The following is a 286,472-nucleotide window of genomic DNA, read 5'->3' as shown; positions in this document are numbered from 1 at the left end:
TTGACGTGAGGACGGACACGCATAAGGAAACCAGTGGGCATGTGAACACACTGCAGCTTGTTTCACATCAGAGACACTGAAAAGCTCAACAGGTTGGACCCAGCAGGTGTGAAACCTCAGCGTGAAACAAGTTTTCCCTCATGAACAGGTAAGTTTTCCCTCATGAACAGGTAAGTTTTCCCTCATGAACAGGTAAGTTTTCCCTCATGAACAGGTAAGTTTTCCCTCATGAACAGGTGTGAATCACAGTTCAGCCTGTTTCCCTGTGAAGCAGCTGCTCTGGATGCGGCTATATTACCCCGATCAGCTGCAGCCTATCGATAACCCAACGTTCCCGCTGCATCCACCTCTCCAGGATCAATACTCATCCGCTCTCACGTCACCTGAAGCGGGGAGAGTCGCTCCGACTGCCCCCATCAGCTGTGGAAACTCCGTCCTCCATCAGCCGTCCGTCGGTCGCAGACACTCAAACTAATTTTTTGAGGTTTTTTTTCAGATAAAAAACGTGACGAGGAAATGGAGTCAGAAAGTGAATTGGAGTCAGAAAGTGGGAAGTGGTTGAGCCACTCGACCCACTTCCCTCAATGAACTCCAGCTTCCCCTCAGTGCATCACTCTGCTCAGCCGTCCCACAACAATGAGACGCTTTCACTACAGAACATAAGAAAACCAGCTCAGAAAATGTCCAATAAAAGTAAAGAAACAACAAATATTCAGCAAGCAGCGATGAATCCCAGAGAAACAGAATTATTACGGCCAAAGAGTTCAACACAACGAAACAAAATGAGCAGAAAATACTTCCTAAAGCTGCTGCAGGAGGACAGAGCTCCACCTTTATTTATCGGCTCCACCTCTGATCAGCATCACTCAGTGCAATCTGTTGGTTTCCTTTTTGTTTTGTTTTTGAATTGGCTCTATATGAACAAATTGGATTATTTTATGAATAATTATGATTACAATGAATTGAATTCCAATTGGCTTGAATTGGACTTTATTATCTAAGTGCCTTGAGATGACATTTGTTGTATTTGGCGCTATATAAATAAAAATGAATTGAATTGAATTGGGGTCACATGGCACTGAAAGGATCGGATTATTGGCTAAATTACAATCAGACTGAGTTATAAGGGTAATTCTCCTTGGATATATGGCGGTGAATGAATGGGATCAGAGGCACAAAGCGTGTCATACCCCGGTATGATAGGTGGCGCTGTACCCATTCCAGCTGTTGCTAATAGAGCCACTTCCTGTTGACCTCTTCACCACCACCAACAACAACAAACTCAGGCATTGGAGAAAGATGGAGAACGCAGAGCCAGATGAAGCTACGTCCCTCTACATTTGGTCTGTGATGAGCTGCTTGTTGCACAAACTCGATGCCCAACGGAGCATTCTCCATCGCGTTGTTTGTTTCTTTCTGACGGCGACAACAACAGGAATATCGTCTCCTTTGACTTCCGGGTCACGACCCCGGGAAAACATCTGGAGCATGCGCAGAATGCAAAGTCTGATTCACCACGTGCTTCAGCGTCTACAAGCAGGTTTAGAGTGACTTTCAACCCAGTTATCTCGGGTCTGAATCCCATCCGATCCCGTTCTTAGTCAGCTTAAGGTGTCTACATGCATTTAATAACTCAGTCTGATTGTAATTTAGCCAATAATCCGATCCGATCCAATTCTTAGTCAGATTAAGGTGTCTACATGCACTTAATAACTCAGTCTGATTGTTATTTAACTAGGGCTGGGCAACCATTAAAATGTTTAATCTAATTAATCACAAGATTTCCCTGATTAATCACGATTAATCGCATTTCTAAGCAAAATCCAAAAAATAATCCAAAAGTAGTGTATAGCCTTTAGTCTGTTGGATCTGTTGGATCTGTTGGATCTTCTAGCTGAGACAGATGGATCCACCACCTGAGACGGTTGGATCCACCAGCTGAGAGACAGTTGGATCCACCAGCTGAGACGGTTGGATCCACCAGCTGAGAGACAGTTGGATCCACCAGCTGAGAGACAGTTGAATCCACCAGCTGAGAGACAGGTGGATCCACCAGCTGAGACGGTTGGATCCACCAGCTGAGACAGTTGGATCCACCAGCTGAGAGACAGTTGGATCCACCAGCTGAGACGGTTGGATCCACCAGCTGAGACAGATGGATCCACCAGCTGAGAGACAGTTGGATCCACCAGCTGAGAGACAGTTGGATCCACCAGCTGAGACAGATGGATCCACCAGCTGAGAGACAGTTGGATCCACCAGCTGAGAGACAGTTGGATCCACCAGCTGAGAGACAGTTGGATCCACCAGCTGAGACAGATGGATCCACCAGCTGAGACAGATGGATCCACCCGCTGAGAGACAGATGGATCCACCAGCTGAGAGACAGATGGATCCACCAGCTGAGACAGATGGACCACCAGCTGAGAGACAGTTGGATCCACCAGCTGAGAGACAGTTGGATCCACCAGCTGAGAGACAGTTGGATCCACCAGCTGAGACAGATGGATCCACCAGCTGAGACAGATGGATCCACCCGCTGAGAGACAGATGGATCCACCAGCTGAGACGGTTGGATCCACCAGCTGAGACGGTTGGATCCACCAGCTGAGAGACAGTTGGATCCACCAGCTGAGAGACAGTTGGATCCACCAGCTGAGAGACAGTTGGATCCACCAGCTGAGAGACAGTTGGATCCACCAGCTGAGAGACAGTTGGATCCACCAGCTGAGACAGATGGATCCACCAGCTGAGACAGATGGATCCACCCGCTGAGAGACAGATGGATCCACCAGCTGAGAGACAGATGGATCCACCAGCTGAGACAGATGGACCACCAGCTGAGAGACAGTTGGATCCACCAGCTGAGACGGTTGGATCCACCAGCTGAGACAGATGGATCCACCAGCTGAGACAGATGGATCCACCAGCTGAGACAGATGGATCCACCCGCTGAGAGACAGATGGATCCACCAGCTGAGAGACAGTTGGATCCACCAGCTGAGACGGTTGGATCCACCAGCTGAGACGGTTGGATCCACCAGCTGAGAGACAGTTGGATCCACCAGCTGAGAGACAGTTGGATCCACCAGCTGAGAGACAGTTGGATCCACCAGCTGAGAGACAGTTGGATCCACCAGCTGAGAGACAGTTGGATCCACCAGCTGAGAGACAGTTGGATCCACCAGCTGAGACAGATGGATCCACCAGCTGGGACAGATGGATCCACCAGCTGAGACAGATGGATCCACCAGCTGAGAGACGGTTGGATCCACCAGCTGAGACGGTTGGATCCACCAGCTGAGACGGTTGGATCCACCAGCTGAGACGGTTGGATCCACCAGCTGAGACGGTTGGATCCACCAGCTGAGAGACAGTTGGATCCACCAGCTGGGAGACGGTTGGATCCACCAGCTGAGACGGTTGGATCCACCAGCTGAGAGACAGTTGGATCCACCAGCTGAGAGACAGTTGGATCCACCAGCTGAGAGACGGTTGGATCCACCAGCTGAGACGGTTGGATCCACCAGCTGAGACGGTTGGATCCACCAGCTGAGACGGTTGGATCCACCAGCTGAGAGACAGTTGGATCCACCAGCTGGGACAGATGGATCCACCAGCTGAGACAGTTGGATCCACCAGCTGAGACGGTTGGATCCACCAGCTGAGAGACAGTTGGATCCACCAGCTGAGACAGTTGGATCCACCAGCTGAGACGGTTGGATCCACCAGCTGAGAGACAGTTGGATCCACCAGCTGGGACAGATGGATCCACCAGCTGAGACGGTTGGATCCACCAGCTGAGAGACAGTTGGATCCACCAGCTGGGACAGATGGATCCACCAGCTGAGACAGATGGATTCACCAGCTGAGAGACAGTTGGATCCACCAGCTGGGACAGATGGATCCACCAGCTGAGACAGTTGGATCCACCAGCTGAGACGGTTGGATCCACCAGCTGAGAGACAGTTGGATCCACCAGCTGAGAGACAGTTGGATCCACCAGCTGAGAGACAGTTGGATCCACCAGCTGAGAGACAGTTGGATCCACCAGCTGAGACAGATGGATCCACCAGCTGAGACAGATGGATCCACCCGCTGAGAGACAGATGGATCCACCAGCTGAGAGACAGTTGGATCCACCAGCTGAGACGGTTGGATCCACCAGCTGAGAGACAGTTGGATCCACCAGCTGGGACAGATGGATCCACCAGCTGAGACAGATGGATTCACCAGCTGAGAGACAGTTGGATCCACCAGCTGAGAGACAGTTGGATCCACCAGCTGAGACGGTTGGATCCACCAGCTGAGAGACAGTTGGATCCACCAGCTGAGACAGATGGATCCACCAGCTGAGAGACAGTTGGATCCACCAGCTGAGACGGTTGGATCCACCAGCTGAGAGACAGTTGGATCCACCAGCTGGGACAGATGGATCCACCAGCTGAGACGGTTGGATCCACCAGCTGAGACGGTTGGATCCACCAGCTGAGACAGTTGGATCCACCAGCTGAGACAGTTGGATCCACCAGCTGAGACGGTTGGATCCACCAGCTGAGACGGTTGGATCCACCAGCTGAGAGACAGTTGGATCCACCAGCTGGGACAGATGGATCCACCAGCTGAGACGGTTGGATCCACCAGCTGAGACGGTTGGATCCACCAGCTGAGACAGTTGGATCCACCAGCTGAGAGACAGTTGGATCCACCAGCTGAGGCCTCACACAGGGAATCAGTGAGCAGCTGAGAGAAATCACACCAAAGACTGAGGCCCAGATCCAAAGTGAACAAACACAGAGAAGAAGAAGTGGGAGCCATGCTGTTATTTTCCAGGGTGTGTCAGAGCGGCTGAAACCACAACAACCAAACCACAACAACTAAACCACGACTCACACCGACTCACTGACGCTCAGGAATCTGTCGCTCATTTGTCCAGATTTAAAGAAAACGTCTGTTGTTCTGTTTTCCTGCTGCTGTCAACACATTCATGAAGCAGAATGTGTTCAGCCAAAATACGGGGGAGCAGTTCTATGACTGGACGTCCCATACCAACCAATCATCCAACCAATCATCCATCCAACCAATCGTCCAACCAATCATCCATCCAACCAATCGTCCAACCAATAGTCCATCCAACCAATCGTCCAACCAATCATCTGTCCAACCAATCATCCGTCCAACCAATCGTCCATCTAACCACTCGTCCAACCAATCGTCCATCTAACCAATCGTCCAACCAATCGTCCATCCAACCAGTGACCCATCCATCTGAGGTATTTTCAGGCTCTACAACAACAACTCAAGTTGTTTAAGGAGCGTTGGTTCACAGATGAAAACACATTTATGATGGCGCTGCCCAATATAAAAGATTACTACTTTGCGGCTCAGATAAGAACCCTTGGGTATCTCTGCGACTCGCAGTTCAGGGCCAGGTGGAAGGAAATAGAAGAGGGAGGCTCTGTAGGTCCACCCCTGCAGGCGGTAATGCCAGACAGAAAACTTATAGACAGCCTTGCAAATAAGAATAACCCCTGGATAAATGTAACACTAAAAAGCTGGCACAAGGTAGTTAGGGAATACAAATTAAAGGGTGCGGAAAACATATTGCGTTGGTGTGCTTATGACATGTACTTTATTCCAAATAGGACAGACAATAGATTTAAAATGTGGACAAAAAAGGGCCTCACAGCTTACTGTTGCTTTATACACAATGGGTTTGTGAGGAGTTTTGACGATCTCAAAAAGGAATATGATTTAGAGAGGCGGGATTTTTTTTAGATACCTCCAAGTAAGGAGTCGATTAAATACAATTTTGACAGAGGAACAGAGTAGTGATATCCTGAAGATTTTGGTTTCAGTTTATAAATCTGGGAGTGGAAAGAAATTAATATCTAGATCATACAAAAGGTCTTCAAGACTCCCCGAATTCCAACAGCCTGCATATTAAATGCAAATGGGAAAGGGAAGGGGATTTGGTCATATCTGGGGATGAATGGGAAAACATTTGTAAATTACAATGGAAATCCACAACTTCACACACCTGGTGAGAGTTTGGATGGAAAAACATTGTGAGATTTTTTATAACACCTGCTCAGAAGAGACACCAAAGGTAATGGATCAAGTTGTTGGAGGGTGTGTGGTGCAGATGAGGCCAGTCATTATCATTTTTATTTTGGGATTGTCCAAAACTCTCACCTTTCTGGCATGACATCCTTGATTGTCTGGAATATATGTTTCAAATGACTATACAATATGTCAGCTCAATGTATTTTTGTACCACAGTATTACATTTGCAATCAACAGCAGACAAATATCTAATGAAGATATTAATAATAAATCAAATTTGTAACGCACTTTTCATTAGCAAAAATCTCAAAGTGCTACAAAGTACAACTAAAATCAGGGATAAAATCAACATCATAAAAATCATGTGGCGGCAGAATAGGCTTGCTTAAAAAGAAAAGTCTCTAAGCCTCAATCAATAATATTGGAGCAAAGAAAGCTTTAACGAGGAAACGGCTACAACCCAACACACCGACACTGGAAGACTGGCAAGGGACTGTTCACCAAATTTACATCATGGAGAGACTGACATTCGCTCTGAAGTTACAGTCGGAGAAATTTAAGAGTCTGTGGTCAAAATGGATCAGATATATAAGATCACGGAGACCTGAACTGCGTTAAGTATCTCTACTACATGGCTTGAAGTACCAGTTTACGAATCTTGATGGAAAAATGAGTGAATGTGAGTCTCTTTGTTCAATTGTTACTATTTTATAAACTGTAAAATGAAAGGGAGAGTAGGAGCTTGGAGGGTATGTTGGCGCAGTTATCCAGATACAGGTTTTTGTATAGATCTGTATGTGTGTAACAGTGTTGAAATGACTTTCTATGTTTCTCCCTGATAAAAACTAAAGAAAAAAGAAAACATATTCATACGGTGGTCATCGCTGCCTGTAAATCATGCGCCAGATCAGGCTTAATGTACAACAAAAAAATGAGAATCTGAGTGTGATATAGAAAAACATGAATCTCACATAACTGACGAATTGAAATAGGAGCAACATTTCCTCAACATCCAGCTCGTATTGTACATAAGTGTGAAGCATTCCTCAGAAAGTGTAAAGAGAGCTCAGCTGTCACATGTTCCACTCAGGCCTCGCTGTGAAACAACTGCTTGATCAATAATGGATGCTCAGCTGGAAAGCTAAAACAGCAAACTTCCTCCAGACTCCAGAGGAGTTCCTTTCGCCTGCAGCAGAATCGCCTGAACTCCCTGAAACCGGCAGCGAGGCTCATAATGGAGTCTGTTTGAAGCCGAGCGAAGCCTCAAAGCAGGGGCGGGTTTCTGCTGAGTCACTTCAGGCACATTAACCAAAGACGAGACCAGAGCTCCCCCATCACGAGGACCAGGAGTTTGGCTGCAGGGTCACATGACGTCCACGTGTGAACTTTATCGACTCAAAACCCAAACAGTCTACACGATGTCTTTCAATCTGATCTCGATTTTGACTTCAATCGCTTGAAAAATCACTTCTTCACAGTTTTCCAGAATCAGAAAGAAATCAGGAAAAATCTCAGGCTGTGTTCGAAACCGCCTACTACTCCTACTAACTTTAACTTTTTTTAAGTTCCCGGATGCATCCTAGATTCTCCTAAATGTTGGGTATGCATCATGAGGTTACTACTCATACTCAAACTACCCAAGATGCAACGTAACGTGACGTCGCCGATCGTCATTTCCTGTCAAAACGGCAGTTTCAAGCTAGCTACAACGAGGGTAGGTTCACTTCCTGTTTTCAAAACAAAAGCACCAATTGTATGGTAATGGCTTTCCCTATGATAAAAGGCAACGGGTATTTTATTTTGTAAAAATAACCGGAAGTGCGTTGCTCACTGCGGCTAGCTTTAGTAGCGCCGAATTCGTGGGAACAAAATGGTAAACAGCCGGTATTTATTCAGGTTTTCAACACGTTGGGGATCTAACGACTACTTTCTCACCTGAAAATGTTTCAAATGTTGCTAAAGTTTACAGAGTTTAGAGCTTAAGAGAAATCAGCTTCAGGCCGGCTGATTTCGGCTCGGGCAGGAGCGCAATGCATTGTGGGTAAACGCTCTGCATGCTGTCTGATCGATCAGTATGCAGTATGTAGTATGCAGTATGCAGTATGTAGTATGTAGTAAGCAGTATGTAGTATGTAGTATGTAGTATGCAGTATGCAGTATGCAGTATGTAGTATGCAGTATGTAGTATGTAGTATGCAGTATGTAGTATGCAGTATGTAGTATGTAGTATGTAGCATGCAGTATGTAGTATGTAGTATGCAGTATGTAGTATGTAGTATGCAGTATGTAGTATGCAGTATGTAGTATGCAGTATGTAGTATGCAGTATGTAGTATGCAGCATGCAGTATGTAGTATGCAGTATGTAGTATGTAGCATGCAGTATGTAGTATGCAGTATGCAGTATGTAGTATGTAGTATGCAGTATGTAGTATGCAGCATGTAGTATGTAGTATGCAGTATGTAGTATGCAGCATGTAGTATGTAGTATGCAGTATGTAGTATGCAGTATGCAGTATGTAGTATGCAGTATGTAGTATATAGTATGCAGTATGTAGTATGCAGTATGTAGTATGTAGTATGCAGTATGTAGTATGTAGTATGCAGTATGTAGTATGTAGTATGCAGTATGCAGTATGTAGTATGTAGTATGCAGTATGTAGTATGCAGTATGCAGTATGTAGTATGCAGTATGCAGTATGTAGTATGTAGTATGTAGTATGTAGTATGTAGTATGCAGTATGTAGTATGTAGTATGTAGTATGTAGTATGCAGTATGTAGTATGTAGTATGTAGTATGTAGTATGCGGTATGTAGTATGCAGTATGCAGTATGTAGTATGCAGTATGTAGTATATAGTATGCAGTATGTAGTATGCAGTATGTAGTATGTAGTATGCAGTATGTAGTATGTAGTATGTAGTATGCAGTATGTAGTATGTAGTATGCAGTATGCAGTATGTAGTATGTAGTATGCAGTATGTAGTATGTAGTATGTAGTATGCAGTATGTAGTATGTAGTATGTAGTATGTAGTATGCGGTATGCAGTATGCAGTATGCAGTATGCAGTATGTAGTATGCAGTATGCAGTATGTAGTATGCAGTATGCAGTATGTAGTATGTAGTATGCAGTATGTAGTATGTAGTATGTAGTATGCAGTATGTAGTATGTAGTATGTAGTATGTAGTATGCGGTTTCGAACACAGCTTCAGAGTTTTGGCGTGCTCCCGTGATGTCATCGTTTGGTTTAAGGTGGTCAGAAAACTCCCCCCAGGCTGTTTAAGGTGGTCTTTCTCACAACAAACTCGAACACGTTTAATGTCATCGTAAGTCTTTAGTTTTGTTTCAGGCTCATTTTATTCTGCGATTTCATCCAACACGTGCGCTGTCCTCACTTCCAAACAGGAAGCTGTGACAGAGTAACCATGGCGACGAGGCAGAAAAACGTACGGTTCAGTTGGACCGAACAGAAGGAGGAGCAGCTAACTGCATCATGGAAACCCCACGAATGTCTCTACCATGTTTCATCTGAACTTAAAAATGCAGCTGTGGCTAAAAGCTTTAGTCAAGCACCAGGTGCATGATGGGAAAATAATGTCAGAAAGATCTAGTTGAAGGAGTGCGTTAGAGGCCTCGGAGACTTTAGTGAATCATGGTGAAACTTTCTATCAGAACAGACTCAGTAGCAGCTAAACTGTTATTATTCACACTTTCTTTCCCATCCACAGGGGTGCCCCCAAGGCCCGATGCCGGGGTCCCCCCTCTTTGTAAAATACACCCCTGTCTCATATCATTTCTATGCAGATGATCCCAACTGTACCTGCATAATAACCAGGTGACCCCGCAGTCTTAGCATGAATCTTTGAAAGCTTTGTACAGAATTTCACATGGTTAGAGGAACGTTACCTTCAACTAAAACATAAAAATCTGCTCTTAGCTTTGCTTTAGCTTTGCTTTAGCTTTGCTTTAACTTTGCTTTAGCTTTGCCTTAGCTTTGCTTTAACTTTGCCTTAGCTTTGCTTTAGCTTTGCTTTAGCTTTGCCTTAGCTTTGCTTTAGCTTTGCCTTAGCTTTGCCTTAGCTTTGCTTTAGCTTTGCCTTAGCTTTGCTTTAGCTTTGCCTTAGCTTTGCTTTAGCTTTGCCTTAGCTTTGCTTTAACTTTGCTTTAACTTTGTTTTAGCTTTGCTTTAACTTTGCTTTAACTTTGCTTTAGCTTTGCTTTAACTTTGCTTTAGCTTTGCTTTAACTTTGCTTTAGCTTTGCTTTCTTTGTACAGTTAAACTGAACCGTAGAAAAGGCGGTCGTGTCCACGGTGTCTGTGTACTGACACACCTGCTGACACACCTGCTGACACACCTGCAGACACACCTGCAGACACACCTGCAGACACACCTGCTGACACACCTGCTGACACACCTGCAGACACACCTGCTGACACACCTGCTGACACACCTGCTGACACACCTGCAGACACACCTGCTGACACACCTGCAGACACACCAGCAGACACACCAGCAGACACACCTGCAGACACACCTGCAGACACACCTGCTGACACACCTGCAGACACACCTGCAGACACACCTGCAGACACACCTGCAGACACACCTGCTGACACACCTGCTGACACACCTGCAGACACACCTGCAGACACACCTGCTGAAACACCTGCAGACACACCTGCTGACACACCTGCAGACACACCTGCTGACACACCTGCTGACACACCTGCAGACACACCTGCAGACACACCTGCAGACACACCTGCTGACACACCTGCAGACACACCTGCTGAAACACCTGCAGACACACCTGCAGACACACCTGCTGACACACCTGCTGACACACCTGCAGACACACCTGCAGACACACCTGCTGACACACCTGCAGACACACCTGCAGACACACCTGCTGACACACCTGCAGACACACCTGCTGACACACCTGCAGACACACCTGCTGACACACCTGCTGACACACCTGCAGACACACCTGCAGACACACCTGCAGACACACCTGCTGACACACCTGCAGACACACCTGCTGAAACACCTGCAGACACACCTGCAGACACACCTGCTGACACACCTGCTGACACACCTGCAGACACACCTGCAGACACACCTGCTGACACACCTGCAGACACACCTGCAGACACACCTGCTGACACACCTGCAGACACACCTGCTGACACACCTGCAGACACACCTGCAGACACACCTGCAGACACACCTGCAGACACACCAGCTGACACACCTGCAGACACACCAGCAGACACACCTGCTGACACACCTGCAGACACACCTGCAGACACACCTGCTGACACACCTGCTGACACACCTGCAGACACACCTGCTGACACACCTGCTGACACACCTGCTGACACACCTGCTGACACACCTGCAGATACACCTGCTGACACACCTGCAGACACACCTGCAGACACACCTGCTGACACACCTGCAGACACACCTGCTGACATACCTGCAGACACACCTGCAGACACATCAGCTGACACACCTGCAGACACACCTGCTGACACACTTGCAGACACACCTGCAGATACACCTGCTGACACACCTGCAGACACACCTGCAGACACACCTGCAGACACACCTGCAGACACACCTGCTGACACACCTGCTGACACACCTGCAGACACACCTGCTGACACACCTGCAGACACACCTGCTGACACACCTGCTGACACACCTGCTGACACACCTGCTGACACACCTGCAGACACACCTGCTGACACACCTGCTGACACACCTGCAGACACACCTGCTGACACACCTGCTGACACACCTGCTGACACACCTGCTGACACACCTGCAGACACACCTGCTGACACACCTGCAGACACATCAGCTGACACACCTGCAGACACACCTGCTGACACACTTGCAGACACACCTGCAGACACACCTGCTGACACACCTGCAGACACACCTGCAGACACACCTGCAGACACACCTGCAGACACACCTGCAGACACACCTGCAGACACACCTGCAGACACACCTGCTGACACACCTGCAGACACACCTGCTGACACACCTGCAGACACACCTGCAGACACACCTGCAGACACACCTGCTGACACACCTGCTGACACACCTGCTGACACACCTGCAGACACACCTGCTGACACACCTGCAGACACACCTGCAGATACACCTGCTGACACACCTGCTGACACACCTGCAGACACACCTGCAGCAGCAGAAACTCTGAATAGCTTCACCTGGAAGCAGTTTTAGCTTTAGTTTCCCCCCCCCCTGGGGTTCAGAGTTCACCACCTTAACCTCTCTGAGCGAGCTGCCGCCGCCCTGAACGCTCACCTGTACACGGCCGGGTAGGGCGGGGCGTACAGGTACCTGTCCTCCAGGGCCCCGCCCCCCCAGCACAGCAGGTAACTCGCCATGCTGACGTGGCACCACCCACCGTCACAGCTCGCCTGGGACCGAAAAGCAGCCGCCAATCAAACCGCATCGACGCCTCCGAGCCGAGGGGAGGCGCCGATGACGTCATAACGGCGTGACATCACGTCCTGTGAGCGTTTGAGTCTCAGAGTTTACGATCCGGCGGCTCCTCTCTCCGGTCGGGTCGACTTCTCCTCCTCGCAGCACCTTCCTCCTCCTCCTCTTCCTCTTTTCCGCTCCGTCCTGACACTAAAAACCTCGCCGCCGCCGCCCCAACACTTTCCCAGCAACTTTCCCTGCTCTGCGTCGGAGCTTCTCCTCCCTCCTCCGTCCATCGGCCGGCTGTTTTCCTCCACTGAGGCGGCGGAGGTATGTGCTTCCTCCCCCGGCTGAGCCCTCCTCCTCGTCCTCCTCCTCCCACCCCCTCTTCCTCTCTTTGTCTCATCTTACCTTCCTCTCACTCCAACAACCTTCCTGGAAGTTTCTGTCTGCCTCTTTTTCCAGCAGCTCGACAAACTCCACATCTTATTTTTACCCTTTTCTGCACCAACGTGTATTTTTAGAAACAGCAACATCAACTAAATCCGGACGATTAAAACTCATCTGAAATCTGAATGGAAAACATTAACAGGGACGAGAAACATCTAAAGGACTAATCTGTCTTTATAATCTAACGATCAGACATTAAAAAGCTAAATAAAAAGCCACCTTTTAAAAAAGGAAAAGCCAAGAAAAAGCCACCTTAAAAAGGAAAAGCAACCTTAAAAAAGGAAAAGCAACCTTAAAAAAGGAAAAGCAACCTTAAAAAAGAAAAAGCCAAGAAAAAGCCACCTTTAAAAAGGAAAAGCAACCTTAAAAAAGAAAAAGCCAAGAAAAAGCCACCTTTAAAAAGGAAAAGCAACCTTAAAAAAGGAAAAGCCACCTTAAAAAAGGAAAAGCCAAGAAAAAGCCACCTTTAAAAAGGAAAAGCCACCTTAAAAAAGGAAAAGCAACCTTAAAAAAGAAAAAGCCACCTTAAAAAAGGAAAAGCCATCTTTTAAAAAAGGAAAAACCACCTTTTAAAAAAGGAAAAACATTAACAGGGACTCTAAAGGAAATGTATCCGTCTTTATAATACAACGATCAGACATTAAAAAGCTAAATAAATGTACATATTTATCCACAGGCTCAGGCTCCATTTCTCTGGTTATTATTCAGACTCTCAGACTCTCTGCACAAGAATTCAAAGCAGCAGCACAAGCTGAGAGAAAGCAGGTCAGAGGTCAGAGGTCAGAGCAGCCAGACAACAGATGGAGATGCTCCACATGAATGACGGAGGCGGCGGAGGAGGAAGAGGAGGAGGAGGAGGAGGAGGCGGAGCCTTAAGAAGGAGCGTCTCTGGTTCTCTGACAGGAGTGGGAGGTCTTTCTCTCCGTCCCGTCTCTGAGACGCTGCCTGGATGAACTCATCTGGAATTTCCCTCTATAGGCTGATTAACTACATGTGTGCACGTGCACGTGCACGCCCGCCAACGTGGACTTGTTGCACTACCCTTGTGAGGACCAAATGTGCATTTCAGACGCAGTGAGGACATTTTAAAACTCGTCTTAGAACCTATTTTTATTCGCTGGCTTTAAACCCAGCAGGAGACTCCGTTTCTGTTATTGTTTTTACATTGTTTTTATGTTTTATGCCTAATTGTTTATTATTGTTTTTACATTTTTTTAATTGTTTTTATTGTTTGTTATTGTTTTTACATTGTTTTTATGTTTTATGCCTAATTGTTTATTATTGTTTTTATTGTTTTATGCCTAATTGTTTATTATTGTTTTTACTTTTTTTTTTATTGTTTTTACATTGTTTTTATTGTTTATTATTGTTTTTACATTGTTTTTATGTTTAATACTTTGTGCTGTTATTAATGTGCAGAACTTTGTTTCAGCCTCGGCTGTTTTAAAGGGCTTTATAAATAAATTTGAGTTGAGTTCGTGGACTAGATTTCAGGGAGTGAATGTGTTTTACGGGCTGTGTGTGCTGGGAGGGGTAGAAGAAGAAGAAGAAGAAGAAGAAGAAGAAGAAGAAGAAGAAGAAGAAGAAGAAGAAGAAGAAGAAGAAGAAGAAGAAGAAGAAGAAGAAGAAGAAGAAGAAGAAGAAGAAGAAGAAGAAGAAGAAGAAGAAGAAGAAGAAGAAGAAGAAGAAGAAGAAGAAGAAGAAGAAGAAGAAGAAGAAGAAGAAGAAGAAGAAGAAGAAGAAGAAGAAGAAGAAGAAGAAGAAGAAGAAGAAGAAGAAGAAGAAGTAGAAGTCTGGGTGTGATCCTGTTTTTCATTTCCAGCCTGAATTCTTTCACTGCGGCTGGATTTATTTCCTCCAGACAATAAAGTTTGAATGTCCACACCCAGTGAGAGGGGGGGGGGGGCAGATCCTTCAGTTTAAGAAGCTGAATGTGTGAGTTATGTTCCCACATTGTTCCATTTTAGCTCATTTTATATTCAGGTTTAAAGGAAAAGATTTTAAGAGACTTTTATTTTTGTTTATTTACATGAGCTAAATCTATATAATCACCATATTTTATCTCAGTCTTTGCTTTACCGAACCTGTCGGCTGCATTCTGTGAGAGTTGGTCATGTGACCCGCAGATTCTCTTCCTGTCAGAGCCAGATGCTCAGTTTAACTCCAGGAAGCTCCGCCCCCGTCACAGTTAGCGGCTCCAGATGTGAGCGGCAGCTGGACCGAGTGTGGACGGGATCAGAGGTGGGTCAGAGCCGGTTGAAATTATTTCCGAACCATCGTAATAATCAGCTTCCAAAGGAAAAGCCTCCTTTAAAAAGGAAAAGCCTCCTTTAAAAAGGAAAAGCCTCCTTTAAAAAGGAAAAGCCTCCCTTAAAAAGGAAAAAACACCTTAACAAAAAAGGAAAAACCACCTTTAAACCACCTTAAAAAAGGAAAAAACACCTTTAAACCACCATTACAAAGGAAAAACCACCTTTAAAAAAGGAAAAAAACACCTTTAAAAAAGGAAAAAACACCTTTAAACCACCATTACAAAGGAAAAACCACCTTTAAAAAAGGAAAAGCCTCCTTTAAAAAGGAAAAACCACCTTAACAAAAAAGGAAAAACCACCTTTAAACCACCTTAAAAAAGGAAAAAACACCTTTAAACCACCATTACAAAGGAAAAAACACCTTTAAAAAAGGAAAAGTCACCTTTAAAAAAGGAAAAAACACCTTTAAACCACCATTACAAAGGAAAAACCACCTTTAAAAAAGGAAAAACCACCTTTAAACCACCTTAAAAAAGGAAAAAACACCTTTAAACCACCATTACAAAGGAAAAACCACCTTTAAAAAAGGAAAAAACACCTTTAAAAAAGGAAAAAAACACCTTTAAACCACCATTACAAAGGAAAAAACACCTTTAAAAAAGGAAGTCACCTTTAAAAAAGGAAAAGCCTCCTTTAAAAAGGAAAAGCCTCCTTTAAAAAGGAAAAACCACCTTAACAAAAAAGGAAAAACCACCTTTAAACCACCTTAAAAAAGGAAAAAACACCTTTAAACCACCATTACAAAGGAAAAAACATCTTTAAAAAAGGAAAAAACACCTTTAAACCACCATTACAAAGGAAAAAACACCTTTAAAAAAGGAAAAGTCACCTTTAAAAAAGGAAAAAACACCTTAAAAAAGCAAAAGCCACCTTAAAAAAGCCTGAAAGGAGTTCCAGCTGATGTGTTTAATATACTTTCAGCTGAAGTTTTATTCGTCTTTACTGGAAACAGCTGCTGCAAAGTACAGAACAAAGCTCTGTAACACCCACAGAGACCAGAACAAAGTGTGTGCTGCCACCTTCTGGCCGACCTGAGTTACTGCAGCATCCCTTTCAGCAGCCTGTAACTGACACACATTCAGCAGCCTGTAACTGACACACATTCAGCAGCATCATGTGCACGCTCCCACACCAGCTGATACGCAGCTCACCATCAAACGTTAGAAAGCTGAACCTAGTTTAACAGTTTGTGAGGTCATCACAGTTCCAGCTGTTCAACAACATTATGGACCTCAGACCGTTGGACGAACTAAAGATCTTCAGTTTGCTGTGTTGGTCACAGAACTTTCCTGTGTTATACATGATTAATGTGTTTATTTGTAAGTGATTTCAGAAAGAAAAGCAATAAAAAATGTGTTGGTTTTAGGGTTAGGGTCATTTCTGGCAGTAGGGTAGGGTTATTTCTGACAGTAGGGCTGGGTTAGGGTCATTTCTGACAGTAGGGTTAGGGTCATTTCTGACAGTAGGGTAGGGTAGGGTTAGAGTCATTTCTGACAGTAGGGTAGGGTTAGGGTTAGGGTCATTTCTGACAGTAGGGTAGGGTTAGGGTTAGAGTCATTTCTGACAGTAGGGTAGGGTAGGGTTAGAGTCATTTCTGACAGTAGGGTAGGGTTAGGGTTAGGGTCATTTCTGACAGTAGGGTAGGGTTAGGGTTAGAGTCATTTCTGACAGTAGGGTAGGGTTAGAGTCATTTCTGACAGTAGGGTAGGGTAGGGTTAGAGTCATTTCTGACAGTAGGGTAGGGTAGGGTTAGAGTCATTTCTGACAGTAGGGTAGGGTTAGGATTAGGGTCATTTCTGACAGTAGGGTAGGGTTAGGGTAATTTCTGACAGTAGGGTTAGGGTTAGGGTCATTTCTGACAGGGTAGGGTTATATCTGACAGTAGAGTAGGGTTAGGGTTATATCTGACAGTAGGGTAGGGTTATATCTGACAGTAGGGTAGGGTTAGGGTTATATCCAGTGTTAATTTCGTCAGCTTTTTTTTTTTATTTATTCTTAGTCTTAGTCACAATGTCGAAAATCAATTTTAGTCTTAGTCATATTTAGTCATTGCCTTCCCAATTTAGTCTTAGTCTTAGTCACAATGACGAAAATCAATTTTAGTCTTGGTCAAATTTGAGTCATTTTAGTCAACACTGTACATAATAGAACTTCTCTACACACGGCGGCATGATCAATCATTATCATGCAGGTTGTTTTGTTGTCCTTGTTGTAAACGAAATGGCTCCAACAAACCGTATACCGGCAGGTGAGCTAAATGCTACAACTAGCATGCACATGGCGAGTTACACATCAAAGCAACAGAAGCTACGGCTGCAGCAACCTGAATACATTACATGAACAATATATACAGCCATACTCACGTTTCATTCACGCACACACCACTTGCCGGGACATTAATCAACAGCTCGATCTTCCCTCTGTCGACTCAGAGCACACACCTGTTCTAACCGAGCACCGACAGTTACGCTACATGACCAGCAGGGGGCCGCTCCGCTCTGAACTGACCAACACAACTTTGGAGCCTTTTCTACATCAAGAAACACTTATATTAACAATTACAAATTACAAATTAATTATAAACAATTAAATTTGTTAATGTCCATTCGTCCATGGCTTGTAAATTTTGTCTTGTCTTAGTCTCGTTAACGAAAATAATTTTTTATTCTCGTCATATTTTTATTTTCTGGAAGCATTTTTGTGCGTCATCGTCTCGTCATCGTCACGGGTAAAAGGGGCGTTAACGAAATATTTTCGTCATCGTCCTAGTTGACAAAATTAACACTGGTTATATCTGACAGTAGGGTAGGGTTATATCTGACAGTAGGGTAGGGTTAGGGTAATTTCTGACAGGGTAGGGTTAGGGTTATTTCTGACAGTAGGGTAGGGTTAGGGTTATATCTGACAGTAGGGTAGGGTTAGGGTTATATCCAGTGTTAATTTCGTCAGCTTTTTTTTTTATTTATTCTTAGTCTTAGTCACAATGTCGAAAATCAATTTTAGTCTTAGTCATATTTAGTCATTGCCTTCCCAATTTAGTCTTAGTCTTAGTCACAATGACGAAAATCAATTTTAGTCTTGGTCAAATTTGAGTCATTTTAGTCAACACTGTACATAATAGAACTTCTCTACACACGGCGGCATGATCAATCATTATCATGCAGGTTGTTTTGTTGTCCTTGTTGTAAACGAAATGGCTCCAACAAACCGTACACCGGCAGGTGAGCTAAATGCTACAACTAGCATGCACATGGCGAGTTACACATCAAAGCAACAGAAGCTACGGCTGCAGCAACCTGAATACATTACATGAACAATATATACAGCCATACTCACGTTTCATTCACGCACACACCACTTGCCGGGACATTAATCAACAGCTCGATCTTCCCTCTGTCGACTCAGAGCACACACCTGTTCTAACCGAGCACCGACAGTTACGCTAAATGACCAGCAGGGGGCCGCTCCGCTCTGAACTGACCAACACAACTTTGGAGCCTTTTCTACATCAAGAAACACTTATATTAACAATTACAAATTACAAATTAATTATAAACAATTAAATTTGTTAATGTCCATTCGTCCATGGCTTGTAAATTTTGTCTTGTCTTAGTCTCGTTAACGAAAATAATTTTTTATTCTCGTCATATTTTTATTTTCTGGAAGCATTTTTGTGCGTCATCGTCTCGTCATCGTCACGGGTAAAAGGGGCGTTAACGAAATATTTTCGTCATCGTCCTAGTTGACAAAATTAACACTGGTTATATCTGACAGTAGGGTAGGGTTATATCTGACAGTAGGGTAGGGTAGGGTTAGGGTCATTTCTGACAGTAGGGTAGGGTTATATCTGACAGTAGGGTAGGGTTATATCTGACAGTAGGGTAGGGTTAGGGTCATTTCTGACAGTAGGGTAGGGTTATATCTGACAGTAGGGTAGGGTTAGGGTAATTTCTGACAGGGTAGGGTTAGGGTTATTTCTGACAGTAGGGTAGGGTAGGGTTAGGGTTATTTCTGACAGTAGGGTAGGGTTAGGGTTATATCTGACAGTAGGGTAGGGTCATTTCTGACAGTAGGGTAGGGTAGGGTTAGTCATTTCTGACAGTAGGGTAGGGTTAGAGTCATTTCTGACAGTAGGGTAGGGTTAGGGTCATTTCTGACAGTAGGGTAGGGTTATATCTGACAGTAGGGTAGGGTTAGGGTAATTTCTGACAGGGTAGGGTTAGGGTTATTTCTGACAGTAGGGTAGGGTTAGGGTTATATCTGACAGTAGGGTAGGGTTAGGGTCATTTCTGACAGTAGGGTAGGGTTAGAGTCATTTCTGACAGTAGGGTAGGGTAGGGTTAGTCATTTCTGACAGTAGGGTAGGGTTAGAGTCATTTCTGACAGTAGGGTAGGGTTAGAGTCATTTCTGACAGTAGGGTAGGGTAGGGTTAGTCATTTCTGACAGTAGGGTAGGGTTAGAGTCATTTCTGACAGTAGGGTAGGGTTAGGGTCATTTCTGACAGTAGGGTAGGGTTATATCTGACAGTTATGTAGGGTTAGGGTTATATCTGACAGTAGGGTAGGATTATATCTGACAGTAGGGTAGGGTTATATCTGACAGTAGGGTAGGGTTAGGGTCATTTCTGACTGTAGGGTAGGGTTATATCTGACAGTAGGGTAGCTTAGGGTAGGGTTAGGGTTATATCTGACAGTAGGGTAGCTTAGGGTAGGGTTAGGGTTATATCTGACAGTAGGGTAGCTTAGGGTAGGGTTAGGGTTATATCTGACAGTAGGGTAGGGTTAGGGTCATTTCTGACAGTAGGGTAGGGTTATATCTGACAGTAGGGTAGGGTTATTTCTGACAGTAGGGAGAGGTTAGAGTCATTTCTGACAGTAGGGTAGGGTAAGAGTTATTTCTGACAGTAGGGTAGGGTTAGGGTTTGGGTCATTTCTGACAGTAGGGTAGGGTTAGGGTTAGGGTCATTTCTGACAGTAGGGTAGGGTTAGGGTTAGGGTCATTTCTGACAGTAATGGGTAAATAACGGAGGTATTTCCCTTTCAATAATCTGTGTTCTTTAAGGATTCAGGAGCTAAAGAGACAGAAATACCTCTCTAAAGCTGAGCTGAAGAAGAAATTTTTAGATTATGATCTAAGAGTAAAGAATAGAAGGATGTAACATCAGGTCAAAGTCCCAGAAGCAGCCTCAGCAGCTCATCAGGAGTCTGTCAGAATGAGTTAAAGCTGAGGAGGAGCCGCTCAGAGGCAGGATGCAGGCTGTGGGTAAATAGTTTGGATCTGAACCTTCGGGTCGGACTCACCTCGGGCTACTGTGCAGCGACGGGACCGAGCTCGCCTTTCTGAAGCCGTCTTTGCCGACGGAGCTACGCCACGACTCCTTCTCCGACTTGGACCGGACCGGAGGACCGGAGTCGTCCCTGAAGCCGGCTCGGAGGCCGGCGCCCGAGGCGTTGAGGCTGATCTCAGAGCGGGACGTCTCTGAGGGGGCGGACGGGTCGGGACGGGCCAGAGGGGCGAAGCTCAGCTCGGAGATCTGCTTGGCGCTCTCGCAGATCTGACTCTGGACACAAAAACAGGTCATTGGCGCCTGCTGCACCCCCCCCAGGACAGGGGTAACTAGGGATGGGAATTGATAATATTTTTACGATTCCAATTCCATTTTCGATTCGGTTCTTTGTCGGTTCCATTATCGATTCTCACTTGGAGAAAAAGGACAACAAACCGGTCGATTAGCATCAACTTTGTTTAGTTTAGAAGCAACACGAGTCATGACCACACAAACCCAACAACGGTGAGGTCCACATTGGTCTATCCTGGCCTGGGTAATTTAACTCTTCCTGCTCTGGTGAAAGGAGAAGCTGGAGGTAGAGGTGAACTGGGGGTAGTACCACCAGCCTCTGGCTCTGAGCCAGTCAGGCTCTGTCTCTCATGATTTCATCTAAATGTAATGCCTGAGAAGGCATTCATTTAACCTTAACCATTACTGACAGCAGGTTTTACAATGAGGCAAATGGTGCTAACATGATAGGCAGTGTTTGTTAGTTAGTTACCTGCAGTGTTAGCCGAGGACATGCTAACGTTGCTAACGTTGCTGGGTTCAGATTCACCAACGTTAGTCCGGAGCGGATCGAAAACGCAACATTCATTCATAGTTATTGCATGTTGGTAGTATTTCCTCCCTTTGGTGAAATATTCACTTTGCAAGTTGCCCTGTTGTCGTCTTTTTTAGGGATGTGTAACCAAACTTTCGAGCGTTTGTACCGCTTGGGCGCCATGTTTACTGTTGGCTGCTGGCTGCACTGGACTCGCCACGCAACGTTGCGTGGTGACGTCATTTGCGCCCACTGAAATCGATAAGGGAATCGTTTGCAAAATCGCCAAACGATTCCAAGGAATTGAAATACTGGGAACCGGTTCTCAACAAGAACCGGTTCTCGATTCCCATCCCTAGGGGTAAGGGTTAGGGGTCATCGTCGGGGTCCTACCTGGATCTCCGGGGTGAGCGTCGGCAGGTCAAAGGTGAACACGGACGTGGATCCGGAGGTCAGCAGGTCGACGCTGTCCAAGCTGCTGAACGAGGTGCCTTTGGCCCTGTGGGACTCCATGATGCTTTCAAAGTGCCGGCTGAAGGAGTCCAGGTTGCTGTCGGAGGGCCGGCGGGGGCTGCCGATGGAGACGGGAGACTTGAGGCAACCATGGTTGTCGGATGATACATCCAACGTCCTGTTGGGGAATAAAAGAGTGAACTTTAAGGGCTGTACGTTACTCAACAGCAGCAGGAGATTCATCGACTAAAATTATGCTTTTGGGTTCAACAGGAAGCCGTCAAACAAGCATCTGTTAACCATCCAGATGTGAAACGTTCCCTCATTCTGAGAGGCTGGGGTAGCTTCTTCTTCCACCGGATTTACCAGGAAACAAAGATGGACTGTGATCAGCTCAGCTGGACTTCTTCTTCTTGGTTCCTGAAGACGTTTCCCGTCTCAGCTGAAAGCTTCTTCAGTTCTGAACCAGGTGGGATCATCAGCTGATAAGTAGCGGCACCAAGCCACTGGTAGGTGGACCACACCTGGGTCAAGATCCAAAACTCAAGAATTGGAAGCTTCCACGGAGCGCATCAACTTGGTGAACAGCAAGTTCACGGGGGGGGGGGGGGGGCAAAGGTTTACCTCCACAAACCCACCAGAACCTGCTTTTTGACTCACATCATCCACTAAAACACAAACTACATCATCGGGGTGAGAGTGGACCAACTGAGGCTGAGGGAAAACTCAAGGAGCATCAACACTTCAAACCTGTGGATGTCCAAACTGGGTCCAAAATGGGACCAAACTGGGTCCAAACTGGGTCCAAACTGGGCCAAAAGCTAGGTCCAAGCTGGGCCCAAACTAGGTCCAAACTTGGCCCAAAGCTGGACCAACTGATCCTAGGTCCAAATTGGGCCCAAACTGGGCACAAATTGGGACCAAACTGGGTCCAAACTGGGTCCAAACTGGGCCCAAACTAGGTCCAAAGCTGGGCCCCAACTGGGACCAAACTGGGTCCAAACTGGGCCCAAACTAGGTCCAAAGCTGGGCCCCAACTGGGCCCAAACTAGGTCCAAACTGGGTCCAAAGCTGGTTCCAAACTTGGACCAAACTGGGTCCAAACTAGGCCCAAACTGGGTCCAAAGTAGGCCCAAAGCTGGGCCCAAAGCTGGTTCCAAACTTGGCCCAAACTGGGTCCAAACTAGGCCCAAAGCTGGGTCCAAGCTAGGTCCAAACTAGGCCCAAACTGGGTCCAAACTAGGCCCCATGCTGGTTCCAAACTTGGCCCAAACTAGGTCCAAACCGGGCACAAAGCTGGACCAACTAATCCTAGGTCCAAATTGGGCCCAAACTAGGTCCAAAGCTGGGCCCCAACTGGGACCAAACTGGGACCAAACTGGGCCCCATCTGGGACCAAACTGGGCCCAAATTGGGACCGAACTGGGTCCAAACTTGGCCCCAACTGGGACCAAACTGGGTCCAAACTGGGCCCAAATTGGGACCAAACTGTGTCCAAACTGGGCCCAAATTGGGACCAAACTGGGTCCAAATTGGGCCCAAACTAGGTCCAAAGCTGGGCCCCAACTGGGCTAGAACTAGGTCCAAACTGGGTCCATATCTGGTTCCAAACTTGGTCCAAACTTGGTCCAAACTGGGTCCAAACTAGGCCAAAAGCTGGGACCAAACTGGGTACAAACTGGGTCCAAACTAGGCCAAAAGCTGGGACCAAACTTGGTCCAAACTGGGTCCAAACTGGGCCCAAAGCTGGGTCCAAGCTGGGCCCAAAGCTGGGTCCAAGCTGGGTCCAAACTAGGCCCAAACTGGGTCCAAACTAGGTCCAAAGCTGGGCCCAAAGCTGGGTCCAAAGCTGGGTCCAAACTTGGCCCAAACTGGGTCCAAACTAGGCCCAAAGCTGGGCCCAAACTGGGTCCAAACTAGGCCCAAAGCTGGGCCCAAAATGGGTCCAAACTAGGCCCAAACTGCTGTTCTGACAGAGGGATATAATAATATAATAATAATCTGAGTTTCTCACCCTTTCAGCAGCAGACTGAACACCTCGTCCTCCTCCTTGGTGGCCCGTTGCCTCTGCCGGTCTCCCAGCATCCTGACGCTGGCCCAGCTCACCACTCCTTCCCCCTCCTCCTCCTCCTCCTCCTCCTCCTCCTCCTCTTCCTCTCCATCCTCCTCCTTTCCTCCGCCTGTCCCGGGTTTCGGGGAGGCGTCGGTGGGGCTTAATCTGGAGTTATCCGAAACGCTGCGGTTACTCCCGAAAGCAGAGTCCGCCTCCTCAGCCGGCTCCGCCTCCGCTCGCATCACCTGCAGATGGACACGGCGTTTAACCTCCTGATCCACGTTTAACCCTCTGATCCACGAGCAGGTCCGGACCTGACGGAACCGGCGTTTAACGTCCTGACTAGGGATGGGAATCAAAAACCGGTTCTTGTTGAGAACCGGTTCCCAGTGTTTCAATTCCTTGGAATCGTTTGGCGATTCCAAGGAATTGGAATTGAATGACATCACCACGCAACGTTGTGTGGCGAGTCCAGTGCAGCCAGCAGTCAACATACATACAAACATGGTGCCCAAGCGGTACAAACGCTCGAAAGTTTGGTTACACATCCCTAAATCTCGGCCTTTTTAAAATCGAAGCTTAAGACCCACCTTTTTAGAGTGGCGTTCAAACTCTGATTAGGGCCACTATGCATCCATTCTATCCGCTCTTTTTTAATTATCTTAATTTTATACAAATTTTATACAATTAATTTTATTGCACTTGTGGAAGGGGTTTAATGCCCTGCAGCACTTTTAGCACTTTTACCATTTCTGAATCGTGTTTTATGTATTGTTGTTTTTATCCTGTTGTAAAGCACTTTGAGTACCAGTTGGCTATTATAAAGGGCTTCATAAATAAAGTTTGATTGATTGATTGATAAAAAAAGACGACAACAGGGCAACTTGCAAAGTGAATATTTCACCAAAGGGAGGAAATACTACCAACATGCAATAACTATGAATGACTGATTAAAGTCGGTGAATCTGAACCCAGCAACGTTAGCAACGTTAGCATGTCCTCGGCTAACACTGCAGGTAACTAACTAACAAACACTGCCTATCATGTTAGCTCCATTTGCCTGATTGTAAAAGCTGCTGTTAGTAACGGTTAAGGTTAAATGAATGCCTTCTCAGGCATTACATTTAGATGAAATCATGAGAGACAGAGCCTGACTGGCTCAGAGCCAGAGGCTGGTGGTACTACCCCCAGTTCACCTCTACCTCCAGCTTCTCCTTTCACCAGAGCAGGAAGAGTTAAATTACCCAGGCCAGGATAGACCAATGTGGACCTCACCGTTGTTGGGTTTGTGAGGTCATGACTCGTGTTACTTCTAAACTAAACAAAGTTGATGCTAATCGACCGGTTTGTTGTCCTTTTTCTCCAAATGAGAATCGATAAGGGAACCGACAAAGAACCGAATCGTAAAGCAGAATCCAAAATGGAATTGGAATCGTAAAAATCTTATCAATTCCCATCCCTACTCCTGATCCACGAGCAGGTCCGGACCTGACGGACCCGGCTCACCTCGTCCAGGTCGGTCTCGCGGTAGCAGCGCTGCGGCACGGCGTCCAGGTCCGTCTCGGAGTATTTGACGGCCCGCCGGATGATGCCCGTCTTGGGGGCGGGGCCTCTGAGCTGCGGAGACACCAGCTCCACCTCGATCCGCCGGACCTCCTGATGCGACTGACCCCCGCTGTCCCGCCCCCTCCTCTGATTGGCTGGCTTCAGGCAGAGGGAGGAGGGCGGCGCCGTGGACGGAGCTGCTGAAGGAACACAGCGTGTGATGTAACAGGTGTAATCAGGTGCCTGACCGGGTTCAATCCTGATCACATGTCTGCAAAACACACAAAACTGGAGCTTCATCAGCTTCATTTAATCTGTTAACCAACATCCATCTTTACATTTCAGACCAAAAACAGGTGGAAGAGGGCAATTTAGGGCGAATAATGAAGTAAAAATAATAAAACGATGGGTAGATTAAGGGTTACACTGGAAAAAATGCCCCTCCAAAAATAAGTAAGAAAAACAACAAATAAAAGACGTTTTTACTTGAAATAAGCAAAAAAATCTGCCAATGGAACTTGTGAAAATCGGCTTGTCAAGATTTCTTGAAATAAAATGTGATATTTAGGACTTTTGAGATAAAAGTGATCTTGAAATTAGCTTAAAAACCTCTTCAAATGAAAAAAAAAAGCTTGTTTCATATGAAATGTGACTCAAAACAATTTGTTTTCAAGACTTTTTCATTTAACAAGATATTCCAGATGTATTGTCTTCAAACAAGTCCCTATATCTGGCTGAAATAGAACTTGTTAGGCAGTTGTGTCTTATATTAAGTGTAATGAGATATTTTAACTAGAAATGAGACAAATATACTTGGTAAGACTTTGATTTTTTCCAGTGTAAAGTCTGAGCCTACGAGCATCTCATGCTTTACATCACTATGAGAACTCTTCCAGGTGGAATTATCCGGCCAGGAAAAGGCACCAAAGAACAGGATGTGAGTAGAGAAGCGTAGTAACACTCTGAGGTGGACTCATGCTAAGCTTCAGCTGCAGCTAATTGGCTTAGAAGAACCTGCTTGTTTACTTCACTGAGTTTGCCGAGTTTAATCGACCCAACAGATTCAGAGCTTCATTCAACAATAAGAACATTTTGACCTGAATCTTTATGGGAAGCCGACGAAGGGACGCTGATGGGACATTTAAGATCAGCTGAAGAAATTTAGATGCTTTTTTAAAGCATCAAAGAGCAACAACGGTCCAGAAAGGGTCAAATAAAAGCAGCGACTGCCTCTTTCAGGTAGAGATCATTCACATCTCAGGAAACCAATAAAGTTTTCCCCTAAAGGTTTCTGATTTATCTTCGTTACACCTAATAAGAATCCAGCATGTTTTAGGATAAAACCAATGTGGTCTAAAGGAAGATGTGATAATGTGCATCGCTGTTACTGATTCATGTGAGCAGCGCATTAAGATACCTGCATTAAACATTAATATCTAAAATTAATGCCTCTACAAAACCTGTCCTTTTAAAATATGTTGAATAATCGGTAAATATTTAATTCTTCACTGAACAGAAACTATAATCTCCTTTTGCTGCAAGTTTTTTTGGATTTTCTCTCTTTTTGTTAACAGAATGTGAAAATCCTGGGAAAATCATTTGTTTCTTATTCGTGTTGTGATTTCCTTCTGGGACTGGATAGTGTAGAGGTAAGACTGCCACCTTCCATGTGGGTTCAAATCTGCATGTAGGGGTCCTAAGGCAAGACCCCCTTTCCCTATCCGCTTACCAGTGGGAGTCGCTTTGGATAAAATCGTCCTCCACATGCATAAACATTAACATTTGATGTTGTTGAAAGATGCCTTCAAACACAATGTGTGCCTGCAGTACCTTTACTGCCCTCTGTGCGGCCTCCAAACAGGAACTCCCACTTTGCTCGGGCGATCTTCTGTGATCGAGAGGAAGGAGTCGACCCTAAGCTGCAGTCCGACTGCAGGAGGAAGGAAAATAATTAGATTAAATGATGTGTTTCCATTCACCAAGGAAGCAGAATCAAATAGATTTGGAAAATAAATTAGACCGAACGGCTAAAGGTTAAGATATTCAGATTATTTTGTAGTCAGATCATGAGTTTTATGACCGTAAAGGACTCCGGCATTTGACAAAGTTAATGTTTTTATGTACAATAAATGATTTATAGCCTCAACCTATACATGTACACAGTCATTATACCACTACAATAATAAAGTGTATTGATCACAGACCTCTTTAACTAGTTTTAATTAGTAATTAAGAAAAAACAAAAAACTGTAGCTGAAATGACCGAGTCCTTTACAATCAGCCTCTATAGTTACAAAGAAGTTAAAAAGATGTTTAAGTTCATCAATAAGGAGGTTCCATCGGTCATTTAAAAGTTGTAAGGAGTGAAATTCAAGACTCTGACAGAGAAAGTTTCCCCCTAAAGGGAGTTCTTTGTAGGAGATTTAAGATGTTCTGGAGGTGGAAACGTTAAATGAGAAGTTTCTATAGGCTCTACAGCCAATCTGAGGCTCTGTTTAGGAACTAGATTAAAAGGTGGTCACTGAGGAGGTTTGCTGTGGTCTTTCATAAAGTTGGAGGAGACCTTGAAAGCAGCCTGGAGTCCTTAAGCCACTGAGCAGCTCGGTAAATATCCAGTTAGATTCCGCCGTCTTTATCACATTGGTTTGGTTCTTTTTTGGTGGATAATTCCTGTCGGTGGACGTCCAGAAAAGGACCCAGGATCAATCTGTTTAGCTCCCTGAAGACATCTGGCAAGTTGAAACGTCTTGGTGTTTGAGAACCAAGGACTTCTCATGAAAATAAAGGCATTTAGAATAGTTTTCTTTAAAAAGAGAACTCCTTTGAGTTGGTTTTAGAACATTTGGGGTCTGGGCTGCCTTCAAAAACAATCTACGTCTCTTAATAGAATACATCCGTACAATTTAAAGGTCTCTGGACTCTGTAGAGTAGGGATGTCCAAAGTCGGTCCTCGAGGGCCATTCACCTGAATCAGGTGTGCTGAAGCAGGGAAACATCCAAAACCTGCAGGACGGCGGCCCTCCAGGACCGGATGTGGACATCCCTGCTGTAGAGGCTCTAAGGGGTCATTTTGGATGCTTTAGGGCAACTCTGTGCCACAAAGTATCCAGAAGTAGGACTCTATGACTTCCATTCTTCTTCGGGTCATTTTAGGGGTTTTGGAAGGAGTATCGGTTGACAGAAAGTAGGTCGCTGCAGCTCTTTGGGATGTTCTAGTTTATTTAATTGGTTGTAGGTTAACAAAAAGAAGGACGTTGCAGTCCTTTGGGAGAGTGTTTCCCAACCCTGGCCCTCAGGGTAACCCTCAAGGTGACCCTCAAGGTGACCCTCAAAGTGACCATCAAAGTGACCATCAAGGTGACCCTCAAGGTGACCATCAAGGTGACCCTCAAAGTGACCATCAAGGTGACCCTCAAAGTGACCATCAAGGTGACCCTCAAGGGGACCATCAAGGTGACAGTCAAGTTAACCCTCAAGGTGACCATCAAGGTAACCCTCAAGGAGACCCTAAAGGTAACCCTCAAGGGGACCCTCAAGGTGACCATCAAGGTAACCCTCAAGGTGACCCTCAAGGTAACCCTCAAGGGGACCCTCAAGGTGACCATCAAGGTGACCATCAAGGTAACCCTCAAGGTGACCATCGTAACCCTCAAGGGGACCCTCAAGGTGACCATCAAGGTAACCCTCAAGGTGACCCTCAGGGGGACCCTCAAAGTGACCCTCAAAGTAACCCTCAAGGGGACCATCAAGGTGACCCTCAAGGTGACCCTCAAGGTAACCATCAAGGTGACCCTCAAGGTGACCCTCAAGGTAACCATCAAGGTGACCCTCAAGGCAAGGCAAGGCAAGGCAATTTTATTTATAGAGCACAATTCATACACAGGGCAATTCAAAGTGCTTTACAGCTACATAAAATCACAAGAAGGCAATAAAACCATTAAAAAGGAATAAAAAAAAAATAAAAGAAAGAAATTAAAAAAGAAAGAAATTTAAAACCCATTAAAATAATCATTAAGTAATTAAAAAGTGAAGAGTGCAGATAAAATACTTTCAGGTGTCATATGCACAGCTAAATAGCCATCAAGGTGAACATCAAGGTAACCCTCAAGGGGACCATCAAGGTAACCCTCAAGGTAACCCTCAAGGTGACCCTCAAGGTGACCCTCAAAGTGGCCATCAAGGTAACCCTCGAGGTAACCATCAAGGTAACCCTCAAGGTAACCCTCAAGGTGACCCTCAAGGTGACCCTCAAAGTGGCCATCAAGGTAACCCTCGAGGTAACCATCAAGGTAACTCTCAAGGTAACCCTCAAGGTGACCCTCAAGGTGACCCTCAAGGTAACCCTCAAGGTGACCCTCAAGGTGACCCTCAAAGTAACCCTCAAGGTGACCATCAAGGTAACCCTCAAGGTGACCCTCGAGGTAACCCTAGAGGTAACCCTCAAGGGGACCATCAAGGTAACCCTCAAGGTAACTCTCAAGGTGACCCTCGAGGTAACCCTCAAGGGGACCATCAAGGTAACCCTCGAGGTAACTCTCAAGGTAACCCTCAAGGTAACTCTCAAGGGGACCCTCAAGGTGACTATCAAGGTGACCATCAAGGTAACTCTCAAGGGGACTCAAGGTGACCATCAAGGTAACCATCAAGGTAACTCTCAAGGGGACCCTCAAAGTGACCATCAAGGTGACCCTCAAGGTAACTCTCAAGGGGACTCAAGGTGACCATCAAGGTGACCATCAAGGTAACTCTCAAGGGGACTCAAGGTGACCATCAAGGTAACCATCAAGGTAACTCTCAAGGGGACCCTCAAAGTGACCATCAAGGTGACCCTCGAGGTAACCCTCAAAGTGACCCTAAAGGTGACCCTCAAGGTGACCATCAAGGTGACCCTCAAGGGGACCCTCAAAGTAACCCTCAAGGTGACCCTCAAAGTAACCCTCAAGGTGACCATCCAGGTAACCCTCAAGGGGACCCTCAGGGTAACCCTCAAGGGGACCATCAAGGTAACCCTCAAGGAGACCCTAAAGGTAACCCTCAAGGTGACCATCAAGGTAACCCTAGAGGTAACCCTCAAGGTAAGTCTAAAGGGGAACCTCAAGGTGACCATCAAGGTGACCCTCAAGGGGACCCTCAAAGTGACCATCAAGGTGACCCTCAGGGTAACCATCAAGGTGATCATCAAGGTAACCATCAAGGTGACCCTCAAGGGGACCATCAAGGTAACCATCAAGGTGACCCTCAAGGGGACCCTCAGGGTAACCCTCAAGGGGACCATCAAGGTGACCATCAAGGTAACCCTCAAGGTGACCCTCAAGGGGACCCTCAGGGTAACCCTCAAGGGGACCATCAAGGTGACCATCAAGGTAACCCTAAGGGGGACCCTCAAAGTGACCCTCAAGGTGACCCTCAAGGGGACCCTCAAAGTAACCCTCAAGGTGACCATCAAGGTAACTCTCAAGGGGACCCTCAAAGTAACCATCAAGGTGACCATCAAGGTAACTCTCAAGGGGACCCTCAAAGTGACCCTCAAGGGGACCCTCAAAGTAACCCTCAAGGTGACCATCAAGGTAACTCTCAAGGGGACCCTCAAAGTAACCATCAAGGTAACCCTCGAGGGGACCCTCAAAGTAACCATCAAGGTAACCCTCGAGGGGACCCTCAGAGTAACCCTCAAGGTGACCCTCAAAGTGACCATCAAGGTGACCCTCAGGGTAACCATCAAGGTGATCATCAAGGTAACCATCAAGGTGACCCTCAAGGGGACCCTCAGGGTAACCCTCAAGGGGACCATCAAGGTGATCATCAAGGTAACCCTCAAGGTGACCATCGTAACCCTCAAGGGGACCCTCAAAGTAACCCTCAAGGTAACCCCCAAGGTACCCTCAAAGTAACACTCAAGGTGACCATCAAGGTAACCCTCAAGGTGACCCTCAGGGGTACCCTCAAGGGGACCCTCAAAGTGACCCTCAAGGGGACCCTCAAAGTAACCCTCAAGGTGACCATCAAGGTAACCCTCAGGGGGACCCTCAAAGTGACCCTCAAGGGGACCCTCAAAGTAACCCTCAAGGTGACCATCAAGGTAACTCTCAAGGGGACCCTCAAGGTGACCACCAAGGTGACCATCAAGGTGACCCTCGAGGTAACCCTCAACGTGACCCTCAAGGGGACCCTCAAGGTGACCCTCAAGGTAACCCTCAAGGAGACCATCAAGGTGACCCTCAAGGGGACCCTCAGGGTAACCCTCAAGGGGACCATCAAGGTGATCATCAAGGTAACCCTCAAGGTGACCATCGTAACCCTCAAGGGGACCCTCAAAGTAACCCTCAAGGTAACCCCCAAGGTACCCTCAAAGTAACACTCAAGGTGACCATCAAGGTAACCCTCAAGGTGACCCTCAGGGGTACCCTCAAGGGGACCCTCAAAGTGACCCTCAAGGGGACCCTCAAAGTAACCCTCAAGGTGACCATCAAGGTAACCCTCAGGGGGACCCTCAAAGTGACCCTCAAGGGGACCCTCAAAGTAACCCTCAAGGTGACCATCAAGGTAACTCTCAAGGGGACCCTCAAGGTGACCACCAAGGTGACCATCAAGGTGACCCTCGAGGTAACCCTCAACGTGACCCTCAAGGGGACCCTCAAGGTGACCCTCAAGGTAACCCTCAAGGAGACCATCAAGGTAACCCTCAAGGGGACCATCAAGGTATCCCTCAAGGTGACCATCAAGGTGACATCAAGGTAACCCTCGAGGTGACCCTCAAGGTGACCATCAAGGTAACCCTCAAGGGGATCCTCAAGGTGACCATCAAGGTGACCATCAAGGTGACCATCAAGGTGACCATCAAGGTGACCCTCAAGGGGACCCTCAAGGTGACCATCAAGGTGACCATCAAGGTAACCCTCAAGGGGACCCTCAGGGTAACCCTCAAGGGGACCATCAAGGTGATCATCAAGGTAACCCTCAAGGTGACCATCGTAACCCTCAAGGGGACCCTCAAAGTAACCCTCAAGGTAACCCCCAAGGTACCCTCAAAGTAACACTCAAGGTGACCATCAAGGTAACCCTCAAGGTGACCCTCAAGGTGACCATCAAGGTAACCCTCAAGGTGACCCTCAGGGGTACCCTCAAGGGGACCCTCAAAGTGACCCTCAAGGGGACCCTCAAAGTAACCCTCAAGGTGACCATCAAGGTAACTCTCAAGGGGACCCTCAAGGTGACCACCAAGGGGACCATCAAGGTGACCCTCGAGGTAACCCTCAACGTGACCCTCAAGGGGACCCTCAAGGTGACCCTCAAGGTAACCCTCAAGGGGACCATCAAGGTAACCCTCAAGGGGACCATCAAGGTATCCCTCAAGGTGACCATCAAGGTGACATCAAGGTAACCCTCGAGGTGACCCTCAAGGTGACCATCAAGGTAACCCTCAAGGGGATCCTCAAGGTGACTATCAAGGTGACCATCAAGGTGACCATCAAGGTGACCCTCGAGGTAACCCTCAAAGTGACCCTAAAGGTGACCCCCAAGGTAAACCTAGAGGTAACCCTCAAGGTAACTCTAAAGGGGACCCTCAAGGTAACCATCAAGGTGACCATCAAGGTAACCCTCAAGGGGATCCTCAAGGTAACCCTGAAGATAACCCTAGAGGTGACCAGGGTTGCATCAGATGTGTCGGACTCTGTGGAGAATGCAGGGCAGGTGTGCCTTCAGGACCAGGGTTGGGAAACACTGCTTTAGGTTTTTCTGAATGTTTCACAAACTATATATAAATAGTCTGCGTTTCTGTAGATAAATTAGTATTTTGATGTATTTCTGATGTTTAAAATGTTTACACATACTTCAGGAGTTTTAGCCATAAGAGCAATAAGCTTCATGATGTAAAGCTTTCTTTGTCCATCTTAGAGAATGATGTATTCCTTCCATAACTGAAGGCAGAAACTAGATGAAAACACACTGAGAGCAAGAAACACAAACTAACAGAAGGGTGGGAGGAAACTTTCTGTCACAGATTCAGTATAATCAGTGTTTATGTTACAGAACATTTTAACATAATTTGCTGTTTTAGCTTTGTACACAGTTATTATAACTACGGATGTAAAGATTCAAAACAAACACAATCTCTGCTCCACCCAAAGCTTTCTCATCCAACCAGACTCTCATCACCCTCCTTTCCGGCAAACCTGCATCTCAGAGCCACCGTCTGCCGTATCGTGGCTCGACTGACTCGAGGTTTCAGGGGACAAACTGCCATTTCGCTCCAGCAGCAAACTGTCCCCCAGGCTGCCGGTCACACCACTGGAGCTCTGAGAGGAGGCGCCAGTGGCCCCATTATGATCCCGAGTCTCTCTTGGATCCTTGGACATGCCCAGAACCAGTCTTTGGTACTCCTGTACCAACTGTGTCTGGATCGCTTTGCGTCCTCCATCCATCTGACCGTATTCCTCTTTACTCTGAATATGAATTCTGGAGGAAGACGGGTTGTTGTTTTCTTCGCGGGGTTCACCTCCATCATGGGCCAGTCTGGCCTCTTTCCACTCATGCTGCCTGGATGTCCAGCTCACAGGCAGACCTTCAGCACTTTGATTGGACGGGTGTCTCCCGGTGAGCTCGGGACTGGCTTTGAGTGATCTTTCAAAGAGGTGATTATACTGCCAACGTTCCATGCATGGGGATTTCTGGTCTCCAGTGTACTGTGGTGGCTGGTAGCGATGCAAAGTAGACATGTCTTTAGTAGGGGATGAGCACTGTTTCTGTCTTTGGTAAAGTACCGGTGACTGAGAGGCAACTGTACGATGCAACTGTGCAGACAAGGCAGGAGATGCTGGTGCAGAGAGGCCTCTTTGGGACAGTAAAGGAGAAATGCTTCCTGGTTTAGTCCGAGGCAGAGGCGGTCCTGTTTTCCTGTTGTTGTTTTGGGTGTCCACCTGCAAAGGATCAATGGAGTTTCGCCAATGAGGAGTGGCGAATGGTTGGGATTCTTTTGGAAATAGTTCTCCAGTCCTGGGACTCTCAGACCTTAGAGACTCATCTTGAGAGGGAGTCGGAGAGGAAGTGTGTTTATCTGCAAATAATTTGTTAGCCTCACCAGTTACCTTACAATCAAATTCCGGATTTGAGGATGGGGACACACTTCTCCTGTCACTGATAGAGCTGTCTACCTCACTGGCTCTGCTACTACAGCGTGATGGTCTATAGAAAAGCTTATTGTTCAAGTTGTCATCAGCGATGCAGAGCATACCGTCTGTGGCATTGCGATTGATGTTGGCGACTTTAGCAATTTCACTAAGATTAACACTTTGGTGAAAGTTCCCAGTTTGGTAGTTAGTCCTGGAAGAGCTGCTCGTGGGGAACATGCTTGTTGGGATCTCATGCTGGATATCTGTGGGTCTCCCCGCAGGTAAAGGTGGGTGAAACTTGCTGGACAGCCTGGGGCTTTCCACTCCCACCCATGGCCTCTGCTGGCTTTGGGTTGGGGCGTGGTAGCCAGGCGTTGAGGTCGGAGCCACTGACGAGTGACCACTTTGGGCACACAAGTGGTCAGAGGCAGGACTTCTGGGTAATCCATTCAATGAGCTATGGCAGACTCTCTGGTCCAGATCGAGGAGTTGTTTATTGGATGGCAGGGTGAGGGAACTACGGGACAGGATAGGGGACCCCCCCAAAGACCGGCAGCGAGGAGACTGGTAGTGCCGTGGCAAGGTTGGACTGTAGGCATCTGGACTGTGACCTACAAATCTGCGCCTGAGCTCTGGTGATCCAAACTCCTGTAAGGCCCTGTAGGTGGCATCTCTAGCAACTCCTTCCACGGCAGCCTTCGGTAAGTAAGGCAAGCCCCGGTGGGACTCATTGTGAGATGGGTAGGGGTGACTGTGGAATGCATCACCCTGCGATGGCTGATCATTGTACCACACTGGATCGCTCATCCTCTTTTGGAGATAAGCCTGGAGGGGATTTTCTGGCTCATTTATGGACACAGAGTTACACCGTCTCGCCGTGCTGTGAACACTTGCTTTCTCTATGTACCCAAAGGAAACCACAGACGTCTTCCCCTCCTCATCCACCACCCCTGGGACCTCATGCAACCTACGTTTGGTGTTGGGGGTGGAGGGTACAGTCAGCCTACAGCAGGATGTAGATGTTGGGGGGATAAGCGCACTTCTCTGGTATGGATCCACGTCATGGGAACAGGTGCGTCCAGTTGAGTCATGATGAGGACCTGAATTGGATGTTTTGGGTGCAAGGACTGCAAGTAATTGACCGAGACTGTCATAGGATGTATCCTGTCTGTGCCTGGGAGATGAATTTGAGAGTGGGAAGCTGTGGTTCCCAGTGCCCGTTTGATTCTGAACGACGGGGGAAAGATCTGGACTGCGATTAGGACTGGAGCGGGCGGAGTGAGAAAGGACGTCTGGGCACTGCAGCATCAGGTGACCAGTCCCATCTTCGCTTCGACCCGACATCTTGTCGTCATCCTCCTCAGAAACAGATCTCACCTCCACATAGAGGTGGAGAAACTTAGCCGCCTGAGACATGTCTGCCTCCTAAATATGCTATTGGTGCAGAGGATCCATCGGCATCCTGGGACCAAAAAACAGAGCTCGTCTGAGGTCTTCAGCGAGGGTCAGAGGCAGGAGTGGACGACCAGCTCCATCCTTCATCCAGACCTAAAACCTGCAGCGACAAGAAAACACAGAGTTAAAACGATGCAGTTCAGCTTTTACAGCATGAGAAACATCCCAGTCAATTAGGGCTGGGCCATTTTTTCGGTTTAACCCTTTGTGCGATCTTAACATTGTGTTTACTCCCTTTGTCCTACGGGTCAAAAATGAGCCGCCCTACCAAAGCCCCAAAATAAAGCAACTTAATTGAATTTTAAATCCCAAATCTATTTTGTATGATGAAACCACCTGTTATTGATCTATTCAACTCAATTCAATACATTTTTTATCATGTATTTTTTGTTACACAATACAAAAAGACAATCACCAGTTTTCAGGATTACACTTTTTTTTTCTTTTTTAAACGACAAACCAACTGTCAGTTGGACCAACAGTTTTCTTGTTTTATCAGTTTTCTTTTACATAATAAATGTTTATTATTGCTATTATATAAATGTGAAGTAATTACTTCTGAATTAATTATATTGAAAGGGAAAAAAACAGTGAACTTTTTTCTGCTGTTTAAATGTTTTTATAATTCACGGGTCAGAAATGACCCATAAGACAATCTTTGTACCCTAGTGGTGTACAGCCCACATGGGAACATAAACAAAAATAAAGTATGACTTTTTCTAATGATGGGGTCCCTTTAGGAAAAGTCATAACATTTCAAGTTGGAAAAAGATAGTTTAAGGTATTTTTTCTACAGCTAAACATGGTCGTGGCTCACTTTTGACCCGCAAGACAACAGGAAGGTTAAACAAGACAACAGGAGGGTTAAATATTAAACCGCAAAAACATTTATAGACTCCGCAGATTTGTTTTGCTTTAAGGGACTCCGTAGAAGCCTCCTCTCTCACTTTGCCTAAATACGATCACATTCCCCGCGGCACCGACAGACGTAGCGTGCAATAAAAATGTCAACAAACAGAGATGAAGAAGAACTGCTTCCTAAAAATGGTTCTCCTTCGGTTGTATGGAAGTGAGTTCGGGTACAAGCGGTCAGACATGGAACAAACAACTGTTCTGTGGAAAGTTTGTAGAAAGAACACGGGAACACAACAAACTTATTCCAGCACTTCCTTATGACAAGAAAGGGTCCCTTTGGCAGGCCATCACAGATGTGGTGACATATTACATAGCAACAGATATGGTCCCCGTCTATACCGGAGAAAAAAAGACGGGTTCATTAAGATGCTGCAAACGATAAACCCGAAGTATCAACTGCCCCGCCGCAGGCATTTCGCCACAGTTGCCCAGTTTATATAACAAAACAAGAGCTACAGTCGCAGAGCAGCTGCAAAACATCGTTTATTATTCCACCACTTTCAGGGATGGCCTGCATGATTAAAATTTGAAAGTGGTGCTGTTTTTATTTCATTTTTTGTTTTTTTATTCTTGAACTGATTTGTTCACATAGGCCTAGACTACTTGGTAATTCTCAATTGTGCCAATAAAGAAAATATGTATTTAAATTTTGCCTTGGTCTGATTTGTTTAGAAAAAAACAGAAAAAAAACAGAAAAAAAAAAATCGAGCTTTAAATCCAAAATCGTCCATTAGTTCGAAAAGAAAATAAAAAAATAAAAAAATAAAAAAATAAAAAAATAAAAATCGAGATTTTATTTTTAGGCCAAATCGCCAAGCCCTACAGTCAATCTCAGCTAGTCTTTGTTCATGACCTTACAACACACTCTTTAATGGTTTTAATCTTTCATAAGCAGGTGGAAACAGACTGAAAGTAATTTATATCTCCCTCTAGGGTTAGGGTTTGTTCTTATTCACAAACATCTCAAACAGGTGTAGGTTGTGTGAAAGACGTGCTGTTTGAGACTGAAAGGAAAGACCCCTGAAATTAAATTAAACCACACTTCAGCCTCATCTCGAGTCTTGTTAATCCTTCGGGCAGATGTAGAACTGCTCCCAACATTAACAAGAAAACGGCCTCAGATGTCTCCAGCAGCTACCGATAAGATTTCAGATAAAACGTTATTTTTATGAGCCCAAGTGTGACTAAAGGAGGTTTTCTACCCTACTAACCAAAACCCTTCAGGCTGATGGTCCCGTTTGACCTTTTACACTTCAGCAGATCTCTGCGAATCCTCCATGTAGGTCAGACCAACTGGGCCAGAAACCAAAGACCCCTCATATCTTATTCAAGAGAGGCAAAAGACAACTCAGACACCACAGACCTCCACATTTCTAGAGTTAGAGCGAGGAAACGGAGGGGGAAGCTGCTCAGTGAATAAGGTTTCTTTAAAAAAAAACTTTGCTATTCAACACTTCTGTCGAGGTGTGACGCTCATGGGACAACTTTGGATTAAAACCACAAGAAATAATCAGTGTCAAAGTTGAACAGATTGAATAGAAGCAGTGATGCAGTTCTGTTCTGTTCGGGTATTTTTTCTATGCAACAAAGTGAAGTTGTGTTAGAGTTATGGTGATCCAAACACACATTTGGAAAGGAGAAAACGTACAATGGGCCACTGAAACGGTCTAAAATGAAAACCCAACAGAGAAAACGATCTGATTGGTTGATGCATCATCTGTTGTGTTCACTCCTTTCCACTCCTCCAGGGAGGTTGTATCTTTTGTTTAGATCGCATCGATTTTGGGTCTTGACGAAAATCGGAAGTGAGGTAGTTAAGAAAATAAAAACGGGATAAAACGGGATAAAACTGGAACTTCTTTGCCGTCATTTAAAGAAGCACACCAGCTACATGAAACCGAAGAATACTTTGACTTACATTCTGATACATTGCCCAACGTGGTAAGTTCATTTTTGAACGTTGTAAACAATCGGTAAATGTTCTTTTTCTGCATGGGTTGTTTGGCAGATTAGTATTATGCTATTAAAGGATAAGACCGGTTTTTTGACATTGGGCCCTTGATTTCACATTATAACATGATGTTCTACTCACCCCTGCTTGTTGTTGGTCATATGGAGCTGTTCCGAAGATATTCGCGAGGCGTCTGGCTGCTCTCTTGAGATATTCGGCCATGAAACGGTTTCCTATGGGCAAGCTCATACAGGCACAAACTATGCTGTTTATAATTTATTAATTACTGTACACTAGCACTGATAACGTGGAGGTGCGTCGCTTACTTAAAAAAATCCGGGTTACTAATTTTGAATTTTTTTGTCGTAAAGTGGGTGTTACTGACGTCCTCGTCGTGCTACTGCCACAGACAGCCCACAGACCTGCTGCCTCTTTATTCATTCGGCTAAAATTCAAAATTAGTAACCCGGATTTTTTTAAGTAAGCGACGCACCTCCACGTTATCAGTGCTAGTGTAGAGTAAATAATAAATTATAAACAGCATAGTTTGTGCCTGTATAAGCTTGCCCATAGGAAACCGTTTCATGGCCGAATATCTCAAGAGAGCAGCCAGACGCCTCGCGAATATCTTCGGAACAGCTCCAAATGTTCAACAACAAGCAGGGGTGAGTAGAACATCATGTTATAATGTGAAATCAAGGGCCCAATGTCAAAAAACCGGTCTTATCCTTTAAAGGGTTCTGTACGTTAGCGGCTAGTTAACGAAATGCTAGCACTTGTTTAGTGCATTAAACAGATTGAGGGTGATGTGTTCAAAGGGGAATTATATGTGGCACATAATGTTGTAAAATGTGAGTTAAAGCCAGCTCAACTTTGGCTGTGATACGATCATGTTTTACTGTGAAGCTTTAAAATGTACGGTTTAAAATTTGTGTTTAGGGGCGGTCGGTGGCGTAGTGGGTTAAAGCTGCAGTCTGCAAGATTTGTTGTTGTTATACGTAAAGTCCTAATTTTTGGCATTTTAAGAGTTTACATGATCTATCAGAACGCTTGAAGTTGGAAACGGTGACCTCCGTAGTTGCAAAATACAAGAAATGCTTATTTTTTAACCGAAAAATAAAAAGTTATTCAACTTCCTGTCCCGCCCCATCAAAACACATGAGAACTCGTGCACGTCTACGTGCACGCCAGATGCGCCTACACGACTCCTCATTCATCAACTCATCTGTCATTTGCGATCATGGAAGACACAGTAAGTAGACTAGCCCGTAATGAAGTTCAATAGTCCAGATAAATAAGCGTGGGGACGAGCCTACCTTGTATCGCGCGTGCACAATCGGTGATTGACAGGCAGCAGAGCCCAGCTCGTAACCTGATTGGTTACCTTTTACCGGTCCGGTCTGCAATTTTGTAAACAAACCTGCTGGCTTTGGAGGGACCTAGCGGGACATATAGGGGACCTAGAGAACTCATTTTTTATTGTATTGGGGTATTTAATGTACTACTTTCAGAATCCCCGGACAGTTCCAGGCATTATGCTTGAAAAAGAGTTGCAGAATGCAGCTTTAAGCAGGCGCCCCATGTACAGAGGCTACAGTCCTCGCTGCAGCTGGCCCCGGTTCGAGTCCCGCACCGAGCGGCCCTTTGCTGCATGTCTCCCCTCTCTCTGCCCCTTGCATTCCTGTCTCTCTCCAACTGTCCTATCATTAAAGGCATAAAAAGCCCCCAAAAAATAAATAAATAAATAATTTTTTTTTTTAATTTGTGTTTATTTGAATGCTATAAAATGCTAAATATTGTAAATTTATTTGTTTACAGTTTGACCGGTTTGACCGTGTAATGCACAAGGCAATAAACAACAACAACAACAACAAAGACTAGCTTATGTTATTCGTAACATCACCAGCGGTGGTTATAGGGAATACAAATCAAGACCTCACAGCAACTTTAAGTGCTGCCAGCCTCCATTTCCGGTAGAAACAGATGTTTTCCAAAGAACATCTGGATGGAACCAACGTCTGGAACCAAACTGGAACCAACCAAAGAGCATCTGGATGATAAAGCTCCTCTGATGAAGCTATGTTTAGTTGGAAAGATAATCTAAATCTAATGATAATGATAATGAGAGACTTTATTAATCCCCAATGGGGAAATTAAATGCCACCTGGTCATCCACACAGCACATAACAAACACATAGACAAACACATAATAAATCTAAATCTAAATCCAGCTCATTAAGAAGGTTCTTAGAGGCCTGCAAACAGTCTCGTCATCACCTAATAGTTTTTAGTCATCACTAAGGAGGTCCGAAGGTGTCTTAATGTTGTGTTTACAACCCCTGACCCATCAGCAGAGGATCATTCACACACTAAAGGGATGTGGGCATAAACCAGATGGTTTCAGGGGTATTCCTGGAAGGGTTTGCAGTGCTGAACATCTCTGATTGGTCAAGTGATGTCAGGATCTCCTCTCACAATAAGACTCCATCAGAAATATTTGTTCTACTGGTTTTTCACAGGATTTAGGATATTCTTTGAGCAATGAAAGACGTCATTAGGGTTCATGACTCAGTTTAAGTGGTCAACAAGGTTTTACGTCAGTTTATTAGGTTTTCATGGTCATTAATGAGGAACTACGGGTTCTTTTGGAGGTTTCTAGAACCTCTTTCAATTAAATTGTTTGAGCCAATCCAACGTCTGGAACCAACGTCTTGAACCAACCTGGAACCAACCTTAAACCAGCCTGGAACCAACCTTAAACCAGCCTGGAACCAATCTTAAACCACCCTGGAACCAACCTGGAACCAACCTCGACCCAGCCTGGAACCAGCCTGGAACCAACCTGGAACCAACCTGAAACCAGCCTGGAATAAACGTCTGGAACCAACCTGGAACCAACCTTAAACCAGCCTGGAACCAACCTGGAACCAACCTCGACCCAGCTGGAACCAGCCTGGAACCAACCTGGAACCAACCTGAAACCAGCCTGGAATAAACGTCTGGAACCAACCTGGAACCAACCTTAAACCAGCCTGGAACCAACCTGGAACCAACCTCGACCCAGCTGGAAACCAACCTGGAACAGCCTGGAACCAGCACCTGGCTCTGATTGGGTAAATGAGGTGTTCTGCCCTCTGATTGGGTAAATGAGGCGTTCTGCCCTGTGATTGGGTAAATGAGGCATTCCGCCCTCTGATTGGGTAAATGAGGCGTTCTGCCCTCTGATTGGGTAAATGAGGCGTTCTGCCCTCTGATTGGGTAAATGAGGCATTCCGCCCTCTGATTGGGTAAATGAGGCATTCCGCCCTCTGATTGGGTAAATGAGGCGTTCCGCCCTCTGATTGGGTAAATGAGGCGTTCTGCCCTCTGATTGGGTAAATGAGGCGTTCTGCCCTGTGATTGGGTAAATGAGGCGTTCTGCCCTGTGATTGGGTAAATGAGGCGTTCTGCCCTGTGATTGGGTAAATGAGGCGTTCTGCCCTGTGATTGGGTAAATGAGGCATTCTGCCCTGTGATTGGGTAAATGAGGCGTTCTGCCCTGTGATTGGGTAAATGAGGCGTTCTGCCCTGTGATTGGGTAAATGAGGCAGTAATTGCATCATTCGTGTCCTTGGCCATCGCCCGACAGGAGCAGCCGGCACCGAGTGGTTTGATTGGTCTATAAACAGATTCAGCCTGGAGGCTGTTCAGGTGAGGAAGCAACCAAACGAGCCTCTGAGGGCTTGTCACGCCTTCCAGTTAAATGGCCTCATTTCCTGCTGCTCCCAGCGGACTTTCTGAGTAGAGACATGGCCGAGTTTTCCACAGCCCACGCTCCACTTACTGTGTTCTACCTAACAGAGAATGGCTAACCCTAACCCTGACAGAGACTGGCTAACCCATTTCTGTCTGTTGGTTTAGATTACAGTGAATCTGCAGGAGGAGAAACCAGTTGTTTTGCTGTGTCTGGTTGGAGGTCAGCAGTTTGGATCAGACTGAGCTCACATGAAAACACCAGAGGCTGCAGGAAATGCAGCAGCAGCAGCAGCATATGACTGTGGAGGAGTTCTGATCCGACAGCTCAGACTAAAGGCTGTAAATCACAGGCCCAACATCAATGTTTTACCCAGTTCATTCATTAATGATAAAGAACACAAGAGGAAGTTAGAGTGTCAGAATCTGCTCATTTCAAGTGGCAGCAGAAAGCGACAGGACTGCAGGTTACAGCCCAACTCAGACCCTGATGGTAGTTTGTCAACTCGGATGTCTGAGGTGTTATTACGTAACACCAGAAAGATGATCGATGATCAATGAATGATCACTTTTATCCATCCATCTATCTTTTATTCCTGCTTAAACCAGTTTAAAATCGGGGGCTGGAGCCTATCCAGGCTACCACTGGGAGAGAGGCGGGTACACCTGGAAGGGTGGTACACCTGGGTAATGACCCAACGTTATAACCAACACTAACCAACGTTATAACCAACATTAACCAACATTATAACCAACGTTATAACCAACATTAACCAACGTTATAACCAACGTTATAACCAACATTAACTAACGTTATACCCAACATTAACCAACATTATAACCAACGTTATAACCAACGTTATAACCAACATTAACCAACATTATAACCAACATTAACCAACATTATAACCAACATTAACCAACATTATAACCAACATTAACCAACGTTATAACCAACATTATAACCAACATTAACCAACGTTATACCCAACATTAACCAACGTTATAACCAACGTTATAACCAACATTAACTAACGTTATAACCAACGTTATACCCAACATTATAACCAACGTTATACCCAACATTATAACCAACGTTATACCCAACATTAACCAACATTATAACCAACATTAACCAACGTTATAACCAACATTAACCAACATTATAACCAACGTTATACCCAACATTAACCAACATTATAACCAACATTAACCAACGTTATAACCAACGTTATACCCAACATTAACCAATGTTATAACCAACGTTATACCCAACATTATAACCAACATTAACCAACGTTATAACCAACGTTATACCCAACATTAACCAACGTTATAACCAACGTTAACCAACGTTATACCCAACATTAACCAACGTTATAACCAACGTTATAACCAACGTTAACCAACGTTATAACCAACGTTATAACCAACCTTATACCCAACATTATAACCAACGTTATAACCAACGTTATAACCAACCTTATACCCAACATTATAACCAACGTTATAACCAACGTTATAACCAACATTATAACCAACATTAACCAACGTTATACCCAACATTAACCAACGTTATAACCAACGTTATAACCAACGTTAACCAACGTTATACCCAACATTAACCAACGTTATAACGAACGTTATAACCAACGTTAAAACCAACGTTATAACCAACCTTATACCCAACATTATAACCAACGTTATAACCAACGTTATAACCAACGTTATACCCAACATTAACCAACGTTATAACCAACATTATAACCAACGTTAACCAACATTATAACCAACGTTATAACCAACATTATAACCAACGTTATAACCAACATTATAACCAACGTTAACCAACATTATAACCAACGTTATACCCAACATTAACCAACGTTATAACCAACGTTATAACCAACGTTATAAACAACGTTATACCCAACATTATAACCAACGTTATAACCAACGTTATACCCAACATTATAACCAACGTTATAACCAACATTATAACCAACGTTATAACCAACGTTATACCCAACATTAGAACCAACGTTATAACCAACATTATAACCAACGTTAACCAACATTATAACCAACATTAACCAACATTATAACCAACATTAACCAACGTTATAACCAACATTAACCAACATTATAACCAACGTTATACCCAACATTAACCAACGTTATAACCAACATTATAACCAACGTTATACCCAACATTAACCAACATTATACCCAACATTAACCAACATTATAACCAACATTAACCAACATTATAACCAACATTAACCAACGTTATAACCAACATTATAACCAACGTTATACCCAACATTAACCAACATTATAACCAACATTAACCAACATTATAACCAACATTAACCAACGTTATAACCAACATTATAACCAACGTTATACCCAACATTAACCAACATTATACCCAACATTAACCAACATTATAACCAACATTAACCAACGTTATAACCAACGTTATACCCAACATTAACCAACGTTATAACCAACGTTATAACCAACGTTAACCAACGTTATAACCAACATTAACCAACGTTATAACCAACGTTATAACCAACGTTATACCCAACATTAACCAACGTTATAACCAACGTTATAACCAACGTTAACCAACGTTATACCCAACATTAACCAACGTTATAACCAACATTATAACCAACATTAACCAACGTTATAACCAACGTTATACCCAACATTAACCAACGTTATAACCAACGTTAACCAACGTTATACCCAACATTAACCAACGTTATAACCAACATTATAACCAACCTTATAACCAACGTTATACCCAACATTAACCAACGTTATAACCAACGTTATAACCAAGTTATAACCAACGTTAACCAACGTTATACCCAACATTATAACCAACGTTATACCCAACATTATAACCAACATTAACCAACGTTATAACCAACGTTATAACCAACATTAACCAACGTTATAACCAACATTAACCAACGTTATAACCAACATTATAACCAACATTAACCAACGTTATAACCAACATTAACCAACGATATAACCAACGTTATAACCAACATTAACCAACGTTATACCCAACATTAACCAACGTTATAACCAACATTAACCAACGATATAACCAACGTTATAACCAACATTAACCAACGTTATACCCAACATTAACCAACGTTATAACCAACATTATAACCAACATTAACCAACCTTATAACCAACATTAAAACCAACATTAACCAACGTTATAACCAACATTAACCAACGTTATAACCAACGTTATAACCAACATTAACCAACGTTATACCCAACATTAACCAACGTTATAACCAACATTAACCAACGTTATACCCAACATTAACCAACGTTATAACCAACATTAACCAACGTTATAACCAACGTTATAACCAACATTAACCAACGTTATACCCAACATTAACCAACGTTATAACCAACATTAACCAACGTTATACCCAACATTAACCAACGTTATAACCAACATTAACCAACGTTATACCCAACATTAACCAACGTTATACCCAACATTAACCAACCTTATAACCAACGTTATAACCAACATTAACCAACGTTATAACCAACATTATAACCAACATTAACCAACGTTATAACCAACATTAACCAACGTTATAACCAACATTAACCAACATTAATAACCAACATTAATAACCAACGTTAAAGGGGTCTCAGCCCGCCGTGCCGTGACACCAACCAGGCGCATCAGGTCAGGTGGAGGTTGGGGACGCAGCAGTCAGGAACCAGCAGCAGTTCCAATAAGTCAAACACGTGTCAGTCGGTGCGCCTGGTCCCGAGGAGGAGGAGGAGGAGGAGGAGGTGGAGGTGGAGGAGCAGGAAGAGGGAGGTGGAGGAAGAGGAGGTGGAGCAGGAGGTGGAGGGAAGGAAGAGGGAGGTGGAGGAGGAGCAGGAGGAGGAAGAAGAGGAGCTGTACCCAACATTAACCAACGTTATAACCAACATTATAACCAACGTTATACCCAACATTAACCAACATTATACCCAACATTAACCAACATTATAACCAACATTAACCAACATTATAACCAACATTAACCAACGTTATAACCAACATTATAACCAACGTTATACCCAACATTAACCAACATTATAACCAACATTAACCAACATTATAACCAACATTAACCAACGTTATAACCAACATTATAACCAACGTTATACCCAACATTAACCAACATTATACCAACATTAACCAACATTATAACCAACATTAACCAACGTTATAACCAACGTTATACCCAACATTAACCAACGTTATAACCAACGTTATAACCAACGTTAACCAACGTTATAACCAACATTAACCAACGTTATAACCAACGTTATACCCAACATTAACCAACGTTATAACCAACGTTATAACCAACGTTAACCAACGTTATACCCAACATTAACCAACGTTATAACCAACATTATAACCAACATTAACCAACGTTATAACCAACGTTATACCCAACATTAACCAACGTTATAACCAACGTTAACCAACGTTATACCCAACATTAACCAACGTTATAACCAACGTTATAACCAACCTTATAACCAACGTTATACCCAACATTAACCAACGTTATAACCAACGTTATAAACCAAGTTATAACCAACGTTAACCAACGTTATACCCAACATTATAACCAACGTTATACCCAACATTATAACCAACATTAACCAACGTTATAACCAACGTTATAACCAACATTAACCAACGTTATAACCAACATTATAACCAACATTAACCAACGTTATAACCAACATTAACCAACGATATAACCAACGTTATAACCAACATTAACCAACGTTATACCCAACATTAACCAACGTTATAACCAACATTAACCAACGATATAACCAACGTTATAACCAACATTAACCAACGTTATACCCAACATTAACCAACGTTATAACCAACATTATAACCAACGTTAACCAACGTTATACCCAACATTAACCAACGTTATAACCAACATTAACCAACGATATAACCAACGTTATAACCAACATTAACCAACGTTATACCCAACATTAACCAACGTTATAACCAACGTTATAACCAACGTTAACCAACGTTATAACCAACATTAACCAACGTTATAACCAACGTTATACCCAACATTAACCAACGTTATAACCAACGTTATAACCAACGTTAACCAACGTTATACCCAACATTAACCAACGTTATAACCAACATTATAACCAACATTAACCAACGTTATAACCAACGTTATACCCAACATTAACCAACGTTATAACCAACGTTAACCAACGTTATACCCAACATTAACCAACGTTATAACCAACGTTATAACCAACCTTATAACCAACGTTATACCCAACATTAACCAACGTTATAACCAACGTTATAACCAAGTTATAACCAACGTTAACCAACGTTATACCCAACATTATAACCAACGTTATACCCAACATTATAACTAACATTAACCAACGTTATAACCAACGTTATAACCAACATTAACCAACGTTATAACCAACATTAACCAACGTTATAACCAACATTATAACCAACATTAACCAACGTTATAACCAACATTAACCAACGATATAACCAACGTTATAACCAACATTAACCAACGTTATACCCAACATTAACCAACGTTATAACCAACATTAACCAACGATATAACCAACGTTATAACCAACATTAACCAACGTTATACCCAACATTAACCAACGTTATAACCAACATTATAACCAACATTAACCAACCTTATAACCAACATTAAAACCAACATTAACCAACGTTATAACCAACATTAACCAACGTTATAACCAACGTTATAACCAACATTAACCAACGTTATACCCAACATTAACCAACGTTATAACCAACATTAACCAACGTTATACCCAACATTAACCAACGTTATAACCAACATTAACCAACGTTATAACCAACGTTATAACCAACATTAACCAACGTTATACCCAACATTAACCAACGTTATAACCAACATTAACCAACGTTATACCCAACATTAACCAACGTTATAACCAACATTAACCAACGTTATACCCAACATTAACCAACGTTATACCCAACATTAACCAACCTTATAACCAACGTTATAACCAACATTAACCAACGTTATAACCAACATTATAACCAACATTAACCAACGTTATAACCAACATTAACCAACGTTATAACCAACATTAACCAACATTAATAACCAACATTAATAACCAACGTTAAAGGGGTCTCAGCCCGCCGTGCCGTGACACCAACCAGGCGCATCAGGTCAGGTGGAGGTTGGGGACGCAGCAGTCAGGAACCAGCAGCAGTTCCAATAAGTCAAACACGTGTCAGTCGGTGCGCCTGGTCCCGAGGAGGAGGAGGAGGAGGAGGAGGAGGAGGTGGAGGTGGAGGAGCAGGAAGAGGGAGGTGGAGGAAGAGGAGGTGGAGCAGGAGGTGGAGGGAAGGAAGAGGGAGGTGGAGGAGGAGCAGGAGGAGGAAGAAGAGGAGCTGTACCCAACATTAACCAACGTTATAACCAACGTTATAACCAAGTTATAACCAACGTTAACCAACGTTATACCCAACATTATAACCAACGTTATACCCAACATTATAACCAACATTAACCAACGTTATAACCAACGTTATAACCAACATTAACCAACGTTATAACCAACATTAACCAACGTTATAACCAACATTATAACCAACATTAACCAACGTTATAACCAACATTAACCAACGATATAACCAACGTTATAACCAACGTTATAACCAACATTAACCAACGTTATACCCAACATTAACCAACGTTATAACCAACATTAACCAACGATATAACCAACGTTATAACCAACATTAACCAACGTTATAACCAACATTAACCAACGTTATAACCAACGTTATAACCAACATTAACCAACGTTATACCCAACATTAACCAACGTTATAACCAACATTAACCAACGTTATACCCAACATTAACCAACGTTATAACCAACATTAACCAACGTTATAACCAACGTTATAACCAACATTAACCAACGTTATACCCAACATTAACCAACGTTATAACCAACATTAACCAACGTTATACCCAACATTAACCAACGTTATAACCAACATTAACCAACGTTATACCCAACATTAACCAACGTTATACCCAACATTAACCAACCTTATAACCAACGTTATAACCAACATTAACCAACGTTATACCCAACATTAACCAACGTTATACCCAACATTAACCAACGTTATAACCAACATTATAACCAACATTAACCAACGTTATAACCAACATTAACCAACGTTATAACCAACATTATAACCAACATTAACCAACGTTATAACCAACATTAACCAACATTAATAACCAACATTAATAACCAACGTTAAAGGGGTCTCAGCCCGCCGTGCCGTGACACCAACCAGGCGCATCAGGTCAGGTGGAGGTTGGGGACGCAGCAGTCAGGAACCAGCAGCAGTTCCAATAAGTCAAACACGTGTCAGTCGGTGCGCCTGGTCCCGAGGAGGAGGAGGAGGAGGAGGAGGTGGAGGTGGAGGAGCAGGAAGAGGGAGGTGGAGGAAGAGGAGGTGGAGCAGGAGGTGGAGGGAAGGAAGAGGGAGGTGGAGGAGGAGCAGGAGGAGGAAGAAGAGGAGCTGTAGCAGGAGGAGGCAGGCTGCAGAGGAAGGATCCGACATCTTTATTTCAGTCCAAACCAGCTGATTAAAACACATTTTGTTGTGTTCACAGAGCTCAACATAAAATGTCTGGAAGGAAACATGAAGCCTCCAAAGTTTCCAGACGAAGCTGGAACACAGAGAAGGTTTTTTTCGGTTCAGCCTGGTTCTGTTTGGAATCTGAGCTGAACTCCCCCCTCAGTCACTTCCTGTCATCTGCTGATTCTATCACATAAAAAGGTTAAAAATGCAGAGGAGAGAACGACTGAGCAGCTGCTGGAACCATCAGTCTGAGCAGAGTCCCTGAGGGGCTTCTGGAAAATGTAGGAAAATCTGATGAACAACATGAGGCCGCTCAGAAGCTTCTGGAGGCACCTTTTACCTCCATGACCCGGTTCCATCAGGGCCCATCAGGGTCCATGACCCGGTTCCATCAGGCTCCATGACCCGGTTCCATCTGGGTCCATGACCCAGCTCCATCTGGGTCCATGACCCAGCTCCATCAGGGCCCATGACCCAGCTCCATCAGGGCCCATGACCCAGCTCCATCAGGGCCCATGACCCGGCTCCATCTGGGTCCATGACCCAGCTCCATCTGGGTCCATGACCCGGCTCCATCAGGGTCCATGACCCAGCTCCATCTGGGTCCATGACCCAGCTCCATCAGGGCCCATGACCCGGTTCCATCTGGGTCCATGACCCAGCTCCATCTGGGTCCATGACCCGGCTCCATCAGGGTCCATGACCCAGCTCCATCTGGGTCCATGACCCAGCTCCATCTGGGTCCATGACCCAGCTCCATCAGGGTCCATGACCCGGTTCCATCTGGGTCATGAACCCAAAACAAAACCCCGTAAAAGTAAGGAAAGAAGAAAAACTACCAACCACCGTCAGATGTGTTCCTATAGAACCCAGAACAGACCCAGGTGAGGAGAAGGAGCTGAAATGGTCCCTAGTTCCCAAGGGCCGCGGTCCCTGGTTCCCGAGGGCCGCGGTCCCTAGTTCCCGAGGGCCGCGATCCCTAGTTCCCGAGGGCCGCGATCCCTAGTTCCCATGGGCCGGGGTCCCTAGTTCCCGAGGGCCGCGATCCCTAGTTCCCGAGGGCCGAGGTCCCTGGTTCCCGAGGGCCACGGTCCCTAGTTCCCGTGGGCCGGGGTCCCTAGTTCCCGTGGGCCGGGGTCCCTAGTTCCCGAGGGCCGCGGTCCCTAGTTCCCGAGGCCCGGGGTCCCTAGTTCCCGTGGGCCGGGGTCCCTAGTTCCCGAGGGCCGAGGTCCCTAGTTCCCGTGGGCCGGGGTCCCTAGTTCCCGTGGGCCGGGGTCCCTAGTTCCCGTGGGCCGGGGTCCCTAGTTCCCGAGGGCCGGGGTCCCTAGTTCCCGTGGGCCGCGGTCCCTAGTTCCCGAGGGCCGGGGTCCCTAGTTCCCGTGGGCCGGGGTCCCTAGTTCCCGAGGGCCGGGGTCCCTAGTTCCCGTGGGCCGGGGTCCCTAGTTCCCGAGGGCCGGGGTCCCTAGTTCCCGAGGGCCGCGATCCCTAGTTCCCGAGGGCCGCGATCCCTAGTTCCCGAGGGCCGAGGTCCCTGGTTCCCAAGGGCCGCGGTCCCTAGTTCCCGAGGGCCGAGGTCCCTAGTTCCCGTGGGCCGGGGTCCCTAGTTCCCGAGGGCCGAGGTCCCTAGTTCCCGAGGGCCGGGGTCCCTAGTTCCCGAGGGCCGGGGTCCCTAGTTCCCGAGGGCGATGGTCCCGAGTTCCTGTATGTGCGAATCCGGGAGAAAACGGCCCCGTGGATTAAAAGGTTATAAGAACTGCCAAAAGGTTCCTACAGTCCGAAAACGGCCCATGAGGTTCCATCTGGGTCCATGACCCGGATCCATCTGGGTCCATGACCCGGTTCTGATCCAAGACCCTCTGCTGTCTGAAGATGTTCCACAATTAAAGCTCCGATTGGAGGAAAAGTCCAGGAGATGAACTCTGATTCTCCTGCTCATCATCAGGAGAGCAGGACTCTGTTTAGTTCGGATACGTAAACTCTGAAAACACCGTGTTCAGACCACGTTAAACAACCTTCAGAGTCTTGGTAAAAAGAAAGTACAGCCTCTCCCTCCTCTGCCTGAAATCTGAAGCAGCTTCACACGCAGAGTTTCAGCATCATGATGCCGGTTCACTCCTTACCAGCTGCGTCTCCTTCCCATCCAACGCTGGTAATGCTAATGCTAATGCTAACCCTTCATACCTTTCCATCCATACAGCTTCAGGCCAGCTGATTGGTGGGTTTTAAGCAGCAGAAACATCAAATGAAACGACTCATCGAGTGAGTCGTTTACTGAAGCTCTGCTGCGTTTAACCCCCGCCAACGTGTTCTGCTCAGCGGCCGCCCCGTTTCACACCCACAGTTATTACTGTCGCACAACGTGCACACGCACGTGCACACACACGTGCACACGCATAGAAGAAAGAAACAACGAGGAGCAAAATGAGAGAAAAAGAGGATAAATCTCTAAGGTTTGAAGGCGAAGAGAAAATACTGAAGAGTGTTCACAGAGAGCTGAAAGCTGCTGTTCTTTAGTCATGTGACCAGTCAGCAGGAAGTTAGTGAGTCATGTGACCCGTCGGCAGGAAGTTAGTGAGTCATGTGACCCGTCGGCAGGAAGTTAGTGAGTCATGTGACCCGTCGGCAGGAAGTTAGTGAGTCATGTGACCCGTCGGCAGGAAGTTAGTGAGTCATGTGACCCGTCGGCAGGAAGTTAGTGAGTCATGTGACCCGTCGGCAGGAAGTTAGTGAGTCATGTGACCCGTCGGCAGGAAGTTAGTGAGTCATGTGACCCGTCGGCAGGAAGTTAGTGAGTCATGTGACCCGTCGGCAGGAAGTTAGTGAGTCATGTGACCCGTCGGCAGGAAGTTAGTGAGTCATGTGACCCGTCAGCAGGAAGTTAGTGAGTCATGTGACCCGTCTGCAGGAAGTTAGTGAGTCATGTGACCCGTCAGCAGGAAGTTAGTGAGTCATGTGACCCGTCTGCAGGAAGTTAGTGAGTCATGTGACCCGTCAGCAGGAAGTTAGTGAGTCATGTGACCCGTCAGCAGGAAGTTAGTGAGTCATGTGACCCGTCGGTAGGAAGTTAGTGAGTCATGTGACCCGTCAGCAGGAAGTTAGTGAGTCATGTGACCCCTCAGCAGGAAGTCAGTGAGTCATGTGACCCGTCAGCAGGAAGTTAGTGAGTCATGTGACCCGTCAGTAGGAAGTTAGTGAGTCATGTGACCTGTCGGCAGGAAGTTAGTGAGTCATGTGACCCGTCAACAGGAAGTTAGTGAGTCATGTGACCCGTCAGAAGGAAGTTAGTGAGTCATGTGACCCGTCGGCAGGAAGTTACTGAGTCATGTGACCCGTCGGCAGGAAGTTAGTGAGTCATGTGACCCGTCGGCATGAAGTTAGTGAGTCATGTGACCTGTCGGCAGGAAGTTAGTGAGTCATGTGACCCGTCGGCATGAAGTTAGTGAGTCATGTGTCCTGTCGGCAGGAAGGAAGTTAGTGAGTCATGTGACCCGTCAACAGGAAGTTAGTGAGTCATGTGACCTGTCGGCAGGAAGTTAGTGAGTCATGTGACCCGTCGGCAGGAAGTTAGTGAGTCATGTGACCCGTCGGCAGGAAGTTAGTGAGTCATGTGACCCGTCGGCAGGAAGTTAGTGAGTCATGTGACCCGTCGGCAGGAAGTTAGTGAGTCATGTGACCCGTCGGCAGGAAGTTAGTGAGTCATGTGACCCGTCAGCAGGTGCACAACACAGCCAACATTAACCTTAATATCATTTACAGTTTCTGCTGTGAACAGAAAATGTTCTCTTTTTAAAAAGATATTTATATATAAATATATTTATTTATATATAATATAATAATAATATATGTATAAATATATAAATATAAATGTAGAATTTTCACCGTGTCTCACCAACAGTTCAACACTGAACCTTTTCTGAAGAATAAACCAATCAATGCTTCCCGTCTGAAGCTTAATTACTCGTTTAATCCATCACCATGACAACCGATTAAATTAAATTAATTTCGTTCAGCTTCTTCTTCTTCTTCTTCTTCTGCGTTTTAACTCCAGATTTTTACTTTTGTTTCAGAGGAAGCTCAAAGGTTTCAGAGATAAAACTGAAAAGTGAGACTGAAATAGTCCTGTCAGACGGTGTTTGTGTGTGTGTGTGCATGTGTTTATCTGTGTGTGCACGTGCGTGTGCACGGACACACATACAGATAAACACTGATAAGCACACAGTTAGCCCTACTTTTCCTGGACTCGGCTAATAGGATTCCCTGACACTCCCTCCTCCTCCTCCCAGCAGGCAGCTCAATCTGTGCACGTGCACGCACGCACACACACACACACACACACACACACACACACACACACACACACACACACACACACACACACACACACACACACAAAAAAACAGATCCAGCCTCACCTGTACTTCTCTCTGCTGCAGTAACCTGCTCTATTCTTCTTCTCCTTCTTCTTGATCCTCTTCTTCTTCTTCTTCTTCCTCCTCCTCCTCGGCGAACACTTGTTGTCTGCAGCACAGCCGGCTCATGGTGGATTTACAGACTCTCCGCTCGGCTCCTCCTCTCCATCTGATTTCGATCAATCGGCTGAAGCCCCGCCTCCCTTCCTCCCGGGCCGGTCAGGTGGTCTCTGCTCCGGCCAATCAGGAGGCCGAAGCTGCTGCGGTGATGAAACGCAGCGTCAGAGCAGCTGATCGATGAGCAAATCCCACAAACAGTGACATCACTCTGAGCTGCGTTCTGATTGGCTGCTCTTAGTCTCAGTTTCTGTTCCACAAATCATGACTCAGCGAAATCTGTCAGAACCAGAGCCAGAACCACAGCCAGAACCAGAATTACAACCAAAACCAGAACCAGAGCCAGAGCCAGAACCAGAACCAGAGCCAGAGCCAGAACCAGAGCCAGAACCAGAGCCAGAATTAGAGCCAGAACCAGAGCCAGAACCAGAACCAGAACCAGAGCCAGAACCAGAGCCAGAGCCAGAACCAGAACCAGAGCCAGAGCCAGAACCAGAGCCAGAGCCAGAACCAGAGCCAGAACCAGAGCCAGAATTAGAGCCAGAACCAGAGCCAGAACCAGAACCAGAGCCAGAACCAGAACCAGAGCCAGAGCCAGAGCCAGAGCCAGAACCAGAGCCAGAGCCAGAATCAGAACCAGAGCCAGAGCCAGAACCAGAGCCAGAGCCAGAACCAGAGCGAGAATTAGAGCCAGAACCAGAGCCAGAGCCAGAACCAGAGCCAGAACCAGAGCCAGAATTAGAGCCAGAACCAGAGCCAGAGCCAGAGCCAGAACCAGAGCCAGAACCAGAGCCAGAGCCAGAGCCAGAATCAGAACCAGAGCCAGAGCCAGAGCCAGAACCAGAGCCAGAACCAGAACCAGAACCAGAACCAGAGCCAGAGCCAGAACCAGAGCCAGAACCAGAGCCAGAACCAGAACCAGAACCAGAACCAGAGCCAGAGCCAGAACCAGAACCAGAACCAGAGCCAGAACCAGAACCAGAGCCAGAACCAGAGCCAGAGCCAGAACCAGAGCCAGAGCCAGAACCAGAGCCAGAACCAGAGCCAGAACCAGAGCCAGAGCCAGAGCCAGAACCAGAGCCAGAACCAGAGCCAGAATTAGAGCCAGAATTAGAGCCAGAACCAGAGCCAGAATTAGAGCCAGAATTAGAGCCAGAGCCAGAACCAGAACCAGAGCTTAGTTTAGTTTAGTTTAGCTTAGTTTAGCTTAGCTTAGCTTAGTATAGCTTAGCTTAGTTTAGTTTAGCTTAGCTTAGCTTAGTATAGCTTAGCTTAGTTTAGTTTAGCTTAGTTTAGTTCAGCTTAGCTTAGTTTAGTTTAGCTTAGCTTAGCTTAGCTTAGTTTAGTATAGCTTAGCTTAGTTTAGCTTAGCTTAGCTTAGTTTAGTATAGCTTAGTTTAGTTTAGCTTAGCTTAGTTTAGTTTAGTTTAGCTTAGTTTAGCTTAGCTTAGCTTAGTTTAGTATAGCTTAGCTTAGCTTAGTTTAGCTTAGCTTAGTTTAGTTTAGTTTAGTTTAGCTTAGCTTAGCTTAGCTTAGCTTAGTTTAGTTTAGTTTAGCTCTGGATTGTCAGCATCATGACGCTGGTTTGCTTTGTATCGTCATGGCAACTGATGCCGGTCAGTCTCCATAATGATTTCCATGTTTTCAAACCTTCCACATCGGTACTGTTGCTGCTCTTATCTCCGGTCTGACCGCCTGCTGTTCAGCACCGTCAGCTACAGCAGGTCCAAACTGTTCAGCACCGTCAGCTACAGCAGGTCCCAACTGTTCAGCACCGTCAGCTACAGCAGGTCCAAACTGTTCAGCACCGTCAGCTACAGCAGGTCCAAACTGTTCAGCACCGTCAGCTACAGCAGGTCCAAACTGTTCAGCACCGTCAGCTACAGCAGGTCCAAACTGTTCAGCACCGTCAGCTACATCAGGTCCCAACTGTTCAGCACCGTCAGCTACAGCAGGTCCAAACTGTTCAGCACCGTCAGCTACATCAGGTCCAAACTGTTCAGCACCGTCAGCTACAGCAGGTCCAAACTGTTCAGCACCGTCAGCTACAGCAGGTCCAAACTGTTCAGCACCGTCAGCTACATCAGGTCCAAACTGTTCAGCACCGTCAGCTACAGCAGGTCCAAACTGTTCAGCACCGTCAGCTACATCAGGTCCAAACTGTTCAGCACCGTCAGCTACATCAGGTCCCAACTGTTCAGCACCGTCAGCTACAGCAGGTCCAAACTGTTCAGCACCGTCAGCTACATCAGGTCCAAACTGTTCAGCACCGTCAGCTACATCAGGTCCAAACTGTTCAGCACCGTCAGCTACAGCAGGTCCAAACTGTTCAGCACCGTCAGCTACATCAGGTCCAAACTGTTCAGCACCGTCAGCTACAGCAGGTCCAAACTGTTCAGCACCGTCAGCTACAGCAGGTCCAAACTGTTCAGCACCGTCAGCTACAGCAGGTCCAAAGTGTTCAGCACCGTCAGCTACAGCAGGTCCAAACTGTTCAGCACCGTCAGCTACATCAGGTCCAAAGTGTTCAGCACCGTCAGCTACAGCAGGTCCAAACTGTTCAGCACCGTCAGCTACATCAGGTCCAAACTGTTCAGCACCGTCAGCTGCAGCAGGTCCAAACTGTTCAGCACCGTCAGCTACAGCAGGTCCAAACTGTTCAGCACCGTCAGTTACATCAGGTCCAAACTGTTCAGCACCGTCAGCTACAGCAGGTCCAAACTGTTCAGCACCGTCAGCTACATCAGGTCCCAACTGTTCAGCACCGTCAGCTACATCAGGTCCAAACTGTTCAGCACCGTCAGCTACAGCAGGTCCCAACTGTTCAGCACCGTCAGCTACATCAGGTCCCAACTGTTCAGCACCGTCAGCTACAGCAGGTCCAAACTGTTCAGCACCGTCAGCTACAGCAGGTCCAAACTGTTCAGCACCGTCAGCTACATCAGGTCCAAACTGTTCAGCACCGTCAGCTACAGCAGGTCCCAACTGTTCAGCACCGTCAGCTACAGCAGGTCCAAACTGTTCAGCACCGTCAGCTACATCAGGTCCAAACTGTTCAGCACCGTCAGCTACATCAGGTCCAAACTGTTCAGCACCGTCAGCTACAGCAGGTCCAAACTGTTCAGCACCGTCAGCTACATCAGGTCCAAACTGTTCAGCACCGTCAGCTACATCAGGTCCAAACTGTTCAGCACCGTCAGCTACATCAGGTCCCAACTGTTCAGCACCGTCAGCTACAGCAGGTCCAAACTGTTCAGCACCGTCAGCTACATCAGGTCCAAACTGTTCAGCACCGTCAGCTACAGCAGGTCCAAACTGTTCAGCACCGTCAGCTACAGCAGGTCCAAACTGTTCAGCACCGTCAGCTACAGCAGGTCCAAAGTGTTCAGCACCGTCAGCTACATCAGGTCCAAACTGTTCAGCACCGTCAGCTACAGCAGGTCCAAACTGTTCAGCACCGTCAGCTACAGCAGGTCCAAACTGTTCAGCACCGTCAGCTACAGCAGGTCCAAACTGTTCAGCACCGTCAGCTACATCAGGTCCAAACTGTTCAGCACCGTCAGCTACATCAGGTCCAAACTGTTCAGCACCGTCAGTTATATCAGGTCCAAACTGTTCAGCACCGTCAGCTACATCAGGTCCAAACTGTTCAGCACCGTCAGCTACAGCAGGTCCAAACTGTTCAGCACCGTCAGCTACAGCAGGTCCAAACTGTTCAGCACCGTCAGCTACATCAGGTCCAAACTGTTCAGCACCGTCAGCTACAGCAGGTCCAAACTGTTCAGCACCGTCAGTTATATCAGGTCCAAACTGTTCAGCACCGTCAGCTACATCAGGTCCAAACTGTTCAGCACCGTCAGCTACATCAGGTCCAAACTGTTCAGCACCGTCAGCTACAGCAGGTCCAAACTGTTCAGCACCGTCAGCTACAGCAGGTCCAAACTGTTCAGCACCGTCAGCTACATCAGGTCCAAACTGTTCAGCACCGTCAGCTACAGCAGGTCCAAACTGTTCAGCACCGTCAGCTACAGCAGGTCCCAACTGTTCAGCACCGTCAGCTACATCAGGTCCAAACTGTTCAGCACCGTCAGTTACAGCAGGTCCAAACTGTTCAGCACCGTCAGCTACATCAGGTCCAAACTGTTCAGCACCGTCAGCTACATCAGGTCCAAACTGTTCAGCACCGTCAGCTACAGCAGGTCCAAACTGTTCAGCACCGTCAGCTACAGCAGGTCCAAACTGTTCAGCACCGTCAGCTACATCAGGTCCAAACTGTTCAGCACCGTCAGCTACATCAGGTCCAAACTGTTCAGCACCGTCAGCTACAGCAGGTCCCAACTGTTCAGCACCGTCAGCTACAGCAGGTCCAAACTGTTCAGCACCGTCAGCTACAGCAGGTCCAACCACCAACCAAGTAATGAGCTTTAACCAGCCTGAACACAGTTAAATACATTCAGAGCTGCAGGTTTATAAACTCAAAATAAACTCATCTTATTATCAGAGGAACAGTTTATAACAGTGTAACAGCGTCTCCATCAGATGGGTTATTATCCATCATAAGTTATAAGTTCTCCATCAGATGGGTTATTATCCATCAGAAGTCATAAGTTCTCCATCAGATGGGTTATTATCCATCATAAGTTCTCCATCAGATGGGTTATTATCCATCAGAAGTCATAAGTTGTGTTACCTTGTTCATCCAGCTGGACTTCAGCGATGAGGAGGAGAAACAGCCTGAGTGGAGCTGGAAGTCAAAGGAAACAGAATGTGACGGAGCTCAGAAAGCAAACAGACTTTATGTTCATCACAGTTTATGATCAATCAAAGATGTCTTCTTACCCGGCAAAGAGAATCTTCTTCAGCTCATCCCGTCCAACCATCAGGAGAAAAGAGTCGCTCCACAAATACGACCGGATTCTGAACGTCCACGAAAACCCGGAACTTACACCAGAGTCTGGGTTTATTCTGTTTATTTAGGACTTCTTTTATTCATATAAATATAACTGATGCTTTAAAGTCTTTCTTTAAATTACAGCCGAACAGAAACACCCGGAAAATAAAGTGTTCACCAGTAAAACCACATAAAGGTTTCCTGTTCTGACCGGGTCGGACGTGACGACAGAACACAAAAAAAACAGAAACAGATTTCATCATCTGTCGACCATACGCAGAATAACCAAAAGATAAGAGAGCGTTTGGTGTCAGTCTGATGACAAAACAACAAAAAGAGCAAAAACAGGCAAAAGAAACACGAATAAACAGAAACAATTAGGAAAACAACAAAAAGATGAGAAAAAGCAAAACAACCACAAAATGATTTAAAAGAGAAAAAAAACAGACAGAAAAAAACAACAAATCACAAATTTTAAATAAAACAGATACAAAAATAAAAAAATATAATAAAAATAACAAACAAAAAATAAATAAATAAATAAATAAAAAGGTACAAAACTACCAAAAAAAGAGAAAATAACAACAAAAAGCTGAAAATGAGCTTTTTTCCTGGCCTCCTAAAATGAATGAATGAATGAATGTTTCTTTTTAAAACAGACTAATCAACACGCCCAGATGATCAGAGATATCGATGATCATAAAGTTAATGATCAGTTACTGCTGGACTGGTTTTATATTAAAATGAAAAACCCTCATTATGGAGATGATGAGAGAAGCTTGAACACTTCTACAGTTAATATCAGAAGCATTAAACTGAGGGATGAGAGTGAGACTGGAAGCATCTTCTCCCATCCATCAGCCTCACACTCTTTGGTTTATAATAAATAAACAGATAATAAACAGATCTGACGCCTCAAGGTGTCCAAAGTGTCATTTTTAGAGGTCGCTCGACCTTCCGCATCCCTGATTCTGACTCCAGTCCTGCTCCTGACTGATGGAGAATAAATATTTCTGCATTTCTGCATTTCCACTCGCAAACATAAACGTGTTCAGCTGCATTTTACTTCAGTCTCCGTGGCTCTTTGGCTGCGTGTTTCTGCCGAAAACAGCCGTTTTGTGTCGCTTCTGGGAGCTCAGATACCCGCTGCTCGCCCCGGCGCCTGATCTCCTTTCAGAATCCGGGCTTTTTTCATTCTCCCTCAGGGGAAAGTCATCAGTTAGCATCGCTCCGTCTCTTATTCAACACTCCTTTAAGCAACAAGGCTTCATTGTTGGTTCGGGATAAAAATAATCGACCATTCAGACATTTTTTTGACTAAATCGTCGACTTATCCGGGAGACTAGCGTTGCTGTAGGGCTCCGCTCCGCAGGGAGGACCATAATTAAGACAACATGAGGGGCAGTAAAGGTGGAAATGTTACCCAAAGAAGCTGCTGTTTACATGAATCCTGTCTATGCCGATTTATTGGGGATATGGTTTTACACTTGCTAAGACTTCCGGTTCGTCTCTGGCACGTGAGTAATTTGGTCAACAACAAAAAAAGAGATAAATTTCGCGATTTTTCAAAGGAGTTTCGCATACTGTCCACTTACCTCCAGGAGGGTCAAGGATGCAGCGGGTTGTGCAGCTTTTAACGACCCGTGGAACACCCCAGCAGCACCGGAGAACACTCTGACTCACTCGGCTGGTCCATTGGTCGGTGTCGGCGTCGGTGGCGGGTGTACCGACGGTCACAGAGGGCAGATGTAACCGGAGAAGTGGTAACGGCGGCGGCGGGCTGGGAAAACCGCGCTATAAGCGGGCAGCCGTGAGTGTGCAAGCCGGAGGTGAGTGACCGTGGAGCCCGCTGTCCGCCCCGCAGCTTCCGCCTGCTTTTCTTTCGCTTCTGCGGTTCTTTGCCTGATTTTTCAGGCGGGTTGCCTGACATTAGTTTACGTTCTCCACAGCGACTCCGACTTCCGCATCATTCGTGTGACGTAACGACGACGTAAGGTGACGTCAGAGGAAGACACGCACACTGAAAAAAGTAGTCTGTGAAGCTAATTTTTACGTTTGTTTTTTTTACAGCAGAATATCGGTGCTATGGAAGCCTGTTTCCGCCACAGTTATCAGGCCCCTCTCTGTGGAACCAGCTGCCAGTTTGGGAGGCAGAGCCTTCAGTTATCAGGCCCCTCTCTGTGGAACCAGCTGCCAGTTTGGGAGGCAGAGCCTTCAGTTATCAGGCCCCTCTCTGTGGAACCAGCTGCCAGTTTGGGAGGCAGAGCCTTCAGTTATCAGGCCCCTCTCTGTGGAACCAGCTGCCAGTTTGGGAGGCAGAGCCTTCAGTTATCAGGCCCCTCTCTGTGGAACCAGCTGCCAGTTTGGGAGGCAGAGCCTTCAGTTATCAGGCCCCTCTCTGTGGAATCATCTCCCAGTTTGGGAGGCAGAGCCTTCAGTTATCAGGCCCCTCTCTGTGGAACCAGCTGCCAGTTTGGGAGGCAGAGCCTTCAGTTATCAGGCCCCTCTCTGTGGAACCAGCTACCAGTTTGGGAGGCAGAGCCTTCAGTTATCAGGCCCCTCTCTGTGGAACCAGCTGCCAGTTTGGGAGGCAGAGCCTTCAGTTATCAGGCCCCTCTCTGTGGAACCAGCTACCAGTTTGGGAGGCAGAGCCTTCAGTTATCAGGCCCCTCTCTGTGGAACCAGCTGCCAGTTTGGGAGGCAGAGCCTTCAGTTATCAGGCCCCTCTCTGAGGAACCAGCTGCCAGTTTGGGAGGCAGAGCCTTCAGTTATCAGGCCCCTCTCTGTGGAACCAGCTGCCAGTTTGGGAGGCAGAGCCTTCAGTTATCAGGCCCCTCTCTGTGGAAGCAGCTGCCAGTTTGGGAGGCAGAGCCTTCAGTTATCAGGCCCCTCTCTGTGGAAGCAGCTGCCAGTTTGGGAGGCAGAGCCTTCAGTTATCAGGCCCCTCTCTGTGGAACCAGCTGCCAGTTTGAGAGGCAGAGCCTTCAGTTATCAGGCCCCTCTCTGTGGAACCGGCTGCCAGTTTGGGAGGCAGAGCCTTCAGTTATCAGGCCCCTCTCTGTGGAACCAGCTGCCAGTTTGAGAGGCAGAGCCTTCAGTTATCAGGCCCCTCTCTATGGAACCAGCTGCCAGTTTGGGAGGCAGAGTCTTCAGTTATCAGGCCCCTCTCTGTGGAACCAGCTGCCAGTTTGGGAGGCAGAGCCTTCAGTTATCAGGCCCCTCTCTGTGGAACCAGCTGCCAGTTTGAGAGGCAGAGCCTTCAGTTATCAGGCCCCTCTCTGTGGAACCAGCTGCCAGTTTGGGAGGCAGAGCCTTCAGTTATCAGGCCCCTCTCTGTGGAACCAGCTACCAGTTTGGGAGGCAGAGCCTTCAGTTATCAGGCCCCTCTCTGTGGAACCAGCTGCCAGTTTGGGAGGCAGAGCCTTCAGTTATCAGGCCCCTCTCTGTGGAACCAGCTACCAGTTTGGGAGGCAGAGCCTTCAGTTATCAGGCCCCTCTCTGTGGAACCAGCTGCCAGTTTGGGAGGCAGAGCCTTCAGTTATCAGGCCCCTCTCTGTGGAACCAGCTGCCAGTTTGGGAGGCAGAGCCTTCAGTTATCAGGCCCCTCTCTGTGGAACCAGCTGCCAGTTTGGGAGGCAGAGCCTTCAGTTATCAGGCCCCTCTCTGTGGAACCAGCTACCAGTTTGGGAGGCAGAGCCTTCAGTTATCAGGCCCCTCTCTGTGGAACCAGCTGCCAGTTTGGGAGGCAGAGCCTTCAGTTATCAGGCCCCTCTCTGTGGAACCAGCTGCCAGTTTGGGAAGCAGAGCCTTCAGTTATCAGGCCCCTCTCTGAGGAACCAGCTGCCAGTTTTGGAGGCAGAGCCTTCAGTTATCAGGCCCCTCTCTATGGAACCAGCTGCCAGTTTGGGAGGCAGAGCCTTCAGTTATCAGGCCCCTCTCTGTGGAACCAGCTGCCAGTTTGGGAAGCAGAGCCTTCAGTTATCAGGCCCCTCTCTGTGGAACCAGCTGCCAGTTTGGGAGGCAGAGCCTTCAGTTATCAGGCCCCTCTCTGTGGAACCAGCTGCCAGTTTGGGAGGCAGAGCCTTCAGTTATCAGGCCCCTCTCTGAGGAACCAGCTGCCAGTTTGGGAGGCAGAGCCTTCAGTTATCAGGCCCCTCTCTGTGGAACCACCTGCCAGTTTGGGAGGCAGAGCCTTCAGTTATCAGGCCCCTCTCTGTGGAACCAGCTGCCAGTTTGGGAGGCAGAGCCTTCAGTTATCAGGCCCCTCTCTGAGGAACCAGCTGCCAGTTTTGGAGGCAGAGCCTTCAGTTATCAGGCCCCTCTCTGTGGAACCAGCTGCCAGTTTGGGAGGCAGAGCCTTCAGTTATCAGGCCCCTCTCTGTGGAACCAGCTGCCAGTTTGGGAGGCAGAGCCTTCAGTTATCAGGCCCCTCTCTGAGGAACCAGCTGCCAGTTTGGGAGGCAGAGCCTTCAGTTATCAGGCCCCTCTCTATGGAACCAGCTGCCAGTTTGGGAGGCAGAGCCTTCAGTTATCAGGCCCCTCTCTGAGGAACCAGCTGCCAGTTTGGGAGGCAGAGCCTTCAGTTATCAGGCCCCTCTCTGTGGAACCAGCTGCCAGTTTGGGAGGCAGAGCCTTCAGTTATCAGGCCCCTCTCTGTGGAACCAGCTGCCAGTTTGGGAGGCAGAGCCTTCAGTTATCAGGCCCCTCTCTGTGGAACCAGCTGCCAGTTTGGGAGGCAGAGCCTTCAGTTATCAGGCCCCTCTCTGTGGAACCAGCTGCCAGTTTGGGAGGCAGAGCCTTCAGTTATCAGGCCCCTCTCTGAGGAACCAGCTGCCAGTTTGGGAGGCAGAGCCTTCAGTTATCAGGCCCCTCTCTGTGGAACCACCTGCCAGTTTGGGAGGCAGAGCCTTCAGTTATCAGGCCCCTCTCTGTGGAACCAGCTGCCAGTTTGGGAGGCAGAGCCTTCAGTTATCAGGCCCCTCTCTGAGGAACCAGCTGCCAGTTTTGGAGGCAGAGCCTTCAGTTATCAGGCCCCTCTCTGTGGAACCAGCTGCCAGTTTGGGAGGCAGAGCCTTCAGTTATCAGGCCCCTCTCTGAGGAACCAGCTGCCAGTTTGGGAGGCAGAGCCTTCAGTTATCAGGCCCCTCTCTATGGAACCAGCTGCCAGTTTGGGAGGCAGAGCCTTCAGTTATCAGGCCCCTCTCTGAGGAACCAGCTGCCAGTTTGGGAGGCAGAGCCTTCAGTTATCAGGCCCCTCTCTGTGGAACCAGCTGCCAGTTTGGGAGGCAGAGCCTTCAGTTATCAGGCCCCTCTCTGTGGAACCAGCTGCCAGTTTGGGAGGCAGAGCCTTCAGTTATCAGGCCCCTCTCTGTGGAACCAGCTGACTCAGAGCTTTGTTGTTCCTCAGCAGAGGAAGGTGCAGCTCAGACACTTTCCTCACCTGTTCCACCTGATCCTGTTCTGTTCACCTCAGGCTGCTCGGCCTGTTTGTCTCCTTTCACCACATCTCTGCCTCCCTGCTGTGATGTTTACAGCTGAACTGGTTTACCTGCTCGGCACATTCACCTGTAAACAGATCAAACCAGGAGTTTATAAGAGCTGCTGCTCGGAGCAGCTTCACCTGCAGAACTGTGTAACTTCCTGATGTAAAAGTTTAATAAAAGCAGAAAATAAATGTGGAAAAGTGTTCAATTTAAAAGTTGAACCTGTCAGATTAACAGTAAACCTGTATGGAAGTTTTTCTGTGCCATCAGTTTGAATACAAATTTCTAATATTGAATTTTTACAGCATCAAAATCAGACTTTGAATTTGAAAAACCAACAGAGTAAAAAAAAAAAAATCGAAAAACAAAAATCAGTGGAAAAAAATTCAACATCTAAAAATTCAATGGAAATTAAGTTGAATTTTTTGAATTTTATTTTTTTTTCCATTTAATTTTTTGAAGTTGAATTTTTTTTCCATTTAATTTTTTTTAAGTTGAATTTTTTTCCACTGAATTTTGTTTTTAGAAATTGTTTTTTTTTTTTACTCTGTTGGTTTTTCAAATTCAAAGTCTGATTTTGATGCTGTAAAAATTAAATATTAGAAATTCGTATTCAAACTCACAGAAAAACTTCCATAAACTTCCATCCTTCTTGTTTATTGGTCATTTTATATAGAAACTCAGAGTTATTAGAACTTATTGTGACTAACTGACAGGTGAGCTGTTTCACTGCTCACAACATTTGCTTTCTGCCCTTCAGTTACCATGGAAACTCACCTACCTGCTGTGATGAGTGGGACAGGTGTCCTCCGGAGGCCCCGCCCCCTTTCTTAACAGCCTTTAATTAGGACGGGAACAGGTGAGCGGACACACGGCAGGTGGAGACGCGGCGGGCGGACTGTTTTCCTCTGGATAGAGCCCATTTTTTTTTATCTGGTTTGAGCCCATTTCCCTCTGGTTGGACCCTGTCAGACCCTGTTGGACCCTGTTTTCCTCTGGTTGGACCCTGTTGGACCCTGTCGGACCCCGGCTGAAGACGCAGATGAACGACACGGACCTGTACCTGCAGCTGTCCCAGTACAGCTTCGAGCGGCGGTTCGATGAGCGCGGAGCGATCCAGTGGATGCAGGAGAACTGGTGAGCAGGTCTTTAATTGTGTGAGCAGGTTCCAGCCTGAATGAGACTCCTTTAGGAGAAACTAATCCCGCAGTTTATCTAATTTATCCCGCAGTTTACCTGTTTCCATACATAAACTGATCAGCGATCATCTGCTCTGATAGCTTATCGATCCGTGTCATCAGAAGTGTGTTTAGTTGGAGCCGAACAGCGCAGCTGATGCTGATCAATCACAGAAGTGATCAGACTGATCAGTTTTACTGATGGATCAGTTGGAACCAGCGGGGGAAGTTAGAATGTAAAGTTTTATAAACGGACCCCCTGAGAATCTGTTTCATTAGTTTTGTTTGAAAAATAAAAAAATCAGAAACCAGCAGAACATTCCGCCGTGCTCAGGTGTGGCGCAGTGACGTCACAGCTCACCTGGGATCCGGTCGGTCCGGTCCCCCCCTCCTCTGGTGGGTGTGTTAAATGTTAAAATGATGGATCAGGAACCTGTGAGGCCACACGTGGGGTCATCACTCAGGTATGCTGTGAAGGTGTGAGTCAGCTGATCAACAGAATTTAACCCTTTGTGCGGTCTTAACATTGTGTTTACTCCCGCCCTACCAAAGCCCCAAAATAAAGCAACTTAATTTCATTTTAAATCCAAAATCTATTTTTTATGATGAAGCCACCTGTTATTTATCTATTCAACTCAATTCAATACATTTTTATCATGTATTTTTTGTTACTCAATACAAAAAGACAATCAGCAGTTTTCAGGATTACACTTTTTTTTGTTTTTGTCAGTTGGACCAACAGTTTTCTTGTTTTCTCAGTTTTCTTTTACATAATAAAGGTTTATTATTGCTATTATATAAATGTGAAGTAATAACTTCTGAATTAATTATATTGAAAGGGAAAAAAAAACAGTGAACTTTTTTCTGCTGTTTAAATGTTTTTATAATTCACGGGTCAAAAATGACCCATAAGACAATCTTTGTACCCTAGTGGTGTACAGCCTACATGGAAACATAAACAACAATAAAGTCTGACTTTTTCTAATGATGGGGTCCCTTTAGGAAAAGTCAGAACATTTCAAGTTGGAAAAAGATAGTTTAAGGTATTTTTTTCTACAGCTAAACATGGTGGTGGCTCACTTTTGACCCGCAAGACAACAGGAGGGTTAAAGGGATAGTTCGCCTCTTTTGACATGAAGCGGCTAGTTGGCTGGGGTTTAAAAAATAAAGCCTTTTGCTTCTCAGAACAATATGCGTTCAACAGAGTAATACATTTGCATCACAAAATGGTTCTCCAGGAAAAAGGCAGACCTCACAATCTCTTGGCCCTATTTTCTCTCCCTTCGTATCACTGCCTGCAGCCGCGCCTGTTACGCAGTTTGCTGCTCGCTCTGCACAGCAGGCAGTGATACGAAGGGAGAGAAAATAGGGCCAAGAGATTGTGAGCTCTGACTTTTTCCTGGAGAACCATTTTGTGATGCAAATGTATTACTCTGTTGAACGCATATTGTTCTGAGAAGCAAAACGCTTTATTTTTTAAACCCCAGCCAACTAGCCGGACTACCTTCATCAACACCAAAACGAGGCTGGAACTCTGCTCACAGGACGCAGCAGGGGGTAAGAAGATGTTCAGAAATGATGTTGCTGATATGGGATGTTACACAGCTTCATGTCAGAAGAGGCGAACTGTCCCTTTAAGCAGGGCCTGGTTACAGTCCATTACCTGGACCCTCCATGGCTGTGTTCGATACTACATACTACATACTGCATACTCATCGATCAGACAGTATGCAGAGCGTTTACCCACAATGCATTTCGCTCCTGCCCGAGCCGAAATCAGCCGGCCTGAAGCTGATTTCCCTTAAGCTCTAAACTCTGTAAACTTTAGCAACATTTGAAACATTTTCAGGTGAGAAAGTAGTCGTTTAGATCCCCAACGTGTTGAAAACCTGACAAAATACCGGCTGTTTACCATTTTGTTCCCACGAATTCGGCGCTACTAAAGCTAGCCACAGTGAGCTAACGCACTTCCTGTTATTTTCACAAAATAAAATACTCGTTGCCTTTTATCACAGGGAAAGCCATTACCATACAATTGGTGCTTTTGTTTTGAAAACAGGAAGTGAACCGACCCTCGTTGTAGCTAGCTTGAAACTGCCGTTTTGACAGGAAATGACGATCGGCGACGTTACGTTGCATCTTGGGTAGTTTGAGTATGAGTAGTAACCTCATGATGCATACCCAACATTTCAGAGAATCTAGTATGCATCCGGGAACTTCTCGCATACTAACTCAGAAAGTTAAGGCTGAGTGATACTTCTTTTAACTAGCCTTGCGCTTGTGTTAATGGCTCGAGACGTTTATGCTTCATTTAGCTTTGCCGGCGGTTGCGTGTGCTGCGTGGCGATTCACCGCCAGGACAGTAGGTGGAGTAGCGGGTTTTTTCAATGACAAGCCTACTACGATGAAAGCAAATTCACCGCCAGGACCTCTTCGGCAAGTCTCTCTTCGAGTGGATTCATGCTCCTTCTTCTTCTTCGCTTTCTACCTTGGCGTTTGAAAACATAGACATAATATGTCTATAACATGTCTATGTTTGAAAACAGCGGTCTTTTATTAGGGGATGAAACCGGAAGATGAACACGCCGCCGGATGTGATGTAGATAGTGCCCTGTGCTCGCGTCCAGAGTGGCTACTCTATAGCTCTACTCGCGTCTTACGTCTTGCGTGAAGATTAGAAAATTGAGGTGACACACACAAGCACGCAAGGGCTTGCGTTGTGTCTTGCGTTACAGACTATGAACCAGGCTTTAGTAGAAGAAGTATGTGGTTTGGAACACAGTCCATGACTGAAACTCGGGTGTGAAACTCGGGTGTGAAAGTCGGGTGTGAAACTCTGAGCCGTTCTCTCTCTCCTACAGGAGGAAGTCCTTTGTGTTCAGCGCGCTGTACGCCGCCCTGGTGTTCGGAGGTCAGCACTACATGAAGCAGCGCCCCAAGATGAACCTGCGGCTGCCGCTCATCCTGTGGTCGCTCAGCCTCGCCGTCTTCAGGTAACTCGCCTTTTACACGCAGCCGAATCCCCCCCCCCACCCTTCCCAGTTCCCCCAGTCAGAGCCACAGATCAGCATCTGGTAATCGGCTGACATCAGTCGGCCCTGTAGGAGCTATTTGTAGAGTTAGTTTTTGGTTCTAGTTGTAATTTTAATTAGCTAATTATGAGTAACTTTATTTGATTAATTTCGGTGCTTTATTTAAATTTATTTATTTTTTTGCTAATATTCTTTGTTAGTTATTTGTTTAGAATATTTTGCGAATTGGGTCACACTGGGCACCTGGAGTCCCAGCATGCACCTGGGTGGGCCGATGGTTTATTACCAGGGAAAAGGAGAGAGCAGCACACTGAAAAAAGTGACTTTTTGGTGAAGTAAACTCTATTAGAGTAACTGTCCTAATCTCTACCATGTATTTTAAAGATCAGGAAGAATTTGAGCTTAAGTAAAATTAAACATTTTATTTAACGTAACACATGAATTATGGGGGAAGAGTAAGTTTTACTTAGGTTTCCTCATACAATTTAAATGTTTAATAGTTGTATGTACATAAACCTAGAAATACTACATAAACTTTACTCTGAAAGTGTATCGTTAAAATCTACTAAGTTACTTCATAACAGCAAATACTACAGATATATAACATTTAGGCTGGTTTATCTGTACGGCACGATTCAACTACAGGGCGATTCAAAGTGCTTTACGGATACATTAAAACAGTAGAAATAAAAAGCATGATTTAAATTTGAAAGAAATAAGAACAATAGATAAAATTAGTAGTTAAAATGTGATTAAGTTTGAAACTCATTTACTTCAAATTATGTTGAGTATATGAGTAAAATGTTCCTGCCTATGAAAACTTTACTTAATTTGTTTAAATAAATATCATTTAAAACTTGGATGTACTTAAGTAAATGTTACTTAATATCTTCAAAACTGTTTTATGGTAAGTAAAATTTACTTGATATTGCAGCATTAAATCTTACTTAAATCATTGGAGTGCAAATACTTACAAAGGGTTTTTTAAGTAAATCTTATGAGTTTGTTTTTTTCAGTGCAGGTTTTATTTGTTCTTTTGTTTGTTTTTATTGTTTTGAAATAAATAATCAGAAAAACACAAGAATTCATTTTTGGACATTCATCTTCTTTTTGCCTGCGTTAAACCACATCTCCCATGGTGCATCAGTGGCCTTTTGATTTGGTTTAATTAGTTTTTTATGGCGACTACAGGCCCGTTAAGAGATGGAGGCTGGTTTAAAGAGCTTCTCTGTAGTCAGACTCCAGCTGGGACTCAGACACAGTTTGGACCTCCTTTGGTTTGGTTCATTAATGTTTCTCCGGATCAGTTCTTTGGTCTCAGTAAGCCGCCCTGCAGCCGTTCGAGGCTCTACTTTCCCTCAGAATGGAACCTGTTTCTGACCAGAAGAAGCAGCCGGGCTTCATCTGGTTTCTGAGCTGTGAAAACAAAGTGAACGTCAGCTTTGTTTCCTCTGAGCTGCTCACACCCTCCATTAATCTGCTCTTTGTTTCCACCTGTCGGACCTGCAGGATCACAGGAAACGTCTCCTACCTCTCAGGTTAATGAGCTGAAACCAGATTTCATCTTTTCTTCTGTTGGAACCATAAAAATGAGACTAAATGGCTTAAAGTTCTTATCCTGATGGTTTGGATCATTTTTAATTTTTTCCCCAACATTATCTTTATTGAGTTTTCAACATGTTTCCAAAACACATACGGGAGATTTGGACCGACAAAAAAAAAGTTTCAATGCAATCTGTTGGTTTTCTTAGCTAGGAAAGTGTTTTTGAATTGGCTCTATATGAACGAATTGGATTATTTTATGAATAATTATGATTACAATGAATTGAATTCCAATTGGCTTGAATTGGACTTTATTATCTAAGTGCCTTGAGATGACATTTGTTGCAAGGCAATTTTATTTATAGAGCACAATTCGTACACACGGTAATTCAAAGTGCTTTACAGCTGCATAAAATCCCAAGAAGGCAATAAAATCATTAAAAAATAAAAAACCCACTGAAAATATCATTAATTAATTAAAAAGTGAAGAGTGCAGATAAAACACTTTCAGGTGTCACATGCACAGCTAAACAGAACTGGATTTAAACATGGTCGCAGTTTTATTCGGCGCTATATAAATAAAAAAATGAAATTGAACCGTCTCCATGGTAACCAGCCGCAACCTCAGATTCCTGACTCGACACGTCGGCGTGACGGCTGAGCTGAAAACACGCCGCCTCACGCCCAGGTGTGTGCGGTTACCACGGAGACGCCTCACGCCCAGGTGTGTGCGGTTACCACGGAGACGCCTCACGCCCAGGTGTGTGTGGTTACCACGGAGACGCCTCACGCCCAGGTGTGTGCGGTTACCACGGAGACGCCTCACGCCCAGGTGTGTGCGGTTACCACGGAGACGCCTCACGCCCAGGTGTGTGTGGTTACCACGGAGACGCCTCACGCCCAGGTGTGTGCGGTTCTGCTCGACTGAAACAGGAAGCTGCAGATTTCTGTCGGTGGAAACTTCAGATTTTTTTTTTTTTTTTTTCTCTCCCAACATTATCTTTATTGAGTTTTCAACATTTTTCCAAAACACACATATATTCAGAAATAAGAGTGCTCTCATATCCAAGGAGACATCAGGGGCAAAGTTATTATCCAACATTCAAATTGTCCTTCCTTGCAAGTCAGATATTTGAGATAATAAAGAGCAACACTTGGTACAAGTAGAAAAAGAAACAACAACAACCAGAACATTAACGTTTCTCTATCTTGTCAGGAATAAGCCCATATTATTTCACTATGTACCTATATGGTTAAAAAATAGATTCAGATGTACAATCCGTACAGAATAAAATTTAAAAAAAAAAAATAGATCACAGAAAGGACAGCCAACAACTACGCGTCTTCGTCACCCACATTACTTAAATCTCCATATATTCTATAAAAGGACCCCAAATGTTTTGAAATGGTGATATTTTCCCTTTTATAATGTAAGTTATCTTCTCCATGGGTAAAGTTGTGGATAGAAACTTCTGATTTAAATGAAATATTTTCCTGTTTCCTTGTAAAGTCTGGCCGGTTCTGGCTGGTTCTGTGAGGTTCTTTAGCCTCGGGCCTCACCGCTCTGCTTTCTGTCCTCAGCATCGTGGGTGCGCTCCGGACCGGGTCCTACATGTCCCACGTCCTGAGCTCCAGCGGCTTCAGGCGCTCCATCTGCGACCAAAGCTTCTACAACGGCCCCGTCAGCAAGTTCTGGGCCTACGCCTTCGTCCTCAGCAAAGCTCCAGAACTCGGTCAGTTCCATCACTGTATCATCACAACATCCAGATAAATGTGTTTAAGTTTAACGGGCCGACAGCTGATTGGTGGATTAAAGGTGAACCAACAGGTAGACAAAAGGTTTGGCGTGCGGCTCTGACCTCGTCACTAACGTTTGGTGGGTGTGTGTGTTTGGTGGGTGTGTGTGTTTGGTTGGTGTGTGTGTTTGGTTGGTGTGTGTGTTTGGTTGGTGTGTGTGTTTGGTTGGTGTGTGTGTTTGGTTGGTTGGTTGGTGTGTGTGTTTGGTTGGTGTGTGTGTTTGGTTGGTTGGTTGGTGTGTGTGTTTGGTTGGTTTGTTTGGTTGGTGTGGGTTTGGTTGGTGTGTGTGTTTGTTTGTTTGTTTGTTTGGTGTGTGTGTGTGTGTGTTTGGTTGGTTTGGTTGGTGTGTGTGTGTGTGTGTGTGGTTGGTTGGTTGGTTGGTGTGTGCGTGTGGTTGGTTGGTTGGTGTGTGTGTTTGTTTGTTTGGTTGGTGTGGTTGGTGTGTTGGTGTGTGCGTGTTTGGTTGTTTGGTGTGTGTGTTTGTTTGGTTGGTGTGTGTGTTTGTTTGGTTGGTGTGTGGGTTTGTTTGGTTGGTGTGTGTGTGCGTTTGGTGTGTGTGTTTGGTTGGTGTGTGTGTGCGTTTGGTGTGTGTGTTTGTTTGGTTGGTGTTGGTGTGTGTGTTTGGTTGGTGTGTTTGTTTGGCGTGCGGCTCTGACCTCATCACTAACGTGTGCTTGGCGTGTTTGCCCCCTCAGGCGACACGGCGTTCATCGTGCTGAGGAAGCAGAAGCTGCTCTTCCTGCACTGGTACCACCACATCACCGTGCTGCTGTACTCCTGGTACTCCTACAAAGACATGGTGGCGGGCGGCGGCTGGTTCATGACCATGAACTACGGCGTGCACGCCCTGATGTACAGCTACTATGCGGCGCGGGCGGCCCGGCTGCGCGTGCCCCGCCCCCTGGCCGTGCTGATCACCAGCGCTCAGATCCTGCAGATGGTGATGGGCGTGGCCGTCAGCGGGCTGGTGTACCGCTGGATGCAGCAGGGCGACTGCCCGTCCCGCCTCGCCAACATCACCTGGGCCTCGCTCATGTACCTCAGCTACCTGCTGCTGTTCGTCAACTTCTTCTACCGGACCTACCTGCGCCGCGACGCCAAGACCGCCAAGACCCAGTAGAGCCGGCAAGACCACCAATACCACCAATCAGTGGAAGGTTTGTTCCAACAGTAAAAGGAACAAAGTTCAGCAGCTTTCCTTCCTCAGGTCTGCGGCTGCTCCTCCAAACGGCCGAAGTTTTATTCTGAGAGATGAAACTGGCTGAAGGTAAACAGCTGGGTCTGGTTAAACTGGTTTAACTGGAGCCACATCCTTCAGTCTCTGTTCATTTTAACTTCTTTCAGCTGCTGAACGTTTTTAATCCTTGAGCGGATCAGTTAATAGAATAAATATACCCTCACCTGAGAAGCCTCTGATCATGTGACCCTCACCTGAGAAGCCTCTGATCATGTGACCCTCGTTCAAACGGCTGATCAGCTGGTTTCCATAAAGAATTTTCTGTTAAACTGTTTAATTTCCTCCTTTTCATGATGTTTACCTGCACGTTAACAGCGTTTCTGTCATTTCTCACTTTAATGACTCTGACATATGATGGCGCCTGATAGGCTGCTGGAGCGTCTCTGGCATATGATGGCGCCTGATTGGCTGCCGGAGCGTCTCTGGCGCCACCTGCTGGTGCGTCCTCACCTGTTTGTGTGAAGTTGGACAGGTTTGTTTCTGCTCTGTGAAAAAACTGAAACCTTTTTATTTATTGAAACAAACTGTATTTATCTGTCTTTGTTCTCCTCTGAAACTGTAATAAAGTTATTTATGGATTTGTAGTTCCTGTTTTGTTTTGTTTTTCAGCTGATTTGAGTCGGAAACGATCAGAGTTAAACGTTTTATTTCCACTTTTATCAGACGGATCTAAGCATGAGATCTTCTTACTTTGTTACGCTTTATTTTTTTCCCCAACATTATCTTTATTGAGTTTTCAACATTTTTCCAAAACACACATATTCAGAAATAAGAGCGCTCTCATCTCCCAGGAGACATCAGGGGCAAAGTTATTGTCCTTCCTTGCAAGTCAGATATTTATGAGATAATATAGAGCAACACTTAGTACAAGTAAAAAACCGAAAAGAAACAACAACCAGAACAATGAACGTTTCTCTATCTTGACAAGAATAAGCCCATATTATTTCGCTATTGTACCTATATGGTTCAAAAATACAGATTTTTGAACCATAGATCACAGAAAGGACAACCAACAACTACGCCTCTTCGTCTTCGTTACCCACATTACTGAAATCAGGGGTGTCAAACTCAATTGCACCGGGGGCCAAAAGTCAAAACACACTTTAGGTCGCGGGCCGAACAGAATAGACATTATTGAACACACTAAAACTAAATGTTTTTTTTTTTTTTTAACACAAATATGAATAAAAACAGACAGGAATGTTATTCTGGAATAAAAAAACTTAAACTTTAACTTAAAATATCTTGTTCTCCATAAAAATATATCCACTCAAAATTATACAAGTTAGAAATATGAACATGCTGCAAAAAATGCCAGAAAAAAAAAAAAATTGTGAAAGTGCTTGTGCTTTAAGTAAACATTAAATAACAAATCAAAACATTTGAATTTCTTTGGTTTTATGTAATTTTATATTAAAAAAGACTTAAATTTTAAATATCCCAAATGATTTTACTCTCCATAAAAATATCTCCTGTCAAAATTATACAAGTTAGAAATATGAACATGCTGCAAAACAAAACCTGGAAATGTAAATAAAATTTGGGCTTTTCAGCAATAATAAATAACCAATCAAAACCTTCAGTTTTCTTTGCTCTTATGCCATTTTATCAGAGCTGGATGCATTATGGGATCTGTAGTTTATTGTGTTACCAGCCATCAGTAACAATAATACAGTGGAAACCGCTTATAGTGATCACGTTGGTCCAGAGCCAATTTGAACACTATAAGCGGTTGATTTGTATTACAGTACAGGTATTTCACTTATTTTTTTATGCAGAATATCCTCTAAATGCCATTTGCATCGTTTCTCAATGAGAAAAATGAAATGAAACAGCTTCAGCATTTACTCAATTTTATTATCATGCAAGTTTAATTACATTTAATTATTAATATTAATTTAATTACTGCGCAGTCCGCCGTCGTTTTCTTTCTCGGTCGTTAGCATTCATGACTGTTTCTCGTTGCTTAATTAGACTACACGAGGTAGCCTGAGGAATGCCAAGCTTCGCCGCAGCATCTCGTTGGCTCGTTTTTGGTAATTTGTCATATGCCTCGAGGAGACTACGTTTTTCATTCAGAGAAAATTACTTCCTTTTTCCAGCCATGATTCGCGCGCTTGCTGCCCGGTGTCAACTCGTTACGTTAGCTAGCGAGGCAGAAGCATAGGCAGAAGCATAGAGCAGAAGCATAGGGCAGAAGCATAGGCAGAAGCATAGAGCAGAAGCATAGGCAGAAGCATAGGCAGAAGCATAGAGCAGAAGCATAGGCAGAAGCATAGGCAGAAGCATAGGGTAGAAGCATAGGGCAGAAGCATAGGGCAGAAGCATAGGCAGAAGCATAGAGCAGAAGCATAGGGCAGAAGCATAGGCAGAAGCATAGAGCAGAAGCATAGGCAGAAGCATAGGCAGAAGCATAGGGTAGAAGCATAGGGCAGAAGCATAGGGTAGAAGCATAGGCAGAAGCATAGGGCAGAAGCATAGGGTAGAAGCATAGGCAGAAGCCTAGGGCAGAAGCATAGGCAGACGCATAGAGCAGAAGCATAGGCAGAAGCATAGGGCAGAAGCATAGGGCAGAAACATAGGCAGAAGCATAGGGTAGAAGCATAGGCAGAAGCATAGGCAGAAGCATAGGCAGAAGCATAGAGCAGAAGCATAGGCAGAAGCATAGGCAGAAGCATAGGGCAGAAGCATAGGCAGAAGCATAGGGTAGAAGCATAGGCAGAAGCATAGGCAGAAGCATAGGCAGAAGCATAGGGCAGAAGCATAGGGTAGAAGCATAGGCAGAAGCATAGGCAGAAGCATAGGAAGAAGCATAGAGCAGAAGCATAGAGCAGAAGCATAGGGCAGAAGCATAGAGCAGAAGCATAGGGTAGAAGCATAGGCAGAAGCATAGGGTAGAAGCATAGGCAGAAGCATAGGGCAGAAGCATAGGCAGAAGCATAGGGTAGAAGCATAGGCAGAAGCATAGGCAGAAGCATAGGGCAGAAGAATAGGCAGAAGCATAGGGTAGAAGCATAGGCAGAAGCATAGGCAGAAGCATAGGCAGAAGCATAGAGCAGAAGCATAGGGCAGAAGCATAGGCAGAAGCATAGGGTAGAAGCATAGGGCAGAAGCATAGGCAGAAGCATAGGGTAGAAGCATAGGCAAAAGCATAGGCAGAAGCATAGGCAGAAGCATAGAGCAGAAGCATAGGGCAGAAGCATAGGCAGAAGCATAGGTAGAAGCATAGGCAGAAGCATAGGCAGAAGCATAGGCAGAAGCATAGGCAGAAGCATAGGGCAGAAGCATAGAGCAGAAGCATAGGGCAGAAGGATAGGCAGAAGCATAGGGCAGAAGCATAGGGCAGAAGCATAGGCAGAAGGATAGGACAGAAGCATAGGCAGAAGCATAGGGCAGAAGCATAGAGCAGAAGCATAGGGCAGAAGCATAGGGCAGAAGCATAGAGCAGAAGCATAGGGCAGAAGCATAGAGCAGAAGCATAGGGCAGAAGCATAGGGCAGAAGCATAGGCAGAAGCATAGGCAGAAGCATAGGGCAGAAGCATAGGGTAGGAGCATAGGCAGAAGCAAAGAAAGAAGCATAGGGCAGAAGCACAGGGCAGAAGCATAGAGCAGAAGCATAGGCAGAAGCATAGGGCAGAAGCATAGGGCAGAAGCATAGGCAGAAGCATAGGGCAGAAGCATAGGCAGAAGCATAGGCAGAAGCATAGGGCAGAAGCATAGGGCACAAGCATAGGGCACAAGCATAGGGCACAAGCATAGGCAGAAGCATAGGCAGAAGCATAGGCAGAAGCATAGGGCAGAAGCATAGGCAGAAGCATAGGGCAGAAGCATAGGGCAGAAGCATAGGGAGAAGCATAGGGCAGAAGCATAGGGCAGAAGCATAGGCAGAAGCATTGGCAGAAGCATAGGGCAGAAGCATAGGCAGAAGCATAGGGCAGAAGCATAGGGCAGAAGCATAGGGAGAAGCATAGGCAGAAGCTTAGGCAGAAGCATAGGGCAGAAGCATAGGGCAGAAGCATAGGCAGAAGCATAGGGCAGAAGCATAGGCAGAAGCATAGAGCAGAAGCATAGGCAGAAGCATAGGGCAGAAGCATAGGGCAGGAGCATAGGCAGAAGCATAGGCAGAAGCATAGGGCAGGAGCATAGGGCAGAAGGATAGGGCAGGAGCATAGGGCAGAAGCATAGGGCAGAAGCACAGGCAGAAGCATAGGGCAGAAGCATAGGGCAAAAGCATAGAGCAGAAGCATAGGGCAGAAGCATAGGGCAGAAGCATAGGCAGAAGCATAGGCAGTAGCATAGGGCAGAAGCATAGGGCAGAAGCATGGGCAGAAGCATAGGCAGTAGCATAGGGCAGAAGCATAGGGCAGAAGCACAGGCAGAAGCAGAGGGCAGAAGCATAGGGCAGAAGCATAGGCAGAAGCATAGGGCAGAAGCATAGGGCAGGAGCATAGGGCAGAAGCATAGGGCAGAAGCATAGGCAGAAGCATAGGCAGTAGCATAGGGCAGAAGCATAGAGCAGAAGCACAGGCAGAAGCAGAGGGCAGAAGCATAGGGCAGAAGCATAGGCAGAAGCATAGGGCAGAAGCATAGGGCAGGAGCATAGGGCAGAAGGATAGGGCAGGAGCATAGGGCAGAAGCACAGGCAGAAGCATAGAGCAGAAGCATAGGGCAAAAGCATAGAGCAGAAGCATAGGGCAGAAGCATAGGGCAGAAGCATAGGCAGAAGGATAGGCAGTAGCATAGGGCAGAACCATAGGGCAGAAGCATAAGGCAGAAGCATAGAGCAGAAGCATAGGGCAGAAGCATAGGGCAGAAGCATAGGGCAGAAGCATAGGGCAGAAGCATAAGGCAGAAGCATAGAGCAGAAGCATAGGGCACAAGCATAGGGCAGAAGCATAGAGCAGAAGCATAGGGCAGAAGCATAGGCAGAAGCATAGGCAGAAGCATAGGGCAGAAGCATAGGCAGAAGCATAGGGCACAAGCATAGGGCAGAAGCATAGAGCAGAAGCATAGGGCAGAAGCATAGAGCAGAAGCATAGGGCAGGAGCATAGGCAGAAGCATAGAGCAGAAGCATAGGCAGAAGCATAGGGCAGAAGCATAGGGCAGAAGCATAGGGCAGAAGCATAGCCAGAAGCACAGGCAGAAGCATAGGGCAGAAGCATAGGCAGAAGCATAGGGCAGAAGCATAGGGCAGAAGCATAAGGTAGAAGCATAGAGCAGAAGCATAGGGCAGAAGCATAGGGCAGAAGCATAGGGCAGAAGCATAGAGCAGAAGCATAGAGCAGAAGCATAGGGCAGAAGCATAGGGCAGAAGCATAGGGCAGAAGCATAGGGCAGAAGCATAGGGCAGGAGCATAGGCAAAAGCATAGGGCAGAAGCATAGGAAGAAGCATAGGCAGAAGCATGGGCAGAAGCATAAAGCAGAATTATAGGGCAGAAGCATAGGCAGAAGCATAGGCAGAAGCATAGGGCAGAAGCATAGGCAGAAGCATAGGGCGGAAGCATAGAGCAGAAGCATAGGGCAGAAGCATAGAGCAGAAGCATAGGGCAGAAGCATAGGCAGAAGCATAGGGCAGAAGCATAGGGCAGAAGCATAGAGCAGAAGCTTAGGGCAGAAGCATAGAGCAGAAGCATAGGGCAGGAGCATAGGCAGAATAATAGAGCAGAAGCATAGGCAGAAGCATAGGGCAGAAGCATGGGCAGAAGCATAAAGCAGAATTATAGGGCAGAAGAATAGAGCAGAAGCATAGGGCAGGAGCATAGGGCAGAAGCATAGGCAGAAGCATAGAGCAGAAGCATAGGGCAGGAGCATAGAGCAGAAGCATAGGGCAGAAGCATAGGCAGAAGCATAGGGCAGAAGCATAGGCAGAAGCATAGGGCAGAAGCATAGAGCAGAAGCATAGGGCAGAAGCATAGGCAGAAGCATAGGGCAGAAGCATAGAGCAGAAGCATAGGGCAGAAGCATAGGGCAGGAGCATAGAGCAGAAGCATAGGGCAGAAGCATAGGCAGAAGCATAGGGCAGAAGCATAGGGCAGGAGCATAGAGCAGAAGCATAGAGCAGAAGCATAGGGCAGAAGCATAGGCAGAAGCATAGGCAGAAGCATAGAGCAGAAGCATAGGGCAGGAGCATAGGGCAGAAGCATAGGCAGAAGCATAGGGCAGAAGCATAGGCAGAAGCATAGGGCAGAAGCATAGGGCAGGAGCATAGAGCAGAAGCATAGGGCAGGAGCATAGGGCAGAAGCATAGGCAGAAGCATAGGGCAGAAGCATAGAGCAGAAGCATAGGGCAGAAGCATAGAGCAGAAGCATAGGGCAGAAGCATAGGGCAGGAGCATAGGCAAAAGCATAGGGCAGAAGCATAGGCAGAAGCATAGGCAGAAGCATGGGCAGAAGCATAGGGCGGAAGCATAGAGCAGAAGCATAGGGCAGAAGCATAGAGCAGAAGCATAGGGCAGAAGCATAGGCAGAAGCATAGGGCAGAAGCATAGGGCAGAAGCATAGAGCAGAAGCTTAGGGCAGAAGCATAGAGCAGAAGCATAGGGCAGGAGCATAGGCAGAATAATAGAGCAGAAGCATAGGCAGAAGCATAGGGCAGAAGCATGGGCAGAAGCATAAAGCAGAATTATAGGGCAGAAGCATAGAGCAGAAGCATAGGGCAGAAGCATAGGCAGAAGCATAGGGCAGAAGCATAGGCAGAAGCATAGAGCAGAAGCATAGGGCAGGAGCATAGAGCAGAAGCATAGGGCAGAAGCATAGGCAGAAGCATAGGGCAGAAGCATAGGCAGAAGCATAGGGCAGAAGCATAGGCAGAAGCATAGGGCAGAAGCATAGAGCAGAAGCATAGGGCAGAAGCATAGGCAGAAGCATAGGGCAGAAGCATAGAGCAGAAGCATAGGGCAGAAGCATAGGGCAGGAGCATAGAGCAGAAGCATAGGGCAGAAGCATAGGCAGAAGCATAGGGCAGGAGCACAGAGCAGAAGCATAGGGCAGGAGCATAGGGCAGGAGCATAGGGTAGAAGCATAGGGCAGAAGCATAGGGCAGAAGCATAGGGCAGAAGCATAGGCAGAAGCATAGGCAGAAGCATAGAGCAGAAGCATAGGGTAGAAGCATAGGGCAGAAGCATAGGCAGAAGCATAGGGTAGAAGCATAGGGCAGAAGCATAGGCAGAAGCATAGGGCAGAAGCATAGGCAGAAGCATAGGCAGAAGCATAGGGTAGAAGCATAGGGCAGAAGCATAGGCAGAAGCATAGGGCAGAAGCATAGGCAGAAGCATAGGCAGAAGCATAGGGTAGAAGCATAGGGCAGAAGCATAGGCAGAAGCATAGAGCAGAAGCATAGGCAGAAGCATAGGCAGAAGCATAGGGTAGAAGCATAGGGCAGAAGCATAGGGCAGAAGCATAGGGCAGAAGCATAGGCAGAAGCATAGGCAGAAGCATAGAGCAGAAGCATAGGGTAGAAGCATAGGGCAGAAGCATAGGCAGAAGCATAGGGTAGAAGCATAGGGCAGAAGCATAGGCAGAAGCATAGGGCAGAAGCATAGGCAGAAGCATAGGCAGAAGCATAGGGTAGAAGCATAGGGCAGAAGCATAGGCAGAAGCATAGGGCAGAAGCATAGGCAGAAGCATAGGCAGAAGCATAGGGTAGAAGCATAGGGCAGAAGCATAGGCAGAAGCATAGAGCAGAAGCATAGGGCAGAAGCATAGGCAGAAGCATAGGCAGAAGCATAGAGCAGAAGCATAGGGTAGAAGCATAGGGCAGAAGCATAGGCAGAAGCATAGGGTAGAAGCATAGGGCAGAAGCATAGGCAGAAGCATAGGGCAGAAGCATAGGCAGAAGCATAGGCAGAAGCATAGGGTAGAAGCATAGGGCAGAAGCATAGGCAGAAGCATAGGGCAGAAGCATAGGCAGAAGCATAGGCAGAAGCATAGGGTAGAAGCATAGGGCAGAAGCATAGGCAGAAGCATAGAGCAGAAGCATAGGGCAGAAGCATAGGCAGAAGCATAGAGCAGAAGCATAGGCAGAAGCATAGGCAGAAGCATAGGGTAGAAGCATAGGGCAGAAGCATAGGGTAGAAGCATAGGCAGAAGCATAGGGCAGAAGCATAGGGTAGAAGCATAGGCAGAAGCCTAGGGCAGAAGCATAGGCAGACGCATAGAGCAGAAGCATAGGCAGAAGCATAGGGCAGAAGCATAGGGCAGAAACATAGGCAGAAGCATAGGGTAGAAGCATAGGCAGAAGCATAGGCAGAAGCATAGGCAGAAGCATAGAGCAGAAGCATAGGCAGAAGCATAGGCAGAAGCATAGGGCAGAAGCATAGGCAGAAGCATAGGGTAGAAGCATAGGCAGAAGCATAGGCAGAAGCATAGGCAGAAGCATAGGGCAGAAGCATAGGGTAGAAGCATAGGCAGAAGCATAGGCAGAAGCATAGGAAGAAGCATAGGGCAGAAGCATAGAGCAGAAGCATAGGGCAGAAGCATAGAGCAGAAGCATAGGGTAGAAGCATAGGCAGAAGCATAGGGTAGAAGCATAGGCAGAAGCATAGGGCAGAAGCATAGGCAGAAGCATAGGGTAGAAGCATAGGCAGAAGCATAGGCAGAAGCATAGGGCAGAAGAATAGGCAGAAGCATAGGGTAGAAGCATAGGCAGAAGCATAGGCAGAAGCATAGGCAGAAGCATAGAGCAGAAGCATAGGGCAGAAGCATAGGCAGAAGCATAGGGTAGAAGCATAGGGCAGAAGCATAGGCAGAAGCATAGGGTAGAAGCATAGGCAAAAGCATAGGCAGAAGCATAGGCAGAAGCATAGAGCAGAAGCATAGGGCAGAAGCATAGGCAGAAGCATAGGTAGAAGCATAGGCAGAAGCATAGGCAGAAGCATAGGCAGAAGCATAGGCAGAAGCATAGGGCAGAAGCATAGGCAGAAGCATAGGGCAGAAGCATAGGGCAGGAGCATAGAGCAGAAGCATAGGGCAGGAGCATAGGGCAGAAGCATAGGCAGAAGCATAGGGCAGAAGCATAGAGCAGAAGCATAGGGCAGAAGCATAGAGCAGAAGCATAGGGCAGAAGCATAGGGCAGGAGCATAGGCAAAAGCATAGGGCAGAAGCATAGGCAGAAGCATAGGCAGAAGCATGGGCAGAAGCATAGGGCGGAAGCATAGAGCAGAAGCATAGGGCAGAAGCATAGAGCAGAAGCATAGGGCAGAAGCATAGGCAGAAGCATAGGGCAGAAGCATAGGGCAGAAGCATAGAGCAGAAGCTTAGGGCAGAAGCATAGAGCAGAAGCATAGGGCAGGAGCATAGGCAGAATAATAGAGCAGAAGCATAGGCAGAAGCATAGGGCAGAAGCATGGGCAGAAGCATAAAGCAGAATTATAGGGCAGAAGCATAGAGCAGAAGCATAGGGCAGAAGCATAGGCAGAAGCATAGGGCAGAAGCATAGGCAGAAGCATAGAGCAGAAGCATAGGGCAGGAGCATAGAGCAGAAGCATAGGGCAGAAGCATAGGCAGAAGCATAGGGCAGAAGCATAGGCAGAAGCATAGGGCAGAAGCATAGGCAGAAGCATAGGGCAGAAGCATAGAGCAGAAGCATAGGGCAGAAGCATAGGCAGAAGCATAGGGCAGAAGCATAGAGCAGAAGCATAGGGCAGAAGCATAGGGCAGGAGCATAGAGCAGAAGCATAGGGCAGAAGCATAGGCAGAAGCATAGGGCAGGAGCACAGAGCAGAAGCATAGGGCAGGAGCATAGGGCAGGAGCATAGGGTAGAAGCATAGGGCAGAAGCATAGGGCAGAAGCATAGGGCAGAAGCATAGGCAGAAGCATAGGCAGAAGCATAGAGCAGAAGCATAGGGTAGAAGCATAGGGCAGAAGCATAGGCAGAAGCATAGGGTAGAAGCATAGGGCAGAAGCATAGGCAGAAGCATAGGGCAGAAGCATAGGCAGAAGCATAGGCAGAAGCATAGGGTAGAAGCATAGGGCAGAAGCATAGGCAGAAGCATAGGGCAGAAGCATAGGCAGAAGCATAGGCAGAAGCATAGGGTAGAAGCATAGGGCAGAAGCATAGGCAGAAGCATAGAGCAGAAGCATAGGCAGAAGCATAGGCAGAAGCATAGGGTAGAAGCATAGGGCAGAAGCATAGGGCAGAAGCATAGGGCAGAAGCATAGGCAGAAGCATAGGCAGAAGCATAGAGCAGAAGCATAGGGTAGAAGCATAGGGCAGAAGCATAGGCAGAAGCATAGGGTAGAAGCATAGGGCAGAAGCATAGGCAGAAGCATAGGGCAGAAGCATAGGCAGAAGCATAGGCAGAAGCATAGGGTAGAAGCATAGGGCAGAAGCATAGGCAGAAGCATAGGGCAGAAGCATAGGCAGAAGCATAGGCAGAAGCATAGGGTAGAAGCATAGGGCAGAAGCATAGGCAGAAGCATAGAGCAGAAGCATAGGGCAGAAGCATAGGCAGAAGCATAGGCAGAAGCATAGAGCAGAAGCATAGGGTAGAAGCATAGGGCAGAAGCATAGGCAGAAGCATAGGGTAGAAGCATAGGGCAGAAGCATAGGCAGAAGCATAGGGCAGAAGCATAGGCAGAAGCATAGGCAGAAGCATAGGGTAGAAGCATAGGGCAGAAGCATAGGCAGAAGCATAGGGCAGAAGCATAGGCAGAAGCATAGGCAGAAGCATAGGGTAGAAGCATAGGGCAGAAGCATAGGCAGAAGCATAGAGCAGAAGCATAGGGCAGAAGCATAGGCAGAAGCATAGAGCAGAAGCATAGGCAGAAGCATAGGCAGAAGCATAGGGTAGAAGCATAGGGCAGAAGCATAGGGTAGAAGCATAGGCAGAAGCATAGGGCAGAAGCATAGGGTAGAAGCATAGGCAGAAGCCTAGGGCAGAAGCATAGGCAGACGCATAGAGCAGAAGCATAGGCAGAAGCATAGGGCAGAAGCATAGGGCAGAAACATAGGCAGAAGCATAGGGTAGAAGCATAGGCAGAAGCATAGGCAGAAGCATAGGCAGAAGCATAGAGCAGAAGCATAGGCAGAAGCATAGGCAGAAGCATAGGGCAGAAGCATAGGCAGAAGCATAGGGTAGAAGCATAGGCAGAAGCATAGGCAGAAGCATAGGCAGAAGCATAGGGCAGAAGCATAGGGTAGAAGCATAGGCAGAAGCATAGGCAGAAGCATAGGAAGAAGCATAGGGCAGAAGCATAGAGCAGAAGCATAGGGCAGAAGCATAGAGCAGAAGCATAGGGTAGAAGCATAGGCAGAAGCATAGGGTAGAAGCATAGGCAGAAGCATAGGGCAGAAGCATAGGCAGAAGCATAGGGTAGAAGCATAGGCAGAAGCATAGGCAGAAGCATAGGGCAGAAGAATAGGCAGAAGCATAGGGTAGAAGCATAGGCAGAAGCATAGGCAGAAGCATAGGCAGAAGCATAGAGCAGAAGCATAGGGCAGAAGCATAGGCAGAAGCATAGGGTAGAAGCATAGGGCAGAAGCATAGGCAGAAGCATAGGGTAGAAGCATAGGCAAAAGCATAGGCAGAAGCATAGGCAGAAGCATAGAGCAGAAGCATAGGGCAGAAGCATAGGCAGAAGCATAGGTAGAAGCATAGGCAGAAGCATAGGCAGAAGCATAGGCAGAAGCATAGGCAGAAGCATAGGGCAGAAGCATAGAGCAGAAGCATAGGGCAGAAGGATAGGCAGAAGCATAGGGCAGAAGCATAGGGCAGAAGCATAGGCAGAAGGATAGGACAGAAGCATAGGCAGAAGCATAGGGCAGAAGCATAGAGCAGAAGCATAGGGCAGAAGCATAGGGCAGAAGCATAGAGCAGAAGCATAGGGCAGAAGCATAGAGCAGAAGCATAGGGCAGAAGCATAGGGCAGAAGCATAGGCAGAAGCATAGGCAGAAGCATAGGGCAGAAGCATAGGGTAGGAGCATAGGCAGAAGCAAAGAAAGAAGCATAGGGCAGAAGCACAGGGCAGAAGCATAGAGCAGAAGCATAGGCAGAAGCATAGGGCAGAAGCATAGGGCAGAAGCATAGGCAGAAGCATAGGGCAGAAGCATAGGCAGAAGCATAGGCAGAAGCATAGGGCAGAAGCATAGGGCACAAGCATAGGGCACAAGCATAGGGCACAAGCATAGGCAGAAGCATAGGCAGAAGCATAGGCAGAAGCATAGGGCAGAAGCATAGGCAGAAGCATAGGGCAGAAGCATAGGGCAGAAGCATAGGGAGAAGCATAGGGCAGAAGCATAGGGCAGAAGCATAGGCAGAAGCATTGGCAGAAGCATAGGGCAGAAGCATAGGCAGAAGCATAGGGCAGAAGCATAGGGCAGAAGCATAGGGAGAAGCATAGGCAGAAGCTTAGGCAGAAGCATAGGGCAGAAGCATAGGGCAGAAGCATAGGCAGAAGCATAGGGCAGAAGCATAGGCAGAAGCATAGAGCAGAAGCATAGGCAGAAGCATAGGGCAGAAGCATAGGGCAGGAGCATAGGCAGAAGCATAGGCAGAAGCATAGGGCAGGAGCATAGGGCAGAAGGATAGGGCAGGAGCATAGGGCAGAAGCATAGGGCAGAAGCACAGGCAGAAGCATAGGGCAGAAGCATAGGGCAAAAGCATAGAGCAGAAGCATAGGGCAGAAGCATAGGGCAGAAGCATAGGCAGAAGCATAGGCAGTAGCATAGGGCAGAAGCATAGGGCAGAAGCATGGGCAGAAGCATAGGCAGTAGCATAGGGCAGAAGCATAGGGCAGAAGCACAGGCAGAAGCAGAGGGCAGAAGCATAGGGCAGAAGCATAGGCAGAAGCATAGGGCAGAAGCATAGGGCAGGAGCATAGGGCAGAAGCATAGGGCAGAAGCATAGGCAGAAGCATAGGCAGTAGCATAGGGCAGAAGCATAGAGCAGAAGCACAGGCAGAAGCAGAGGGCAGAAGCATAGGGCAGAAGCATAGGCAGAAGCATAGGGCAGAAGCATAGGGCAGGAGCATAGGGCAGAAGGATAGGGCAGGAGCATAGGGCAGAAGCACAGGCAGAAGCATAGAGCAGAAGCATAGGGCAAAAGCATAGAGCAGAAGCATAGGGCAGAAGCATAGGGCAGAAGCATAGGCAGAAGGATAGGCAGTAGCATAGGGCAGAACCATAGGGCAGAAGCATAAGGCAGAAGCATAGAGCAGAAGCATAGGGCAGAAGCATAGGGCAGAAGCATAGGGCAGAAGCATAGGGCAGAAGCATAAGGCAGAAGCATAGAGCAGAAGCATAGGGCACAAGCATAGGGCAGAAGCATAGAGCAGAAGCATAGGGCAGAAGCATAGGCAGAAGCATAGGCAGAAGCATAGGGCAGAAGCATAGGCAGAAGCATAGGGCACAAGCATAGGGCAGAAGCATAGAGCAGAAGCATAGGGCAGAAGCATAGAGCAGAAGCATAGGGCAGGAGCATAGGCAGAAGCATAGAGCAGAAGCATAGGCAGAAGCATAGGGCAGAAGCATAGGGCAGAAGCATAGGGCAGAAGCATAGCCAGAAGCACAGGCAGAAGCATAGGGCAGAAGCATAGGCAGAAGCATAGGGCAGAAGCATAGGGCAGAAGCATAAGGTAGAAGCATAGAGCAGAAGCATAGGGCAGAAGCATAGGGCAGAAGCATAGGGCAGAAGCATAGAGCAGAAGCATAGAGCAGAAGCATAGGGCAGAAGCATAGGGCAGAAGCATAGGGCAGAAGCATAGGGCAGGAGCATAGGCAAAAGCATAGGGCAGAAGCATAGGAAGAAGCATAGGCAGAAGCATGGGCAGAAGCATAAAGCAGAATTATAGGGCAGAAGCATAGGCAGAAGCATAGGCAGAAGCATAGGGCAGAAGCATAGGCAGAAGCATAGGGCGGAAGCATAGAGCAGAAGCATAGGGCAGAAGCATAGAGCAGAAGCATAGGGCAGAAGCATAGGCAGAAGCATAGGGCAGAAGCATAGGGCAGAAGCATAGAGCAGAAGCTTAGGGCAGAAGCATAGAGCAGAAGCATAGGGCAGGAGCATAGGCAGAATAATAGAGCAGAAGCATAGGCAGAAGCATAGGGCAGAAGCATGGGCAGAAGCATAAAGCAGAATTATAGGGCAGAAGAATAGAGCAGAAGCATAGGGCAGGAGCATAGGGCAGAAGCATAGGCAGAAGCATAGAGCAGAAGCATAGGGCAGGAGCATAGAGCAGAAGCATAGGGCAGAAGCATAGGCAGAAGCATAGGGCAGAAGCATAGGCAGAAGCATAGGGCAGAAGCATAGAGCAGAAGCATAGGGCAGAAGCATAGGCAGAAGCATAGGGCAGAAGCATAGAGCAGAAGCATAGGGCAGAAGCATAGGGCAGGAGCATAGAGCAGAAGCATAGGGCAGAAGCATAGGCAGAAGCATAGGGCAGAAGCATAGGGCAGGAGCATAGAGCAGAAGCATAGAGCAGAAGCATAGGGCAGAAGCATAGGCAGAAGCATAGGCAGAAGCATAGAGCAGAAGCATAGGGCAGGAGCATAGGGCAGAAGCATAGGCAGAAGCATAGGGCAGAAGCATAGGCAGAAGCATAGGGCAGAAGCATAGGGCAGGAGCATAGAGCAGAAGCATAGGGCAGGAGCATAGGGCAGAAGCATAGGCAGAAGCATAGGGCAGAAGCATAGAGCAGAAGCATAGGGCAGAAGCATAGAGCAGAAGCATAGGGCAGAAGCATAGGGCAGGAGCATAGGCAAAAGCATAGGGCAGAAGCATAGGCAGAAGCATAGGCAGAAGCATGGGCAGAAGCATAGGGCGGAAGCATAGAGCAGAAGCATAGGGCAGAAGCATAGAGCAGAAGCATAGGGCAGAAGCATAGGCAGAAGCATAGGGCAGAAGCATAGGGCAGAAGCATAGAGCAGAAGCTTAGGGCAGAAGCATAGAGCAGAAGCATAGGGCAGGAGCATAGGCAGAATAATAGAGCAGAAGCATAGGCAGAAGCATAGGGCAGAAGCATGGGCAGAAGCATAAAGCAGAATTATAGGGCAGAAGCATAGAGCAGAAGCATAGGGCAGAAGCATAGGCAGAAGCATAGGGCAGAAGCATAGGCAGAAGCATAGAGCAGAAGCATAGGGCAGGAGCATAGAGCAGAAGCATAGGGCAGAAGCATAGGCAGAAGCATAGGGCAGAAGCATAGGCAGAAGCATAGGGCAGAAGCATAGGCAGAAGCATAGGGCAGAAGCATAGAGCAGAAGCATAGGGCAGAAGCATAGGCAGAAGCATAGGGCAGAAGCATAGAGCAGAAGCATAGGGCAGAAGCATAGGGCAGGAGCATAGAGCAGAAGCATAGGGCAGAAGCATAGGCAGAAGCATAGGGCAGGAGCACAGAGCAGAAGCATAGGGCAGGAGCATAGGGCAGGAGCATAGGGCAGAAGCATAGGCAGAAGCATAGGGCAGAAGCATAGGCAGAAGCATAGGGCAGAAGCATAGGGCAGAAGCATAGGGCAGAAGCATAGGGCAGAAGCATAGGGCAGGAGCATAGAGCAGAAGCATAGGGCAGGAGCATAGGGCAGAAGCATAGGCAGAAGCATAGGGCAGAAGCATAGGCAGAAGCATAGGGCAGAAGCATAGAGCAGAAGCATAGGCAGACGCATAGGCAGAAGCATAGGGCAGAAGTATAGGGCAGAAGTATAGGCAGAAGCATAGGGCAGAAGCATAGGCAGAAGCATAGGGCAGAAGCATAGGGCAGGAGCATAGGGAAGAAGCATAGAGCAGAAGCATAGGGCAGGAGCATAGGGCATAAGCATAGGCAGAAGCATAGGGCAGAAGCATAGGGCAGAAGCATAGGCAGAAGCATAGGCAGAAGCATAGAGCAGAAGCATAGAGCAGAAGCATAGGGCAGGAGCATAGGCAGAAGCATAGAGCAGAAGCATAGGCAGAAGCATAGAGCAGAAGCATAGGGCAGAAGCATAGGCAGAAGCATAGAGCAGAAGCATAGGCAGAAGCATAGGGCAGAAGCATGGGCAGAAGCATGGGCAGAAGCATAGAGCAGAAGCATAGGGCAGAAGCATAGGGCAGGAGCATAGAGCAGAAGCATAGGGCAGGAGCATAGGGCAGAAGCATAGGGCAGAAGCATAGGCAGAAGCATAGGGCAGAAGCATAGGGCAGGAGCATAGAGCAGAAGCATAGGGCAGGAGAATAGGGCAGAAGCATAGGCAGAAGCATAGGGCAGAAGCATAGAGCAGAAGCATAGGGCAGAAGCATAGAGCAGAAGCATAGGCAGAAGCATAGGCAGAAGCATAGGGCAGAAGCATAGGGCAGGAGCATAGGGCAGAAGCATAGAGCAGAAGCATAGGGCAGGAGCATAGGGCAGAAGCATAGGCAGAAGCATAGAGCAGAAGCATAGGGCAGGAGCATAGGGCAGAAGCATAGGCAGAAGCATAGAGCAGAAGCATAGGGCAGAAGCATAGGGCAGAAGCATAGGCAGAAGCATAGGGCAGAAGCATAGGCAGAAGCATAGGGCAGAAGCATAGGGCAGGAGCATAGGCCAGAAGCATAGGGCAGAAGCATAGGGCAGGAGCATAGGGCAGAAGCATAGGCAGAAGCATAGGCAGAAGCATAGAGCAGAAGCATAGAGCAGAAGCATAGGGCAGAAGCATAGGGCAGGAGCATAGGCCAGGAGCATAGGGCAGAAGCATAGAGCAGAAGCATAGGGCAGGAGCATAGGGCAGAAGTATAGGCAGAAGCATAGAGCAGAAGCATAGGGCAGAAGCATAGAGCAGAAGCATAGGGCAGAAGCATAGGCAGAAGGATAGGGCAGAAGCATAGGCAGAAGCATAGAGCAGAAGCATAGGCAGAAGCATAGGGCAGAAGCATAGGCAGAAGCATAGGGCAGAAGCATAGGCAGAAGGATAGGGCAGAAGCATAGGCAGAAGCATAGAGCAGAAGCATAGGCAGAAGCATAGGGCAGAAGCATAGAGCAGAAGCATAGGGCAGGAGCATAGGGTAGAAGCATAGAGCAGAAGCATAGGCAGAAGCATAGGCAGAAGGATAGGGCAGAAGCATAGGCAGAAGCATAGAGCAGAAGCATAGGGCAGAAGCATAGGCAGAAGCATAGAGCAGAAGCATAGGCAGAAGCATAGGGCAGAAGCATAGGCAGAAGCATAGGGCAGAAGCATAGGGTAGAAGCATAGGCAGAAGCATAGAGCAGAAGCATAGGCAGAAGCATAGGGCAGAAGCAAAGGGCAGAAGCATAGGCAGAAGCATAGGCAGAAGCATAGGGCAGGAGCATAGAGCAGAAGCATAGGCAGAAGCATAGAGCAGAAGCATAGAGCAGAAGCATAGGGCAGAAGCATAGGGCAGGAGCATAGGGCAGAAGCATAGGCAGAAGCATAGGGCAGGAGCATAGGGCAGAAGCATAGGGCAGAAGCATAGGCAGAAGCATAGACAGAAGCATAGGGCAGGAGCATAGGGCAGAAGCATAGGCAGAAGCATAGGCAGAAGCATAGACAGAAGCATAGGGCAGGAGCATAGGGCAGAAGCATAGGGCAGAAGCATAGGCAGAAGCATAGACAGAAGCATAGGGCAGGAGCATAGGGCAGAAGCATAGGCAGAAGCATAGGCAGAAGCATAGGGCAGAAGCATAGGCAGAAGCATAGGCAGAAGCATAGGGCAGAAGCATAGGGCAGAAGCATAGGCAGAAGCATAGGGCAGAAGCATAGGCAGAAGCATAGGGCAAAAGCATAGGGAAGAAGCATAGGGCAGAAGCATAGGGCAGAAGCATAGGCAGAAGCATAGGGCAGAAGCATAGGGCAGAAGCATAGGCAGAAGCATAAGGCAGAAGCATAGGCTGAAGCATAGAGCAGAAGCATAGAGAAGAAGCATAGGCAGAAGCATAGGGCAGAAGCATAGGGCAGGAGCATAGAGCAGAAGCATAGAGCAGAAGCATAGGGCAGAAGCATAGAGCAGAAGCATAGGGCAGAAGCATAGGCAGAAGCATAGGGCAGAAGCATAGAGCAGAAGCATAGGGCAGAAGCAGAAGCAGAAGCATAGGCCAGAAGCATAGGGCAGAAGCATAGGCAGAAGCATAGAGCAGAAGCATAGGGCAAAAGCATAGGCAGAAGCATAGAGCAGAAGCATAGGGCAAAAGCATAGGCAGAAGCATAGGGCAGAAGCATAGGCAGAAGCATAGGGCAGAAGCATAGGCAGAAGCATAGGCAGAAGCATAGAGCAGAAGCATAGGGCAGAAGCATAGGGCAGGAGCATAGGGCAGGAGCATAGGGCAGAAGCATAAGCAGAAGCATAGGGCAGAAGCATAAGCAGAAGCATAGGGCAGAAGCATAGGCAGAAGCATAGGCAGAAGCATAGGCAGAAGCATAGGGCAGAAGCATAGGCAGAAGCATAGACAGAAGCATAGGGCAGGAGCATAGGGCAGAAGCATAGGCAGAAGCATAGGCAGAAGCATAGGGCAGAAGCATAGGCAGAAGCATAGGCAGAAGCATAGGGCAGAAGCATAGGGCAGAAGCATAGGCAGAAGCATAGGGCAGAAGCATAGGCAGAAGCATAGGGCAAAAGCATAGGGAAGAAGCATAGGGCAGAAGCATAGGGCAGAAGCATAGGCAGAAGCATAGGGCAGAAGCATAGGGCAGAAGCATAGGCAGAAGCATAAGGCAGAAGCATAGGCTGAAGCATAGAGCAGAAGCATAGAGAAGAAGCATAGGCAGAAGCATAGGGCAGAAGCATAGGGCAGGAGCATAGAGCAGAAGCATAGAGCAGAAGCATAGGGCAGAAGCATAGAGCAGAAGCATAGGGCAGAAGCATAGGCAGAAGCATAGGGCAGAAGCATAGAGCAGAAGCATAGGGCAGAAGCAGAAGCAGAAGCATAGGCCAGAAGCATAGGGCAGAAGCATAGGCAGAAGCATAGAGCAGAAGCATAGGGCAAAAGCATAGGCAGAAGCATAGAGCAGAAGCATAGGGCAAAAGCATAGGCAGAAGCATAGGGCAGAAGCATAGGCAGAAGCATAGGGCAGAAGCATAGGCAGAAGCATAGGCAGAAGCATAGAGCAGAAGCATAGGGCAGAAGCATAGGGCAGGAGCATAGGGCAGGAGCATAGGGCAGAAGCATAAGCAGAAGCATAGGGCAGAAGCATAAGCAGAAGCATAGGGCAGAAGCATAGGCAGAAGCATAGGCAGAAGCATAGGCAGAAGCATAGGGCAGAAGCATAGGCAGAAGCATAGGCAGAAGCATAGGGCAGAAGCATAGGGAGAAGCATAGGCAGAAGCATAGGGCAGAAGCATAGGGCAGAAGCATAGGCAGAAGCATAGGGCAGAAGCATAGAGCAGAAGCATAGGGCAGAAGCATAGGCAGAAGCATAGGCAGAAGCATAGGCAGAAGCATAGGCAGAAGCATAGGCAGAAGCAGACGTCCAGAAAGGAATCAAGGGAGTAAAAAATAAAATAGCTACACGTAGTTTTAAAATGATTATTTCACATGTTTACATTCATAAAATGGCCAAAAATGAACATTATAAGCGGATTTCTTGATTACTATAAACAAATTATTTAAACAGCGTTTGTATAAACATGATTCTGTCCCAAGCCTTTTGATCTATATAAGCGTTTGATGATTACTATATCCGTGACCACTATAAGCAGTTTCCACTGTATAAAATGATCTCGGGGGCCGGATATAATTGCAAGCCGGGCCGGATGTGGCCCGCGGGCCTTGGGTTTGACACCTAGGACTTAAATCTACATTCTCCATATATTCTATAAAAGGACCCCAAATGTTTTGAAATAGTGATATTTTGCCTTTTATAATGTAAGTTATCTTCTCCATGGGTAAAGTTGTGGATATTTCCTTAACCCAGCTGATGATTTTTGGTTTACTCTTTTTGCCAGCAGTAAACATAAGTCCAGGGCAGTGATTATTTTTCTAGACATGTAGTGTCTATCAGGATATAAACCTAGAATAAATAGTTTAGGGTCAAGAACTCATTTTATACCTAGTATAGTTTCTAAAGCTTGTTGGACTTTACTGCATTCCCAGACACAGTGGAAGAACCTGACACACAGGTCTGGGATGGTATCGTTATACTTACTGAGCTTTTCTCTTTTGTTACATACGTCCTCATTAGCCAATTGTATTGGAGTACTTTAAGACGAGTATCGGTAGTTTGTGCTTCAGCACATACTTTTTCCCAGTCCTCGGAGGTCAAAGTCCTCCTGTAAATCTTCCGGAGACTTTATTTCAGATGGAACTTAAATGCGGCTGAGCCTGAACTCAACAAGGGAAACAAGATGGCCGCCTACAGCTGAGAGTAACGGCAGCTCGACGTAGAAAGGTTCCTCCTGGACTGATGCTGCTATTCCCCACAGTTTAAGGTTGTTTTACTCCCACGTTTACCTGCAGCTTCCAGGTGAACTACAGTTCATTACTTTAGACTGTGTTCTCAGATGGAACTCAACCTTTGTTCACAGAGACTTTAGCAGCACGTTTTCATCATGTTTTCATCACACCTGCTGCCAGAAATGTGAAACTATCAGAAGGTACAATGTGAGCATGAGCTGCAGTTCTCCATCACTCCACAGGGTGGCGCTGCAGCACAGAACAACCAGACTTTCTGCTCCTTCCAGCTGCTGAGATGACTGTAAATGGGAAACCGAGCAGCAGGAACTCTGGGATGGAGCTGGAGATGTTGGACCCCATTAAACTTCAGAACATAAGAAAGTAAACGCAGAAAATAACTTTTTCATCACATGAATATTTAGAGGATCATTTATCGAGCGGCGGCTTCAGCACTGAACCTCCAAAGTAAAAACTCGGACAAACGGTTGAGACAAAGTTTTAATTCATGTTTGAAACGAGCTTATAAAACAGGAGAACGCCTGAGAACAGCCGTCCTGAAGGAAGAACAGAGAAACATCTTACAGGAGCGGCGTCAGGCTGACAGCGAGAACAAGAACAGGAAGAGGCGGAGCCTTCGGTGAGAGGGCGGTGCCTCAGAGGAGGGCGGTGCCTCAGAGGAAGGCGGTGCCTCAGAGGAAGGCGGAGCCTCAGAGGAAGGCGTTACACCACTCCTTGAGGCACTGGGCGCACAGTCCCGCCTGGCGAGAGTTGGCCCCGCTGGCGTCTTTCAGCCAATCGGTGAACATCTCGGTGTCTTTCTTCAGCAGGAGGAACTGACCCAGAACCACGTAGGCCTGAAATCACAGAGAGGTGGGTTAGAAGGGCTGGACAGAGGGGGACACAGGAGCCCTGAGGCCCTGAGGGGGCCAGGTTCTGGTCCCGCAGCCCCCCCACAGAGTACTCCAGCAGCAACCTTCTGAGTCCATAAACTGATGGTGGTCAGACTCCCAGGATCCCTCAGTAACTACGAGGGTAAAACCAGGGGGCGGAGCCTCTTCTCCAACACTCTGCAGTAAACATTGGCTGTGTTCGAAACCGCCTACTACTCCTACTACTCCTACTACTCATACTAACTTCAACTTTTTTAAGTTCCCGGATGCAAACTAGATTCTCCTAAATGTTGGGTATGCATCATGAGGTTACTACTCATACTCAAACTACCCAAGATGCAACGTAACGTGACGTCGCCGATCGTCATTTCCTGTCAAAATGGCAGTTTCAAGCTAGCTACAACGAGGGTAGGTTCACTTCCTGTTTTCAAAACAAAAGCACCAATTGTATGGTAATGGCTTTCCCTATGATAAAAGGCAACGGGTATTTTATTTTGGTGAAAATAACCGGAAGTGCGTTGCTCACTGCGGCTAGCTTTAGTAGCGCCGAATTCGTGGGAACAAAATTGTAAACAGCCGGTATTTTGTCAGGTTTTCAACACGTTGGGGATCTAAACGACTACTTTCTCACCTGAAAATGTTTCAAATGTTGCTAAAGTTTACAGAGTTTAGAGCTTAAGAGAAATCAGCTTCAGGCCGGCTGATTTCTGCTCGGGCAGGAGCGAAATGCATTGTGGGTAAACGCTCTGCATACTGTCTGATCGATGAGTATGCAGTATGCAGTATGCAGTATTTATTATGTATTATGCATGTCACATGTTTCAGCAGGTTAGAGGCGTTTCCCTTTATGATAACATAAACACGAAGCGTGCACGTGACGTGCTAAAGCGTCAGACGTCAGCAGAAGCTATAAACGGGATCGTTAGGCAGGCGGGTTAACGAGTCCACGGAATCGAACTCCTGGGAGCCGGTTCTGGATTCCCAGCCCGAGTTCTGATGCTGCTCAGCTTCACATTCAGAGGTTTTTCCTACACGTTAAAGACGTTTTTACTCTTCTTTCTAACTTCTGTCAAAGGGAAACGGTTTAATCAGCCCGGGATGCAACAAATTGTCCAGTAAACTCCGGAGGATTGAGAGAAGGTTTAAAATCTGTTTATCTGCATGTAGATCTGAGACAAAATAAAATACCCGTTGCCTTTTATCATAGGGAAAGCCATTACCATACAATTGGTGCTTTTGTTTTGAAAACAGGAAGTGAACCTACCCTCGTTGTAGCTAGCTTGAAACTGCCGTTTTGACAGGAAATGACGATCGGCGACGACACGTTACGTTGCATCCTGGGTAGTTTGAGTATGAGTAGTAACCTCATGATGCATACCCAACATTTCGGAGAATCTAGTATGCATCCGGGAACTTAAAAAAGTTAAAGTTAGTATGAGTAGTAGGAGTAGTATGCGGTTTTGAACACAGCCTGTGACGCGCTGCTAAAGATGGCGGCTCTCACGGGGAGCTTTTGGCGCAGCGTCTTCTCTCAAAGGTCAAAGGTAACGCAGGGATCTGAGGTCTCGCTTTTGGGTCTTTAGTCTCGCCACACATTGCATTTCTCTATCGCTATGACAACAGCAGGAAACGAGCACGTCGCCCATGAGTCAGAGCAGAAAATTATTAATAACAACAACAATATTAATATTATTACTGTTAATGAAAGACCCCCATTCGTGCACACCTGTAGCTAAACCAAAGCCATTTGTTCGATACATAACTGGATGAGAACCGAACCGATAAGGAACCGGATTCACTAAATTCTTAACAGTTCCCGTCCTGATCATAACTGATACAGAAGACTCGCCTCATTTTAAAGGAAACAAACAAACAGAACTAAATCTGGGTTGGACTCCCCCCTCCGTCTCCTCCACCCACAGCAGCTTCAGGAGTATATATTTCTCCACCTTGTCGAAGCCTTGGTCCTCCAGCTTCCTCCCCAGAGTCTCTCCGATGCCCGACAGCGCCATCACCGGCTTGTCTCCCATCGGCTCGCCCACAAAGTCGCGGTGCTTCTGAGTCGTGGACGACATCCCTGCAGGAAACAGAGTTTAAATTCAGAGAAAATAACAGAAAAACACCTGGAAATGTGTTCAGAACTCAATGTTCCCCGCAGTGATGTCATCACATGCAGATTAGGTGGTAGGCATTCCCTTCTTAAAGGGACAGTTCGCCTCTTTTGACATGAAGCTGTATCACATCCCATATTAGCTAATATATATGTGTAGTGTATGTATATACACACATATCCAACAGAACAACTTTAACAAGTTTTATGTACATTTATATGCAGAAGTCCACTCGCATATAGTCAGAGAGGTTATTGCTGCTCAGAAACTGAAAATGAAGCTTCTCTTCAGAGTGAACCAAAGTGGCCAAAATGATTAAAACAAAACAAACTAGATTTTAAAGGTTCGGGGCTGGTGTTGGTTAAGGTGTGGTACACACTATTCTGTAGGAAATATTTAATTTATTCCTAAAAGCTGCTGCTGATCACCGAAAGACCGCGAAAAAAAACTCTGACGCACAGCGCCTTATTTTTACAGGACGAGAAACAAATATACAGAAGCTCCCAATCAAACTCAAACTCTCTAATTTCCACCATCAGGCCTTTTTATCATGGTTACTCATCTACAAGCACAACTTCTCTCCTCATCGATACTTCATACGGAATAATAAGGACATTTTATCTAAGAAGAAAACTTTATTTAATCATAACATTATTCTGGTTGATCGACTGTTTAACAGCGTTGGCACGTTGCTGAGTCATGAGGAATTTCTCTCTAAATTTAATTTCCCATTTCTTCTGGAGAATTCGCAAAAGTTTTTGGCGCTTTTTCTACAAAGATTTGCGTGTTTTTCAAACAGAGGAAGAGACTCAGTTATCATCAGTCTCCGACTCTTACTCCCATACATTCTCCTGGTGGAAAAATACGTTTTAACCCTCTTCTTGGTAACAATAATAAGTCGGTTAGATCCCCGTTTCAGAAGGAGGCGACTTCTGCTCCTGCTGTCGGGCCTTTTTGGAATCGCTTTCGGATTAATTGATCTTGGAATTTACCCGGTTGCTCCCAAATCACTTTCTTCTCACTAACGAGGTAAAGGAAGTGTCCTTTAAACTCATTCCCAGGATCCACCCTGCTAAAGACCACCTAAAGAAGTTCAACTCTAACATTAATGTGAACTGTACCTTCTGTGACCTTTGCCCTGAGGCCATTACTCATATGTTCTGGTTGTGTCCTCATTGTGAAGATTTCTGGCAACATTTTTGTAATTTTGTTGACTTAAAAATATCAGCGAGCTTCCTGTTGTACTGGGAACATGTCCTGTTTGGGTTTCAACTAAGTGGCAAAATGAACCCAAAGGTTTTCTTTATTCATTTATTAATTATCAAAGCTAAATTTCACATACACAAATACACATCTTTGAAAAGAAAACCAAATTTCTATGTTTTTTTTATTGAATTAAAGCAATACTTGCTCACAATTAAACCTTCAACTAATCATAAAGCAAAAACAACAATATGTGCTTGTTCCCAACTTGGGATTATGGACGAACTGTTGTCCTAAATCTTTGTTTTATTTGTTTGTTTTTTTATTTTTTTACACGAGACTCCTTGGCACATATGTCAGTTTGTTCAATAGTTTTCTTTTTGCAAGAGTTTTGCAAAAACTCTCTCTTATTATTATTCTTATCCTTATGCTCCCCTTGGCTGGCTTCTTTTTTTTTTTGACGTTATGTACACATTTATATGTCGTTATTCTGTTTTGTTGCAAATAAATTTATAAAAAAATAAAATAAAATAAATAAAAATTTACGCTTACTATGGCTACTACAGCCAATCACAGTGCACTCCCATTCAAGCGGACAGTCCATATTGTGTGACGTAATCAGCAGACGACGGAACCCGAGCCGATCTGGAACCTACGGTGGTCCGAAGGGCTCCATTTACGCGCGTTAGCCGTCCAGGGGTTAGCAGAATGCTAATCTCCTCTTATCTCGCACGTAGTTGTAGTTCTTTGTTAGGTCTTACCGTAGGTTACTATAACTACATTAATAAATAATACACAACGGAGGCGGGGTACTTCCGGGTGCCTTCTTTAGTACGTTAGCTTAGCCTAGCTACAGCTACAGCTACAGGCAATCAATCACAGAGCCGCAGGCCAACATAGTGGAGTACCGAGTGCTCGATCAGCTACACCAACCGGGTCAGATGCAGAGACACGTTGTTCCAACGTCGGCAGCTGAGCTGAGGAGCACCAACCGGGTCAGAACGGGCCGGTACCTGTCGGAGGTGTGGGCTTCACCGGCTGCTACCTGCTGCTCTGGACCTGGACACCTGGAACCCCCGAAGAATCCGCCGAAACTTCTGCCAGTCCGCGGAGGGGCGTTTTATTCTGAAACCATGACCAGCACCGGGAGCGGGACGCTCCGAGTGTGACGTCATGACGCATTGCGTCAACGATAGCCGGGTGGAGAGGATGCTCCACTCCTGAGAGAAAAGGAAAGATCACAATCACTTCACTGTTTAGATCATACATGCTGTGATTTTGAGCTCCTTCTGCAAAATGTCATTTTTGTTTTTTTATAAAGAGTGATGCTCCCACTGAAAAATAATATTTTTTAATTAATCTCATTTTAATTCTTGCTAAATATTACATCCACAAATGTAAATTTGCCAAAGTGAAACCCATTTTTTGTGCTTTCATGATAGAACTCCAGATGTATTTCAAGTCAATTTCCTCCAATAACAAGAAAGCTATCAAAACTATAAATCTAGTCTCCCACTTTATAAATATATAAATATTTAACTCAGTGTAATCCTCATTGTTCATGTCCCCTGGTATATTCTCTCTCTCTCTCTCTCTCTCTCTCTCTCTCTCTCTCTCTCTCTCTCTCTCTCTCTCTCTCTCTCTCTCTCTATTTATTATTTAAATTACTTATGTATGTATTTATTTTGGTATGCTTACTTATTCCTTATTTATTATTAATGATACTTGTCATGTTTTTGCACTGTTTTTGTATCTTGTAAAGCAAAATAAAGTTGTATTAGAAAAAACAATCACTTCACTGTTGGAGCGAAGAGTTCAGCGAATTAGTTTGAGTTTTTATCCAGTCCTGCTTCAGTGGAAACTGTTTTATAGACACAATAACTCCACATTATGTGGAAGAACAGGATAAAAATGGATAACAAAGGTGACTAAACTAAGTGAACCCTGGCTGCTTCCACATCATTCACTCTTTCAGTTTGTGTTCAACAACCAGCTGAGGCAGGAGTTTTATTCTGTTCTGATACGTATTTAAATAATTAACTATAATTATTTAGTTATTAGTTTTTTTATTTATTCCATTATTGTAAAAGTCCGTTGCTCACAGGCTTTTATTTTGTAAAAGTCTGTCGCTCACAGGCTTTTAATTTGTAAAAGTCTGTTGCTCACAGGCTTTTATTTTGTAAAAGTCTGCTGCTCACAGGCTTTTATTTTGTAAAAGTCCGCTGCTCACAGGCTTTTATTTTGTAAAAGTCTGCTGCTCACAGGCTTTTATTTTGTAAAAGTCTGCTGCTCACAGGCTTTTATTTTGTAAAAGTCTGTCACTCACAGGCTTTTATTTTATAAAAGTCTGCTGCTCACAGGCTTTTATTTTGTAAAAGTCTGCTGCTCACAGGCTTTTATTTTGTAAAAGTCTGCTGCTCACAGGCTTTTATTTTGTAAAAGTCTGCTGCTCAAAGGCTTTTATTTTGTAAAAGTCTGCTGCTCAAAGGCTTTTATTTTGTAAAAGTCTGTTGCTCACAGGCTTTTATTTTGTAAAAGTCTGTTGCTCACAGGCTTTTATTTTGTAAAAGTCTGCTGCTCAAAGGCTTTTATTTTGTAAAAGTCTGCTGCTCAAAGGCTTTTATTATTGTAAAAGTCTGTTGCTCACAGGCTTTTATTTTGTAAAAGTCTGTTGCTCACAGGCTTTTATTTTGTAAAAGTCTGCTGCTCAAAGGCTTTTATTTTGTAAAAGTCTGTTGCTCACAGGCTTTTATTTTGTAAAAGTCTGTTGCTCACAGGCTTTTATTTTGTAAAAGTCTGCTGCTGTCTGCTGTGGAACAGGAAAAGAAAGTAATTGGCGGATCCACCAAACATGGAGAAGGGTACGGAACTTTTACTCGGCCATTTTCATTTTAAAGTTCTTCCAGACGGCGGAGTCGACAGAACCAAAGTCATCTGTAAACACTGCCAAGTTGAATTGTCTTCTCAGCGTAGGGAAATCATGAGATTAATTAGATTAAACATTTTAATCGTTGCCCAGCCCTAGTTACTAACAAATAAAAACAATAAAAGAACAGTGAAAGCAAAATACAACAAAATCAAATAAGATAAAATAAGATAAAAGTATCATCATGCTACTGGGTATTAAAGCAATCCTAAATAAGAAGGTTTTTAGCCAAATCCGAAGAGCTGAAGGCGACTGAGAGAAGACTGGGAGACGCCGACATAAAGAGCATTAAAATAGTCTGACCTTGAACTTATTAGGACAGCTTTCTCAGGGTCTTAAAGGAGGGTGGACTTATTTTCCACAGGAGTGCAGTTATAAAAACACAAGTTAACTTTCCCGTTGAACACTTTTAGGGCTCGACATGAAAACATTCTGCTTGTATTTCACTCTGAAACACAGTAACTGACACACAAACTACAAATCAGCATCCTGCATCCTGAGCAACTTCAGGATGCTCATTTTGCACTAATAACATTTGCACAAATATCATCATAGTGCAATATAATGTAAATTATCCATATACCCCATATTTCTTATTGGTTCAGTCTGCTCAGTTAAATTTAGTTTTATCTATCTATCTATCTATCTATCTATCTATCTATCTATCTATCTATCTATCTATCTATCTATCTATATCAACATCCTCCATCCTGAGGTCATTAAGTTGATCTAAAGTGCTTTATAAATAAAATATCTTATTATTATTATTATTATTATTATTATTATTATTATTATTATCATCATCATCATTATTAAGGCTGATTGGGTGTCTCACAGTTTTTAACAAAGTAAAAGCTGCTTCATCCAGTGTAGTTTTATCTTATTTTGTTGATAAATAAACACGCTGACTCTATCCGGAAGTATTTGTGCCTCAGAAACAGCATCAGAGTGAGATTCCCAATTTGGGATTATGGACGAACTGTTTTCCTAAATCTTTGTTTTATATTTGATTTTTTTCTTTTTTTACACGAGACTCCTTGGCACATATGTCAGTTTTGTTCAATAGTTTTCTTTTTTGCAAGAGTTTTGTGACTGTTATTCTCTTATTATTATTATTATTATTATTATTATTATTATTATTATTATTATTATTCTTATTCTTATCCTTATGCTCCCCTTGGCTGGCTTTTTTTTTTTTTTTTGACGTTACGTACACATTTATATGTCGTTATTCGGCTTTGTTGCAAATAAAGTTCTTTAAAAAAAAAAAGAAACAGCATCAGAGTGAGACCTCTCGACCCAATTCTCACTCTTTGTTCACACATTCCACAGATAGCTCCGCCCCCCGCACATGTAGACCTCGCCCCACGGTTCATGCAGTGGGCGGGGCCGCCGCTGCCCCTCGTGCTGCCACCTGTCAGGTGTTCATCACCCCGCGGACCTTCTCCGTCCCCCTGGCCGCCCTTCGCACTCTCTCTGCCGGCTGTAGAGGGGAAACATGGCGCCGCCGCTGAGCGACCAGCAGAAGCGGCAGCAGATCAGCGTCCGCGGCATCGCGGGGCTCGGGGACGTGGCCGAGATCAAGCGCAGCTTCAACCGACACCTGCACTTCACGCTGGTGAAGGACCGGAACGTGGCGACCTCCCGGGACTACTACTTCGCCCTGGCCCACACCGTCCGGGACCACCTGGTGGGGCGCTGGATCAGAACCCAGCAGCACTACTACGAAAAGGACCCCAAGGTAGAAAGTCCGCCGGACTCCATTTAAAAACCTGACCGCTAAAACGTTCTGTGACTTTGCGCAAAGTCAGAATCGTTTAAACATATTTTCCATTTGCTTTTTTGGAAGTTCAGACATCAAACACGAGTTCGGCATGAATTTAACCACCAAATGTTTCTTTGTGCGACGTGACACAAAGTTTAAAAACTTTACTTCTTGCAGTTGGTGAGTCCCGCAGTGGGCTGCTGACAGCGTAGAGGAAAAGTTGTTTTTGTAATCATTTCCTGAAAATATACGCACGTGTTACCTTTACAACTTATGCCGATTTCATCAAAGGATCTTAAGTCATCTAAAGAAGACCTTTAACAAAGTGTGAGGATTTATTTTCCCCGGTAATTATCAATGCAACAATGAGTTGGACTGTTTGTGAATGGAGTCTGGTTTGACTTTCTGTATGACCTCCGTGGAATAAAAAAAAAAAGGAGAAAAGTGACCGATTTCTGTCCAGTTGTTCATGCAGAACTGCCAAAGACTTTATATTTGTGCTATAATAGAATTCCACTCGACAGTCTTGAACTAACTTTGTAATAAGGTGCTGTGAGACGGTTACACCAGACTCCATTGAATTACCTTGTAGATGTAGCTTGTGCTTGATTGGTGATCCAGATAAGGTGATGCGGAGAGGAGCTGCCAGTTCAGGATGTTTCCTGGTCTCTGTTGTTCAGTTCGGCTGCACAGAACTAAATTTAGATGTCAGTCTGTGTGGAGGTAACGTGTTTGTACAAAGCAGATGGTGTTTTCTGGCTGTTAGCAGAGTGTTGGGCACCATGGCTGCATAAAGAAATGGGTAAGAACATAGTTAGAAACACGGAATTCGTCCTCCGCCTTTAACCCATCCAGGTTGTGGATCTAGGTTGGATCTAGGTTGGATCCAGGTTGGATCCAGGTTGGATCCAGGTTGGATCTAGGTTGGATCCAGGTTGGATCCGGGTTGGATCTAGGTTGGATCCAGGTTGGATCCAGGTTGGATCCAGGTTGGATCTAGGTTGGATCTAGGTTGGATCCAGGTTGGATCCAGGTTGGATCTAGGTTGGATCCAGGTTGGATCCGGGTTGGATCTAGGTTGGATCCAGGTTGGATCCAGGTTGGATCCAGGTTGGATCTAGGTTGGATCTAGGTTGGATCCAGGTTGGATCTAGGTTGGATCCAGGTTGGATCTAGGTTGGATCCAGGTTGGATCCAGGTTGGATCTAGGTTGGATCTAGGTTGGATCCAGGTTGGATCCAGGTTGGATCCAGGTTGGATCTAGGTTGGATCCAGGTTGGATCTAGGTTGGATCCAGGTTGGATCTAGGTTGGATCCAGGTTGGATCTAGGTTGGATCTAGGTTGGATCCAGGTTGGATCTAGGTTGGATCCAGGTTGGATCCAGGTTGGATCCAGGTTGGATCCAGGTTGGATCTAGGTTGGATCCAAGTTGGATCCAGGTTGGATCTAGGTTGGATCCAGGTTGGATCTAGGTTGGATCCAGGTTGGATCTAGGTTGGATCCAGGTTGGATCTAGGTTGGATCCAAGTTGGATCCGGGTTGGATCTAGGTTGGATCCGGGTTGGATCTAGGTTGGATCCAGGTTGGATCTAGGTTGGATCCAGGTTGGATCTAGGTTGGATCCAGGTTGGATCCAAGTTGGATCTAGGTTGGATCTAGGTTGGATCCAAGTTGGATCCAGGTTGGATCCAGGTTGGATCTAGGTTGGATCCAGGTTGGATCCAGGTTGGATCCAAGTTGGATCCAGGTTGGATCCAGGTTGGATCTAGGTTGGATCCAGGTTGGATCCAAGTTGGATCCAGGTTGGATCTAGGTTGGATCTAGGTTGGATCCAGGTTGGATCCAGGTTGGATCTAGGTTGGATCTAGGTTGGATCCAGGTTGGATCCAGGTTGGATCCGGGTTGGATCCGGGTTGGATCTAGGTTGGATCCAGGTTGGATCCAAGTTGGATCTAGGTTGGATCTAGGTTGGATCCAAGTTGGATCCAGGTTGGATCCAGGTTGGATCCAAGTTGGATCTAGGTTGGATCCAAGTTGGATCTAGGTTGGATCCAAGTTGGATCTAGGTTGGATCTAGGTTGGATCTAGGTTGGATCCAGGTTGGATCCAAGTTGGATCCGGGTTGGATCTAGGTTGGATCTAGGTCGGATCCGGGTTGGATCCGGGTTGGATCCGGGTTGGATCCGGGTTGGATCCGGGTTGGATCTAGGTTGGATCCAGGTTGGATCCAGGTTGGATCTAGGTTGGATCCAGGTTGGATCCAAGTTGGATCTAGGTTGGATCCAAGTTGGATATAGGTTGGATCCAGGTTGGATCCAAGTTGGATCCAGGTTGGATCTAGGTTGGATCAGGGTTGGATCTAGGTTGGATCAGGGTTGGATCCAGGTTGGATCTAGGTTGGATCTAGGTTGGATCCAAGTTGGATCCAGGTTGGATCTAGGTTGGATCCAGGTTGGATCCAAGTTGGATCCAGGTTGGATCTAGGTTGGATCTAGGTTGGATCCAGGTTGGATCCAAGTTGGATCCAAGTTGGATCCAGGTTGGATCCAGGTTGGATCTAGGTTGGATCCCAGGTTGGATCTAGGTTGGATCCAGGTTGGATCTAGGTTGGATCCAGGTTGGATCTAGGTTGGATCTAGGTTGGATCCAGGTTGGATCCAGGTTGGATCAGGGTTGGATCTAGGTCGGATCCGGGTTGGATCCGGGTTGGATCCGGGTTGGATCTGGGTTGGATCTAGGTTGGATCCAGGTTGGATCCAGGTTGGATCTAGGTTGGATCCAGGTTGGATCCAAGTTGGATCTAGGTTGGATCCAAGTTGGATCTAGGTTGGATCTAGGTTGGATCCAGGTTGGATCCAAGTTGGATCCAGGTTGGATCTAGGTTGGATCAGGGTTGGATCTAGGTTGGATCTAGGTTGGATCAGGGTTGGATCCAGGTTGGATCTAGGTTGGATCTAGGTTGGATCCAAGTTGGATCCAGGTTGGATCTAGGTTGGATCCAGGTTGGATCCAAGTTGGATCTAGGTTGGATCCAGGTTGGATCTAGGTTGGATCTAGGTTGGATCCAGGTTGGATCCGGGTTGGATCCGGGTTGGATCCGGGTTGGATCTAGGTTGGATCCAGGTTGGATCCAAGTTGGATCTAGGTTGGATCTAGGTTGGATCCAGGTTGGATCCAGGTTGGATCCAGGTTGGATCCAAGTTGGATCTAGGTTGGATCCAAGTTGGATCTAGGTTGGATCTAGGTTGGATCCAGGTTGGATCCAAGTTGGATCCGGGTTGGATCTAGGTTGGATCTAGGTTGGATCAGGTTTGGATCTGGGTCGGATCCGGGTTGGATCCGGGTTGGATCCGGGTTGGATCCAGGTTGGATCTAGGTTGGATCCAGGTTGGATCCAGGTTGGATCTAGGTTGGATCCAGGTTGGATCCGGGTTGGATCCAGGTTGGATCTAGGTTGGATCTAGGTTGGATCCAAGTTGGATCTAGGTTGGATCTAGGTTGGATCCAGGTTGGATCCAAGTTGGATCCAGGTTGGATCTAGGTTGGATCAGGGTTGGATCTAGGTTGGATCAGGGTTGGATCCAGGTTGGATCTAGGTTGGATCTAGGTTGGATCCAGGTTGGATCCAGGTTGGATCTAGGTTGGATCTAGGTTGGATCCAGGTTGGATCCGGGTTGGATCCAAGTTGGATCCAGGTTGGATCCAGGTTGGATCCGGGTTGGATCCGGGTTGGATCTAGGTTGGATCTAGGTTGGATCCAGGTCGGATCCAAGTTGGATCTAGGTTGGATCCAGGTTGGATCAGGGTTGGATCTAGGTTGGATCCAAGTTGGATCCAGGTTGGATCAGGGTTGGATCTAGGTTGGATCCAGGTTGGATCTAGGTTGGATCCAGGTTGGATCCAGGTTGGATCAGGGTTGGATCCAAGTTGGATCCAGGTTGGATCAGGGTTGGATCTAGGTTGGATCCAGGTTGGATCTAGGTTGGATCCAGGTTGGATCTAGGTTGGATCCAGGTTGGATCCAAGTTGGATCTAGGTTGGATCCAAGTTGGATCTAGGTTGGATCTAGGTTGGATCCAGGTTGGATCCAAGTTGGATCCGGGTTGGATCTAGGTTGGATCTAGGTTGGATCAGGTTTGGATCTAGGTCGGATCCGGGTTGGATCCGGGTTGGATCCGGGTTGGATCTGGGTTGGATCTAGGTTGGATCTAGGTTGGATCCAAGTTGGATCCAGGTTGGATCTAGGTTGGATCAAGGTTGGATCTAGGTTGGATCCAAGTTGGATCCAGGTTGGATCCGGGTTGGATCCGGGTTGGATCTGGGTTGGATCTGTAGCTAATGAATGGATTTGTAGCTAATGGATGGATCTGTAGCTAATGAATGGATCTGTAGCTAATGAATGGATCTTTAGCTAATGGATGGATCTGTAGGTAATGGATGGATCTGTAGCTAATGGATGGATCTGTAGCTAATGAATGGATCTTTAGCTAATGAATGGATCTTTAGCTAATGGATGGATCTGTAGCTAATGGATGGATCTGTAGCTAATGGATGGATCTGTAGCTAATGAATGGATCTTTAGCTAATGAATGGATTTGTAGCTAATGGATGGATCTGTAGCTAATGAATGGATCTTTAGCTAATGAATGGATTTGTAGCTAATGGATGGATCTGTAGCTAATGGATGGATCTGTAGCTAATGAATGGATCTTTAGCTAATGAATGGATCTTTAGCTAATGAATGGATCTTTAGCTAATGGATGGATCTGTAGCTAATGAATGGATCTTTAGCTAATGAATGGATTTGTAGCTAATGGATGGATCTGTAGCTAATGGATGGATCTGTAGCTAATGAATGGATCTTTAGCTAATGAATGGATCTTTAGCTAATGGATGGATCTGTAGGTAATGGATGGATCTGTAGCTAATGAATGGATCTTTAGCTAATGAATGGATCTTTAGCTAATGGATGGATCTGTAGCTAATGAATGGATCTTTAGCTAATGAATGGATCTTTAGCTAATGGATGGATCTTTAGCTAATGGATGGATCTGTAGCTAATGGATGGATCTTTAGCTAATGAATGGATCTTTAGCTAATGGATGGATCTTTAGCTAATGGATGGATCTTTAGCTAATGGATGGATCTGTAGGTAATGAATGGATCTTTAGCTAATGGATGGATCTTTAGCTAATGGATGGATCTTTAGCTAATGGATGGATCTGTAGGTAATGAATGGATCTTTAGCTAATGGATGGATCTTTAGCTAATGGATGGATCTGTAGCTAATGGATGGATCTGTAGCTAATGGATGGATCTGTAGCTAATGGATGGATCTGTAGCTAATGGATGGATCTATAGCTAATGAATGGATCTGTCTGTAACTCCCCACCTGAGCTGAGCCTGCTGTCTGTCCTCAGAGGGTCTACTTCCTGTCTCTGGAGTTCTACATGGGTCGGGCTCTGCAGAACACCATGATTAACCTGGGCCTGCAGAACGCCTGCGATGAAGCCATCTACCAGGTAGAGTTCCTCCTCGGTTCTCTGGCCTGAGGTCAGCTTTGTGTTTGTGGCGCTGCTCGTTCAGCTTCCTGCTAGTTTTAAAACCAGGACGGCGTCCTGTGTGTCTGCAGCTGGGATTGGACATCGAGGAGCTGGAGGAGATCGAAGAGGACGCTGGTCTGGGAAATGGAGGACTGGGACGACTGGCAGGTAACCTTAAGGCTTTAACAGTTTTCCCTCCCACGGTCCCTCCCCTGGTACCCCCCCTTGGTCCCCCCCCCCCGGTCCCTCCCACAGTCCCTCCCATGGTCCCTCTCCTGATCCCACCCACAGTCCCTCCCATGGTCCCTTCCATGGTCCCTCCCATGGTCCCTTCCACGGTCCCTCCCATGATCCCTCTCCTGATCCCTCCCACAGTCCCTTCCATGGTCCCTCCCATGATCCCTCCCACAGTCCCTCCCATGGTCCCTTCCATGGTCCCTACCATGGTCCCTTCCATGGTCCCTCCCATGATCCCTCCCATGATCCCTCAGGAAGGTCTTTGCTAACATCTTCCTTCCTCCTGGTTGCAGCCTGTTTTCTGGACTCCATGGCGACGCTCGGTCTGGCTGCGTACGGCTACGGGATCCGCTACGAGTTCGGCATCTTCAACCAGAGGATCAGCAACGGGTGGCAGGTGCGGCCTCCTACACAAGCTGCGCTCAGGGTGTTATGTGAAGAGGCGTTGACCTGTTGCTCCGCCCTGTGCAGGTGGAGGAGGCAGATGATTGGCTACGGTTCGGGAACCCCTGGGAGAAGGCGAGGCCCGAGTACATGCTGCCGGTTCATTATTACGGCCGAGTGCTGAAAACGGAGAGCGGGATGAAGTGGACCGACACACAGGTGAGACTCTGAGTGTTCTGAGCTGAAACCGACGGAGCACCTGGTTACTTCATAACCTGGGTGTGTGTGTGTGCAGGTGGTGCTGGCGATGCCCTATGACACTCCAGTTCCTGGTTACCGTAACAACACGGTGAACACGATGAGACTGTGGTCGGCTAAAGCTCCGAATGACTTCAACCTGCAGAACTGTACGTCTGATCCGGGTTCAGTTCACCCTGTAAACACACAGCACAGGTGTTTGGGTTCTGGTGGGAAAAACCTGGTCCTGTGGAACAGCTGCCTCCATCCAGGGTTCTGGTTCGTCAGGGTTTACTTGTGCAGAACCTGGAAATATCGATTCATCCGACCCAACATTTAGAACATGATGGGGAGATGATGAAGGGTTCTGCTGCTGATTAAGATGTTGGAGTGAGGCCCAGTTCAGCCCAGTTGATCCAGAGCGGCTCAGCCCAGTTCAGCCCAGTTCAGCCCAGTTGATCCAGAGCGGCTCAGCCCAGTTCAGCCCATTTCAGCCCAGTTGATCCAGAGCGGCTCGGCCCAGTTAATCCAGAGTAGCTCGGCCTAGTCCAGCCCAGTTAATCCAAAACTGCTCGGTCCAGTTCGGCCCAGTTAATCCAGAGCTGCTCGGCCCAGTTTGGCCGAGTTAATCCAGAGTAGTTTGGCCCAGTTCAGCCCAGTTAATCCAGTCGGGCTCGGCCCAGTTCAGCCCAGTTAATCCAGTCGGGCTCGGCCCAGTTTAGCCCAGTTAATCCAGTCGGGCTCGGCCCAGTTTAGCCCAGCTCGGCCCAGTTAATCCAGAGCGGCTCGGCCCGGCCCAGTTCAGCCCAGTTAATCCAGAGCTGCTCGGCCCAGTTCGGCCCAGTTAATCCAGAGCAGCTCGGCCCAGTTTGGCCGAGTTAATCCAGAGTAGCTTGGCCCAGTTCAGCCCAGTTAATCCAGTCGGGCTCGGCCCAGTTCAGCCCAGTTAATCCAGTCGGGCTCGGCCCAGTTTAGCCCAGTTAATCCAGTCGGGCTCGGCCCAGTTTAGCCCAGCTCGGCCCAGTTAATCCAGAGCGGCTCGGCCCGGCCCAGTTCAGCCCAGTTAATCCAGAGCTGCTCGGCCCAGTTCGGCCCAGTTAATCCAGAGCAGCTCGGCCCAGTTCAGTCCAGTTAATCCAGAGCAGTTTGGCCCAGTTCAGCCCAGTTAATCCAGAGCAGTTTGGCCCAGTTCAGCCCAGTTAATCCAGAGAAGTTCGGCCCAGTTCAGCCCAGTTAATCCAGGCGTGTTCTGTCCTCTGTTGCTCCGCAGTTAATCTGGGAGATTACGTGGAAGCCTTGCTGCACAGAAACCTGGCCGAGAACATCTCCAGAGTTCTGTACCCCAACGATAACGTGAGTCCGACCCGACCCGACCTCGCACACAGCGGGATGGCGGCGGTGCTGACCGGAAGGTAACGGCTTTGTCTCCGTAGTTCTTCGAGGGGAAGGAGCTGCGTCTGAAGCAGGAGTACTTTGTGGTCGCCGCCACGCTGCAGGACACCATCCGCAGGTTCAAGTCCTCCAAGTTCGGCTGCAGAGACCCGGTCCGGACGTCCTTCGACACGTTCCCTGAGAAGGTGAAACCTTCTGAAGGAATTCTGAAGGATCTTTGGGGGGCGGGGCTGCTGCTCATTGGTCGGCCTTCTGCGGCTCTGGTCTCAGATTGTCCTTCCCGTCCTGCCAGGTGGCGATCCAGCTGAACGACACCCACCCGGCGCTGGCCATCCCCGAACTGATGCGGATCCTGGTGGACGTGGAGAAGCTGGACTGGGACAAGGTCCGTGGGACCAGGGGAGGGACCAGGGGAGGGACCGTGGGAGGGACCAGGGGAGGGACCGTGGGAGGGATCATGGGAGGGACCATGGGAGGGACCAGGGGAGGGACCAGGGGAGGGACCAGGGGAGGGACCATGGAAGGGACCAGGGGAGGGACCAGGGGAGGGACCAGGGGAGGGACCAGGGGAGGGACCATGGGAGGGACCATGGAAGGGACCAGGGGAGGGACCATGGAAGGGACCATGGGAGGGACCATGGAAGGGACCAGGGGAGGGACCAGGGGAGGGACCATGGGAGGGACCATGGAAGGGACCATGGGAGGGACCATGGAAGGGACCAGGGGAGGGACCATGGGAGGGACCATGGAAGGGACCATGGAAGGGACCATGGGAGGGACCATGGGAGGGACCATGGGAGGGACCAGGGGAGGGACCAGGGGAGGGACCAGGGGAGGGACCAGGGGAGGGACCATGGAAGGGACCAGGGGAGGGACCATGGAAGGGACCAGGGGAGGGACCATGGGAGGGACCATGGAAGGGACCATGGAAGGGACCATGGGAGGGACCATGGAAGGGACCAGGGGAGGGACCATGGGAGGGACCATGGAAGGGACCAGGGGAGGGACCAGGGAAGGGACCATGGGAGGGACCATGGGAGGGACCATGGGAGGTGACTAACCCGTGCGTCTGTGTGCTCAGGCGTGGGACATCACCTGCCGCACCTGTGCGTACACCAACCACACGGTGCTGCCCGAGGCGCTGGAGCGCTGGCCCGTCGCCATGTTCCAGCAGCTGCTGCCCCGACACCTGCTTATCATCTACGACATCAACCAGAGACACCTGGACGTAAGGCCGCCGCTCTTCTTCTGCGCTTTGATTCAATCCCGACACGGGCTGTAAGCGTCCGCCTTCTGTCCCAGAGGGTCGCGGCCATGTTTCCAGGCGACGTGGACCGTCTGCGGCGGATGTCTCTGATCGAGGAGGGAGACCCCAAGACGATCAACATGGCGCACCTGTGTGTGGTCGGATCCCACGCCGTCAACGGCGTGGCCATGATCCACTCGGACATCATCAGGAACACCGTGTGAGTTTCCAGAGGGCGCCTGCTCGATCTGCTCATCTCAGGCGTCCCTGACTCAGTTCCTCTTCTTCTGCAGGTTTAAAGACTTCTATGAGATGGATCTGGAGAAGTTCCAGAATAAAACTAACGGCATCACTCCACGCCGCTGGCTGCTGCTGTGCAACCCCGGCCTGTCTGAAATCATCGCTGAGGTATCGCTGCACACGCAGAGCGTTTACCCACAATGCATTTCGCTCCTGCCCGAGCCGAAATCAGCCGGCCTGAAGCTGATTTCCCTTAAGCTCTAAACTCTGTAAACTTTAGCAACATTTGAAACATTTTCAGGCGAGAAAGTAGTCGTTTAGATCCCCAACGTGTTGAAAACCTGACAAAATACCGGCTGTTTACAATTTTGTTCCCACGAATTCGGCGCTACTAAAGCTAGCCGCAGTGAGCTAACGCACTTCCTGTTATTTTCACAAAATAAAATACCCGTTGCCTTTTATCATAGGGAAAGCCATTACCATACAATTGGTGCTTTTGTTTTGAAAACAGGAAGTGAACCTACCCTCGTTGTAGCTAGCTTGAAACTGCCGTTTTGACAGGAAATGACGATCGGCGACGTCACGTTACGTTGCATCTTGGGTAGTTTGAGTATGAGTAGTAACCTCATGATGCATACCCAACATTTCAGAGAATCTAGTATGCATCTGGGAACTTCTGCTTACTCAAACTCGCATACTAACTCATACTAAGTTAGGAGGAGTAGTAGGAGTATGCGGTTTGGAACACAGCCAAAGACACACCTGCCTCCCTAAGACTGGTTCTGATCTGTTGGACGGGCCTTTGGGGATTCTTCTTCTTCCTTGGCCCACCTGTGCATTCTTTCTTCTTCATGACCTTGTTGCTTTTCTTCCTGCAGAAGATCGGAGAAGACTTCTTCACAGACCTCCTCCAGCTGAAGAACATCCTCCAGTTTGAGGACGATGAATCCTTCATCAGAGACGTGGCCAAAGTCAAACAGGTAGCAGCAGAAACCGACCCGCCGGTGAGGCCTCGCCCTCTGGTCCGTCCTCTCACAGGTGTCCGTCTGCCCTCAGGAGAACAAGCTGAAGTTCGCCTCCTTCCTGGAGGAACACAACCGGGTGAAGGTGAACCCGGACTCCCTTTTTGACATCCAGGTGAAGAGGATCCATGAGTACAAGAGGCAGCTGCTCAACTGTCTGCACGCCATCACGCTCTACAACCGTAAGAGTTTCTGAGTTTCTGATGTGTTTTTAGTCCAGAACACCAGCAGGTCCAAGCTGCAGGTACACCTGCAGTTTGAATCCTTCTCACACGGCATGGACCGTAAACCAGGACACGGTGCTGCAGTTTGAAGCTAAAAAACTGGAGAATTGGTTTGATTAACCAGCTTTAAGCCCCGCCCCCCTTAATAAAGAAAGTCCCACATTAACACATTAACATCTCATTTCTACCAGCACATAACAGACAGGAAACGTTTGGCCGTTAGCTCGTGCAGCTAACAGGAAACGTTTGGCCGTTAGCTCATGCAGCTAACAGGAAGTGTTTGGCCGTTAGCTCATGCAGCTAACAGGAAGTGTTTGGCCGTTAGCTCACGCAGCTAACAGGAAGCGTTCATATGGAAGATGTCCGGGTGAAATTTAGAGAAAATTAACCAAAATATTTAACAATAGATGTTTTGGTTCAAATCTTGGATTCAGACGTTCTCTTTTTATTTATGTGATGGATTAATATTCAGAATATATTGGTGACATGAAATGTTGTTTGTCTTCCAGTAAACATTTTTAAAGAGTCATTTTGGTTTTTGTGGGTTTGCTGCCCCCTGCTGGAGAATCTGATTCAGTTTCTTTTGTTTTTCAGGAATCAAACTGCAGCCCAAGCGGCGGTTTGTTCCCAGGACGGTGATCATCGGAGGGAAGGTGCTGCTCGTTTAGTCTCAGATGTGAAAACATCTGGAGGAGTCCAGTGTTCTCATGGGGTTCCACTGTGTCGCCCCCTGCAGGCAGCTCCAGGGTACCACATGGCGAAGAAGATCATCAAGCTGATCACGTCGGTGGGTCAGGTGATCAATAACGACCCGGCGGTGGGAGACAAGCTGAAAGTGATCTTCCTGGAGAACTACAGAGTGTCTTTGGCTGAGAGAGGTGAGAGCATGGAGCCCAGGCGCTTCTCTTTCCTCCGAGTCCTCCAGAACCTTCTTCTCTGGAGAATCTGGACTCGTTCAGGGTTCTCTTCCATTTCATTTTTGTGTTGTTTTTTTATTTATGCAACGAATTTGCCAACTTTTTTAGCCAAAAAAATCAAAACAATTAGACAAAACATTCAACTAATCTGTGTCTAAAACCTAGAAATAACTCTGACGTTATGTCACAACTAGGGCTGGGCACGTTAACTCGTTATTATCGCATTAACTTAACTTAATTATTTAACGCTGATGATTATTTTATCGCGCATTAACGCAGGTTTTATTATTGTAAAAGTCTGTGTGATAAAATAGTGATAAAATAAAGATAAACTAGCAGGTAACATCACCGCTACAGCTGTGAAGCTCACGGAGCTAACCGGCGCTACTTCCTGTTTTTACTTGTTTCAACATAAAAGCATGTATTTCAAAATAAATGTAAAAAAACTCCTGCATTTACAGCCAAGTTGAATTGTCTTCTTGCTCACAGGCTTTTATTTTGTTAAAATATGTTGCTCACAGGCTTTTATTTTGTAAAAGTCTGTTGCTCACAGGCTTTTATTTTGTAAAAGTCTGTTGCTCACTCTGCTGGTTCTGGTCCTGGTCCTGGTTCTGGTTCTCAGTGATCCCGGCCGCAGACCTTTCCGAGCAGATCTCCATGGCGGGAACGGAAGCTTCCGGAACAGGAAACATGAAGTTCATGGTGAACGGCGCGCTGACCATCGGCACCATGGACGGAGCCACGGTGGAGATGGCCGAGGAGGCCGGCGAGGAGAACCTCTTCATCTTCGGTTTGAGGGTGACGGACGTGGAGGAGCTGGACAGGAAGGGGTGAGGTCACTTCCTGTTCTCAGAACGGTGATGATGCTGAAGATGATGCTGATACAAAACAGTTCAAAGTGCTTCACATAAAATAAAAGCATTGCAGCAGGGAGTGGAAGAAGCATTACAAATATAATAATAATAAAAGAAAATAAAAAAAATTAAAAATTTAAATAAATACATAAAAGAATATAAAGAGAAACAGATAAAATCATTTAAATGATTAAAAGAATATAAAGAGAAACAAATAAAAATAATTAAAATACATAAAAGAATATAAAGAGGAACAAATAAAATCATTTAAATTAATTAAAAAACCAGAAACAGTCCAGATAAGTTCAAAGATATCGTGCAGATTTCATGCATAGACACACGAGAACAGAAATGTCTTTAACCTGGATTTAAAAATGTCTCCATTTGGTGAAAGTTTAATCTCCACTGGCAGTTTGTTCCACTTGTTTGCAGCAGAACAGCTAAATGCTGCTTCTCCATGTTTAGTCTGGACTCTGGACTGGACCAGCTGGCCTGAGTCCTTGGATCTCAGAGCTCTGCTAGATGAGTTTCACCTGATTTAACAACAAAGATCTGGACTACTGAGTTCACGTAACTCAACGACGGCTTACCCAAACACTACAAACAAACTACTGCAGATTCAAATATAGCACAGACAACCAAACATTGCTCTGAACATGAACTGTGAAATCTTAAAGTTAAAAAGTGTCAAGTTTAGTCCCCACTACAAGTTCAAAAGATCCCGGACAAGCCCCCAATGAATGTCATGACACGCTTGTTGGGAAGCTACAATAACTGGAGACCGAATACTGGAGTTAAATGAGGTTTTGGTTTCTTATTATAACCCAGCCAGCATCCATAAGTAATCCACCAAAATGGGCCCAACTTCTCCACATAAGAGGTCACCTCTAAGAATCTTCCTCACACCTTGTAGGCATCATTGAATGCTGATGTGCAGGCAGGTCAACACACAAAGCTACAACACTAAGTCACCACATAGTTGCTCATATAAAGTATTTAACCTGTCTGCCCTTAACATAAGACCATCAGTAGCAAACAGTTTCCGTTAGCCAACGAGTTCACGTAGTCCCCACTACAAGTTCAAAAGATCCCGGACAAGCCCCCAATTAATGTCATGACACGCTTGTTGGGAAGCAACATTAACTGGAGACCGAATACTGGAGTTAAATAAGGTTTTGGTTTCTTATTAAAACCCAGCCAGCATCAACTCTCAGCAATGATACCAGGCATGCTTTATGAACAGCTTCTCGATACAAACCAATCCAGCTTTATTTATAAAGCACATTTAAACCAGCAAAGTTGAACCAAAGTGTTGGAATGAAGCCAATTAGAATAATTAAGTCCATTCAAAGATTCAAAGAGACCTAAGCATGCGGATCAGAAAACTAGGACTGAACCACCTGAGCCACGGTCACCTATTCATGTGGCATATGTTTGAATAGATATAAGGTTACAACAGATATCTGTAGCATCTTTTCATGAAGTCATAAAGTGCAATTCAGGATTTCTGTAAAGATGTTATTAGCAACATTTCGACTGCACACGTGAAGGAGGAAATGTTGACTTTCTTCAAAGAATGCATAACAGGAAGCGTTTGGCCGTTAGCTCATGCAGCTAACAGGAAGCGTTTGGCCGTTAGCTCACGCAGCTAACAGGAAGCGTTTGGCCGTCAGCTCGTGCAGCTAACAGGAAGTATTTGGCCGTTAGCTCTTGCAGCTAACAGGAAGTGTTCATATGGAAGTTGTCCAATCCAGGAAATGTTGACTTTCTTCAAAGCAAGACTACAGTTGAGGCCCAAGTTCGATCAGACGGGGTCGCTGTGGTCATATGAAGGTGGTGCCAGAGAACTTCAGAATAACAAGCCTTAGGAATGATTTTGTTTCCCGTTTTCTGCAGCTACGATGCTACAGAGTATTACAACCGTCTGCCGGAGCTGAAACTGGCTGTGGACCAGATCCAGTCCGGCTTCTTCAGTCTTGCAGAACCAGATCTGTTCAGAGACCTGACTGAGATGCTGATGAAACACGACAGGTAACTGTTAGCTTAGCTTAGCACAGAGACTGGGAGCAGGGTGAAACTGTTAGCGTAGCTTAGCACAGAGACTGGGAGCAGGGTGAAACTGTTAGCGTAGCTTAGCACAGAGACTGGGAGCAGGGTGAAACTGTTAGCGTAGCTTAGCACAGAGACTGGGAGCAGGGTGAAACTGTTAGCGTAGCTTAGCACAGAGACTGGGAGCAGGGTGAAACTGTTAGCGTAGCTTAGCTCAGAGACTGGGAGCAGGGTGAAACTGTTAGCGTAGCTTAGCACAGAGTCTGGGAGCAGGGTGAAACTGTTAGTGTATCTTAGCACAAACATTGCAAATAGGGGAAACCTGTTAGCATAGCTTAGCACAGAGACTGGGAGCAGGGTGAAACTATTAGCGTAGTTTAGCACAGACACTGGGAGCAGGGTGAAACTATTAGCGTAGTTTAGCACAGACACTGGGAGCAGGGTGAAACTATTAGCGTAGCTTAGCACAGACACTGGGAGCAGGGTGAAACTATTAGCGTAGCTTAGCATAGAGACTGGGAGCAGGGTGAAACTATTAGCGTAGCTTAGCACAGAAACTGGGAGCAGGGGGAAGCTCTGACTTTATGACCGTTTCTCTGTCGTCCTTCATGTTGTCCTATGTTGTCTCCTACAGGTTTAAGGTGTTTGCAGATTATGAAGCCTACGTCAAATGTCAGGAGCGAGTTGGTAAACTGTACGAGGTAATCCAGAACATCCATGTTTCCTTTAACACACTCATAACGAGTCTTTTCTGTGCAGAAGCTAAAAGAAAAGGTAGCTGGTTTAACATGTTTGAAGAAGCACGAGGACGAGCTGAGAATGGATGTCGGCAGTAAACAGACTTCAGGTTCATATTGCACTCAAAAACAAACAGGAAGTGATGTCATCGAGACCTATTTTAATCTGAACTACCTACTAGCACAAGCACACCATCATATCGTCCTTAATGTGTCTTAATGTGCCCATCAGAGAAGCTTCAGCCTGTTAATGTGAACTAACGTTCTGAGTCCCATCAGAGTCCAACCGGAACAAAAACAGCTCATTTTATCAGACGTGTTGTGTCTGTAACATCAGAAACTGCTGGTTAAACTGCTGGTTAAACTGCTGGTTAAACTGGTAGTTAAACTGCTAGTTAAACTGCTAGTTAAACTGCTGGTTAAACTGCTAGTTAAACTGCTGGTTAAACTGCTAGTTAAACTGCTAGTTAAACTGCTAAAGACAATAAAACAGGAAATAAGAGGCTTTATCAGGATTTCAACTGCAGTAAAACAGTTTATGAAAGCTGAGACAGCAGGAGAGAAGCTAACAGATGTTAGCACAGCTAGATGTTAGCTAGGAAGCTAACAGATGTTAGCACAGCTGGATGTTAGCTAGGAAGCTAACAGCTGCTGATCTGTGGTCCTGTTATCAGCATCAGGAGGAATGTTTGGTTCAGATCATCCAGAAATAAAATAAAGCACATTTATTTTAGCTGAATCTGGTTCATGGTGGACATTTTCTCTTTTTTTTTGACAAATATCTTTATTGATTTTTTTCTTTTAATTAACAAACAACCACATACAAAAACAAAGCAACAAGAACAAAAGAAGGCACATTAACAGACATAATCATCAAGCACAAACAGTAAGTAGATACAAAATCTGGAAATGAACATTCACAGTGAAGAAAGTAAAAAGAATAACATGAGCAGAAGAAGAAGAAAAAAAAAAGTTATACAATCTCCGACAAACCCCCTCCCTCCAAAAACTCCATAAACGAATCCCAGATCTTAACAAATCTGTTATATTTCCCCTTGATGGCTATACAGTGAGAGTCCTTCAGCACACATCTGCTTACTTGGCCTATACATAGATTTACATGAGAGAGCGATTTTATGTTTAGCTTCACGTATACATTATATGACCATTGATTTCTCATACTTACTGAGTGTACAATTATCTGGGAAAAGTCCCAGAATACAGAGCTTAGGGCACAGTGGAAGATGTGTACCAGTGATCTCAGACAAAGTCGTAATTATCTCCTTCCAAAATACTATTAGGATAATGGAACAAGCCCCTTTATGTGTACCACATTTAACACATAGATCAGGTGTGTTAGGATCAATACGATGTTGTACTACTGGAGTAATATATGTTCTCATCAGCCATTTGTACTGAAGTAACTTAAACCGTGTATTTATCGTTTGAACTCGGCTTTGTAAGCACACACAGCTATCATTTCAGTAGTGTTCAGGGAAGGCATGTCTAAGGAGTTTTGAGTTTGTTTTATGAAATGTCTAATCTGCAAATATTTAAAAAAGTGTTTGGCATCAATGTTAAACCTTTGCTGAACATCAGTAAAACGTAAAAGAACATCTTTATCGTAAAGATCTGATGTTTTGTTGATACCCTGATTAGCTCATATCTTAAAGTGATACTCCGGAGTAGATTCAACCTGGGGTCATTTGAACCGTGATATCCAGCCAAGTAGCCCACCCGCAGTTTTTCCGATATTGGCTGAACATCAGCTGAGTTACTGAGTTATCCCGAATAGCTTCGTACAAGCGCTAATGGACCCTGGCAGTATCTCTAAAATTACCACACTAAAATCACATGCCATGACACCAAACTTCTACAGTAGTACAAATATGGTCTGTACTCACAAAGCGATGCATTTGGAAGTTTGAAAATAGTCCAGGAGTTTATTATTATCAACACAAGCCTGATAGCTTCTCTGCAGCTAAAGCTGCGTCGACGTCACTTCCTTGATCTGGGAGCTTCAAAGTAAGATGAGGGTTGATCTACTACTGTAGACAACAAAGTATATGCTATATTCTACATGTTTTTTTATGATTTTTTATGTTGTAGAGTTGTGAATTTATTTTATCAATGGAGAAATTGAGCAGCCTTGCTTTGTTGTCTACAGTAGTAGATCAACCCTCATCTTACTTTGAAGCTCCCAGATCAAGGAAGTGACGTCGACGCAGCTTTAGCAGCAGAGAAGCTATCAGGCTTGTGTTGATAATAATAAACTCCTGGACTATGTACAAACTTCCAAATGCATCGCTTTGTGAGTACAGACCATATTTGTACTACTGTAGAAGTTTGGTGTCATGGCATGTGATTTTAGTGTGGTAATTTTGGAGATACTGCCAGGGTCCGTTAGCGCTTGTACTAAGCTATTCGGGATAACTCAGTAACTCAGCTGATGTTCAGCCAATATCGAAAAAACTGCGGGTGGGCTACTTGGCTGGATGTCACGGTTCAAATGACCCCAGGGTGGATCTACTCCGGAGTATCACTTTAAAGCCAAGATCATTCGTACCTGGTGTGAAATTTCTATTTCCCCAAATGGGAGTAAATTGGGATAAAGCAGCATTTTATTTTAAGTAGTTCAAAACCTTATGCCAGACGATCACTGTATTTTTAACAAAAGGATTTAGGGTACATTTTTTTCCAAATAGAAAGATTAGCTGAGTGGAGATATAACTTAAGAGGGATTTTGGTGGTTGTCTTCTCCTCGATCCTCGCCCAGTTAGGGAATGATGTAGTCTCAAACCAGTATGAAGCCGCTCTGCAGCCCAATGGTATCCTTGGAGAAAAGGGTACCCCCCCCCCCCCCCCCCCCCCCCCCCCCCCCAGCAGGGTGAAACTGTTAGCGTAGCGTAGCTTAGCACATCCCAGAGACTGGGAGCAGGGTGAAACTGTTAGCGTAGCGTAGCTTAGCACATCCCAGAGACTGGGAGCAGGGTGAAACTGTTAGCGTAGCGTAGCTTAGCACAGCCCAGAGACTGGGAGCAGGGTGAAACTGTTAGCGTAGCGTAGCTTAGCACATCCCAGAGACTGGGAGCAGGGTGAAACTGTTAGCGTAGCGTAGCTTAGCACATCCCAGAGACTGGGAGCAGGGTGAAACTGTTAGCGTAGCGTAGCTTAGCACATCCCAGAGACTGGGAGCAGGGTGAAACTGTTAGCGTAGCGTAGCTTAGCACATCCCAGAGACTGGGAGCAGGGTGAAACTGTTAGCGTAGCGTAGCTTAGCACAGCCCAGAGACTGGGAGCAGGGTGAAACTGTTAGCGTAGCGTAGCTTAGCACATCCCAGAGACTGGGAGCAGGGTGAAACTGTTAGCGTAGCATAGCTTAGCACATCCCAGAGACTGGGAGCAGGGTGAAACTGTTAGCGTAGCATAGCTTAGCACATCCCAGAGACTGGGAGCAGGGTGAAACTGTTAGCGTAGCATAGCTTAGCACAGCCCAGAGACTGGGAGCAGGGTGAAACTGTTAGCGTAGCATAGCTTAGCACATCCCAGAGACTGGGAGCAGGGTGAAACTGTTAGCGTAGCATAGCTTAGCACAGCCCAGAGACTGGGAGCAGGGTGAAATTGTTAGCCTAGCTTAGTACAGAGACTGGGAGCAGGGTGAAACTGTTAGCGTAGCGTAGCTTAGCACATCCCAGAGACTGGGAGCAGGGTGAAACTGTTAGCGTAGCGTAGCTTAGCACATCCCAGAGACTGGGAGCAGGGTGAAACTGTTAGCGTAGCGTAGCTTAGCACATCCCAGAGACTGGGAGCAGGGTGAAACTGTTAGCGTAGCATAGCTTAGCATAGCCCAGAGACTGGGAGCAGGGTGAAACTGTTAGCGTAGCATAGCTTAGCACATCCCAGAGACTGGGAGCAGGGTGAAACTGTTAGCGTAGCATAGCTTAGCACAGCCCAGAGACTGGGAGCAGGGTGAAATTGTTAGCCTAGCTTAGCACAGAGACTGGGAGCAGGGTGAAACTGTTAGCGTAGCATAGCTTAGCACAGCCCAGAGACTGGGAGCAGGGTGAAACTGTTAGCGTAGCGTAGTTTAGCACAGCCCAGAGACTGAGAGCAGGGTGAAACTAACGCTAACAAAAGGGCAGGAACAGATTGGTCAGGAAAACGACCACGTCATCAGCAAAGAGAGCTGTTTTAGACATTTTCTCTTTTGAATAGTTTTTATCGTAAAATATTTCTGATCCGACTCAGACAGAACGCTGGTTTATCTGAATAAGTGTTTGCTGCTGCCTGAGTTCTGATGTACGTACCCGTGACCCGTTCAGAACCCCAGAGAGTGGACCAGGATGGTGATCCGGAACATCGCCGCCTCGGGGAAGTTCTCCAGCGACAGAACCGTCGCTCAGTACGCCTGCGAGATCTGGGGCGTGGAGCCGTCCGGCGTGAAGATCCCGCCGCCCAACGAGCCGCCATTCCAGAACCTGAGCAGAACCTGAGCAGAACCAGAACCTGAGCAGAACCTGAGCAGAACCTCAACAGAACCAGAACCTGAGCAGAACCAGAGCAGAACCAGAACCTGAGCAGAACCAGAACCTGAGCAGAACCAGAACCTGAGCAGAACCTGAGCAGAACCTCAACAGAACCAGAACCTGAGCAGAACCTGAGCAGAACCTGAGCAGAACCAGAACCTGAGCAGAACCTGAGCAGAACCTCAACAGAACCAGAACCTGAGCAGAACCATCATTTTCTGGCCTTATGAACAACCACTGAGATGAATAAATGTCACAAACGGGGAAACCTTGACATCAACGTTCTTTCCTGGTTTCTGTTGGAGCTCAAACCAGAACCGGCTGATTCCGAGCTGAGCATCTTCCCCAGAGGGATCGGCTCAGTTTGAAGCTCCGGGATCAGCAACATTAACCAGGAAAGGAACCTCTGAGTGGTGTAACGGCAGCTGAAGCGTGACTGCACCCAGCAGGTTAAGCACTGAATTAAACCATCAGAAAACTCCTGACTTTGATCAGGATGAAGCAGCTTTAAAAGCATCTTTGGCCCAAATAAAATCTTTACTTCGTCACCTGTTTAAAAACAATAAAAATGTTGATATTTAATTTGTTTCCTAAATAAAGAAATTCATGAAAATGATAAATTATAGATGATTCATATTTTGCTCTTTACGTTATTTTTTTATATAAAATGTCGTCGCTCAGATTGAACTGAACCACAATTTATCCAGAATTAAACCTCGAGGCCTAAAATACAAGAAGTACACACTGAACATGTGGCTCAATACATCTTAGTTATTCTAAGTTCTCTTATGGCAATTTCTTTACATTTAAATGTGATAACTTTGCATTTAAATGTGATAACTTTGCATTTATATGTGATAACTTTACATTTAAATGTGATAACTTTGCATTTAAATGTGATAACTTTACATTTAAATGTGATAACTTTGCATTTAAATGTGATAACTTTGCATTTAGCAGAGCAAACGGCTGAACTTAATTCCAGGAAATCTCTTCATCCTCTTAACTTTCCCCTGAATCGGCAGCTTTGAGCTTTGGTCCCGTTTCCTCGTTGGTCCGCTGGCAGCTAAAAGCAGAACTTTGAGGTTTTCATGTCTCAGATCCGTGTTTTCCTCTTTAAAAAATCACTTCAGAGCCTCACAGCTGAAGTTCGTGTTATCGTTGGATAAATGTTGTTTCAGGAAACCTGCAACTCTGACATGAACGTCCAAAGAGCCTCAACTGGACTTCAGAGGTGTTTTATGGGAAATCGAGTCCACTCAGTCACACCGAACACATGAACGTGGATCACTGGCAGAACAATAAGCTAATTATGGGGCACCACTGGTTAAAACAATAAGCTAATTATGGGGCACCGCTGGTAAAACAATAAGCTAATTATGGGGCACCACTGGTTAAAACAATAAGCTAATTATGGGGCACCGCTGGTAAAAACAATAAGCTAATTATGGGGCACCGCTGGTAAAAACAATAAGCTAATTATGGGGCACCGCTGGTAAACAATAAGCTAATTATGGGGCACCACTGGTTAAAACAATAAGCTAATTATGGGGCACCGCTGGTAAAAACAATAAGCTAATTATGGGGCACCACTGGTTAAAGCAATAAGCTAATTATGGGGCACCGCTGGCAGAACAATAAGCTAATTATGGGGCACCACTGGTTAAAACAATAAGCTAATTATGGGGCACCGCTGGTAAAAACAATAAGCTAATTATGGGGCACCGCTGGCAGAACAATAAGCTAATTATGGGGCACCACTGGTTAAAACAATAAGCTAATTATGGGGCACCGCTGGTAAAAACAATAAGCTAATTATGGGGCACCGCTGGTAAACAATAAGCTAATTATGGGGCACCGCTGGTAAAACAAGCTAATTATGGGGCACCGCTGGTAAAACAATAAGCTAATTATGGAGCACCGCTGGTAAAACAATAAGCTAATTATGGGGCACCGCTGGCAGAACAATAAGCTAATTATGGGGCACCGCTGGTAAAACAATAAGCTAATTATGGGGCACCGCCGGTAAAACAATAAGCTAATTATGGGGCACCACTGGTAAAACAATAAGCTAATTATGGGGCACAGCTGGTAAAAACAATAAGCTAATTATGGGGCACCGCTGGTAAAAACAATAAGCTAATTATGGGGCACCACTGGTTAAAGCAATAAGCTAATTATGGGGCACAGCTGGTAAAAACAATAAGCTAATTATGGGGCACCGCTGGCAGAACAATAAGCTAATTATGGGGCACCACTGGTTAAAGCAATAAGCTAATTATGGGGCACCACTGGTTGAAACAATAAGCTAATTATGGGGCACCGCTGGTAAAACAATAAGCTAATTATGGGGCACCGCTGGTAAAACAATAAGCTAATTATGGGGCACCACTGGTTGAAACAATAAGCTAATTATGGGGCACCGCTGGTAAAACAATAAGCTAATTATGGGGCACAGCTGGTAAAAACAATAAGCTAATTATGGGGCACCGCTGGCAGAACAATAAGCTAATTATGGGGCACCACTGGTTAAAGCAATAAGCTAATTATGGAGCACCGCTGGTTAAACAATAAGCTAATTATGGGGCACCACTGGTTAAAGCAATAAGCTAATTATGGGGCACCGCTGGTAAAAACAATAAGCTAATTATGGGGCACCGCTGGTAAAACAATAAGCTAATTATGGGGCACCGCTGGCAGAAACAACACACACACACAGCTACGTAAAACAAATATTTAATTCATAATTCAAGTCATAACAGGCTTCAAACAGATGTTTTTACAAACAAACCTCCAGCCGGGGAGTCCGGGTGACCAGGTGAAGAAGAAGAAGAAAAGAAGAAAGAAGAAGAAACCATGCGGAGGAGAAAATAATAATAAATCTGCCGCTCAGAATAAATCCTATGAGATAAAAACACTCTGTTTACGCTGCAAGTCGCCCAGATTTCCGCCGTCCTTTTCGCTCTGGAGGACAAACGGTTGCCATGGTGACCCTGTGTCCCGTGAAGCCAGTGAGAGGGGGGGGGGGGAATGTGCTGAGTCTGACGGGAACAAAGCGACGTGTCACCGGCGGCGTCCGCCTCTGAGTCACAGCGTGACGGGATGAGCTGAGCCGAGGAAGTCGCTGAAACAACAACAGAACAGGTGAGCGGGACGTTCGGCCGCCGGCGGCATCATGGCGGCGGCGGCGTGGCGGCGCTACCTGAGGATGTTTGGCAGCTCCGGGCTCCTGTAGATGAACTTGTGTTTGTAGGCGAGAGAAGACGGAAACGAGACAAACTGAACCTTCAGACCGCCGAGGCTCTTCGACTGAGACGCCGCGTTGTAGAGCTGCACGGGGACAGAGTTTAAGGTTAAAGGTTAAACTAAGGTAGAGTTTAAAGAGTTTAAAGAGTTTAAAGAAGAGTTTAAAGAAGAGTTTAAAGAGTTTAAAGAAGAGTTTAAAGAGTTTAAAGAAGTTTAAAGTGTTTAAAGAAGAGTTTAAAGAGTTTAAAGAAGAGTTTAAAGAGTTTAAAGAAGTTTAAAGTGTTTAAAGAAGAGTTTAAAGAGTTTAAAGAAGTTTAAAGTGTTTAAAGAAGAGTTTAAAGAGTTTAAAGAAGAGTTTAAAGAGTTTAAAGAAGAGTTTAAAGAAGAGTTTAAAAAAGTTGAAAGAAGAGTGTTTAAACTTAAAAGAAAATGTTTAAACTTTTTAAAAAAAGGAGTTTAGCTTGAATGTTTTTAGGCTTTCTGAAGTAAATAAATAAAGTTTGAACATAAAACTTAAACAGAAGTTTCTGAGTTACTGAAAGAATCTCAAAGCTTATCAGAACTGAAAGATCCATCAACACTTCTTCACTTCTCTCAGAGTTCTACCTTTTTTCCCAGGTGGAACGGAACCACGCTGTCGTCCTCGGCGTGGAGGATCAGAACCGGGCAGGAGATGTGGTTCACGCTGCAGAACAGAACACAGTGTGAGCTGCAGTTCCTCTGCCGTCCACCAGAGGCTGCTACACATCCAATCAGGCTGAATGAAAAGCTGCAGCTTTAACTGCTTAAAACACGTTAAACTGATAAACTTTCAGGCTGAAAATCAGCCGACAACCTTTTCAGAGACATTTTATATCCTCGCAAGCTCAGACGCAGAAACTCTGCAGGTTATTAAAGGTTATTAAAGGGTATTAAAGCGTCCCACTGCTGAGGAATCGTATCTCTAACAGGCAGCAGGGCTGCACGATAATGGCCAAAATGATTATCATGATTAATTATCACGATTAATTGTTGATTTTAACCAAAACAAATTTTATTGTCACATAGGCTTATTATAACTGCTTTCACATCCATATTGTGCTACATTCCTGGTAATGTACAAATATGTGTTTTCGAGTGGCTAAAGAGGTTCGTTGTGTTGCTTCGTGGCGCCAACACAACCGTACGGCACTCTTTGCATGTCACCTTTTCTTGAGTTGTGTCACTCGCCTTGAACCCAAAATGCTTCCACACAATGGAGGACGATCCGGTTCTCGGCCTCGCCCTCTGCCACGTTGGACATTTTTTGTTTTCTCTGTTAAGATTGTTTATAGCTCATAAGACCGACTGCTACCTGTTGTGGTGTGTTCGCCACGTTACTCTGTCCTCTGTAACTAGCATCTATATCTACAAACTAAACTGCGCGGTGCAGGGAGCAGCTCTGATTGGCTCATGGAGGCATGTGATCAGACTAGAGTTAAAGCGGAGGATCTTTGAAAACACCTTTAATACTTAGCGTTCTATGGACGGAACGACGCATTTTAAATATCGCTCGTTATCGTGATTAAAATTCGATATATTGTGCAGCCCTAACAGGAAGAGTCCAAAGTGTTCGTGGAAAAGAGCTCTAAAAGGTTCCACATGAAATCCAGAAAAACGTTCCTGTGGGTCAGAACAGGATTTCCAACTTTAAAAACTGATTATTTGATTTAAACTAAAGTTCTGTCAGAACTGAAAGTCTGGAGAAAAGCTTCTGAAAGTTATCCGAAATGTTTCTGAGCTCACAGAAAGCTAAAATCCTGAAGAAGTTTGAGGCTCGGCAGCGTTTCTCAGACCACCTTCCTAAAACCAAAGCTTTGGTCAAACGTATATTTGGTCGAGTTGAAGGTTCCCGGGTTATAAAAAGTTAAAAGGTTCTGATGTGCTGCCGCCGTTTGGACTCCAGGATCCGGGACGACCTCTGAACCTGGAAACAGGAAACAGGAAGTGAAAGTCTACGTACTTCTCGTCGCTGGCGAAGCGGATGTTGTTGGCGGTGATGGCGTCCAGGAAGAACCAGTCAAAGCCGGGCAGGTACCTGTACACCTGAAACACAGAGAACGGGTCAGCGCTGTGCTGTGAACGCGGGGTCCCAAGGGTTTGTGGGGCCCAGGTTCTGCAGGCGTTACCATGGAGAAGGGGTGACTCTTGGCCTCCTCTCTGATGTTGGTGAACGGCGACTCTAAGATCAGCGCGTCGGGAGGACTTCCTGAAGATACAGAACCACCGACTTCATTAGATAGATAGATGGATAGATAGATAAGTACTTTATTCATCCCAATTTGGGAAATTATTGTGTTGCAGCAGCAGACAGTATAAAATATATGTAAACAATTAAAGGAAAAACAAGCTAATAGAATAAAATTAGAGAAATAAACATTAGCTATATACAAATCTATAGTATGAAGAGTTAAATAATAATAATAATAATAATAAAAATCAGTAAACTAAATAAAAACAATTTGTACATTTAACAATAAAGGTAAAAATAAATTTAACTGAGCAGACTGAACCAATAAGAAATATGGGGTATATGGATCATTTACATTATGTTGTACTATGATGATATTTGTGCAAATATTATCATTAGTCAGCTCAGAGCTCTGCTGGATGATGTCATGCACCTTCAAACTACAACTCCCATGATCCCCTGCTGACCCTGAGCTCTAACTGAACTGCTTTCAGCATCTTTGGCCCCTAAAGGAGCTAAAGGGGATCAGGGCACAGCTGTTTCTGGCTGAAATGCATCATGGGACTTGTAGTAAAGGTGTGTCTGCAGCTTTATGCTGAAACATAAACATGAAGCAGCTCCTTATCTAACGGCTTCATGTTTCTGAACCATCATCCAGTCGTTCCCTGATGTTACCGGCCGATAAACCGACCAATCACAGCTCTGATCAGTGTGTGCGTCTCACCTCTGTCACACAGCCGTCTGACCAGGTTCGTGGCGACTCTGAAAAACAGAACGATCGGATTATTTCAAAGCGACACCATTTAACTGTAACTGTGGTTACCCTGGTTACCCCTGGTTACCCCGGTTACCCTGTTCCCAGAGAGTGTCCCCAGATGTAAAGCGGCAGAGATTTGTCCATCCGTCCTTTCAGCCAATCGTATACGAAGAGAGCGTCTGATGTCATCCCTCCCTCTGATGGCGAGCCGTCAGAATCGCCCCAACCTGCACACACAAGCACACAAATGGCTTTTAAGTTCCCGGATGCATACTAGATTCTCCGAAATGTTGGGTATGCATCATGAGGTTACTACTCATACTCAAACTACCCAAGATGCAACGTAACGTGACGTCGCCGATCGTCATTTCCTGTCAAAACGGCAGTTTCAAGCTAGCTACAACGAGGGTAGGTTCACTTCCTGTTTTCAAAACAAAAGCACCAATTGTATGGTAATGGCTTTCCCTATGATAAAAGGCAACGGGTATTTTATTTTGTGAAAATAACAGGAAGTGCGTTGCTCACTGCGGCTAGCTTTAGTAGCGCCGAATTCGTGGGAACAAAATGGTAAACAGCCGGTATTTTGTCAGGTTTTCAACACGTTGGGGATCTAAACGACTACTTTCTCACCTGAAAATGTTTCAAATGTTGCTAAAGTTTACAGAGTTTAGAGCTTAAGAGAAATCAGCTTCAGGCCGGCTGATTTCAGCTCGGGCAGGAGCGAAATGCATTGTGGGTAAACGCTCTGCATACTGTCTGATAGATGAGTATGCAGTATGCGGTTTCGAAGCCATTGGCTGTGTTCCAAACCACCTACTTCTCCTACTACTCCTTCTAACTTTAACTTTTTTTAAGTTCCCGGATGCGTACTAGATTCTCCGAAATGTTGGGTATGCATCATGAGGTTACTACTCATACTCAAACTACCCAAGATGCAACGTAACGTGACGTCGCCGATAGTCATTTCCTGTCAAAACGGCAGTTTCAAGCTAGCTACAACGAGGGTAGGTTCACTTCCTGTTTTCAAAACAAAAGCACCAATTGTATGGTAATGGCTTTCCCTATGATAAAAGGCAACGGGTATTTTATTTTGTGAAAATAACCGGAAGTGCGTTGCTCACTGCGGCTAGCTTTAGTAGCGCCGAATTCGTGGGAACAAAATGATAAACAGCCGGTATTTTGTCAGGAATCATTGGTCTCTGAATGCTGGTTTTTATACGCTGGATGGAGAGTTTCTCACCTCTGTAGTCGAACGTCACCACATGATATCCTAATGAACTGAGGACCTGAAGGGAGACAGAAAGAAGAGTCAGTCACCTGCAGCAGAGGGAAATATGTCTGGCGTTTCCTGACAGCCAATCAGGGAACAAATTAATAAATTAAGCTTTTTCTCAACCAGAAAAAGGTGGAGTAACAATGCAGGAGGGTTTGTGTCTATAGACCAATAAATGTTGAGTGTGTTCACCTTGTAAAGCTGCACTCTGTGGTCTCCTCCTCTGGTCCCTGCGTTTCCATGGAGATAGAGGATGACGGGGTGGGCGGAGCTGAACGTGGAGTCGTACCAGTCGCCATCTTTCCCCTGAGCTTCTCTCCACATCCGATCGGGAACTGTGTGCCTGAAACACAAACACACACAAAGGGTCGTCTTCATCTTCAGTCGAACATATTACAGCTAAACAGATACCGGCAGATACCGGCACTACAGATACCGGCAGATACCGGCAGATACCGGCACTACAGACACCGGCACTACAGACACCGGCACTACAGATACCGGCACTACAGATACCGGCACTACAGATACCGGCACTACAGACACCGGCACTACAGACACCGGCACTACAGATACCGGCACTACAGATACCGGCACTACAGATACCGGCACTACAGACACCGGCACTACAGACACCGGCACTACAGATACCGGCACTACAGACACCGGCACTACAGACACCGGCACTACAGACACCGGCACTACAGACACCGGCACTACAGACACCGGCACTACAGACACCGGCACTACAGATACCGGCACTACAGATACCGGCACTACAGACACCGGCACTACAGACACCGGCACTACAGACACCGGCACTACAGATACCGGCACTACAGACACCGGCACTACAGACACCGGCACTACAGATACCGGCACTACAGATACCGGCACTACAGATACCGGCACTACAGATACCGGCACTACAGACACCGGCACTACAGACACCGGCACTACAGATACCGGCACTACAGACACCGGCACTACAGACACCGGCACTACAGACACCGGCACTACAGACACCGGCACTACAGACACCGGCACTACAGATACCGGCACTACAGATACCGGCAGATACCGGCACTACAGATACCGGCACTACAGATACCGGCACTACAGACACCGGCACTACAGATACCGGCACTACAGATACCGGCACTACAGATACCGGCAGATACCGGCACTACAGATACCGGTACTACAGATACCGGCACTACAGACACCGGCACTACAGATACCGGCACTACAGATACCGGCACTACAGATACCGGCACTACAGACACCGGCACTACAGATACCGGCACTACAGACACCGGCACTACAGATACCGGCACTACAGATACCGGCACTACAGACACCGGCACTACAGATACCGGCACTACAGATACCGGCACTACAGACACCGGCACTACAGATACCGGCACTACAGATACCGGCAGATACCGGCACTACAGATACCGGCACTACAGATACCGGCACTACAGACACCGGCACTACAGATACCGGCACTACAGATACCGGCACTACAGATACTGGCACTACAGACACCGGCACTACAGATACCGGCACTACAGACACCGGCACTACAGATACCGGCACTACAGATACCGGCACTACAGACACCGGCACTACAGATACCGGCACTACAGACACCGGCACTACAGACACCGGCACTACAGATACCGGCACTACAGATACCGGCACTACAGACACCGGCACTACAGATACCGGCAGATACCGGCACTACAGATACCGGCACTACAGATACCGGCAGATACCGGCACTACAGATACCGGCACTACAGATACCGGCAGATACCGGCACTACAGACACCGGCACTACAGATACCGGCACTACAGATACCGGCAGATACCGGCACTACAGATACCGGCACTACAGATACCGGCAGATACCGGCACTACAGATACCGGCACTACAGACACCGGCACTACAGACACCGGCACTACAGATACCGGCACTACAGATACCGGCACTACAGATACCGGCACTACAGACACCGGCACTACAGACACCGGCACTACAGATACCGGCACTACAGATACCGGCACTACAGACACCGGCACTACAGATACCGGCACTACAGATACCGGCACTACAGATACCGGCAGATATCGGCACTACAGATACCGGCAGATACCGGCACTACAGATACCGGCACTACAGATACCGGCACTACAGATACCGGCACTACAGATATCGGCACTACAGATACAGGCACTACAGATACCGGCACTACAGATACCGGCAGATACCGGCACTACAGATACCGGCACTACAGATACAGGCACTACAGATATCGGCACTACAGATACAGGCACTACAGATACCGGCACTACAGATACCGGCACTACAGATACCGGCACTACAGATACCGGCACTACAGACACCGGCACTACAGACACCGGCACTACAGACACCGGCACTACAGATACCGGCACTACAGATACCGGCACTACAGATACAGGCACTACAGATACAGGCACTACAGATATCGGCACTACAGATACCGGCAGATACCGGCACTACAGATACCGGCACTACAGATACCGGCACTACAGATACCGGCACTACAGATACAGGCACTACAGATACCGGCACTACAGATACCGGCACTACAGATACAGGCACTACAGATACAGGCACTACAGATACCGGCACTACAGATACCGGCACTACAGATACCGGCACTACAGATACCGGCACTACAGATACCGGCACTACAGACACCGGCACTACAGACACCGGCACTACAGATACCGGCACTACAGACACCGGCACTACAGACACCGGCACTACAGACACCGGCACTACAGATACCGGCACTACAGATACCGGCACTACAGACACCGGCACTACAGATACCGGCACTACAGACACCGGCACTACAGATACAGGCACTACAGATACCGGCACTACAGATACCGGCACTACAGATACCGGCACTACAGATACCGGCACTACAGATACAGGCACTACAGATACCGGCACTACAGATACCGGCACTACAGATACCGGCACTACAGATACAGGCACTACAGATACCGGCACTACAGATACCGGCACTACAGATACCGGCACTACAGACACCGGCACTACAGACACCGGCACTACAGATACAGGCACTACAGATACAGGCACTACAGATACCGGCACTACAGACACCGGCACTACAGATACCGGCACTACAGACACCGGCACTACAGACACCGGCACTACAGATACAGGCACTACAGATACAGGCACTACAGATACAGGCACTACAGACACCGGCACTACAGATACCGGCACTACAGATACAGGCACTACAGATACCGGCACTACAGATACCGGCACTACAGATACCGGCACTACAGATACCGGCAGATACCGGCACTACAGATACAGGCACTACAGACACCGGCACTACAGATACCGGCAGATACCGGCACTACAGACACCGGCACTACAGATACCGGCACTACAGACACCGGCACTACAGATACCGGCAGATACCGGCACTACAGATACCGGCACTACAGATACCGGCAGATACAGGCACTACAGATACCGGCACTACAGATACCGGCACTACAGACACCGGCACTACAGATACCGGCACTACAGATACCGGCACTACAGATACCGGCACTACAGACACCGGCACTACAGACACCGGCACTACAGACACCGGCACTACAGACACCGGCACTACAGATACAGGCACTACAGATACCGGCAGATACCGGCACTACAGATACAGGCACTACAGATACCGGCAGATACCGGCACTACAGACACCGGCACTACAGACACCGGCACTACAGATACCGGCAGACACCGGCACTACAGACACCGGCACTACAGACACCGGCACTACAGACACCGGCACTACAGACACCGGCACTACAGATACCGGCAGATACTAGAGTTCAACTGCAGGGAGTGTGCACGTGTGTGTGTGCCTTACCAGACTCCGATCTTGAGTCCCGTCTCGGGCTCCAGGTAGAAGTTGTGTGTGTGGTTCAGTCCCTGGTCCAGCGGTCGCTTCAGGTCGATGAAGTACGGCATCCTCACTGAGGGGTCACAGACAGGTCACATGACTTAAAATATTACATTAATAATATTATAATATTAAAATAGCAACAAGCTCCCAGAGTCTCTGATCTGGTTCACACAGTGAAACCTCCAACTCAACCAGGCAGAGCCTTCGGTTATCAGGCCCCTCTCTGTGGAACCAGCTGCCAGTTTGGGAGGCAGAGCCTTCAGTTATCAGGCCCCTCTCTGTGGAACCAGCTGCCAGTTTGGGAGGCAGAGCCTTCAGTTATCAGGCCCCTTTCTGTGGAACCAGCTGCCAGTTTGGGAGGCAGAGCCTTCAGTTATCAGGCCCCTCTCTGTGGAACCAGCTGCCAGTTTGGGAGGCAGAGCCTTCAGTTATCAGGCCCCTCTCTGTGGAACCAGCTGCCAGGAGGCAGAGCCTTCAGTTATCAGGCCCCTCTCTGTGGAACCAGCTGCCAGTTTGGGAGGCAGAGCCTTCAGTTATCAGGCCCCTCTCTGTGGAACCAGCTGCCAGTTTGGGAGGCAGAGCCTTCAGTTATCAGGCCCCTATCTGTGGAACCAGCTGCCAGTTTGGGAGGCAGAGCCTTCAGTTATCAGGCCCCTCTCTGTGGAACCAGCTGTCAGTTTGGGAAGCAGAGCCTTCAGTTATCAGGCCCCTCTCTGTGGAACCAGCTGCCAGTTTGGGAGGCAGAGCCTTCAGTTATCAGGCCCCTCTCTGTGGAACCAGCTGCCAGTTTGGGAGGCAGAGCCTTCAGTTATCAGGCCCCTCTCTGTGGAACCAGCTGCCAGTTTGGGAGGCAGAGCCTTCAGTTATCAGGCCCCTCTCTGTGGAACCAGCTGCCAGGAGGCAGAGCCTTCAGTTATCAGGCCCCTCTCTGTGGAACCAGCTGCCAGTTTGGGAGGTAGAGCCTTCAGTTATCAGGCCCCTCTCTGTGGAACCAGCTGCCAGTTTGGGAAGCAGAGCCTTCAGTTATCAGGCCCCTCTCTGTGGAACCAGCTGCCAGTTTGGGAGGCAGAGCCTTCAGTTATCAGGCCCCTCTCTGTGGAACCAGCTGCTAGTTTGGGAGGCAGAGCCTTCAGTTATCAGGCCCCTCTCTGTGGGACCAGCTGCCAGTTTGGGAGGCAGAGCCTTCAGTTATCAGGCCCCTCTCTGTGGAACCAGCTGCCAGTTTGGGAGGCAGAGCCTTCAGTTATCAGGCCCCTCTCTGTGGAACCAGCTGCCAGTTTGGGAGGCAGAACCTTCAGTTTGATATTTGGTATTAAGTGGAACTAAGTAGCTCAGAAAAATCATTTTTCCACAGAATGTTCTGGTTGGACCTTCATGTAATCTGACACCAGACATAATTTTCTCAGCTGCGTGTCGGTTCAGGGCTGAAAACACTCACCGAAGTTGAGGAAGACGAGTTTGGCCTGGATGGAGGGGAAGAGTTTGATGAGGAATGGGATGGAGACGTAGACGACCAGCAGTACCAACATCACCCTCTTTAGTTTCCCCAGAAGCCCCAACCTGAGGACACATGGGACACATCATCAGAACATCTCAAACCCCACAGGGTTCCTCTGCCATATAAAAGCTTTTACACCCAGAAACCATCTCTGTGGAGTTTGTCTCAGATCAGCAGGTTAAATATTAAAGAGACACCTGAGCCCGCCCAGCGTCCCGCTGTCACATGATCCGGCAGGACCGCGGACCTGAATAATTCATAGAAGAAGAGTGAGAGTCAGCGGCACTCAGAGCTGCCACTGAAGCACGAGGACAGTCTGAGCTGCTCGTCCTAGGTTAGGGGTACCTAACCTTAGGGGTACCTAACCTTACCCTTTCAGGTTCGGGGTTAGGTTAGGGGTACCTAACCTAACCCTTTCAGGTTCGGGGTTAGGTTAGGGGTACCTAACCTTACCCTTTCAGGTTTGGGGGTTAGGTTAGGGGTACCTAACCTTACCCTTTCAGGTTTGGGGGTTAGGTTAGGGGTACCTAACCTTACCCTTTCAGGTTCGGGGTTAGGTTAGGGGTACCTAACCTTACCCTTTCAGGTTTGGGGGTTAGGTTAGGGGTACCTAACCTTACCCTTTCAGGTTTGGGGGTTAGGTTAGGGGTACCTAACCTTACCCTTTCAGGTTTGGGGGTTAGGTTAGGGGTACCTAACCTTACTCTTTTAGGTTTGGGGGTTAGGTTAGGGGTACCTAACCTTACCCTTTTAGGTTTGGGTTTAGATTAGGGGTACCTAACCTTAGGGGTACCTAACCTTACCCTTTCAGGTTCGGGGTTAGGTTAGGGGTACCTAACCTTAGGGGTACCTAACCTTACTCTTTTAGGTTTGGGGGTTAGGTTAGGGGTACCTAACCTTACTCTTTTAGGTTTGGGGGTTAGGTTAGGGGTACCTAACCTTACCCTTTCAGGTTTGGGGTTAGGTTAGGGGTACCTAACCTTACCCTTTCAGGTTTGGGGTTAGGTTAGGGGTACCTAACCTTACCCTTTCAGGTTCGGGGTTAGGTTAGGGGTACCTAGGGTTAGGGGTACCTAACCTTACCCTTTCAGGTTCGGGGTTATGTTAGGGGTACCTAGGGTTAGGGGTACCTAACCTTACTCTTTTAGGTTCGGGGTACCTAGGGTTAGGGGTACCTAGGGTTAGGTTAGGGGTACCTAACCCTTTCAGGTTCAGGATTTTTACACATTTAAAAACTGAAATGATGTGAAAGTTAAAAGTTTCAGAGATTTATGGAAAAACATCAAGTTAAAACTCTGAAAGACCTTCAGAAAGCTGGAGAACTCCGGGTCAGAACCGCTCAGGGTCAGAACACTCCGGGTCAGAACACTCAGGGTCAGAACGGCTGAGTGGTGTTGGAGGACCGGACGGGTTGGCTGACTATCAGAACCATGATGTAGCTCAGTGACTGCAGGTCCATCTTTAACTTCCTGTTCTTCTCAGAACGTACTCTGGTTCTGGTTCTGGTTCTGGTATCAGACCCTGAACCAGAGCGGCTTCACCTGCTCAAACGTTCTGATCTGTGGGTTTAACTTTAGCTTTTGTGCTTTTAGAACCGAACTGTTCTGAAAGAACTGTTGGTGTTTGTGGGTCCGAAGCCGTTTCTGACCGACCGAAGCAGAGCCGAGGTCACGGTGTCACACGTGCTGCCGGGCTTTAAGGAAATCCTCTTTGCTTAAGCTCTGCTCAGCTTTCAGGTGTCTCAGCGGGACAGTCCTAGAATGGTTCAGGTCCTACTTGGAGGAGCGGAGTTATTTTGTGACTATTGGAAGTAATCAATCTGATCGAGTGGCTATGAAATGTGGAGTTCCTCAGGGGTCAGTTCTTGGACCCCTTCTGTTCACCCTATACATGCGGCCTCTGGGTCAAATTCTGAAGAACTCTAAAGTCAACTACCAAAGCACTTTGAATTGTTTGTACATGAAATGTGCTATACAAATAAATTTGATTTGATACCACAGCTATGCAGATGACACACAGATATATCTGGCACTGTCTCCAGATGACTGCAGTCCTATAGAGTCATTGTGCGACTGCTTAGAGCAAGTCAAAAAGTGGATGAACCAAAATTTCCTTCAGTTAAATCAATAAAAAACTGAGGTCATTGTGTTTGGCAACAAAGAGAAGAGGTTTGCTGTCAGTAAACACCTGGCTGTGTTCGAAACCGCATACTGCATACTCATGGATCAGACAGTATGCAGAGCGTTTACCCACAATGCATTGCGCTCCTGCCCGAGCCGAAATCAGCCGGCCTGAAGCTGATTTCCCTTAAGCTCTAAACTCTGTAAACTTTAGCAACATTTGAAACATTTTCAGGAGAGAAAGTAGTCGTTTAGATCCCCAACGTGTTGAAAACCTGACAAAATACCGGCTGTTTACCATTTTGTTGCCACGAATTCGGCGCTACTAAAGCTAGCCGCAGTGAGCTAACGCACTTCCTGTTATTTTCACCAAAATAAAATACCCGTTGCCTTTTATCATAGGGAAAGCCATTACCATACAATTGGTGCTTTTGTTTTGAAAACAGGAAGTGAACCTAACCTCGTTGTGGCTAGCTTGAAACTGCCGTTTTGACAGGAAATGACGATCTGCGACGTCACGTTACGTTGCATCTTGGGTAGTTTGAGTATGAGTAGTAACCTCATGATGCATACCCAACATTTCGGAGAATCTAGTATGCATCTGGGAACTTCTCGCTTACTCAAACTCACATACTAACTCAGAAAGTTAGAATGAGTAGTAGGAGAAGTATGCGGTTTGGAACACATCCACTGTCTCTAGAAACTAAAGACCAAGTCCGGAATCTCGGCGTGCTGATAGACTCAGACCTGACCTTCAACTATCATATCAAATCAGTCACTAAATCAGCCTTTTATCAACTTAAGAACATATCCAGAATGAAGGGTTTTATGTCCCAAACAGATCAGGAGAAGCTGATTCATGCTACATGCTAATGCTAACGGTCTTCTGACTGGACTCACCCAAAAGAGTCTCAAACAGCTGCAGCTCATTCAGAACGCTGCAGCCCGAGTTTTAACCAGAACAAAGAGATCACATCACATCACCCCAGTTCTCTTAGATTTTAAAGTTCTGCTACTCGTCTACAAATCACAGAACGGTTTAGGTCCAGAATACATGAATGACATGCTAGCAGAGTATAAACCCAGCAGAGCTCTGAGATCTGCTGACTCAGGTCAGATAGTGGAGCCCAGAGTTCAAACTAGACACGGTGAAGCAGCTTTTAGCCGTTATGCTGCACACAACTGGAACAAACTACCAGCAGCTTTTAGCCGTTATGCTGCACACAACTGGAACAAACTACCAGCAGCTTTTAGCCGTTATGCTGCTCACAACTGGAACAAACTACCAGCAGCTTTTAGCCGTTATGCTGCTCACAACTGGAACAAACCACCAGCAGCTTTTAGCCGTTATGCTGCTCACAACTGGAACAAACTACCAGCAGCTTTTAGCTGTTATGCTGCACACAACTGGAACAAACTACCAGCAGCTTTTAGCCGTTATGCTGCACACAACTGGAACAAACTACCAGCAGCTTTTAGCTGCTATGCTGCTCACAACTGGAACAAACTACCAGCAGCTTTTAGCTGTTATGCTGCTCACAACTGGAACAAACTACCAGCAGCTTTTAGCTGTTATGCTGCACACAACTGGAACAAACTACCAGCAGCTTTTAGCCGTTATGCTGCTCACAACTGGAATAAACTACCAGCAGCTTTTAGCCGTTATGCTGCACACAACTGGAACAAACTACCAGCAGCTTTTAGCTGTTATGCTGCTCACAACTGGAACAAACTACCAGCAGCTTTTAGCTGTTATGCTGCTCACAACTGGAACAAACTACCAGCAGCTTTTAGCTGTTATGCTGCTCACAACTGGAACAAACTACCAGCAGCTTTTAGCTGTTATGCTGCTCACAACTGGAACAAACTACCAGCAGCTTTTAGCTGTTATGCTGCTCACAACTGGAACAAACTACCAGCAGCTTTTAGCTGTTATGCTGCTCACAACTGGAATAAACTACCAGCAGCTTTTAGCCGTTATGCTGCTCACAACTGGAACAAACTACCAGCAGCTTTTAGCCGTTATGCTGCTCACAACTGGAACAAACTACCAGCAGCTTTTAGCCGTTATGCTGCTCACAACTGGAATAAACTACCAGCAGCTTTTAGCCGTTATGCTGCACACAACTGGAACAAACTACCAGCAGCTTTTAGCCGTTATGCTGCTCACAACTGGAACAAACTACCAGCAGCTTTTAGCCGTTATGCTGCTCAGAACTGGAACAAACCACCAGCAGCTTTTAGCCGTTATGCTGCTCACAACTGGAACAAACCACCAGCAGCTTTTAGCCGTTATGCTGCTCACAACTGGAACAAACTACCAGCAGCTTTTAGCCGTTATGCTGCTCACAACTGGAACAAACTACCAGCAGCTTTTAGCTGTTATGTTGCACACAACTGGAACAAACTACCAGCAGCTTTTAGCCGTTATGCTGCACACAACTGGAACAAACTACCAGCAGCTTTTAGCCGTTATGCTGCTCACAACTGGAACAAACTACCAGCAGCTTTTAGCCGTTATACTGCTCACAACTGGAACAAACCACCAGCAGCTTTTAGCCGTTATACTGCTCACAACTGGAACAAACCACCAGCAGCTTTTAGCCGTTATGCTGCACACAACTGGAACAAACTACCAGCAGCTTTTAGCCGTTATGCTGCTCACAACTGGAACAAACTACCAGCAGCTTTTAGCCGTTATACTGCTCACAACTGGAACAAACTACCAACAGCTTTTAGCTGCTATGCTGCTCACAACTGGAACAAACTACCAGCAGCTTTTAGCCGTTATACTGCTCACAACTGGAACAAACTACCAGCAGCTTTTAGCCGTTATGCTGCTCACAACTGGAACAAACTACCAACAGCTTTTAGCTGCTATACTGCTCACAACTGGAACAAACTACCAACAGCTTTTAGCTGCTATGCTGCTCACAACTGGAACAAACTACCAGCAGCTTTTAGCCGTTATACTGCTCACAACTGGAACAAACTACCAGCAGCTTTTAGCCGTTATGCTGCTCACAACTGGAACAAACTACCAGCAGCTTTTAGCCGTTATGCTGCTCACAACTGGAACAAACTACCAGCAGCTTTTAGCTGTTATGCTGCTCAGAACTGGAACAAACCACCAGCAGCTTTTAGCCGTTATGCTGCTCACAACTGGAACAAACTACCAGCAGCTTTTAGCCGTTATGCTGCTCACAACTGGAACAAACTACCAGCAGCTTTTAGCTGTTATGTTGCACACAACTGGAACAAACTACCAGCAGCTTTTAGCCGTTATACTGCTCACAACTGGAACAAACTACCAGCAGCTTTTAGCCGTTATGCTGCTCACAACTGGAACAAACTACCAGCAGCTTTTAGCCGTTATACTGCTCACAACTGGAACAAACTACCAGCAGCTTTTAGCTGTTATGCTGCACACAACTGGAACAAACTACCAGCAGCTTTTAGCTGTTATGCTGCTCACAACTGGAACAAACTACCAGCAGCTTTTAGCTGTTATGCTGCTCAGAACTGGAACAAACCACCAGCAGCTTTTAGCCGTTATGCTGCTCACAACTGGAACAAACCACCAGCAGCTTTTAGCCGTTATGCTGCTCACAACTGGAACAAACCACCAGCAGCTTTTAGCCGTTATGCTGCTCACAACTGGAACAAACCACCAGCAGCTTTTAGCCGTTATACTGCTCACAACTGGAATAAACTACCAGCAGCTTTTAGCCGTTATGCTGCTCACAACTGGAACAAACTACCAGCAGCTTTTAGCTGTTATGCTGCTCACAACTGGAACAAACTACCAGCAGCTTTTAGCCGTTATGCTGCTCAGAACTGGAACAAACCACCAGCAGCTTTTAGCCGTTATGCTGCTCACAACTGGAACAAACTACCAGCAGCTTTTAGCCGTTATGCTGCTCACAACTGGAACAAACTACCAGCAGCTTTTAGCCGTTATGTTGCACACAACTGGAACAAACTACCAGCAGCTTTTAGCCGTTATGCTGCTCACAACTGGAACAAACTACCAGCAGCTTTTAGCCGTTATACTGCTCACAACTGGAACAAACCACCAGCAGCTTTTAGCCGTTATACTGCTCACAACTGGAACAAACTACCAGCAGCTTTTAGCCGTTATACTGCTCACAACTGGAACAAACTACCAACAGCTTTTAGCTGATATGCTGCTCACAACTGGAACAAACTACCAGCAGCTTTTAGCCGTTATACTGCTCACAACTGGAACAAACTACCAGCAGCTTTTAGCCGTTATGCTGCTCACAACTGGAACAAACTACCAACAGCTTTTAGCCGCTATACTGCTCACAACTGGAACAAACTACCAACAGCTTTTAGCTGCTATGCTGCTCACAACTGGAACAAACTACCAGCAGCTTTTAGCCGTTATACTGCTCACAACTGGAACAAACTACCAGCAGCTTTTAGCCGTTATGCTGCTCACAACTGGAACAAACTACCAGCAGCTTTTAGCCGTTATGCTGCTCACAACTGGAACAAACTACCAGCAGCTTTTAGCTGTTATGCTGCTCAGAACTGGAACAAACCACCAGCAGCTTTTAGCCGTTATGCTGCTCACAACTGGAACAAACTACCAGCAGCTTTTAGCCGTTATGCTGCTCACAACTGGAACAAACTACCAGCAGCTTTTAGCTGTTATGTTGCACACAACTGGAACAAACTACCAGCAGCTTTTAGCCGTTATACTGCTCACAACTGGAACAAACTACCAGCAGCTTTTAGCCGTTATGCTGCTCACAACTGGAACAAACTACCAGCAGCTTTTAGCCGTTATACTGCACACAACTGGAACAAACTACCAGCAGCTTTTAGCTGTTATGCTGCTCACAACTGGAACAAACTACCAGCAGCTTTTAGCTGTTATGCTGCTCAGAACTGGAACAAACCACCAGCAGCTTTTAGCCGTTATGCTGCTCACAACTGGAACAAACCATCAGCAGCTTTTAGCCGTTATGCTGCTCACAACTGGAACAAACTACCAGCAGCTTTTAGCTGTTATGCTGCTCACAACTGGAACAAACTACCAGCAGCTTTTAGCCGTTATACTGCTCACAACTGGAATAAACTACCAGCAGCTTTTAGCTGTTATGCTGCTCACAACTGGAACAAACTACCAGCAGCTTTTAGCCGTTATGCTGCACACAACTGGAACAAACTACCAGCAGCTTTTAGCTGTTATGCTGCTCACAACTGGAACAAACTACCAGCAGCTTTTAGCTGTTATGCTGCTCAGAACTGGAACAAACCACCAGCAGCTTTTAGCCGTTATGCTGCTCACAACTGGAACAAACTACCAGCAGCTTTTAGCCGTTATGCTGCTCACAACTGGAACAAACCACCAGCAGCTTTTAGCCGTTATGCTGCTCACAACTGGAACAAACTACCAGCAGCTTTTAGCCGTTATGCTGCTCACAACTGGAACAAACTACCAGCAGCTTTTAGCTGTTATGTTGCACACAACTGGAACAAACTACCAGCAGCTTTTAGCCGTTATGCTGCTCACAACTGGAACAAACTACCAGCAGCTTTTAGCCGTTATGCTGCTCACAACTGGAACAAACTACCAGCAGCTTTTAGCCGTTATGCTGCTCACAACTGGAACAAACTACCAGCAGCTTTTAGCCGTTATACTGCTCACAACTGGAATAAACTACCAGCAGCTTTTAGCTGTTATGCTGCTCACAACTGGAACAAACTACCAGCAGCTTTTAGCCGTTATACTGCTCACAACTGGAATAAACTACCAGCAGCTTTTAGCTGTTATGCTGCTCACAACTGGAACAAACTACCAGCAGCTTTTAGCTGTTATGTTGCACACAACTGGAACAAACTACCAGCAGCTTTTAGCCGTTATACTGCTCACAACTGGAACAAACTACCAGCAGCTTTTAGCCGTTATACTGCTCACAACTGGAACAAACTACCAGCAGCTTTTAGCTGTTATGCTGCACACAACTGGAATAAACTACCAGCAGCTTTTAGCTGTTATGCTGCTCACAACTGGAACAAACTACCAGCAGCTTTTAGCCGTTATACTGCTCACAACTGGAATAAACTACCAGCAGCTTTTAGCTGTTATGCTGCTCACAACTGGAACAAACTACCAGCAGCTTTTAGCTGTTATGTTGCACACAACTGGAACAAACTACCAGCAGCTTTTAGCCGTTATACTGCTCACAACTGGAACAAACTACCAGCAGCTTTTAGCCGTTATACTGCTCACAGCTGGAACAAACTACCAGCAGCTTTTAGCCGTTATACTGCTCACAACTGGAACAAACTACCAGCAGCTTTTAGCTGTTATGCTGCTCACAACTGGAACAAACTACCAGCAGCTTTTAGCTGTTATGCTGCTCACAGCTGGAACAAACTACCAGCAAAACTGAAATCAGCCCCAACTGTAAGCACTTTTAAATCCAGGTTAAAAACATTTCTCTTTCCGTGTGCTTATGGTTGAGTTTATATCTTTCTTTTCCCCCTCTTCTTTGATTGCTTTTAACTGTGTTTTTAATTTTTTTCTCTTAAAATTGCTTGTTTTTCTGCTGTTCTTTGTGTCTTTATGTAAAGCACGTTGAGTTGGCTGTGGTATGAAACGCGCTGTATAAATAAAGATGCCCTGTGAGGGTTCTGACCCGTTTGTGTCTTTGGCTTCAGTCAGCGTGACGTCTGACGGGAACAAAGCTGCTCTGAGCTGGGAGAGTGTCCTCAGAGAGCCGGAAACCTTCGGTGTGATGTCACGGCGGTGTGATGTCACGGCGGTGTGATGTCACGGCGGTGTGATGTCACGGCGGTGTGAAACGCCGACCTGAGCAGGTGTGTCTGAGTCTCAGAACATGTGGCGACCCGTCTCTCGGGGTCACATGACCCGAGGCCTGAGGCGCTGAGTCAGAGTCCAGACTTCTGCTTTCACGTCCCGGTTCTGCAGAAGTGAGAATCAGACGAACGCGACGGCGGCGAGGTCACTTCCTGTCAGAGGAGAGTGATGCCGAGCGTAGCCGGGGAGACGTTCGTCATGGCAACGGAGTCATTTTAGATCAGCACCTGCCAGCTCAGAACCCTGCTCTGTGGTTCTGTTGGTTCTGGTTCTGTTGGTTCAGTTTCAGGCCTCGCTCTGCGTTAAATACCCACAATGCACTGCAGTGTCTGACCTGATCACCTGTTAAACCGCTCTGAGCCTCTAAAGAGGATTAGACTGAAGCAGGAGAAGCAGGAGGAGTAAAGCCGGCAGATGATCAATAATTTATCTGATTGAACAGGTTCAGGACCGCCGTCTGACCCCAGAACACCCAGAGTCCTCAGCGGTCGGGGTCAGAGGTCAGAGGTCAGCGTGAAGAACCAGCAGAACCTCAAACTTTAATGTTCTGTTTGATCCTCAGTTTCATGTCCGACCGGAACCAGAGACCAGAACCAGAGACCGGAACCAGAGACCGGAACCAGAGACCGGAACCAGAGACCGGAACCAGACAGGCCGGAACCAGACAGGCCGGAACCAGACAGGCCGGAACCAGACAGACCGGAACCAGAGACCGGAACCAGAGACCGGAACCAGAGACCGGAACCAGACAGGCCGGAACCAGACAGACCGGAACCAGAGACCGGAACCAGAGACCGGAACCAGACTGACCGGAACCAGAGACCGGAACCAGACAGACCGGAACCAGACAGACCGGAACCAGAGACCAGAACCAGACAGACCGGAACCAGACAGACCGGAACCAGAGACCGGAACCAGACAGACCGGAACCAGACAGACCGGAACCAGAGACCGGAACCAGAGACCGGAACCAGAGACCGGAACCAGACAGACCGGAACCAGAGACCGGAACCAGACAGACCGGAACCAGAGACCGGAACCAGACAGACCGGAACCAGACAGACCGGAACCAGACAGACCGGAACCAGACAGACCGGAACCAGAGACCGGAACCAGACAGACCGGAACCAGAGACCGGAACCAGAGACCGGAACCAGACAGACCGGAACCAGACAGACCGGAACCAGACAGACCGGAACCAGAGACCGGAACCAGACAGACCGGAACCAGACAGACCGGAACCAGACAGACCGGAACCAGAGACCAGAACCAGAGACCAGAACCAGAGACCGGAACCAGACAGACCGGAACCAGACAGACCGGAACCAGAGACCAGAACCAGAGACCGGAACCAGACAGACCGGAACCAGAGACCGGAACCAGACAGACCGGAACCAGAGACCGGAACCAGACAGACCGGAACCAGAGACCGGAACCAGACAGACCGGAACCAGACAGACCGAAACCAGACAGACCGGAACCAGAGACCGGAACCAGACAGACCGGAACCAGAGACCGGAACCAGACAGACCGGAACCAGCCAGACCGGAACCAGACAGACCGGAACCAGCCAGACCGGAACCAGACAGACCGGAACCAGACAGACCGGAACCAGCCAGACCAGATCGTTGAAACAGATTTTTGAACCCTTACAGAGTTTCTGAGGCTGTTTGAACTTCCTGATAACACATTATTCTGCTTTCTGTCTCCTCCTGCAGACCCGGAACCAGCTCACCGGTCCCGGTCCCGGTTCGGGTCTTACCTCCTGAACGGCTTCCCCATGCTCCGCTGCTCCTCCGGAGCCGGGTGGCTGCCGGCTGCGGGGCCCAACGCTCCCCTGCCGGGACGCTGCCTCAGATCCGGGTTACAGTCCAGCAGAGTGCCGGTGGCGTCCAGCTCCGCAGTCAGCGAGTTGTTCCGCTTCCGCATCCCTGGAAACGGATAAACGGGGAGATGTTAGCCGGGGGAAGGGCCGGAACACGGGCCGAGAGTCTGCGGGGCTGTGGAGCGCGGAGAGCCGGTGAGGACGGGAGCAGAGTCCCCCGCTGAGCCTGCACTGAGAGCCGCAGAGAGCAGCTGATCCGGGGGCAGCCGCGGCCAATCACAGCGCGCCGAAACAACCACGTGGTCACACCATGGTGCGTCCACGACCCGCGGGGAGCGTCGGAGCAACGGCCACCAAAACAAAACCGGCTTTAAAGACATGTTGCCTTCAAGTGTGGCTCGTAAACTTTAAAACACCAGATCTTCTCCCGGGATCAGCTCCATTTCCAAACAAATAACCAATATTTGATCGATAAAATGTAAATAAACTCAGTTAATAAAGTTATAAACTCTGTATAATAACATTTAATCATTGTTCTGCACTAATTATGGTCATTTCAATTTCGCACAGCTGCATTTGTTGCACATTTTGCTGTACACAAACAGTTATGTGCGGATGCTGTTTATCGACTTCAGTTCCGCCTTCAACACCTGGTGAATAAACTCAGCGCAATAGGCATCAGCACCCCATTATGCAACTGGTTACTGGACGTCCTTACAAACAGACCACAGACAGTAAGAGTTGGCAAAAACTCCTCAAAGACCACCTTCATGAACACCGGGGTCCCCCAGGGATGTGTGCTCAGCCCGTTATTGTTCACGCTGATGACTCATGACTGCTGTGTCAGATACAATTCGAACCACTTCATAAAGTTCGCAGATGACACAACAGTGGCGGGTCTCATCAGCAACAATGACGACTCAGCCTACAGAGAGGAGGTAAACCTACTCATCAACTGGTGCGACATCAATAATTTACAACTCAATGTAAATAAAACCAAAGAAATGACTGTGGACTTCAGGAAGACACACATGCCACACAGCCCACTCATCATAAACGGCAGTGTTGTGGAATCTGTGAAAAGCACCAAGTTCCTGGGGGTGCATATCACAGATGACCTGACCTGGTCCACCAACACCACCTCCCTGGTCCAAAAGGCCCAGCGACGCCTCCACTTCCTACGCCAGATGAGGAGAGCGAACCTCCCCCCTTCTGCCCTCACCACCTTTTACAGGGGGGCTATTGAGAGCATTCTCACCAGCAGCCTCTCAGTCTGGTACGGCAGCTGCTCTGTTGCCGACCAAAAGGCCTACAAAGAGTGGTAAGGACAGCAGATCGGCCCAACCATCTATCCAGGAACTGTATCCGTTTTTTCCCACAGGCCATCAGACTACTCAACTCACTTAAAGGGGAACTGCGGTATTTTCAACATTAAGCCTCTTTTCTGAGTCGTCTGCAATGTTTTAGAACCCCCCTCACCGCTTTTTTGATGTTTACTGCTCTCTCCGGTATTTGCCTAATTTTGATTCATCTCAACCTGCTTCAGAACGGCAAGTCATGTGCATGTCCAGAAAGGTCCGTAAAAGCACCATAAACGTCCGTTTTCAAAATCATCAACTCACCGGAGTGGTTACTGGTGTGCACTGGTAATCCATATCAAATTTCGTGGCGAAAAGTTGCTTCTGTCGTGTTTTATTTGGCAGCTCGTTCATGCTCGCACTGTTTTCTTAGCGGTGGCGGAGTGATATCAACGAACATCCAGTACAAAATGCCAAATAAAACAGCAGTTTTATTTGGCATTATTTGGCAACAGCGGAGACAGCAGTAAACATCAAAAAAGCGGTGAGGGGGGTTCTAAAACATTGCAGACGACTCAGAAAAGAGGCTTAATGTTGAAAATACCGCAGTTCCCCTTTAAGGAATATCTATGAACATGAAAATACAGGTACACACCCACTGTATGCACTTTACTTACTGCACCTTTGCACATCACCTCTAATTATTCACCCGTCCATTTGTCCATCCATGTGTGTTTATTTGTCTTACCTGTGTGCATTATTGTATGTTGTGTAATTTCTGTGTGTTATAATGTTGCTGTACATTCGGAGTATTGGAGAAACGCAATTTCGATCCTCCATGTAATTACTTGCTCTGATTGCATGGTTGGATTGACAATAAAGTTCACTTTGACTTTGACAGGCAGAGAAGCCGCATTTCCGGCAGGAAGCTCGTAACCTGAATGTAGCATTGGCGACTAACTTCCCAGTAAAATGTTTAAACAAACAAACAAACTAACTAACTAACTAACTACAAAACAACTCATAAACTGGCGCGCGCAGACTTCGTGAGTCCGGCTCGTGTCCGTGTGGAGTTTCCTGCTGTCAGCTGACCAACAACTAACCGGAAGTTCCGTCGCCTTCACCGTAACCCTCCAGCAGTGAACCGGAAACATCAACATCAACACAAACACCAACACAAACAATAAACACAAATAAACACAAACGTTCACCTTTCCGCGTGAAGTGAGTAAAGCGGCGTCACATCCTTAGTGCTCGGCTGAAGCAGCGAAACGCTTCCGCATCCGGAAAGCTACGTCACAGAATCACATGACAACAACACGACTTTTGGCGCGAATGTGCCGCTTCCTTCAGGGCGGTCAGTTGGAAGTTTTCACGGAATAAAAGTTCGGTGAAGTTCAGCTCCTGTGTTCGGTTAGCTGGTGTAAGGTGGTGTCAGGCGGCTCCGGGATGTTCTGTGAGAAAGCCACCGAGCTGATCAGGGAGCTGCACCGGATGAGCGACGGACAGCTGCCCGCGTTTAACGTGAGTAACCCGGGGAGGTTCAGCAGCGGTGTCCGCCTAAAAATCCGTCATTTTAAGGTTTGTTGGCGGCTCAAAATGAAAAAGACCAGTCGTAGAAAAGTCTACTGACATTTTTTATTTAAACAACAATTCAACCTACACTTCGGCTCAGGGTGAACGCGTCAAACATTTATGGTTTGTGTAGAAATCACTGTTTGATAATCGGACAACATGTAAAAATACATTTTAACGTTCTAGTTATTTCCAGAAGAATTCTATCGTCACCAAAGTTTGTTTTTTAATTCAGCTTCAACTGTCTTTGAAATTCGGCACCTTTAATCCACCAAAGTGTGGCTGCTCCACCTAAACAGATCAACATTTTCTGTGGCTCCCGAACCAGCCGCAGATGGTTCCCGGTCAGGTGGTACCAGCAGCTGGTGGTTCCCGGTCAGGTGGAACCAGCCGCAGATGGTTCCCGGTCAGGTGGAACCAGCCGCAGATGGTTCCCGGTCAGGTGGAACCAGCCGCAGATGGTTCCCGGTCAGGTGGAACCAGCCGCAGATGGTTCCCGGTCAGGTGGTACCAGCAGCTGGTGGTTCCCGGTCAGGTGGTACCAGCAGCCGGTGGTTCCCGGTCAGGTGGTACCAGCAGCTGGTGGTTCCCGGTCAGGTGGAACCAGCAGCCGGTGGTTCCCGGTCAGGTGGTACCAGCAGCTGGTGGTTCCCGGTCAGGTGGTACCAGCAGCTGGTGGTTCCCGGTCAGGTGGAACCAGCCGCAGATGGTTCCCGGTCAGGTGGTACCAGCCGCAGATGGTTCCCGGTCAGGTGGAACCAGCCGCAGATGGTTCCCGGTCAGGTGGAGCCAGCCGCAGATGGTTCCCGGTCAGGTGGTACCAGCAGCTGGTGGTTCCCGGTCAGGTGGTACCAGCAGCCGGTGGTTCCCGGTCAGGTGGTACCAGCAGCCGGTGGTTCCCGGTCAGGTGGAACCAGCCGCAGATGGTTCCCGGTCAGGTGGAACCAGCCGCAGATGGTTCCCGGTCAGGTGGAACCAGCCGCAGGTGGTTCCCGGTCAGGTGGAACCAGCCGCCGGTGGTTCCCGGTCAGGTGGTACCAGCCGCCGATGGTTCCCGGTCAGGTGGAACCAGCCGCCGATGGTTCCCGGTCAGGTGGTACCAGCAGCCGGTGGTTCCCGGTCAGGTGGAACCAGCCGCCGATGGTTCCCGGTCAGGTGGAACCAGCCGCCGATGGTTCCCGGTCAGGTGGAACCAGCCGCCGATGGTTCCCGGTCAGGTGGAACCAGCCGCCGATGGTTCCCGGTCAGGTGGTACCAGCAGCCGGTGGTTCCCGGTCAGGTGGAACCAGCCGCCGATGGTTCCCGGTCGGGTGGAACCAGCCGGTTCCTGGTCAGGTGGTGTTGAACTGACTCCAGAACCTCTCCCCCTGTTTCAGGAGGACGGGCTGCGGCAGGTTCTGCAGGAGATGGAGGCGCTGTACGAACAGAACCAGGCTGACGTGTGAGTCCCTGATCAAAAAGTTTGAAATGTTTTCTTCTGATCATAATGATCAGTTTCAGTCCTGATTTAAATCTGAGCGTCATCAATACCTTAAACTGATCGATCAGCTGATCAGGAGTGAACCAGCTGACTGCTTCTGTTTCAGGAACGAGGCGAAGGGCGGCGGCCGAGCTGAGCTCATCCCCTCCATCAAGCTACGTCACTGCTGCCTGCTGAGGAACCAGCGCTGCGTCACCGCCTACCTGTAACTACACCTGTTACTGCACCTGTAACTACACCTGTTACTGCACCTGTAACTACACCTGTTACTGCACCTGTAACTACACCTGTTACTGCACCTGTAACTACACCTGTAACTACACCTGTAACTACACCTGTAACTACACCTGTTACTGCACCTGTAACTACACCTGTTACTACACCTGTTACTACACCTGTTACTACACCTGTTACTGCACCTGTAACTACACCTGTAACTGCACCTGTAACTACACCTGTTACTGCACCTGTTACTGCACCTGTTACTACACCTGTTACTGCACCTGTTACTACACCTGTAACTACACCTGTAACTACACCTGTTACTGCACCTGTAACTACACCTGTAACTACACCTGTAACTACACCTGTAACTACACCTGTTACTGCACCTGTAACTACACCTGTAACTACACCTGTTACTGCACCTGTAACTACACCTGTTACTGCACCTGTAACTACACCTGTTACTACACCTGTAACTACACCTGTAACTACACCTGTAACTACACCTGTTACTGCACCTGTAACTGCACCTGTAACTACACCTGTTACTACACCTGTTACTACACCTGTAACTACACCTGTAACTACACCTGTTACTGCACCTGTTACTGCACCTGTTACTACACCTGTAACTACACCTGTTACTGCACCTGTAACTGCACCTGTAACTACACCTGTAACTGCACCTGTTACTGCACCTGTTACTACACCTGTAACTACACCTGTTACTACACCTGTAACTACACCTGTAACTACACCTGTAACTACACCTGTTACTGCACCTGTAACTGCACCTGTAACTACACCTGTTACTGCACCTGTAACTACACCTGTTACTGCACCTGTAACTGCACCTGTAACTACACCTGTTACTGCACCTGTTACTACACCTGTTACTACACCTGTTACTGCACCTGTAACTACACCTGTTACTACACCTGTTACTGCACCTGTAACTACACCTGTAGCTACACCTGTAACTGAACCTGTAGCTACACCTGTAGCTACACCCGTTGCTACACCTGTAACTGCACCTGTAACTACACCTGTTACTACAGCTGTAACTACACCTGTTGCTACACCTGTAGCTACACCCGTTGCTACACCTGTAACTACACCCGTTACTGCACCCGTTACTACACCCGTTGCTACACCTGTTGCTACACCTGTAACTACACCCGTTACTGCACCTGTTACTACACCTGTTACTACACCTGTTACTACACCTGTTGCTACACCTGTAACTACACCCGTTACTGCACCTGTTACTACACCTGTTGCTACACCTGTTACTACACCTGTAACTACACCTGTTGCTACACCTGTTGCTACACCTGTTACTACACCCGTTACTGCACCCATTACTGCACCTGCAACTGTAACTACACCTGTAATTACACCCGTTACTGCACCTGTAACTGCACCTGTAGTCATGTGACCCTCCTTTGTGTCTTGCAGGTACGACCGGCTCCTGCGGATCCGGGCGCTGCGCTGGGAGTACGGCAGCGTGCTGCCGGCCAACGTTCGCTTCCACATGTGCGCTGAGGAGGTGGGTGTGACATCACTTCCTGTCTCACGTTACACCTGTTGCTGCGCACCTGTCTGACTCACCTGTGCCCCCCCCAGGTGCAGTGGTTCGCTCAGTACAAGAAGTCCCTGGCCTCCTTCATGCGCTCCCTCGGGGGGGGCGAGGGGCTGGACATCACGCAGGACGTGAAGCCCCCCAAGAGCCTCTACATCCAGGTGAGTCCCGGCACCCGTGTGACCTCTGACATCACGCCGCTGATGATGTCATCACCGTGCGTGTGCTTCCAGGTGAGGTGCCTGAAGGACCACGGGGAGTTCGAGATCGACGACGGGACGGTGGTCCTGCTGAAGAAGAACAGCCAGGTGAGAACAGGAAGCAGCCGAGGTTCTGAGACCCAAAGGGTGCTGCTTCAGTGTTTCCAGATGTTCTGCCAGATGTTTCTTTGGTAAACTGGAGTAGAAACTTTCTGAGTTAGTAAGCGAGTTTGAGTAAGCAGAAGTTCCCGGATGCATACTAGATTCTCCTAAATGTTGGGTATGCATCATGAGGTTACTACTCATACTCAAACTACCCAAGATGCAACGTAACGTGACGTCGCCGATCGTCATTTCCTGTCAAAACGGCAGTTTCAAGCTAGCTGCAACGAGGGTAGGTTCACTTCCTGTTTTCAAAACAAAAGCACCAATTGTATGGTAATGGCTTTCCCTATGATAAAAGGCAACGGGTATTTTATTTTGTGAAAATAACAGGAAGTGCGTTGCTCACTGCGGCTAGCTTTAGTAGCGCCGAATTAGTGGGAACAAAATTGTAAACAGCCGGTATTTTGTCAGGTTTTCAACACGTTGGGGATCTAAACGACTACTTTCTCACCTGAAAATGTTTCAAATGTTGCTAAAGTTTACAGAGTTTAGAGCTTAAGGGAAATCAGCTTCAGGCCGGCTGATTTCGGCTCGGGCAGGAGCGAAATGCATTGTGGGCAGCGGTGGTTCCTCCATAGGGGCGATTTGTGCGACGCACTACCAAACACGGAGTTTTTTTTTTTTATCTAGTTGCTAAGGCGGGACTGATCTACTGTAGGCAAACTGGTTGTATATGTCATTGTCCAATCAGATTAAGGTCGCGCCGGGTGTTGCCACGCCCATTTGGGGCGATTTGTCAGGTTTTTCAAAAATCCTGCTCCAACACATTTTCTTTGAGGGTTTATGTGCTCGCACAGACGACGTGCTTTCGTCATGTCTGCTGCGCGGGACCATGAACATTCTATGATGAAGATGGCGAGTGTGGAGTGCAACAATACGGTAGTGTTTCTGACAGAAGTAACCTTTAGTCGTCGTACTAATGCGGAGAAGGAAGTTTGGAAGAATTTTGCGGGATTTTTGGAGCTCGCCTTGCGAGGCAAAGATGAAACCCAGGGCTCCACCAACCCTGCTATTTTTCCAGGTAGTATTTGATGTAGCTAAATAACTTAACCTTTTGTGCTCAGTCATTAAATATTTTATATAATGTTGACAGTAATAGCAGAATGTATAATGACACATTCATTGTTAACGGTGCAGTATTATATTTAAAAAAGAGAGAAATCTCACATAGGTAAGCTGCACTTAACCATGTTTGACAACTGGTTATGCTTTTCTAAGTCATATTTTCCAAAACTTCAATAAACACTTGACTTGGATTTATTTGCTGTCATTTTAATTACATTCTTTAGAATGAAAATTAAGAGCTTATGTGTTTACTTATTTCATAGAATCCTGGAACAATGAGGAAAATAAATAAATAATGGTTAAGGTGTAATATTAACTGATTGGCAAATGTTTTGCTTTGAAGGTTTCACAATGTAACTTCCCTAGTTTGACACTTTATTTGTAATTTTGTTGACTTAAAAATATCAGCAAGCTTCCAGTTTTACTGGCAACATGTCCTGTTTGGGTTTCAACTAAGTGGCAAAATGAATCCGAAGGTTTTCTTTATTAATTTATTAACCCGTTGCTACACCTGTTACTACTAAATTTCAAATGCACAAATGCAAATTTTTGAAAAGAAAACCAAATTTCTGTTTCTTTTATTGAATTAAAGCAATACTTGCTGACAATTAAACCTCCAACTAATCATAAAGCAAAAACAACAATATGGGCTTGTTCCCAACTTGGGATTATGGACGAACTGTTGTCCTAAATCTTTGTTTTGTTTGTTTGTTTTTTTTACACGAGACTCCTTGGCTCATGTCAGTTTGTTCAATATTTCAATTCTTTTTGCAAGAGTTTGGGACTCATTCTCTTATTCTTATCCTTATGCTCCTCTTGGCTGTTTTTTTTTTACGTTATGTACACATTTATATGTCGTTATTCTGCTTTGTTGCAAATAAAGTTATAAAAAAAAAAGTTTGACATCTGGTGGACAAAAGAGATATTGCCTAAAATTTATATCTGATATCTGAATTTATAGGCACAAACAAGTTAGGGAAATGGTCTTGCTACCTAGACAAATATACCTCAGTTCTATGGACTTTTATGGTACTTATGGACATAACGGAAATGTCAGGAGCCGCCACTGGTTGTGGCTAAACGCAGTATGCGGTTTCGAACACAGAAAATGTTCATAAATGATGTTGCTAATGTGGGATGTCACACAGCTTCATGTCCAAAGAGGCGAACTGTCCCTTTAACAGCAGCGCAGATGTAACAGGAAGTCGTCTCTCTCTGTCCGCAGCACTTCCTGCCGCGGTGGAAATGTGAGCAGCTGATTCGTCAGGGCGTCCTGGAGCACGTGCTGTCGTGATGCAGAAACCCAACAGTCGTGATGTCATTTGTTCAGAAATAAACTTGTTTATTTACACTTTGTGTCTTTCTGTCAACAATGTTTGAACCCTCAGACTCTTTGGTCAGATTAAAAACTGCTTCTGATCTTTGAAAACATCACAGGAGGTCTCACTGAGGAGAAAACAGACACAGACTCCTCATCACAGTAACCGTAACAACAAACGGTCACATGACACAGAAAGGGAGGAGGCCACGCAAAATAATCCCTCATAATTCACATGGAGTTTGGCAACATTCACAGAAACATTTAAACAAAATGATTTAAGACTTATTTAATTCACTTTGGTGCTTTTTGGATTTCCTCTAAAGGGGCTAACAGTTTCCATCCGCTCCCAGTGTTTGTGCTAAGCTAAGCTAACTCAGATTGTCACAGAAAGTTCTGATGAAGGTTTCCATCCTCTGGGTTTACGGAACATGAATATTTAAATAAATGATCAGTTTCAGATCTGGCTGAGACGAATCGATCAATATTATTATATATTGATCAGAGGATCAATCGGACAGTAACCATTTATTTAATTCACTTTGGTGCTAACAGTTTCCATCCGCTCCCAGTGTTTGTGCTAAGCTAAGCTAACTCAGATTGTCACAGCGATCCATCGATGATCAGGAAGTTCTGATGAAGGAACATGAATATTTAAATGATCAGTTTCAGACCTGGCTGAGACGAATCGTTCAATAGATTGATCCATGGGAGATGGCTGAAATGATTTATTGATCCATCTGAAAGGAACTGATGGTTAAACGCAGCGTTTCTGATTCACACAAAAGGATAAAAACCGACAGTCTGGGTTAAAGCGACCTCCGTTGATCAGCTGATTGTTGGCGCCCGGGCCAGATGCAGCTCGGGGGCGTGGTCACGTGGCGAGCGCGGCGGGCACGATCTGGCGCAGCAGCTGGTTGAGCGCGCCCACCTTGTCCTCCAGCAGGGCGCTCTTCTTCTCGGCGTGTTTCTGGCGCCGCTCGGTGACCTGCAGCGCCGCCATCAGCTGCGCGTTCTCCACGTACAGCTCCTTCAGCGCGGCGCCCGTCTGGCTGCTCTTGGCGAGCTGCGGGGACAGACACACGTCAGGCTCAGGCGCCGCCCAGAGGCCGGCGGCGGCGGCGATAGGGACTCACCTGCTGCTTCAGCTGCTGGACCTTCTCCTGCAGAACCAGGCGGAGCGCCTTCAGCTGGACCTCCAGGTCGTCCGCCCTCTCCTGCAGAAGCTCCGCCTCCTTCCTGCTGCCCGCCTGCAGCGCGCTGAGGGCGGCGCCGGCCCGCTGCGCCTGCACAACAAACAGGAAGTCAGGTTTCTGACCGGCTTCCTGCTTCTGGCTCACAGAACCCAACCAGAGCCCAACTAACAACTAACTCAACCAACCCAACCAGAGCCCAACTAACTCAACCAACCCAACCAGAGCCCAACTAACCCAACCAGAACCCAACTAACCCAACCAGAACCCAACCAGAACCCAACCAACCCAACCAGAACCCAACCAGAGCCCAACCAGAACCCAACTAACCCAACCAGAACCCAACCAGAACCCAACCAACCCAACCAGAACCCAACCAGAACCCAACCAACCCAACCAGAACCCAACCAGAGCCCAACTAACCCAACCAGAGCCCAACCAGAACCCAACTAACCCAACCAGAGCCCAACCAACCCAACCAGAGCCCAACCAGAGCCCAACCAACCCAACCAGAACCCAACCAACCCAACCAGAACCCAACCAGAGCCCAACTAACCCAACCAGAGCCCAACCAACCCAACCAGAACCCAACCAGAGCCCAACTAACCCAACCAGAACCCAACTAACCCAACCAGAACCCAACCAGAGCCCAACCAACCCAACCAGAGCCCAACCAAAACCCAACCAAACCCAACCAGAGCCCAACTAACCCAACCAGAGCCCAACTAACCCAACCAGAACCCAACTAACCCAACCAGAACCCAACCAGAGCCCAACTAACCCAACCAGAGCCCAACCAGAGCCCAACTAACCCAACCAGAGCCCAACCAACCCAACCAGAACCCAACTAACCCAACCAGAACCCAACCAGAGCCCAACCAACCCAACCAGAGCCCAACCAAAACCCAACCAAACCCAACCAGAGCCCAACTAACCCAACCAGAACCCAACCAAACCCAACCAGAGCCCAACTAACCCAACCAGAGCCCAACTAACCCAACCAGAACCCAACTAACCCAACCAGAACCCAACCAGAACCCAACCAGAACCCAACTAACCCAACCAGAGCCCAACTAACCCAACCAGAGCCCAACTAACCCAACCAGAACCCAACCAGAACCCAACCAGAGCCCAACCAGAACCCAACCAACCCAACCAGAACCCAACCAGAACCCAACTAACCCAACCAGAGCCCAACTAACCCAACCAGAGCCCAACCAGAGCCCAACCAGAACCCAAATAACCCAACCAGAACCCAACCAGAACCCAACTAACCCAACCAGAACCCAACCAGAGCCCAACTAACCCAACCAGAGCCCAACTAACCCAACCAGAACCCAACCAGAGCCCAACTAACCCAACCAGAACCCAACTAACCCAACCAGAGCCCAACTAACCCAACCAGAACCCAACCAGAACCCAACCAGAGCCCAACTAACCCAACCAGAACCCAACCAACCCAACCAGAACCCAACCAGAGCCCAACTAACCCAACCAGAACCCAACTAACTCAACCAGAACCTGACCTGGTCCTGGGCCTGGGCCCGGGTCGCCTCCACCTCCCTCAGGCTGGTCCTCAGGTTCTGCTGCTCCCGGGTCAGCTGGTGGACCTGGACCTGGAGCTCCTGGTTCTGGACCCTCAGACCCTGGAGCTCCTGGTTCTGGGCCCTCAGATTCTGGGCCTCCTGGTTCTGGACCCTCAGACTTTGGAGCTCCTGGTTCTGGACCCTCAGACTCTGGAGCTCTTGGTTCTGGACCCTCAGACTCTGGAGCTCTTGGTTCTGGACCCTCAGACTTTGTAGCTCCTGGTTCTGGACCCTCAGACTCTGGAGCTCCGCCACTTCCTGGGCGTGGCCGAGCTTCTCCTGAGTGACGGCGTGGAGCTGAGAGCGAAGAAGCTCCGCCTCCGTCTCCACGGAGCTCAGCTGCTGCTCCACCTGACGGAGAAACAGCGTCAGCGGGTTCTGATCCGACCGGCTTCCTCCTGAACTACGGGCCAGGTTCCATGGGACCTGCAGCAGGTTCTGACCTGCAGCAGGTTCTGACCTGCGTGGGTTAACCCAGGGGTTCCCAAACTTGTCCATGCCGAGGCCCCCCAAACAGTATCAGCTTCTGGCCCCCTTTGCAAACCAGACAATGCTACAAAATATGTAAAGAAACAACTTTTAGAAGGTATTTTCTTTCTTTTCTTCCCGGACAGCAGCTCGCTGTGTGAATGCAGCCTGACTAAATGCTCTTCTTTACGTCTGAAGAAGTCTGACGGATGTTTTTGTATCAGGTGACGCTGAAGTTTCGAAGGTTTTGAACCCTCATCTGAGAGGGTCTCCAGACAGAGGACGCCATTTTTCTGTACGGCTGTAAAGCCAAACTTAATGTCTGCTGCCTCGTACTTTCTGATTTTAGTCGGCCAGTTCTTTCGGTCTCTTCCAAGTCTAAAATCTGTCCATGTTGGCTAAGCTAGCTACACGCTAACTTGAGGAGCAGCGCAGCATCAGAACAGGCGCAAACCGCCAGGTCTACCATGTTTTGACTGGCAGCCAATCAGAAAGACGAGCGTGGCAAATAACATTTCCATATGACATATTATTATAAATTGTATTTTACAATACTGATTAAAAAAATTTGACAATTTATTATGTTTTAAAAAAAATTGAATTCTATTTTTTTTATTTTTGCATTTTTTTCTTATCTTCACTCCAATTTTCTGAGGCCCCCCCAGCGGCCCCCACTTTGAAAACCACTGGGTTAAACTGTTTATTTTAAACTCATTAAATGCTCTGCGCTGCCCCTGGTGGAAGTTCTGCCCAGCAGCACCAACATCGCTCTGATTGGCTGTTCAGTGAGGGAAACCCGATGACATTATTGGACGGTTTACGCTGATGTCACGTCACCTTGCGGTTTCGTTCCTCGCCGTCTCGCCGCAGCCGCTCCTTGTCCTCCTCCGTCCACTGCAGCTTCAGGCTGACGCCGCTAAGCTCCGCCTCCAGCTGCGGAACAGATATGGTGAGTCGCCGCAAAGGAGACGAGCGGCTGGCCAGAGATCGTGGTGTTTACCTCCTCCTTGGTGGAGCAGAGCTCCGCCTCCAGCAGCTGTCTCTCCTGTGTCCACGCCGCCTGCCGCTGCAGCTTCTCCCGCTCGTGCTGCGTCACGGCGTCCTGCAGCCGCCGCCGCAGCCCGGCCGCCGCCTCCTCCTGCTCCAGGGAAGCCGTCGCCAGGCGGCCCCGCAGCATCAGGACCGCCTCCTGCTCCCCACGGAGACGCGTGCTCAGCTCGCCGTTGTCGCCGCTCAGCTGCAGGTTCCTGCTGCTCAGATCCAGAACCTCCTCACGGTACCTGGCGTTCTGGAGAGAAAGGGGGGGTGAGGCGTCTGAGGCGGGCGGGGCCTCTGAGGGGGCGGGGCCTCACATCAGGAACCAGGTGTCTCACCTCCTGCTGCAGCCGCTCCTCCTCCTCTCTGCTCCTCTCGTGTTCCTTCTCCACCTCCTCCAGCCGCCGCCTGTAACGTCATGTGACTGTTAACCCATCATGTGACTGCTAACCCATCATGTGACTGCTAACCCATCATGTGACTGCTAACCCATCATGTGACTGCTAACCCATCATGTGACTGCTAACCCAACCCATCATGTGACTGCTAACCCATCATGTGACTGTTAACCCATCATGTGACTGCTAACCCATCATGTGACTGCTAACCCATCATGTGACTGCTAACCCATCATGTGACTGCTAACCCATCATGTGACTGCTAACCCATCATGTGACTGTTAACCCATCATGTGACTGCTAACCCATCATGTGACTGCTAACCCATCATGTGACTGTTAACCCATCATGTGACTGCTAACCCATCATGTGACTGTTAACCCATCATGTGACTGCTAACCCATCATGTGACTGCTAACCCATCATGTGACTGCTAACCCATCATGTGACTGTTAACCCATCATGTGACTGTTAACCCATCATGTGACTGCTAACCCATCATGTGACTGTTAACCCATCATGTGACTGCTAACCCATCATGTGACTGCTAACCCATCATGTGACTGTTAACCGATCATGTGACTGCTAACCCATCATGTGACTGCTAACCCATCATGTGACTGTTAACCCATCATGTGACTGCTAACCCATCATGTGACTGCTAACCCATCATGTGACTGCTAACCCATCATGTGACTGTTAACCGATCATGTGACTGCTAACCCATCATGTGACTGCTAACCCATCATGTGACTGTTAACCCATCATGTGACTGCTAACCCGTAAAGAAGAGCAATCTTGATGCCACAGTACTGAACAACTACCGGCCCATATCAAACCTGCCATTCTTAGGCAAAGTCCTAGAAAAAGTTGTATACCAACAGCTTAGTGACTTTCTCCTGTCTAACAATGCTTTTGATACTTTCCAATCAGGCTTTAGGCCCCACCACAGCACTGAGACAGCTCTGATCAAGGTGACAAACGACATCCGCCTGAACACAGATGCAAGTAGAGTCTCAGTCTTAGTTCTGCTGGACCTGAGTGCTGCCTTTGACACAGTTGACCATGTGACCTTATTACAGAGGTTAGAAGACTGGGTGGGAATCCGAACAGATCAGTGTGTGGATGCAAAACTATTTCCTCCAGCTAAACTCAGACAAAACTGAAATCATTGTCTGTGGCCCACAGAAACAAATTGTGCTCTATAAATAAAATTGCCTTGCCTATTGTTCAGAACCGTTTCATCATAATTTCAACACCTTTTCTGTCCGGCTGTAAAATAATTCCAGCTGCATAAAGTCACCTGAGCAACCAGAACATCTGGGTTCCCTCAGCAGAACCCTCAGGTTCTGGGAGGTTCTGGGGCAGAACTCACCTCTTCTTGGCCACGTCGTCCTCCAGGTTCTGGACCTCCTGCTGCAGGACGCTCAGCCTCTCCTGCAGAGCTCCGTTCTCCAGTCGGACCTCCTCCAGCCGAGTCCTGGAGCCCACAAACCAACACGGGTCAGAAACAGAACCTGAGCAGAACCGGGCGGTCGGGGTGGATCACAGAAAAGGTTCTAAAGATCCGATCAGAAGGACGAAGGAACTTCAGGCGTCCAGACCGACCGGTTCTGACCCAGAGACATCTGGAGGGGCTTCAGTCTGCCTGAACCGGTCCTGGTACCGGCTCACCAGTCCTGGTTCTGTTCAGCAGTCTGAAGCTCCTCCCACAACAGTCACATGACCAGAACCGGTCCGTCTGAAGCCAACAGAACCTTCGTCTCCATCATCGTGGAAAGAAGAACTAATCAGAACCGTTTGGACCGGGGTTACTGGGTCATGCGTTTGGACGTCTGTCATTGGGTTAGAGGTGCAGCAGTGCATTGTGGGGGACTCATTCCGCGTTAGTCTAATCGAGCAGATGGAGGTTAGTCGTGGGTTTCGGACCGGGTTCTGGTTCCGAGTCCGTTCCGAGTTCATGCTCCACAAACCTGTGCGGACCGGCCGCCTCCATCACGCCCTCCAGGTCCAGAACCAGCCGCTCCAGCTCCATCAGCTGCTGCGCCATCCGGCTCTTCTCCCGGGCCAGGTCCTCCTCCGTGGACCTGAGCTGGTTCTGGGAGTCCAGCAGGACCCCCTGCAGGTGCAGGACCTGCTCCCTGACCCGGGCCAGGTCCTCCTCCCTGGACCTCAGCTGGTTCTGGGAGTCCAGCAGGGCCCGGGCCAGGTCCTCCTCCGTGGACCTCAGCTGGTTCTGGGAGTCCCGCAGGGCCCGCTGCAGGTGCTGGACCTGCTCCCTGACCCGGGCCAGGTCCTCCTCCGTGGACCTCAGCTGGTTCTGGGAGTCCAGCAGGGCCCGGGCCAGGTCCTCCTCCGTGGACCTGAGCTGGTTCTGGGAGTCCTGGACCTGCTCCCTGACCAGGTCCTCCTCCGTGGACCTCAGCTGGTTCTGGGAGTCCCGCAGGGCCCGCTGCTGGTGCAGGACCTGCTCCCTGAGCTCCAGGACCAGGTCTGCGGTGCCGTTGAGCTGGGCGCTGAGGCCCCTCAGGTGCTCCCTGAGGGTGGAGATCTCCGCCTCCATCTCCACGATCTGGGCGGCGAGCTGGTCGGCGAGCCGGGCGTAGGCGGCGTTCTCCTGCCTCAGGCGGCCGGCCTCCTCGCTCTCCTCGGCCAGACCGGACCGGAGCCGCTCGGCCCGGTTCTGCTCCGCCCTCAGAGCCTCCTGCAGGCTCCCCTCGCCGCTCCGCCGCCGCTCCGCCTCCTCCGAGGCGGCGTCCAGCTCTAGCTGCAGGTGGTCCACCGCCATGGCCTGGTCCTTCAGGTCCTGGATCAGCCGGTCCCGGTCCGTCTTCAGGGAGTCCAGTTCTGCCGTGAGTCTGGAGACGGACTCCGTCCTGCTCTCCAGCTCCGCCCTCAGGGAGGCCACGGCGTGCTCTCTGGCGCCGAGCCGGGCCTCCAGCTCGCAGCACCGCCCCCGAGAAGCTTCCAGCTCCGCCTCCAAGCTGGCCTCTGATTGGCCGGCCTCCTGCGAACCCGACTCTGGGTGGAGGAGGCGGCGCCGAGCGTCGGCAAGGCGCAGCTCCGACTCCTCCCTGCTCACAGCACACGGCGTTCATTCGGCTGTCCGACTCTCCGGATGGAACCAGAACTTTTAAATGTTCTGTTCGACCCACTGAAACAACAACAAATGAAACCGGTGATGTCACCACCCACCTGACGGCCAGCACTTCCTGGTCCATCCTCAGCTTAAGCTCCGCCTCCAGCTGCTCCTTCTCCGCACTCAGTCTCTGGACCAGGTTACCGATCTCTCTGGCGAAGTTCTGCTCCAGCTCGGCCCGCTCCCGATGCATCCTGGGAAAGTTGAGAACACAGAGAAGACCTGTGGTCAGAGGGCGTGGAAAAACGACGCATTGCACGGAAAACGTGTTAAACAGGAAGTGAACAGGTGCGTCAGGTAAAAGAAACCAATCAGGTCAATGGAACTGGAACACCTTTATGGTACGTGAGGTCACATGATGTGCGATGTCATATGATGTGTGTGTCATGATATGTGGTCACGATGTGTGATGTCACAATATGTCACGATGTGTGTGTCACGATGTGTGATGTCACAATATGTCACGATGTCACAATATGTCACGATGTCACAATATGTCACGATGTGTGGTGTCACGATATGTGGTCACGATATGTGGTCACGATGTGTGATGTCACGATGTGTGATGTCACGATGTGTGATGTCATGATATGTGGTCACGATGTGTGATGTCACGATGTGTGATGTCACGATGTGTGATGTCACGATGTGTGATGTCACGATATGTGGTCACGATGTGTGTGTCACGATGTGTGATGTCACGATGTGTGATGTCACGATGTGTGATGTCACGATGTGTGATGTCACGATATGTGGTCACGATATGTGGTCACGATGTGTGATGTCACGATGTGTGATGTCACGATGTGTGATGTCACGATATGTGGTCACGATATGTGGTCACGATGTGTGATGTCACGATGTGTGATGTCACGATATGTGGTCACGATGTGTGATGTCACGATGTGTGATGTCACGATATGTGGTCACGATGTGTGATGTCACGATGTGTGATGTCACGATATGTGGTCACGATGTGTGGTCACGATGTGTGATGTCACGATGTGTGTGTCATGATATGTGGTCACGATGTGTGATGTCACGATGTGTGATGTCACGATGTGTGTGGTCACGATGTGTGTGGTCACGATGTGTAATGTCACGATGTGTGATGTCACGATGTGTGATGTCACGATGTGTGATGTCATGATATGTGGTCACGATGTGTGATGTCACGATGTGTGTGTCATGATATGTGGTCACGATGTGTGATGTCACGATGTGTGTGTCATGATATGTGGTCACGATGTGTGATGTCACGATGTGTGTCATGATATGTGGTCACGATGTGTAATGTCACGATGTGTGATGTCACGATGTGTGATGTCATGATATGTGGTCACGATGTGTGATGTCACGATGTGTGTGTCATGATATGTGGTCACGATGTGTGATGTCACGATGTGTGGTCACGATGTGTGTGTCATGATATGTGGTCACGATGTGTGATGTCACGATGTGTGTCATGATATGTGGTCACGATGTGTAATGTCACGATGTGTGATGTCACGATGTGTGATGTCACGATGTGTGATGTCACGATGTGTGATGTCACGATGTGTGATGTCACGATGTGTGATGTCATGATATGTGGTCACGATGTGTGATGTCACGATGTGTGATGTCACGATGTGTGATGTCACGATATGTGGTCACGATATGTGGTCACGATGTGTGATGTCACGATGTGTGATGTCACGATATGTGGTCACGATGTGTGATGTCACGATATGTGGTCACGATGTGTGATGTCACGATGTGTGATGTCACGATGTGTGTGTCATGATATGTGGTCACGATGTGTGATGTCACGATGTGTGATGTCACGATGTGTGATGTCACGATGTGTGTGGTCACGATGTGTGGTCACGATGTGTGGTCACGATGTGTAATGTCACGATGTGTAATGTCACGATGTGTGATGTCACGATGTGTGATGTCACGATGTGTGATGTCATGATATGTGGTCACGATGTGTGATGTCACGATGTGTGTGTCATGATATGTGGTCACGATGTGTGATGTCACGATGTGTGTGTCATGATATGTGGTCACGATGTGTGATGTCACGATGTGTGTCATGATATGTGGTCACGATGTGTAATGTCACGATGTGTGATGTCACGATGTGTGATGTCATGATATGTGGTCACGATGTGTGATGTCACGATGTGTGTGTCATGATATGTGGTCACGATGTGTGATGTCACGATGTGTGGTCACGATGTGTGTGTCATGATATGTGGTCACGATGTGTGATGTCACGATGTGTGTCATGATATGTGGTCACGATGTGTAATGTCACGATGTGTGATGTCACGATGTGTGATGTCACGATGTGTGATGTCATGATATGTGGTCACGATGTGTGATGTCATGATGTGTGATGTCATGATGTGTGATGTCACGATGTGTAATGTCATGATGTGTGATGTCATGATATGTGGTCACGATGTGTGATGTCATGATGTGTGATGTCATGATGTGTGATGTCATGATATGTGGTCACGATGTGTGATGTCATGATGTGTGATGTCACGATGTGTGATGTCACGATGTGTGTCATGATATGTGGTCACGATATGTGGTCACGATGTGTGATGTCACGATGTGTGATGTCACGATGTGTGATGTCACGATGTGTGATGTCACGATATGTGGTCACGATGTGTGATGTCACGATGTGTGATGTCACGATGTGTGATGTCACGATATGTGGTCACGATGTGTGATGTCACGATGTGTGTGTCATGATATGTGGTCACGATGTGTGATGTCACGATGTGTGGTCACGATGTGTGTGTCATGATATGTGGTCACGATGTGTGATGTCACGATGTGTGGTCACGATGTGTATGTCATGATATGTGGTCACGATGTGTGATGTCACGATGTGTGTCGTCACGATGTGTGATGTCACGATGTGTGATGTCACGATGTGTGATGTCATGATATGTGGTCACGATGTGTGATGTCATGATGTGTGATGTCACGATGTGTGATGTCACGATGTGTGTCATGATGTGTGATGTCACGATGTGTGATGTCACGATGTGTGATGTCACGATGTGTGATGTCACGATGTGTGGTCACGATATGTGGTCACGATATGTGGTCACGATGTGTGATGTCACGATGTGTGGTCACGATGTGTGATGTCACGATGTGTGATGTCACGATATGTGGTCACGATATGTGGTCACGATGTGTGATGTCACGATATGTGGTCACGATATGTGGTCGCGATGTGTGATGTCACGATGTGTGATGTCACGATGTGTGATGTCACGATGTGTGATGTCACGATGTGTGGTCACGATGTGTGATGTCACGATGTGTGTGTCATGATGTGTGTGTCACGATGTGTGTGTCACGATATGTGGTCACGATATGTGGTCGCGATGTGTGATGTCACGATGTGTGATGTCACGATGTGTGATGTCACGATGTGTGATGTCACGATGTGTGGTCACGATGTGTGATGTCACGATGTGTGTGTCATGATATGTGGTCACGATGTGTGTGTCACGATATGTGGTCACGATGTGTGATGTCACGATGTGTGATGTCACGATGTGTGATGTCACGATGTGTGATGTCACGATATGTGATCACGATGTGTGGTCACGATATGTGGTCACGATGTGTGATGTCACGATGTGTGATGTCACGATATGTGGTCACGATGTGTGATGTCACGATGTGTGATGTCACGATATGTGGTCGCGATGTGTGATGTCACGATGTGTGATGTCACGATGTGTGATGTCACGATGTGTGATGTCACGATGTGTGATGTCACGATGTGTGATGTCACGATATGTGGTCACGATATGTGGTCACGATGTGTGATGTCACGATGTGTGATGTCACGATGTGTGATGTCACGATATGTGGTCACGATATGTGGTCACGATGTGTGATGTCACGATATGTGGTCACGATATGTGGTCACGATGTGTGATGTCACGATGTGTGATGTCACGATATGTGGTCACGATATGTGGTCACGATGTGTGATGTCACGATATGTGGTCACGATATGTGGTCGCGATGTGTGATGTCACGATGTGTGATGTCACGATGTGTGATGTCACGATATGTGGTCACGATGTGTGATGTCACGATGTGTGATGTCACGATGTGTGATGTCACGATGTGTGATGTCACGATGTGTGATGTCACGATGTGTGGTCACGATATGTGGTCACGATGTGTGATGTCACGATGTGTGATGTCACGATATGTGGTCACGATGTGTGATGTCACGATGTGTGATGTCACGATATGTGGTCACGATGTGTGATGTCACGATGTGTGATGTCACGATATGTGGTCACGATATGTGGTCACGATATGTGGTCACGATATGTGGTCACGATATGTGGTCGCGATGTGTGATGTCACGATGTGTGATGTCACGATGTGTGATGTCACGATGTGTGATGTCACGATGTGTGATGTCACGATATGTGGTCACGATGTGTGATGTCACGATGTGTGTGTCATGATATGTGGTCACGATGTGTGTGTCACGATATGTGGTCACGATGTGTGATGTCACGATGTGTGATGTCACGATGTGTGATGTCACGATGTGTGATGTCACGATGTGTGATGTCACGATGTGTGATGTCACGATGTGTGTGGTCACGATATGTGGTCACGATGTGTGATGTCACGATATGTGGTCACGATATGTGGTCGCGATGTGTGATGTCACGATGTGTGATGTCACGATATGTGGTCACGATATGTGGTCACGATGTGTGATGTCACGATATGTGGTCACGATATGTGGTCGCGATGTGTGATGTCACGATGTGTGATGTCACGATGTGTGATGTCACGATATGTGGTCACGATGTGTGATGTCACGATATGTGGTCACGATATGTGGTCGCGATGTGTGATGTCACGATGTGTGATGTCACGATGTGTGATGTCACGATATGTGGTCACGATGTGTGATGTCACGATGTGTGATGTCACGATGTGTGATGTCACGATGTGTGATGTCACGATGTGTGATGTCACGATGTGTGATGTCACGATGTGTGGTCACGATATGTGGTCACGATGTGTGATGTCACGATGTGTGATGTCACGATATGTGGTCACGATGTGTGATGTCACGATGTGTGATGTCACGATATGTGGTCACGATGTGTGATGTCACGATGTGTGATGTCACGATATGTGGTCACGATATGTGGTCGCGATATGTGGTCACGATATGTGGTCACGATATGTGGTCGCGATGTGTGATGTCACGATGTGTGATGTCACGATGTGTGATGTCACGATGTGTGATGTCACGATGTGTGATGTCACGATATGTGGTCACGATGTGTGATGTCACGATGTGTGATGTCACGATGTGTGATGTCACGATGTGTGATGTCACGATGTGTGATGTCACGATGTGTGATGTCACGATGTGTGGTCACGATATGTGGTCACGATGTGTGATGTCACGATGTGTGATGTCACGATATGTGGTCACGATGTGTGATGTCACGATGTGTGATGTCACGATATGTGATGTCACGATGTGTGATGTCACGATGTGTGATGTCACGATATGTGGTCACGATATGTGGTCACGATATGTGGTCACGATATGTGGTCACGATGTGTGATGTCACGATGTGTGATGTCACGATGTGTGATGTCACGATGTGTGATGTCACGATGTGTGATGTCACGATATGTGGTCACGATGTGTGATGTCACGATGTGTGTGTCATGATATGTGGTCACGATGTGTGTGTCACGATATGTGGTCACGATGTGTGATGTCACGATGTGTGATGTCACGATGTGTGATGTCACGATGTGTGATGTCACGATGTGTGATGTCACGATGTGTGATGTCACGATGTGTGTGGTCACGATATGTGGTCACGATGTGTGATGTCACGATATGTGGTCACGATATGTGGTCGCGATGTGTGATGTCACGATATGTGGTCACGATATGTGGTCACGATGTGTGATGTCACGATATGTGGTCACGATATGTGGTCGCGATGTGTGATGTCACGATGTGTGATGTCACGATGTGTGATGTCACGATGTGTGATGTCACGATGTGTGATGTCACGATGTGTGATGTCACGATGTGTGTGTCATGATATGTGGTCACGATGTGTGTGTCACGATATGTGGTCACGATGTGTGATGTCACGATGTGTGATGTCACGATATGTGGTCACGATGTGTGGTCACGATGTGTGGTCACGATGTGTGTGTCATGATATGTGGTCACGATGTGTGATGTCACGATGTGTGATGTCACGATGTGTGTGGTCACGATGTGTGTGGTCACGATGTGTGGTCACGATGTGTAATGTCACGATGTGTAATGTCACGATGTGTGATGTCACGATATGTGGTCACGATGTGTGATGTCACGATGTGTGTGTCACGATATGTGGTCACGATGTGTGTGTCACGATATGTGGTCACGATGTGTGATGTCACGATGTGTGATGTCACGATGTGTGATGTCACGATGTGTGATGTCACGATGTGTGATGTCACGATGTGTGATGTCACGATATGTGGTCACGATATGTGGTCACGATGTGTGATGTCACGATATGTGGTCGCGATGTGTGATGTCGCGATGTGTGATGTCACGATGTGTGATGTCACGATGTGTGATGTCACGATGTGTGATGTCACGATGTGTGATGTCACGATATGTGGTCACGATGTGTGATGTCACGATGTGTGTGTCATGATGTGTGGTCACGATGTGTGTGTCACGATATGTGGTCACGATGTGTGATGTCACGATGTGTGATGTCACGATGTGTGATGTCACGATATGTGGTCACGATATGTGGTCACGATGTGTGATGTCACGATGTGTGATGTCACGATGTGTGATGTCACGATATGTGATGTCACGATATGTGATGTCACGATGTGTGATGTCACGATGTGGTCACGATATGTGGTCGCGATGTGTGATGTCACGATGTGTGATGTCACGATATGTGGTCACGATATGTGGTCGCGATGTGTGTGGTCACGATATGTGGTCACGATGTGTGATGTCACGATATGTGGTCACGATGTGTGATGTCACGATGTGTGATGTCACGATATGTGGTCACGATATGTGGTCACGATATGTGGTCACGATATGTGGTCACGATGTGTGATGTCACAATGTGTGATGTCACGATATGTGATGTCACGATGTGTGGTCACGATGTGTGTGTCATGATATGTGGTCACGATGTGTGATGTCACGATATGTGATGTCACGATGTGTGGTCACGATGTGTGTGTCATGATATGTGGTCACGATGTGTGATGTCACGATATGTGGTCACGATGTGTGATGTCATGATATGTGGTCACGATATGTGGTCACGATGTGTGATGTCACGATGTGTGATGTCACGATGTGTGATGTCACAATGTGTGATGTCGCGATGTGTGATGTCACGATATGTGGTCACGATATGTGGTCACAATGTGTGATGTCACGATGTGTGAAGTCGCGATGTGTGATGTCACGATGTGTGATGTCACGATATGTGGTCACGATATGTGGTCACAATGTGTGATGTCACGATGTGTGAAGTCACGATGTGTGATGTCACGATATGTGATGTCACGATATGTGGTCACGATGTGTGATGTCACACACACACACAGACAGGTTTTACCAAGTATCCATAATGATAACTGATAAACGGCAGCCGTTTCCATGGAAACAGGTGGCGCTCACCTCCGCTCCTGCTCGTGGCTCCACCCTCCTCCGTGTTGGAGCTGCGTCTGCAGCCTGCCCAGCGCCTCCTTCAGCTGCTTGGCCTGCTGCTCGGCCTCAGACTTCTGCTCCTCCAGCTCGCTGATCTCCAGCTGTTATCCACACAGTTAAAGTTCACCTTCCACTCAGGTAAAAGAACACCTCCAACAGGTGGTTAACCCTAATTCCTGATGGGGGACATTTTTCTCCACTTGGGGTGAACTTTCTCCTCTAATTTCACACTGTAGATAGTGATACTCATCATATTTGGTCCAGTTGGGCATTTTTGACTATTTTTTCGAATTTCAAACACACATCATATACAATTTAATTTTTCATTGTGTAGTAAAAAAAACTCCTTAATTTCTGAAAAGGGACATTTTTGTCCCCTTTTAAAACGACCTAAAAACATCATATATTAACATTTTTTCCACTTTTTTTCCATAAATCTTTTATTCCACTTCAGTTCTGATCATAACTACCAAGTTTCCAATTATTTAAAAAAAATTAACCCTTTAGATGCCAATTTGAACTTTTTAGCCCAAATTTTAAGCCTTTCGGTGCCAGTATTTTCAAAATATGGAATGCAAAGTGGAATTATTGAGTGGGGATAATTATGGTCTGGTATATGTCAATGATCAGCAACAACATTGATTTTTAGGGATTTTTAATTTTTTGTTATGCCTGATTTAAAAAAAAAAAAAAAAAGTCCTTAATTTCTGAAAAGGGACATTTTTGTCCACTTCTAAAATGATCCCCAAAATACCATATGTTAATATTTTTTTCCACTTTTTTTTCATAAATCTTTTCTTCCACTTCAGTTCTGATCATAACTATCAATTTTGCAATTATTTTCAAAAAATGAACCCTTTAAATACTGGTTTATATGATGTAAACACCAATTTCTGTTAAAAAAAACACACAAAAACTGCTGTATTTTCAATGTATGCAATGCAAAGTGAAATATTCTATGGGGGTTTATCAGGTCTGAGGGTTAAACTCTTCCACTCAGGTAACAGCACAGAACACCTCCAACAGGTGGTGAAACTCTTCCTCTCAGTACCTTGAAGGCCTGGCTGATGTCTTTCCGCTCCACCTCCATGCTCTGCCTCATCTTCTCCAGACTGCGCTCGTAGTAGTTCACCTGGGGAGGGGGAGGAGTTACTCACAGGTGAGCACAGAGCTGCTGAGGTGCGTTCTCATAGATATGTATAGAATGGCTAGATGTGTTACGTCTGAGTTTAGAACGTCCGCACAAGTCGGCCATCTTACCACAGGGTGAGATGTCCGGGAGACATTCAAACCTGAGGTAACCATAGTTACGCTAAGCGATCTGCTCTGACGCTATTACTCTTATCTCGCAGAAATCTCCATGATTTTACACTATTTTACATACTAAAAGACCCTGTGCGATATTTTATTTATTCGGTCATCTGTGCAATAATTCCCGTCACTACTGTGCAATATCTTATCTATTTATGGTCAGACTATGTGCATACAATGTGTAATTAACACAAGTGTAGTGCAATATGGGCAATAACTCAACCATAGTGCTATAACTTTATTTATTTAACTCTCTTTACTTTGTATATCTTGTATAGCCTATATTCTTTTTTACACATTGTTTTAGATTATTCTATATTAACTATATTTTAATTATATATTACATTAATTATTCTATATTATACTGTATTTTAGATTTATAGAGATCCTATGTGTGTTTGGAGCTACTGGGGACTTGAATTTCCCTGAGGGAGTCATCCCAAGGGGTAAATAAAGTTGAGTCATGGGGCAAATAAACGTGAAATATTTACGTAATTATTTTAAAAAATAAATATGGACTTCGTCTGTAGTGTGATAATTAGCTTACTACTTTGATGTTTATAATAACCTAAACGTTTGAGAATTAAGCAAGTTATGTCTTGAATGTTTCACCATCAACACAATGTTGTCGGCGAGAGAGCTGCCTGTGGTAAGATGGCCGCCATCTGCGGACGTTTGACTCCGTTGCCCGGCAACGCGGACGAGACATCTAGCCATTCTATACATATCTATGTGCGTTTCCCGGCACTTACCTGCGTCTCCAGCTGGATGTTCAGCTGCTGCAGCTCCTGCTGGTGTTTCTGCTTCAGCTGCTCCAGGGCCAGCTCCGTCTGGATGCTGACGGCGGGGCCGGGGGCAACGTCCAATGAGCTGAGAGCTGAGGGACAGACAGGTGAGATGGTCATTTGGACCCGTGCGGCTCCAGCCACCCGGCCTGGATGAAGGTGGGAGTGTTTCTCACCTGTTTTCTGCTCCGGCTGCAGCTTCTTCCTTCCTGAAGCAGACGGACTGCGCTTCATGTTCGAGTCTGAGACAACAAACACAAACGGGTGAAAAGTCTCGTCTAACAGGTGAACTCACAGCAGGAAGTCTCCTCTAACAGGGGGCGGGGCCACGCCACAGGGGGCGGGGCCTCACCTACCTGCACAGATCCAACCTGAAAGTCCTGAAAGTCTCTCAGATTCAGACTCAACCTGTTTGTCCTCCTGTTCCTCGGCTGCTTCCTGATTTATATTTCTGTTTTATATTCTCAGAACTTCAGACCGGTTCAGAACCAGCCGCTGATCAGAACCGGCCCAGCCTCTGGTTCTGAACCTTTTCTGGAACCTCACGTGTGATTAAAAACAGGAAGTGGCGCCACCTTCTGTCAGAAACACGTCACTGCACATAAACTTTTATTCTGGCCGTTTAAAGAATGAAGCAGAACACCTGAGCCAGCAGCCAATCAGCTCGCAGAACCAGAACCAACAAGAACACATTAAAACCAGAGCCTGAGGTCATGTGATCAGCAGCTGGACTGATGACAGGTTTCTGACTCCCTGAAGCAGCAACATCTCTTTAACTCTCTGAACTCTTACTTAGTTTTAGTTTAATGTTTATTTAACAGGGACAGTGCACAACATACAATTGAGCCAGATTATAGCCACAAGGCTAATTTTCATCTGTAGTCCCTGGACAGGAATTGATGTTAAATTAAAAAAAAAAAAAGATTAATAATAATACAAAAATATAACAAAACACAATATTGGGTGAGACTATGTGCAGAATAGGCCTACAGTATATTGCATGACAAGTAGGCAAACACAATTTAAAAATAAACTATCATATATCATGTTTTTGTTTCGTTAAAGTAAACACAAATACACAAAATCAGTGACTAAAAATGTCCACAGTGCTGCCCTGCTTCTAGCCACTTCTTAAGACCTGATTTAAAAGTACTAAGTGTGGTGCTTTCCCTGATACCAACAGGGAAGCTATTCCACAGCCCTGATGTTTTTACTGAGAAGGCACTTTGTCCAAAAGTGGATTTTCTGAACCCACTTATGCAGTCCCCTCTAGATGATGCTCTTGTAGCTATTGTATTAGTTGTGGGTCTGCGCAGACTCACAAATTGCTTAAGGGGAGGGGGAGCAAGATCATTTATCATTTTAAAAAATAGACAGCAGTTTGAAAAAGAAATAAAATAGTCTAGACTAAATAAACCATACTTCTGTATGATAGTACAGTGATGGTAAGTGTTGGATTTGTCCTGGATTTTCAGTGCCTGTTTGTAAGATTTGTAGATCAGTGACATGGCAGTTGTATTTGCTTGAGACCAGGTGGTTAAGCAATATGAGATATGCGTTAAAATCATAGCATGAAAATAAAGTTTAGCTGCCTCTGTTGTCATCTGATTCCTAATTACCTTAAAATTTAGGAGATTCCTTTTCACTCGACCATTTACCTTTTTAATATGTTTTTTAAAAGTTAAATGAGAGTCAACAATGACCCCTAAATATTTAAAATCATCTACTACATTGAGCCTTTCACCTTTAACAAATATGTCTGGCTCTTGACTCCTGTTTTTACGTGAAGAGAAGTACATACAAACAGTTTTTGATGTATTCAGTGTCAGACAAGAGTAATCTAGCCAGTCAGCTATTTTACTCAGTGCTCCATTCAGTTTGTCTGCTGCTTGCTGTTTAGATTTTGCATGTGCATATAACACTGTGTCATCAGCATACATTTGAATGTTAACATCAGGACACACTAAGGGGAGATCATTTATATATATACTGAACAATAGTGGGCCCAGGATAGAGCCCTGGGGCACCCCTATCGAACAGGTATTTTCAGTGGAGAGTACATCATTTATTCTGGTGCAATTCTTCCTTCTTGATAGGTATGATGTAAACCATTTAATCGTGTCAGCAGAGATGTTATGTGATGACAGTTTAGAAACGAAAACATTATGGTTTACAGTGTCAAAGGCTTTTTTCAAATCCAGGAAAATTGCTGCAACTACCCCACCCTTATCTAGCTTAGATTTCAATTCTTCCACAAAGTAGCAGAGAGCAGTATCTGTGGAGTGATTTGCCCTGAACCCAAATTGCATTGCATGCAGTGGAACGTGGCACAGACTAAGATGGTTGGTGAGTTGTTGTGTAACAACCCTCTCAACCACTTGGAGATGATAGGGAGTATACTTATAGGCCTGTAGTTTGCCACGTCAGTAGTCTCCCCGGCTTTAAAAATAGGTATAATCACAGCTTTTTTCCATACATCAGGAAACAGACACTGATTGATGGACATATTTACCAGGTGTGTAATGGGTTTGCAGAGTGCATGTGCATTATTCTTAAACATGGAGGAGTCAAAACCATATATGTCTTGAGTCTTAGACCCTTTAAGATTAATTACAATTTTATTTATCTCTTCTTCATTTATTTCTTGGAGATTAAAAACTGGGTGTTCGTAGTTAGGTGGGGAGATAAGTACATTCCGATGACCAAAAGTTGTTGCTAATTGTTCAGACTCCTTAAAAAAGGTGTTAAAAGCCAGTGCAATTTCACTGTCATCTCTTGAGATATTGCCATTTATGTTTAACTCTACTAGGTGGTTTCCTTTTGTTTCTTTCCTTGACATTGTATTTAGGTGTTTCCATATTTTTTGGCCATTTCCTCTTGCCTGCTTAATAAGGCCAATAAAATAGTTTGCTTTAGATTTACGGAGCATGCTTATTACTTTACTCCTCAGACCTTTAAATGTCCTGTAATCACTGTCCAATTTACTTTTTAGGGCAGTTTTAAGTGCATGATCCCTTTTCCTCATTAGGTTCCATAACTCTTCATTTAACCATGGTAAATTAGATTCTTTACGCCCATGTGTACATTTCTTCATGAATTTATCTTTCACACTTCCAATAATGCTTAAGACTAGTGTGCATTTATCATTTAGAGGCCTGTCATCATGTTTAAAATCACACCAATCTAACAGTTTCAATTGTTCCTCAAACAGTTGCATATCCTTCTTTGGTATTCTGTATGAAGTCTTTTTATTTTCATGTTTGTAGATAAACCTTTTCTTTGTTAGTTTTCGACACACCAGCACGAGATTGTGGTCTGAAATACCAGCGATGAAGTTATGATTCTCTCCGTTAGATTACAAAATATCAGATCAATCTGTGTATTAGAACACCGTGTAATTCGAGTCGGCCCATTAACCATTTGGGAGAGATTGTGTTTGCCGGTGATCTCTTTAAGCTTTCTCCTGTCTGATTTGCTAGACCAGTTAACATTGAAATCACCAAGTATCATAAATTCCTTCCCAGTGTGTTCAAGGTTTGATACAAGTGATTTAAATTCATCATAAAAAGAATTGCTCGATGACGGTGGTCGATATAGACATAAAATTATAAACGACATGTTTTCTGACAATGAGACAGAAACAGCGATGCATTCAAAGTTTACTGTCAACTCATATCGAGTGCTTCGAAAGCAGTCCTTAATGTATAGAAGTAGGCCACCGCCTCTTCCAGTTTGTCTGTTTTGTCTATAAATGTTATATCCTGGCATAAACAGAGCCTGGTGAGTTCGGCGTTAACCAGGTTTCGGATAGTCCTAAAAAATCCAAATTCGAATCTGACAAGAGTTTGTGAATTTCATCAGTCTTGGATATTATACTCCGCACATTCAGATGGCCTCCCAAAAGTCCCGACGGCTTGACGCGAGGATTCCAGGTTTGGATAGAGAGATAGTCACGTCTTTGTTGCAACTTCAGATGGAAAGTATTACAAGATCCTACCGGTTTCGTTGGTTTCGTTTGTGTATTCCATGCCACTTGATCCGGGGAGGATATATCCACAGAAGTAGGCCCAGGGTTGAGCTGGATATCCCCAGCGAGGAGTAGCATGAAGGACAGGTAGGACAATTGTTTGTATGGGTAATACCGCTGCCATCGGTGTCTTGCGCACGTTGTTTTAATTGATTTAGCTGACGGCATTACTGCACGTTTATTGATGGCTGAGTAAATTATATGATGTCCAAAAGTTATTGTCGTGGCATAGGAGGAGGTAGATAGGCCTGCGTGTTCCCATTGTTGTGGACACCAGCAGGCACGAGTTGATAGTATCAGCAATGCAGCGATGTAGACACCAAGAGTCATTCATCCACGTTTCATGCTCGATTTTTGCTGAAGTTTAAAAATAAAAAAAACTTACTCCAGGCGGGGTTTGATTGGAATTTAGATAAAACCGTGTGGGCAGAGATAACGCAGCTCCTGTCACACTGCTGTCACCGGTGCGCTCACACCGGACGCGGTGCTAATTTTCGCGTCACGTTACTCGCGCGAGTTTTGCCGCGGGTGTAATTGAATTTACTCGCGTTATTCGCACGAGTAAACAACGAGCGAAATTTCGCTCAAGGGGCTATCCATTTCATTCTCCCATCACCCATGGCTGATATAAGTACCATCGCGTCCTTGTACCTGCTGTGGCAGTCCGAGATTCGTGGGAAACGCACACGCCGTCGTGTCTGGGTCAGTGACATCATCCAGAGAAGCACTCAGCTCGGATAATTTCACCGCCTTCTCCAGGAGTTGCGTCTGGATGACGGCCGCCTCCAGCGGTGTTTCAGGCTCACCAGGACACCAACTACAGGCGCTCCATTTCAGCTGCGGAGCGCCTGTACTGTCTCCGGTGAGCGGCAGATAAATCAATTAAAAAGATCCCGGGACGCATGACGTCACTGTCGTCCAGGATCTCAACCCTGATAGGCTGTCGTGACGCGGATATTTCGCCAAAGTTGGATTTTCTGAACTCGCGCGAATTCGCGTCTTTGCATTGACTTTGTATGCGAACATTTCGCACCGCGTCCGGTCTGAACGCACCGTAACCCTGACGTGTTACCATAGTTACCAGAGTCCGACTCAGCGCTCTGCTGCTGCTGACTCCAGCTCAGAGCGGCGCCGTCTCCCGCCGACCGTCTGCACTTCCTGTTGCTCTTCAGCAGCTCCAGCTCTGAGCTCAGCTCATCGTTCCTGTCCCGCAGCTCCTGAATGCATCACACACACACACACACACACACACACAGGTGTTTACTTCCTGGTCAGAGCAGGTGAAGCTGCAGAATCTGACGGAGCCTGAAGGTTACCCTGCACTGCAGCTCGTACTCTTTGATCACGTCGGAGATCCGCTCCTCAGGACTCAGAGCGGCGCCGGCCGGGTCCAAACCACCAAACTGAAACAAAGAGCACACAGAGGCTCATTTAATCAATCAATCGATCGATCAGCAGCACCAGGTACAAATGGAAAAGTCCCAGAGGGAAAGAAAGAAAGAAAGAAAGGAGTCACAGGAAACGGTTTAAATCATTCATCAGCAGGTTACCCAACACCACCCGGAGTGTGGGCGGCTGGAGGAGGGGCTCCTCTGACTCCGTCAGGTCATGTGACATCGATTCCCTGCTTCATCATGTTGATGATTCAGGGTTTTTTTGTTGTTGTTGTTTTTTTTTTAAGTATTTTTTGGGGGCTTTTTATGCCTTTATTGGATAGGACAGGAAGCAGGGGGCAGAGAGAGGGGGAACCACATGCAGCACAAACTGGAACCGGGCCCAGCTGCAGCGAGGACTGTGGCCTCTGTACATGGGGCGCCAGCTCAGCCCACTACGCCACGAACCAGCCCGACGATTTGGGTTGCAAAATTCCCGGAATTTTCAAAGACGGAAACTTTCCACGAGAATAAACTGGGAATTTATGGGAATAAACTGGGAATTTACGGGAATAAACTGGGAATTTATGGGAATTTTCAAAATTGAAGGTTGGCTCTTCTAGGGAACTTAAATATAGTTGAGGAAAGTATATTTTAGCATAAGCATGACTTGAATCTGAGGCCCGTGCACCTGTAGCCTCCATCATCCTCCAAATCCCACCATCATCAGCCGCCTCAAAGCTGGTTGGCATTGGCGCAAACAGAGCCGTCCTCAACAGGGCTGGAAAGCGACACTGAAGACTCAGAGCTGGATGTTGATGAGGCCCAGGAAGAGTCTGTTGGCTGAGCAAAAACGCAGAGGATTGCTAGAAGGAAGATTTGCATGTTTAATGGGACGTTTTGGAGGAAAATCTCCACAAAGTCCCATTCAAAAAGATCAATGAAAAGTGCATTTATCTTTTTTAATGGGACTTTGTGCAGATTTTTGAATGAGTGTGGTTAGGTTGGGTAATATTGAACCCAACACTCCTGTTTTTGTTCATCCATGAAACAAGTAATTAGAACGTGTTCTACTCTACTTACAAATAAATCTGTTGAAAACATTTTGTATGGATGTTTTCTTATGACTTCTGTTTATATTTATGCTTGGATATAATATATTCCCAGTTAGTTCTCCTAAATTCCCATTAGTTCCCATGGAAAGTTTCCAATATGGAATATATCCAAAATTCCCAAGCTTAACTTCCCATGGAAATTTAACGGAAACTTTCCGCCCCGGCGACGATTCACTTTTATTGATAAAACACCAACAAATGTCTCCTGGAGGATACGATTCAATAGATTCAACATTAGTCCAACCCGGCTCCCCGACAGCTCGGGACCTGAGCCCGGCTCCCCGACAGCTCGGGACCTGGACCTGAGCCCCCGACAGCTCGGGACCTGGACCTGAGCCCCCGACAGCTCGGGACCTGGACCTGAGCCCGGCTCCCCGACAGCTCGGGACCTGAGCCCGGCTCCCCGACAGCTCGGGACCTGGGCCCGGCTCCCCGACAGCTCGGGACCTGAGCCCGGCTCCCCGACAGCTCGGGACCTGAGCCCCCGATAGCTCGGGACCTGAGCCCGGCTCCCCGACAGCTCGGGACCTGAGCCCGGCTCCCCGACAGCTCGGGACCTGAGCCCCCGATAGCTCGGGACCTGTGGGGTCACCTTGTGGTGCAGCAGCTGGTTCAGGTCGGCCCGCAGGCGGCCCACAGCCTTCTCCTCCTCAGCCAGCCTCAGCTTCACGGCGCTCAGCTCCTCCTCCAGACGACCGTTCTCCTGAGCGGCGCCGCAGAGCTCCTCCTGTAGCTCCGCCTCCTGCGCGCCGAGCCACCGCAGCTCCTCCCGCAGCGCGCGGCGCTCCCGCTCCAGCTGCTCCAGCAGCGCCTCGCTCTCCTGCTCCGACTGGCACCGCAGCGCCGTCAGCCGGTCCCGGAAGTCCTGCTCCAGGTCCCTGCCGACCACAGAGAAGCTCTGACGTCACACACACGACAGTGACCCGCAGTGCAATGCATGCTGGGAGGTCGGGCTCCGCGGCGTGGCCCACCTGATCCGGCTCTCGTTGAGCGTCTCCATGCTGGCGTGGCGTTCGTCCACCTCCCTGACCAGCTGCAGGTTCCTGCGCTCCGCCACCTCCAGGTCCGCCCGCAGCTTGTCGCGCTCCCTGCAGGCTTGCTCCGCCCCCTCCCTGAAAGCAGCATGACATCACTGTGACATCACAGCTCAAACGTGGCGCCGCTGTGACTACAGCATCAATAAATATACAATAAGCACCACAAAAGTCTGCTATGTAGCTTATCTGTGTGCAAATGCAGTCTCACTCACATAGCCGCTAGCATAACTATGGACTCGTCTCCGTCTCCCTGTTAGCATTAGCATTAGCATTAGCGGCGGAGTTGCCGCTGGGGACACATTGGACCCCTTTTTTTTTGGTGATAAATAAATCTAAAGTTTTCTGCTTCCTTTTCATATTTTACATTAATTAGAAAACAACAAATCCAGCTAATAGCATCAGCTTTGACCTCCAGGCTCCGTCATCTCGTGGGAGGGGGGGGGGATACCACATTTCAAAAGGGAAGATGATACTTAGATCAATTGATTGTGTTGTTCAGAATTTCATTTGTAGTTCATTTATATGTATTAAATAATAGAATAATCAATACAAATTTATGAGTAATTCCACAAATGGCAGCTGCCATACCCATTGCTGCAGACTCAAATTAATAAAATTTGATATGATTAATTTGACATAAATACATTTTTTTAATCTAATTCTTGCAGCAGGTCTCATCATTTAAACATATCTAATGAGCCGCTTATATATTCATCTGTGATTATGTCAGTTTCAGGTAAACTTCTGCTCCAAACATGGAAAATATTCTGGAAAAACTGCAGAAAAAGGTAGAAATAACAGCTTGTGTTGGCTCTGCGGGCGGCTCGCTGTGAGACCTACTGCAGCTGCTGGATCTCGCTCTTGTAGGAGATGAGCGCCGCCTGGTGGATGCCGTTCCCGCTGACCAGCAGCTCGTTGTCCAGAGCCAGAGTCAGATCGGCCAGACTGAGACGCTCCTCCAGGGGGAAGTCCAGAGTCTGCGGGAGGCACACACATCTCATCAGGAAAGGGTTCAACATCCCAGGAAAGCCTGTTTCTCACAGGCTTTTATTCTGTAAAAGTCTGTTGCTCACAGGCTTTTATTCTGTAAAAGTCTGTCGCTCACAGGCTTTTATTTTTGTAAAAGTCTGCTGCTCACAGGCTTTTATTCTGTAAAAGTCTGTCGCTCACAGGCTTTTATTTTTGTAAAAGTCTGTTGCTCACAGGCTTTTATTTTTGTAAAAGTCTGTTGCTCACAGGCTTTTATTCTGTAAAAGTCTGTCGCTCACAGGCTTTTATTCTGTAAAAGTCTGTCGCTCACAGGCTTTTATTCTGTAAAAGTCTGTCGCTCACAGGCTTTTATTCTGTAAAAGTCTGTCGCTCACAGGCTTTTATTCTGTAAAAGTCTGTTGACAAATTCCTCAGCAGCGATTATCAGAATTACTGAGGAATGATTTAATTACAGGCTGCAACAGATGTGAGGTTCTGACGGGCCTCAGAGCCCGGCGGATTGGAACCGGTCCGGACCTCACAGAGAGAAGCCAGAACCAGGAAATGATGTGAAAGCAGAGGGAGAGTTGGAGAAACTATGGCTGTGTTCGAAACCGCATACTTCAACTTTTTTAAGTTCCCGGATGCATACTAGATTCTCCTAAATGTTGGGTATGCATCATGAGGTTACTACTCATACTCAAACTACCCAAGATGCAACGTAACGTGACGTCGCCGATCGTCATTTCCTGTCAAAACGGCAGTTTCAAGCTAGCTACAACGAGGGTAGGTTCACTTCCTGTTTTCAAAACAAAAGCCCCAATTGTATGGTAATGGCTTTCCCTATGATAAAAGGCAACGGGTATTTTATTTTGTGAAAAAGTATGTAGTAGGTGGTTTCCAACACAGCCATACTCATGGATCAGACAGTATGCAGAGTGTTTACCCACAATGCATTTCGCTCCTGCCCGAGCTGAAATCAGCCGGCCTGAAGCTGATTTCCCTTAAGCTCTAAACTCTGTAAACTTTAGCAACATTTGAAACATTTTCAGGCGAGAAAGTAGTCGTTTAGATCCCCAACGTGTTGAAAACCTGAATAAATACCGGCTGTTTACAATTTTGTTCCCACGAATTCGGCGCTACTAAAGCTAGCCGCAGTGAGCAACGCACTTCCTGTTATTTTCACAAAATAAAATACCCGTTGCCTTTTATCATAGGGAAAGCCATTACCATACAATTGGTGCTTTTGTTTTGAAAACAGGAAGTGAACCTGCCCTCGTTGTAGCTAACTTGAAACTGCCGTTTTGACAGGAAATGACGATCGGCGACGTCACGTTACGTTGCATCTTGGGTAGTTTGAGTATGAGTAGTAACCTCATGATGCATACCCAACATTTAGGAGAATCTAGTATGCATCTGGGAACTTCCGGAACAAAAATTTAATTAATTCTGGCAGATTATGTTATTTGATTTAATCTAATCGTTTCTGTTGGAACATTTGATCAGAATAAATTCATAGAATAACTCAGTAAAAAATAAATAAAAAAAAATATTATAATATAAAAAATATTCTTGTTGTGTCGAATAATTACAACATAAAATATTTAAAATAAAAAAAAAAACTTTATTTGAACCGCAGCAAATTTAATGTTTATTTAATATTAGTTAAATAAACACGTAAAAAAACAAATATTTTAAGATGAAGAAGCTAAAAAACTTCTGAAATAATGAAAATATTGAATGAAATATTCTGTAAAACTCTATTAAAATCCAAGTTTTTCCTCTGAATAAAATGGAATAAAACCTGAAGCGTGTGAATGAAGCGGTTTGGAACACAGCCAATGAGAGAACTCCCCTCGGTCTGGGCGGTCACATGACACACACTGACCTGCAGGATGTCCCGGCTGTTCCGGATCCCCTCCTCGGTCCACAGCGCCGCCACCCGCTCGGGGCTGGTGCATCCCGAGCCGTCGTCCAGCCGGCTGAGGACCCTCTGGCCCACGGTGGCCGTCAGCAGGGAGGGCGAGGCGGAGCGGCGCTCCTCCGCCGCCGCCTGGGACTGCATGGAGGACCAGAAGCCAGAGTCAGAGCCTTCCTTCAGGGACTCGGGTTCTGCTTTCAGAGCCCTGACAAACGCCGTTTGTTCCCACATTTAATCTGGATTAGAGTCTGAGTCCCACGGGACACACAGCCAGGAGGGTGGAGCTGATGCACACCTCCAGCTCACAGCAAAAGGGCTGAGAACAGGGAGTCACACGCCCATTTAAGGTGGAAAAACATCGAAATGTGACACCATGAGCAGCTCAGAGAGGAAACCTTTGGTTCTGTTAGAAGCTGGCTGTTAAACTGATAGAGAGACCAGATCCTGGGACCGTCTCAGAGCGGCGCCCCAACAGGAAGTGATCGACTGTAGACGACCGGCTCGGGTCGATCTGAGACACCAAACTCACCTTTTCTCTGTTTAACAGCCGACTGGAACTCATCAACAGAACCAGAATCACCTGCTGATCAGGCTGATGAATGGCAGCTGCAGCGCCCTCGCCTGATTGGTGGGAAGCTGGCGGTGCGTTCAGGAGCTCCTGGGAAACTATGAAACTCCTGCCTGATGGATCTTATGGATCTAATGTGATCAGTAAAGCTTAATTTATATCTCTTTTAACTAGCCTTGCGCGTATGTTAATGGATCGAGACGTTTATGCTTCATTTAGCTTTGCCGGCGCTTGCGTGTGCTGCGTGGCGATTCCCCGCCAGGACAGTAGGTGGAGCAGCAGGTTTTTTCAATGACAAGCCTACTATGATGAAAGGAAATTCACCGCCAGGAGCTCTTCGGCAAGACTCTCTTCGAGTGGGTTCATGCTTCTTCTTCTTCACTTTCTACCTTGGCGTTTGAAAACAGCGGTCTTTTATTAGGAGATGAAACCAGAAGATGAACACGCTGCCGGATGTGATGTAGATAGTGCCCTGTGCTCGCGTCCAGAGTGGCTACTCTATAGCTCTGCTCGCGTCTTGCGTCATGCGTGAAGTTTAGAAAATTGACGTGACACACACAAGCACGCAAGGGCTTGCGTTGCGTCTTATGTCACCGACCATAAATTGACTTTTAGATTTGAGGCATGAAACGGCAGCTTTTCCTCTCCGACTCATTTGATCTTATTCAGACATTTTGAGCATTTATTGATCTTTCAGCTTCCTGATTGGTCGGAACAGCTCCAGCTGGACCGGTCCATCCAACTCTGGGATTCAAACTCCAGCTTTAGATGTTTTCCTGATTCAAAACACTTGATTCACACTATCCCCCCCATCCAACCAATCCACCCACCCACCCACCCACCATCCATCTATCCATCTATCCAGGTGCAGGTTCAGCAGCCGCTGGCCTCGCCTTAAAGCTGCTTTCCTGTTCAACAGAAACACGTTTGGACGTTAAACCCACCCTGCGCGGCGCCCTCTGGGGGTCAGCTGATCGGACGGGGGTGGAGCTGAACAGAACCCTCTTGAACTCTCTGACGCTGACTCCGTCGTCCAGGTCGGCGTCCAACCTCCTGAGGAGCAGGTCCTGTACAGGACCACAGATCGGAAGGGTCAGTAAGTCCCGTGACCTCCCTCCAACAAACCGAAGCTCCCCTTTAACCTGTTTACCTGCAGGTCCAGGTGATCCTGGTGGACTCCTCCCACTTCCTGCTGGTGACCACCTGCTGAGCACACACACATCTGTCATTCTCAGGAACAAACCGGGTGTGTACGAGCTGCTGATGTGTCGGGAACGATGAGGTTTTAGTTGTTCTTTTTTTTTTTTACTGTTTTTTTGAGAGAATGAGCATTGATCAAAGAAACAAACATATTTTTATTATTTTCTTCCCCCCACCCCACCATGCTGTCAATACAAAAAAAAAGCAGAATAATAAGAATGAACATAGTGACTTAAAAGTGTTACACTAGAAAAATGTTACAGACATGAAAATATCCAAGATTAAAATAATAAAAAGACAATAATGATACAAAATAATAATAATAATAAAAAGAAAGAAAGAAAGAAAGAAAGAAAGAAAGAAAGAAAGAAAGAAAGAAAGAAAGAAAGAAAGAAAGAAAGAAAGAAAAAGTGGATATTCAGGACAGTACCAGTTGGCTATTTGCTTTATTTAATTGTCACTACACAGGTCTTCTGAGGTCTGTGAGTCTTTATTTCCGTTTACTTTTCAGTCATGTGGGAGGGCTTCAAGCTTCTCAAAGTAAGATAAAAGTGGGGCCCAAGTTTCATGGAATTTTTGGGTCGATCCTCTAAGGTGTTTTAGTTGTTCTTAAAGGTCCAAAAGAGAAGAAACTAAAGCTTCTGTTTAACGGAGCTGCTGGAAGCTGAAACATCTGTAAACTGCAGCTGGAGTTGTGTGGAACATCTGTAAACTGCAGCTGGAGTTGTGTGTGAAACATCTGTAAACTGCAGCTGGAGTTGTGTGTGAAACATCTGTAAACTGCAGCTGGAGTTGTGTGGAACATCTGTAAACTGCAGCTGGAGTTGTGTGTGAAACATCTGTAAACTGCAGCTGGAGTTGTGTGGAACATCTGTAAACTGCAGCTGGAGTTGTATGGCAGAGCAGGTGTGAGAGTACCTTTACAGCTCCTCTGACTTCCTGCCTCTTCGTCAGATTTCAGGCTCTGCAGAGAAAACATGGAGGTCAGTGATGTGTGTGCACGTGTGTGTGCACGTGTGCATGTCTGAACCAACAGACCAAACTAAGCAGGAATTCCTGAGCAGACTTTACTTCTGCTGGACTGAATATATTGAATGTGTGTTCATGTGTAGATCCAACTGTCACGCTCAGGAGCTTAGCACCCCCCCCCCCCCCCCCCCCCGGCAGCTGTGGGAAAGTGGAGGCGTCACATCAAAACTGTTCCTAGAACTGCGTTCTCTGAACAAACCACGGCCCTCAAAAACTAGGGACCATGGCCCTCAGGAACTAGGGACCACGGCCCTCAGGAACTAGGGACCACGGCCCTCAGCAACTAGGGACCACGGCCCTCAGCAACTAGGGACCACGGCCCTCAGGAACTAGGGACCACGGCCCTCAGGAACTACGGACCACGGCCCTCAGGAACTACGGACCACGGCCCTCAGCAACTAGGGACCACGGCCCTCAGCAACTAGGGACCACGGCCCTCAGCAACTAGGGACCACGGCCCTCAAGAACTAGGGACCACGGCCCTCAGCAACTAGGGACCACGGCCCTCAGCAACTAGGGACCACGGCCCTCAGCAACTAGGGACCACGGCCCTCAAGAACTAGGGACCACGGCCCTCAGCAACTAGGGACCACGGCCCTCAGCAACTAGGGACCACGGCCCTCAGGAACTAGGGACCACGGCCCTCAGCAACTAGGGACCACGGCCCTCAGGAACTGGGGACCACGGCCCTCAGCAACTAGGGACCACGGCCCTCAGCAACTAGGGACCACGGCCCTCAGGAACTAGGGACCACGGCCCTCAGGAACTAGGGACCACGGCCCTCAGCAACTAGGGACCACGGCCCTCAGGAACTACGGACCACGGCCCTCAGCAACTAGGGACCACGGCCCTCAGCAACTAGGGACCACGGCCCTCAGCAACTAGGGACCACGGCCCTCGGGAACTACGGACCACGGCCCTCAGCAACTAGGGACCATGGCCCTCAGCAACTAGGGACCACGGCCCTCAGCAACTAGGGACCACGGCCCTCAGGAACTACGGACCACGGCCCTCAGCAACTAGGGACCATGGCCCTCAGCAACTAGGGACCACGGCCCTCAGGAACTACGGACCACGGCCCTCAGCAACTAGGGACCACGGCCCTCAGCAACTAGGGACCACGGCCCTCAGCAACTAGGGACCACGGCCCTCAGCAACTAGGGACCACGGCCCCATGCGTTTAATCAGGGAAATCATGCGATTAATTAGATTAAAGATGTTAATCGTTGCCCAGCCCAAGATAAAATCAAAATTTTAACGTTGGCCCTTCTCAGGCTGTTATGCTAACATCCTGAGCCAATAGAAAGCCAGATGTTAGCAGTGAAATGATGTGAGTCTCAGCCCGGATGAGCTCAGAGTTTCAGAGTAAATAACGTAGAAAGATTAAATTCCTCCTACAGCCTGGATGTTAGACGGAGAGTTTCCCTCTGAGACGGGATGAAAACAAACTCCTCACTTTACTGGAATGTCACTGCGAGCGTGATGAAACCACAGCGATGAGGAGGAGTGAAAACAACGGAGCTAAGGGCAGCAGATCCAGCTGCAGATCCAGCTGTTGGAGCTCCGCCTTGCAGCTGAGAGGCTTCACAGAGACACGAGTGAAAGGGAAGCATCTCCATCCAGCAGCCGGAGCAGCCGGAGCCGCCCCGGGGCCGCCAGCAGCCACATTCCTCACAAACCCACTTCCTGAAAAACCTCAACCGCCCCCAAAACCACCAAACCTCCGGCCGCCTACTCCCCCCTCAGGTATTCAGGCCCGCCAAACAATCGCAGCCCGGCTGGATGTGTGATCCCAGCTAACCAAACACACACAGCTCACAGCTCACAGGTCACAGGTCACAGCTCACAGGTCACAGCTCACAGCTCACAGGTCACAGGTCAGAGGTCACAGGTCACAGGTCAGAGGTCAGAGGTCACAGGTCACAGGTCAGAGGTCAGCAGAGATGGGGACTCAAGTCACTGTGACTTGGGCTGTGTTCGAAACCGCCTTCTTCTCCTACTAACTTTAACTTTTTTAAGTTCCCGGATGCATACTAGATTCTCCTAAATGTTGGGTATGCATCATGAGGTTACTACTCATACTCAACCTACCCAAGATGCAACGTAACGTGACGTCGCCGATCGTCATTTCCTGTCAAAACGGCAGTTTCAAGCTAGCTACAACGAGGGTAGGTTCACTTCCTGTTTTCAAAACAAAAGCACCAATTGTATGGTAATGGCTTTCCCTGTGATAAAAGGCAACGGGTATTTTATTTTGTGAAAATAACCGGAAGTGTGTTGCTAACTGCGGCTAGCTTTAGTAGCGCCGAATTCGTGGGAACAAAATGGTAAACAGCCGGTATTTTGTCAGGTTTTCAACACGTTGGGGATCTAAACGACTACTTTCTCTCCTGAAAATGTTTCAAATGTTGCTAAAGTTTACAGAGTTTAGAGCTTAAGAGAAATCAGCTTCAGGCCGGCTGATTTCGGCTCGGGCAGGAGCCAAATGCATTGTGGGTAAACGCTCTACATACTGTCTGATCGATGAGTATGCAGTATGCAGTATGTAGTATGCAGTATGCAGTATGTAGTATGTAGTATGCAGTATGTAGTATGTAGTATGTAGTATGCAGTATGTAGTATGTAGTATGCAGTATGTAGTATGTAGTATGTAGTATGTAGTATGCAGTATGTAGTATGCAGTATGTAGTATGTAGTATGCAGTATGTAGTATGCAGTATGTAGTATGTAGTATGTAGTATGCAGTATGCAGTATGTAGTATGTAGTATGTAGTATGTAGTATGCAGTATGTAGTATGTAGTATGTAGTATGCAGTATGCAGTATGTAGTATGTAGTATGCAGTATGTAGTATGTAGTATGCAGTATGCAGTATGCAGTATGTAGTATGTAGTATGCAGTATGTAGTATGTAGTATGTAGTATGCAGTATGCAGTATGTAGTATGTAGTATGCAGTATGTAGTATGTAGTATGCAGTATGCAGTATGTAGTATGTAGTATGCAGTATGTAGTATGTAGCATGTAGTATGCAGTATGCAGTATGCAGTATGTAGTATGCAGTATGCAGTATGCAGTATGCAGTATGTAGTATGTAGTATGCAGTATGTAGTATGTAGTATGCAGTATGTAGGCGGTTTCGAACACAGCCTTGGTCCCATCTCTGGAGGTCAGAGGTCACAGATGATTAAATCTGGAATCTGAGCCTGATGACCCTAATGACCTCCAACCAGAACCGCTCCAGGTCCGGTTTAACTGAGCAGAACTGTTCGCGCCGGCGTCTCAAACAGGAAGTCGGCGCCCGTCTCACCTCGACGCTCTCCAGCGACGTGGCCCGTCTCAGCTTGGCCGGCGACGAGCCCGCGGCCTCGGCTCTGGACGGAGGAGAGTCCTCCGAGTCGCAGGTCAGCGCGGCGTCGGCCTCGCTGTCGGGACGGGAGCGGCGGCCGTAGCGCTTCGTTCCCTTCACGAACTTTGGCTGCACCTCATCTGGAACGGCTGCAGAGGGAGAGGCGGGGTCACTTTCAAATCTCCTGCTTTCACATTCCGACAGGAAGATGAGAAATGATGTGAGCCAATGAGAGGAGCTGCTGGGCTTTAAAAGCTTCTGATTGGTTAATGATGCAGAGACTAAATCTGGGGTTATTAAACATGGAATCATCTCTGCTGACACAGCTCCACTAACAGCTGAGCATTCAGACTTTGTGAAAGATAAATCAGATTTAGGTCATTCAGACCCCTTCAGTCTCGGGGCCCCTCGGGTCTCACGGGGCCCCTCGGGTCTCACCTGGCTCCAGGTAGCTGCTGTCGTCCTCCGAGGTGCTGAAGTCCAGAGAGCGAGACAGAACGGCCACAAAGCCGTCCTTAAACTCCGAGAAGTTCACCTGAACGCAAACACAGGTAAACAAATGTGACACAACAGGGCCGGGAGTCGGTCTACGCTCTGGTTGTGGGTCTGGTTGTGGGTCTGGTTGTGGATCTGGTTGTGGGTCTGGTTGTGGGTCTGGTTGTGGGTCTGGTTGTGGGTCTGGTTGTGGGTCTGGTCTACAGGTTGTGGGTCTGGTCTACAGGTTGTGGGTCTGGTCTACAGGTTGTGGGTCAGGTTGTGGGTCAGGTTGTGGGTCTGGTTGTGGGTCTGGTTGTGGGTCTGGTTGTGGATCTGGTTGTGGGTCAGGTTGTGGGTCTGGTTGTGGGTCTGGTTGTGGGTCTGGTTGTGGGTCTGGTTGTGGGTCAGGTTGTGGGTCTGGTTGTGGGTCAGGTTGTGGGTCTGGTTGTGGGTCTGGTTGTGGGTCAGGTTGTGGGTCTGGTTGTGGGTCTGGTTGTGGGTCAGGTTGTGGGTCTGGTTGTGGGTCAGGTTGTGGGTCTGGTTGTGGGTCAGGTTGTGGGTCTGGTTGTGGGTCTGGTTATGGGTCAGGTTGTGGGTCTGGTTGTGGGTCAGGTTGTGGGTCTGGTTGTGGGTCTGGTTGTGGGTCTGGTTGTGGGTCTGGTCTACAGGTTGTGGGTCTGGTCTACAGGTTGTGGGTCTGGTCTACAGGTTGTGGGTCAGGTTGTGGGTCTGGTTGTGGGTCTGGTTGTGGGTCTGGTCTACAGGTTGTGGGTCTGGTCTACAGGTTGTGGGTCTGGTCTACAGGTTGTGGGTCAGGTTGTGGGTCAGGTTGTGGGTCAGGTTGTGGGTCAGGTTGTGGGTCAGATTGTGGGTCTGGTTGTGGATCTGGTTGTGGGTCTGGTTGTGGGTCTGGTTGTGGCTCAGGTTGTGGGTCTGGTTGTGGGTCTGGTTGTGGGTCTGGTTGTGGCTCAGGTTGTGGGTCTGGTTGTGGATCTGGTTGTGGGTCTGGTTGTGGCTCAGGTTGTGGGTCTGGTTGTGGATCTGGTTGTGGGTCTGGTTGTGGGTGTGGTTGTGGGTCAGGTTGTGGGTCAGGTTGTGGCTCAGGTTGTGGGTCTGGTTGTGGGTCTGGTTGTGGCTCAGGTTGTGGGTCTGGTTGTGGATCTGGTTGTGGGTCTGGTTGTGGGTCAGGTTGTGGGTCAGGTTGTGGGTCAGGTTGTGGGTGTGGTTGTGGGTCTGGTTGTGGGTCTGGTTGTGGGTCAGGTTGTGGGTCAGGTTGTGGGTCAGGTTGTGGGTGTGGTTGTGGGTCAGGTTGTGGGTCTGGTTGTGGGTCTGGTTGTGGGTCAGGTTGTGGGTCAGGTTGTGGGTCAGGTTGTGGGTGTGGTTGTGGGTCAGGTTGTGGGTCAGGTTGTGGGTCTGGTTGTGGATCTGGTTGTGGGTCTGGTTGTGGGTCTGGTTGTGGGTCAGGTTGTGGGTCTGGTTGTGGGTCAGGTTGTGGGTGTGGTTGTGGGTCTGGTTGTGGGTCTGGTTGTGGGTCAGGTTGTGGGTCTGGTTGTGGGTGTGGGTCAGGTTGTGGGTCAGGTTGTGGGTCAGGTTGTGGGTCTGGTTGTGGGTCTGGTTGTGGGTCTGGTTGTGGATCTGGTTGTGGGTCTGGTTGTGGGTCTGGTTGTGGGTCAGGTTGTGGGTCAGGTTGTGGGTCTGGTTGTGGGTCAGGTTGTGGGTCTGGTTGTGGGTCAGGTTGTGGGTGTGGTTGTGGGTCTGGTTGTGGGTCTGGTTGTGGGTCAGGTTGTGGGTCTGGTTGTGGGTGTGGTTGTGGGTCAGGTTGTGGGTCAGGTTGTGGGTCTGGTTGTGGGTCTGGTTGTGGATCAGGTTGTGGGTCTGGTTGTGGGTCAGGTTGTGGGTCTGGTTGTGGGTCAGGTTGTGGGTCAGGTTGTGGGTGTGGTTGTGGGTCAGGTTGTGGGTGTGGTTGTGGGTCAGGTTGTGGGTGTGGTTGTGGGTCTGGTTGTGGGTCTGGTTGTGGATCAGGTTGTGGGTCTGGTTGTGGGTGTGGTTGTGGGTCAGGTTGTGGGTGTGGTTGTGGGTCAGGTTGTGGGTCTGGTTGTGGGTCTGGTTGTGGGTGTGGTTGTGGGTCAGGTTGTGGGTGTGGTTGTGGGTGTGGTTGTGGGTCTGGTTGTGGGTCAGGTTGTGGGTCTGGTTGTGGGTGTGGTTGTGGGTCAGGTTGTGGGTGTGGTTGTGGGTCAGGTTGTGGGTCTGGTTGTGGGTCTGGTTGTGGGTCAGGTTGTGGGTCTGGTTGTGGGTCTGGTTGTGGGTGTGGTTGTGGGTGTGGTTGTGGGTCTGGTTGTGGGTGTGGTTGTGGGTCAGGTTGTGGGTGTGGTTGTGGGTGTGGTTGTGGGTCTGGTTGTGGGTCAGGTTGTGGGTCTGGTTGTGGCTCAGGTTGTGGGTGTGGTTGTGGGTCAGGTTGTGGGTGTGGTTGTGGGTCAGGTTGTGGGTCTGGTTGTGGGTCTGGTTGTGGGTCAGGTTGTGGGTCTGGTTGTGGGTCTGGTTGTGGGTGTGGTTGTGGGTGTGGTTGTGGGTCTGGTTGTGGGTCTGGTTGTGGATCAGGTTGTGGGTCTGGTTGTGGGTGTGGTTGTGGGTCAGGTTGTGGGTCTGGTTGTGGGTGTGGTTGTGGGTCAGGTTGTGGGTGTGGTTGTGGGTCAGGTTGTGGGTCTGGTTGTGGGTCTGGTTGTGGGTCTGGTTGTGGGTCAGGTTGTGGGTCAGGTTGTGGGTCTGGTTGTGGGTCTGGTTGTGGGTCTGGTTGTGGGTCTGGTTGTGGGTCAGGTTGTGGGTGTGGTTGTGGGTCTGGTTGTGGGTCTGGTTGTGGGTCAGGTTGTGGGTCAGGTTGTGGGTCTGGTTGTGGGTCTGGTTGTGGGTCAGGTTGTGGGTGTGGTTGTGGGTCTGGTTGTGGGTCTGGTTGTGGGTCAGGTTGTGGGTCAGGTTGTGGGTCTGGTTGTGGGTCTGGTTGTGGGTCAGGTTGTGGGTCAGGTTGTGGGTCAGGTTGTGGGTCTGGTTGTGGGTCTGGTTGTGGGTCAGGTTGTGGATCTGGTTGTGGGTCAGGTTGTGGGTCAGGTCTACAGGTTGTGGGTCAGGTTGTGGGTCAGGTTGTGGGTCAGGTTGTGGGTCTGGTTGTGGGTCAGGTTGTGGGTCTGGTTGTGGGTCTGGTTGTGGGTCAGGTTGTGGGTCTGGTTGTGGGTCAGGTTGTGGGTCTGGTTGTGGGTCTGGTTGTGGGTCAGGTTGTGGGTCTGGTTGTGGGTCTGGTTGTGGGTCAGGTTGTGGGTCTGGTTGTGGGTCAGGTTGTGGGTCTGGTTGTGGGTCTGGTTGTGGGTCAGGTTGTGGGTCTGGTTGTGGGTCAGGTTGTGGGTCAGGTTGTGGGTCTGGTTGTGGGTCAGGTTGTGGGTCAGGTTGTGGGTCAGGTTGTGGGTCTGGTTGTGGGTCTGGTTGTGGGTCAGGTTGTGGGTCTGGTTGTGGGTCTGGTTGTGGGTCTGGTTGTGGGTCAGGTTGTGGGTCAGGTTGTGGGTCTGGTTGTGGGTCTGGTTGTGGGTCAGGTTGTGGGTCTGGTTGTGGGTCAGGTTGTGGGTCAGGTTGTGGGTCAGGTTGTGGGTCTGGTTGTGGGTCAGGTTGTGGGTCAGGTTGTGGGTCTGGTTGTGGGTCAGGTTGTGGGTCTGGTTGTGGGTCAGGTTGTGGGTCTGGTTGTGGGTCTGGTTGTGGATTTGGTTGTGGGTCTGGTTGTGGGTCTGGTTGTGGGTCTGGTTGTGGGTCAGGTTGTGGGTCAGGTTGTGGGTCTGGTTGTGGGTCAGGTTGTGGGTCTGGTTGTGGGTCAGGTTGTGGGTCTGGTTGTGGGTCTGGTTGTGGGTCTGGTTGTGGGTCAGGTTGTGGGTCTGGTTGTGGGTCAGGTTGTGGGTCTGGTTGTGGGTCTGGTTGTGGGTCAGGTTGTGGGTCTGGTTGTGGGTCAGGTTGTGGGTCAGGTTGTGGGTCTGGTCTACAGGTTGTGGGTCAGGTTGTGGGTCTGGTTGTGGGTCAGGTTGTGGGTCAGGTTGTGGGTCTGGTTGTGGGTCAGGTTGTGGGTCAGGTTGTGGGTCAGGTTGTGGGTCTGGTCTACAGGTTGTGGGTCAGGTTGTGGGTCTGGTTGTGGGTCAGGTTGTGGGTCAGGTTGTGGGTCTGGTCTACAGGTTGTGGGTCAGGTTGTGGGTCTGGTTGTGGGTCAGGTTGTGGGTCAGGTTGTGGGTCTGGTTGTGGGTCAGGTTGTGGGTCAGGTTGTGGGTCTGGTCTACAGGTTGTGGGTCTGGTTGTGGGTCTGGTCTACAGGTTGTGGGTCAGGTTGTGGGTCTGGTTGTGGGTCAGGTTGTGGCTCAGGTTGTGGGTCTGGTTGTGGGTCTGGTTGTGGGTCAGGTTGTGGGTCAGGTTGTGGGTCAGGTTGTGGGTCAGGTTGTGGGTCTGGTTGTGGGTCTGGTTGTGGGTCTGGTTGTGGGTCTGGTTGTGGGTCAGGTTGTGGGTCAGGTTGTGGGTCTGGTTGTGGGTCAGGTTGTGGGTCAGGTCTACAGGTTGTGGGTCAGGTTGTGGGTCTGGTCTACAGGTTGTGGGTCAGGTTGTGGGTCTGGTTGTGGGTCAGGTTGTGGCTCAGGTTGTGGGTCTGGTTGTGGGTCTGGTTGTGGGTCTGGTCTACAGGTTGTGGGTCAGGTTGTGGGTCTGGTTGTGGGTCTGGTTGTGGGTCTGGTTGTGGGTCTGGTCTACAGGTTGTGGGTCAGGTTGTGGGTCTGGTTGTGGGTCTGGTTGTGGGTCTGGTTGTGGGTCTGGTTGTGGGTCTGGTTGTGGGTCTGGTTGTGGGTCAGGTTGTGGGTCGGTTGTGGGTCAGGTTGTGGGTCTGGTTGTGGGTCGGTGTGTTACCCGGCCGTATGTGCGCTCTCCCAGCAGCGTGTCCAGCAGCAGCGGCAGATGTGCGTCCAGCTGCAGCTTCCCGCAGAGCGCCGTCAGCTCGTCTCGGTCCAGGAAGCCGGTTGCCGTGGTGTCGCAGCTGTCGAACTCGGCTTTCAGCTGAGCGATGTAGCGGCTGTGCTCCTCCTCCTCCATCACCGCGCATCACGCTGCCACCACAACACCTGCGCAGGAAGCACGCCGTTAAAAAAATTAAAATTAACTTTAAAATTAAAATAAAATAAAATAAGGAAGCACGCCGTTAGAACCTCAGGACATTTAAAACTTTTAAACCCTGTAGTTTAATAATCTGATCCGACTCGTCCGTTCTCAGAAAGAACCTCTTTGTAACACCTCATCGATCTATTCACTCCCTCCAGATTATTTATTTATTTATCTTATTTGGATCAAACTTATTTTATTAATAGATGATTTACTTTCTGCTGCATTTTCTCTCTTTATTTCCATGTTTTCTTTTACATTCCTGCTTCTTTATGCAAATGAGAAATAAAAACAGAAGAATTAAATTAACAAATGTAAAGTTTAAATGAACGTGGTTTATAAGTAAAGCAGAAAATTGGATTTCTTTCACATTCTATACGATTATTTTGGCATATTTTTTAATCATATAAACGTTTTTATTTCGCCATTTATATATTTTTGAATTTATTTAGGATTATGGTCGTCGTTACGTTTTTCATTAAATGTATTAAAACTGAATTAAAGTCTGTAATAACAAGTCTAAATATGATATAATTATTCAAAGTGTTGCAGATCTGCTTGTTTTATTTCTTATTTTTGTTTTTTAGATATTTATTATTCGAAATGTTTTCGAATTTTTTTCAGTGTTTTTCAGCTCTTTGTGGAAAATGTTGTCAATTCAATTCATTGTTATTTATATAGCGCCAAATACAACAAATGTCATCTCAAGGCACTTAGATAATAAAGTCCAATTCATGCCAATTGGAATTCAATTAATTGTAATCATAATTATTTATAATTAAATAATTTATAATAATAAGTAAAGTTATCCTTTCTGTTCCTGATGATGTTAAAGTACCAAACAGCTGATCAATAAAAGTGATCAGAAGCCCTGAACGTGGACTCGGTGAGTCCAGAACCAGAACCGCGGCACATGGAGGGTTTTCTTCGGCCGAACTCTCGCAGAGCCGGCCCAAGGCATATGCCAACTACGCGGTCGCTTAGGGCCCCCACGCCACCAGGGGGCCCCGGAGAGCACCGAGACGTTGTGATAAAAAAGTAAATATATACATGAAATTAAAATAACATTGAATAATTTAAACGAAATTGTATTACACCAGAAAATTTTTTTTTTTTTTTGACAAAATACTAATACAAGGTTAATTTATGCCTCCTGTTGGCTGCTGCCACCGTTGGGCAAAATTATTTAAGTATTGTATTTATTATTTAAGTATTTAATTTTGATTACAACTTTATTTTTCTGTAAGATAATGTGAATGTCATTTGATTCCATTTTGTATTTGGATTTTGAACATTTTGCACACCATTGCACATCTGAAAGAAATGAAACTATTTAACGTGTTTACTATAAATGCAGTCTCCAGCCTGCTGATGTTACTTTCAAATAGTTAAATTAATGAGCCATACTTATACATCACTCTTTATGTAGAAGTTAATTAAACCATTTTTATGAGTTTGCTATCCCTTTAAGGTTAAAAACAAGAATGACACCTGTATAATGTAAGATGATTACAAATAATGCTAATGACTGTGGGTCCGTTACACACAGAACAGTGTAGCCTGTGGAATAATCTGGAGCTGAGGTGATGGTAGGGGGGCCCCAAATGAAATTCTGCTTAAGGCCCCATAAAGGCTTGGGGCGGCACTGCGCAGAAGCTTCACCATGGGAACGGAGGAACAAAGGGGCTCGCGGCGCAAACGGACCACGTAAAAGTTTTCAAAAAAAGAAACGGCTAAAAAGTTTCTCTGCGCCATCTTCTTCCCCGATAAGCTAACGGAGAGGCTGCCCGGTAACGGCAGCGGGTAACGGTTACCGAGTCTTACCGCGGGAAAAGTCAGCTCGGGTCCTCTCCTCTCCGGTAAAACCTCGCGTTTCCTCCATGAAGCAGCTCCTGAACCCGCGGACGCTCAGAGAGACGAAGTAACGGGGCAGCAGGCGCCGAGAAACTGACCGACCGAGCCGCAGAGCCACAGCCAGGGACTTCCGGTTAGCTTTCAAAATAAAAGCGGGTTAACGATGGAAGTTTTTCTGTGCCATCAGAGGTTGAATACGAATTTCTAATATTGAATTTTTACAGCATCAAAATCAGACTTTGAATTTGGAAAAACCAACAGTGGAAAAAAAAAATTCAGTGGAAAATAATTCAACTTCAAAAAATTCAGTGGAAAAAATTTCTGTGGAAAAAGAACCAGACTCAACATCAGATCAGCTCAATAGACATTGAGTAATATCTATTACTCAATTTTACTAACACAAATGGCAAATTTTTTTAAGTTGAATTTTTTTATGTTGAATTTTTTGAAGTTGAATTATTTTCCACTGAATTTTTTTTTTACACTGTTTTAATTCAAAGTCTGATTTTGATGCTGTAAAAATTCAATATTAGAAATTCGTATTCAAACTCTGATGGCACAGAAAAACTTCCATAGTTATCACAACAGCATCGGAGTGTAGAAAGTCACTGTACCCAGGGTATGGAGGACTGAAACGGCCATAATACCAAATAAACATGTTTATATGACGACAAATGCTACTAAAATTAAATAAAATATCCATCCATCCATCCATTATCTTCCGTTGGTCCGGGGATCGGGTCGCGGGGGCAGCAGCTTGAGCAAAGAGACCCAGACGTCCCTGTCCCCGGCCACTTCCTCCAGCTCTTCTGGGGGGACCCCGAGGCGTTCCCAGGCCAGCCGAGAGACATAGTCTCTCCAACGTGTCCTGGGTCTTCCCCGGGGCCTCCTCCCAGTGGGACGGGCCCAGAACACCTCACCGGGGAGGCGTCCAGGAGGCATTCTCACCAGATGCCCGAGCCACCTCATCTGACTCCTCTGGATGCGGAGGAGCAGCGGTTCTACTCCGAGCCCCTCCCGGATGACCGAGCTTCTCACCCTATCTCTAAGGGAGAGCCCAGACACCCTGCGGAGGAAACTCATTTCGGCCGCTTGTATTCGCGATCTCGTTCTTTCGGTCACTACCCACAGCTCGTGACCATAGGTGAGGGTAGGAACATAGACTGACCGGTAAATCAAGAGCTTCGCCTTCTGGCTCAGCTCCTTCTTCACCACAACGGGCCAGTGCAGAGCCCGCATCACTGCAGACGCCGCACCGATCCGCCTGTCAATCTCCTGCTCCATTCGTCCCTCACTCGTGAACAAGACCCCGAGATACTTGAACTCCTCCACTTGGGGAAGGATCTCATTCCCGACCCGAAGAGAGCATTCCACCCTTTTCCGGCCGAAGACCATGGTCTCAGATTTGGAGGTGCTGATGGTCATCCCAGCCGCTTCACACTCGGCTGCGAACCGCTCCAGTGAGAGCTGAAGGTCACGGCCCGACGACGCCAACAGAACCAAATCGTCCGCAAAAAGTAGAGACCCGATTCTGAGGTCGCCAAACCGGACCCCCTCAATGCCCTGGCTGCGCCTAGAAATTCTGTCCATAAAAATTATGAACAGAATCGGTGACAAAAATAAAATATAATTCATCCATCCATCCATCCATCCATCCATCCATTATCTTCCGATGGTCCGGGGATCGGGTCGCGGGGGCAGCAGCTTGAGCAGAGAAACCCAGACGTCCCTGTCCCCGGCCACTTCCTCCAGCTCTTCTGGGGGGACCGCGAGGCGTTCCCAGGCCAGCCGAGAAACATAGTCTCTCCAACGTGTCCTGGGTCTTCCCCGGGGCCTCCTCCCAGTGGGACGGGCCCGGAACACCTCACCGGGGAGGCGTCCAGGAGGCGTCCTAACGGGAGGCGTCCAGGAGGCGTCCTAACCGGATGCCCCAGGAGGCATCCTAACCGGATGCCCCAGGAGGCATCCTAACCAGAGGCCCGAGCCACCTCATCTGACTCCTCTGGATGCAGAGGAGCAGCGGTTCTACTCCGAGCCCCTCCCGGATGACCGAGCTTCTCACCCTATCTCTAAGGGAGAACCTAGACACCCTGCGGAGGAAACTCATTTCGGCCGCTTGTATTCGCGATCTCGTTCTTTCGGTCCCTACCCACAGCTCGTGACCATAGGTGAGGGTAGGATCTCGTTCTTTCGGTCCCTACCCACAGCTCGTGACCATAGGTGAGGGTAGGATCTCGTTCTTTCGGTCCCTACCCACAGCTCGTGACCATAGGTGAGGGTAGGAACTCGTTCTTTCGGTCCCTACCCACAGCTCGTGACCATAGGTGAGGGTAGGATCTCGTTCTTTCGGTCCCTACCCACAGCTCGTGACCAAAGGTGAGGGTAGGATCTCGTTCTTTCGGTCCCTACCCACAGCTCGTGACCATAGGTGTGGGTAGGATCTCGTTCTTTCGGTCCCTACCCACAGCTCGTGACCATAGGTGAGGGTAGGAACTCGTTCTTTCGGTCCCTACCCACAGCTCGTTACCACAGATGAGGGTAGGATCTCGTTCTTTCGGTCCCTACCCACAGCTCGTGACCACAGGTGAGGGTAGGATCTCGTTCTTTCGGTCCCTACCCACAGCTCGTGACCACAGGTGAGGGTAGGAACTCGTTCTTTCGGTCCCTACCCACAGCTCGTGACCACAGGTGAGGGTAGGATCTCGTTCTTTCGGTCCCTACCCACAGCTCGTGACCACAGGTGAGGGTAGGATCTCGTTCTTTCGGTCCCTACCCACAGCTCGTGACCATAGGTGAGGGTAGGATCTCGTTCTTTCGGTCCCTACCCACAGCTCGTGACCATAGGTGAGGGTAGGATCTCGTTCTTTCGGTCACTACCCACAGCTCGTGACCACAAGTGAGGGTAGGAACTCGTTCTTTCGGTCCCTACCCACAGCTCGTGACCACAGGTGAGGGTAGGATCTCGTTCTTTCGGTCACTACCCACAGCTCGTGACCATAGGTGAGGGTAGGATCTCGTTCTTTCGGTCACTACCCACAGCTCGTGACCATAGGTGAGGGTAGGATCTCGTTCTTTCGGTCCCTACCCACAGCTCGTGACCACAGGTGAGGGTAGGATCTCATTCTTTCGGTCACTACCCACAGCTCGTGACCACAAGTGAGGGTAGGAACTCGTTCTTTCGGTCCCTACCCACAGCTCGTGACCACAGGTGAGGGTAGGATCTCGTTCTTTCGGTCACTACCCACAGCTCGTGACCACAGGTGAGGGTAGGATCTCGTTCTTTCGGTCACTACCCACAGCTCGTGACCATAGGTGAGGGTAGGAACTCGTTCTTTCGGTCCCTACCCACAGCTCGTGACCACAGGTGAGGGTAGGATCTCGTTCTTTCGGTCACTACCCACAGCTCGTGACCATAGGTGAGGGTAGGAACTCGTTCTTTCGGTCCCTACCCACAGCTCGTGACCATAGGTGAGGGTAGGAACTCGTTCTTTCGGTCACTACCCACAGCTCGTGACCATAGGTGAGGGTAGGATCTCATTCTTTCGGTCCCTACCCACAGCTCGTGACCATAGGTGAGGGTAGGATCTTGTTCTTTCGGTCCCTACCCACAGCTCGTGACCATGGGTGAGGGTAAGATCTCGTTCTTTCGGTCACTACCCACAGCTCGTGACCATAGGTGAGGGTAGGATCTCGTTCTTTCGGTCCCTACCCACAGCTCGTGACCATAGGTGAGGGTAGGAACTCGTTCTTTCGGTCCCTACCCACAGCTCGTGACCATAGGTGAGGGTAGGATCTCGTTCTTTCGGTCACTACCCACAGCTCGTGGCCATAGGTGAGGGTAGGATCTCGTTCTTTCGGTCACTACCCACAGCTCGTGGCCATAGGTGAGGGTAGGATCTCGTTCTTTCGGTCACTACCCACAGCTCGTGACCATAGGTGAGGGTAGGATCTCGTTCTTTCGGTCACTACCCACAGCTCGTGGCCACAGGTGAGGGTAGGATCTCGCTCTTTCGGTCACTACCCACAGCTCGTGGCCACAGGTGAGGGTAGGATCTCGCTCTTTCGGTCACTACCCACAGCTCGTGGCCACAGGTGAGGGTAGGATCTCGCTCTTTCGGTCACTACCCACAGCTCGTGGCCACAGGTGAGGGTAGGATCTCGCTCTTTCGGTCACTACCCACAGCTAGTGACCATAGGTGAGGGTAGGAACTCATTCTTTCGGTCCCTACCCACAGCTCGTGACCATAGGTGAGGGTAGGAACATAGATTGACCGGTAAATTGAGAGCTTGGCCTTCTGGCTCAGCTCCTTCTTCACCACAACGGGCCGGTGCAGAGCCCGCATCACTGCAGACGCCGCACTGATCCGTCTGTCAATCTCCTGCTCCATTCGTCCCTCACTCGTGAACAAGACCCCGAGATACTTGAACTCCTCCACTTGGGGAAGGATCTCATTCCCAACCCGGAGAGAGCATTCCACCCTTTTCCGGCCGAAGACCATGGTCTCAGATTTGGAGGCGCTGATTCTCATCCCAGCCACTTCACACTCGGCTGCGAACCGCTCCAGTGAGAGCTGAAGGTCACGGCCCGACGATGCTGACAGAACCAAATCGTCCGCAAAGAGCAGAGACCCGATTCTGAGGTCGCCGAAACGGACCCCCTCAACGCCCTGGCTGCGCCTAGAAATTCTGTCCATAAAAATTATGAACAGAATCGGTCACAAAGGGCAGCCCTGACGGAGTCCAACCCTCACAGGAAACCAAATTAAACCAAATTATCAAGCCAAATTAATCACATAGACATAGAAGTAAAGCTAATTATCTGCTTTAATTTTAAACTATATGAATTTAAGTTTGTGGTAATTCTGCCATTTTTTAAATTAAATGAAAACTTATAGAATTATTATTTAGTTTGACACTCAATTAAAATGAATTCGTCATTTTAATTGAGATATATTCATTTTTTAAATTTTTTTATTTGTTGCTCCTCTATTTATTTTCCGTTTGCATAAAGAAGCAGATTTAATGTAAAAAGAAAATATGGAAATAAATAAGAGGAGAAAATGAAAAGGGGGAATAACATGTATAATACATTCATAAAATTAATTATAAAAATTAAATAAAAAATATAGATGGTGAAATCAGAATAAAGGAATAAGTCATTTGGAGGGAATAAATAGATCAATATAATGTAAAGGAAATAAATACAGAGTAAAATGATGGAATGAGAGGAAGATGACGGATATTTAATCTGATTGTTAATCACTCACTGGAATACTGGACTGTTCTGCACACACACACTTTAAACAAGCTGTTTACACAGTACTATGTGCAGAATATTGCACTAATTTAGTTCGAAGGTAGCTACTGTTTATTATGTATGCACCATTTAATCCTCACCCCATCTGTACTCATATCACTGAACTTATCATCTGCCTTTTTCCTTTATTGTAAATCATGCTGTAGTTCCTGTGAATAGACGATAAATACTGTCCATATGCTATAAAAACAACCTGCACATACCTTTATACACCACATTATTTATGCTGCATGCACTCACTGCTTATTACACTTCTGGTTAGATGCTGAACTGCATTTCGTTGCTCTGTACCTGTATAGATAGATAGATAAGTACTTTATTCATCCCAATTTGGGAAATTATTGTGTTGCAACAGCGTACAGTATAAAAGATATGTAAACAATTAAAGAAAAAACAAGCAAATAGAATAGAATAAAAAATAGAGAAATAAACATTAGCTATATACAAATCTACAGTATGAAGAGTAGGGTAAATAATAGTAATAATAATAATAATAATAATAAACATCAGTAAACTAAATAAGAACAGATTTGTACATTTAACAATAAAGGTAACAATAAATTTAACTGAGCAGACTGAACCAATAAGAAATATAGGGTATATGGATAATTTACATTATATTGTACTATGATGATATTTGTGCAAATGTTATAAGTGCAAAATGAGCAGTTGAAAACTACAGTTTAATCTAATGTCTAATCAGTTTTTCACTTTTTACTGTAAGGAAAGAGTTACATTTGATTTATTGATATTTTAGGACATATATATATATATATATATATATATATACATATACATACATATATATATATATATATATATATATATATATACATATATACATATATATATTTCAAGTAATGGGGGGAAAACAACACTTTATCGGTGTCTAGCTTTTATTTTGGGACATACAAAGTCACCACTTCCGGTCCAGTTCTGCCTCATTCTTTGGGTCTTGATGGTGCCGTACAGGCTTCGGCCGCTGGGGGGCGCTGGCGCTCTGGCTGTTAAATTCAGACTCTGCTCAGTAATCACGTGACCACAACATTAACTGTGAGAGATATTTTACAGATGATTAATATTTTAAATAACACCTGAAATACGAACTAAATCAGAAGAAACTGAGGATGTATCGATAATATAAATTAAACTTTTACTTCCTGTCAGTCAGTCTGAATATATATATATATAATTATATTATAATATATATATATTATTATTATATTACAATATATATACATATATACATATATATATATATATGTATATATATATATATATATATATATATATATATATATATATATATATATATGTATATATATATATATGTATATATTATTTATAAAGTACATTATAAAACTAGCATTTAAAAAAAAAGATAAACTAAAGGCTTTTCTAAAAAAGGTGAGTTTTGAGGCCTTTTTTAAAAGAATCCACAGTCTGTGGGGCCCTCAGATGGTCAGGGAGAGCCTTCCACAGTCGCCCAGAGTCCTGAACCTTGGACAGGAAGCCAATGGAGGGATTTGAGGATGGGTGTGATGTGGTGGTACTTCCGCCCCCCCATCAGGATCCTGGCAGCACAGTTCTGGATCAGCGGTGGTTCCTTCATAGGGGCGATTTGTGCGACGCACTACCAAACACAGAGTTTTTTGTTTTTTTTAATCTAGTTGCTAAGGCGGGACTGATCTACTGTAGGCAAACTGGTTGTATATGTCATTGTCCAATCAGATAAGGTCGCGCCTGGTGTTGCCACGCCCAAATCTCACATAAGTAAGCTGCACTTAATCATGTTTGACAACTGGTTATGCTTTTCTAAGTCATATTTTCCAAAACTTTAATAAACACTTGACTTGGATTTATATGCTGTCATTTTAATAACATTCTTTAGAATGAAAATTGAATGAATCTTATCATTAAGAGCTTATGTGTTTACTTATTTCATAGAATCCTGGAATAATATGAGGAAAATAAATAAATAATGGTTAAGGTGTAATATTAACTGATTGGCAAATTATTAACTGGCAAATGTTTTGCTTTGAAGGTTTTTCACAATGTAACTTCCCTAGTTTGACACTTAACTAGTTCAGTGTTGCCATCTGGTGGACAAAAGAGATATTGCCTAAAATTGATATCTGATATCTGAATTTATAGGCACAAACAGGTTAGGGAAATGGTCTTGCTACCTAGACAAATATACCTCAGTCCTATGGACTTTTATGGTACTTATGGACATAACGGGGGGAAATTGCACTACCTAAAAAAAATGTCAGGAGCCGCCACTGGTTAAACTAAAGGCTTTTCTAAAAAGGTGAGTTTTGAGGCCTTTTTTAAAAGAATCCACAGTCTGTGGGGCCCTTAGATGGTCAGGGAGAGCCTTCCACAGTCGCCCATAGTCCTGGAGGAGGTCGGCCTGTCCAGAGATGACGTGAGGAGGAATGGGGGGCGATGAGTTCTTTGATGTAGGGGGGGCAGCGCCATGGAGGCACTGGTGGGACAGAAGGGAAATCTTGAATTGGATCCTGTACTGGACAGGAAGCCAATGGAGGGATCTGAGGATGGGTGTGATGTGGTGGTACTTCCGCCCCCCCATCAGGATCCTGGCAGCACAGTTCTGGAGGTTCTTGCTGGGGATCCTGATGAGGAGTGCGTTGCAGTAGTCCAGCCCGGAGGAGACAAAGGCGTTGGACAAGTTTTTGGGAATCAGGGAGAGTGAGTACAGGGCGGAGTTTGGCAACGTTTCTGAGGTGGAAGAAGGAGGTTTGATGTGGGCCTCAAAGGTCAGGTGGGGGTCCATCCTAACACAGAGATTCGTGGATGTCGTGGCCAGAGAAGGTGATGCTGGTGATGGTGGATGACCGGATACATTACATTACATTACATTACGGTCATTTTGCAGACGCTTTTATCCAAAGCGACTTACAATCAGTGTGTTCCACATCGGTAGGCAAAAGAATTTCAAGTCACAAGAAATCATGAGTGCATTTCCTTCCAAAACCAAACAGCTAAGAGCAAAACTAGTGCTAGAGTAAGTGCAGTAAGTTAGGTACCTAGACAGATGGGAAGACAATTTAGAAAACAAAGACAATTTAGGAAACAAATAAGTGCGTAAGGAACTAGGACGGAGCAGGTGATGTCCTAAGAGGGCGGAGCAGGGTAGTGTTTCCTGAAGAGGTGGGTTTCAGCCTGCGGCCAAAGATGGGCAGCGACTCAGCTGTCCTGACATCAGTCGGGAGATCGTTCCACCATCGGGGGGCCAGAACAGAGAAAAGCCGTGACCGTGTCGATCGTGCGCAGGGACCCCTGAGTGACGGGGCAGCCAGGCGCCTGGTGGCCGCAGAGCGAGGTGGTCGGGCGGGGGTGTAGGGCTGGACCATAGCCTGGAGGTATGAAGGAGCTGCTCCTTCCACTGCCCTGTAGGCCAGCACCAGAGTCTGAAACTGGATGCAAGCAGCTACAGGGAGCCAGTGTAGAGAGCGGAGAAGGGGAGTGGTGTGGGAGAACTCGGGGAGGTTGAACACCAGACGAGCAGCAGCTTTCTGAACCAGCTCCAGAGGTCTGATGGCAGAAGCCGGGGCGCCAGCAAGGAGGGAGTTGCAGTAGTCCAGGCGGGAGACCAGAGCCTGGATGAGCCTTGTCGGATCTGGTGAAGAAGAACAACAAGAATGGCGTCTGTTTTTAAGATCAGATTAAGATCCAATTTCTTGGTCATGCATACATACAAAATTTGTCCTCCGTTTATCACCCATCCAGGTTGGCACCTGTTTGCACGGACAGGGCCACACACTCAGAGACAGATGCCAACCAGGAGGGGTGGGAGGTACAGTGCCTTGCTCAAGGGCACCTCAACTGTGACAAGGAGGTGGACTGACACCCCTCAGCTCTCAGTTCCACCAATCTTTTTTTTAGAGTGGCGAGAGTGGGAATCGAACCGCCAACCTTCCGGTTATTGGACGACCGACTCTAACCACTGAGCCACGGCCGCCCTGTTTAGTTGCAGGAAGTTTGCCGTCATCCATGGTCTCCTCCAGGCAGGTGGAAACTTGTTTTAATGTGGAGTTGGGTGTCATCAGCGTAGCAGTGGAAAGATATTCCATGCCGGCTGATGACACGACCAAGGGGGAGCATGTACAGTGTGAAGAGGGTGAAGAGAGAAGCAGCTCTTAGACATGCAGAGATTGTGGGTAATGTGCAAATAGGCCGGGGAGGCTCGGGGCTTGGCCCAGGCAAACCGGTGTGGAGTAGAGCAGGTCCCAAGGAGAAGAGAAAGCTAGTTGTTGAGCAGGTTCGTAGACAGGAGGAAATGTTAAGGGGTGCAAAGGCAGTGGCTCAGGCTAAGCAGGGACGGTGGGTGAATTGGGAAGGTGTAGAGAAGGAAAAGCTTAGTTGGAAAGAGCTGTGGAGTATGGAGGAAAGGAGTATTAGATTTTTGATAGGGGCAACATATGATGTATTGCCAACTCCCCAGAACCTAAAACTCTGGGTAAATGGAGACCCGTTATGCTCGTTATGTTCAGGTACTGCAGCTCTAAGGCATATTTTGTCAGGTTGTAAGGTTAGTCTGTCACAAGGCCGGTATACATGGCGACATGACCAAGGCCCAATCCCATTTCTATTTTTCTACCCTCACCCCTCGCCCCTTCAATCGTAGGGGTAAGGGGTAGGGGTGAAAATTTAACCCTTCGTATTGGGACACCCCTTCACACTCACGAACGTCATAAGTCCGCGCCGTCAGTTGTTACGTAACCAAAAGCGACAGCTTTAGCCAGAAGTAAACAAACATGACCGGTGCTGTGGTGTTCGCGCTGTCCTGGGCTATTCGGATATTTTTAGAAATATCTGCGTCGAATCGACGGAGTGCCATCAGGCGAAGGCGTCTTCGACATCTGGGAGCATTGCTGGATCTTGTTACGGTATGTAGAATGAGAAATTAATGCAAATAACGCGTGTGAGCGAGCAGCTGGTAGCTTCCAGAGCCGGCGTGTGAATATGATAATGTGTGTGTGTGTTTGAAAGTGCTTCTAACTGTACATTTGTGATATCGTGTAATATAGAAACAATTTGCTTGTCTCGTTGGATTTGCAGATTTGAGTAGTATCCTAACCTGGCTAACCTACCTGAAAGCATAAGCTAACGTTTAGCCTTTGTTACTCGCCTCGTTCCGTTTGGGATAAACATGCAGCTCATGCGTTTTTGAAGCGGTTTTCTTTGTACCAGGTTCAGATTTGATGACTTAAATAAATGCACTGCCTTGTGTGTGCTATCAATGTGTTGGTTTGGGAGGATGAAAGCCTGATCTTTCCATGTTTTTCTTTCCAGCAGACGGGTCATCCTACAAATTATTGCCCATTGGACCACAACATGTACCCCAATTTTTTTGTTATCCCTTGTATAATAAATCTCTTCATAGCAATATCCGTTCCAGTCGTTCATATGATGTTGATGTGATAATCATGCTCACAAACCTTTTGTCCTTAATTTCTTTTATTAGGCTCACATTACAGACTGGTAAGGCAGCTTATTTTCAGAAATAACAGCTTAAAGTGTGTGGTGAAAATATGGACAATAAACAGTATGAATATAAACAATATGAATTTAAACAATATGAACATAAACGGGCAACAGTGCAATCATCGAGAACGAGATGGTGGGGTGACCGGAGCAGGAACAGCGGAGGGCACATCGGAGGTGCTGCATGGGCTCAGTGATGTTCTGGGGGAACAAGACACGACATGACATTATAGCATGCACTTTCATCCATTGTAAAAAATAAAAAAAAGGTGTTTCAGAATGCGGTAGTGGTGGCTGTGTGTACAATAGGTGCATGGCGCATCAACTCACCTTAAAGTGTGTCTATCATGCGCTCAAACAGAGCTAAAAAGCGCTCCGTTTTCTGCTCCGTCTCCTCGTGGCGCTTCTGCTCCTTCAGGCTCTCCTGTATCAGGTAATCCATTATGGGATTGGACTTCCTACTTCTTTTTGGGGATGGGGATGACTTTAGAAACCGATCTTCGTTTTCGGCGCTAAACCTGATCAGGCTCTTTGTTTGTGCTTGAGTCCCTGTGAATCAGTCACGTATATGAATACTTGTGATAATAGGTAGCGAAATGACGCTCATGTCACTCAAAAGGAACTTCTCTATGGTTAACCAACTACATTGCTTGTAAATACTCGTGTTACAATTTAAAAAACAACAACTCTTTCGCAGCACCTTCACATGCATTGACCGATTACTCCATGTAAATAGCGACTTTTCCCATGTGCGTTTATAACAGAAAACAACTACACATTGCCACCATATTAAACTCACACAATACACCAGTTATCACAACCTAAAACGGTTAAAACAGTTAAATTATGGCAAAAAAATAGAAGAACTTACATTTGTGTGGAGCTTTCTTTGCTTCCGCCATTTTTAAAAAGACTCGAGTTCTCCCGGTAATCGCGTTGTACTCTGGGAAATATATCATACCCCTTCGAACGGAGTCTGCCTGGTCGAACCCCTCCGTTTGAAGGGCTACAAAGCCCTTCCCCTAGGCCTACCCCTCGACCTTAAGGTGAATTGGGACACCCCTACCCCTACACGTGAACGCGCAAAACGGAGGGGAAGGGCCAAGGGGTGAAATGGGATTGGGCCCAAGTATTAAGAAGCTTAGCTGCAGGTATTGAAGATAAACGAAGGCAGGTAAACTTAGGAGGGTCTAAGGTGAAGAGAGTGGCAATTCAGTTTGTTCAAGAGGGGGAGAAAGTTAATAAGACAATAAGGAGGCACGGCAGCTTGGAGGATGCTTGTGATTGGGAGATGCAGGTAGATTTAGGAAATAAGCTTGTTGTTCCCCAGGAGATAGCCTCTAGAAATCTAAGGCCTGATATAGTTTTGTGGTCTAGGAGTAGAATGAGAGTCTGTTTCATAGAGCTAACTGTTCCTTGGGAGGAATCAGTAGCAGAAGCATATGAAAGGAAAAAGCTTAGATATGTGGAGTTGGGGGCAGAAGCAGAGCAGCGAGGATGGAAGGTTAGAATCTGTCCAGTGGAAGTAGGATGTAGAGGATTTGTTGCAAAGTCTGTTGTCTCATTGCTGAGGGAGCTGGGTGTAAGTGGACAGAGTGTGAGGAAAATAGTGAAGGAAGTGTCAGACGAGGCAGTAAAGTCCAGTCAGTGGATTTGGATTGGAAGAAGCAATAGCAGCTGGGGCCCAGCAGGGGGAGCACTTAGGGTAAACAGACTTTTGGAAGAAGCAAAGAAGAAATTCAAGATATTTAAGTGGAGGGTGTGGCCCATGTGAGCCTTTTGAAACCAGGCGGCCATTTTGGGTGAGTCTGCCTGTATGGCTTTGTTTCTGCTGGCATTCTTAGTGACTGTAGGACTGTTTAGGTCAGTTTGTCTGCTGAATCTGCTCATGTGTCTTGTCCTGCCTCCTCCTCTGGCACCCTCTTTACTTTCATTACCCCCTACCCTAACAGGGTTTGAATCCCATTCCTACTTATCTTTACCTCTTCTATTTCTACCCCCTACCGGAACCAGGGTTTGAATCCCATTCCTACTTATCTTTACCTCTTCTATTTCTCCCCCCTACCCAAACCAGGGTTTGAATCCCATTCCTACTTATCTTTACCTCTTCTATTTCTACCCCCTACCCGAACCAGGGTTTGAATCCCATTCCTACTTATCTTTACCTCTTCTATTTCTACCCCCTACCCCGAACCAGGGTTTGAATCCCCACCCCGCTGTGACTGGTGGGCAGTTGGTGAGAGGCTGGGGTAGCTTGTGGCTGTAAAAGATGGTTGTTGTGGTGTGAGGAGCAGTGATGGCTGGCATTAGGGGGGTGACTCTGGGACGCCAGTGATCACTCTCTAGCCTCCTGGAGGTGTGGTAGAGGCTGTCGCACCTCCAACAAAACATTCTGAAACCAGCAGAAATGACTTTAACTGGAGCACCAACAGACTCAGTCTGTGGTTTCAGCGCCTGATGGGCCCGAGGGAAAGAAGAAATGTCTTATTATGGGATGTTCGTCCCGCTCTGACCTCTGTGCTGAAACACTGCAGACAGTGATGCTGAACTCTGCCTCATTTTAAAGGCAGGAAACACTTCTCTATGGAGCACTGACGCAGCCATAATACAGCCCTCCGTGTGCTGCGGTTCTGGACTCACTGAGTCCACGTTCAGGCCTTCTGATCAGTTTTATGGATCAGCTGTTTGGTACTTTAACATCATCAGGAACAGAAAGGACAAAACGTTCCACAAAGAGCTGAAAAACGCTGAAAAATATCCGAAAACACTTTTTTAAAAAAATAGAATAAAATCAGAAATTAAACAAGCAGCAACACTTTAAATAATTATACAAACAGTCAGAGTAAATAAACAGAAAACATTTACCCAAAGCAGCACATTAAAGCATTTAAAGTTATTTCTTTCACATTCGATGTGATTATTTTGGCACAAATGACTTTTTTAATTAAATTTTAGTCGCATTCATCATCGTATAACTTTTTTTTGTAATTTCAGAATCAGAATTGCTTTTATTGCCAGGTATGTGGACACACACGAGGAATTTGACTCCGGTTACACCTCGCTCTCTTAGTGCAACAAATACAAAAAATAGACATAGAACAAGGCTAAAGTAGAAACAAAAGTAGAAGAAAAGGTAGAAGAAAAACTATTTATATGTAAGAAAAAAACAAGATAAAATAGGTAAAAAAATTATATATATATATATATATATATATATACATAAGTATTCAGTGAGTATAAACAGTGATATTATTTTTACTGTCTGTACGCTGCAACTGCGAAGTGATGAATAAAGTGGTTCTATACTATTCTATTCTATTCTATTCTATATTTCTATATGGTGCAAATTGGTGCATGGTGCAATGATTTATATTTTATATAACAATTTATAAAAAAATGTATTTATTTCTTTGGTCCTTTCAGTGCTCCATAGTCACCTTTAACCTCAACAGTTGGGTAACAGTGACATGGCAAGAAATAAGTGCTGAGTCACAGGAAGTCATCAGCGGATGTGTGATCATTGCTCATCCAGCTTTCCTCATCAATACTTCTGCTTCTTTTCCTTTAGAAATAAAACATTCAGAGATAAAGGGCGTTTAAAGATGGGGGCGGGGCCAGAGGGAGGGGGCGGGGCCAGCTCGTTTCAGGCTTTAAAAACCATCGACAGGAAGTGGATCCTGTGATGTTGTGCATCTGCAGCTGGAAGAGTCCGTCTGTCTGTCTGGTTATTATTTCTCCCAGGTGGAGAAAGCTGGGCTGTGATTGGTGGAGAGCTGAAGCCGTCAGAGGAGAGCTCACCCGGAAGTAGACGTGTTGTGGTCCAGCGGAGCTCGTGCTGCTGCTGCTGCTCGTGCTCGTGCTTCGGACCTTCTGCAGGTGAGTTCCTTTCACTGGAATAGGTGTGTAAATGATTTATGCTAAGGATAAAGTTTGGTCTCTTCCTCAAAACTTCTTTGTGCTTAATAAGGTTAAAGAAGTGTCATTCATAGATGTTACCCGGTTAAATCATTCTTTATCAAATTCAACTTTGTTGATCTTGATCTGAAGTGTGCCTTCTGTGACACTCACACTGAGACCATTATTCATCTGTTCTGGAAATGTGAATATACCCGTAAGCTGCAGTAGATTTATTTTAGATCATACATGCTGTGATTTTGAGCTCCTTCTGCAAAATGTCATTTTTGTTTTTTATAAAGAGTGATGCTCCTGCTGTAAAAGAATATTTTTTAATTAATCTCATTTTAATTCTTGCTAAGTATTACATCCACAAATGTAAATTTGCCAAAGTGAAACCCAATTTTTGTGCTTTCATGATAGAACTCCAGATGTATTTCAAGTCAATTTCCTCTAATAACAAGAAAGCTATCAACACTATAAATCTAGTCTCCCTCTTTGAAATCTTTAACTCAGTGTAATCCTCATTGTTCATGTCCCCTGGTGTACTCTCTCTCTCTTTTATTATTTAAACTCCTTATGTATGTATTTATTTTGGTATGCTTATTGGTTCTTCATTTATTATTAATGATACTTGTCATGTTTTTGTATCTTGTAAAGCAAAATAAAAGTCCCATGGTTTCCCTGTGACGTCAGCAGGAAGCTCCGGTGAGCTGTCGGCGTTCTGTTCACAGCGTCGGAACCGCAGCAGACAGGTGAGCTTTACCTGCTGGAGACCCGGACCAAGAGCCAGAACCGGAACCAGAACCAGAACCGGAACCAGAACCAGAACCAGAACCAGAACCGGAACCAGAACCAGAACCAGAACCAGAACCAGAACCAGAACCGGAACCGGAACCAGAACCAGAACTGGTAATCCCGCGCAGATACACAAACAGCAACAGTTTCTGGTTTCAGGTTAAACTGCTCAGACCGTTAGGAAGCAGTTTAAATTTAATGCTCCCTCAGCTTTAACCATTGTTAAAGAAACCTGTTTTTAAGGCGAGACACGGCAGCAAAAACAGGGATTTAAGATTAAGATCCGATTTATTGGTAAGGCATACACACGAAATTTGTCCTCCGCTTTTAACCCATCCAGGTCGGCACCTGTTTGACACACAGGCACAGGCACAGGCACACGCACAGGCACAGGCACAGGCACAGGCACACGCACATGCACACGGTCACACACTCAAGAGACAGATGCCAACCTGGAGCGGTGGGCAGCCATGAAGCAGCCAGAAGGCGCCCGGGGAGCATGGGGGTACGGTGCCTTGCTCAAGGGCACCTCAGCCGTGACAAGGAGGTGGACTGACACCCCTCAGCTGTCAGTTCCACCAACCTTTTTTTTTAGTGGCGAGAGTGGGAATCGAACCGCCAACCTTCCGGTTATTGGATGCAGTATGGTAAATTTTTAGATTTTGGGCCAGTCTACTCCTTCAATATGTGTAATTTCAAAACATAAATTAAAGTGTTTATTTCATCACATTTTGTTTTGTACGTTTCACCTAAATTTACCAAAATGAATTCCCCTATTTAAATCTTTAAATGCCGTTTTCTCTAGATCAGTTTTTTGTATTTTTCCAGTATCAGTATCTCAGCCTATGGAGCAGCTACTAACACCAAACTTTCCAGTTATACACTCAGCAGTATTCTGAAGATATTTACAGAAGGATTTGTTGATAAATCATTCCTGGCCTGATTTATGTGACATTATGATAAAAAAAATCCCTCTGTAATAGTCTTTTCAATTTGTGTGTAAACAAAATGAAAAAAGAATTTTGCACCTGGCTTTATCATATGTTCAGATCTAGCTTCCGGAAATATATGCAAATGTGCGCATATTTAATGAGATAATGCCTAATTTGCATAATTAAACATACACATTTCTAAAACTTGTAATACATTTTCTTTTCATACTTGTATAAGTAATCAACTGAGGAAGTTTCATGGTGATATCTATTATTTTAAAATATTACCCTATTCACCTGGAGCGTCTGGCCTTAAAGCCGCGTTCACTTTCTCCTTATGGCGTGATGAGGGACTGAAATGTTTTGAGGATTTCTATAAATCAAATCAAATTTATTTATTTAGCACATTTCATGTACAAACAGTTCAAAGTGCTTCACATAAAATAAAAGCATTGCAGCAGGGAGTGGAAGAAGCATTAAAATACATAAAAGAATATAAAGAGAAACAAATAAAATCATTTAAATGAATTTAAAAACATAAGGAAGGGATCTTTTGTTCTTTCTCAGACCTGGTTACTGAATTCAATCTTCCACCCTCTCATCTTTTTTAGATATTTCCCTGAGCAGCCACAGGGTGAACTCTTACAAGTTAGTCCTTAAAAATAAGTCTTTAATCTCAAAAGTTTACAAATCTATCCGAAACTTATGATGATCGTTTATCCACCAACACAAAGGAGACTCTAACCCAGAGGTGTGAGCAGCATGGCATGTGTGGGGGGGCAGTTAGCTCATCTGGGGGGCAGAAAACAATACCTGAAAAAATATTATAATAATAATTCAATTTGCTAATGAAAATATGGTCACACTAGCATAAATCATGACCGTCGATTTTAATTTTAATTAACATGCTCCACATTCTCCACTGAGGGTTTAAATTCAAGTAGATACTCGGGGCGAGACATCCAGCCAACTCCAGCTTTTTATTACCTTCATTAAGTCTACATTTCAGATCATTATATACAACACAAACATCCCAAAATGTGAAAATCGCCTTTTTTTTTCAGAAGCAAGGGGTTATGGTTACGGGGGGGGGGGGGGGGGGGGGACACGATATGGATTCGTGTGCCCCCCCCCACGCTGCAGACCGTGGTGAAGTTGGTTTGATATTGGATATTCGACAGATATTCACAATAAGGAAATAAGGTGTCTTTTTTTTCAAACCAATATCAAACCAACTTCACCACGGCCTGTAGCGGCAGCTGCAGCAGACACATTTCCGGAAAGGTACTGGCTTGATTAAATTCATTCTGGACTCTATCCGACCACATGAAGACCTCGGGACACTTCGGTTTGGCTTTAGGGACCCTCTACTCACTACCACGTAAGTGTTATGTTGTTTGGAGCTGTAGAAGAGGTGTAAAAATAGCGTTTTGTAGCGGCGATACTCGATGCCCTCATCACCTCCAGGCTAACGACTTTTGGCTAAAAACGGTCAAATCGAAATTCTCAAAACACATCCGAATGACATGATTTTGATGTCAACTCAACGTATGTACTCCCAACATCCCGTAAATCGATCTAAAGTGCATTTTACTCCGGATTATCCCTTTAACCTTTATGGACACAACTTGAGACGCAGGATTTCCTGTTGGGCCGGTTTAGGATTTAATCTTTACTTTTAGCAGATGTTGTCCTGTTGGCCTCTGAGGTCATCGTCCTGAGTCATCCTGGATCACACACTTCAGTTTAAAGTTTAAAGTACTTCCCTCCTTAAGTTGGCCTCGCCTCCTCTGCTAAGCCCCGCCTCCTCTGCTAAGCCCCGTCCCCTCACGTCCACCCTCCTGCAGCCAGCTTCTGGTGGAAAGTAGAAAATGTGTTAAAGAAAAACATCTTTTTTTAAAGTAAAGAGTGTGTGTGCACGTGTGTGTGCAGAGATGGGCGCTCAGGTGTCGTCTCCGGAGGGCGTGCACGTGGTGGTGGTGGGCGGAGGATTCGGCGGCATCGCGGCGGCTCAGAAGCTGAAGGCTGAAGGACTCGACTTCACGCTGATCGACATGAGAGACGCTTTTCATCACAACGTGGCGGCGCTCCGCGCGTCCGTACAGCCGGGTGCGCTATTTATTTACTTATTTATTTATTAAATTATTTATTTATTTATTTATTAAATTATTTATTTATTTATTTATTAAATTATTTATTTATTATTATTATTATTTTTTATTGTTGTTTTGTTTTTATTTGCTTTTACTTCTGTTCAGCACTTTGGTCAACTGTGGTTGTTTTAAATGTGCTTTATAAATAAATTTGACTTGACTTGACTATTAAATTATTTATTTATTTACTTATTTACTTACTTATTTATTTGTTTACTTATTTTTTTTTTTGTTTAATTATTTATTTAATCATTTATTTAAATTTTTTTTTCAATTAATTCATAATTAATTATGGACATTTATACATTTTATACAAACTGCCATGATCCAAAATAAAAATTATATAAACGTCCAAATACATTTATAAAGTTTATATGGTAATAAATGAGACTAAAATTAAAAAAAAATAATTATGAAAAAAAATAATGTGAAAGAAGTAATGTTTGTTATTGTTGTTTATTTACTTTAATGTCTTTCTTTGTTTCTCATTTGCTAAATGAAAGTATATGATATATAGTATTCATACTGTAAATACACAAACTTAAAAACTCAAAATAGAATAAAGAAATAAATCATTTGGAGGAAATAAATACAGAAATAATAAAGAAACAAATGAAATATATTCCAGTTAAAATAACAAATTTAGAGAGAAAATAAATAAAAACATTAAAACAAAGTGAAATTAAAGCAGAACATTTGATTTATTTTATTTTCCATCCAAATATTTTTAAATTTAGTTTAACTTTCAGATAAACTTTTATGTCTGAACAGGCTTCGCTCAGAGGACCTTCATCCCGTACGCCGAGACCTTCGGAGACAGTTTCCTTCAGGGCCGAGTGGACCGGGTCGACACCGACGGGCAGATGGTGGTCCTGCAGGGAGGCAAGGTGAGGAGGGGGGGGTGTACTGGGTCAGAGTTCTGAAGGTGAACCGGGTCAGAGTTCTGAAGGTGAACCGGGTCAGAGTTCTGAATGTGTACTGGGTCAGAGTTCTGAATGTGTACTGGGTCAGAGTTCTGAAGGTGAACCGGGTCAACCGGGTCAGAGTTCTGAAGGTGAACCGGGTCAGAGTTCTGAAGGTGAACCGGGTCAGAGTTCTGAATGTGTACTGGGTCAGAGTTCTGAAGGTGAACCGGGTCAGAGTTCTGAAGGTGAACCGGGTCAGAGTTCTGAATGTGCACTGGGTCAGAGTTCTGAAGGTGAACCGGGTCAGAGTTCTGAAGGTGAACCGGGTCAGAGTTCTGAACCTGTCCCCCCTGCAGGAGGTCCGGTACTCCCACCTGATCCTGAGCACCGGGACCGACGGCCCGTTCCCCGGGAAGTTCAACACGGCGGCGTCCTTTCAGAGCGCCGTGCAGGCCTACGAGGACTTCGTCCAACAGGTACGGAACCGCCTCAGGTGTGTGCACGTGTGTGTGTGCACGGCTTCACTTCCCTGTAACACGTGTGTGTGCACGTGTGTGTGCATGTGGGGTCGCAGGTCCAGGCTGCAGACTCGGTGCTGGTGGTTGGAGGCGGGTCGACCGGCGTGGAGATGGCTGCTGAGATCAAGACGGAGTATCCGGACAAAAAGGTGAGAACAAGCTGACACCTGACCTCTGACCTCTGACCTCTGACCTCTGATCTGACCTGACCTCTGACCTGACACCTGACCTCTGATCTGACCCCTGACCTGACCTCTGACCTCTGACCTCTGATCTGACCTCTGACCTGACCTCTGACCTGACCTCTGACCTGACCTCTGACACCTGACCTCTGACCTCTGACCTCTGACCTGACCTCTGACACCTGACCTCTGACCTCTGACCTGACCTCTGACCTGACCTCTGACCTCTGACCTGACCTCTGACCTGACCTCTGACCTGACCTCTGACCTGATCTGACCTCTGACCTCTGATCTGACCTCTGACCTGACCTCTGACCTGACCTCTGACCTGACCTCTGACCTGATCTGACCTCTGACCTCTGATCTGACCTCTGACCTGACCTCTGACCTGACCTCTGACCTGACCTCTGACCTGACCTGACCTCTGACCTCTGATCTGACCTCTGACCTGACCTCTGACCTGACCTCTGACCTGACCTCTGACCTGATCTGACCTCTGACCTCTGATCTGACCTGACCTCTGACCTCTGACCTGACTTCTGACCTGAGTGCGTGACTCATCTCTTGGACCTCGTTCCTTCATTTTCTCCAGGTGGTTCTGATCCACTCCAGGATCGCGCTGGCTGACCCGGGGCTGGTGTCCAGCGTCAGGCGGCAGGCCAAAGAGGTTCTGCTGGAGAAAGGGGTGGAGCTGCTGCTGGGTACGTTCATACCCGCCTTCTGGTTCTGTTAACCCGACGCCAGGTTCTGGTTCTGGTTCGGTTTCTGTTAACCCAGCGCCAGGTTCTGGTTCTGGGTTCTGGTTCTGTTAACCCGGTTCTGGTTCTGCTAACCCGGCGCCAGGTACCGGTTCTGGTTCTGGTTCTGTTAACCTGGTTCTGGTTCTGCTAACCCGGCGCCAGGTACCGGTTCTGGTTCTGTTAACCTGGTTCTGGTTCTGCTAACCCGGCGCTGTGTGCTGCAGGACACAAACTGCTGAACCTGGCGGAGCTGCAGCTGAACGTGACCCGGAGGAACACGGCGGTGACCACCGATAAAGGAGAGACTCTGACCACCGACCTGATCATCAGCTGCACCGGCCTCAGGGTCAACTCTGCCGGCTACGCCTCCAGCTTCTGTGAGTCCCACCGGTTCCAGTTACACACCGGTCCGACGAGTTCGAGTCCGACACGAGTCCGACGCGAGTCCAACCGGTCCGACGAGTTCGACACGAGTCCAACCAGTCTGACGAGTTCGAGTCCGACACGAGTCCAACCGGTCCGACGAGTCCGACACGAGTCCAACCAGTCCGACGAGTTCGAGTCCGACGCGAGTCCAACCAGTCTGACGAGTTCGAGTCCGACGCGAGTCCAACCGGTCCGACGAGTTCGAGTCCGACACGAGTCCAACCAGTCTGACGAGGTCGAGTCCGACACGAGTCCAACCAGTCTGACGAGGTCGAGTCTGACGAGGTCGAGTCCGACGCGAGTCCAACCAGTCTGACGAGGTCGAGTCCGACGCGAGTCCGACGCGAGTCCAACCAGTCTGACGAGTTCGAGTCCGACGCGAGTCCAACCGGTCCGACGAGTTCGAGTCCGACGCGAGTCCAACCAGTCTGACGAGGTCGAGTCCGACGCGAGTCCAACCAGTCTGACGAGGTCGAGTCCGACGCGAGTCCAACCAGTCTGACGAGTTCGAGTCCGACGCGAGTCCAACCGGTCCGACGAGTTCGAGTCCGACGCGAGTCCAACTAGTCTGACGAGTTCGAGTCCGACGCGAGTCCAACCGGTCCGACGAGTTCGAGTCCGACACGAGTCCGACGCGAGTCCAACCAGTCTGACGAGTTCGAGTCCGACACGAGTCCAACCAGTCTGACGAGGTCGAGTCCGACGCGAGTCCGACGCGAGTCCAACCAGTCTGACGAGTTCGAGTCCGACGCGAGTCCAACCGGTCCGACGAGTTCGAGTCCGACGCGAGTCCAACTAGTCTGACGAGTTCGAGTCCGACGCGAGTCCAACCGGTCCGACGAGTTCGAGTCCGACACGAGTCCGACGCGAGTCCAACCAGTCTGACGAGGTCGAGTCCGACGCGAGTCCAACACGAGTCCGACACGAGTCCAACCAGTCTGACGAGTTCGAGTCCGACACGAGTCCAACCAGTCTGACGAGTTCGAGTCCGACACGAGTCCGACACGAGTCCAACCAGTCTGACGAGTTCGAGTCCGACACGAGTCCAACCAGTCTGACGAGTTCGAGTCCGACACGAGTCCGACACGAGTCCAACCAGTCTGACGAGTTCGAGTCCGACACGAGTCCAACCAGTCTGACGAGTTCGAGTCCGACACGAGTCCGACACGAGTCCAACCAGTCTGACGAGTTCGAGTCCGACACGAGTCCGACACGAGTCCAACCAGTCTGACGAGTTCGAGTCCGACACGAGTCCAACCAGTCTGACGAGTTCGAGTCCGACACGAGTCCGACACGAGTCCGACACGAGTCCGACACGAGTCCAACCAGTCTGACGAGTTCGAGTCCGACACGAGTCCAACCAGTCTGACGAGTTCGAGTCCGACACGCGTTCAACCAGTCTGACGAGTTCGAGTCCGACACGAGTCCAACCAGTCTGACGAGTTCGAGTCCGACACGAGTCCGACCAGTCTGACGAGTTCGAGTCCGACGCGAGTCCGACCAGTCTGACGAGTTCGAGTCCGACACGAGTTCGAGTCCGACGCGAGTTCGAGTCCGACGCGAGTCCAACCAGTCTGACGAGTTCGAGTCCGACACGAGTCCGACACGAGTCCGACACGAGTCCAACCAGTCTGACGAGTTCGAGTCCGACACGAGTCCAACCAGTCTGACGAGTTCGAGTCCGACACGAGTCCGACACGAGTCCAACCAGTCTGACGAGTTCGAGTCCGACACGAGTCCGACACGAGTCCGACACGAGTCCAACCAGTCTGACGAGTCCGACACGAGTCCGACACGAGTCCAACCAGTCTGACGAGTTCGAGTCCGACACGAGTCCGACCAGTCTGATGAGTTCGAGTCCGACACGCGTTCAACCAGTCTGACGAGTTCGAGTCCGACACGAGTCCAACCAGTCTGACGAGTTCGAGTCCGACGCGAGTCCGACCAGTCTGACGAGTTCGAGTCCGACGCGAGTCCGACACGAGTCCAACCAGTCTGATGAGTTCGAGTCCGACACGAGTCCAACCAGTCTGACGAGTTCGAGTCCGACACGAGTCCGACACGAGTCCAACCAGTCTGATGAGTTCGAGTCCGACACGCGTTCAACCAGTCTGACGAGTTCGAGTCCGACACGAGTCCAACCAGTCTGACGAGTTCGAGTCCGACGCGAGTCCGACCAGTCTGACGAGTTCGAGTCCGACGCGAGTCCGACCAGTCTGACGAGTTCGAGTCCGACACGAGTTCGAGTCCGACGCGAGTTCGAGTCCGACGCGAGTCCAACCAGTCTGACGAGTTCGAGTCCGACGCGAGTCCAACCGGTCCGACGAGTTCGAGTCCGACACGAGTCCAACCAGTCTGACGAGGTCGAGTCCGACACGAGTCCAACCAGTCTGACGAGGTCGAGTCTGACGAGGTCGAGTCCGACGCGAGTCCAACCAGTCTGACGAGGTCGAGTCCGACGCGAGTCCAACCAGTCTGACGAGTTCGAGTCCGACGCGAGTCCAACCGGTCCGACGAGTTCGAGTCCGACACGAGTCCGACACGAGTCCGACACGAGTCCAACCAGTCTGACGAGTTCGAGTCCGACACGAGTCCAACCAGTCTGACGAGTTCGAGTCCGACACGAGTCCGACACGAGTCCAACCAGTCTGACGAGTTCGAGTCCGACACGAGTCCGACACGAGTCCGACACGAGTCCAACCAGTCTGACGAGTTCGAGTCCGACACGAGTCCAACCAGTCTGACGAGTTCGAGTCCGACACGAGTCCGACACGAGTCCGACACGAGTCCAACCAGTCTGACGAGTTCGAGTCCGACACGAGTCCAACCAGTCTGACGAGTTCGAGTCCGACACGCGTTCAACCAGTCTGACGAGTTCGAGTCCGACACGAGTCCAACCAGTCTGACGAGTTCGAGTCCGACGCGAGTCCGACCAGTCTGACGAGTTCGAGTCCGACGCGAGTCCGACCAGTCTGACGAGTTCGAGTCCGACACGAGTTCGAGTCCGACGCGAGTTCGAGTCCGACGCGAGTCCAACCAGTCTGACGAGTTCGAGTCCGACGCGAGTCCAACCGGTCCGACGAGTTCGAGTCCGAGACGAGTCCGACGCGAGTCCAACCGGTCCGACGAGTTCGAGTCCGAGACGAGTCCGACGCGAGTCCAACCAGTCTGACGAGTTCGAGTCCGACACGAGTCCAACCAGTCTGACGAGGTCGAGTCCGACGCGAGTCCAACACGAGTCCGACACGAGTCCAACCAGTCTGACGAGTTCGAGTCCGACCAGTCTGACGAGTTCGAGTCCGACACGAGTCCAACCAGTCTGACGAGTTCGAGTCCGACACGAGTCCGACACGAGTCCGACACGAGTCCAACCAGTCTGACGAGTTCGAGTCCGACGCGAGTCCGACCAGTCTGACGAGTTCGAGTCCGACGCGAGTCCGACCAGTCTGACGAGTTCGAGTCCGACGCGAGTTCGAGTCCGACGCGAGTTCAAGTCCGACGCGAGTTCGACCAGTCTGACGAGTTCGAGTCCGACGCGAGTCCGACCAGTCTGACGAGTTCGAGTCCGACGCGAGTTCGAGTCCGACGCGAGTTCAAGTCCGACGCGAGTTCGAGTCCGACGCGAGTTCGAGTCCGACACGAGTCCGACACGAGTCCAACCAGTCTGACGAGTTCGAGTCCGACCAGTCTGACGAGTTCGAGTCCGACCAGTCTGACGAGTTCGAGTCCGAAGAGTTCGAGTCCGACGCGAGTCCGACACGAGTCCGACCAGTCCGACGAGTTCGAGTCCGACGTGAGTCCGACACGAGTCCAACCAGTCTGACGAGTTCGAGTCCGACACGAGTCCGACACGAGTCCAACCAGTCTGACGAGTTCGAGTCCGACCAGTCTGACGAGTTCGAGTCCGAAGAGTTCGAGTCCGACGCGAGTCCGACACGAGTCCGACCAGTCCGACGAGTTCGAGTCCGACGTGAGTCCGACACGAGTCCAACCAGTCTGACGAGTTCGAGTCCGACACGAGTCCAACCAGTCTGACGAGTTCGAGTCCGACACGAGTCCAACCAGTCTGACGAGTTCGAGTCCGACACGAGTCCAACCAGTCTGACGAGTTCGAGTCCGACACGAGTCCAACCAGTCTGACGAGTTCGAGTCCGACACGAGTCCAACCAGTCTGACGAGTTCGAGTCCGACACGAGTCCAACCAGTCTGACGAGTTCGAGTCCGACACGAGTCCGACACGAGTCCAACCAGTCTGACGAGTTCGAGTCCGACACGAGTCCGACACGAGTCCAACCAGTCTGACGAGTTCGAGTCCGACACGAGTCCGACACGAGTCCAACCAGTCTGACGAGTTCGAGTCCGACACGAGTCCGACACGAGTCCAACCAGTCTGACGAGTTCGAGTCCGACACGAGTCCAACCAGTCTGACGAGTTCGAGTCCGACGCGAGTCCGACCAGTCTGACGAGTTCGAGTCCGACGCGAGTCCGACCAGTCTGACGAGTTCGAGTCCGACACGAGTCCAACCAGTCTGACGAGTTCGAGTCCGACACGAGTCCAACCAGTCTGATGAGTTCGAGTCTGACGCGAGTCCGACCAGTCTGACGAGTTCGAGTCCGACACGAGTCCGACACGAGTCCGACACGAGTCCAACCAGTCTGATGAGTTCGAGTCCGACGCGAGTCCGACCAGTCTGACGAGTTCGAGTCCGACACGAGTCCAACCAGTCTGACGAGTTCGAGTCCGACACGAGTCCGACACGAGTCCAACCAGTCTGACGAGTTCGAGTCCGACCAGTCTGACGAGTTCGAGTCCGAAGAGTTCGAGTCCGACGCGAGTCCGACACGAGTCCGACCAGTCCGACGAGTTCGAGTCCGACGTGAGTCCGACACGAGTCCAACCAGTCTGACGAGTTCGAGTCCGACACGAGTCCAACCAGTCTGACGAGTTCGAGTCCGACACGAGTCCAACCAGTCTGACGAGTTCGAGTCCGACACGAGTCCAACCAGTCTGACGAGTTCGAGTCCGACACGAGTCCAACCAGTCTGACGAGTTCGAGTCCGACACGAGTCCGACACGAGTCCAACCAGTCTGACGAGTTCGAGTCCGACACGAGTCCGACACGAGTCCAACCAGTCTGACGAGTTCGAGTCCGACACGAGTCCGACACGAGTCCAACCAGTCTGACGAGTTCGAGTCCGACACGAGTCCAACCAGTCTGATGAGTTCGAGTCCGACGCGAGTCCGACCAGTCTGACGAGTTCGAGTCCGACGCGAGTCCGACCAGTCTGACGAGTTCGAGTCCGACACGAGTCCAACCAGTCTGACGAGTTCGAGTCCGACACGAGTCCGACACGAGTCCAACCAGTCTGATGAGTTCGAGTCCGACGCGAGTCCGACCAGTCTGACGAGTTCGAGTCCGACACGAGTCCAACCAGTCTGACGAGTTCGAGTCCGACGCGAGTCCGACCAGTCTGACGAGTTCGAGTCCGACACGAGTCCGACACGAGTCCGACACGAGTCCAACCAGTCTGATGAGTTCGAGTCCGACGCGAGTCCGACCAGTCTGACGAGTTCGAGTCCGACACGAGTCCAACCAGTCTGACGAGTTCGAGTCCGACACGAGTCCGACACGAGTCCAACCAGTCTGACGAGTTCGAGTCCGACACGAGTCCGACACGAGTCCAACCAGTCTGACGAGTTCGAGTCCGACACGAGTCCGACACGAGTCCGACCAGTCTGACGAGTTCGAGTCCGACGCGAGTTCGAGTCCGACACGAGTTCGAGTCCGACGCGAGTCCGAGTCCGACGCGAGTCCGAGTCCGACGCGAGTCCGACCAGTCTGACGAGTTCGAGTCCGACGAGTTCGAGTCCGACGAGTTCGAAGAGTTCGAGTCCGACCAATTCGAGTCCGACACGAGTCCGACCAGGTCACATTAAAGTGATACTCCGGAGTAGATTCAACCTGGGGTCATTTGAACCGTGATATCCAGCCAAGTAGCCCACCCGCAGTTTTTTCGATATTGGCTGAACATCAGCTGAGTTACTGAGTTATCCCGAATAGCTTAGTACAAGCGCTAACGGACCCTGGCAGTATCTCCAAAATTACCACACTAAAATCACATGCCATGACACCAAACTTCTACAGTAGTACAAATATGGTCTGTACTCACCAAACGATGCATTTGGAAGTTTGTACATAGTCCAGGAGTTTATTATTATCAACACAAGCCTGATAGCTTCTCTGCTGCTAAAGCTGCGTCGACGTCACTTCAGAGAGCTGCGAGCTTCAAAGTAAGATGAGGGTTGAGCTACTACTCTAGACAACAAAGTATATGCTATATTCTACATGTTTTTTTATGAATTTTTGTGTTGTAGAGTTGTGAAGTTATTTTATCAATGGAGAAACTGAGCAGCCTTGCTTTGTTGTCTACAGTAGTAGATCAACCTTCATCTTATTTTGAAGCTCGCAGCTCTCTGAAGTGACGTCGACGCAGCTTTAGCTGCAGAGAAGCTATCAGGCTTGTGTTGATAATAATAAACTCCTGGACTATGTACAAACTTCCAAATGCATCGTTTTGTGAGTACAGACCATATTTGTACTACTGTAGAAGTTTGGTGTCATGGCATGTGATTTTAGTGTGGTAATTTTGGAGATACGGACCAGGATCCATTAACCCTTGTACGAAGCTATTCGGGATAACTCAGTAACTCAGCTGATGTTCAGCCAAGATCGAAAAAACTGCGGGTGGGCTACTTGGCTGGATATCACGGTTCAAATGACCCCAGGTTGAATCTACTCCGGAGTATCACTTTAAAGCTGTGACCCCTGAGGTCAAAGGTCACATTAAAGCTGACCCCTGAGGTCAAAGGTCACGTTAAAGCTGACCCCTGAGGTCAAAGGTCAGATTAAAGCTGACCCCTGAGGTCAAAGGTCAGATTAAAGCTGACCCCTGAGGTCAAAGGTCAGATTAAAGCTGACCCCTGAGGTCAAAGGTCACGTTAAATCTGTGGTGTGTGTGCTGGCAGCTGGCAGCATGGCTGATGACGGCGCTCTGAGGGTGGACGAGCACCTGCTGGTCGAAGGCTTCTCCAACGTGTTCGCTGTGGGCGACTGCGCCGACGTCAGAGAGCCCAAGATGGCGTACCACGCCGGCCTGCACGCCGCCGTCGCCGTCACCAACATCGTGAACAGTCTGAGCGGGAAGGAGCTGACGGAGTATCGCACAGGTACAGCGACACCTGTGTGTGACGGGCCGCCGCTCACCCGGCTGCTGCCGGCTGGCTGACGTTTCTCTCTGGTTGCTAGGTAACGTCACCATGTTGCTGGCGATGGGCCGAGACGACGGCGTGGGTCAGTTCAACGGGCTGAGGCTGCCGCGGTGCGTGGTCGCTCTGGGGAAGAGCCGCGACCTGCTGCTGTGGAAGAGCTGGAGGGAGATGCAGCAGAAGCAGCCGTGAGGTCGCCCAGAGGTCACCCAGAGGTCATCCAGAGGTCACCGAGGTCATCCAGAGGTCACCCAGAGGTCACCCAGAGGTCAACCCAAACTAACTCCAACACGTTTACCTCAGAAACGTTTACTGAGAATTCACTTTGTGCCTGAATCAACCTGAAAGATTCAAAGATTGTTTTTACACTTTTCATGTCTTATTATTCAGCTGCAGCTTTACAGAATAGAACCTCATTTTTTATCGTGTTGCTTCATAAACATAAATAAAACATTTAAATCTGAGTTTCTTCTCTCATGAAATGTTTAAATGTGATTAAAACTTTTTTGTCAGATTTTCTTTTTAAGGTAAACACAAGAAACCAGTGAGCAGTGCTGACCAACTAGAAGAGGGGAAGATAAGTAGGAGTGGGATACAGACCATGTTAGGTAGGGGGTAATGAGAGTATAGAGGCTGCCAGAGGTGGAGGCAGGACAACACACACCAGCAGATTCAGCAGACAAACTCACCTAAACAGTCCTACAGTCACTAAGAATGCCAGCAGAAACAAAGCCAGACAGGCAGACTCACCTAAAATGGCCGCCTGGTTTCAAAAGGCTCACATGGGCCACACCCTCCACTTAAATATCTCCCCAGAGTCTGTTTACCCTAAGTGCTCCCCCTGCTGGGCCCCAGCTGCTACTGCTTCTTCTAATCCAAATCCACTGACTGGACTTTACTCAAAGTCTCACCAAGTATATTTGTCTCATTTCTAGTCAAAATATCTCATTACACTTAATATAAGAAACAACTGCCTAACAAGTACCATTTCAGCCAGATATAGGGACTTGTTTTTATACAATACATCTGGAATATCTTGTTAAATGAAAAAGTCTTGAAAACAAATTGTTTTGAGTCACATATCATATGAAACAAGCTTTTTTTTACATTTGAAGAGGTTTTTAAGCTAATTTTAAGATCACTTTTATCTCAAAAGTCCTAAATATCACATTTTATTTCAAGAAATCTGGACCAGCCGATTTTCACTAGTTCCATTGGCAGATTTATTTGCTTATTTCAAGCAAAAACATCTTTTATTTGTTGTTTTTTAACTTATTTTTGGGGGGGCATTTTCTCCAGTGCTGCAGCTCAGCTTCTTGATACTTGGTCATGTCGCCATGGATACCGGCCTTGTGACAGACTATTTGCCTTAGCAACAATAATAAAATAAATAATAAAACCTGCGTTAATGTATGCGTTAAGGCGATAATAACTCGCACAGCCCTGGTTGTGACATAACGTCAGAGTTATTTCCAGGTTAGGACACAGATTAGTTGAATGTTTTGTCTAATTGTTTTTATATTTTGGCTAAAAAAGTTGGCATTTCGTTGCATTTCTCAGTGGAGGAGGTCTGGGTTGGACTGTTTATTTGTGAGTTTTTCCACCATAGCAAACAGAGTTGTTGACATTCTTCTGAATGATTTCAGATGAATGCAGCCGGCCGTGCACAGCCCGTTGGTAGAACTGCGCAGGCTTTCTTTGTACAGCTCAGAGTGGATCTGAAGCTCTGTTTTCCTCCACTCACCTTCAGCTCTCCTGCGTTCTCTGCTCAGGTTTGTGACCGTAGTGCTGTTTCTCTACGAGCTTTTCTGTTCGCTCAAGGTGCAACGGCTTCCATTACATTCAACATTTTTAAGTTGAAATGATCCAGCAGCCCTTCAGCCGACTCTGCGCTGGTGACAGAGCTGTGGCTCATTGATGTTCCTCTTCTTAACCGAGAAGCTTCTTCAATAAATCAAATAAAATACAAAAATGGGCAGAAAAGGGTTCAACAAAAAGCTTATTTCTGAAATTATGAATAAAGAGAAAAAATCATTTCAAGGTAAACACAAGAAACGTGCTAAAGAAAAATAATAAAAATAAATTAAAGTGAATCAGCCCATTAATTAAACATTAATTAAACATTAATAATGTATATATTTTAAATATGAACGAGTCTTTTTATAGTTTGGAATTATTTTATTAAACACAGAAACATCTGTTCAGTCTTTAAATCAGAACCAGTTCTCAAAGTTCTGCAGTTCGGTTCTGAAACAGAAGATTCATCAGCAGAATGAGCCGACGGTACCGAGGCCCGGTTCTGTCCCCCGGTTCTGTCCCCCGATTCTGTCCCCCGATTCTGTCCCCCGATTCTGTCCCCCGATTCTGTCCCCCGCTTCAGACGGAACTGGGCCGGAAAACGGGACCTGAAGGTTTAAAATGTTTTCATACGAGCGGACCCGCTCAGAACCAGAACCTCTCATCGGTTTGGACCAGAATCTGAGGAGAGGAGGTCCGTCTGACCCGTTTCCAGGAACCGAACGGTTCCGTCTGCAGGCGGCTCCAACAGGAAACGTGTGGACTCCCAGAACAGAACAGGACTTTTCCTTCAGAGTTCTGCTTCTGACGGGCCTGTTGTGGGCAGAACCAGGTCAGAACCAGGTCAGAACCAGGTCAGAACCAGGTCAGAACCAGGTCAGAACCGGGTCAGAACCGGGACAGAACCGGGTCAGAACCGGGACAGAACCAGGTCAGAACCAGGTCAGAACCAGGTCAGAACCAGGTCAGAACCGGGACAGAACCGGGTCAGAACCGGGACAGAACCAGCCGCTTCATCGATGTTTTGGCACAAACATCAGAACAAACCCGGAGACGTGTGAGTGTTTCCAGCCGGCGGACTGGTTCTAGTTCTGGCTCTGGTTCTGTCTCTGGTTCTGGTTCTTGGTTCTGGTTCTGGTCCTGGTCCTGGTTCTGGCTCTGGCTCTGGCTCTGGTCCTGGTTCTGGATCAGGGTCTCCTCAGGGACTGGATGTAGTGGAAGGTGGCCCCCAGGGCCCAGCTGGTCTCCACCTGGTTGATGGTCCTCGCCAGCTGCGACACACAGACGCAGTCAGAACCAACCGACCCAAACGGGCCGGAGAACTGGCGGGTTCGGACTCACCCTGAGCTGTTTGTGGGGGGGGAACCCGAGCTCCCGCAGCAGAACCGAGATGTAGACCAGGTCCAGGCAGAGGAAGGGGTTCTGGGGAGGCCCGCCGGTCAGCCCGCTGCACACTAAAGGAAACAAACGGGTCAGAACCGGGTCAGAACCAACCAGTCACAAGCTGATGATCCACCTGGTTCACATGAAGACTACAAAGACCATAAAGACTTTTCTGTTTGGGGCCTATCGGTGCAGTTCGGACGTCGGCCACCGGGCGGCGCCATCTCACCTCTTTTAGCTGCTTCGGTGTAGTCGGACACTCTGATGCTTCCTTCTTTCTTCTGGTCTGAAGACAGAGAGCAGAAACAGGTCAGATCACTGAGCAGGGGCCACTTTCATCCTCCCAGGGGCCTCATTTATCCATATTTATCCTCTCAGGGGCCACATTTATCCATATTTATCCTCTCAGGGGCCTCATTTATCCACATTTATCCTCCCAGGGGCCACATTTATCCATATTTATCCTCTCAGGGGCCACATTTATCCACATTTATCCTCCCAGGGGCCACATTTATCCTCTCAGGGGCCACATTTATCCACATTTATCCTCCCAGGGGCCACATTTATCCATATTTATCCTCTCAGGGGCCACATTTATCCACATTTATCCTCCCAGGGGCCACATTTATCCACATTTATCCTCCCAGGGGCCACATTTATCCACATTTATCCTCCCAGGGGCCACATTTATCCATATTTATCCTCTCAGGGGCCACATTTATCCACATTTATCCTCTCAGGGGCCACATTTATCCATATTTATCCTCCCAGGGGCCACATTTATCCACATTTATCCTCCCAGGGGCCTCATTTATCCATATTTATCCTCCCAGGGGCCACTTTCATCCTCTCAGGGGCCACATTTATCCTCCCAGGGGCCTCATTTATCCATATTTATCCTCCCAGGGGCCACATTTATCCACATTTATCCTCCCAGGGGCCACATTTATCCACATTAATCCTCTCAGGGGCCACATTTATCCTCCCAGGGGCCACACTGGATCCTGTCTTGGAGCTGCAGAATAAACTCGTCTTTGAAAGGTTTCGTACCGATGACTCCGAGGTCGACGGCGCGGTCGTAGTAGAAGGAGAAGGCGTAGAAGTCCACGCCCTCCACCTCGGACGCCCTCGCCACCTTCCTGTACAGAACCTTCTCCACTTTGGTGACGCACGCCTCGTACGCCGGCTCGCCTGAAACACAAGCACCGGGTTCCTGCCTGCTCCTGCTGCATCATGGGTAACCACACAGCCAGCCAATCAGATGCTCTTACCTGCTTTCTGCCCTCTGACGGTGTAGAAGACGTCGGCGTGCTCCCACCTGCCCGAGAACTCCGGGGGGAGGCAGGGGCTGACCAGCTCGGTGCTGCCCCCTACTGCACGCACACAGTATTACACAGTATTCTGGATTTTAACTTGTTTTCATGTCCCACAGACACAGAAAAGCAGCCGAAAACACAACAAAACGAAATGTTTTAACAGCTTCTAAAGGAACTGAATTAAAGAATCATCAAACCTAAATTATTTCTATAAACTCTGAAAGTTTCTAACACATAAATGATGTAAAACTGAGAGTAAATAATTCCCTTTTCATCTTTCTCCAAACGATTTGCTGTTTTTCTAAAAAAATAAAGCTGCAGAAAAAGCATCTGAAATAATGAAAAATAAACTTCAGTTTAACCTTTATGGTTAAATGTACAAATCTGTTCTTATTTAGTTTACTGATGTTTATTATTATTTAATCTACTCTTCATACTGTAGATTTGTTTATAGCTGATGTTTATACTCTATTTTTATTCTATTTGCTTGTTTTTCCTTTAATTGTTCACATAACTTTTATACTGTACGCTGTCGCAACACAATCATTTCCCAAATTGGGATGAATAAAGTATTTATCTATCTGTCAGTTAAACTGAGCAGCGTGTTTGGTGTTAAAAAGATGCGGGCGGAGCTAACGCTGACACTCGCATTGTTCTGAATCTGAGGCTGCAGGTATAAAGACGAGGGGAATCGGAGCTCCTCTCGGCTGCTTAAACAGAAAGAAACACAGTCTGCCGGTCAACAATCAGGACGCAGAGAGGATCTGAGCTGCAGCTTCTTACAGAAGCTAAACCGCAGCAACAGCTGGCAGGCAAGGAATTAATCTTGCAGTGTGTTATTAAAAGATTAGATAATGGCTTATTTATCTGGTGGGGGGGTGGGGCGGGGGCATAAAAGGCAGAGATGAAAGCCAACTGAAAAACAAGAAAAAATAAAAATGAGGGTCAGGTACGTACGGGGCGCGGCGTCCACGCCTCCTAGGATGGCGAGCCGGGCCGACATCAGGCCCAGACCCAGATAACTGCAGAGAGACGAGTTACAGGAAGTTAAGAGCTAATTAGAACCGGAAATATGAGTCCAAACAGAACCTGAAACACATGTTTTAAGTGGTTTCGCATGATCCATGTAGACCGTTAGTGTAGATGGTGAGTGTGTCCCAAACCGCCTACTACTCATACCAACTTTAACTTTTTTAAGTTCCCGGATGCATACTAGATTCTCCTAAATGTTGGGTATGCATCATGAGGTTACTACTCATACTCAAACTACCCAAGATGCAACGTAACGTGACGTCGCCGATCGTCATTTCCTGTCAAAACGGCAGTTTCAAGCTAGCTACAACGAGGGTAGGTTCACTTCCTGTTTTCAAAACAAAAGCACCAATTGTATCGTAATGGCTTTCCCTGTGATAAAAGGCAACGGGTGTTTTATTTTGTGAAAATAACCGGAAGTGCGTTAGCTCACTGCGGCTAGCTTTAGTAGCGCCGAATTCGTGGGAACAAAATTGTAAACAGCCGGTATTTTGTCAGGTTTTCAACACGTTGGGGATCTAAACGACTACTTTCTCACCTGAAAATGTTTCAAATGTTGCTAAAGTTTACAGAGTTTAGAGCTTAAGAGAAATCAGCTTCAGGCCGGCTGATTTCAGCTCGGGCAGGAGCCAAATGCATTGTGGGTAAACACTCTGCATACTGTCTGATCGATGAGTATGTAGTATGTAGTATGCAGTATGTAGTATGTAGTATGCAGTATGTAGTATGCAGTATGCAGTATGTAGTATGCAGTATGCAGTATGTAGTATGTAGTATGCAGTATGTAGTATGCAGTATGTAGTATGTAGTATGTAGTATGTAGTATGCAGTATGTAGTATGTAGTATGCAGTATGCAGTATGCAGTATGTAGTATGTAGTATGCAGTATGCAGTATGTAGTATGCAGTATGTAGTATGCAGTATGTAGTATGTAGTATGCAGTATGTAGTATGCAGTATGTAGTATGTAGTATGTAGTATGCAGTATGTAGTATGCAGTATGCAGTATGTAGTATGCAGTATGTAGTATGCAGTATGCAGTATGTAGTATGCAGTATGCAGTATGTAGTATGTAGTATGTAGTATGCAGTATGTAATATGCAGTATGTAGTATGTAGTATGCAGTATGCAGTATGTAGTATGTAGTATGCAGTATGTAGTATGCAGTATGCAGTATGTAGTATGCAGTATGTAGTATGTAGTATGCAGTATGTAGTATGTAGTATGTAGTATGCAGTATGTAGTATGCAGTATGCAGTATGTAGTATGCAGTATGCAGTATGTAGTATGTAGTATGCAGTATGTAGTATGCAGTATGCAGTATGTAGTATGTAGTATGTAGTATGCAGTATGTAGTATGCAGTATGCAGTATGTAGTATGCAGTATGTAGTATGCAGTATGTAGTATGTAGTATGTAGTATGCAGTATGTAGTATGCAGTATGCAGTATGTAGTATGTAGTATGTAGTATGCAGTATGTAGTATGCAGTATGCAGTATGTAGTATGCAGTATGTAGTATGCAGTATGTAGTATGCAGTATGTAGTATGCAGTATGTAGTATGTAGTATGCAGTATGTAGTATGCAGTATGTAGTATGTAGTATGCAGTATGTAATATGCAGTATGTAGTATGTAGTATGCAGTATGTAGTATGCAGTATGTAGTATGCAGTATGTAGTATGCAGTATGTAGTATGCAGTATGTAGTATGTAGTATGCAGTATGTAGTATGCAGTATGTAGTATGTAGTATGTAGTATGCAGTATGTAATATGCAGTATGTAGTATGTAGTATGCAGTATGTAGTATGCAGTATGTAGTATGCAGTATGCAGTATGTAGTATGTAGTATGCAGTATGTAGTATGTAGTATGTAGTATGTAATATGCAGTATGTAGTATGTAGTATGCAGTATGCAGTATGTAGTATGTAGTATGCAGTATGTAGTATGCAGTATGTAGTATGCAGTATGTAGTATGCAGTATGTAGTATGTAGTATGCAGTATGTAGTATGTAGTATGTAGTATGCAGTATGTAGTATGCAGTATGTAGTATGCAGTATGTAGTATGCAGTATGTAGTATGTAGTATGTAGTATGCAGTATGTAGTATGTAGTATGTAGTATGCAGTATGTAGTATGTAGTATGCAGTATGTAGTATGCAGTATGTAGTATGCAGTATGTAGTATGTAGTATGCAGTATGTAGTATGTAGTATGTAATATGCAGTATGTAGTATGTAGTATGCAGTATGCAGTATGTAGTATGTAGTATGCAGTATGTAGTATGCAGTATGTAGTATGCAGTATGCAGTATGCAGTATGTAGTATGTAGTATGTAGTATGTAGTATGCAGTATGTAGTATGTAGTATGCAGTATGTAGTATGTAGTATGCAGTATGCAGTATGCAGTATGCAGTATGCAGTATGTAGTATGCAGTATGCAGTATGTAGTATGCAGTATGCAGTATGTAGTATGCAGTATGCAGTATGTAGTATGTAGTATGCGGTTTTCGAACACAGACCGTTAGTGTAGACGGTGAGTGTGCGTACCTGTGAGTGTAGACTGTGTGTGTGATGTTGAACATCTGGAAGGACCTGATGTAGTCGATGGGCGACATCTGGATGGTTTTCTGTACAAAACAAAGCAACATCAGTCCTGTAGATGGACTTATGGTAACCAATGTGATTTTAACCGGAGGCCCGTTCACACCAGGCATTAATGATCCAATCACATGTGGACGGCTCTGAGTTCAGGTCTGAATGTTTGCATATTAAGGTAACATATTCAGCCCTTTATATCAATTTCACACAATTTTCTGGGGTCTTACTGAGATGTTTGAGACAGGCTTTGGTTAAAAAACTTGTTGGTTTAAGCACAGCGACTCAAGAATTCAGCAGGACGTTGGTGAAGGGTTAGCTTCTGTCCTGCTGCTGTGGAGAGTTACGCTGTGTTTTCCTATGTTAGCTGCGTTTACCTGCGTTAGCTGCGTTTAGCTGCGTTAGCTGTGTTTACCTGTGTTAGCTGCGTTAGCTGTGTTTACCTGCTTTAGCTGCGTTTACCTGCGTTTACCTGCGTTAGCTGCGTTTACGTACATTAGCTGTGTTTACGTACTTTAGCTGTGTTTACGTACGTTAGCTGCGTTAGCTGCGTTTACGTAGGTTAGCAGTGATGGACCAAGCCGGAGATGTCCACACCGTAACTCGTAGTAATGCATGTGCACCGTTAATTACTGCGCTAAGCTGTTAGCGTTAGCTGCTGCTAAAGGAACAGCAAGAACTCCTTAGAAGCTGGTGTACGTCACCTTCATTAGCTAAGCTGTTAGCGTTAGCTGCTGCTAAAGGAGAAAATAACTCAATAAATAAACCATGAGGAGTTATTTCTCAGATACTTCCATTTCCCTGCTGTCATGTTTTTTTTACACTGAGATATAAAGAACCCAAAATATAACTTTTATATCCAGTTTTAAGTATTTTTCTAAAAATGTGTCTGTTTTCTGTTCTACCTAATCTATTTAACTTTAGTATCTGCTGCATGTTTCAGCTGAGAAGCTCATAGTTTACAGAACGGTGGGTCATGATTAGGGTTGCCAACCGTCCCTTGAAAAACGGAATCTAGGTATTTAGAAACAACAGCACTTTGTCCCGTATTACTGTGAGAGTCTAAAAATAGTCAGTATCATGACAATGGAAATGAATAACGAGTTTATATGAAAATGTACGGTAAACTTGTTCCCAGGCCCTGTCCTGCTCTGTGACCAATGAGCTGACAGCATATTCACACCCGAGAATACGCTGTCAGCTCATTGGTCGAGGAGGTTCTGTTGCTCGCGGAGAAGATAGCGGAAGACAACAAGGCAGCAGCATGGGACAGTAAGCAGACAGCTTTAAGCAGTGCTGGACAAAGTACTCAACTCCAGTACTTGAGTTAAAGTATTAACACTCATGGTCAAATCTTACTCAACTACAAGTTCAAATACTGAAGAACTTACTTTTAAAAATACTTAAGTATTCAAAAGTATAAAGTACATTTTCTAATATCAGTACATTCCTGAATTGTTTTCTGAATGCTTTTACAGAACCATGTAACTCTCTGAAACCACTTAATGTAGACTTTTTGCACCACACTGCTACAGAATAACAACAGCACGGCAGCTCTGAGCTAACAGCTAACAGCTCTGAGCTAACAGCTAACAGCTCTGAGCTAACAACTAACAGCTCTGAGCTAACAGCTCTGAGCTAACAGCTAACAGCTCTGAGCTAACAACTAACAGCTCTGAGCTAACAGCTCTGAGCTAACAGCTAACAGCTCTGAGCTAACAACTAACAGCTCTGAGCTAACAGCTCTGAGCTAACAGCTAACAGCTCTGAGCTAACAGCTCTGAGCTAACAGCTCTGAGCTAACAGCTAACAGCTCTGAGCTAACAGCTAACAGTGCAACAGTACGCGTTCATTCATTCATTGGTTGTAAAGTATCGGTGAAATAAAGACAGATAACGCCTTATTTAGAGGCTGTACTGTCTAAATATCTTCCGAAGGACGCCGACTTTCACCAAACTGTTATCGGTGAGTAGATGAACGTATTTTATGCCAGAAATAAGGTCCAGGTTTAAAAAAAAAAAAAAAAAGAACTCCTTTAAGAAAGATAATTATTTTATTCAGTTAATTTTGGTATTTTGTATTAAAGTGAATTCCTGGATAATACTTTGTTTCACATGTGTTCATGTCACTCAAAAAATATGCATCAAATTCAATGCAGGTTCGAGTTAAATAGTTTAAAAAATATTTTCGCTCAATAAAAAAGGGCTAAAAAAGTCACCAGGCCAGGAAGGGGGGGGGCAGTCGGGTCGGCCGGCCCGACTAATGAGGGGTCCCTGTTTTATTTCATGATGCCATTTATTTAGGTTTCTGTCTTTTCTTTTACTGAAAAGACCCCCGTAAACTTCCTGGTTGGTCAGACCCCCCCCCCCCCCCAGCCTGACCCACATTAGACCCTCCTCCCCCCGGCTGATGTTTGTTGGGGATTACAGCAGCATTTACAGATTACAGCCTCTAAGATGGAGCCATCCTGGTAGTTTGAGGAGATTTTCCTCCCTGAGTCTTCATCACTCTCACCCCCCCCCCCCCCCCCCCCCCCCCCCCCATCCTCACCTCGTCATCAGGGCTGAAGGTGATCTGAGTCGACCCGCCGCCCAGATCCAGCATCCCCACGGTGGGCGAGTCGGAGCCATGAAGACCACCTGAAACAGGGGGGGGGGGGCACAGAGTGAATAATCCAATAACAGCTTCATTCATCTGCTCTGAAACACACCAAACATCACAACACATCCTTTCCCTCTGAAAACATGGCACAAAAACACGGCTTTAACGAGTGTTTAACGAGTGTGTGTGCTGCTGGGACTTCTGTCTTTGTGAGGACCTCCGAGCCGGTTTCACTGCAGCACTAATGCTAATGCTAATGCTAATGCTCACACACAGCGTTACTGTCACCTGACCACAGGTGGGTCATAACCAGTTACATTTACTGGAGTAAGTTTTTGAAATAATTATACTTCTGGGAGTAGTTTTTTTTTAATTATTATTTTTTGGGGCTTTTTATGCCTTTATTATATCGGACAGTGTGGAGCAGGGGAGTCAAACTCAATGCACCGGGGGCCAAAATTCAAAACACACTTTAGGTCGCGGGCCGAACAGAATAAACATTTATTGAACACACTAAAACTAAATGGTTTTTTTAACATAAATATGAATAAAAACAGACAGGAATGTTATTCTGGAATAAATAAACTTAAACTTTAAATAACTTAAAATATCTTGCTCTCCATAAAAATATATTCACTCAAAATTATACAAGTTAGAAATATGAACATGCTGCAAAACAAAACCTGGAAATGTAAATAAAATTTGGGCTTTTCAGCAATAACAAATAACGAATCAAAACATTCAGTTTTCTTCGCTTTTATGCCATTTTATCAGAGCTGGATGCATTATGGGATCTGTAGTTTATTGCTTTTGGACCCTCAACTAGGTACATATAGGTACCTTTAGGTCCAATAATTAACCCTAAGGGGTACATTAGTATAGATTGTACCTCAGGGGACATAAAAGGACTCGTACTGTATCCCTATTTCTGAGACTGTACCCACTACGCCACAGACCGCCCCCTAGGAGTAGTTTTAAATCTCTATGCTTTTTACTTTTCCTTGAGTAGATGTGTGCAGCAGAAACTGTCCTCTTACTCCGCTACATTAGGCTACAATGAGCTGGTTACTTCTCTTCTTACCTCTTTGGTATTCTACGCCTCATTATTTTTATCATTTTAATGTTTTATTCTGACAGAGAGAGAGACTTCCGCCAAAGGCTCTACCACCTGACTGTGTTCCACCAATCAGACGCAGCCGTGCAGTCTGGTCACGTGACCGTACTCGATCTCAGCGGCGGGACGGGTTAGCTTTAGCATTAGCAGTCGTAGCAAACAAACAAAGAAACAGATGAAAAATGTCAGAACCAACGGTGGGAAATGAAGACGCAGACGAGGCCTCATACTGAAAGCATGTTTAGCTTACAAAGAGTGAGAAACAGCAGCTACATTATGTGTCTTCTGTGGCAACCAAAACAAACGCACATTTCAGCAGAAACTCAACATCTAACTTGAGGAAACATGTAGCGCTAAGTTTCCTAAACTCGTTTTTTCCCCCCATGGATAGGTGAATGTTTGTTTTTTAGGTTACATATGGGTTACATATGTTTTACACATTTCCTAAGTCTCTTATTTTTTTTATTGAAGTTCTTGGATTTACCTGGATTATTTTAATTTGAGATATTATGTGATTAATGAATTCATTTTAATTTATTTGATCAATGGGATGAAGTCTAATTTGCCTAAAGATGATTATTTAGTATTTTTGTCTGTCTGTCTTAAGGTCTGATTTATTTGTTAACACAAGCATTCAATCAGAGAGGTGTCGGTGTGTTAAGGCCCTGTCACACTGTTGCGTATGGCACTAGCGTATGCCAGCGTATGAAAATTATCACTCATACGCTGACATACGCTGAGGCAGAAATACATTTTTGAACATGCTCAAAACTTTTGTGCGTATGGTTAACACGCTTGGCATACGCTGAATACGCTAGAGGTACGTTACTGATAGGTCGAGAACGCTGGACATAAGTTGCCATACGTTGGCATGAAGGTGTACCGTACAGCTAGCGTATTATAGCCTCCGCCCGTCTGACATATCTGAGGCAACCGACGATTCACGGGAGCGGTCAGGAGGAGGAGTTGGGGATCTTGATCGCTCAGAAGCACGTAACTCATCAGCCGCAGGTGCATCAGGCATTACAGCAGGTTCGGGTGAGAATGATTCTTGTGTTTTTTTGCCTTTTCCTCGGCCCAGGGCCCGGGCAAATGATGATTGCTTCTTGGGAGGCATGATCGAGATGAAAGTCTCGAGAGATGTTGATAGCGCGTCGTCTACTGCAATAAAGGAGCAATGTGGAAAGGCTGCTGATGTAGGCGCGTTGAAACGTACACTGGGCATGCGCAGTTCATACGCTACTCACAGGTTCAATACGGTAAGTATACGCACAATTCTTTATTTTCAAGGACTTTTCGTGCGTGTGAAAATTATATTATTAATTTTCATACGCAACTCATACGCTTCTCTCATACGCAGCAGTGCGACAGGGCCTTTGGCTCCTTACCTGTGAGGAAGTTGATGGTGATCCAAGCAGAGATACCTGGTGAGAGGAGACAAAAACGTCACATGATCACAGCTGCTGTGAGGAGGAAGCAGATGTTCATCTACAGCCTGAATCAGGAGCCCCACACATACAAGGGTTCCTACATTTCCAACATATTTCATGTTTTTTCTCATCAGCTTCATTTAATTTGTTCATAAGCATCAATTTTTACATTTCAGACCCGCAACGCATTCCAGTGAAAGTTGGAGTTTAGGACTAATAATCAGGTCAGAAGGATATTTATGTGATTTCCAACAGGTGATTCAGAAAGCTGCAGCTTCCTGGAGAGGACCCTGGGGGTCCTTCTCCTCTGAGGGGAAGCTGCAGCTTCCTGGAGAGGACCCTGGGGGTCCTCCTCCTCTGAGGGGACGCTGCAGCTTCCTGGAGAGGACCCTGGGGGTCCTTCTCCTCTGAGGGGACGCTGCAGCTTCCTGGAGAGGACCCTGGGGGTCCTTCTCCTCTGAGGGGAAGCTGCAGCTTCCTGGAGAGGACCCTGGGGGTCCTTCTCCTCTGAGGGGAAGGTGCAGCTTCCTGGAGAGGACCCTGGGGGTCCTTCTCCTCTGAGGGGAAGCTGCAGCTTCCTGGAGAGGACCCTGGGGGTCCTTCTCCTCTGAGGGGAAGCTGCAGCTTCCTGGAGAGGACCCTGGGGGTCCTTCTCCTCTGAGGGGAAGGTGCAGCTTCCTGGAGAGGACCCTGGGGGTCCTTCTCCTCTGAGGGGAAGCTGCAGCTTCCTGGAGAGGACCCTGGGAGTCCTTCTTACGCTGACGGGAGTCTCTGAGATCCAGATGTGAGCGCCTGAGGCCAGCTGCCCCCCCCCCCGGCCTCTGCTGGCTGCTGGAGGCCTGCAGCATCACATGTTGCTCGCCCTGTATGGACATGAAGCTCGCCCGCAGATAATCCAATCCTTTTAAAGTAGTTCATACAAGCAATTATGGCCATGTGGGATAATGTCCCACTTAATCTTGAGGGGGGGAGGAGGCCGATTATCCCTGCTGTTTATTCCTGAGGCTGAAATGTTTTCTCCTTCTCTGTGAGTGGGATCAGCTCGTTACGCCGCACACCCACAGAAACGTCTCTTAATGACACCGAATTATCTCTTTACTGCACTTCTTCCCGGGCCACTAATGGACCGATTCCTCGCGCTGCGCCGCGACTCTAAACTGCCCCTCAGAAGTCTAACCGGATTCCATCGGCCTTATTATCTGCCGTTCTTGCCGGGATGCTTATCCCCCGGCCCAGATTACCCTCCGCCGGCCCCGACACGGGCGACTTATTGTTAATGGAGATCTCTGAGTGGTTACTGGGAGGCGGCCGGGCGCTAAGTGCCGGTGTTTAGCTCCCCGGCCCAAAGCCGACTCTCTCTGTATGTGTATGTTTTGTTTGGAAATTGCTTCTTAGCGTCTCTGCCTCGGGAGTTTTATGGTAAAGCTCCTATGATACAGTTTCTGTCCAGCTCTTAATGATCCACTTCTGCAGGCGGGCGGGGTCAGAGGTCGCCGCTAAAAGGCTCTAATGCTCGCAGCCGAGCACAAATATTCTGCAACAGACACTAATGTCTCTGAGCTGACCTGGATACTCAGAGCCTCAGCTCCTGCTTCTCACAGGCTCAGGGCTTCTTCGGGCTTCTTCGGGCTTCTTCGGGCTTCAGCATCCCACTGACTGTGTGTCACAGGTTTGGTCAGATCGTCACTCAGGTGAACATCAGGTCACAGCCTGTAACCCCCGTCAGAACTACTCCTGAATCATCTGACAGCAGGAGTTACAGAAAACTCCTAGATTTTAGAAAATACAGTCCTGACCGGCCTCATTCCTTTCTGTTTCCATGGAAACAGGAAACAGGAAGCAGCTGATTCACTGAAACATGTTCCAACATGAACATAAACCCAGAATCTGAGGCAGAACCAGAGTTAGTTCAGTTCTGAGCAGCTTTAAAGTGAATATCTGCAGATGTTTCCATGGTAACAGCTGCAGAGATTCACTGAAACATGTTCCAACATGAACATAAACCCAGAATCTGAGGCAGAACCAGAGTTAGTTCAGTTCTGAGCAGCTTTAAAGTGAATATCTGCAGATGTTTCCATGGTAACAGCTGCAGAGACTCACTGAAACATGTTCCAACATGAACATAAACCCAGAATCTGAGGCAGAACCAGAGTTAGTTCAGTTTCCTCCGCTGTGTTTCCATCAGAATGTGCTCATATTGACTCTCACCGTCTCATCAGCTGGCCGATAACCAAAAATATTAAAGCACCAAACTGAGGCTGTGATCCTGTTAGCGTCTGAGTGGGGAAGCTAACACTCCTCTCTCTGTAATTTAAGGCTAAATCATCCTGTTTTCTGCTCAGCCTCCCCAGGATGTCTTTCTCCTGCTTCATCTCATCTCTAATCCCACAGATTCACAGCCGTCCTTTGGGAAATCAAGGCAGGGCAATTTCATTTATAGAGCACAATTCGTCCACAAGGCAATTCAAAGTGCAAATCAGAGGCGGCCTGAGGATGGACCCACAGTTCATCATCTGACCCACAGTTCATCATCTGACCCACAGTTCATCATCTGATGTGCAGATTAACGGCTGCAGCCACCAGGAGACGCTCACATCCTGTAATCTAATAACTGTAGAGGGATGAGGGGTATCAGGAGGGGCATCAGGAGGGGCATCAGGAGGGGCATCAGGAGGGGCATCAGGAGCCAAAAGCTCCCAGGACGCTGCAGAGGGAGACATTCCGGTTCTGACCCGGCGGGTCTCCCACAGAACATGTAACACCTGGAACTGCAGTCAATATCTGCATCAGACCAGCTGACCCAGTCCAGAACCAACCAGCGGACCCAGTGAATGGGACCCCCTTACCTTCATCAGTTCCATCCATGATGGACACGCTGTCGTCTCTGGACAGGAAGGGAGAATCCTGGAACAGCGCCCTCACCTGGCCACACAGAAAACAGTTTACAGGTAAAACAGTTAACAGGTAAACAGCTGAAGAACCAATGAAATCATTCCCCTTCTAAGTTATTAGAAAAGGAAACATGGTGTGTTCCTGCTTCAGCTTTATTAGAAAAGGAAACATGGTGTGTTCCTGCTTCAGCTTTATTAGAAAAGGAAACATGGTGTGTTCCTGCTTCAGCTTTATTAGAAAAGGAAACATGGTGTGTTCCTGCTTCAGCTTTATTAGAAAAGGGAACATGGTGTGTTTGTGCTTCAGCTTTATTAGAAAAGGAAACATGGTGTGTTCCTGCTTCAGCTTTATTAGAAAAGGAAACATGGTGTGTTCCTGCTTCAGCTTTATTAGAAAAGGAAACATGGTGTGTTTGTGCTTCAGCTTTATTAGAAAAGGAAACATGGTGTGTTCCTGCTTCAGCTGAACATGAAAACATGCCGGCTCATTACACGCTGCAGCGCTGGCGTGTGATTCTGTTTCACGTAATCTCATTTTAATGTCACGTTTAATAAAAATGTAAGCTGCTGAATCAGGTCTGCTTGGATAATAAGAGCAAAGCTTCAGATTAAATCACATTTTGGCTCTGTGTTTTAGTCCTGTTATTACTGATTACTTAAAAATCTAATTTTTTTTATCTGGCTCCCACATGATGATGAAGCTAAACATGATACCGTAGAAGGTCTCAGAGTGGCAAAACATTCAACATGGCTGCCACAAAAGACCAGGATGTGGAGTAAAACTAATTCATGTCATCTAAAACTAAAGGCTGTTAGCATCAACTGTTAGCATCGGCTGTTAGCATCGGCTGTTAGCATCGGCTGTTAGCATCAGCTGGGACCTGAACGACCTCCCCAAGAGTCTGAGCACCAGAGATACTAACATTTATCATTTCTGATATTAAGAAGGAACTCATTCTGAAAGCCTGGATGTCTGGGACTTCAAAGGTCTTCTTCACCTTAACTTCTGACTAATTCTCTCTTTAAGTCAGTTTGAGAGAGACTGAGTCCGTCTGAGTCAGTTTAAGTCAGTTTGAGTCAGTCTAAGTCAGATTAAGTCAGTCTGAATCAGTTAAAGTCAGTTTGAGTCAGTCTGGGTCAATTAAAGTCAGTTTGAGTCAGTCTAAATCAGATTAAGTTAGTCTGAGTCGGTTTGAGTCAGTTTAAGTCGGTTTAAGTCGGTGTGAGTCAGTTTAAGTCAGTTTAAGTCAGATTAAGTTAGTCTGAGTCGGTTTGAGTCAGTTTAAGTCGGTTTAAGTCGGTGTGAGTCAGTTTAAGTCAGTTTAAGTCAGATTAAGTCAGATTAAGTCAGTTAAAGTCAGTTAAAGTCAGTTAAAGTCAGTTAAAGTTAGTTTGTGTCGGTCTGAATCAGTTAAAGTCAGTTTAAGTCAGTTTGAGTCCAGATTAAATCATATTAAGTCAGATTAAGTCAGTTAAAGTCAGTTAGAGTCGGTCTGAGTCAATTAAAGTCAGTTTGAGTCAGTTTAAGTCAGTTTAAATCAGATTAAGTCAGATTAAGTCAGATTAAGTCAGTTAAAGTCAGTTAAAGTTAGTTTGAGTCGGTCTGAGTCAGTTAAAGTCAGTTAAAGTCAGTCTGAGTCAATTAAAGTCAGTTTAAGTCAGATTAAGTTAGTTAAAGTCAGTTAAAGTTAGTTTGAGTCGGTCTGAGTCAGTTAGAGTCGGTCTGAGTCAATTAAAGTCAGTTTGAGTCAGTTTAAGTCAGTTTAAATCAGATTAAGTCAGATTAAGTCAGATTAAGTCAGTTAAAGTCAGTTAAAGTCAGTTTGAGTCGGTCTGAGTCAGTTAAAGTCAGTTAAAGTCAGTCTGAGTCAATTAAAGTCAGTTTAAGTCAGATTAAGTTAGTTAAAGTCAGTTAAAGTCAGTCTGAGTCGGTCTGAGTCAGTTTGAGTCAGTTTAAGTTAGTCTGAGTCAGTTTGAGTCAGTTTGAGTCAGTCTGAGTCAGTCTGAGTCAGTTTGAGTCAGTCTGAGTCAGTCTGAGTCAGTTTGAGTTGGTCTGAGTCAGTTTGAGTCGGTCTAAGTCAGTTTGAGTTAGTCTGAGTCAGTTTGAGTTAGTCTGAGTCAGTTTGAGTCGGTCTAAGTCAGTTTGAGTCGGTCTAAGTCAGTCTGAGTTAGTCTGAGTCAGTCTGAGTCAGTTTGAGTTAGTCTGAGTCAGTTTGAGTTAGTCTGAGTCAGTTTGAGTCAGTTTGAGTCAGTTTGAGTTAGTCTGAGTCAGTTTGAGTTGGTCTGAGTCAGTTTGAGTCGGTCTAAGTCAGTTTGAGTTAGTCTGAGTCAGTTTGAGTTAGTCTGAGTCAGTTTGAGTCGGTTTGAGTTAGTCTGAGTTAGTTTGAGTTAGTCTGAGTCGGTCTGAGTCAGTTTGAGTCGGTCTGAGTCAGTTTGAGTCAGTCTGAGTCAGTTTGAGTTAGTCTGAGTCAGTTTAAGTCAGTTTGAGTCAGTTTGAGTCAGTTTAAGTCAGTTTGAGTCAGTTTGAGTCAGTTTGAGTCAGTTTAAGTTAGTCTGAGTCAGTCTGAGTCAGTTTGAGTTAGTCTGAGTCAGTTTGAGTCGGTCTGAGTCGGTCTAAGTCAGTTTGAGTCAGTCTGAGTCAGTTTGAGTCAGTTTGAGTTAGTCTGAGTCAGTTTGAGTCAGTTTGAGTCAGTTTGAGTCAGTTTAAGTCAGTTTGAGTCAGTTTAAGTTAGTCTGAGTCGGTCTAAGTCAGTTTGAGTTAGTCTGAGTCAGTTTGAGTTAGTCTGAGTCAGTTTGAGTCGGTCTAAGTCAGTTTGAGTCGGTCTAAGTCAGTCTGAGTTAGTCTGAGTCAGTCTGAGTCAGTTTGAGTTAGTCTGAGTCAGTTTGAGTTAGTCTGAGTCGGTCTGAGTCAGTTTGAGTCGGTCTGAGTCAGTTTGAGTCAGTCTGAGTCAGTTTGAGTTAGTCTGAGTCAGTTTAAGTCAGTTTGAGTCAGTTTGAGTCAGTTTGAGTCAGTTTAAGTCAGTTTGAGTCAGTTTGAGTCAGTTTAAGTTAGTCTGAGTCGGTCTGAGTCAGTTTGAGTCAGTCTGAGTCAGTTTGAGTTAGTCTGAGTCAGTTTAAGTCAGTTTGAGTCAGTTTGAGTCAGTTTGAGTCAGTTTAAGTCAGTTTAAGTTAGTCTGAGTCAGTCTGAGTCAGTTTGAGTTAGTCTGAGTCAGTTTGAGTCGGTCTGAGTCGGTCTAAGTCAGTTTGAGTCAGTCTGAGTCAGTTTGAGTCAGTTTGAGTTAGTCTGAGTCAGTTTGAGTCAGTTTGAGTCAGTTTGAGTCAGTTTAAGTCAGTTTGAGTCAGTTTAAGTTAGTCTGAGTCAGTCTGAGTCAGTTTGAGTTAGTCTGAGTCAGTTTGAGTCGGTCTGAGTCAGTCTGAGTCGGTCTGAGTCGGTCTGAGTCGGTCTGAGTCGGTCTGAGTTAGTCTGAGTTAGTCTGAGTCGGTTTGAGTCAGTTTGAGTCGGTCTGAGTCAGTCTGAGTCGGTCTGAGTCGGTCTGAGTTAGTCTGAGTCAGTTTGAGTTAGTCTGAGTCAGATTAAGTTAGTCTGAGTCAGTTTGAGTCGGTCTGAGTCAGTCTGAGTCGGTCTGAGTCAGTCCAAGTCAGATTAAGTTAGTCTGAGTCAGTTTGAGTTAGTCTGAGTCGGTCTGAGTCGGTCTGAGTCAGTTTGAGTCGGTTTGAGTCAGTTTAAGTTGGTTTAAGTCGCTTTGAGTCGGTCTAAGTCAGTCTGCGACTGAGGACAAAGGCAGCAGAGATGAGGACATGTGTAAAAATCAAAGCTTAGAACAGGAGTTTGTCTCACTCGGTCCAGCAGGTGGTCGGCCTTGGCTCCAGGCAGCAGCCGCAGGCCGGCCGTGGCCTTCAGCACCACCGGGGTGCTGGTCCACATGGACGGGGGGACGGTGGACTTGGCCACCTCCAGGAGCTCCTCAACACCTGCGGCACACTGTAGACAAACAGAAGAAGAAGAAGAGCACGATGATGTAGAGTCTATGTTTTCTGTTGGTAATGATCTTAGAGATTGGTCAGTTGTATTTTATTAAATACTTAATTCATCAGTTGCTGATGAATTAAATAATCAGCAGGGTCACTCAATTTCATTTTTTTTTTTTTTATTTATTTATTTTTTAAATCAGGAATAGTTTGTGAGGCTGTTTTACAGCCACTTTAAGTAGGTTGGAGTCAGTTTGAGTCAGTCTGAGTCAGGTTAATTCAGCCAACCCCTGGGCCTCTAGGACCCCTGGGCCCCTCGCACCCCTGGGCCTCTCCGACCCCCGGGCCCCTCGCACCCCTGGGCCTCTCGTACCCCTGGGCCCCTCGTACCCCTGGGCCCCTCGGACCCCTGGGCCTCTAGGACCCCCGGGCCTCTCGCACCCCTGGGCCTCTCGCACCCCTGGGCCCCTCGGACCCCCGGGCCTCTAGGACCCCCGGGCCTTTAGGACCCCTGGGCCCCTCGCACCCCTGGGCCTCTAGGACCCCCGGGCTTCTAGGACCCCCGGGCTTCTAGGACCCCTGGGCCCCTCTGACCCCCGGGCCTCTCGCACCCCTGGGCCCCTCGGACCCCCGGGCCTCTAGGACCCCCGGGCCTCTAGGACCCCCGGGCCTTTAGGACCCCTGGGCCCCTCGCACCCCTGGGCCCTCAGTCTCTTCTGTGCAATGAAAGCAGCAGTCCTACCTTCTGTGGATCATCAGCATACGCCGACAGTCCGGGTTCGATGGCTCTGAAGGTCTCGTGGGCCAGTTTAGGAGCTTCTGCAGCAACACAACCAAACACAGCGAGCTCAGAGTGCGTCTGGAACCGTAAAGAAGGCAACAAATCCCCACATTTATTCAGCGTTATCTCTGACTGACTGACCCTGGACCTGTGCCTACATTTGAGCTGTCATTAAGCTCTTAATAACAATCCCGGTCTGCATAACTAACAGGTGCCGCCATTAGTCCGGTTAGCTCCGATGCTAACAAAGGAGCCAAAACAGCACTCAGCCTGTGGGAGGCGGCTTAGTGGTTAAATGCGATAACGAAGGCATTTGGACGAGCTCGGCAGGAAACTTTCTTTAAGCCTAATAAACCAAAAAGCTCCGAAACACACTAATGAGTTTGTGTCCATGTGAACTGGCAGCAGCAAGCGCCACGGCAGCAGGACTTAAAGGCTCAAAGCTCCTCTTGTCTGTCTCGGTCACAGCTGGTAATTAATGTTTTGGGCCAACATTTGTGGGTTTTAAATACATTAAAAGCAGCTCCGTGAGGTCTGCTTTATAAATATTTAGATGGGCTGAAGAGGTTTAACTTCCAAATATCCTGTTCCACATCCTCTGTGCCACAGAGCGTTCACAAACCAGCGCTTCTGCTAAATTTACTGATTTCTGAATGGAGTTTGGTTCAGTTCACACAATGCTCTTTAAGGCACACTGGAAAAAATGAAAGTCTTACCAAGTATATTTGTCTCATTTGTAGTCAAAATATCTCATTACACTTAATATGAGACACAACTGCCTAACAAGCACCATTTCAGCCACATATAGGGACTTGTTTTAATACAATACATCCTGAATATCTTGTTAAGTGAAAAAGTCTTGAAAACAAATTGTTTTGAGTCGGATTTCATATGAAACAAGCTTTTTTTTTTTACATTTGAAGAGGTTTTTAAGCTAATTTCAAGATCACTTTTATCTCAAAAGTCCTAAATATCACATTTTATTTCAAGAAATCTGGACAAGCCGATTTTCACTAGTTCCATTGGCAGATTTATTTTGCTTATTTCAAGCAAAAACGTCTTTTATTTCCTGTTTTTTTACTTATTTTTGGAGGGGGCATTTTCTCCAGTGCATTCTCAGCTACAACCATCAACAGTTTAAAAACAGTAACTGAAACTTTTATCGTATCTGAGAGACGACAGCGATGAACCAAAATGACACAATGATGGGGACTTCAGTCCTCTGCTGTACCTCTGCTCTCCATCTGGAACTTGAAGATGTGGATTCTGGTTCCGGTGCTGCCGGCGTCGAACATGATGCCGTACTGGAAGCGGAGCCCGTCGGCAGAGGCGGGTTTCTGGCCTCCGGTTCTGTCGGAGCCGGGCCGGAGGTGTGGAGGCAGTCTGTAGGCGGCGGGCTTGGAGGTGAAGTAGTGATGCTTCACGAACATGAGGTAGGTGAGCAGGCAGCCCACAAAGACCAACACTCCGGCCAGCTTTGGTCTCTTCATCGCCGCTCATTTCTGTGCGCAGCCGCGAGAGCTGCCAACCAAAGTCCATTCAAAAACAGTCACATTTAACAACAGACTTCCCTCAACATTCATATCCAAAATAAGATGATTCAGAGCTACAGCTGATCTGCAAAGACTGAGTAAGAAACGACAAAAGAGGATTATTTTCACCAGCAGTTTGATCTGTGACCTCCTTAATGTTTTATTCCCCACAAGGACCACCAAACACCCCACAAGGACCACCAAACACCCCACAAGGACCACCACACACCCCACAAGGACCACCAAACACCCCACAAGGACCACCACACACCCCACAAGGACCACCACACACCCCACAAGGACCACCACACACCCCATAAGGACCACCAAACACAAGGACCACCAAACACCCCACAAGGACCACCAAACACCCCACAAGGACCACCAAACACCCCACAAGGACCACCACACACCCCACAAGGACCACCACACACCCCACAAGGACCACCACACACCCCATAAGGACCACCAAACACAAGGACCACCAAACACCCCACAAGGACCACCAAACACCCCACAAGGACCACCAAACACCCCACAAGGACCACCACACACCCCACAAGGACCACCAAACACCCCACAAGGACCACCACACACCCCATAAGGACCACCAAACACAAGGACCACCAAACACCCCACAAGGACCCACAAGGACCACCACACACCCCACAAGGACCCACAAGGACCACCACACACCCCACACAAACCTCTGGCTCCTCACAGACTAAACACATATCAACAAAATCAGAAATCCACTAAATTATGTTAAATTAGGAGAAATGTGAATGGAGTTTGGTGCGGAAACAAAGCAGATGTAATGCGCCTCTTGTGTGTAGTTAATCTAATTAAGAAGGAGATAAAAACAGCTGAAAACCAACAGCGTTAACACAGAAACAGCAGAAGTTTGAATGGAGTCTGGTGAGTTCTTGAAGAATAAAACCATGGAAGTTTCAGGTGTTTTAACAGCTGAAAGAAACTAAATTAACTAGGTTAGTAAGAGATTAACTAGGTTAGTAAGAGATTAACTAGCAGTGTGTTCACTTACCGAGAAGAAGCCGTCGGCAGCCGACACGTTAACTCAACACTTGGCTCACTTTTCCTCTCATCCTTCAACTGTCAACAATGCGACGCTCACTGATGACGTCAGAGCGTCCGCACGGTGGACGTGGCTGAAACTACGTCAGCACAAACACGGAAGTTATTCCGTTTGGCTCAAAGGAGGCATTCTTCACAACTATTTTATCATTTTTATTTGTTGAAATAAGACGCACTATGTTAAAAATCTGTTATTATGACTCAACTTTGATTGATTGATTGATTTTTATTTTCGAACATGTATAAAAAAGAAAATGTACAAAAGAAAGAAAAAAAGAAAATAAAAAATAATAATAAAAAATTCAATCACATAAAGTGCTAATACATAACAAAACACCACACATTGTTGGAAAAAGGAATGGGAAGAAGTACAATGCTTTTTTAGTTTCCCACCCCTTTTTATCTACTCTTCAGTTTGTAAATATCCTAACTACAATACACCTATAGAAATATATGCCATATACACACTTCCTAAATATGTAAATGACTATATCACAAAAATAATTATATATTACACACATATCCTTGTAAATATAAATGTAAATATGAATATATATATAATTATTAATATAATATATTTATTATAATATCTTATAAATAATATTATATACATATATATAATATATTATAAAATATTATAAATATAATAATATATTAATATAATATTAATATATTTATCCCTCATCGTCCTCCGTTAACATACTTTCTCTTCCATGTACTTGTTTAAAAATATTTTTTTGCACCTTTTTTTAAACAGAATTATATTTGCACTTTGTTTTATTTCTGTCTCCAGACTGTTCCACAACGTTTTGAAAAAAATGTAAGACCTAATTGTATCTTCTTGGGTGAAATTAGGCCTTGGTTATTTGCTCTTATAGACAGAGAGAAAAACTCGGAGTTTGATCTATGAGCAGAATTTTTCTCCACCCAAAAGATTAATTTAATTAGAAAATGAATCCTTTTATTAAAGACCTGGTTGGATAATGATAACTTTAACTTTAAATAACACCGAACTGTTGATTGAAACATTTGGCATTCATGTGTCCCTCAGGTATTTAAACTCTTCTGAAACATTAGGCTACAATAAGCTGGTTACTTTTCTTCTTACCTCTTTGGTATTCTACGCCTCATTATTTTTATCATTTTAATGTTTTATTCTGACAGAGAGAGAGACTTCCGCCAAAGGCTCTACCACCTGACTGTGTTCCACCAATCAGACGCAGCCGTGCGGTCTGGTCACGTGACCGTACTCGATCTCAGCGGCGGGACGGGTTAGCTTTAGCATTAGCAGTCGTAGCAAACAAACAAAGAAACAGATGAAAAATGTCAGAACCAACGGTGGGAAATGAAGACGCAGACGAGGCCTCATACTGAAAGCATGTTTACCTTACAAAGAGTGAGAAACAGCAGCTACATTATGTGTCTTCTGTGGCAACCAAAACAAACGCACATTTCAGCAGAAACTCAACATCTAACTTGAGGAAACATGTAGCGCTAAGTTTCCTAAACTCGTTTTTCCCCCCATGGATAGGTGAATGTTTGTTTTTTAGGTTACATATGGGTTACATATGTTTTAAACATTTCCTAAGTCTCTTTTATTTTTTATTGAAGTTCTTGAATTTACCTGGATTATTTTAATTTAAGCTATTTTGTAATTAATTAATTCATTTTAATGTATTTGATCAATTGGATGAACTCTAATTTGCCTAAAGATGATTATTTAGTATTTTTGTCTGTCTGATTGAATGCTTGTGTTAATAAATCAGACGTTACTCAACAGTTACTCAGTACTTGAGTAGTTTTTTCACCGAGCACTTTTTTACTCTTACTCAAGTAATTATTTGGATGACTACTTTTTACTTTTACTTGAGTCATATTATTCTGAAGTAACGGTACTTTTACTTGAGTACAGTTTTTGGCTGCTCTGCCCACCTCTGCGTGTCCTATCTGAGGATCAGCAGAACACAAACCCACAAACGTCCATGAAAATAAATATTACACTTAATTCTTTCTAAATTCTCCATCGGTTTCCTGACAAACTAAACTGGTTTTTAAATCTGATTATTACAAATAAACGGTAAATCTTTTATCCTCATTTCTTTCCTCCTCCTGCTGAGCCTTCATCATCACTCTGTTCCATATTTGTAATTTCATCCATAAGCCTCTAATAGCTGTTTATCAGTTAATGTCCGCAGTGACCTTAATGGTTCTTTAATCTTTCTGCGGCCTTTTTATTTTCATCACTCTGATGTTCAGCAGAACAAAAGCAGCGCTGAGTGGATCCTAATCGTCCCGCAGATTTACACACAAATGACATTTACACACAATTACGTCAGTTTGACACTAATCCAACTAGGTTGTTAATCAAAGCAGAGACACAGCATTAAGCAGCAGGTCTTCTGTTTCTGACCTCCAGAACATCTTCTGAGTCAGGAATCAGAAAACTCCTTCAGGTCCAGAATCTGCACCCAGATTCAGGCAGAAAGCTGCAGCCAGCCTGCTGTCCCAGTCTGTGGGTTCAGGTTGGATTTCTGTGTCCTGCAGCTTTATGTTGTGTTCCACGGTGAAGGAGACGGAACCAAACCCATGGACCCAAACCCAAGGACCCAAACCCAAGGACCCAAACCCATGGACCCAAACCCATGGACCCAAACCCATGGACCCAAACCCATGGACCCAAACCCAAGGACCCAAACCCATGGACCCAAACCCATGGACCCAAACCCAAGGACCCAAACCCATGGACCCAAACCCAAGGATCTAAACCCATGGACCCAAACCCATGGACCCAAACCCATGGACCCAAACCCAAGGACCCAAACCCAAGGACCCAAACCCATGGACCCAAACCCAAGGACCCAAACCCAAGGACCCAAACCCAAGGACCCAAACCCATGGACCCAAACCCAAGGACCCAAACCCAAGGACCCAAACCCATGGACCCAAACCCATGGACCCAAACCCAAGGACCCAAACCCATGGACCCAAACCCAAGGACCCAAACCCATGGACCCAAACCCAAGGACCCAAACCCATGGACCCAAACCCATGGACCCAAACCCAAGGACCCAAACCCAAGGACCCAAACCCAAGGACCCAAACCCATGGACCCAAACCCAAGGACCCAAACCCAAGGACCCAAACCCATGGACCCAAACCCATGGACCCAAACCCAAGGACCCAAACCCAAGGACCCAAACCCATGGACCCAAACCCATGGACCCAAACCCATGGACCCAAACCCATGGACCCAAACCCAAGGACCCAAACCCAAGGACCCAAACCCAAGGACCCAAACCCATGGACCCAAACCCAAGGACCCAAACCCATGGACCCAAACCCATGGACCCAAACCCAAGGACCCAAACCCAAGGACCCAAACCCATGGACCCAAACCCACCATCCAGGAAGGTGGTTTGAAAATTGGGCCAGAATAATAAACCAGAATATGAAGATCAATAAATCTGAAAAGGAACAAAAACAGAATCTAATAAAAATGATTGAAAACTAAACACAAAGAATAAAGTTCAAACACAGCATCAGAACTCCAACAGAACTGAACCAAAACACGGAGCAGAGACGAAACCAAAGTAAGGTTGATAATCACAAGGGCGGGGCTTAACAGGGGAGGCGGGGCTTACACCTGCTGGTGACTTCAGACGCCCTGATATATGCTCCCAGGAACAGGAAGAAGGAGTTTTACACCTCAGACGCCCTGATATATGCTCCCAGGAACAGGAAGAAGGAGTTTTACACCTCAGACGCCCTGATATATGCTCCCAGGAACAGGAAGAAGGAGTTTTACACCTCAGACGCCCTGATATATGCTCCCAGGAACAGGAAGAAGGAGTTTTACACCTCAGACGCCCTGATATCTGCTCCCAGGAACAGGAAGAAGGAGTTTTACACCTCAGACGCCCTGATATATGCTCCCAGGAACAGGAAGAAGGAGTTTTACGCCTCAGACGCCCTGATATATGCTCCCAGGAACAGGAAGAAGGAGTTTTACACCTCAGACGCCCTGATATATGCTCCCAGGAACAGGAAGAAGGAGTTTTACACCTCAGACGCCCTGATATATGCTCCCAGGAACAGGAAGAAGGAGTTTTAGACCTCAGACGCCCTGATATATGCTCCCAGGAACAGGAAGAAGGAGTTTTACACCTCAGACGCCCTGATATATGCTCTCAGGAACAGGAAGAAGGAGTTTTACACCTCAGACGCCCTGATATATGCTCCCAGGAACAGGAAGAAGGAGTTTTACACCTCAGACGCCCTGATATATGCTCCCAGGAACAGGAAGAAGGAGTTTTACACCTCAGACGCCCTGATATATGCTCCCAGGAACAGGAAGAAGGAGTTTTACACCTCAGACGCCCTGATATATGCTCCCAGGAACAGGAAGAAGGAGTTTTACACCTCAGACGCCCTGATATATGCTCTCAGGAACAGGAAGAAGGAGTTTTACACCTCAGACGCCCTGATATATGCTCCCAGGAACAGGAAGAAGGAGTTTTACACCTCAGACGCCCTGATATATGCTCCCAGGAACAGGAAGAAGGAGTTTTACACCTCAGACGCCCTGATATATGCTCCCAGGAACAGGAAGAAGGAGTTTTACACCTCAGACGCCCTGATATACGCTCCCAGGAACAGGAAGAAGGAGTTTTACACCTCAGACGCCCTGATATACGCTCCCAGGAACAGGAAGAAGGAGTTTCACACCTCAGACGCCCTGATATATGCTCCCAGGAACAGGAAGAAGGAGTTATACACCTCAGACGCCCTGATATATGCTCCCAGGAACAGGAAGAAGGAGTTTTACACCTCAGACGCCCTGATATACGCTCCCAGGAACAGGAAGAAGGAGTTATACACCTCAGACGCCCTGATATATGCTCCCAGGAACAGGAAGAAGGAGTTTTACACCTCAGACGCCCTGATATATGCTCCCAGGAACAGGAAGAAGGAGTTTTAGACCTCAGACGCCCTGATATATGCTCCCAGGAACAGGAAGAAGGAGTTTTACACCTCAGACGCCCTGATATATGCTCCCAGGAACAGGAAGAAGGAGTTTTACACCTCAGACGCCCTGATATATGCTCTCAGGAACAGGAAGAAGGAGTTTTACACCTCAGACGCCCTGATATATGCTCCCAGGAACAGGAAGAAGGAGTTTTACACCTCAGACGCCCCGATATATGCTCCCAGGAACAGGAAGAAGGAGTTTTACACCTCAGACGCCCTGATATACGCTCCCAGGAACAGGAAGAAGGAGTTTTACACCTCAGACGCCCTGATATATGCTCCCAGGAACAGGAAGAAGGAGTTTTACACCTCAGACGCCCTGATATATGCTCCCAGGAACAGGAAGAAGGAGTTTCACACCTCAGACGCCCTGATATATGCTCCCAGGAACAGGAAGAAGGAGTTTTACCTCAGACGCCCTGATATATGCTCCCAGGAACAGGAAGAAGGAGTTTTATACAATATGGAGGCTTTGAAATATTTCTAACTCTGTTGTAGAAGCTCTCAACTGTAACTGAAGCAAATCTGATACAACAAACAACAAAACTGCTCCCACTGACTCCTAAAACAACCACATAGATCCTGTATTAATCCAGTCATGCGACCTCTAGTGGTTGTAAAAACAACAGCATGTGTTGGAGGAATACGTTCTAACCTTAGACCCAACCAGGAGCTGGAAGCTCGTTGTTAAAACATCTGATGAATGACCTCTGATCTCATCTGAATTAGCCACTAAGCTCCTCGTCACACTTTTATTTCTGCTGCTTCCTGCTGTTGCACGGACAGAAATCCATCCTGTCACGAAACATCTCTGCATCTTATAACCGTGGAGCTCTGAGCTGCTGCAGCTCTATGTGGGTCATGTGATCCCATCAGGGGGATTATTAGGGAATCATTTGAAGGATTTCTGGGGATATAATTCAGCATGTTAGGATAATAATTGATAGAAGATTCCACTTTCATCTGGTAAGACGCAGCCTCAGTGTGGATTAGACATCTGGACTGAGCTGCCTTATTTTCTGAGCCTCATTAGGCAGCATCTTATTTACGTCTTGTCATCTCTGCAGCTCTGATTATTGTCTGCAATCTGCCGCCACCGTGCAGCTGCAGAGGAGAAGCTCACACCTGACGGAGGAGCTGATGCTCGACTCTGAGACGGAGCTTCAGTGAAAGCCAAACATCAGAGTCAAACCGGGACAAAACGACTACGTTTGTGTGGAAAAACCCTCAGATTTCAGACTTCCTGCTTGACTTCCTGTGAGTCAGTGAGCATTTATTTTGATAGTGTAATGTATTTTAAATGAATAACTTCCTATAAGTGTCAGAGAGCTGGAAAACTGTAGGTCCTGTTGGTTCTATCAGATATTTTTTACTTAAAATCAGTGGAAAAGTGGAGTTCCTCAGGGTTCTGTGCTCGGACCGATTCTTTTCTTTTCATTATTAGACAGCATGGCATAAAGTTCCACTCCTATGCTGATGATACTCAGCTGTACTTACCTATGAAACCAGATGAACCCATGGACCCAAACCCTAACTCATGGACCCAAACCCTAAACCTAACCTTTTTGGCATGGAACCTGAAAAGGTGGCAGCACTGTACACCTCCTCCCTTGTCTCCCCGGCCACCTCATCTCCAGCGCCCCAGGACCCACAGCCCAAGTTGACCACAGCAACAGGGGCCAGAGAGCCTGAGTTGGCCCCTGCCACAGAGCTCATAGAGCCCGAGTTGACCACAGCAACAGCGGCCATAGAGCAGGCCCCCAGAGAGCACGAGCTAGCCCCATGGGCCCCGGCCCGGGGACCCACAGTTTCGAGCCCCTCCCTCCCAATCTCAGACTTTTGGGATGTCTGGGATCCATCCCTTGAGGGGGGGGGGGGGGTGGCTCCAGCCACGTCGCAGGAAGTCTGGCCGCCCGCCAGACCGCATCCGGCTTCGAGCCCCTCCCTCCCACCCACAGACTTTTGGGATGTCTGGGATCCATCCCTTGAGGGTGGGGGGCTCTGTCATGTCTGTGGTTTTTGCCACGTTTTTAGTTTCTGTTTAAGTTCTTAGTTTTTATCATGTCTTAGTTAAGTTTTAGGTTCAGGTTGTTGTCTTTAGTTTTGCCATGCCACCTTCTTTCTCCTGCCCTGCCATCAGCTTCTCTTCCCTCACCTGTGTTTTCCCCATCAGCTGCACTCAATCACCAATCACCCTCCACAATATTTAGTCTCCAGGTTTTTCCATGTTCATAGCCAGATCCTCTTTCCTCATCCCACTTGTCACTTGTCCCTCGTCATCAGCTAAGTACCTTTCTTGTATTCCAAGCCATAGTCATGTTTTGTTTTTGTCACGTTTTAGTTTTTGAGATCCGGCTCTGCCGCGCTTTCTGTGAAAACCTTTTATTGAAAATAAACCAAGTTTTGTTTCTGAAAGAATCTGCGTCTGCATCCTTCCTCGCACCCACCCTACCTGACAAAGTCAAGTCTTTTGTTTAGTCTTCGTCATGTTCTCTGTTTTGTCTCAGTCATGTTCTTTGTTTTGTCTCAGTCCTGTTCTTTGTTTTGTCTCAGTCCTGTTCTTTGTTTTGTCTCAGTCCTGTTCTTTGTTTTGTCTCAGTCCTGTTCTTTGTTTTGTCTTCGCCATGTTCTCTGTTTTGTCTTCGTCATGTTCTCTGTTTAGTCTCAGTCATGTTCTTTGTTTTGTCTCAGTCCTGTTCTTTGTTTTGTCTCAGTCCTGTTCTTTGTTTTGTCTCAGTCCTGTTCTTTGTTTTGTCTTCGCCATGTTCTTTGTTTTGTCTTCGTCATGTTCTCTGTTTAGTCTCAGTCATGTTCTTTGTTTAGTCTTCGTCATGTTCTCTGTTTTGTCTCAGTCATGTTCTTTGTTTTGTCTTCGTCATGTTCTCTGTTTAGTCTCAGTCATGTTCTTTGTTTTGTCTTCGTCATGTTCTCTGTTTAGTCTCAGTCATGTTCTTTGTTTAGTCTTCGTCATGTTCTCTGTTTAGTCTCAGTCATGTTCTCTGTTTAGTCTCAGTCATGTTCTTTGTTTAGTCTTCGTCATGTTCTCTGTTTTGTCTCAGTCATGTTCTCTGTTTTGTCTCAGTCATGTTCTTTGTTTTGTCTTCGTCATGTTCTCTGTTTTGTCTTCGTCATGTTCTTTGTTTAGTCTCAGTCATGTTCTTTGTTTTCTCTTAAGCCCTATTCGGACGGGACTAGTTTAATGGGGGGACCTGGGGTAAAGTAATAATAACCGGGAAATCTAGTCCCGTCCGAACGCGCCATGTCAGTAAAGATAGCGGAGTATGTCGGTAAACTTTGCCGAGAATTCTACCTCCTGTGAACCGGTCCGGAGTATCTACCATAGGTAATACTAATCCCGTGCGAATGCGACCTTCGGTAATGAGTACGGAATATATCGTCACATCCTTTTAAAGAGAGAAACAATTAGGTGTAAAATAGAAAATGACACTTAAGTTTCGTTGTGCAATCCTTTTTTTAAACTATACTTTACATTCAGGTAAAATAAGTATCCTGAGCAAAACTTTTGGTGAACAGTACTTTACATTACGGTCAAAAATGAATAAATCTTCTGTTCTGTTATACTGTACAATACGTTTTAGTAATACTTATCATTCAGGTAAACAAACAAAAAAGTCTTCTGCGTTTGTATACAATAATTTTGGAGCAGAATGCTTTATATTCAAGAAAACTCCTCCCATGTTAGATGAATATTACAGGGATTTCTTGTCCCGTCCGAATTGGTAATTTCTTCTCCCTGGCGTCGTCTGGTTAACCAACATTACCATACGTCCCCCCATTGAACTAGTCCCGTCCGAAAAGGGCTAAAGTCAGGTTCTTTGTTTTGTCTGAGTCATGTTCTTTGTTTTGTCTTAGTCATGTTTTGTTTTCATAGTTATAGTTTTGTCATCTGGCTCAGCCACGTTTTGCTGTAATCTTGTTTTTGATTAATAAATCCAACCTTGTTTTTTGATGTCCGCATTCGTGTCCTTAAGCCTCGCAGAACCAACGCTACATAACGTCAAAAGGGCAGAAAGTGTCCCCTTTAGGTTGTAAACTTGGATCCTGGAATCATAAAGAACCACCAGAGAAAGATGTTTTTATCCAAAAGGAAGCAGCTCTGCTGGCCTCAGATTCACAGAAGGAAAGTTCTCTCCTGCTGAGTAAATTGGGGTCATGATGACATTTAATAAAACCATCAGAGCCTCTAAAACCCAATAAAGGAGAGTGAACGACAGTGTCTCGGTCCATCCAATCCGCCGGCTGCTGCCGCTCTATTTTTGGAAGAGAAAAAAGAAATGATGATTAATGTTATTGGATTATTTACATTGCCCTCAACATGATTGAGCCGCAGAAATGAAATTAAAATGTGTGTTGAATGGGATTTTCCAGGAAAGTCCTGTAAAAACCGCGACGGTAATAAGGAATAACTAATTCTCCCAAAGTCGATTAAACACCATCTCATCCCGCAGGAAACACAGCGCAGCTGCACGAAGACAAGGATTAGACAGAGGAAGATTAAAGTGTTTCCATCGATTCTTTTATTATTATTCAGCTTGTTCTTGTTCTGAGGGCTTAACTCCGCCGGTTAGTGCCCAAAACAAGCAATTAGGCCCGGAACCACCAGACCCGGGGGGCACGCCGGATTACAGGACAACGGGCCCCCGGGGGCCGACATGGCAGGGCCCCACAGAGGGCTGTGGAGACCCCTGGTTTGGCCCTGAAGGGTGGAGGGTCTCCAGGGCGGTGTTGGCTCTGAGGACGTCCTGTTGGCCTGTAGGTGGCGTCCTGTTGGCGGCGTCCTGTTGGCCTGTCGGCGGCGTCCTGTTGATCTGTGGGCGGCGTCCTGTAGGCGGCGTCCTGTAGGCGGTGTCCTGTAGGTGGCGTCCTGTAGGCGGTGTCCTGTAGGCGGCGTCCTGTAGGCGGTGTCCTGTTGGCCTGTAGGCGGTGTCCTGTAGGTGGCGTCCTGTTGGCAGCGTCCTGTTGGCCTGTCGGCGGCGTCCTGTTGGTCTGTAGGCGGCGTCCTGTAGGCGGCGTCCTGTTGGCGGCGTCCTGTTGGCCTGTCGGCGGCGTCCTGTTGGTCTGTAGGCGGCGTCCTGTAGGCGGCGTCCTGTAGGCGGTGTCCTGTAGGTGGCGTCCTGTAGGCGGTGTCCTGTTGGCCTGTAGGCAGCGTCCTGTTGGCCTGTAGGCGGCGTCCTGTAGGCGGCGTCCTGTAGGCGGTGTCCTGTTGGCCTGTAGGCGGCGTCCTGTTGGCCTGTAGGCGGCGTCCTGTTGTCCTGTTGGCGGCATCCTGTTGGCCTGTAGGCGGCGTCCTGTTGTCCTTTTGGCGGCGTCCTGTTGGCCTGTAGGCGGCGTCCTGTTGTCCTGTAGGCGGCGTCCTGTTGTCCTGTAGGTGGCGTCCTGTTGTCCTGTAGGCGGCGTCCTGTTGGCCTGTAGGCGGCGTCCTGTTGGCCTGTAGGCAGCGTCCTGTTTGCCTGTAGGCGGCGTCCTGTAGGCGGCGTCCTGTTGGCCTGTAGGCGGCGTCCTGTTGGCCTGTAGGCAGCGTCCTGTTTGCCTGTAGGCGGCGTCCTGTAGGCGGCGTCCTGTTGTCCTATAGGCGGCGTCCTGTTGGCCTGTAGGCGGCGTCCTGTTGGCCTGTAGGCGGCGTCCTGTTGGCGGCGTCCTGTTGGCCTGTCGGCGGCGTCCTGTTGGCCTGTCGGCGGCATCCTGTTGGCCTGTAGGAGGCGTCCTGTAGGCGGCGTCCTGTTGGCCTGTAGGCGGCGTCCTGTAGGCGGCGTCCTGTAGGCGGCGTCCTGTAGGCGGCGTCCTGTAGGCGGCGTCCTGTTGGCGGCGTCCTGTTGGCGGCGTCCTGTTGTCCTGTAGGCGGCGTCCTGTTGGCCTGTAGGCGGCGTCCTGTTGTCCTGTAGGCGGCGTCCTGTAGGCGGCGTCCTGTTGTCCTGTAGGCGGCGTCCTGTTGGCCTGTAGGCGGCGTCCTGTTGGCGGCGTCCTGTTGGCCTGTAGGCAGCGTCCTGTTGGCCTGTCGGCGGCATCCTGTTGGCCTGTAGGCGGCGTCCTGTAGGCGGCGTCCTGTAGGCGGCGTCCTGTAGGCGGCGTCCTGTTGGCCTGTCGGCGGCATCCTGTTGCCCTGTAGGTGGCGTCCTGTTGGCCTCTAGGCGGCGTCCTGTAGGCGGCGTCCTGTTGGCCTGTAGGTGGCGTCCTGTTGGCCTGTAGGCGGCGTCCTGTTGTCCTGTAGGCGGCGTCCTGTTGGCCTGTAGGCGGCGTCCTGTTGTCCTGTAGGTGGCGTCCTGTTGTCCTGTAGGCGGCGTCCTGTTGTCCTGTAGGCGGCGTCCTGTTGGCCTGTAGGCGGCGTCCTGTTGTCCTGTAGGCGGCGTCCTGTAGGCGGCGTCCTGTTGGCCTGTAGGCGGCGTCCTGTTGTCCTGTAGGCGGCGTCCTGTAGGCGGCGTCCTGTTGTCCTGTAGGCGGCGTCCTCTAGGCGGCGTCCTGTTGGCCTGTAGGCGGCGTCCTGTTGGCCTGTAGGCGGCGTCCTGTAGGCGGCGTCCTGTAGGCGGCGTCCTGTTGGCCTGTTGGCGGCGTCCTGTTGGCCTGTAGGCGGCGTCCTGTTGGCTTGTAGGCAGCGTCCTGTTGGCCTGTAGGCGGCGTCCTGTGTGTCTGTTGGCGGCGTCCTGTAGGCGTCCTGTAGGAGGCGTACTGTTGGCCTCTAGGCGGCGTCCTGTAGACGGCGTCCTGTTGGCCTGTTGGCGGCGTCCTGTTGGCCTGTAGGCGGCGTCCTGTTGGCCTGTTGGCGGCGTCCTGTTGGCCTGTAGGCGGCGTCCTGTTGGCCTGTAGGCGGCGTCCTGTTGGCCTGTAGGTGGCGTCCTGTGTGTCTGTTGGCGGCGTCCTGTAGGCGTCCTGTAGGAGGCGCACTGTTGGCCTGTAGGCGGCGTCCTGTTGGCCTCTAGGCGGCGTCCTGTAGGCGGCGTACTGTTGGCCTCTAGGCGGCGTCCTGTAGGCGGCGTACTGTTGGCCTCTAGGCGGCGTCCTGTAGACGGCGTCCTGTTGGCCTGTTGGCGGCGTCCTGTTGGCCTGTAGGCGGCGTCCTGTTGGCCTCTAGGCGGCGTCCTGTAGGCGGCGTCCTGTTGGCCTGTAGGCGGCGTCCTGTTGGCCTCTAGGCGGCGTCCTGTAGGCGGCGTCCTGTTGACCTGTAGGCGGCGTCCTGTTGGCCTCTAGGCGGCGTCCTGTTGGCCTGTAGGCGGCGTCCTGTAGGAGGCGTCCTGTAGGCGGCGTCCTGTAGGAGGCGTCCTGTAGGAGGCGTCCTGTAGGAGGCGTCCTGTTGGCCTGTAGGCGTTGTCCTGTTGGCCTGTTGGCGGCGTCCTGTAGGCGTCCTGTAGGCGGCGTCCTGTAGGCGGCGTCCTGTAGGAGGCGTCCTGTAGGAGGCGTCCTGTAGGAGGCGTCCTGTAGGAGGCGTCCTGTAGGAGGCGTCCTGTTGGCCTGTAGGCGTTGTCCTGTTGGCCTGTTGGCGGCGTCCTGTAGGCGTCCTGTAGGCGGCGTCCTCGCTCAGTCTGTCCTCTGCAGCTTTGCTTCTGAGCATCGTAACAATCTAATCTCCATCGTCCTCTGCAGGGCCGATGAGGGATGAGGGAGTAAAACCACTTTGTTTCATTATATAATGTTGGAACATAATAATATTAATGGGATAATTTAATGCAATTTTCTTTATTTGATGCACTCTGACTCTGACGGCTAATCTGAAGGCCTTGTTTAAAATAGATTGAAAAATGAAAGAAGTCGGAACAGTTAATCCTCGGCTGAGGTCAGATACCGAATGAGACAAAGCAACGGAACGCCGGCTCGTCATGAAGAAGAAGAAGAAAAAGGAGAAGAAGAAGAAGAAGAAGAAGAAGAAGAAGAAAAAGGGGGCAGAAAACAACACAATGAGACACAAAACAGGTGGGGGGGGCATCAGATGAGGCATCAGAGGTCCAGACTCCATTAGATAAATATAAAACTAAAGCAAGAACAACAACTAAGATAAATCATTAAATAGAGAAAAATCAAGAACAGATTGAGAATAATTCCTGATTCAGACCCAGAACTCCAAAATACTGAGAACAAGAAAACAGAATAAAAAAAAACACAGAAAAACTAAGATGATTAAATCTGACCAAAAGTTAAGGAATGAATAAAGGTGCAAAATAAAACAGAAAAACAAAAAAATAAAACACAAAAAAAACAAATAAAACACGAAAAACACAAAATAAAACAGAAAAACAACAAATTAAACGTAAAAAACACAAAATAAAACAGAAAAACAATAAATAAAACATAAAAACACAAGATAAAACTGAAAAGAAACATAATAAAATAAAAAAAACACAAAATAAAATAAATAAAACAGAAAAACAACAAATAAAACAGAATAACCACAAAATCAAACAGAAAAAAACACAAAATAAAACAGAAAAACAACAAATTAAACGTAAAAAACACAAAATAAAACAGAAAAACAATAAATAAAACATAAAAACACAAGATAAAACTGAAAAGAAACATAATAAAATAAAAAAAACACAAAATAAAATAAATAAAACAGAAAAACAACAAATAAAACAGAATAACCACAAAATCAAACAGAAAAAAACACAAAATAAAACATAAAAACAACAAATAAAACATAAAAAACAACAAAATAAAACATATATAAACACAAAATAAAACAGAAAAACACAAAAGAAAACAGTAAAAACACCAAATAAAACAGAAAAACACAAAATAAAACAGAAAAACAACAAATAAAACAGAAAAAACACAAAATAAAACAGAAAACACAAAATAAAACACAAAAAACACAAAATCAAACAGAAAAACTACAAAATAAAACTGAAAAAAAACCAAAATAAAACAGAAAAACAGTCACTGTGACAGCGTCTGCAGTGAAGTGGACGGTTAAAATCAGAGGGCGAAGTTTCCTCTGAAGGGGTCTTGGCTCAGCCTCAGGGTCCGGATGTTGGGATGTTGGGATGTTGGGAGGCCTCGGGCAGACCCAGGACCTGTTGGCTGAGGACGTTAGATAAGCAGCAGAAAATGAGTGGATGGACTTAATTCATCAGCCATGCTGCTGGCCTGCCTGAGTTCATCATCACATATTAAGGATCCCTTCAGTCATTCTGATACTCCGTCGGCTTTTGGCCTCTCGGCCCAGAAGCTGATCCTATAACAATGGAACTCAAAGGTTCCCCCTTTAAACGCCGGGTTAAAGGAGTATTACAAAGGCTGATTAATCCCAACCTGGTCCCCTTCATAGGGTTTCCTCCTGTGCTTCTTTTTGTTTTAGCCGCTGTATCCTCACACTTCTACCTGCAAACTCAAGTTATTTTAATAAAAACAGTGTCTGACAGTAACCAAACGGGCCCAGTGGTCCCGGCCCACCGTGGAGGATGATGGAAAAGCTTTAAGGCGAGACTCTACAGGTGAATGGGGTAATATTCTAAAATAATATATATTACCATAAAACTTCCTCATTTGATTACTGCCAGGTGCAAAATTCAGAAAAGTACAGAGGGATTTCAGGATATCTGCTTTGATTTCCTAGGAAATCAAAATATACTGTCCATAGCCTAAAAAACATTGATTTTCGCCATCTTTTTTTATCATAATGTCACATAAATCAGGCCAGGAATGATTTATCAGCAAATCCTTCTGTAATTATCTTCAGAATACTGCTAAGTGTATAACTGGAGAGTTTGGTGTTAGTAGGTGCTCCACAGGCTGAGATATTGATACTGGAAAAATACAAAAAACTGATTTTGAGAAAACAGCATTTAAAGTTTTAAATAGGGGAATTCAAAACCCCTAAACAAAATGTAATAAAATAAAAATTTTAATTTATGTTTTCAACGTTTTCTTCATAGCAGGTTGAAAGAATACATTCTGAAGGACTGGACCAAAAACTCAAAATTGACCCACTGCAAGGAAATCCCTGTTTTTGCCTGCTGTGTCTCGCTTTAACCTTGTAGCACCCACAGTTGCTGTTTTATTTATTTACATTATATTTTTATTTATATTTTTATTTACATTACATTATTTGATTTTCTAAATTTACAAACATTATTTACATTCACGTGTAATATTTTTAATATTTTTAGTTCAAGTATTTAAAACATTACAACAATATTACTGGGCATGTATTGTTGTAATGTTTTAAATACTTGAACGCAGTTTTTCTAGAGAAGATAATTGTTTTGTATATGGGATTATCGTCCATCGACTCTTTTGGGCTTTCACATGCGCGCGCCTACAACCAGCCGGTGAGTTACATGCTGTTTATAAAGTTGTTTTGTAACGTCCCCATGCCAGTAATGTGAGAACCATGCATATGGTTTTGATGGTAAGGCTTGTGACTTTATTGTCGGATGGGTTATAAAGTGGTGTGACGTTTCTGCAGTGTGCAAGTTGTTGTTTTACGTGGAAGGGTTAGCTCTTGCCCCTTAGCCACCACGTATTAGCCTCGCATGACAGGCTGCGCACAGGGAGCGCAGATTTGCACCTCTCTGTGTCCTACTGTCAGTATTTGACAACCTCTAGCAATGGAAACACGCTTCAAATGCCCCGGAGTTCCCCTTTAATGCGCTCATACGGCGAGTTTCAATACGTTTTTAGAAATAAGTGCAACACCGTTGCAGCAGCAAAAGTGTAAGTTTAAATGTAGTCCTTTGCAATCCCAATAATATCACAGGGAAACTGCTTGAATGGTAGCCCATTCATTTATTTCATTTAGGTGCAATCCCGCGGGGGAGAAGCGCACTCTGCATCAGTTTAAGATGAAATATAAAAACATTGTTCAAACAGGTGAGACCTCGGCATGGAGGTACCTCATTCTGATCATGTTTTACACTGTAAGGTAAATATTAAGTGGCTATTTGACTGTGCAGTTATTTTATCCCCAACATAATGCTGTTTTCACACACATAAACTATGTCTTCTCATCTATATCATGTTCTGTTAAATAATTAAGCCTATTTACACTAACACAGACTTCTACTGAGCCAACAGAAAGAAGGCAGATGCCCGTAAAACGGGTGGTGCCCAGCACCCCCACCTCTAACGGAGGCCAGTGGCTGAGGGAATCCACCCCCAAGACACGAGTGCCTTTATAAAATATAACAGGCCTATAAATGTCTTTTTAAGCCTATTCATACAAATATTTATTTGTCTTTCATGTCTTTTTTTCTTTTGTCCCAACACATTCTGATGGTGCCGCTCAGAAAGATAATTGTCTGTAAATGCAAAAATCTATGCGGTCTGATAACCATCTCCTGATGAATATTTATTTCTCTGCGCAGTAATGCTGCTCCTTCATCCCCGGGATCGTTGTCTAAAGGACATGTTGGTGGAAACAGTCGCCTCCTGCTGTGCCTGATGGACTTCTGGAAGTAGAAGAACTCGCTCTGCTGACTGAATGAATGAGGAAATCAAACGGCTGAAAGAGGGCGGAGACAGAGAGAAACTCCAGGTTCACTGAGTAAAACCTGGTTCAGAGACTCTGTTACTATGGTAACTGACCGTGAGGTAGTTACCTCTCTTTGTGAAACGGAAAACTCAGGGTTTCCCTCATTTCAGGGTTAATAAACTCAGAGTTTTCACTAAACCTGCTTGGTGAAACGGACCTCAGGTCTCCAAATTGTATTATTATGATTATTTTTTTGCATTTTTTAATTAGCTTCATGTGCACATTTTTATTTACATTACATTATTTAAATTCATGTGTACATTTTTATCTATTACCACTAACACCATATTTTATTTTATTTTATTTATTTTATTACCGTAAAAAACTGTGCATCTTCCACCCTTCCCCTTTTCTACATTACTTATATATTTTTTTATATATTTTTTTATATTCGCACTCTTTGCACTGTTTTTGGTGGCTTTAAATTTTGTTACACCATGTATAATGACAATAAAGAAATTCTGATTCTGATTCACTTTTTCACAACAAAGATCTGTGAAATCTGTTTGATTTGTTGTTGAATGGAAAGTTTATGATGGTTGCGTTCCGCACTTTGTATTAAGAATGTTCAATAAAGGTTTATTATATACATTTTATTGTGTTAGCAGCAGTTACTGGTGAACTTTCACTATAACGATCTGCAGAGAATGACTTGGTTTTGTGAACTAAATTAATCAGGAAAGCCCACAGCTGCAAATATGCAACATTACCTAAAATGATCAAAATAGCCCAATTCCAAAAATTCCAAAAATATTGGTTTATTCCACCCAAAAAGATGCAAGAAGAGCCAAAATGATTTTTTTCAATTATTATTCATATGCTTGGATGCTACAAGGTTAAACATCCATGTGATTTGTTTCAGATTACATTATTTCTTTAGTGTTCATCTATGGCACAGAGCTGCTGTTTCTGCTCTGAATGAACACCCTCCAGGTGTGCTGATTCCAGATGTTTTCTCCTCCAGGTGTGCTGATTCCAGATGTTTTCTCCTCCAGGTGGGCTGATTCCAGATGTTTTCTCCTCCAGCTGTGCTGATTCCAGATGTTTTCTCCTCCAGGTGTGCTGATTCCAGATGTTTTCTCCTCCAGGTGTGCTGATTCCAGATGTTTTCTCCTCCAGCTGTGCTGATTCCAGATGTTTCCACCTGGTTTGAAGGCTGCAGCCCTCAGTTTCACACGCAGTCACAGGCTGATAGATGCCTGGAAATGAACCATCAGTGCTATATTTAAAAAGACCTCCAGTGACATATTGTACCTGGAAATAAGTCTTTAAATCGGTCTGTTTGAAGATGAATCCTCTGAGTTTAATCACGCAGCTTCTCTGTGAGCTGCAGTTTGATCACAGATTGACCGGAGCTCGTTAGATTACGTATTGTCTGTCTTACGGCCGGCTGAGCTCTAATTTCAGCACCCTGACATGTTAAACCCTGCAGGCAATCTGCTGCTCACATATTGTGGCTGCAAAGCTGATCAAAGCTAAACTTTCCCATCATTTAGAGGTCAGAGGCTCCGGGATTTTCTTACCTTCAGAGCAGGAAGTGGCCGGACTTCGTGTGGAGCTTTTATCCCCGGAGAGATCAAAGTGAAGCTCTCATCACATGAATCCTGAATATTCAGCCGGTTCTGTTTGTCTGAAGAGTTCTTTTTACTCTAAACCTGCAATAAGACAAATAAAGTTTCCAATAAAAAGCTGCTTCAGTCAGAGAAATAAAAGTTATTTTACAACCTAAAGCTCTTCATCGCCATTTTTAAGAACGCTCCAGTGTTTCCTGAAGGAAAGGATAAAGGAATTAAAGAAAGCATGACCACACAAAATGAAACAGGAAGTAAAACAGAACAGAAACAAGAGTTAAGAGCAAAAAAACAGAGAAATCAAACCTAATTCAACCAGGAAATATGAACAGAGCATCAAACGATTCAAACTGGCAGCTGGTTCCACAGAGAGGGGCCTGATAACTGAAGGCTCTGCCTCTCAAACTGGCAGCTGGTTCCACAGAGAGGAGCCTGATAACTGAAGGCTCTGCCTCCCAAACTGGCAGCCGGTTCCACAGAGAGGGGCCTGATAACTGAAGGCTCTGCCTCCCAAACTGGCAGCCGGTTCCACAGAGAGGGGCCTGATAACTGAAGGCTCTGCCTCCCAAACTGGCAGCTGGTTCCACAGAGAGGGGCCTGATAACTGAAGGCTCTGCCTCCCAAACTGGCAGCTGGTTCCACAGAGAGGGGCCTGATAACTGAAGGCTCTGCCTCCCAAACTGGCAGCTGGTCCCACAGAGAGGGGCCTGATAACTGAAGGCTCTGCCTCCCAAACTGGCAGCTGGTTCCACAGAGAGGGGCCTGATAACTGAAGGCTCTGCCTCCCAAACTGGCAGCTGGTTCCACAGAGAGGGGCCTGATAACTGAAGGCTCTGCCTCCCAAACTGGCAGCTGGTTCCACAGAGAGGGGCCTGATAACTGAAGGCTCTGCCTCCCAAACTGGCAGCTGGTTCCACAGAGAGGGGCCTGATAACTGAAGGACTCTGCCTCCCAAACTGGCAGCTGGTTCCACAGAGAGGGGCCTGATAACTGAAGGCTCTGCCTCCCAAACTGGCAGCTGGTTCCACAGAGAGGGGCCTGATAACTGAAGGCTCTGCCTCCCAAACTGGCAGCTGGTTCCTCAGAGAGGGGCCTGATAACTGAAGGCTCTGCCTCCCAAACTGGCAGCTGGTTCCACAGAGAGGGGCCTGATAACTGAAGGCTCTGCCTCCCAAACTGGCAGCTGGTTCCACAGAGAGGGGCCTGATAACTGAAGGCTCTGCCTCCCAAACTGGCAGCTGGTTCCTCAGAGAGGGGCCTGATAACTGAAGGCTCTGCCTCCCAAACTGGCAGCTGGTTCCTCAGAGAGGGGCCTGATAACTGAAGGCTCTGCCTCCCAAACTGGCAGCTGGTTCCACAGAGAGGGGCCTGATAACTGAAGGCTCTGCCTCCCAAACTGGCAGCTGGTTCCACAGAGAGGGGCCTGATAACTGAAGGCTCTGCCTCCCAAACTGGCAGCTGGTTCCACAGAGAGGGGCCTGATAACTGAAGGCTCTGCCTCCCAAACTGGCAGCTGGTCCCACAGAGAGGGGCCTGATAACTGAAGGCTCTGCCTCCCAAACTGGCAGCTGGTTCCACAGAGAGGGGCCTGATAACTGAAGGCTCTGCCTCCCAAACTGGCAGCTGGTTCCACAGAGAGGGGCCTGATAACTGAAGGCTCTGCCTCCCAAACTGGCAGCTGGTTACCCCAGAGAGGGGCCTGATAACTGAAGGACTCTGCCTCCCAAACTGGCAGCTGGTTCCACAGAGAGGGGCCTGATAACTGAAGGCTCTGCCTCCCAAACTGGCAGCTGGTTCCACAGAGAGGGGCCTGATAACTGACGGCTCTGCCTCCCAAACTGGCAGCTGGTTCCCACAGAGAGGGGCCTGATAACTGGAGGCTCTGCCTCCCAAACTGGCAGCTGGTTCCACAGAGAGGGGCCTGATAACTGGAGGCTCTGCCTCCCAAACTGGCAGCTGGTTCCACAGAGAGGGGCCTGATAACTGAAGGCTCTGCCTCCCAAACTGGCAGCTGGTTCCACAGAGAGGGGCCTGATAACTGAAGGCTCTGCCTCCCAAACTGGCAGCTGGTTCCACAGAGAGGGGCCTGATAACTGAAGGCTCTGCCTCCCAAACTGGCAGCTGGTTCCACAGAGAGGGGCCTGATAACTGAAGGCTCTGCCTCCCAAACTGGCAGCTGGTTCCTCAGAGAGGGGCCTGATAACTGAAGGCACTGCCTCCCAAACTGGCAGCTGGTTCCACAGAGAGGGGCCTGATAACTGAAGGCTCTGCCTCCCAAACTGGCAGCTGGTTCCTCAGAGAGGGGCCTGATAACTGAAGGCTCTGCCTCCCAAACTGGCAGCTGGTTCCACAGAGAGGGGCCTGATAACTGAAGGCTCTGCCTCCCAAACTGGCAGCTGGTTCCACAGAGAGGGACCTGATAACTGAAGCCTCTGCCTCCCAAACTGGCAGCCGGTTCCACAGAGAGGGGCCTGATAACTGAAGGCTCTGCCTCCCAAACTGGCAGCCGGTTCCACAGAGAGGGGCCTGATAACTGAAGGCTCTGCCTCCCAAACTGGCAGCTGGTTCCACAGAGAGGGGCCTGATAACTGAAGGCTCTGCCTCCCAAACTGGCAGCTGGTTCCACAGAGAGGGGCCTGATAACTGAAGGCTCTGCCTCCCAAACTGGCAGCTGGTCCCACAGAGAGGGGCCTGATAACTGAAGGCTCTGCCTCCCAAACTGGCAGCTGGTTCCACAGAGAGGGGCCTGATAACTGAAGGCTCTGCCTCCCAAACTGGCAGCTGGTTCCACAGAGAGGGGCCTGATAACTGAAGGCTCTGCCTCCCAAACTGGCAGCTGGTTCCACAGAGAGGGGCCTGATAACTGAAGGCTCTGCCTCCCAAACTGGCAGCTGGTTCCACAGAGAGGGGCCTGATAACTGAAGGACTCTGCCTCCCAAACTGGCAGCTGGTTCCACAGAGAGGGGCCTGATAACTGAAGGCTCTGCCTCCCAAACTGGCAGCTGGTTCCACAGAGAGGGGCCTGATAACTGAAGGCTCTGCCTCCCAAACTGGCAGCTGGTTCCTCAGAGAGGGGCCTGATAACTGAAGGCTCTGCCTCCCAAACTGGCAGCTGGTTCCACAGAGAGGGGCCTGATAACTGAAGGCTCTGCCTCCCAAACTGGCAGCTGGTTCCACAGAGAGGGGCCTGATAACTGAAGGCTCTGCCTCCCAAACTGGCAGCTGGTTCCTCAGAGAGGGGCCTGATAACTGAAGGCTCTGCCTCCCAAACTGGCAGCTGGTTCCTCAGAGAGGGGCCTGATAACTGAAGGCTCTGCCTCCCAAACTGGCAGCTGGTTCCACAGAGAGGGGCCTGATAACTGAAGGCTCTGCCTCCCAAACTGGCAGCTGGTTCCACAGAGAGGGGCCTGATAACTGAAGGCTCTGCCTCCCAAACTGGCAGCTGGTTCCACAGAGAGGGGCCTGATAACTGAAGGCTCTGCCTCCCAAACTGGCAGCTGGTCCCACAGAGAGGGGCCTGATAACTGAAGGCTCTGCCTCCCAAACTGGCAGCTGGTTCCACAGAGAGGGGCCTGATAACTGAAGGCTCTGCCTCCCAAACTGGCAGCTGGTTCCTCAGAGAGGGGCCTGATAACTGAAGGCTCTGCCTCCCAAACTGGCAGCTGGTTCCACAGAGAGGGGCCTGATAACTGAAGGCTCTGCCTCCCAAACTGGCAGCTGGTTCCACAGAGAGGGGCCTGATAACTGAAGGCTCTGCCTCCCAAACTGGCAGCTGGTTCCTCAGAGAGGGGCCTGATAACTGAAGGCTCTGCCTCCCAAACTGGCAGCTGGTTCCTCAGAGAGGGGCCTGATAACTGAAGGCTCTGCCTCCCAAACTGGCAGCTGGTTCCACAGAGAGGGGCCTGATAACTGAAGGCTCTGCCTCCCAAACTGGCAGCTGGTTCCACAGAGAGGGGCCTGATAACTGAAGGCTCTGCCTCCCAAACTGGCAGCTGGTTCCACAGAGAGGGGCCTGATAACTGAAGGCTCTGCCTCCCAAACTGGCAGCTGGTCCCACAGAGAGGGGCCTGATAACTGAAGGCTCTGCCTCCCAAACTGGCAGCTGGTTCCACAGAGAGGGGCCTGATAACTGAAGGCTCTGCCTCCCAAACTGGCAGCTGGTTCCACAGAGAGGGGCCTGATAACTGAAGGCTCTGCCTCCCAAACTGGCAGCTGGTTACCCCAGAGAGGGGCCTGATAACTGAAGGACTCTGCCTCCCAAACTGGCAGCTGGTTCCACAGAGAGGGGCCTGATAACTGAAGGCTCTGCCTCCCAAACTGGCAGCTGGTTCCACAGAGAGGGGCCTGATAACTGACGGCTCTGCCTCCCAAACTGGCAGCTGGTTCCCACAGAGAGGGGCCTGATAACTGGAGGCTCTGCCTCCCAAACTGGCAGCTGGTTCCACAGAGAGGGGCCTGATAACTGGAGGCTCTGCCTCCCAAACTGGCAGCTGGTTCCACAGAGAGGGGCCTGATAACTGAAGGCTCTGCCTCCCAAACTGGCAGCTGGTTCCACAGAGAGGGGCCTGATAACTGAAGGCTCTGCCTCCCAAACTGGCAGCTGGTTCCACAGAGAGGGGCCTGATAACTGAAGGCTCTGCCTCCCAAACTGGCAGCTGGTTCCACAGAGAGGGGCCTGATAACTGAAGGCTCTGCCTCCCAAACTGGCAGCTGGTTCCACAGAGAGGGGCCTGATAACTGAAGGCTCTGCCTCCCAAACTGGCAGCTGGTTCCACAGAGAGGGGCCTGATAACTGAAGGCTCTGCCTCCCAAACTGGCAGCTGGTTCCTCAGAGAGGGGCCTGATAACTGAAGGCTCTGCCTCCCAAACTGGCAGCTGGTTCCTCAGAGAGGGGCCTGATAACTGAAGGCTCTGCCTCCCAAACTGGCAGCTGGTTCCACAGAGAGGGGCCTGATAACTGAAGGCTCTGCCTCCCAAACTGGCAGCTGGTTCCACAGAGAGGGGCCTGATAACTGAAGGCTCTGCCTCCCAAACTGGCAGCTGGTTCCTCAGAGAGGGGCCTGATAACTGAAGGCTCTGCCTCCCAAACTGGCAGCTGGTTCCACAGAGAGGGGCCTGATAACTGAAGGCTCTGCCTCCCAAACTGGCAGCTGGTTCCACAGAGAGGGGCCTGATAACTGAAGGCTCTGCCTCCCAAACTGGCAGCTGGTTCCACAGAGAGGGGCCTGATAACTGAAGGCTCTGCCTCCCAAACTGGCAGCTGGTTCCACAGAGAGGGGCCTGATAACTGAAGGCTCTGCCTCCCAAACTGGCAGCTGGTTCCACAGAGAGGGGCCTGATAACTGAAGGCTCTGCCTCCCAAACTGGCAGCTGGTTCCTCAGAGAGGGGCCTGATAACTGAAGGCTCCGCCTCCCAAACTGGCAGCTGGTTCCACAGAGAGGGGCCTGATAACTGAAGGCTCTGCCTCCCAAACTGGCAGCTGGTTCCACAGAGAGGGGCCTGATAACTGAAGGCTCTGCCTCCCAAACTGGCAGCTGGTTCCACAGAGAGGGGCCTGATAACTGAAGGACTCTGCCTCCCAAACTGGCAGCTGGTTCCTCAGAGAGGGGCCTGATAACTGAAGGCTCTGCCTCCCAAACTGGCAGCTGGTTCCACAGAGAGGGGCCTGATAACTGAAGGCTCTGCCTCCCAAACTGGCAGCTGGTTCCTCAGAGAGGGGCCTGATAACTGAAGGCCTGATAACTGAAGTGTGGCAGCTCGTGACCCGCTCGGTGCTACAGGAGTAATCTGGATGTGAACTGGACGAAACAAAAGAGATCACGGTGGATTTCATGCAGAAACATATGGTGCACGCCCCCCCGTTATTAAAGTAAGTAAGCAAATCTAATTCTGGGGCATATTTAAACACGGCTTAAGCTGCACAAAGTGCTCAATAAAAAAGGACTTTGGAATACGAAGAAAAAGGAAAAAATTGAATCTCAGCAATGAGAACAATCAGGAACTTAGAGACGAAACACAGAATTACAGACATGGAACAGATTGAAGGATTAGTGGGCCGGAGAAGCCCGTGAACACAAACGTGTCCGTGCTTCCATTCAGGCAAAGCTGGGGCCAATAAAGGCCCCGAGAGCCACGATTCATCCAGGTCAGGACCCGACCCAGAGCCTGCAGGTCCACAGACACAGTCAGGGGGTGCACTTACTTCTGCTTTGCTTGGGCAGGGTAACCCTGGTAACCAGGTAACCAGGTAACCCCTGGGTTAGGGTTAGGTTTGTGAGTTTTTACTCAGTGGCTCCCCTCCTACGTAACGTCTCAGTTCAGACTCCTGTTCAGGGGGGAAGAGAGAGGAGGTTTTTGAGAAAAAAGTTATGAAAATTATGGAGATTAATATTTGGAGTTTTAATGTTTTCTAGAGGGTTAGAGTTAGGGTAAGTGTCTGGGCAAGGTTGTAATAAGGGGAGGTCGTGGCTGTATTTAAGGGTTTTAGGGGGAAAAGTTATGGAAATTATGAAAATTAATATTTGGAGATTAATATTTTTGTATTGTTGTTGTTACCATATTGTTCTAAGCTACTATGCGAGTGCGAGCCGCCGATGACTATCTCCGGGTTAGTGTAACCCAAACACACCGGACCGTCCTTTAGGAGAGAAAGGAGCTCCGATAATAAAGAAACATTATGTTATCTCTGATATGTGAGATAACCTTCCTGTAACAACACCATCAGATCCCGTCAGATTAAGTATCTGCAGCTGTTTCTGGAGTTTCAGACCCATCTCAGCTGAGTGCTGAAGCAGTTTTCCTCCATCTGACTTTAACCTCCTGGTGATGTTTTTCAGGAGGAAAACATATTTTGGTCATATTTTGTACTAATGGACCGGACCCAGGGGATTGACCCGTTCTCCCGGCCCCCCTCAGATCCTCTGTTTACCTGCAGCACCTGAAAGCAGGCCGGGAAAGCATTGCTGCATTTCTACCTTTACAGCCGGGGGCGCTGTTGCGTTATTCTACCTTTAAAGCCGGGGGCGCTGTTGTGTTATTCTACCTTTAAAGCCGGGGGCGCTGTTGCGTTATTCTACCATTAAAGCCGGGGGCGGTGTTGCATTATTCTACATTTAAAGCCAGGGGCGCTGTTGCGTTATTCTACCTTTAAAGCCGGGGGCGCTGTTGCGTTATTCTACCTTTAAAGCCGGGGGCGCTGTTGCGTTATTCTACCTTTAAAGCCGGGGGCGCTGTTGAGTTATTCTACCTTTAAAGCCGGGGGCGCTGTTGCGTTATTCTACCTTTAAAGCCGGGGGCGCTGTTGCGTTATTCTACCATTAAAGCCGGGGGCGCTGTTGCGTTATTCTACCTTTAAAGCCGGGGGCGCTGTTGCGTTATTCTACCATTAAAGCCAGGGGCGCTGTTGCGTTATTCTACCATTAAAGCCGGGGGCGCTGTTGCGTTATTCTACCATTAAAGCCGGGGGCGGTGTTGCATTATTCTACATTTAAAGCCAGGGGCGCTGTTGCGTTATTCTACCTTTAAAGCCGGGGGCGCTGTTGCGTTATTCTACCTTTAAAGCCGGGGGCGCTGTTGCGTTATTCTACCTTTAAAGCCGGGGGCGCTGTTGAGTTATTCTACCTTTAAAGCCGGGGGCGCTGTTGCGTTATTCTACCATTAAAGCCGGGGGCGCTGTTGCGTTATTCTACCTTTAAAGCCGGGGGCGCTGTTGCGTTATTCTACCATTAAAGCCGGGGGCGCTGTTGCGTTATTCTACCATTAAAGCCGGGGGCGCTGTTGCGTTATTCTACCATTAAAGCCGGGGGCGCTGTTGCGTTATTCTACCATTAAAGCCGGGGGCGCTGTTGCGTTATTCTACCATTAAAGCCGGGGGCGCTGTTGCGTTATTCTACCATTAAAGCCGGGGGCGCTGTTGCGTTATTCTACCATTAAAGCCGGGGGCGCTGTTGCGTTATTCTACCATTAAAGCCGGGGGCGCTGTTGCGTTATTCTACCTTTAAAGCCGGGGGCGCTGTTGCGTTATTCTACCTTTACAGCCGGGGGCGCTGTTGCGTTATTCTACCATTAAAGCCGGGGGCGCTGTTGCGTTATTCTACCATTAAAGCCGGGGGCGCTGTTGCGTTATTCTACCATTAAAGCCGGGGGCGCTGTTGCGTTATTCTACCATTAAAGCCGGGGGCGCTGTTGCGTTATTCTACCATTAAAGCCGGGGGCGCTGTTGCGTTATTCTACCTTTAAAGCCGGGGGCGCTGTTGCGTTATTCTACCTTTAAAGCCAGGGCCGCTGTTGCGTTATTCTACCATTAAAGCCGGAGGCGCTGTTGCGTTATTCTACCATTAAAGCCGGGGGCGCTGTTGGGTTATTCTGCCTTTAAAGCCGGAGCCGCTGTTGGGTTATTCTACCTTTAAAGCCGGGGGCGCTGTTGGGTTATTCTACCTTTAAAGCCGGGGGCGCTGTTGCGTTATTCTACCTTTAAAGCCGGGGGCGCTGTTGCGTTATTCTACCATTAAAGCCGGGGGCGCTGTTGGGTTATTCTGCCTTTAAAGCCGGGGGCGCTGTTGCGTTATTCTACCATTAAAGCCGGGGGCGCTGTTGCGTTATTCTACCATTAAAGCCGGGGGCGCTGTTGGGTTATTCTACCTTTAAAGCCAGGGGCGCTGTTGCGTTATTCTACCATTAAAGCCGGGGGTACTGTTGGGTTATTCTACCTTTAAAGCCGGGGGCGCTGTTGCGTTATTCTACCTTTAAAGCCGGGGGCGCTGTTGCGTTATTCTACCTTTAAAGCCGGGGGCGCTGTTGCGTTATTCTACCTTTAAAGTCGGGGGCGCTGTTGCGTTATTCTACCTTTAAAGCCGGGGGCGCTGTTGCGTTATTCTACCTTTAAAGCCGGGGGCGCTGTTGCGTTATTCTACCTTTAAAGCCGGGGGCGCTGTTGGGTTATTCTACCATGAAAGCCGGGGGCGCTGTTGCGTTATTCTACCTTTAAAGCCGGGGACGCTGTTGCGTTATTCTACCATTAAAGCCGGAGGCGCTGTTGCGTTATTCTACCTTTAAAGCCGGGGGCGCTGTTGCGTTATTCTACCTTTAAAGCCGGGGGTGCTGTTGCGTTATTCTACCTTTAAAGCCGGGGGCGCTGTTGCGTTATTCTACCATTAAAGCCGGGGCGCTGTTGCGTTATTTTACCTTTAAAGCCGGGGCTGCTGTTGCGTTATTCTACCTTTAAAGCCGGGGGCGCTGTTGGGTTATTCTACCTTTAAAGCCGGGGGCGCTGTTGCGTTATTCTACATTTAAAGCCGGGGACGCTGTTGCGTTATTCTACCATGAAAGCTGGGGGCGCTGTTGCGTTATTCTACCTTTAAAGCCGGGGACGCTGTTGCGTTATTCTACCATTAAAGCCGGAGGCGCTGTTGCGTTATTCTACCTTTAAAGCCGGGGGCGCTGTTGCGTTATTCTACCTTTAAAGCCGGGGGCGCTGTTGCGTTATTCTACCTTTAAAGCCGGGGACGCTGTTGCGTTATTCTACCATTAAAGCCGGGGGCGCTGTTGCGTTATTCTACCTTTAAAGCCGGGGGCGCTGTTGCGTTATTCTACCATTAAAGCCGGGGCGCTGTTGCGTTATTTTACCTTTAAAGCCGGGGCTGCTGTTGCGTTATTCTACCTTTAAAGCCGGGGGCGCTGTTGGGTTATTCTACCTTTAAAGCCGGGGGCGCTGTTGCGTTATTCTACATTTAAAGCCGGGGGCGCTGTTGCGTTATTCTACATTTAAAGCCGGAGGTGCTGTTGCGTTATTCTACCTTTAAAGCCGGGGGCGCTGTTGCGTTATTCTACCTTTAAAGCCGGGGGCGCTGTTGGGTTATTCTACCTTTAAAGCCGGGGGTACTGTTGGGTTATTCTACCTTTAAAGCCGGGGGCGCTGTTGCGTTATTCTGCCTTTAAAGCCGGGGGCGCTGTTGCGTTATTCTACCTTTAAAGCCGGGGGCGCTGTTGCGTTATTCTACATTTAAAGCCGGGGGCGTTGTTGCGTTATTCTACCTTTAAGGCCGGGGGTGCTGTTGGGTTATTCTACATTTAAAGCCGGGGGCGTTGTTGCGTTATTCTACCTTTAAAGCCGGGGGCGCTGTGCGTTATTCTACCTTTACAGCCGGGGGCGCTGTTGGGTTATTCTGCCTTTAAAGCCGGGGGCTCTGTTGCGTTATTCTACCTTTAAAGCCGGGGGCGCTGTTGGGTTATTCTACCTTTAAAGCCGGGGGCGCTGTTGCGTTATTCTACATTTAAAGCCGGGGGTGCTGTTGCGTTATTCCACCTTTAAAGCCGGGGGCGCTGTTGCGTTATTCTACCATTAAAGCCGGAGGCGCTGTTGCGTTATTCTACCATTAAAGCCGGGGGCGCTGTTGGGTTATTCTGCCTTTAAAGCCGGGGGCGCTGTTGCGTTATTCTACCATTAAAGCCGGGGGCGCTGTTGGTTTATTCTAGCTTTAAAGCCGGGGGTGCTGTTGGTTTATTCTAGCTTTAAAGCCGGGGGCGCTGTTGGGTTATTCTACCTTTAAAGCCGGGGGCGCTGTTGCGTTATTCTACCTTTAAAGCCGGGGGCGCTGTTGCGTTATTCTACCTTTAAAGCCGGGGGCGCTGTTGCGTTATTCTACCTTTAAAGCCGGGGGCGCTGTTGGGTTATTCTACCTTTAAAGCCGGGGGCGCTGTTGCGTTATTCTACCTTTAAAGTCGGGGGCGCTGTTGCGTTATTCTACCTTTAAAGCCGGGGGCGCTGTTGCGTTATTCTACCTTTAAAGCCGGGGGCGCTGTTGCGTTATTCTACCTTTAAAGCCGGGGGCGCTGTTGCGTTATTCTACCTTTAAAGCCGGGGGCGCTGTTGCGTTATTCTACCTTTAAAGCCGGAGGCGCTGTTGCGTTATTCTACCTTTAAAGCCGGGGGCGCTGTTGCGTTATTCTACCTTTAAAGCCGGGGGCGCTGTTGCGTTATTCTACCTTTAAAGCCGGGGGCGCTGTTGCGTTATTCTACCTTTAAAGCCGGGGGCGCTGTTGCGTTATTCTACCTATAAAGCCGGGGGCGCTGTTGCGTTATTCTACCTATAAAGCCGGGGGCGCTGTTGGGTTATTCTACCTTTAAAGCCGGGGGTACTGTTGGGTTATTCTACCTTTAAAGCCGGGGGCGCTGTTGCGTTATTCTACCTTTAAAGCCGGGGGCGCTGTTGCGTTATTCTACCTATAAAGCCGGGGGCGCTGTTGCGTTATTCTACCTATAAAGCCGGGGGCGCTGTTGGGTTATTCTACCTTTAAAGCCGGGGGTACTGTTGGGTTATTCTACCTTTAAAGCCGGGGGCGCTGTTGCGTTATTCTACCTTTAAAGCCGGGGGCGCTGTTGCGTTATTCTACCTTTAAAGCCGGGGGCGCTGTTGCATTATTCTACCTTTAAAGCCGGGGGCGTTGTTGCGTTATTCTACCTTTAAAGCCGGGGGCGCTGTTGCATTATTCTACCTTTAAAGCCGGGGGCGTTGTTGCGTTATTCTACCTTTAAGGCCGGGGGTGCTGTTGGGTTATTCTACATTTAAAGCCGGGGGCGTTGTTGCGTTATTCTACCTTTAAAGCCGGGGGCGCTGTGCGTTATTCTACCTTTACAGCCGGGGGCGCTGTTGGGTTATTCTGCCTTTAAAGCCGGGGGCTCTGTTGCGTTATTCTACCTTTAAAGCCGGGGGCGCTGTTGGGTTATTCTACCTTTAAAGCCGGGGGCGCTGTTGCGTTATTCTACATTTAAAGCCGGGGGTGCTGTTGCGTTATTCCACCTTTAAAGCCGGGGGCGCTGTTGCGTTATTCTACCATTAAAGCCGGAGGCGCTGTTGCGTTATTCTACCATTAAAGCCGGGGGCGCTGTTGGGTTATTCTGCCTTTAAAGCCGGGGGCGCTGTTGCGTTATTCTACCTTTAAAGCCGGGGGCGCTGTTGCGTTATTCTACCATTAAAGCCGGGGGCGCTGTTGGTTTATTCTAGCTTTAAAGCCGGGGGTGCTGTTGGTTTATTCTAGCTTTAAAGCCGGGGGCGCTGTTGGGTTATTCTACCTTTAAAGCCGGGGGCGCTGTTGCGTTATTCTACCTTTAAAGCCGGGGGCGCTGTTGCGTTATTCTACCTTTAAAGCCGGGGGCGCTGTTGCGTTATTCTACCTTTAAAGCCGGGGGCGCTGTTGGGTTATTCTACCTTTAAAGCCGGGGGCGCTGTTGCGTTATTCTACCTTTAAAGTCGGGGGCGCTGTTGCGTTATTCTACCTTTAAAGCCGGGGGCGCTGTTGCGTTATTCTACCTTTAAAGCCGGGGGCGCTGTTGCGTTATTCTACCTTTAAAGCCGGGGGCGCTGTTGCGTTATTCTACCTTTAAAGCCGGGGGCGCTGTTGCGTTATTCTACCTTTAAAGCCGGAGGCGCTGTTGCGTTATTCTACCTTTAAAGCCGGGGGCGCTGTTGCGTTATTCTACCTTTAAAGCCGGGGGCGCTGTTGCGTTATTCTACCTTTAAAGCCGGGGGCGCTGTTGCGTTATTCTACCTTTAAAGCCGGGGGCGCTGTTGCGTTATTCTACCTATAAAGCCGGGGGCGCTGTTGCGTTATTCTACCTATAAAGCCGGGGGCGCTGTTGGGTTATTCTACCTTTAAAGCCGGGGGTACTGTTGGGTTATTCTACCTTTAAAGCCGGGGGCGCTGTTGCGTTATTCTACCTTTAAAGCCGGGGGCGCTGTTGCGTTATTCTACCTATAAATTCGGGGGCGCTGTTGCGTTATTCTACCTATAAAGCCGGGGGCGCTGTTGGGTTATTCTACCTTTAAAGCCGGGGGTACTGTTGGGTTATTCTACCTTTAAAGCCGGGGGCGCTGTTGCGTTATTCTACCTTTAAAGCCGGGGGCGCTGTTGCGTTATTCTACCTTTAAAGCCGGGGGCGCTGTTGCATTATTCTACCTTTAAAGCCGGGGGCGTTGTTGCGTTATTCTACCTTTAAAGCCGGGGGCGCTGTTGCATTATTCTACCTTTAAAGCCGGGGGCGTTGTTGCGTTATTCTACCTTTAAAGCCGGGGGCGCTGTTGCATTATTCTACCTTTAAAGCCGGGGGCGTTGTTGCGTTATTCTACCTTTAAAGCCGGGGGCGCTGTTGCGTTATTCTACCTTTAAAGCCGGGGGCGCTGTTGCGTTATTCTACCTTTAAAGCTGGGGGCGCTGTTGCGTTATTCTACCTTTAAAGCCGGGGGCGTTGTTGCGTTATTCTACCTTTAAAGCCGGGGGCGCTGTTGATTTATTCTACCTTTAAAGCTTGGAAAGTGTACACGTCTTTTTTCCTGTATAAGGTTGTTTTGCACCAATTATTGACCTCTGCGCCAATTAAATGCATTATAAGAGACACGTGAGAGTGTCGTCACGTTCCTCGAATTGGATTATTTTATGAATAATTATGATTACAATTAACTGAATTCCAATTGGCTTGAATTGGACTTTATTATTTAAGTGCCTTGAGATGACATTTGTTGTATTTGGCGCTATATAAATAAAATTGACTTGAATTGAATTGAATTGTTTTGGTCTCTATGTGGCCCTGCGATGGACTGGCGGCCTTTCCAGGGTGTACCCCGCCTCTCGCCCATTGACTGCTGGGATAGGCTCCAGTCCGCCCGCGACCCGATCGACGGATTCAGCGGTATAGATAATGGATGGATGGATGAATTGTTTTGAAGTTAAGTTACATCGAACAAGCATGGAGGACTTTCAGTGGGAAGACATTTCAGACGGGAGCGATTTTGAGGAGTTTCTTGGCTTTGATGATGCTGATGAACGTGCTGACCCAACTGATGGATATTTATGGCGAGCACATATGTTTGAGGATGACGATAACGGCGAGGATGATTTTGAAGGGTTTGAATGTGAGTGGAAGACTGACATTTATCACCGTAATCGACGGAGAGATTTCAACCGCACACCAGGGGTGAAAGTCGATTGACCTGCAGACGCCACACCGTTGCAGGCATTTTGTTTCTATCTGCTACAGATAATTAAATCAATCTTTTCGTAGGCGTTGACACAATTGCTGAATTTCCAGAAAAACTTCGGGTTTTAGGGGGTCTTTCTGAAATCGCCCGTAGGTTTTACAGGCATTCTTTTCCAGGCGTTTTAGGCCTAAATGGGTTAAACAGTCGGACCCTGCTTCTGCTCATTGGGAATAATCCCTTCCACTCTTCAGTAATAACCTCTCTGAACGTTTTCCTCGCTGTTTTTTTCCTGGAGAGATGTTGCAGTGATCAATAATCCAGCCCCGGTTCTGCCCTCGGGCTCTGTGACACTCTGCCTGTCAGTAACACCCAAATTAAGCAAATTGCAGCTGAAAGAGAAAAACAATCACGGCCGGAGTGCCGCGATCAGATCAGACGGGTTCTCCTTCATCTCCTCGTATTCGCTGCTTATCTCGTTGTAGCCTCCAATCCAAGTTAGCAGGGATTATCTCCATGGAAAGGGCATTAAGAGGCGGATAACCTCAGCTCTGAGGCGCTTAATCCAGCAGCATGTTAATGAGTCTTGTAGTGGATTGCTTAAATTAAAAGCAAATATCAACAGTCATTTGGCTAAAGGAGCGCGGGGAGGTGCCTGGCCTCAATAACAATGCATTAAGTGATTTGAGCCGCTGGGTCGGTACAGTAAATCATGTAATGTAAGTGAAAAACAATAAAATTAACAGGTTATCAGGAAATTAAGAGGAAGAAGAGGAAGAGGAGGAGGAGGAGGAGGAGGAGGAGGAGGAGGAGGAAGAGGAGGAGGAGGAGGAGGAAGAGGAGGAGGAGGAGGAGGAGGAGGAGGAGGAAGAGGAGGAGGAGGAGGAAGAGGAGGAGGAGGAGGAGGAGGAGGAGGGTCATACTGTTTCCCATTTTTTTAATGTGATTTTGAAACGTGAGAGTAGGATCTAGAGTAACTCCTAAGTAGGTAAATTCCTCAACATTTTTTATTTTTTGCCCAAAATGTAAATTGTAGGATGATTTCGGTGTTTCACACGATTTGTAAAATACATAGCGACTGTTTTTTCCATATTGAGTGCCAGTCAACAACCTGTCACGCCCATGGACTTATGTTTTTAGTATCATGTTTTAAGTTACGTTCTTGTGTTCAGTTCATGTCTTGGTTTTGAGTTTTTAGTTTTGCCATTGTTTTTCCCCTCACTCAGGTAATTAGTTAATTCCCCTCACCTGTCTGTCATTGTCTCCAGCTGCACTCCCTCTCCAATCACTCCCAGCCCTCTATTTAGTCTCCTGTCTCCCCTGTCTGTTTGTTGGTTCTTTGTTTGTCACTTCTGACCTGTTTGATGCCCCAACCTGACTCGCCCGCCTTGTTACCCGGTTTGCCCATGTACCTCGTCTTTACCAAGCTAAGTATTTATTTATTTTAACCCATGCCAAGTCTTTTTGTTTGTTTATCCAAAGTTAAGTTTTTATTTTTAAGTTTATTTTTTATTTGTTTTGTATAATAAATCCAGTTTTCTTTTGAAAAGTCGGCATCCGTGTCCTTCCCTACACCCAACCCTGACACAACCTTTTGTATTTGGATTGTTAATTGCTACCTCAGCTTCATCTTTTGGATGTACAAACAATACAGCATCATGAGCGTACATAATGATGTCAGCGGTACAGGCTAATGGGAGGTCATTGACGTAAATACTAAAAAGTAAAGGCCCCAAAATGGAGCCCTGTGGCACTCCCATGGTGTATTCTTTCAGTGGAGATAAGATGAATCAGTTACAGCTGAGTCAGTTACAACTGAGTCAGTTACAGCTGAGTCAGTTACAACTGAGTCAGTTACAGCTGAATCAGTTACAGCTGAGTCAGTTACAACTGAATCAGTTACAGCAGAGTCAGTTACAGCTGAGTCAGTTACAACTGAATCAGTTACAGCAGAGTCAGTTACAGCAGAGTCAGTTACAGCTGAGTCAGTTACGGCTGAGTCAGTTACAGCTGACTCAGTTACAGCTGAATCAGTTACAGCTGAGTCAGTTACAGCTGAATCAGTTACAGCAGAGTCAGTTACAGCTGACTCAGTTACAGCTGAATCAGTTACAGCTGAATCAGTTACAGCTGAGTCAGTTACAGCTGAATCAGTTACAGCTGACTCAGTTACAGCTGAATCAGTTACAGCTGAATCAGTTACAGCTGAGTCAGTTACAGCTGAGTCAGTTACGGCTGAGTCAGTTACAGCTGACTCAGTTACAGCTGACTCAGTTACAGCTGAGTCAGTTACAGCTGAGTCAGTTACGGCTGAGTCAGTTACAGCTGACTCAGTTACAGCTGAATCAGTTACAGCTGAGTCAGTTACAGCAGAGTCAGTTACAGCTGAGTCAGTTACAGCTGAATCAGTTACAGCAGAGTCAGTTACAGCTGAATCAGTTACAGCTGAATCAGTTACAGCAGAGTCAGTTACAGCAGAGTCAGTTACAGCTGAATCAGTTACAGCTGAATCAGTTACACCTGAATCAGTTACAGCTGAATCAGTTACAGCTGAATTAGTTACAGCTGAATCAGTTACAGCTGAATCAGTTACAGCTGAATCAGTTACAGCTGAGTCAGTTACAGCTGAATCAGTTACAGCTGAGTCAGTTACAGCTGAATCAGTTACAGCTGAGTCAGTTACAGCTGAGTCAGTTATAGCTGAATCAGTTACAGCTGAATCAGTTACAGCTGAGTCAGTTACAGCTGAGTCAGTTACAGCTGAATCAGTTACAGCTGAGTCAGTTACAGCTGAATCAGTTACAGCTGAGTCAGTTACAGCTGAGTCAGTTACAGCTGAATCAGTTACAGCTGACTCAGTTACAGCTGAATCAGTTACAGCTGAGTCAGTTACAGCTGACTCAGTTACAGCTGAATCAGTTATAGCTGAATCAGTTACAGCTGAATCAGTTACAGCTGAATCAGTTACAGCTGAGTCAGTTACAGCTGAGTCAGTTACAGCTGAATCAGTTACAGCTGACTCAGTTACAGCTGAATCAGTTACAGCTGAATCAGTTACAGCTGAGTCAGTTACAGCTGAATCAGTTACAGCTGAATCAGGCCCATGGGACCATATGGTTTTGTCTTCAGTAATCAACATAAAGCCCAGACTATAGAAGGAGGAGAGCTTTTTATTTTACTGATAATCCTGTGGACTCAAACTGAAAAAATATCTCAAATAAATACATCAATAAATTACTTTAGGACAATAAATGCAAGTAACAAAAAGCAAAAAAAAAAAAAAAGGAATAATCAATCCTTAAAATGTGAAATAAATTCATACTTCTGCTTTAATTTCCAACTGTATTCATTTAACTTTGTTAATTCCAATATTTATTTACTCAGCTGAAGTGTCATTGTAGTTTAAAACTCTACATCCAAATGCAGAACAAAATTGTATAATGAAATGAGGCGATAAATAGATGTATATCAGAATCAGAATCAGAAAAAACTTTATTTATCCCCGAAGGGCAATTAGAAGGGCGAAGAGCGGTACATTAAAAGAAGAGCAAGAAAAAGGAATCACAAAGAAAAAAAAACACAAAAGGGGGTGACAAAACAAACAAAAAAATATTTAGCAAATAAGTAAAAATAAATAAAAAATAAATAAATAAAATAAAAAATAAGGCGATAATGACAATGTGATTAAAGTGACATTGTAGTTGTACAATGTCACTTTATATATATATATATATATAAATATATATTTATAGATCATAGAAATATATATTTATAGATCATAGAAATATATTTATATATATAAATCATAGAAATATATAGACACATATATACATATATGTCTATATATTTATATCTGATGTGATTCGAACCAAATCAGCTGCAACATTAACGACAAGATGCTCGTGTTGATGAGACTGAAACTGCTGAGTTAAAACAAGAAGCTCATCAGTAACAGGATGTCTGTGTGTGTGTGTGTGTGTGTGTGTGCGTGTGTGCGTGTGTGCATGTGTGCATGTTAATAAGAGGAAAGTGTGTCAGGATTAACACAATGAGGCTAAGAACAGATTGGAGGAGGAGAGAATAAGAAGGAAATCGGTTTAAAAATCACAAAAATGAAATTACAGTTCCAAACGTTCAGAGATGAAGATATTTATAGATAAATATGAATATAAATATATATAAATTTATGAAGATGGGACATCAGTGATCAGCTGACAGCAGTTAAACTCACTCTGTTGGTTTAACTTTTAAAGTTTGATACATTCAGGTTTCACATCATCTCTTTGGCTTAAAGTTTCCTCAAATACAATAAAAACTGTAATTATTTTTATTTGTTTCAGTCTTTATTCAGTAAAAAATTATTTCCAGAGTTTTCACTGACCAACAGAACCAAACGTAGAACCTGCTGCAGCAGCACTCAGTAAAAGTTGTTCTGGAGTCAAAGAAAGTTTATAGAATCTACAGGATCAGGACTCTAGGGTCGGAACTCTAGGGTCGGAACTCTAGGGTTGGGACTCTTGGGTCGGGACTCTAGGGTCGGGACTCTAGGGTCGGAACTCTAGGGTCGGAACTCTAGGGTCGGAACTCTAGGGTCGGGACTCTAGGGTCGGGACTCTAGGGTCGGAACTCTAGGGTCGGAACTCTAGGATCAGGACTCTAGGGTCAGGACTCTAGGGTCAGGACTCTAGGCTCGGGACTCTTGATTGGGACTCTTGATTGGGACTCTTGATTGGGACTCTTGATTGGGACTCTAGGGTCGGGACTCTAGGGTCGGAACTGTAGGGTCAGGACTCTAGGCTCGGGACTCTTGATTGGGACTCTTGATTGGGACTCTAGGGTCGGGACTCTTGATTGGGACTCTTGATTGGGACTCTTGATTGGGACTCTAGGGTCGGGACTCTAGGGTCGGAACTCTAGGGTCG

General features: G+C 47.1%; 9 protein-coding genes and 1 pseudogene across 25 annotated transcripts in view; 4 read left to right on the top strand and 6 right to left on the bottom strand.

Moving 5' to 3' along the window:
* The window catches only part of psda (pleckstrin and Sec7 domain containing a), a 171,662-nt gene extending 110,212 nt beyond the window's left edge, over positions 1–61,450 (bottom strand). The window contains exons 1-6 of one of the 5 annotated variants that reach the window (XM_075473510.1): positions 33,609–36,095; positions 27,265–27,364; positions 25,396–25,634; positions 23,851–24,134; positions 21,777–22,014; positions 20,592–20,851 (exon numbers count right to left, since the gene is read on the bottom strand). In XM_075473510.1, the coding sequence (XP_075329625.1) occupies positions 20,592–20,851; positions 21,777–22,014; positions 23,851–24,134; positions 25,396–25,634; positions 27,265–27,364; positions 33,609–35,960 (3,473 nt within the window). In that variant the 5' untranslated portion in view covers positions 35,961–36,095. Of the gene's footprint in view, positions 1–12,408; positions 12,863–20,591; positions 20,852–21,776; positions 22,015–23,850; positions 24,135–25,395; positions 25,635–27,264; positions 27,365–33,608; positions 36,096–61,371 lie in introns of those variants that run through there. The other 4 variants (XM_075473519.1, XM_075473492.1, XM_075473500.1 and 1 more) reach the window with 4 other exon arrangements.
* Positions 61,451–61,536: 86 nt separating this feature from the next.
* On the top strand, positions 61,537–74,629 carry LOC142388516 (very long chain fatty acid elongase 6-like). Its single transcript, XM_075473878.1, has 5 exons — positions 61,537–61,605; positions 66,020–66,396; positions 69,299–69,430; positions 72,593–72,744; positions 73,504–74,629. Exons 2-5 carry the CDS (start codon positions 66,302–66,304, stop codon positions 73,926–73,928), a joined length of 804 nt encoding a protein of 267 aa, XP_075329993.1. The 5' UTR covers positions 61,537–61,605; positions 66,020–66,301; the 3' UTR covers positions 73,929–74,629.
* Positions 74,630–94,825: 20,196 nt separating this feature from the next.
* On the bottom strand, positions 94,826–99,724 carry LOC142388544 (barrier-to-autointegration factor-like protein). 2 transcript variants are annotated; one of them, XM_075473944.1, is made up of 3 exons: positions 99,453–99,724; positions 97,180–97,307; positions 94,826–95,194 (listed from the first exon to the last, which is right to left on the bottom strand). In XM_075473944.1, exons 2-3 carry the CDS (start codon positions 97,303–97,305, stop codon positions 95,048–95,050), a joined length of 273 nt encoding a protein of 90 aa, XP_075330059.1. In that variant the 5' UTR covers positions 97,306–97,307; positions 99,453–99,724; the 3' UTR covers positions 94,826–95,047. The 2 variants fall into 2 exon arrangements, with proteins under 2 accessions (XP_075330059.1, XP_075330051.1); XM_075473936.1 differs by having other exon boundaries at positions 99,478–99,719.
* A 3,120-nt stretch (positions 99,725–102,844) lies between these two features.
* pygb (phosphorylase, glycogen; brain) lies at positions 102,845–123,478 on the top strand. Of its 6 annotated transcripts, none has more exons than XM_075473654.1 (21): positions 102,845–103,211; positions 108,657–108,758; positions 108,869–108,947; positions 109,310–109,413; positions 109,488–109,619; positions 109,696–109,807; positions 110,908–110,990; positions 111,071–111,214; positions 111,322–111,414; positions 112,111–112,257; positions 112,332–112,495; positions 112,569–112,683; positions 113,394–113,495; positions 113,572–113,719; positions 114,356–114,414; positions 114,498–114,639; positions 115,301–115,508; positions 117,429–117,563; positions 118,216–118,282; positions 122,641–122,807; positions 123,043–123,478. In XM_075473654.1, exons 1-21 carry the CDS (start codon positions 102,969–102,971, stop codon positions 123,044–123,046), a joined length of 2,550 nt encoding a protein of 849 aa, XP_075329769.1. In that variant the 5' UTR covers positions 102,845–102,968; the 3' UTR covers positions 123,047–123,478. The 6 variants fall into 6 exon arrangements, with proteins under 6 accessions (XP_075329769.1, XP_075329725.1, XP_075329751.1 ...); XM_075473610.1 differs by having other exon boundaries at positions 102,846–103,211; positions 123,026–123,478; XM_075473636.1 differs by lacking the exon at positions 123,043–123,478 and adding an exon at positions 122,982–123,002 and having other exon boundaries at positions 102,846–103,211; positions 122,641–122,836.
* A 2,086-nt stretch (positions 123,479–125,564) lies between these two features.
* On the bottom strand, positions 125,565–149,229 carry abhd12 (abhydrolase domain containing 12, lysophospholipase). Of its 2 annotated transcripts, none has more exons than XM_075473805.1 (13): positions 149,144–149,229; positions 146,572–146,740; positions 135,774–135,895; positions 134,300–134,405; positions 130,522–130,672; positions 130,297–130,342; positions 129,151–129,283; positions 129,024–129,061; positions 128,238–128,317; positions 128,072–128,154; positions 126,697–126,775; positions 126,047–126,174; positions 125,565–125,968 (listed from the first exon to the last, which is right to left on the bottom strand). In XM_075473805.1, exons 2-13 carry the CDS (start codon positions 146,736–146,738, stop codon positions 125,932–125,934), a joined length of 1,170 nt encoding a protein of 389 aa, XP_075329920.1. In that variant the 5' UTR covers positions 146,739–146,740; positions 149,144–149,229; the 3' UTR covers positions 125,565–125,931. The 2 variants fall into 2 exon arrangements, with proteins under 2 accessions (XP_075329920.1, XP_075329912.1); XM_075473797.1 differs by lacking the exon at positions 149,144–149,229 and adding an exon at positions 148,681–148,804.
* On the top strand, positions 149,131–155,575 carry gins1 (GINS complex subunit 1 (Psf1 homolog)). Its single transcript, XM_075473902.1, has 7 exons — positions 149,131–149,456; positions 150,884–150,948; positions 151,094–151,192; positions 152,671–152,761; positions 152,839–152,955; positions 153,028–153,102; positions 155,450–155,575. Exons 1-7 carry the CDS (start codon positions 149,382–149,384, stop codon positions 155,516–155,518), a joined length of 591 nt encoding a protein of 196 aa, XP_075330017.1. The 5' UTR covers positions 149,131–149,381; the 3' UTR covers positions 155,519–155,575.
* ninl (ninein-like) lies at positions 155,193–197,429 on the bottom strand. 3 transcript variants are annotated; one of them, XM_075473567.1, is made up of 26 exons: positions 197,290–197,429; positions 195,217–195,428; positions 190,261–190,357; positions 189,784–189,971; positions 186,366–186,411; positions 185,398–185,453; positions 185,192–185,314; positions 183,647–183,817; positions 181,630–181,766; positions 180,724–180,864; positions 180,345–180,630; positions 178,581–178,667; positions 178,346–178,481; positions 173,414–173,479; positions 173,205–173,329; positions 172,193–172,273; positions 171,112–171,242; positions 163,418–163,555; positions 162,196–163,296; positions 161,598–161,702; positions 160,163–160,232; positions 159,790–160,077; positions 159,627–159,722; positions 158,262–158,672; positions 156,679–156,828; positions 155,193–156,608 (listed from the first exon to the last, which is right to left on the bottom strand). In XM_075473567.1, the coding sequence occupies exons 2-26, from the start codon at positions 195,397–195,399 to the stop codon at positions 156,417–156,419; spliced, it is 4,605 nt and encodes a 1,534-aa protein (XP_075329682.1). In that variant the 5' UTR covers positions 195,400–195,428; positions 197,290–197,429; the 3' UTR covers positions 155,193–156,416. The 3 variants fall into 3 exon arrangements, with proteins under 3 accessions (XP_075329682.1, XP_075329690.1, XP_075329699.1); XM_075473575.1 differs by having other exon boundaries at positions 185,398–185,450; XM_075473584.1 differs by lacking the exon at positions 162,196–163,296 and having other exon boundaries at positions 155,484–156,608.
* Positions 190,415–194,782, bottom strand: LOC142388184 (uncharacterized; annotated as a pseudogene).
* A 14,391-nt stretch (positions 197,430–211,820) lies between the features above and the next one.
* On the top strand, positions 211,821–226,427 carry aifm2 (AIF family member 2). 3 transcript variants are annotated; one of them, XM_075473839.1, is made up of 10 exons: positions 211,821–212,023; positions 212,741–212,953; positions 215,704–215,880; positions 216,696–216,811; positions 217,186–217,305; positions 217,404–217,496; positions 218,122–218,230; positions 218,494–218,646; positions 225,724–225,924; positions 226,004–226,427. In XM_075473839.1, exons 3-10 carry the CDS (start codon positions 215,706–215,708, stop codon positions 226,153–226,155), a joined length of 1,119 nt encoding a protein of 372 aa, XP_075329954.1. In that variant the 5' UTR covers positions 211,821–212,023; positions 212,741–212,953; positions 215,704–215,705; the 3' UTR covers positions 226,156–226,427. The 3 variants fall into 3 exon arrangements, with proteins under 3 accessions (XP_075329954.1, XP_075329944.1, XP_075329933.1); XM_075473829.1 differs by having other exon boundaries at positions 212,738–212,953; XM_075473818.1 differs by having other exon boundaries at positions 212,702–212,953.
* A 1,707-nt stretch (positions 226,428–228,134) lies between these two features.
* On the bottom strand, positions 228,135–249,538 carry entpd6 (ectonucleoside triphosphate diphosphohydrolase 6). 2 transcript variants are annotated; one of them, XM_075473766.1, is made up of 14 exons: positions 249,449–249,538; positions 248,103–248,392; positions 246,833–246,909; positions 245,960–246,103; positions 242,077–242,152; positions 239,189–239,224; positions 236,636–236,724; positions 234,038–234,117; positions 231,417–231,481; positions 230,415–230,513; positions 230,194–230,334; positions 229,373–229,429; positions 229,102–229,214; positions 228,135–229,031 (listed from the first exon to the last, which is right to left on the bottom strand). In XM_075473766.1, exons 2-14 carry the CDS (start codon positions 248,359–248,361, stop codon positions 228,948–228,950), a joined length of 1,320 nt encoding a protein of 439 aa, XP_075329881.1. In that variant the 5' UTR covers positions 248,362–248,392; positions 249,449–249,538; the 3' UTR covers positions 228,135–228,947. The 2 variants fall into 2 exon arrangements, with proteins under 2 accessions (XP_075329881.1, XP_075329870.1); XM_075473755.1 differs by having other exon boundaries at positions 228,136–229,031; positions 230,415–230,516.
* Positions 249,539–286,472: the final 36,934 nt, after the last annotated feature.

The sequence above is a fragment of the Odontesthes bonariensis genome, chromosome 2 (assembly GCF_027942865.1).
Source record: "Odontesthes bonariensis isolate fOdoBon6 chromosome 2, fOdoBon6.hap1, whole genome shotgun sequence".
Lineage (NCBI taxonomy): Eukaryota > Metazoa > Chordata > Actinopteri > Atheriniformes > Atherinopsidae > Odontesthes > Odontesthes bonariensis.
The sequence above is the reverse complement of the archived record's forward strand: the minus strand, read 5'-3'. Positions and strand labels throughout refer to the sequence as shown.

Coding starts and splice junctions, on each gene's coding strand:
- LOC142388516 (XM_075473878.1), top strand. CDS start 66,302: ATGAACGACACGGACCTGTACCTGCAGCTGTCCCAGTACAGCTTCGAG. Junction 66,397..69,298: donor CAGTGGATGCAGGAGAACTG/GTGAGCAGGTCT, acceptor TCTCTCCTACAG/GAGGAAGTCCTTTGTGTTCA. Junction 69,431..72,592: donor CTCAGCCTCGCCGTCTTCAG/GTAACTCGCCTT, acceptor TTCTGTCCTCAG/CATCGTGGGTGCGCTCCGGA.
- LOC142388544 (XM_075473944.1), bottom strand. CDS start 97,305: ATGTCGTCCACGACTCAGAAGCACCGCGACTTTGTGGGCGAGCCGATG. Junction 95,195..97,179: donor AGGACCAAGGCTTCGACAAG/GTGGAGAAATAT, acceptor CTGTGATTTCAG/GCCTACGTGGTTCTGGGTCA.
- pygb (XM_075473610.1), top strand. CDS start 102,969: ATGGCGCCGCCGCTGAGCGACCAGCAGAAGCGGCAGCAGATCAGCGTC. Junction 109,808..110,907: donor TGACTTCAACCTGCAGAACT/GTACGTCTGATC, acceptor GTTGCTCCGCAG/TTAATCTGGGAGATTACGTG. Junction 118,283..122,640: donor GAGTTGGTAAACTGTACGAG/GTAATCCAGAAC, acceptor TGACCCGTTCAG/AACCCCAGAGAGTGGACCAG.
- abhd12 (XM_075473797.1), bottom strand. Junction 130,673..134,299: donor GGACTCAAGATCGGAGTCTG/GTAAGGCACACA, acceptor TTTGTGTTTCAG/GCACACAGTTCCCGATCGGA. Junction 128,155..128,237: donor AGAGTCACCCCTTCTCCATG/GTAACGCCTGCA, acceptor TCTGTGTTTCAG/GTGTACAGGTACCTGCCCGG.
- gins1 (XM_075473902.1), top strand. CDS start 149,382: ATGTTCTGTGAGAAAGCCACCGAGCTGATCAGGGAGCTGCACCGGATG. Junction 152,762..152,838: donor TCCACATGTGCGCTGAGGAG/GTGGGTGTGACA, acceptor TGCCCCCCCCAG/GTGCAGTGGTTCGCTCAGTA. Junction 153,103..155,449: donor TGCTGAAGAAGAACAGCCAG/GTGAGAACAGGA, acceptor CTCTGTCCGCAG/CACTTCCTGCCGCGGTGGAA.
- ninl (XM_075473567.1), bottom strand. CDS start 195,399: ATGGAGGAGGAGGAGCACAGCCGCTACATCGCTCAGCTGAAAGCCGAG. Junction 161,703..162,195: donor GAGGCGGCCGGTCCGCACAG/GTTTGTGGAGCA, acceptor TGTGGGCTCCAG/GACTCGGCTGGAGGAGGTCC. Junction 160,233..161,597: donor GACGACGTGGCCAAGAAGAG/GTGAGTTCTGCC, acceptor ATGACGTTACAG/GCGGCGGCTGGAGGAGGTGG.
- aifm2 (XM_075473839.1), top strand. CDS start 215,706: ATGGGCGCTCAGGTGTCGTCTCCGGAGGGCGTGCACGTGGTGGTGGTG. Junction 216,812..217,185: donor TGGTCCTGCAGGGAGGCAAG/GTGAGGAGGGGG, acceptor TCCCCCCTGCAG/GAGGTCCGGTACTCCCACCT. Junction 218,231..218,493: donor AGGGGTGGAGCTGCTGCTGG/GTACGTTCATAC, acceptor TGTGTGCTGCAG/GACACAAACTGCTGAACCTG.
- entpd6 (XM_075473755.1), bottom strand. CDS start 248,361: ATGAAGAGACCAAAGCTGGCCGGAGTGTTGGTCTTTGTGGGCTGCCTG. Junction 242,153..245,959: donor CCGACCACCTGCTGGACCGA/GTGAGACAAACT, acceptor CTGTGTGGCCAG/GTGAGGGCGCTGTTCCAGGA. Junction 229,215..229,372: donor CACCGAAGCAGCTAAAAGAG/GTGAGATGGCGC, acceptor TGTTTCCTTTAG/TGTGCAGCGGGCTGACCGGC.